General features: G+C 40.9%; 3 protein-coding genes and 1 long non-coding RNA gene across 4 annotated transcripts; all 4 read right to left on the reverse strand.

The window, feature by feature from the left end:
* Positions 1-8225: 8225 nt before the first annotated feature.
* Positions 8226-175465, reverse strand: LOC129459385 (zinc finger protein 43-like). Its single transcript, XM_063616172.1, is given in 9 exon segments — positions 8226-11078; positions 135636-135784; positions 135786-135880; positions 135960-136666; positions 136739-137062; positions 137373-137645; positions 153850-153945; positions 154482-154608; positions 175294-175465. Coding segments are annotated over 9 exon segments (3630 nt in total). The 5' UTR covers positions 175297-175465; the 3' UTR covers positions 8226-9222.
* On the reverse strand, positions 17734-41930 carry LOC129459424 (zinc finger protein 680-like). Its single transcript, XM_063616495.1, has 5 exons — positions 40690-41930; positions 39334-40369; positions 20776-20902; positions 19550-19631; positions 17734-19364 (listed from the first exon to the last, which is right to left on the reverse strand). Exons 2-4 carry the CDS (start codon positions 39361-39363, stop codon positions 19570-19572), a joined length of 219 nt encoding a protein of 72 aa, XP_063472565.1. The 5' UTR covers positions 39364-40369; positions 40690-41930; the 3' UTR covers positions 17734-19364; positions 19550-19569.
* On the reverse strand, positions 42766-53059 carry LOC129459434 (uncharacterized). The gene is made up of 3 exons (XR_010115334.1): positions 48996-53059; positions 46725-46906; positions 42766-44858 (listed from the first exon to the last, which is right to left on the reverse strand). It is a non-coding gene; the product is annotated as an uncharacterized lncRNA (long non-coding RNA).
* Positions 155649-156031, reverse strand: LOC129459429 (small ribosomal subunit protein eS21-like). Its single transcript, XM_055236154.2, has one exon. It carries the CDS (start codon positions 155970-155972, stop codon positions 155721-155723), a length of 252 nt encoding a protein of 83 aa, XP_055092129.1. The 5' UTR covers positions 155973-156031; the 3' UTR covers positions 155649-155720.
* Positions 175466-288358: the final 112893 nt, after the last annotated feature.

Here is a 288358-nt window from a genome sequence, read left to right on the forward strand (position 1 = left end):
AAGACCTAACAAATGATACCCATTAAGAAGAGTAATGGCCTCCTGGCAACACTCTATAATCTATTCTGAATAAGTTCTCTTTAACTTATAAAGTAGGTGAAGAGCAGTGGACAAATATTCTGTTTTTGATATTATGAAGCAACAGATGTCCTATTAAAAATTCTCACCAGGCCGGGGGCAGTGGCTCACACCTGTAATCCCAGCACTTTGGGAGGCTGAGGTGGGCAGATCACGAGGTCAGGAGATAGAGACCATCATGACCAATATGGTGAAATCCTGTCTCTACTAAAAATACAAAACTTAGCTGGGCGTGATGGCATGTGCCTGTAATCCCAGCTATTCGGGAGGCTGAGGCAGGAGAATCATTTGGACCACGGAGTCGGAGGTTGCAGTGAGCTGAGATCGCACCACTGCACTCCAGCCTGGGCAACAGAGTGAGACTCCATCTGAAAAAAAAAAAAAAATCTCACCCACATTGGCCCTTCATCTTTTACCTATCAAGGCGTAAGTTTGTCCATATAGAAGGTTGGCTGCAAAATCATTTTCATATGAAAGTGTAGCTCATGAATGCACACAACTGACCCCTTTTTTATTTTTGTCATTTGGAGAGCCATAAGAAAAAAACAGTGGACTAAGAGTGTCATGATAGCAGAGATGTCTTTCTTGATTTTTTTATCTTGTTAAAAAAAAAAGTTATCTATGTCAATGTTACCATCTGCTTTTGAGGAGAAGCTTCCCTGGTTAGCTTTACCTTAAGATCTCTGATGGGTATACAATTGCAAGTTTGGAGGGGCCCTTCTGAGTCATGAGATTATCAACCCAAGGTTTAAAGTCCTGAAGTCTTGCTGCAATGTAGATGGCAGGCAGACTCAATCTCTGGTTTCTAGATTATAAAGGGTTTTATAGTGTTCCATCAGTAGACCATTAAAAGCATTCTTTACCTAGTGAAAATATGCTTTGCCATAATGCATTAAAGCTTTGCTGCATTTAGTCATATTAGACTTCAGTAGCAGAAGATACATGCGGTTCTATTATCAGGTGCATAAGCCTTTCAATGACTATTTTATAATAGTCAACACATTTTTTCACTCTCAGTTAACCTGATTGTCATCAATCTGCAATTACAAAAGCAATTCAGTCAATTTAGTTAGCTTTGCTCAATATTACTGTTTCTGTAATACCTTATTTAACAGTTTTATAACGTGTCTAGTAAAATAAGTATATTTATTATTGGAGACTTTTTCAGAAATGTTTCATGAGCAAAACATATTTCCTAATATTATTTTGACTACTGTTATAACATCAAACTTTTTGCATGAGAAAACTTTTTTTTTTTTTTGAGATGGAGTTTCACTCTTGTTGCCCAGGCTGGAGTGCAATGGCATGATCTTGGCTCACCACAACCTCTGCCTCCTGGGTTCAAGTGATTCTCCTGCCTCAGTCTCCCAAGTAACTGGGATTACAGGTATGTGCCACCATGCCCAGCTAATTTTGTATTTTTAGTAGAGACAGGGTTTCTCTATGTTGGTCAGTCTGGTCTTGAACTCCCGACCTCAGGTGATCCACCCGCCTCGGCTTCCCAAAGTACTGGGATTACAGGTGTGAGCCACCACGCCCGGCCTGAGAAAACTTTTATTCTAGAGACATGAATTAAAAATGACAAATAAAATTCCTTTTTTTTTTTTTTTAAAGCAGAACCTCGCTCTGTTGCCCAAGCTGCAGTGCAGTGGCACAATCTTGGCTCACTGCAACCTCCACCTCCTGGGTTCAAGCGATTCTCCTGCCTCAGCCTCCTGAGTAGCTGGGATTACAGGTGAGTGCCACCATGTCCAGCTATTTTGTATTTTTAGTAGAGACAGAGTTTCACCATGTTGGCCAGGCTGGTCTCAAACTCCTGACCTCAAGAGATCTACTCACCTCTGCCTCCCAAAGTGCTGGGATTACAGGAGTGAGCCACTGCACCCGGCCTAAAATTTCTTCACAAATGTTTAAATAGCCCATCGGGTAGCAGAAATGTACATGAAGTTTTGATTGTCTTCTCAGGATTCTGTTTGACAAAAAAAAAATTGGTCCTAACCTATTTTAGTAATTAGAATAGTCACCACACACACACACACACACACACACTCTCTCTCTCTCTCTCAATTTAACTTAATTTATTTTTTATCTCTTCTGTGATGAGTAATTAAATGCAGTGATTTTGATAGAGGAAGCTTTAAGAACTCAGAAATGAACAAGTGGCTGTTGGCTGTCTAGGTTCTCCATGAGTCCACACATAACATTAAATTTACGTCCTCTTCAATATCTGGTTTGTTTCTTCAATTCAGGTGCATAGCACGGATAACTAAGTTATCATACATAATTTGACTTGGAACACAAAGTTTATTCAAATGGCATATCTAAAACAATTTTAGTACTGGCTAATTTAGTATAAAAATGTGGTAGAGTATTTTCATGATGTTCAATTAATTTTTGTTTTGCCTGGATTAGTAGTTTCATAATAGTCATTCTCTTCATTAGAATTCTCACACTTCTTACACAGTCTAAACAGTTTGATTGTAAAATTATCAGAAATTTGTACTCAACTTGTCTGAGTCCTTTCCATCTTTTCATAAAACTATGCTAAAATTAATTCATTAACTGTGGAAATAAAATAGTTATAAAGAAACAAATGAAAAAATTGATTTTATCTGTGTCCTATAATAACCTATCATAATAACCATAATTATGACTAATAGCATATACTCAGAAATTTCATACAATTTTCAAATAAATGCTAATAGCATTTGTTAAAATATAAGTCGAAGAAGGTCAGACATCATTTTTAATTTTATGATGCTTTCCATGTAATTTAACATATCAAATAATTCTGATGATTACTCTTCTGGATGTTGCATTAGCCCTCTGCAACATCTAAAAGTTAAGGGTCAAAGAAAAGACAATTATTAAGCTGAAATTTCATTCTGGAAAGCCTGTCAAATATGTCAAAGGGTTAAAACACTTGACCGAAACAGAATCACAAGTTCTCATAAAATAATAGTCACTTATTTAGCCAAAGTGATAATTAAAAGATTTTTTAAAAAACACCAAAATCTTGGGCTGGGTGCAGTGGTTCACGCCTGTAATCCCAGTACTTTGGGAGGCCAAGGCAGGTGGACCACAAGGTCAGGAGTTTGAGACCAGCCTGGCCAATATGGTGAAACCCCATCTCTACTAAAAATACCAAAATTAGCCAGGCGTGGTGGTGGGCACCTGTAATCCCAGCTACTTGGGAGGCTGAGGCAGGAAAATCACTTGAACCTGGGAGGTGGAGATTGCACCACTGCACTCCAGCCTGGGTGACAGAGTGAGACTCCCGCCTCAGAAAAAAATAAAATAAAATAAATAATCTTTTATTGTTTGATACAGGAGATTCTGTTTTTCAATCAAAAGACCTGAAAAAGCCAGTATGAGAAAAATCCTATTTTTTCTTTTTCCTTTTCAATTTATTGAAAATATGAACAAAAATATTTTACTGTGTCGTATTAATAATACATACACTTTTTGTTCAAGATTAAATCAGCTTTTACATTTTTGGAGCCTCTGATGTTAAATCCTTGATGGCAAAAGGAGATTGATCTGACTCAAACATGGATCTCTGTTATTCCTCTTTCTACAATAAACATGAGTCTCAAAAAGAGGCCACAAATAGGTCAAAGTCTCCTAAAACACAAACTTAAAATGTTTACAGTAATAAAAACATCACTATTGCAACATGCAAACAGCCACAAAAAGATACAAGTATAAGACATTTACAGGATAGCCTCAAATGTAGTATCTGAAAATATTACAGAAGGCATGGAAGTTTTAATTAAAAATAAAAATTCTTTAAAGTTATAAAAATGTGAAATCTTATCATGTCCACAGTCAGAATGGTGACATGAAGACCCCAAGGCACAGCTGCTATGTTTGGAAGTTTAGACCCGTGCCTTTGAAGACCTCCCGAAACCCTTGCCCAAAATTGCAGCCAAGAGCACCTTCCAGGCAGCACATAAGAACCCTCACAATAGCAGATGCTAGCTTGGAAACAGGACCCTGTTCCTGGAAAAAGAAGCTGCCTGTAGAAACATGGGGAGCTGCTGAAATCCTGACTCTTACACTGTTTCCTCTGCCTGACCTCATCTGCAGGTGGCCATGTTCCCCTGGCAGTGGCAGCAGCAGGCCCCAGTCTGGGCAAAGAGTGGGAGCAGGCAAAAGATGTGCATACAGCCCTCATGATGAGTGGGTACTGTTAGTGGCATTTCTGGGGCAGAGCCTGGTCCCATGGGAAACTTCAGCAAACTCAAGGGTCTGTGTCCTGCATAACCTGCTGTGTTCCCTTGTGGCTCCCCCCATATCAGGGACCAGCAGCAGCCATGGGCCTGCTGGCTGAGGCCCCACTGGCTACCCCTTCACTGCCTTCATTTATTCCAGCCTCTTCATTTGTTCCAGCCTCTTAGAGCTTCAGGGCTGAGTAAGTGGATGTGGCAAATGCCACATGGTGCAGTATACATTATTTACTCTCTGCTTTCTTATAAAAAGTTTGCCAACACCTGTTCTTGAGAAGTCATTAAAAAAAACCTCTATATTCTTAGAGTTATATTTAATAAACTTATAAAAAATGTTCCACTTGAAATAAACTTTTTTGGGCAAAGGTAAAACTGTGTCCATTACTGTCAGTCATCTTGGTTAGAATAAACCCTGAGACACCAAGCATCCAATTATTAATGCCCTGGAAAGGGGTATCCACCTGCTGCCTTTTTTTCTGTAACAAATATCAAATTAGTTCAACTAGAATATGGCACCCTGGGCAAGGCAGATTCAGAAGGCATGGGTCAGGGACTGGTGGAAACACTAGTCTGCTAGAACTCATTAGGAAGTGAAGCCCAGCATTTGCATAATGCAGCTTTGAAGGCATCTGGTGATCATAAATGTCTCCATGGCCCTTCTCTGCCCACCAATGTGCTCCAGCAGCCACTCACAGAGCCCTGCATGCAGGTTTGTAGATAGTCCTACCAGATCTGCTAGAATCAAGACCTTATAGTCCAGGTCTCAGTTTGAAGAAAACAACTGTCTATCCACTCTTGTGAAAAGATTCTGTGAAATTTAATTTTGAATTGCAAGTATTTGGGAAACAGGTGTAGATTTCTTTGAGGATGCTTACAAAACTTCAGTTTTTTGTTTTTTTCTGAGATGGAGTCTCACTCTGTCGCCCAGACTGGAGTGCAATGGCGTGATCTCGAGTCACTGCAACCTCTCCCTCTGGGGTTCAAGTGATTCTCCTGCCTCAGCCTCCTGAGTAGCTGGGATTACAGGCATGTGCCACCATGATCAGCTAATTTTTGTATTTTTACTAAAGATGAGGAAAATGTTCTCTCCACAGGAAGAATCAGTGTTATTTCATCACTGATATTTTCCGTCTCTGACTTGAAGTTACAAACTAACTCCAGCAGAAATATTTTTGGCTTATTATGGACAATCTGTTACACAGCAAGCACTGTCATGCTTGTTCGCTACATTTATGTATAGAAACATCCTCATAAGGCCAGGCGCAGTGGCTCATGGCTGTAATCCTAGCACTTTGAGAGGCTGAGGTGGGCATATCACAAGGTCAGGATATGGAGACCATCCTGGCTAACACGGTGAAACCTCGTCTCTACTAAAAATACAAAACAGAAAATTAGCTGGGCATGGTGGTATGTGCCTGTAGTCCCAGCTACTCAGGAGGCTGAGGCAGGAGAATTGCTTGAACCTGGGAGGCGGAGGTTGCAGTGAGCCGAGATCATGCCACTGCACTCCAGTCTGGGTGACAGAGCGAGACTCTGTCTCAAAACAAAACGGAACAAAAAAACTTCAGAACTTATGAAGCCTCCCTAGTATTTACCCGAACTAATTAGCTCAATAAATTTACATATGTCAATTATAGAAAGTGAAATGAACAATAACTAAAGTAGGTTTATATAGAAGTATCCAATTAAATAAACAAAATCAAATGTCCTAACTAAATGTAACTTAAAACATTAATTGTGGAATTGCACCTAAAAATTATTTTGTGTGCACAACTAAATTTCATAAAAATCATTCTTATAATCCCCAGTGAGCTTACCTAATACCTCATGAACTAGAAAAGAAAAAATAATAAAAAAATTATGGGTCTAGCATGAGTACCAAGCAAATAAAAAAAAAGTTTGCATGGCGAGATTCTGAACCACAAACCATAAGATCTTACAGTAATGAATTCAATAGAAAGCAGACAGTATAGATTTCCTTTCAGCATTTTTGAGGTTTTTAGTTTTCTAGTAAATTAGTCACCTTATTAAAATTACTTGTTTTGCTTCAATATTGATTTTTTCTTCCTAAAATAGGTACAAACTCATACTCACAAGAACAGTTACTTACTCCATAATTTTCTTACACCTAAGGTTTATCTTTAGAGTAATGTATATTTAACCCTATGTCAGTCGAAACTAAAACTATGTGTTTCAGGCAGAGTGGCCACATATTCAAAGAAAAATATATAACAATGTTTATTCATGACTCAGGAATGTATGGATTTTATTTATACTTCTATAGAATTTTTATAATTAAAATGACCCTGTAGTCAATAACAATTTCATTGTACATTAAAATAATGAAGTGTAGAATTGGCTTGTAATACAAAGGATAAATGCTGAAGGTAATGGATACTTTATTTATCCTGATGTGACTAATACATGTTATATGCCTGTATCAAAACATGTCATATATTGCATAAATATATACACATTTGGCCAGATGCAGTGGCTCATGCCTGTGGTTCCAGAACTCTGAGAGGCCGAGGCAGGCAGATCACGAGGTCAGAAGATCGAGACCATCCTGGCCAACATGGTGAAACTCCGTCTCTACTAAAAATACAAAAATTAGCCTGGTGTGATGGTGGACACCTGTAATCTCAGCTATTTGGGAGGCTGAGGCAGGAGAATCACTTGAACCGGGGAAGTGGAGGTTGCAGTGAGCTGAGATCATGCCACTGTACTCCAGCCTGGGTGACAGAGCCAGAATCCGTCTCCAAAAGAAAAACCCAAGCAAGTACTGGGCACCTGTAGTCCCAGCTACTTGGGAGGCTGAGGCAGGAGAATGGCGTGAACCTGGGAGGCGGAGCTTGCCGTGAGCCGAGATCGTGCCACTGCACTCCAGCCTGGGCGAGAGTGAGACTCCGTCTCAAAAAAAAAAAAAAGCAAAAAAAAACACCAAACAAAAAAAATTATGAATAGCACAAAGAATAAAATAAGATAATTAAAATCATACTATGTACCCACAGAAATTAAGAACAGTAAGTTTAAATAAGACAAAAAGGAATATTTAACCTATAGAAAAATATTCTTTAACTTATTTGCAGTTGAAAGCCACTGGTGAAATAGATTACTAGAAATGTTAGTCCATTATGTTACCAAATAGTATACTGTTACTATCTTTTACATACACCCTTGAGTAAGGTGGAATAGGTTAAAGTTAGAAGCATAATAATGCTTCATTGAATGTACAATGGTCTTAACACATTTTTTAAAAGTTATGTTTCCATGTAATCTAAAAATTTAAAAATGTACTTTATTTAACTACATAAAATTACAATAAGTAAAATGACTTCCTAATTTAACCAATTTTAACTAAAATAAAAAACTTGTTTTCTCACTATAATGCAGAAGAATATTACTCTGAAAACCTACCTCTTGCATCACTCCTTTATAAGTTAACCACAAAGAGCCTCTCCAGTTATATTTTCATCATGCATCTTACATTTTTTTTTTTTTTTTTGAGATGGAGTTTGACTTTTGTTGCCCAGGTTGGAGTGCAAGGGTATGATTTCGGCTGAGACCTCCACTTCCCAGGTTCAAGTGATTCTCCTGCTCCAGCCTTTGAAGTAGCTGGGATTATAGGTGCCTGGCAAATTTTTGTATTTTTAGTAAAGACAGGGTTTCACCATGTTAGTCAGGCTGGTCTCAAACTCCTGACCTCAGGTGATCCACCGGCTTCAGCCTCCCAAAGTGCTGGGATTATAGGCATGAGCCACCATGCCTGGCTGCATCTTACACTTTAATATCCTTATTGTTCCATAAAAAATGTTTTAAATAATGCCCACCTAATAAAAGAATCTCTCACATCTTTGATGCAGCAACAATTGGTCACATGCTTTCACATGTGAATATAGCAGGAATGAAAAAAGAGCATAAAGTTATGTGAGAGTTTAATTACATCATTATTCACTAATTTAAAAATCAGTAATTTTTTCAAGATAAAAGTATACTTTAATTGTAATTATAACTCTGAAAATCTTCTACTTCTTTTAATGTTATATACAAATAATTTATCCACCAAGTTTTATTTAGTGTTGTTTTCTGTACTTAGCACTGATTTAGTGTAATGTCTGAAGTGTCCGTGCCTTAGATATTTCTACTGTGTATTCTCAGATATTTACATAAACTTAATTTCGGATTAAATTTTTTTCATTTTTACTGCATCTGTGAAAACATATTTTAATATGAACACTCTGGTGTTTTCTATGCTGTGGTTTTTAAAAAAATGTTTTTCCAAACTGATTACATTTGTAGGGTTTTTCTCCAATATAAATTCCCTGATGTTGAACAAACTTTGAACTATCAACCGAGTATTATAGACCCTCATGTTTTATAAGCTGTAGTTTTTCAAAACTGTTTTTACAAATTTATTACATTTTCCAGGGTTTTTTTCTAATATAAATTTTCTGATGTTGAACAGTATTTGAGCAATGCTTCAGGGTTTTCTTTAGTACAAAATGTGTACAATAAGATCTGCGATGCAAGTAATGGTACTACAACCCTCTTAATATTTGTAATGTTTGTCTTCAGAATGAATTATCTTCTTCACTTTAAAGGCTTCTATTTTCTGAAAGATATTTTGACACTAGTTGCATCTATAATGGTTTTATCAAGTACAGACTCTCTGATGTTGAGTAAGATATGAGCACATATTAATGGCTTTTCCACATTCTTTGTGTATACATGTTTTTCCAAGTAAAAATTCTTTCCTGTACAATAAGGTATGAGCATTAATTAAAAGTTTTGCCACATTCTTCATACTTGTAGAAGTTTACTCCAATATAAATTATCTTATCTATAATCAAGTGTGACAACCATGTAAAGCCTTTGTCACATTCTTTACATTTCTAGAATTTCTCACCAGTATAATTTATTTTATGTTTGAAAAAGTTTGAGGTGTTGTCAAAATCACTGTTACATCTTCAGGTTTGTAGAGTTTCTCTCCAGTATGAATTTTGTTATGGGTAGTAAGGTTTGAATATTGGTTGAAAGCTTTGCCACATTCTTTACATTTGTAGGGTTGCTCTTTAGTATGAATTCTCTTATGTGTATTAAGGTGTGAGGAATAGTTAAATGCTTTGCCACATTCTTCACATTTGTAGGGTTGCTCTCCAGTATGAATTTTCTTATGTTCAATAAGGTTTGAGGATCGGTTAAAAGCTTTGCCACATTTTTCACATTTGTAGGGTTTCTCTCCAGTATGAATAATCTTATGTGTAGAAAGGGTTGAGGACAGTTTAAAAGCTTTGCCACATTCTTCACATTTGTAGGGTTTCTCTCCAGTATGAATTATCTTATGTTTAGTAAGGGTTGAGGACCACTTAAAGGCTTTGCCACATTTTTCACATTTGTAGGGTTTCTCCTCAGTGTGAATTATCTTATGTTTAGTAAGAGTTGAGAACTGGTTAAAAGCTTTGCCACATTCTTCACATTTGTAGGGTTTTCCTCCAGTATGAATTTTTTTATGTGTAGTAAGGTTTGAAGATTGGGTAAAAGCTTTTCCACATTCTTCACATTTGTAGAATTTCTCTCCAGTATGAATTTTCTTATGTGTAGTAAGGTTTGAGGATTGGGTAAAAGCTCTGCCACATTCTTCACACTTGTAGGGTTTCTCTCCAGTATGAATCCTCTTATGTTTGGTAAGGATTGAGAAATGGTTAAAAGCTTTGCCGCATTCTTCACATTTGTAGGGTTTCTCTCCAGTATGAGTTATCTTATGTTCAGTAAGCTTTGAGGACCACTTAAAAGCTTTGCCACATTCTTCACATTTGTAGGGTTTCTTTTCAATGTGAATTTTCTTATGCTTAGTAAGGTTTGAGGACCGGCTAAAAGCTTTGCCACATTCTTCACATTTGTAGGGTTTCTCTGCAGTATGAATTCTCTTATGTGTAGTAAGGTTTGAGAACTGGTTAAAGGCTTTGCCACATACTTCACATTTGTAGGGTTTCTCTCCAGTATGAATTCTGTTATGTTTAGTAAGGGTTGAGGGCCAGTTAAAGGCTTTGCCACATTCTTCACATTTGTAGGGTTTCTCTCCAGTATGAGTTAACTTATGTTCAGTAAGCTTTGAGGACCATCTAAAAGCTTTGCCACATTCTTCACATTTGTAGGGTTTCTTTTCAGTATGAATTTTCTTATGTTTAGTAAGGTTTGAGGACCGGCTAAAAGCTTCACCACATTCTGTACATTTATAGAATTTCTCTGCAGTATGGATTCTCTTATGTGTAGTAAGGTTTGAGAACTGGTTAAAGGCTTTGCCACATTCTTCACATTTGTAGGGTTTCTCTCCAGTATGAATTCTCTTATGTTTAGTAAGAGTTGAGGGCCAGTTAAAAGCTTTGCCACATTCTTCACATTTGTAAGGTTTCTCTCCAGGATGAATTTTCTTATGTTCAGTAAGGTTTGAGGATTGGTTAAAAGCTTTGGCACATTCTTTACATTTGTAGAATTTCTCTCCAGTGCAAATTATCTTATGGGTAGTAAGGATTGAGGACTTGTTAAAAACTTTGCCACATTCTTCACATTTGTAGAGTTTGTATCCAGTATAAAATTTTTTATGTGTAGTAAGACGTGAGGACCAGTTAAAGACTTTGCCACATTCTTCACATGTGTAGGGTTTCTCTCCAGTATTAATTCTCTTGTGTTTAGTGATGATTGAAGGGCAGTTAAAAGCTTTTCCACATTTTTCACATTTGCAGAAATTCACTCTGGTATGAATTATTTTATGTTGAGCTAGATGTGGAAGCATGCAAAATGATTTGCCACATTCTTTGCATTTGAAAAGTTTTTTTTCAGTATGGCTTATCTTACGTCTGTTTGAATTTGAAAATTTATGAAAGGCTTTCACACATTTATCAAATAGAAATATTTTGCTCTGGGTAGCTGGCAAACATTGGTTAAATCCATTATAACCTCCTCTGTGCACCTTACACTTATCCACACTTTTATGGTCTTTTTTTAAATGTACATTTTTATGTTCACAGTTTTTATATCTTCTCAGTGTCACTTTTTGGCAATGATCTTTTATATGCTGCTCTGGCCAAAAGTCTTGGGTAAAATGAGAACACATAACTGAAAAAAATAAAAATAACAAATTATTCCACTTGCTAGACTCAGAGATAAATATACTTTACATAACATATAAAATCACACAAGCTACATAAGCAAGATGTCATAGAAAAATACCACAGGCCCTAATTTATTTACAGACATATAAATGTAACAAAAACATACTGATCAAAATGCATCAGTGAAAAATTTATAAATAAGTGTGTGCAGTGCCCCAGGTGAGCCCAATGCAAAGAGCCACATAGAAGGAAAATATAAATTGGTTACATTTACCCAACACAGCTTTTTCTGCTCTCCAACATAACATAGTGCCTTTAGAAGTAAATTGCCAACTCCAATTATTTCGCATATAGCGGAATACCTGAGAGTGGATAATTTATAAAGAAAAAAGGCATACTTTGCTCACAGTTTGGCAGACTGTACAAGAAGTGTGTGCCAGCATCTGTTTCTGGTGAGAGTCTCAGGAAGCTTACTGTTATGGTAGAAGGCAAAGAGTAACTGGAAATATCACATGGTAATAGACAGAGAAAGTGTGAGGTGAAGGAACCAGGTTCCTTTAATGAACCAGCTCTCTTTTGAATTAACAGAGTGTAAACTTTCTTATTACGAAGACGATGGTGCCAAGTCATTCATGAGGAATTCACCTCCATGACAAAAATACCTCTTTCCAGGTCCCACATCCAACACTGAAGATTACATTGCAGCATGAGGTTTGGAAACATGGACATCCAAACCATATCACAGACAAAGTAGACTTAACAGACTCATACAAACCTTTCCAGTAAAAAGCAAGAGAATATACAATATTCTTCTTTGCACCTTGTGTATTCTGCTATGATAAATACCAGGTCTTATTAAATTTAAGAATACCAGCTGGGTGCAGTTGCTTATGCCTATAATCCTAAAATTTTGGAAACAAAAGTAGGAGGATCACTTGGGGCTACAAGTTTGAGATCAGCCAGGGCAACATAGTGAGACACTGTCTCTATAAATAATAATAAAAAATGAGCCAGGGATGGTAGTGCATGTCTGTACACCCAGCTACTTAAGGGGCTAAGGTTGACTTGAGCCCAGGAGGTTGAGGCAGCAGTGAGCCTAAATCATGTCACTGCACTCCAGCCTGGGCAAGAATAAGATCCTGTCTCAAAACAACAACAATAACAACAACGACGACAAATACATTTAAGAAGACCAAAATTATACACTGTGTTTTTTGACCAAAATTGCATAAAACTAGGAATTAAAAGCAAAACTGGCAAATCCAAAAATATATCAAAATGAAACACACTCTTCAACATATTCTTGCTCAAGGACTGAAGAATTTAATTTTTCCAAAGTTGTCAATACAAGCTACAGTGGTGAACTAATTCAATATAATCTCTACATAAGATTCAATAATACAATTTAAATATGCTTCACAATTTTAAAATTTGATTAAAAACTATAGCCAAGCCAGGCACGGTGGCTCACACTTGTAATCCTAGCACTTTGGGAGGCCAAGGCGGGTGGATTTCCTGCTGAACTCAGGAGTTTGAGACCAGCTTGGGCAACATGGTGAAACCCTGTCTCTACTAAAATACAAAAAATTAGCTGGGTATGGCTGTGTATGCCTGTAATCCCAGCTACTCAGGAGGCTGAGGCAGGAGAATTACTAGAACCTGAGAGGCAGAGCTTTCAGTGAGCCAAGATCGTGCCACTGCACTCCAGCCTGGGTGACAGAGTGAGACTCTGTCTCCAAAAAAAAAAAAACTATAGCCAAGCATATGAAAACAATAAAGAGGCATTATACTTTCTGATTTCAAAACATATTAAAAGCTACAATAACAATGTGGTACTGACACAAAGACAGATAAGTAGATGAAAGAACAGAATAAAGATCCCTAAAATGAACTCTTCTGTATATGATCAAATGAACTTCTACAAAGTTGCCATGAATAAGCAATAGAAAAAAAAAAATCTCTTCAAAAAATGATGTTGAAACGTGGATACCAACACTAATAAAGCTGGATAATTTTCTTGAATTATATATACAAATATTTTAAATCAAACACATATACAGAAAAAAGGAACTAACAAATCTTTTAAAAAGAAATATGGAGAAAAGACATGACACTGGTCTTGGCACCATTTTCTTAGATACAACCTTAAATGCATGAACAACAAAGAAAAGAACAGAAAAATTTAACTACACTATACCTCGAAATTTCTGTACATCAAAGAACATTCAATAGAGAGACAATGCCTCCTAGAAAATGAGTGAAAGTATTTGTAAATCACATGTGATATTCATTAATATTCATAATATATAAGCAACTTTTTTTTTTAAGACGGAGTCTCACTCTGTCGCCCAGGCTGGAGTGCAGTGGTACGATCTTGGCTCACTGAAAGCTCTGCCTTGGGTTCTAGCAATTCTCCTGCCTCAGCCTCCCTAGTAGCTGCGGCACGTTCTCGGCTCACTGCACACTCTGTCTCCCGGGTTCACACCGTTCTTCTGTCTTGGCCTCCCGAGTAGCTGGGATTACAGGAGCGCACCACCACACCCGGCTAATTTTTTATATTTTTAGTAGAGACAGGGTTTCACCATGGTCTCAATCTCCTGACCTCGTGATCCACCTGCCTCAGCCTCCCAAAATGCTGGAATTATAGGCGTGAGCCACTGTGCCTGGCCTATAAACAACTCTTAAGACTAATAATAAAGTTGAATAATCTGATTTGGAAATGTACAAATAATTGAACTAAATTTTTACCAAAAATATACACAAATAGGAAGAAGCATTTAAAAAGACACGAAATTACAATTTGTAGAAAAATGCATAAAAATCACAATGAAAAACAAAATCACCTTACACCCATTTAGAATGGCTACTATAAAATTTTTAAAAATACAAAATCAGTTGATGATGCAATAAAAATAAAACCATCCAGGTAGGTACAATGGCTCACATTAATCCCAGTGCTTTGGGATGCTGAGACAGGTGAATCACCATGGGTCAGGAGTTCGAGCTCAGCCTGGCCAATATGGCAAAACCCCATCTCTACTAAAAACACAAAAATTAGCCAGGCATAGTGGTGGGTGCCTGTAATCTCAGCTACTCTGAGACTGAGGCAGGAGAATTGTTTGAACCGGGGACATGAGAACAAATCACTGCACTTCAGTCTAGGTGACAGAGTGAGACTCCATCTCAAAAAAAAAATAAGAATAAAAAACTACAAATTAAAAAAAAAACAAAAAACTATGTTGACTGTTGGTGGAAAACAAGGAGGCCGAGGCAGGCAGATCGCCTGAGGTCAGAAGTTCGAGACCAGCCTGACCAACATGGAATAACTCCATCTCTACTAAAAATACAAAATTAACCAGGCATGGTGGCACATGCCTGTAATCCCAGTTACTCAGGAAGCTGAGGCAGAAGAATTGCTTGAATCCAGGAGGCAGAGGTTGCAGTGAACTGAGATCATGCCATTGGACTCCAGCCTGGGCGACAAGAGCGAAACTCTGTGTCAAAAAAAAAAAAAAGTTATAAATGTTTCTCAAATAATTAAAAATGAAATCATCAAATACAAAAATCTCATTTATGAATCTATATTCATAACAGAAAATGCAGGACCTGAATGACATATGAACATCCATATTTTTTGTATCAGTATGCACAAAAGCCAAAAGGCTGAAGAAACTTAGATGTCCCTTGATTTATAAATACATCAAAAAATGTAACATATACCTACAATGTAATATTATTCAGCTTTCAAATAGAAAATCTTGCCTCATTTTAAGATAAATTTTGAGAATATTATGTCACCTGAAATTAGCAAGTAACAAAATTATGGATACCATATGACTCAACTTATTTGAGATATCTTAAGTAGTCACACTCATAAAATCAGCAAGTAAAAGGGTGTTTGTCAAGGGCTGAAAAGAGGGCAAAATGAGCACTTGTTACTTAATGTGTATTTAGTTTCACAGGTGTAAAATTTCTAGAAGTTTTTTGAATAACAATATAAATATTTTTATCATGCCTGAAATGTACATTTTTTTTTTTTAAGACAGGGTCTCACTTTGTCACCCAAGCTGAAGTACAGTGGTGCAATTATGGCTCACTGTAGACTCTAACTTCAAAGCTTGTGTAATCCTTCCCCCTCAATCTCCCAAAAAGCTTGTACCATGGGTGCACACCACCATGCCTGGCTATTTTCAAAAATTATTTGTAGAGAGGGAATCTCCATATATTGCCCAGACTAGTCTCAAACTTTGGCCTGAAGCAATCCATCTGTCTTGGCCTCCCAAAATCCTGGGATTACAGATGTGAGTCACCACCATGCCTGAAATGTACACTTCAATAGATTTAAGATGGTAAATTTCATGTTACGTGTTTTTACCACACTAACATTAAAAAAAACTCAAAAAAATACAGCATTATAAACCTTTTTAAAAATTACCCTCAAATTACAAAAGTGTTTCTCTCATACAAAGAAAATATACATTCATCATTAAACACATGGTGAAAATAGACTATTTCCATGACTACTCACTTAGAGAAGATAAAACCACCATTAAAAATTAGCTAAAAAATAATATAAACAAGATAAGCTTTCACCAAAATTGGGGTCATATATTTATAAACACACACACATATAATATGATTGTGATAGACATTTGGTGATTGATCTTTTTTTTTTTTTTTTTCTTTCCTGAGATGGAATCTTGCTCTGTCACCCAGGCTGGAGTGCAATGGCATGATCTGGCTCACTGCAATCTCCACTTCCCGGGTTTGAGTGATTCTCCTGCTTCAGCCTCCCGAGTAGCTGGGACTACAGGTATGTACCACCACACCTGGCTAATTTTTTTGTATTTTTTAGTAGAGACAGGGTTTCACCGTGTTAGCCAGGATGGTCTCATCTCCTGACCTTGTGATCCACCTGCCTCAGCCTCTCAAAGTGCTGGGATTGCGGGCATGAGCCACCATGCCCGGCCAGTGATTTATCTCTTAATTAAATCCCATATTGACTTAAAGCATACAGAATTGAAAATTGTCTGAAATTATAATACATAGGTAAAACCAAAAAACACAATAAACTGATGTTAAGAAACCTACACTGAAGAAATACACTAATATGAAACTGGAAAACAATAATAAGAGAAACGTTTACTCATAAAATCTGGTATGCAAGGCCAGGCATAGTGGCTCACGCCTGTAATCCCAGCACTTTGGGAGGCCGAGGCAGGTGGATCACCTGAGGTCAGAAATTCAAGACCAGCCTGACCAATATGATGAAACCCCGTCTCTACTAAAAATACGAAAATTAGCTGGGCATGATGGCAAACGCCTATAATCCCAGCTACTCAGGAGGCTGAGACAGGAGAATCTCTGGAACCTGGAGGGGCGGAGGTTGCAGTAAGCTGAGATCATGCCATTGCACTCCAGCCTGGGCAACAAGAGTGAAACTCTGTTTCAAAAAAAAAAAAAAAATCTGGTATGCAACATTGATGCACCATTAAAGAAGAATTTGTTTAGATAACTACAATATTTGACAGTAACTTTGTACTTTTGCATCATTGGCATGAACTGTACAGCAGTAAAATTTTAGAGAAAATGCAGTATAATCATAAATACAAGATTCTAATGAGAAACTTTTAATAAACATTTAAAAGAAACTACAGATAATTTTTATATTTTAAATAGATGCTATACTTACAAAAAGTGAAACTGCTGTAATCCAACTTTAGAGGCAAAGAATAGCCTTACAACTAAATTACATATATATATATTGCAGAATACGGTTAGAGCCTCTGATATATAAAACAAATATTTGGGAAAAAATTATATTATTTAGAATTAGGGTACAAAAGTAGGTACAAATCTTATCATTCTCTTTTACCTACAGCAAACTTAAATTTATAACTATATTAGTAAATATGGAGTGCTTACTAATTATCTAATTTACTTCAGACATAATATGTAAATTCTAGTATAATTGTCCTAAATGTCTGAATCCAAAATTACAGACAAATTTGGAAATAAAAAATAGAAACTGGATCAGGCACGGTGGCTCATGCCTGTAATCCCAGCACTTTGAGAGGCTGAGATGGGTGGATCATTTGAGGTCAGAAGTTTTAAACCAACCTGACCAACATGGTGAAATCCCATCTCTACTTAAAATACAAAAAAATTAGCCAGGTTTGATGGGGGACACCTGTAACCTCAGGTACCTGGGAGGCTGAGGCAGCAGAATCAGTTGAAAGTGGGAAGTGGAGGTTGCAATGAGCTGACATTGTGCCATTGCACTCCAGCCTGAGCAACAGAGCGAGACTCTGACTCAAAAAAATAAAATAAAATAAAATAAAAACTAAAAATGTATAGGGAGAGTGACAACAGTAAGATGGAAAAATAAAAGGTGCCCTACTTGCTTATCCCCGCAGAGCAAGAAAATTTGTCAGCCATCCTAGACAAAAATGCCTTTATGAGAGCCAGGTATCATGGCTCACACTTGCAATGACAGCTACGTGGTATGCTGAGGTAGAATTGCTTCAGGCCAGGATTTTAAGATCAGGCTGGGTTATGTAGCAAGACCCCATCTCAAAAATAAGTTCCTTTAAAAGAGCTTTGAGATCCAGGGAGGCAGTTGTAAAACTCTCATAAAGCCCAAGATTAAGGAGTTTTCTTTTTCAGAAGGCAGGCTCTCATTCAGATGGCAAACTACGGGACCCCTGTTCTTAACTACAGACCAGAAAATGGCCTACCCAACTTGGTCCCACAGAAAATTCTGAACTTACTCTGTAACCATCCCAAACTGCTTCCAGCCACAGTCTGGGAGAGGTTCTGTTCTTCAAACGCCCTGGAGGAAGATACTGGTTTATAGCGATGCAGGCCTTTACTGTGGACCCTGAAGCATTTAAATGACTGTTCCAGCTTCCTGAGCCACGGTTTATGGCCAGTTCTGCCTAACTAGAAACCCACACAGTTACCTGGGGAAATCCTCTCTGGTACTCAGTGAAAGCCGCACTCATCCACAACCTGATATAAAGCCCACCATATGCAGACCCGACTGCAAAAAACTGCCCTAGTGTTCTGCCCTACAGAGGAAAGTCCAAAAATAAAATGGAAATTACAACTACCCAAGCCCCTTGTAACAAGCCAACTAAAAGTGGACCCTAGTGCAGAACCAACAGCCTTGTGACCAAGCTACGACCCCTCTCCACTACAGGCCAGGTATGGTGGCTCATGCCTGTAATCCCAGTAGTTTGGGAGGCCGAGGCAGACAGATCACCTGAGGTCAGGAGTTTGGGACCAACCTGGCCAAACACGGCGAAACCCTGTCTCTACTAAAAACACAAACATTAGCCAGGCATGGTGGCACGGGCCTGTAATCCCATCTACTCAGGAGGCTGAGAGAGGAGGCAGAGGTTGCAGTGAGCCGAGATCGTGCCACTGTACTCCAGCCTGGGTGACAGAGCAAACTTCTGTGTTAAAAAAAAAAAAAAAAAAAGCCATGGTATCCAAAGTGATCTACAACTTTAATAAACTTTCTATCAAAATTCCAGTGGGACTTTTTTCACAGTAATGGACAATGCAATTCTAAAATATACATGAAACTAGAATAAACTTTGAACAAAGCCATCTTGAGGAAAAAGAACAAAGCAAAGAAACATCATAATTCATAATTTCAAATTATTTAAAGGTTATAGTAATAAAAACAGGATGAACTGTGCAGAAAATATACAAAGAAATCCAATGGAACAGAAAGCACTACTCACACATTTCAGACACGATGCAAAGAAAGAACTTAAAAAATAGTTTAATATAGAGTTTCTCAAAAGTATGCAGATATTTATATGTCCCCCAAAAGAATGGAAAAGCAGTCAGATTGTTCAGTCTCTTAAATGTCATGAAGAGGACTTTGGCTCTCACAGTAAACTTGAAGGAAGATCACCAAAGTGAAATAAGAATCCTGAGAGAATGTAAAAGCATAAGACAAAAGATACCCGTGTGAAAGCAAAATGAAAAAACTCAGGCTTCCCAGAAACTGTTTCCTTTGGAACATAGCTTCCCAAGTCACATTTTAAGGACTGGCTTTCCCCTTAACCTCTGGACTTCTCATCTGTGTTTGTTGTATTCACTTTCACTCTCACCTACCTGGGGGTTTGGCTACCATTTCATGTCTCCTCATAGGCTCCCAAGGCTCTTTTTCTTGCTCTAGACAGGTGATCAGGTCTGGCTTAGAGACAGCAATACCTGTTTCAATAAAAAATAAGTTACATGAATCTTGCTCATATTCTCCGATTATTAACCTAGTAATGTGTCAAGTATTAAGGGTGTGATAGAATATCCTAATCATTAATCCCAAAATACTAATTTTTTTTTTTTTTTTTTTTTTGGAGATGGAGTCTCAATCTGTCACCAAGGCTGAAGTACAGTGGTGCGATCTCAGCTCACTGCAATCTCCACCTCTGGGGTTCAAGCAATTTCAATGCCTCAGCCTCCCAAGTAGCTGGGATTACAAGCGTGTGCCACCATACCTGATTAATTTTTGTATTTTTAGTAGAGACAGGGTTTTGCCATGTTGGTCAGACTGGTCTCAAACTCCTAACCTCAGGGTGATCCACCTGCCTTGGCCTCCCAAAGTGCTGGGATTACAGGCATGAGTCACCGTACCTGGCCCCAAAATACTAATTTTTAACAAAAATTTCTTCTTGTTTGAGACAGAGTCTCACTCTGTTGCCCAGGCTGGAGTGCAGTGGCATGACCTTGGCTCACTGCAACCTCCACCTCCTGGGTTCAAGCCATTCTCCTGCCTCAGGCTCCTGAGTAGCTGGGATTACCGGCGTGAACCATCACATCTGGCTAATTTTTGCATTTTTAGCAGAGATGCGGTTTTGCCATGTTGGTCAGGCTGGTCTCAAACTCCTGACCTCAGGTATCTGCCTGCCTCAGCCTCCCAGAGTACTGGGATTACAGGAGTGAGCCACCATGCCTGGCCTTTAACAAAAATTTGTATATATTTAGAAAATATCTTATTTTGTAGGTTCTTAATTTCACTACCTGGTAATACTAATCAAAAATTAGTGTTGGCAATTAGATTTTAAGTTGTGGGCAACAATATTTTCTGCCACTTAATTTCTGGAATTACTACTAATCTGGAGTGAAAGACACAGATCAGCTCAGAAATGTGGAAAGTTCAGGTCAAGATGAAACATCTTGAAAAAAATTCTTTAGTGCACCAACAAATCCCCTCAATTTTTTTGAAAACAGGAATCTGAAACTCATGAATGCAAAGTATAAATTACCAAAAAACAATCTACAGAAAACAAAAATGAAATCTTTAGGGCATATTAGGAATTGAGTATTGAGGTTATGCTCACCCAGGAAGACCAGGTTTCTGTAGTTCTCTAACATCACATTCCTATATAAATTTTGCTGTGCAGTGTCCAGGCATTGCCACTCCTCCAGACAGAATTCTATGGCCACATCCATAAATGTCAATGGTCCCTAAAAAACACACACACACACACACACACAAACACACACATTTACCAAGTGGCCACAGGCAGAATTTATAATTTGACTCAAGGTAAAATGAGAGAGTAAAGAGAACAGGTTCTGACCTATAGAAGAGACTGAAATTATCCAATAAAATAATTCTTTAAATGGAAATATTCTCCAATGTATTTTCTACACCTGAGAAAAGAAAGTGGTGTAAGATCCACAACATCAGTGTATATATAATACTTTTCTGGATGATAAACTGTAAAATTAAGGGCATGAACACAAACATGTAAGTTTTTGAGTTCTCCATTTGCATCATACAGAATCAGTTGTGAATATTTTTCAGATAAAAACATGTTGAGTTAGAAGGGACCTTTAAAATATTAAGGTGTACAATAAACTGAGGATCCTATTAATGCAGATTATTTTTTCAGAAGATGTGGAATAAAGTCTGAGTTTCTAAGTTTCTAACAAGCTTACCAGTAATGACAATGATTTTGGCCCAGAAAGACTATTTTGTCAAACATCTAGTAAATGGAAAAGTCTGTTTTTTTTTTTTTTTTTTTTTTTTTTTTCTAGTTTTCTGGCCAGTAAACAACGATCAGAGCTTTCATTTTCTTTTTTTTTCTTTTTTTTTTTTTTGAGACAGAGTCTCGCTGTCGCCCAGGCTGGAGTGCAGTGGCGCAATCTCGGCTCACTGCAGGCTCCGCCCCCCGGGGTTCACGCTATTCTCCTGCCTCAGCCTCTCCGAGTAGCTGGGATTATAGGCGCCCGCCACCTCGCCCGGCTAATTTTTTGTATTTTTAGTAGAGACGGGGTTTCACCGTGTTAGCCAGGATAGTCTCGATCCCCTGACCTCGTGATCCGCCCGCCTCAGCCTCCCAAAGTGCTGGGATTACAGGCTTGAGCCACCGCGCCCGGCCTAAGAGCTTTCATTTTCAAAAGACAGATAAATGCAAAGAAATCCTAAGAAAGAAGAGCAGCTGCCAGATTAAATGTGATGGTTTACGTACATCAGTTGCATAAAGATTCTTAATAATATGGCCGGGCGTGGTGGCTCACACCTGTAATCCCAGCACTTTGGAAGGCTGAGGCGGGTGGATCACCTGAGGTCAGGAGTTTGAGACTAGCCTGGCCAACATGGAGAAAACCCATTTCTACTAAAAATACAAAAATTAGCCAGGCGTGGTGGCACATGCCTGTAGTCCCAGTTACTTAAGAGGCTGAGGCAAGAGAATCGCTTGAACCTGAGAGGTGGAGGTTGCAGTGAGCTGAGACCACATCATTGCATTCCAGCCTGGGTCAAAGAGCAAGAATCCATCTCAAAAAAAAAAAAAATTAAAAAAAAAAAAATATATATATATATAAAATAAATATATACATATATAAAATAAAAAGAAAAGTGGCGGGGCATGGTGGATCACGCCTATAATCCCAGCACTTTGGGAGGTCAAGGTGGGCAGATCATGAGGTTAGGAGTTCGAGACAAGCCTGGCCAAGATGGTGAAACCCCGTTTGTACTAAAAATACAAAAATTAGCCGGGTGCGGTGGCGGGCGCCTGTAATCCCAGCTACTTGGGTGGCTGAGGCAGGAGATTTGCTTGAACCCAGGAGGCAGAGGTTGCAGTGAGCCAAGATGGCACCACTGCACTATAGCCTGGGTGACAGAGAAAGACTCTTGTCTCAAAAAAAAAAAAAAAAAAAGAAAGAAAAAAGGAAAATAACTATTTAGGGAAACAGTCTGTCAGAGAGCCCTTGATAATCAAGTGAATAATTAACATAAAATGCACTAGAACAAATTTTAAGATGTGCTGATGCACGCAAAAAGACACAGCATCACTGCTGTGATACTGCCCCCAAAAAGTAAATTATAATCTAAATTTAACCATATAGAAATATCAGTTTTATGCAAAGTTCAAGGTACGGATGTCTCCCATGTTCTGTAATTTTTTTTTTTTTTTTTTTTGAGATGAAGTTTCACTTTTGTTGCCCAGGCTGGAGTGCAATGGTGTGATCTCGGCTCACTGTAACCTCTGCCTCCCAGGTTCAAGCAATTTTCCTGCCTCAGCCTCCTGAGTAGCTAGGATTACAGGCATGTGCCACCATACCTGACTAATTTTCTTGTGTTTTTAGTAGAGATGGGTTTCACTATGTTGGTTAGGCTGGTCTCAAACTCCTGACCTCCAGTGATCCACCCACCTCGGCCTCTCAAAGTGGTGGGATTACAAGCATGAGCCACCACACCCGGCTGTAATTTTTTTTTTTTTTAAAGATGGAGTCTCGCTCAGTTGCCCAGGCTGGAGTGCAGTGGCGCGAATCTCGGCTCACTGCAAGCTCCACCTCCCGGGTTCATGCCATTCTCCTGCCTCAGCCTCCCGAGTAGCTGGGACTACAGGCGCCCAGCACTACGCCCGGCTAATTTTTTTTGTATTTTTTTTTAGTAGAGATGGGATTTCACCGTGTTAGCCAGGATAGTCTCGATCTCCTGACCTCGTGATCCACCCGTCTCGGCCTCCCAAAGTGCTGGGATTACAGGCGTGAGCCACCACGCCCAGCCAACCTGGCTGTAATTTTTAATAGTAATTTTTAGTAGTTTATCTTTAGCACCCATAAAGCAAGTATATCCTGATAATATTTTTCAGAACTTTCTGCTTAAAAATGTCTTCTTGTTTAAACAAGCGTTTTCTGAATCCTGTTCTGCATAGAGCTAATGAAAAACACAGACTGAAACTCAACATTACATGTTCTCCTTTTTTAGTAAGGACCCCAGTTCTCCCCAATAGAAATCTTGAGTATCCACACCTTTCCATGTTCAACAACCATGAAAGGATCATTTTTAATATTGCAGTTCATAAAGTCACCGTGAGAATTCTGCATGACATATCAGAAGCCATGATGTAAAGAATGTAGAGAAGGCTCTGTTATATAGAAAAGAAATATTTTGCAGAGACCCTTGACTATCATAAAAATTTAAAAAGCAGTTAAAACAAACTCATTAGGGAGGAAAAACACAAAAGTAGCGAAGTACAGGTTTGCAACTACCAAACACATGGCATTCTAGGAAGCAGAGTGGACACAGCTCTTGATCTGAGACATATTTAGCTGAAAAAAAGCCATTTTTTTCTCTATCTCCGGGAATCCTTTCCAGAAGAGATTCTCTGGATAAATTACACCTGCATCTTGAGAATATGCCTTTAAAGCTGTCAGCACCACTGTTTGCCTACTACCACCACACCCACAGGCAGAACGACCAAGACCTGCAGAAAAAGTTCACCTATTTTTGTCCTTTATAACAGAAGAGATTCAGCAAGAATGAACTGCTCTATGGAGATATTAATATGAGTTTCACCTTTTCTATCCTCAGGTGCCCTCCTCTGCCAGGGACATCAGCAATTTTTGCTACAGTAATGGAAATATGGGCCACACTGTCCTGTCCCTACCAAACCCAAACAGAACAAGCCCTGTAACCACCCTTTAGTGCAAAAGTCAAACTTAACTCTTGTGTATGTATCTTGAACCTCTTATACTTGATTTTAGCCTCATTTTAGAGTCACATGAGGCACTTAATTAAAACAACATGGATGCTTCCACCCAGAATCTGAACCAAACTATAAACAGAACAATAAGCAGGCCTGACCTAAATAAGGCCTCGAAAAAGGGTGAATCTGAACAGAAAAAAAGCAGAGACGAACTATGTAGAATTCCGTTCCCTGGCCGGGCACGGTAGCTCACGCCTGTAATCCCAGCACTTTGGGAGGCCAAGGCGGGCAGATCGCAAGGTCAGGAGACATCCTGGCTAACAGGGTGAAACTCTGTCTCTACTAAAAATACAAAAAATTAGCCAGGCGTGGTGGTGGGCACCTGTAGTCTCAGCTACTGAGGAGGCTGAGGTGGGAGAATGACGTGAAGCCAGGAGGCAGAGCTTGCAGTGAGCCCAGATCCCACCACTGCACTCCAGCCTGGGCGACACAGCAAGACTCCATCTGAGAAAAAAAAAAAAAAAAAAAAAAAAATTCTGTTCCCTATGCCACTGGGATATTTCCTGTTCGGTTTTTCCTAAGCTTACCTAAGACGAAATTAAATTCCAGAGTTTGCAGTTTGTGTAATTTTAATCTTTTTTAGCCACTGCCCTGTCAATTTCATAACATATACCAATAAGCAATTTAAACAAATCCCTTAAGGTTTTCTAGAGGAATTTATTATTGTAAGATAAATATGTATTCTTAGCAAGGTAAGATGAATAGAAACAGTAATATTAACTTTTTTCAATAAACATTCCTTTAAGTGATGATATCAGAAGTCAGAACAATACAAAGAAAGTGGACAAATAAAGCCCAAGTATTTTTTTGCACACATTTACTCATTGTACCCATCATATAATGCTAAATTCAACCATGTATCCAGCTGCTTGCCTAGACTAAAAATTCCTGGATGACAGGGACGACTGCTTCATGTATTTTTTTAATGGCCATATGAAATGGTAGAAATTAGTTTATCTGTTTGAGTCTCCAGATCTCCTGTTTTTCACTCAATGACAAGAAAACTGGAAAAACTCTCATCTGGGTACCAATTTATATAAGATGAGAAACAAGAACAGCATGACTAATTTATCTTGGACTGAGACAGAGCAGAATTAACCATCCTTGTCAGCCTGACACAATTCTGTTCTGGACATTCTCAAATGTCGCAAAGATGTCTAGTTGATTGTGAGAGGATTCCCAGTGACCCAGAGCTGACTGCCCAATGATAAGCTGGGCAAGAAAGAATCAGGCCTTTTTTTTTTTTTTTGTGAGATGGAGTTTCGCTCTTGTTGCCCAGGCTGGAGTGCAATGGCATAATCTCAGCTCACTGCAACCTCCAAGCGATTCTCCTGCCTCAGCCTCCCAAGCAGCTGGGATTACAGGTATGTGCCACCACACCTGGCTAATTTTTTTTGTATTTAGTAGAGATGGGGTTACACCATGTTGGTCAGGCTGATCTCGAACTCCTAACCTTAGGTGATCCACCCATCTCGGCCTCCCAAAGTGCTGGGATTACAGGTGTGAGCCACCGCACCCAGCCTCAGGCTGATTCTAAATAGAAAATAGAACTGCCCGGCCGGGTGCGGTGGCTCACGCCTGTAATCCCAGCATTTGGGGAGGCTGAGGCGGGTGGATCACGAGGTCAGGAGATCGAGACCATCCTGGCTAACACAGTGAAACCCCGTTTCTACTAAAAATACAAAAAAAAAAAAAAAAAAATCAGCCAGGCATGATGGCAGGTACCTGTAGTCCGAGCTACTCTGGAGGCTGAGGGAGAATGACATGAACCTGGGAGGTGGGAGCTTGCCGTGTGCTGAGATCATGCCACTGCACTCCAGCCTGGGTGACAGTGAGACTCTGTCTCAAAAAAAGAAAATAGAACTGCCCTGGTAGAGCACCAGAACCTGCATCATCTGTCCTGATTAGCTAGCTCTTAGGTAAGAAAAAAGACAAAAATACTCCAGTATCGTATTTTATGGGTAGGTATAGCTGTGGTCATATCTCTGGACATTTTATGGTCTTGATCTCTCAATCCTAAGATGCTTGTTCACACTTACAGATTCTGCCATTAGATTCTATTTATACCTGGATCCTCTCACGTAAGTGTTAGCAGGTCACTGAACAAAATCTGAAAAGTTCAAAAAGCCACACTCTCAAAGGGGTCTTTAAGATGTCTATGTTGATTTCTCACAATGCAGAAAATGTCTCTTGCTGATTTTCTGTACATTCTCAATCCAAAACCTGGCCCTGTCTTGTGAATCCCAGGCAGAGGCCAAACTGTATGTGCAGATTCTATGTTGGATCAACCTGGCTCTGCATTCTTGGGTGTTAAAGCAAGCAGGGTACAATCAAAAGAGAAATCCCCTCATAGAGGCTGCTGTAGCACATTTTAAATAATATGTTTACCTAAAAAAAAAAAGAAAGAAAGAAAGAAGAAATCTGAGGCAACATGAATATAAGTAAATCATTTATTTGGGCCAAGCTTGAGGATTATAACCTGGGAGGAATGATTCAAGTTGTCTGGCATGTAAACTTTAGCAGCAGTTACAAGTAGATTTGTAAAGGCAAAAAAGAGGGGCAGAGAGTGGACTGGTACAAAGTTGTTTGTCAGGTCCACTTAGGCTGGGCACGGTGGCTCATGCCTGTAATACTAGCACTTTGGGAAGCCAAGGCAGCTGGATCACCTGAGGTCAGGAGTTTGAGACCAGCCTGGCCAACATGGTAAAACCCTGTTTCTACTAATACAAAAAATTAGCTGGGCATGTTGGCATATGCTTGTAATCCCAGCTACTCGGGAGGCTAAGGCAGGAGAACTGCTTGAACCTGGGAGGTGGAGGTTGCAGTGAGCCTAGATTGCACCATTGTACTCCAGCCTGGGCAACAAGAGCGAAACTGTCTCAAAAATCAAACAACCCAACCAACCAAAAAAAAAAAAAAAAAGTTGTCAGGAAGTCTTATTTATTTACAGAAATAACACTGATTATTGATTGGATATACATTGTTAAGGTTTAAGGTATGGGTTATAGTGTCCAGTGTGGCATTATTAGTTTAGTTTATAGCTACTTGTGGCAATAGCAAATAGTTTCAAGAGATAAATATATAGTTCAAAGGGAGGAGAAAGAAATAATTGTGTTCTCATTTTAATGTCTCTGAGTTTGAAAAAAGGACTTGCATTCCTCAGATTAAAGTTTTTTTTTATTTCTCAAATCTCAAAACCCAGAATCAGAATTTGGGGCACAGATTTAGTGGAGCTAAATCTGGTGTAGTGGCAGCAGGTTTCACCTACACAGTTTAGGGCTTTTTTGGCAAGAGGAAGAAAGTGAAAGTGGAGATCCTTATATCCACATGTCTACTCAACGCACACGTTACTTTGATCGGGTTTCTGGGCCCCATGGTCTGTGAATCACTTTCAGGTATGAGGATACAAGAGTCATTGAAAAAGGTAAAACAGCCTGGGGCAGTGGCTCACACCTGTAATCCCAGCACTGTGGGAAGCCGAGGCAGGCAGATCAGGAGGTCAAGAGATCAAGACCAATCTGGCCAATATGGTGAAACTTCGTCTACTAAAAATACAAAAATTAGCTGGGCATGGTGGAACTCACCTGCAGTCCCAGCTACTTGGGAGGCTGAGGCAGAAGAATCGCTTAAACCCGAGAGGCAGAGGTTGCAGTGGGCCAAGATGGTGCCACTACACTCCAGCCTGGGCAACAGAGCAAGACTCCATCTCAAAAAAAATAAAAAATAATAAATAAAGAGGTAAAATGGTTGGTTCCTTCTCTGTGAAGTTTGTAGAAATCTTGTCTATCCTTTCTAGAAGTGACTACAGTTAATTACATATACCAAATAGGCAAAAAAACAATTCCACCTGCATATTTAGGGGACATCATACACTTTGCAGCACAACTGTGAATAGACTGGAAGCCTGAAAGGAAAAGTTTCCTCTAGATTAAAGCTTGGTTGGCACCTTATGTGTTTATATTATGTCTGGTAATTCAAGACAGTGTCTGGAAATGGAATTTAAAAAAAATTTCTATAGCCCCAAACTCTAAAATGACAGAACAGAAATAAAATTGTTTATTACACAATTAAACCAGAATGTGAGCGACATCACAGTAAATCTGCTTAAGAGATTGCAAAGACAGAAAGACAGTTCAGCAGGCTCACTAAGCCTGAGCAGTGATTCAGGCTCAGTTTCTACTTACAATGGTGACACGGAAAAAATACTGCTGGGTTTGGCTGAGTGCAGTGGCTTACACCTGTAATCCCAGCACTTTGGGAAGGAGGCGGGCAAATCACTAGGTCAAGAGATCGAGGCCATCCTGGCCAACATGGTGAAACCCCATCTATACTAAAAATACACAAATTAGCTGTGTGTGGTGGTGCATGCCTGTACTCCAAGCTACTAAGGAGGCTGAGGCAGGGGAATCACTTGAAACCAGGAGGCGGAGGTTGCAGTGAACTGAGATCATGCCACTGCACTTCAGCCTGGTGACAGAGTGAGACTCTGTCTCCAAAACAACAACAACAACAACAACAAAAAAAAACCTTGGGTTTTCAGCATGAATTCAGGTGATGGTAACTCCAAGAGTTTTCATCGTGCATTCACAGGCACCACGGGACACTAACAGAGCTTCTGAAACAGACATCCAAAGCATTAGAAAGAAAAACAGCTCTCCATTTGAGTAACACTGTATTGAGGAAAAAAAAGAAGTTCAAAGCATCTTAAGAAAAAACTCAGATTAGATATAAGATTGATCAAGTCAGCCAAAAATATTCCCCTTAAAGAAATTTCTCTCTAAACGAAGTGCACAGCTACTCTCAGCACAAGAAACATGAGCATTATGAAAAACATATATATATTCTCAGCAGAATTTTCTAAGGTTTCTCTTCCATGTCTGCTGCTGTCTCATCTCCTAGCCATTGGATGGGAGTTCCATATTGGAATACATCTCACAATTTCCACATGCACCTTTCGATGAAGTATTGAAATCTTGAGTTTATTCATATAGTGTAATATACTCAAGTTTGCAACACTGCTAACTGAAGCGCTACTATGAGGTTTTTTTTTGAGATGGAGTTTCCCTCTTGTTGCCCAGGCTGGAGTGCAATGGTGCGATCTTGGCTCACTGCAACCTCCGCCTCCCAGGTTTAAGCAATTCTCCTGCCTCAGCCTCCCGAGTAGCTGGGATTACAGGCATGCACCACCATACCTAGCTAATTTTTCTATTTTTAGTAGAGACAGGGCTTCTCCATGTTGGCCAGGCAGGTCTTGAACTCCCAACCTCAGGTGATCAGCCCGCCTTGGCCTCCCAAAGTGCTGGGATTACAGGTGTGAGATACTGCGCCCAGCCTTTTTTTTTTTTTTTTTTTTTTGAGATGGAGTTTCACTTTTGTTGCCCAGGCTGGAGTGCAATGGCACGATCTCGGCTCACTGCAACCTCCGCCTCCCAGGTTCAAGCAATTCTCCTGTCTCAGCCTACCAAGTAGGTGGGATTACAGGCATGCACCACCATGTCTGGCTAATTTTGTATTTTTAGTAGAAATGGAGTTTCTCCATGTTGGTCAGACTGGCCTTGAAATCCCGACCTCAGGTGATCCACCTGCCTCAGGTTCCCAAAGTGCTGGGATTACAGGCGTAAGGCACCGTACCCAGCCTCTGAAGAGCTACTATGTTTTTTGAGTGGCCACCTGACCTGTTTTTATTTGTCCTGTAATAGCAGCATTCCAATTTAGTTAAATGAAATACACTAAAATTAAGCTTCCCTGTAATTATCCAATTGGATAAATTAATAAGCATGTCAGACTAACATCTATTGTAACAATTTGGTAGTGACTTTTCTTTGGATATTAGATATAAATATCTAAGTATAACCAACTTTAATGTACTAGTCATAATGTATGTAGTATTTTAAAAAAATTGTCTGTAACCATATTTCAGTTAAAACCACTTTATATTTCAAAGTATGAGTAAGAATGTTAAAATAACTATTTAGGCCAGGCATGGTGGCTCATGCCTGTAATCCCAGCACTTTGGGAGGCCAAGGTGGGCAGATCACAAGGTCAGGAGATTGAGACCACCCTGGCTAACATGGTGAAACCTCATCTCTAATAAAAATACAAAAAATTAGGCCAGGCGCAGTGGCTCATGGCTGTAATCCCAATACTTTGGGAGGCTGAGGCGGGTGGATCACCTGAGGTCAGGAGTTCGAGACCAGCCTGACCAACATGGAGAAACCCTGTCTCTACTCTAAAAGTACAAAATTTAGCCAGGCATGGTCATGCATGCCTGTACTCCCAGCTACTCAGGAGGCTGAGGCAGCAGAATCACTTGAACCCAGGAGGCGGAGGTTGCAGTAAGCTGAGACTGTGCCATTGTACTCCAGCCTGGGTAACAGGAGTGAAACTCCGTCTCAAAAAAAGTAAATTTAAGGAAAAAAAAAAATACAGCCGGGCGTTGTGGCTCACGCCTGTAATCCCAGCACTTTGGGAGGCTGAGGCGGGTGGATCACAAGGTCAGGAGATTGAGACCATCCTAACACGGTGAAACCCTGTCTCTACTAAAAATACAAAAAATTAGCCGGGCGCCGTGCTGGGCGCCTATAGTCCCAGCTACTTGAGAGGCTGAGCCAGGAGAATGGCGTGAACCCAGGAGGCGGAGATTGCAGTGAGCCAAGATAGCGCCACTGCACTCCAGCCTGGGTGAAAGAGTGAGACTCTGTCTCAAAAAACAAACAAACAAAAATACAAAAAATTAGCTGGACGTGGTGGCACATGTCTGTAGTCCCAGCTACTCAGGAGGCTAAGGCAGGGGAATCTCTTGAACTTGGGAGGCAGAGGTCACAGTGAACCGAGATCGTGCCACTGCACTCCAGCCTGGGCGACAGAGTGAGACTCCATCTCAAAAAAAAAAAAACAAAAAAAAACACCACACACACACAAAAAACTACACAGACTCCACGGTTGAGTTTACACACTGAACTGTTCTTGCTTTTGCAGTGTAAGTACTTCAGCCTGCAAATATTAGATAATTATCTTGGATTATCAGTTTTCTGTGAAAGAAATTTATTCAGTATTTTTTAGTTTTTATCATTCTGTATTTGTAAATTTAATTCTTTCTTCGTACTAAACTCCTGTGTGCTCTTAAAATGAGCTTTAATCTAAACAAATCTGTGTCTATTTTAAAAGACTAAAAAAAAATTAAATTTTCCCAAATCAAGGTTAAGCAATGAATCTGAGGTCTTAAATAAAGACAATCATGAGTCAAAAAGAATGCCAAAAGGTTTATTTGGATGTTAATATGATTTAAATATATTTCAAAAAAGCAACAAAAATATCTCCATATAATCTAAATGCTTTAAGAAAAAAGAGTTGAACAAGATATTCTCTCTTATTTTCAGGGAGGATAATAAAGCCTCTGATTTATAATTTATATTTTCTTTTACAACAGCCAGGTCTCTGGACATACTGAACTCTTGAACATCTGAATTTCAGTAGACATTGGATTCATTGAGCTCCGTCTCAAAAAACAAAAAAACACAAAACCTGACATCATAAAAGAACAAGAGAAGAAAAAGCAAACTGACCTCTAAGCTAACAGAGGACAAGAAATAATGAAAATCAGATCTGAACTGGAGAGTTAGACAAAAAATTATAAAAATATGGAGAAGGCTGGGCGCAGTGGCTCACCCCTGTAATCCCAGCACTTTGGGAGGCCGAGGTGGGTAGATCACTTGAGGTCTGGAGTTCGAGACCAGCCTGGCCAAATAGTGAAACCCGGTCTCTACTAAAAATACAAAAATTGACCATGTGTAGTGGTGGGCACCTGTAATCCCTGCTACTCGGGAGGCTGAGGGAGGAGAATTGCTTGAACCAGGGTGGCAGAGGTTGCAGTGAGGCAGAGGTTGCGGTGAGGCAAGGTTGTGCCACTGCACTCCAGCCTGGGCAACAGAGCGAGATTCTGTTTCAAAAACAAAATGAAACAAAACAAAACAAAACAAAACAAAAAAAAAGGAGAAATCCAGGAGTAAAATCTTTGAAAGAATTAATAAGATAAATAGCGCTCTAGAGAGATTAATGAAGAAAAGATCCAAATAAACACGATTAGAAATGACAAAATGGCCATTAACACTGACCCAACAACAACAAAATAATTATTCAAGTCTGTAACGAACACCTTTATGTAAACAAACTGGAAAATCTAGAATAGATCGATTCCTAGACACATACATCCTCCAAAGACTGAAAAAAAAAAAAAAGTATCCCTGAAGAGACCAACAAGATTCAAAATTGAAGTATAATAAATAGCCTAGAAACCAATAAAAACTCAGGACGAGGCATATTCACAGAAGAATTCTACCAGACGTACAAAAAAAAGCTGATACCATTCTTACTAGAGCCATTCCAAAAAATTGAGAAGGAACTCTTCCCCAAATCATTATATAATAGCATTATCCTGATACCAACACCTGGTATAAAGCAAAACAAGAAAACTTCATGCCAATGATCTTAATATAAAATGATGGAAAAATTCTCAACAAAATACTGGCAAACCGAATCCAGCAGTATATCAAAAAGCTAATCTACTATGATCAAGTAGCCTATATCCGTGGGATGCAAGGTTATTTCAACATACACAAATCAATAAATGTGATTAATCACATAAACAGAACTAAAGACCAAAACCACAAGATTATCTCAATAGATGCAGGAAAATCTTTCAAGAAAATTTAACATTCTTCATGTTAAAACCCTCAACGAACTAGGCAATGAAGGTACATACTTCAAAATAATGAGTTATCTGTCACAAACTCAAAGCCAACATACTGAATGGACACACATAAGTTGGAAGCATTTCTATTTGAAAACTGGCACAAGACAAAGATGGCTTCTCTCATCACTCCTATTCAACATAGCATTGGAAGTACTGGCCAGAGCAATCAGGCAAGAGAAAGAGAAAGAAAGTCAGACTACTCTTGTTTGCAGGTGGCATGATTCTACACCTAGAAAACTCTATAGCCTCAATGGAAATTTTTTTTTTTAATTTTTATTTTATATTTTGAGATGGTATCTTGCTCTGTCACCCAGGCTGGAGTGCAGTGGCACAATCTCGGCTCACTGAAACCTCCACCTGCCAGTTTCAAGCAATTCTCCAGCCTCAGCCTCCTGAGTAGCTGGGATTATAGGCCACACAACTACGCCCAGCTAATTTTTGTAATTTTAGTAGAGACGGGGTTTCACCATGTTGGCTAGCCTGACCTCGAATTCCTGACCTTGTGATCCGCCCACCTCAGCCTCCCAAAATTGCTGGGATTACAGGCATGAGCCACCACGCCCGGCCCCAGGAAAGCTTTTAAAAAGACAAACAACTTCGGCAAAGTTTTAGAATACAAAATAAATGCACAAAAATTAGTAACATCTCTGTACATCAACAATATTGAAGCCAAAAGCCAAATCAAAAACACAATCCTATTTGCCACAAAAAGAATCAAATATCCAGAAATACAGCTAACCAGGGAGGTGAAAGATCTCTATGACAAGAATTTTAAAGCTGCTTCAAAAAGTAAGAGATGACACAAACAAATGGAAAACCCTTTTATGCTCATGAATAGAAAAGGTATCATTAAAATGGCCAAACTGCCCAAAGAAATGTACAGACCTAATTCTGTTTCTACCAAACAACCAAAAACATTCTTAACGGGACTAAAAATAACTATTTTAAAATAAATGTGGAACTAAAAGAGAGCCTAAATACCCAACGCACTCCTAAACAAAAAGAACAAAACTGGAAGCATTACATTACTTGACTTCAAACTATACCACAGGGCTACAATAACCAAAGCAGCATGGTACTATTATAGAAACAAACTCATAGACCAATGCAACAGAATAGAGAGCCCAGAAATAATGCCACACACCTACAATCATCTAATCTTCAACAAAGCTTACAAGAGAAATGTAAAAAAAAATTTCTATTTAATAAATTTGCTAAAATAACTAGCTACTACTATGTAGAAAACTGAAACTGGACCCTTTTCTTACACCATATACAAAAATCAGCTCAAAGTGAATTAAAGTCTTAAACTTAGAATGTAAAATCATTTTAAAAAAAAATTTTGGAAGGTAACCTAGGAAATCATCCTAGACATAAGAACCAGAAGATTTCATGATAGAGATACCAAAAGCAATTGCAACAAAAGGAAAAATTGACAAATGGGACCTAATTAAACTACAGAGCTTCTGCATAGCAAAGAAAACTATGAACAGACTAACTAAACCAGACAACCAGCCAGACGCGGTGGCTCACGCCTGTAATCCCAGCACTTCGGGAGGCCAAGGCAGGCAGATAACAAGGTCAGGAGTTCGAGACCAGCCTGGCCAATATGGTGAAACCCCATCTCTACTAAAAATACAAAAATTAGCTGGGCCTGGTGGCACACGCCTGTAATCCCAGCTACTCGGGAGGCTGAGGCAGGAGAATTGCTTGAACCTGGGAGATGGAGGGTGCAGTGAGCCGAGATTGTGCCACTGTACTTTAGTGGGGCAACAGAGTGAGACTCCGTCTCAATTAAAAAAAAAAATTATGTGGTAAACAATTAGTCATATGAAAACACTTCTAGGAGGTACCAAGTTTCATCTCATAAAATTTAGCATTAAACTGAGAAATCAAGATGACAGGATATAGAATACAGATAATCACCTTTACAAATTTACCCTGCAAAAAGAGTAACTGATGTTTTTATTAATCTGTGTAACTCACCACTTATATACCACGTTTTCTTATAAAAATGTATTAATTTTGTACAGCCAAATAAAAGAGATTTTCCCTATTCTTTTCCTTGGTAGCATTCTAAAAGCTAAGCCTTGGAATTCTGTTGAAAATCACCCAGCCATAAAATAAAAGACACCAGAGAAGATTCCTAAACTCACTTTGGGAAACAGAAAGGTAAATGATAAATTTTTTAAATTTTATTTGTTTATTTTTTAAACAGAGTTTCCCTGTTGTCACCCAGGCTGAGTACAATGGCGCGATCTCGGCTCACGCGATCTCGGCTCACTGCAACCTCGGCTCACTGCAACCTCCGCCTCCCAGGTTCAAGTGATTCTCCTGCCTCAGCCTTCCGAAGTAGCTGGGATTACAGGCGCCTGCCCCTGCACCCAGCTAATTTTTTTGTATTTTTAGTTGAGACGGGGTTTCACTATGTTGGCCAGGCTGGTCTCGAACTCCTGACCTAGGGTGATTCACCTACCTCGGCCTCCCAAAGTGTTGGGATTACAAGCATGAGCCACTGCGCCTGGCCTGTGACACTGTAGCACACACAGCCATTGTGGTTATCTTGGTTTATCCCTAGACAGTACTGAAACCCAGGACCAGAAAAAAACAACAACAAAATTATGTGTGGCTGAGGAAAAATCACCCACATTTTTTGAAAGGAAAAACTTGACCTAAAAACATTCTGAGAAAGTCTCTGGCTGGGCGTGGTGGCTCATGCCTATAATCTCAGCACTTTGGGAGGCCGAGGAGGGTGGATCACCTGAGGTGGGCAGTTTGAGAATGGCGTGACCAACATGGAGAAACCCCGTCTCTACTAAAAATACAAAATTAGCCAGGCATGGTGGTGCATCCCTGTAGTCCCAGCTACTCGGGAGGCTGAGTCAGCAGAATCGCTTGAACCCAGGAGGCAGAGGTTGCAGTGAGCTGAGATGGCTTCACTGCAGTCAAGCCTGGGCAACAAGACCTAAACTTCATCTCAAGAGGGGGGAAAAAAAAGAGTCCTGTGCCTAGGGAAAACAAAAGGAAAAAAGAGGCCAGGCATGGTGGCGGAGGCAGGTGGATCATCTGAGGTTAGGAGTTCGGGACCAGCCTGGTCAACATGGAAAAACCTTGTCTGTAACAAAAATACAAAAATTAGCTGGGAATGGTGGTAGGTGCCGGTAGTTCCAGCCACTGGAGTGGCTGAAGCAAAAGAATCGCTTGAACCAGGGAGGCAGAGGTTGCAGTGAGCGGAGATCACATCACTGCACTCGAGACTGGGAAGCAAAGCAACATTGTCTCAAAAAAAAAAAAAAAAGTAAAGAAGTAAAGAAAAGGAAAAGAGGCACAGAGATTTTTATTTTTTACAAAGAGTGTAAGGGGATTATTTTTTGCTTTCTTTTCAATATGGAAAATATTTTCAAATAGACAACAAAATTTATGCCGGACTCGGTGGCTCACGCCTGTAATCCTTGCACTTTGGGAGGCCAAGGCAGGTGGATCACGAGGTCAGCAGTTAGAAACCAGCTTGGCCAACAAGGTGAAAACCTGTCTCAACTAAAAATACAAAAAAATTAGCCGGGCACGGTGGCAGGTGCCTGTAATTCCAGCTACTTGGGAGGCTGAGGCAGGAGAATCGGTTGAACCCAGGAGGTTGCAATGAGCTGAGATTGCACCATTGCACTCCAGCCTGGGAAACAAAGCGAGAGGAAGGATGGAAGGATGGAAGGAAGGAAGGAAAGGAAGAAAAATTTAAGTCCATCCAATGATTTTTCAAAAAATAATTAAAATATCTGTATCAAAAAGGTACAGATATCTGAAATATCTTTATCTAAAATGTATCTCTGTATCTAAAATGTACACACACACACACAAAAAATAGCCCAGCACGGTGGCTATTTGTAAGTGCTGTAATCCTAGCACTTTGGGAGGCTGAGGTGGGTGGATCACCTGAGCTCAGGAGTTCGAGACCACCTGGCCAATATAGTGAAATCCCATCTTTACTAAAAATATAAAAAAATTAGCTGGGCGTGGTGGCAGGCGCCTGTAATCCCAGCTACTAAGGAGGCTGAGGCAGGAAAATCGCTTGAATCCGGGAGATGGAGGTTGCAGGGTGCCGAGATAGCACCATTGCACTCCAGCCTGGGCAGCAAAAGCGAAACTCTATCTCGAAAAAACAAAAAAACAAAAAAACAAAAAAAATAGTTGATGACGTGAATTGCAGAGAAGAAGGTGGCATTTGGGATTGTCAGAAATAAAGGAAAATTTAGTTTAGTTTTTTTTTTTTTCAGAGGGAGTTTCGCTCTGTGGCCCAGGCTGGAGTGTAGTGGAGCGATCTCGACTCACTGCAACCTCCACGTCCCGAGATCAAGTGATTCTCCTGCCTCCCAAGTAGCTGGGATTACAGGTGCCCGCCACCACACCTCGCTAATTTTTTTTGTTTTTGGAGACGGAGTCTCGCTCTGTTGCCCAGGCTGGAGTGCAGTGGTGCAATCTTGGCTCACTGCAACTTCTGCCTCCTAGGTTCAAGAGATTCTCCTGCCTTAGCCTCCCGAGCAGCTAGGACTACAGGCACGCACCACCATGCCCAGCTAATTTTTGTATTTTTAGTAGAGACGGAGTTTCACTATGTTGGCCAGGCTGGTCTTGAACTCCTCACCTCGTGATCTGCCCACCTTGGCCTCTCAAAGTGCTGGGATTACAGGCATGAGCCACCGTGCCTGGACTGAAAATTTAGTATTTTACTCAAACCCATTAGGCTGGAGGAATGGGGAGTAGGGTGTAGACTTCAGATCCTGCTTGAAACATATGAGAAAAATGCAGAGGAAAATCACTCTTCTGTGGAGTGTGAAAATAATTAAGTGGCAGGATGCTAGGGTTTCTACCTTATAAAAATCTAACTCAAATGTGTATTTTGTAAATTGCTACACTGAGGAAAAAAAATTCAGCCTTTAAACAACTATAAACTGCCAATTAACCCGATTATATAACCAGGAAATTTCCACCTTAACCGTACAAATTAAAAAACTATATAACTCTACCTAACAAAGTACTGAATTTGGTTTTCTTCATCATGCGCCTTCTAAAAGTCTTTCCTGGCCAGGCGCAGTGACTCACGCCTGTAATCCTAGCACTTCGGGAGGCCGAGGCAGGCGGACTGCCGGAGCTCAGGAGTTCGAGGCCAGCCTGGGCAACACGGTGAAATCCGGTCTCTACTAAAACAGAAAAAATTAGGCAGGCGTGGTGGTGCGCGCCTGTAGTTCCAAGCTACTCAGGAGGCTGAAGCAGGAGAATCACTTGAACCTGGGAGAGGGAGGCTGCAGTGACCCCAGATTGCACCACTGTACTCTAGCCTGGACGACAGAAAGCGAGACCCCGTCTCAAAAAAAAAAAAAAAAAAAAAAAAATGCCTTCATTCCCCATGGACCCCAAAGTACAAACCTTACAGTCTTAAATTACTCTTTGATTAATATTTTTGTGATGACTCTCATTTTTTTTTGTTTTTTGAGACGGAGTCTCACTACGATGCCCAGGCTGGAGTGCAATGGCGCGATCTCGGCTCACTGCATCCTCCGCCTCCTGGGTTCAAGCGATTTTCCAGTCTCAGCCTCCCGAGCAGGTGGGATTACAGGCGCCCACCACGCCCAGCTAATTTCTGTATTTTTAGTAGAGACGGGGTTCACCATATTAGCCAGGCTGCTCTCGAACTCCTGACCTCGTCATCCGCCCGCCTCGACCTCCCAAAGTGCTGGGATTAAAGGCGTGACCCACCGCGCCCGGCCGACTCTCCTAAGTTTCTAATAGACCAAAAGAGGGACTGGAAATGCCACAGACCAAAGCTCTTCCTATTCGTGAAACTGCATCACGAGTCAGGATTCTCCCCTGACGACCCTCTGTGGCCCCTGCACAATTTGGGAGAGACGCCGCGTTGCGGCTGCAGAGCTACCCACAGAGTGCTCCAGGCCGGGACACAGTCACTGCGCAGAGAAGAGACAGGACGCCCGGGGCCGGCTGCCAGCGCAGGCGCCATCTTATGGCTGAAGGAACTGAGGCCGAGCTGGGCAAGAACTCCCGCACGCGAAAATTGTGGAGCTGACTGCGTTAAGGCCTGAGTCACGCCACAGCCCCTTCCCCCTCTCGGGATGTCGGACCGGCACTCTCACCATTTCTAGGCTTCCGGGGGGTCCTGGCATCTTAGCTGTGGATCCCCTAATACCTGCAGGTCACAGAGCCACAGAGGCTGGACCTCTAGCAGCAGAGGACACAGAAGAGTGGAAACGAGACGCGGAGCTCCAACTGCAGCCAGAGACAAAGGCCCCGCCACATCCCGGAAGCCGCCCTGTCCTCTCCTGCCCCGTGCCTGATTGGACGGTTTCCAGCCCAGCGTCCCTGATTGGATAACTTCTAAGGTCCTGCCCCCGCAAACCGAGTGAAAGATGTGATCAGACGTTGGGCTGAATGAAGAAAGAGTGACAGCCTAGGCTGCAGCCTTTTCAGGCAGGGCTTCCTCCCTGAGCTGAGCAGGCCCAACCCAGAGGGTATTTGCCTTTAACCTCGTGTATAAGGTCATCTGCACTTATACTATATGGCTAGTAAAAAATGAAAATAATTGTTTTTAAATTTCACCTTTTATGAACTTCTTGGCTTCTGGTCCTTTGAGTAGGAAGTATTACAAACATTGAATATTTTATTATTTATCCTCTGTGGGGTTTGTTTTTCTTATTCTTGAGAGGGAGTCTCTCTGTTACCCAGGCTGGAGTGCAGTGTCATGACTGCAGCTCACTGCAGCCTCAGCAATTTACCTGTCTCAGCCTTCTGAGTAGCTGGGACCACTAGCATGTGCCCCCATGCTCAGCTAATTTGTTATATTTTTATTTGTAGAGATGAAGCCTCACTAGATAGCCCAGAATGGTCTCAAACTCTTGAGCTCAATGAATCCTACAAAGTCAGACTACCAAAGTAGTGGGATTATAGGCATGAACCATCACATTCAGATTGAGTTTTTATTTTATCAAAAAAATTTTTTAAAGCATTGAGGTCCATTAATTCAAGGATATGTTATGCACATTTTTAAAAGTAAATTAAAAAGCATATACAAAAAGAGAAAATTTTTTAAAAAACTAATATTACCAGAAAAAGTTTAGATCTCCTGACTTTATGTTGCAGTATGGTAATGGAATATTCTTAGTAGACAGTATTCTATTTTCATAAGAAATTCAAAACAAGTAGGCCGGGCGCGGTGGCTCACGCTTGTAATCCCAGCACTTTGGGAGGCCAAGGCGGGCGGATGACGTGGTCAGGAGATCGAGACCACGGTGAAACCCCTTCTCTACTAAAAATACAAAAAAAAAAAAATTAGCCGGGTGTGGTGGCGGGCGCCTGTAGTCCCAGCTACTCGGAGAGGCTGAGGCAGGAGAATGGCGTGAACCCGGGAGGCGGAGCTTGCAGTGAGCCGAGATTGAGCCACTGCACTCCAGCCTGGGCGACAGAGCGAGACTCCGTCTCAAAAAACAAAAAACAAACAAAAAAAAGAAATTCAAAACAAGATAATTTCCAGGTTTTAGAAACTGATGCAAAACATAAAAATATAGAAAATCGCCAACCTGTTCCCATGCTATAGCGTTACCTGAAATATAAACTGGGCAAACTCAGCAAAAGACAATTTAATCTCAAGTTTCAAAATAGGTGCAGAAGTTCTAATAGAATAATAATGGAATCCAGGATTTTATTCATAAAAAGGCTAAAAAGCGACCATTCTCTGTGATTTTGAAAGTAGAAATTTGTCTAAACAGATGTGTATTTGCATCTACATTTGCCTACTTACTTATATATAGATATATATATATATTTTTTTTTGAGACGGAGTGTTGCTCTGTCTACCAGGCTGGAGTGCAGTGGCACGATCTCGGCTCACTGCAACCTCCACCTCCCGGGTTCAAGCGATTCTCCTGACTCAGCCTACCGAGTAGCTGGGACTACAGGCACATGCCCCCCACGCCCAGCTAATTTTTTTTATGATATATCCATTTATTCAGATTACTCAATAATTAAGAATTATATTTTCTATGAATACCAGCTAATTTTTTGTATTTTTAGTAGAGACAGGGTTTCACCCTGTTAGCCAGGATGTCTCCTGACCTGGTGAACTGCCCGACTCGGCCTCCCAAAGTGCTGGGATTACAGGCGTGAGCCACCGTGCCCAGCAGCTTTTAAACATTTTAGGAAAGCATGAGACATCAATAAATATGTATAAGATCTTCCTTCCCTCCCTTTTTCCTCCTCTTCCTCCTCCTCCCTCCCTCTCTCTCTTTCTTTCTTGGTTTGATCCAGTAACACAGGACAACTTGAGGTGAGGGCTTCCAGGTCATAAGTAAATAAGAGATAAAAGTCTGGATTATTTTGAGTCCTTGATAAGCATTCAACTGAATACACAATTTAGTCTGTCTCAGTGAATCTGCATATCTAAATTAACAGCAGTGCAGAGGAAGCAATCAGATGTGCATTTGTCTCAGGCGAGGCTCAGAGAAATGACTCTGAGTTCTGTCTTTTATTCTCAAGGAATTTCCTTGTTGGCTAATCGTAAAGTATGTAGCTTTTTTATCTTTGTAGTTATCTTATTTAGAAATAAAATGGGAGGCAGGTTTGCCTGACATAGTTCCCAACTTGACTTTTCTAGTGGCTTAGTAATTTTGGCATCAAGAGACTTATTTTCCTTTAACAGTGGAAACCTCTCTCATTATCAAGTGTAGAGGTTAATAAAAAAAACTCATAAACACAAATATAATTATTGCTACATCTTTCAGAATAGCCCATTCTAAATTTTTTTTTTTTTTGGAGATACAGTCTCGCTCTGTTACCCAGGCTGGAGTGCAGTGGTGCAATCTCAACTCACTGCAACCTCCGCCTCCTGGGTTCAAGCAATTCCCCTGCCTCAGCCTCCCGAGTAGCTGGGATTACAGATGTGTGCTACCACGCCTGGGTAAGTTTTGTATATTTAGTAGAGACGGGGTTTCCCAATGTTGGCCAGGCTGGTCTCAAACTCCTGACCTCAGGTGATTCACCCGCCTCGGCCTCCCAGCGTGCTGGGATTACAGGAGTAAGCCACTGCACCCAGGCTAGAATAGCCCATCCTAATTTAATTCTCATTTACTATAGACTTTTTTCATAATTTCATAGTGGATCTTAATGTTGGAGGCATTCAAACCAGAGCAACTTAATCTTGAATAGCAGCTGTGTGAAATATGCTGAAACCTTCTTGGCTGCCTCCCCAGGTTAGGCATTCTTAGTCACAGGATGAGATAGGAGGTCAGCACAAGATAAACAAGATACATTGCACTTAGCCATTTGTCATAATCTTCTGTTAGCAGGGTGCAGGCAGAAACAGAATCACATATTTAGGTCATGGATGCAGAGATATGTCACAAAGCTCCTGTGGTTAGGGTCAAGAAAGGAGCTTCCAATCCCCTAGATGTTGGTCTCAGCAATATATCACAATACCAAAATTATGTGAGACCCAGGAAAAAAGGAGTCACATCACCTAGGTGCTGGGTCCAGTGATATTTCACAATTATCCTTTGTAGCAGGTTCTAGTCAAAAAAGGAGAGTCACAACACTTAAGTGATGAAGAAAAAAGAGTATGTCATAATACATTTCTGAACAGAGCCCATTCAGGAGACTCATACCTAGGTGTTGGACCCAGCCATATATATCACAATACAAAATGTATGCAGAGGTCAGGCAAAAAACAAAAAAAAACAAAACAGAGATCACATAACCTAAGAGCTGGGCCCAGCTACATATCACAAGCACCCCAGTGGACAAGGCCAAAGCATGAGAAAAGAGTCACATCACATAAGTGCTTGACTAAGCAGTATGTTACAATCCAAACTGCGAACACATCCCAGGAATAAGAGTCACATCATCTAAGTAATGGGCCCAGAGATATGTCAAACTAACCCCTGTGGAGAGGAACCAGGCAGAAGAATCACATAGCCTGTGTGCTAATCGCAGTGATAAGTCACTCTCTTTTATGGGAGCATGGCCATAGCAGGAAAGAAGGGTCAAATTATTTGGGTTCTGGGCTCAAATATATGTCACAATCTCTCCTATAGGGAAAAGCCAAGTAAGAAAGTCACATTATATGGATGATGGGTTCACAAATATGTCACTATGCCCACTATGGGCAGGGTTCAGGCAGGAGGCTCACATTACCTTAGTTCTGGGCCAAACAATATGTCACAATGCCTGATGAGGAAAGTGCTGAGGAAAAATGTAACTTCATTTTTGGTGTTTAGCCCTGCAGTATGTCAAAATCTACATTGTGAGCTGAATGTAGGTAGAAAAAGAAGCATCACAACAGCTAGGTGCTGGCCCAGTGATAGGTAACAATTCTTTCTGTAAGCAGCAACCTGGTAGAGAGAGAGTCACATTACTTGGGTGATTGATGCACAGACAGATTATAATGCTTCCTGCAAGCAGGACCCAGCAAGGAAAGTTACATCACCTGGATGTTGCACATAGCAATGTCACAATGGCCCATGAAGACAGGGCACAGGCAGGAGAGTCACATAACAAGGGTGTGGGGTCCAGTGATATGTCACAATGCCCCCCTGTGGACAGTGCTGAGGCAAAAGTACAGAGTCACACCACCTAGGTGTTGGACTCAGCAATGTGTCACAATCCGATCTGTGCACTAGGCACCAGGCAGGAGGGTCAAATCACTCAGGTGCTGGGCAAAGGTGTATGTTACAATCACAGTCGCAAAAAAATGTAGGAATGAACAATCTCACACATCCCATTTCTAAGTATTAGAGTCAACACGTGTTGTATGTTGAGTCCAAGTACACGAGTCACAATCTCAATGGTGGACTGGTACATCCATCAGAGCCTCAATCTTTGCTGTGGACTGTGTCCCCTTAGTGGAGTCACAGCCTCACAGGTATGCTGAATCTTGGTTTGAGAGTCACCAGCCCACATGTGAACCGAATCCACATTTGAGAGTCAATTTTCCAACCACCTCCAGGTGTGAGATTCAGAACTTCAACAGTGAGCTGTGTTCATGTGAAAAGTTGTCAATTTTACTGTTGGCTGGGTTTGCATACGAGTGTCACAATGTCACCTGTGTGCTAGGCCCTGTTATAGAACTCTCTGTACTACCTGAGGGCTTTATACAATATCCATGATAGTCACAACTTGCTCTGAGACTTTTTTTTCTAATGCAAATTCATAATCATACCTGTGGACCTAGGCTCATGCATTAGAGTCAACACCTCTCCAATTGGCTGGGTCTAGAGAAAAGAGTTCTCACCTGCCTATGAGCTGGGTTTAGAAATGAGTCACCATCTTAACTGTTACCACATGATTACATATGACAGTCACAATTTTTACGTGGACTCCATTCACGTGTGAAATTCAGGATCTCTCCAGTGGGGTCTGTCCATCTGTGAGGGTGACAATGCCAACATTTGGTAGGTTGTGCATTTGAGAAACAGTCTCACCTGTGTGCTTGGCCCTATGATAACACTCTCTGTACCATCCAAAGACTACACAAAATGTGAAAGAATGGTAATCCAGGACTTTACCTGTTTCTCTAAGTCTAGCTACCAGCACCTCTGCTACGGACTGGTTTGTGGTATGAGTATCATCATCGCAACTGTGAACTGGGCTAAAGTGTATGTCACAATCTAACCTGTGAGTAGAAAACAAACGGGAGAGTAACATCACCTGCATGCTGAGTCGGGAATATGTCACAATTTTTCAGGACAAGGACCAAGCAGGAGAGTCTATCACCTGGTTGCCTGTCCAGGGTTATGTTACAATTCCTTATCAAAAGCAAGGCACAGACAATAAAGTCACGTTACTTGGATACCGGACCCAGCTATGTCACAATTCTCTCCGCAGGCAAGGCCTGGGCACAAAAACACAGCACCTGGTTACTGAACCCAGAGATGCGACACAATCTTTCTGTGGGCATGGTGCAGATGGAAGAGGAGAGTCACACCTCCAAAGTAATGGATGCACAGATATGTCACAAGGTGCTTCCCATAGACAGGGCCCATGCAGGAGCTCTTTACCCATTTGGTTTGACCCAGCGATGTGTCATAATACCCAAAATACAAGGGGCCCAGGTTAAAGAGAGTGATATCACCTAGATGCAGAGTCCAGTGATATGTTACAATCCTCCCCCTTTATAGGGTTCAGGTAGAAGAGTTACATCACTTAGGTGATAAACAAATGACATGTCATAATTCCTCTATTAGCAGGTGGAGAGAGTCCCATCACCTAGGTGTTGGACTAGCCGTATTTTAATATATACAATACACAATTCACCAACACCTAGGTGAAATGGATTGTCTATATTGAAATATGGCAGGGTCCAACGACTAGGTGATGTGACTCTCCTGCGTGGGCCCTGCTAATAGGAGAATTATGACATTATCTTTCTGTTTATCACCTAAGTGATGTGACTCTCCTTTTCTACCTGAAACCTGTAGTAGGAGAGGAGAGTCACATCACCAAGGTGCTAGGCCCAGTGATAAATCACAATCCCTGGCCAGGCGCGGTGGCTCACACCTGTAATCTCAGCACTTTGGGAGGCAGAGGCTGGCAGTTCACCAGGTCAAGAGAACGAGAGCATCCTGGACAACATGGTGAAATCCCGTCTCTACTAAAAATACAAAAATTAGCTGGGTATGGGTGGTGTGTGCCTGTAGCCCCAGCTACTTGGGAGGCTGAGGCAGAAGAATTGCTTGAACCTGGGAGGCAGAGGTTGCAGTGAGCTGAGATCGTGCCACTGCACTCCAGCCTGGCAACAAAGTGAGACTCCGTCTCAAAAAAAAAAAATAAAATCACAATCCCGCCTTGGGCAGAAACCAAGCAGTAGACGAGGGTCACATCACCTTGTTACTAGATCCAAAAATGTAGCACACTATTTTCTGAAAAAAAGGGGCCCATGCAGCTGAGTCACCTCATCTAAGAGAGTGCTCCAGAGATATGTCAAAATGCCCTATGTGGGTAAGGCTCATAAAGAAGAGTCACATAACCTAGGAATTGAGACTAGTTACATGGCACAATCACCCCAGTGGGCAGGACTGAGGCATGGAACAAAATTCACATTATGCAGATCCTGAGACAAGTGATATGTCAAAATCCCCACTGTGGACAAGTTTCAGAGACAAAAGGAGAGTCATATAATCTAGTTTATGGGCCCAGGCAAATGTCATAATGTCCTCTCTGGACAGGGACCAGGCAGAAAAATCACATAACCTGTGGTCAGGGCCTAGTGATACGTCATCCCCTCTTCTGTGGTCAGGGCCCAGGCAGGAAAGAAGAGTGAGATCATGTAGGTGCTTGGCACAGGTATGTTACAACGTCTCCTAGGGAAAAGCCCACGTAAAGGTGGAGAGTAACATCAAATAGATGGGTCCAGAAATATGGCAAAATGTCCCCTGAAGCCAGGGTCTAGGTAGGAGATTCATTATCATCTGGGTGTTAGACCCAGTAATATGTTACAATAGCCCATTTGGGCAGTGCACAGAAAGGAGAAACAGATTACCTGGGTGCAGGGACCAGTGATATGTCACAATGCCCTCTGTGACAGCACCAAGGCAAGAGTATAGGATCACATGATTTACATGCTGGGTCCAGTGATATGTCACAATCCCATCTGTGTAGTGGGCCCAGGCAGGAGAGTCAAATCGCTCACATTCTGAGCAGAGGTATGTGTCACAATCACACCTGCAGAAAGACCCAGAAATGAGATAAAACAATTCTTCACATCTTCATTCTAGGTATGAGTCAATACCATTTGGATATTGGGTCTCAGTACACAAGTCACCATCTCAATGTAGATGAATCCATGCATAACAGCCTCAATCTCTTCTGCAGACTGTGTCTCTTCAGTAAAATCACAGCCTCGGTGCCTCACACCTGTAACCCCAGCACTTTGGGAGGCCAATGCAGGTGGATCACTTGAGGTCAGGAGTAGAGACCAGCCTGGCTAACATGGCAAAATCTCATCTCTATTCAAAATACAAAAATTAGCCGGATATGGTGGCAGGCACCTGTAATCCCAGCTACTTGGGAGGCTGAGGCAGGAGAATAACTTGAACCCGGGAGGCGGAGCGAGCCGAGATCATGCCATTGCACTCCGGCCTGGGCAACAAGCGTGAAACTCGGTCTCAAAAAAAAAAAAAAAAAAAAAAAAGCCTCACAGGTGTGCTGAATCTTGACCTGAGTCACCAATCCACCTGTGGACCAGATTCCCCTATAAGAGTCAATTTTGCAATTTTCCACTGCCTCCAGGTGTGACATTCAGAACTTCAGAAGTAGGTTATGTTTATGTTAAGGGATGACAATATTTATTGTTGGCTGGTTGCGCATATAACAATGTCACGTGTGTGCTGGGCCATGTAAGAGCATTCAGTGTATTACCCGAGGGCTTTATACAATATACAGGAGAGTCAAATCCACTCTGAGATCTTTGTCATTGTATAAACCCATGATTGTACCTGTGGCCCTAGGCCCAGACTGGGGCAGGTGTATCATGAGGTCAGTAGTTCGAGACCAGCCTGACCAACATGGTAAAACCTCATCTCTACTAAAAATACAAAAAAGCCGGGTGTATCCCAGCTGCTTAGGAGGCTGAGGCAGGAGAATCACTTGAACCTGGGAGGTGGAGGTTGCAGTAAGCTGAGATCGTGCCACTGTACTCCACCAGCCTGGGTGACAAAGGGAGGCTGTCTCAAAAAAAAAAAAAAAAAAAAAAAGATACATAAAACACAATCTCATCTGTGTTTTTGGCTTGTGATGACACTCTCTGTGCCACCTGAGAGCTTTTTATAATACCTGAAAGAGTGGTAATTCTCCATGACCTTTGCAAAAAAAAGGAAACTTAGAATCATGTTTGTTTTCCCAAGCCTAGCTAGGCAAGGTGTATCTCTTTTATTGCCTGGTTGAAGGTATGAGAATCATCATAGTAATTCGTAAGCTCAGGCAAAATATATGTGACAAGGGCCGGGAAGGTGGCTTACACCTGTAATCCCAGCACTTTGGGAGACTGAGGCAGGCGGATCATGAGGTCAGGAGATCGAGGCCATCCTGCCTAACACGGTGAAACCCCGACTCTACTAAAAATACAAAAAACTAGCCGGGCATGGTGGCAGACACCTGTAGTCCCAGCTACTTGGGAGGCTGAGGCAGGAGAATGGCATGAACCCGGCAGGCGGAGCTTGCAGTGAGCTGAGATTGCTCCACTGCACTCCAGCCTGGGCAACAGAGCAAGATTCCGTCTCAAAAAAAAAAAAAAAAAAATATATATATATATATGTTACAATGTGACAATTACACCTATGGGTAAGGAGTGAGCAGGAGAGTCACATCACCTAGGGCTGGTCTAGAGATATGTCACAATCTTTTTTGAGGGCAAGGACGAGACAGGAGAGTCACATCACCTAGGTGCTTGGCCAGGGATGCCTTAACATCTCTTCCTGTAAGATGGGCACAGGCAGCAAAGCCCAGATAAAAGAGGAAAGTCACATAAAATAGTTGATGAGCTTAGATGTGTTAAAATTTTTTCTGTAAGCATGGTCCAGGCAGGAAACTCACATCACTTGGGTGTAAAACCCAGCAACATGTCACAATGTCTTATGTGAGCAGGGCCAAGAAAAAAATAGAGTAACATCACTTTGGTGCTGGGTTCATCAATATTTCACAATCTTCCCTGGAGGAAAAACTAAGACAAAAAAAATCGAATCAGTTATGTGCTGCAAAATGTCGCAAAACTTCCTGTGAGCAGAAACCAGGTAAGACAAGAGAGTCAAATCACCTGTGTGACTGGTGCAAAGACATTTCAAAATGCCACCCGTAGGCACGGTCCAGGCATAAAAGTTATATCACCTGGCTGTTGGACCCAGCAATATGTCACAATGGCCCAAGTGGCCAAATCATAGGCAGAAGACTCACATGTCAGTGCAGGGCCTAGCAATATTTCAGTGTCTGCTGCAGGCAAAACCTAAAACCAGGGAAAAATCCCATCAGGTAGGTGCTGGGCGTAGCAATATGCTACAATGTTCCTGTAAGCAGGGACCAGACAGAAGAAGACTGTCACATCACCTGGATGCTGGGCCCAGCGATATGTCAACCATCATTTCTGTAATAAAGACCCACGCAGAAAAAACACAGCATCTGGTTGCTGGCCACAGCAATGTGCCTCAATTTTCCCTGTAGGCAGGGTGCAGGCAGAAGAGGAGAGTCACATCTCCTGATGATGAATGCAGGGACATGTCACAATGCTCCCTGTAGGAAGGGCCCAGGTAGGAGACTCCCAACCTTTAGGTGTTCAGCTGAGCAGTATGTCACAATACACAAATATGAAGGGCCTAAGAAAAATAAGAGTCACATCACCTTGATGCTAGGTCTCTGTGAGCAGAGACCAGGCAGGAGAAGAAAGTAATATTACTGGCCGGGCGCAGTGGCTCACACCTGTAATCCCAACACTTTGGGAGGCTGAGGAGGGTGGATCACTTGAAGCCAGGAATTCGAGACCAGCCTGGCCAACATGCTGAAACCCCATCTCTACTAAAAATACAAAAATTAGCTGGGTGTGGTGGCACATGCCTGTAAGTTCCAGCTACTCAGGAGGCCAATGCAGAAGAATCGCTTGAACCTGGGAGGTGGAGGTTGCAATGAGCCAAGATCACACCATTGCACTCCAGCCTGTGCAACAGAGCGAGACTCTGTCTCCGGAAAAAAAAAAAAAAGAAGATAGTAACATCACCATGGTGACGGGCATCATTGAGTTACGTCACAAAGCTCCATGTAGGCAGGGTCCAGAGAAAAGGTGTTACATCCCCTGGGTGTTGGACCCAACAATATGTAACAATTTCTTTTTTGTTTTTATTTTTTGAGACAGAGTCTCGCTCTGTTGCCCAGGCTGGAGTGTAGTGGCGCATCTTGGCTCACTGCAACCTCCATGTCCCGCAATTCTCCTGTCTCAGCCTCCCAAGTCACTGGGACTACAGGCGCACGTCACCATGCCCGGCTAATTTTTGTATTTTTAGTAGAGACGTTTCACCATATTGATCAGACTGGTCTTCAACTCCTGACCTCAGGTGATGCACCCGCCTCAGCCTTCCAAACTGATGGCATTACAGGCGTGAGGCCACTGTGCCCGGCCTTATATGTAACAATTTGTTGTTGTCGTTGTTGTTTTTGAGACAGTCTTGCTCTGTTGCCCAGGCTGCAGTGCAGTGGTGTGATGTCGGCTCACTGCAACCATTGCCTCCTGGATTCAAGTGATTCTCTTGCCTCAGCCTCCCAAGTAGCTGGGATTATAGGCATGTGCCACCACACGAGGCTAATTTTTTTATTGTTTTAGTAGAGATGGGGATTCACCATGTTGGCCAGGCTGGTATTGAACTCCTGACCTCAAGTGATCTGCTCATCTCAGCCTCCCAGAGTGCTGGGATTACAGGCATGAGCCACCATGCCCAGCCATATGTAACAATTTCTAATGTGACATATTGTGCCATAATATGGCACAACATGTAGGGCACAGGTGGGAGAGTCACATAACATGTGTGCAGGATTCAGTAATATTTTACAATACCCAAAACTTGTAGGGTCCCATAAAAAGAGGAGAGTCATATCACCTAGGTGCTGGGACCACTGATATATTACAATTTTACCTTTGGGCTGGGACCAGACAGGAAACTGCTATCACTCAGGTGCTGGCCAATGTCACAACCACACCTGCAGGAAGGTCCAGTGACGAATTAATCCCGTACAGGTCCCAGTTCTAGGTATGAGAGTCACCACGTTCTCTATGTTGGGTCTAAGTATGCTAGTGACAATTTCACCAACGAACTGAACCTGTGCATAAGAGCCTCCATCTCTCTTGTGAGCTGTGTTCGCTCTGGCACTCAGCCCAGGTATGAGAGTCAACATGTCCTCAGGAAGTCAGTAGACTTCTCATTGGTTCAGATTGAAAAATTCTCACCTATGAACTAGATTTAGAAATAAGTCATTATTCAAACTCCTGCAGAATGTTCACATATAACAGCCACAATTTTAACTGTGGACTGTGTCTGTGCATGAGATTCAGGACCTCACCAGTGGGCTCCATCACTGTGAGGGTGACAATTTTAACAGTTGGTGAGGTGGGCAAAGAAGAAACACAATCTCACCTTCTTGCTGAACTCTATAATGACAGTCTCTATACCACGAGAGATTTACATAGTATTCAAAACAGTGGTAATTTGGCTGGGCATGGTGGCTGGCACCTGTAACCCCAGCACTTTGGGAGGCCGAGGCAGGCAGATTACCTGAGGTCGGGAGTTCTAGACTAGCCTGACCAACACTGAGAAACCCCGTCTCTACTCAAAATACAAAATTAGCCAGGTATGGTGGCACATGCCTGTAATCCCAGCTACTCAGGAGACTGAGGCACGACAATCACTTGAACCCAGGATGCGGAAGCTGCAATGGGCCAAGATCTCGCCATTGTACTCCAGCCTGGGCGACAAGGGCGAAACCCTGTCTCAAAAAAAAAAAAAAAAAAAGTGGTAATTCTCAGCTGGGCGTGGTAGCTCATGCCTGTAATCCCAACACCTTGGGAGGCCGAGGTGGGTGGATCACCCAAGGTCAGGAGTTCAAGAGCAGCCTGGCCAACATGGCAAAATCCTATCTCTACTAAAAATATAAAAATTACCCAGGAGGTGGAGGATGCAGTGAGCCGAGACTGCACCACTACATTCCAGCCTGGGCAACATGAACGAAACTCCATCTCAAAAAAAAGAAAAAAAAAAAGTAATTCTCTATGACATTTGTACAAGAAAGAGACCCAGAATAATACTCATAACCCTAAGCTTAGCTATAAGAGGCAGCATCTCTCTTACTGGCATATTGAAGGTAGAAGAGTCATAATTGCGCCTGCGAACTGGGCCAAGCTATATTTCACAATCCCACCTGTGAACAGGGAGAGAGGAGTCGCATCACGTGGGTTTTGGGCCGGGAATATGTCACAGTCTTTTCTGAGGGCAGAGACCAGATAGGAGTATCACATCACCAGAATATTTTTTTTTTTTTTTTGAGACAGTCTCGCTCTGTCGCCCAGGCTGGAGTGCAGTGGCACAATCTCGGCTCACTGCAAGCTCTGCCTCCCGGGTTCACGCCATTCTCCTGCCTCAGCCTCTCGGAGTAGCTGGGACTACAGGCGCCCGCCACCACGCCCGGCTAATTTTTTGTATTTTCAGTAGAGACGGGGTTTCACCGTGGTCTCGATCTCCTGACCTCGTGATCCGCCCGCCTCGGCCTCCCAAAGTGCTGGGATTACAAGCGTGAGCCACCACGCCCGGCCCTCACCTGAATATTTAGCCAGGAATATGTTGCAAACTTCCCCTGAAAGCAGGACATAGGCAGCAGTCACATCACCTGGGTGCTGAGCCCAGCAATGGATAACAATGCTCTCTGTGGTCCAGGCCCAGGCAGGGGAGACACATTACCTGAGTCTAGTGATAAGTCACAATTTTTCCTGTAGGCAGAGTGCAGGCAAAAATGGAGAGTCACTCTCCTAGGTGATTGATGCAGAGATACGTCACAAGGCCCTCTGTAGAAAGGGCCTGGGCAGGGCCAGACACGGTGGCTCACACCTGTAATCCCAGCACTTTGGGAGGCCGAGGCGGGAGGATCACGAGGTCAGGAGTTCAGACCAGCCTGGCCAACATGGTGAAATCCCGTCTCCACTAAAAATACAAAAATTAGCCAGGCATGGTGGCAGGCACCTGTAATCCCAGCACCTCAGGAGGCTGAGGCAGGAGAATCATTTGAACCTGGGAGGCGTAAGTTGCAGTGAGCCGAGATCGCACCACTGCACTCCAGCCTGGGAGACAGGGAGAGACTGTCTCAAACAAACAAACAAAAAAAAAAAAAAAAGAAAAAGAAAGGGCCTGGGCGGGAGCCTCTTATTTTATAGGTGTTAGACCTAGTAACATGTCCTAACATCCAAAATATTCAGGGACTAGGGAAAAAAGGAGAGAGTCACATAACCTGAGTGCAGGGCTTAGCAATATGTAACAATGCACCTTGTGGACAGTGCCAAGGCAAGAAAAAAGACTCCCATCACCTCAGTGAAAGGCCCAGCTGTGTGTCACAATGCCATCTGTGGGCATCACCAAAGCTGGAAAAAAGTCACATCTTCAAGGTGCAAAGTCAAGCGATATGTCACAATCTCCATCTGTGGGCTGGGCCAAGGCAGGAGAGTCAAATCACTAAGGTGCTTAGTAGATGCATACAATCTTACCTGCAGGAAAGTCCAGGAATGAGATTAGAAATTCCACACACGTCCAGGTTCCAGGTATGAGGGTCAACACCTCCTGTATGTGTTGGGTCTAAGTACGTGAGTCACAATCTCAATGGTTGACAGTATTGCAAGAGAGCCACAATTTTGTCTGCGGACTGTGCTTTTCAGTGCAGTCACAGCCTCACATGTGTACTGAATCTTGGTCTGAGAGTAACCAATCCACCTGTGGACCAGGCCCACATATGAGAGTCAATTATCCAACTTTTGACAGCCTCCGAGTGTGAGATTCAGAAATGTTCCTAAGAGGCCGGGCGCGGTGGCTCACGCCTGTAATCCCAGGACTTTTGGGAGGCCGAGGCGGGCGGATCACCTGAGGTCCGGAGTTCGAGATCAGCCTGGCCAACATGGTGAAACCCCATCTCTAGTAAAAATAAAAAATAAATAAATAAAAATTAGCCAGGCCTGGTGGTGCGCACCTGTAATCCCAGCTACTCGGAAGGCTGAGGCAGCAGAATCGCTTAAACCTGGAGGTGAGGTTGCAGTGAGCCGAGATCGCGCCACTACACTCCAGCCTGGGCGTCATAGCAAGATTCCCTCTCAAAAAAAAAAAAAAAAAAAAAAAAAAAAAATTAACAACAGAAACTGAAGACCCCAGGGCCGCAGCCCTTCCTGCGCACACACCGAGTCGGGATTCTGCCCCAATCATCCGCCGGGCATCCCTGAACAATCTGCAGAGCTGACCAGAGAGCTCCAGACAGGGTAGCGCGCAGGAATGGGGCGGGACGCGGGAGTCTCGGCTGCGGGCCCAGCCGCCATCTTGCGGCCAGAAGGGCCTGGGGCGGAGCTGCGCCAGCGACCAGGACTCAGGAGCCGACTGTGAGGAGGCCGGTCCCGCCACTTTCACAGCCCGCTCTCCCCTCTCGGGATGCCTAACCCCGCACACTCACCATTTCCCAGCTTCCAGGATGTCCGGGCATCTTAGCTGTGCGTCTCCCAGGACCTGCAGATCACAAGGTAACGGAGGCTGAGACAAAGTCACCGGGGGCTCCCGAGTTGGAGGACGCGGAAAAGCAGAGGCGGGTCCCAAGCTCTGGCGGGAGCCGGAGACAAAGGCCCCGCCAAAAGCCGGAAGCCACGGCCCCCTCTCCAACTGCGCGTCTGATTGGGTGGTTCCCACGCCAGCGCCACTGATTGGATAAAGCTCCAGGACCCACGCTCCCCAGCATTTGCGCATTTTATGGACAGGGGAACGGGCTCAAGTAGGCGGGGTCACATGCCCAGGGAATTATAGCTAATCAACAAGTGAGCTGAGCCTTGAAATGCACTTGCTCTTTTCCTTACCTGGGTCAGCTTGTATAGTGCATCTTAGTAGCTACTTAAGGGGAAGAAACAGAACATTTGGATACCCTTTAAACAACTTTTTAGTTATTTTGACAATGCAGCAAAGACCCTCATCCCATCCCTGAGGCTCTCTCTCACCGCGTTGTACCACACTGCTGTACACATCTTGGGATGACCAGTAGGAATGTGGAAGCAGCTGGGGCTAGGGATAGATAAACATGAATTATGTTGCCTAAATTTGCTCATTTTAGAAAAACATCTAAACCGCCTGCCTGCCTTCCTTCCTTCCTTCCTTCCTTCCTTCCCTCCCTCCCTCCCTCCCTCCCTCCTTCCTTCCTTTCTTTCCCTCTCTGGCCCACGCTACAATCTACTCGGCTTGCTGCTGCCCGCGCCGCGGACTGCCTGGGACTGCCGGCACGCGCCACCGCTGCCTGCCTTTTCTCCTTTGCACGCAGGCACGCGTTCGCCATCTTGGCCACGCTGGTCGCCAGCTCCTGACGCCGAGTGCTCTGCCCGCCTCAGCCTCCCGAGGTACTGGGACTACAGACGGAGTCTCGCTCACCCAGTGCTCGGTGTTGCCCGGGCTGGAGTGCGGTGGCGTGGTCTGGCCTCGCGGCAGCCTCTACCCCCCGGCCGCCTGCCTTGGCCTGCCAGGGTGCTGGGATTGCAGCCCCTGCCCGACCGCCGCCCCATCTGGAAGGTGGGGAGCGCCTCTGCCCGGCCGCCCCGTCTGGGAGGTGAGGAGCACCTCTGGCCGGCCGCCCCGTCTGGGAAGTGAGGAGCGCCTCTGCCCGGCCGCCCCGTCTGGGAAGTGAGGAGCGCCTCTGCCCGGCCACCCACCGTCTGGGAAGTGAGGAGCGCCTCTGCCCGGCCACCCACCGTCTGGGAAGTGAGGAGCGCCTCTGCCCGGCCGCCCCGTCTGGGAGGTGAGGAGCACCTCTGCCCGGCCGCCCCGTCTGGGAGGTGAGGAGCGCCTCTGCCCGGCCGCCCCGTCTGGGAGGTGAGGAGCGCCTCTGCCCGGCCGCCCCGTCTGGGAGGTGAGGAGCGCCTCTGCCCGGCCGCCCCGTCCAGGAGGAAGTGAGGAGCGCCTCTGCCCGGCCGCCCCGTCCGGGAAGAAGTGAGGAGCGCCTCTGCCCGGCCGCCCCGTCCGGGAAGAAGTGAGGAGCGCCTCTGCCCGGCCGCCCCGTCTGGGAAGTGAGGAGCGCCTCTGCCCGGCCGCCCCGTCCGGGAAGAAGTGAGGAGCGCCTCTGCCCGGGCGCCCCATCCGGGAAGAAGTGAGGAGTGCCTCTGCCCGGCCGCCCCATCCGGGAAGAAGTGAGGAGTGCCTCTGCCCGGCCACCCATTGTCTGGGAAGTGAGGAGCGCCTCTGCCCGGCCACCCACCGTCTGGGAAGTGAGGAGCGCCTCTGCCCGGCCGCCCCGTCTGGGAAGTGAGGAGCGCCTCTGCCCGGCCACCCACCATCTGGGAAGTGAGGAGCGCCTCTGCCCGGCCACCCACCGTCTGGGAAGTGAGGAGCGCCTCTGCCCGGCCACCCACCGTCTGGGAAGTGAGGAGCACCTCTGCCCAGCCGCCCCGTCTGGGAAGTGAGGAGCGCCTCTGCCCGGCCACCCATCATCTGGGAAGTGAGGAGCGCCTCTGCCCGGCCTCCCATCGTCTGGGAGGTGAGGAGCGCCTCTGCTCGGCCGCCCCGTCCAGGAGGAAGTGAGGAGCGCCTCTGCCCGGCCTCCCATCGTCTGGGAGGTGAGGAGCACCTCTGCCCGGCCACCCCGTCCAGGAGGAAGTGAGGAGCGCCTCTGCCCGGCCGCCCCGTCCGGGAAGAAGTGAGGAGCGCCTCTGCCCAGCCGCCCCGTCCGGGAAGAAGTGAGGAGCGCCTCTGCCCGGCCGCCCCGTCCGGGAAGAAGTGAGGAGCGCCTCTGCCCGGCCGCCCCGTCTGGGAAGTGAGGAGCGCCTCTGCCCGGCCGCCCCGTCCGGGAAGAAATGAGGAGCGCCTCTGCCCGGGCGCCCCATCCGGGAAGAAGTGAGGAGTGCCTCTGCCCGGCCGCCCCATCCGGGAAGAAGTGAGGAGTGCCTCTGCCCGGCCACCCATTGTCTGGGAAGTGAGGAGCGCCTCTGCCCGGCCACCCACCGTCTGGGAAGTGAGGAGCGCCTCTGCCCGGCCACCCACCGTCTGGGAAGTGAGGAGCGCCTCTGCCCGGCCACTCACCGTCTGGGAAGTGAGGAGCGCCTCTGCCCGGCCACCCACCGTCTGGGAAGTGAGGAGCGCCTCTGCCCGGCCGCCCCGTCTGGGAAGTGAGGAGCGCCTCTGCCCGGCCACCCTGTCTGGGAAGTGAGGAGCGCCTCTGCCCGGCCGCCCCGTCTGGGAAGTGAGGAGCTCCTCTGCCCGGCCACCCATCGTCTGGGAAGTGAGGAGCGCCTCTGCCCGGCCTCCCATCGTCTGGGAGGTGAGGAGCGCCTCTGCCCGGCCGCCCCGTCCGGGAGAAAGTGAGGAGCACCTCTGCCCGGCCGCCCCGTCCGGGAAGAAGTGAGGAGCGCCTCTGCCCGGCCGCCCCGTCCGGGAAGAAGTGAGGAGCGCCTCTGCCCGGCCGCCCCGTCCGGGAAGAAGTGAGGAGCGCCTCTGCCCGGCCGCCCCGTCTGGGAGGTGAGGAGCGCCTCTGCCCGGCCACCCATCGTCTGGGAGGTGAGGAGCGCCTCTGCCCGGCCACCCATCGTCTGGGAGGTGAGGAGCGCCTCTGCCCGACCACCCATTGTCTGGGAGGTGAGGAGCGCCTCTGCCCGGCTGCCCCATCTGGGAAGTGAGGAGTGCCTCTGCCCGGCCACCCATCGTCTGGGAGGTGAGGAGCGCCTCTGCCCGGCCGCCCATCGTCTGGGAAGTGAGGAGCGCCTCTGCCCGGCCGCCCATCATCTGGGAAGTGAGGAGCGCCTCTGCCCGGCCACCCATCGTCTGGGAAGTGGGGAGCGCCTCTGCCCGACCACCCATCGTCTGGGAAGTGAGGAGCGCCTCTGCCCGGCCACCTATCGTCTGGGAAGAAGTGAGGAGCGTCTCTGCCTGGCCGCCCCGTTTGGGAAGTGAGGAGCCCCTCTGCCCGGCCGCCCCGTGTCTGGGTAGAAGTGAGGAGCTCCTCTGCCTGGCCGCTCCGTCTGGGAGGTCTACCACCGAGGCCAGAAGCAATGTGGGGGCTGGACGTGGTGGCTCACGCCTGTGGTCCCGGCACTCTGGGGGGCGAGGCGGGTTGATCACTTCGGGCTAGGAGTTCGAGACCAGTCTGGCCAACTTGGCGAAACATGAAGAATACAACAGACAAACCAACCAACCAACTCAATGACAACCAAACAGGTCTACCCTGGAGTCATACTCTAATTTTTTCTATTTTCTTCCCTTTCTGATCCTTTATCCCACTTTCTTTTTCTTTCTCTTCCTTCTCCCTCTTCTTTGTCAAATAGAGGATTGAGTTATTATCACTGATCCATATAAAGTCCCTCTCTCATTTATTTTAACTCCCACCCCCATTTCTATTCCCCGACTTCCCATGTGCAACCTTCCTAATATGTTTGATATGCATCTTTTTGTTTGTATGTATTTTTAGAAAATGTTTATTGTTTTTGTATGCAAAAAAAAAATTAATAAAAAAAAAAGGAAAACATCTAAACCAATCTGTGTGAAGTGGCTATTATCAGGGTAATTGTGCCCTGACTGTGCTACATCTCAATCTGACTTCTCTTTTTAAAAATTACTGCATTACTCTCATTAACGGGGTTATTCCACTGTCTATTGGAAAATCGCCAATTGTCCTCTGTAGGTGTCCTGATGTGATTTGCTAGTTTAGACCCTGGACGTAGGGAGAAGAAAATACTTGAGCTGTATCAGAACACCTAACTCAACTGGAGGATATATAGGAATTCCTTAATAATATCTAACAGTTTTCTCAATACCCATTATATTTAACAGTGATAGCTTGGAGGGGAGAGAGGGGAAACAGATGACACAACCTTAGAAGTTCACTTTTGTTGCCGGCGCGGTGGCTCACGCTTGTAATCCCAGCACATTACATTGGGAGGCCGAGGCGGGCGGATCACGAGGTCAGGAGATCGAGACCACGGTGAAACCCCGTCTCTACTAAAAATACAAAAAAATTAGCTGGGCGTGGTGGCGGGCGCCTGTAGTCCCAGCTACTCGGAGAGGCTGAGGCAGGAGAATTGCTTGAACCTGGGAGGCGGAGCTTGCAGTGAGCCGAGATTGCGCCACTGCACTCCAGCCTGGGCCACAGAGCGAGACTCCGTCTCAAAAAAAAAAAAAAAGAATGTTTTTGGTAGTTTGATAGGTGTAGCATTAGATTTTTAAATTTCTTTGGACAGTATGACCATTTTAATAATATTGATCTTTTCTATACATCTCTTTCTATTAGATTTTCTAGTTTCTGTGCATAGAGATGTTCATAGTAGACTTCAAGTGTTATTTGTACTTTTGTGGGGGTCACTGGTAATGTCCCTTTTGTCATTTTTTTTTTTCTTGAGACAGAGTTTAGCTCTGTCGCCACGCTGGAGTGCAGTGGTGCGATACCAGCTCACTGCAACCTCTGCCTCCTGGGTTCAAGTGATTCTCCTGCCTCAGTCTCCCAAGTACCTGGGACAGCAGGTGCGCACCACCACGCCCAGCTAATTTTTGTATTTTTAGTAGAGACAGGGTTTCACAATGTTGGCCAGGATGGTCTCAATTTCTTGGCCTTTTGTCATTTCTAATTGTGTTTATTTGGTTATTCTCTTCTTTCTTCATGAATCTAGCTAGTAGTTTGTTTATCTTATTTAGTTTTTTAAAGATTTAACTTCTAGATTTCTTGATCTATTGTATAGTTTATCATGTCTAAATCTTCAGTTCAGATCTGATTTTGGTTATTTCTTGCCTTTCGCTATCTTAAAGGTTGGCTTCCTCTCGCTTATCTTGTCCTTTTATTTATTTATTTATTTATTTATTTATTTATTTATTTTTATTATACTTTAGGGTTTTAGGGTACATGTGCACAATGTGCAGGTTTGTTACATATGTATCCATGTGCCATGTTGATTTCCTGCACCCATTAATTCGTCATTTAGCATTAGGTGTATCTCCTAATGCTGTCCCTCCCCCCTCCCCCCACCCCACAACAGTCCCCGGAGCGTGATGTTCCCCTTCCTGTGTCCATGAGTTCTCATTGTTCAATTCCCACCTATGAGTGAGAACATGCGGTGTTTGGTTTTTTGTCCTTGCGATAGTTTACTGAGAATGATGTTTTCCAGTTTCATCCATGTCCCTACAAAGGACACGAACTCATCATTTTTTATGGCTGCATAGTATTCCATGGTGTATATGTGCCACATTTTCTTAATCCAGTCTATCGTTGTTGGACATTTGGGTTGGTTCCAACTCTTTGCTATTGTGAATAGTGCCGCGATAAACATACGTGTGCATGTGTCTTTATAGCAGCATGATTTATAGTCCTTTGGGTATATACCCAGTAATGGGATGGCTGGGTCAAATGGTATTTCTAGTTCTAGATCCCTGAGGAATCGCCACACTGACTTCCACAATGGTTGAACTAGTTTACAGTCCCACCAACAGTGTAAAAGTGTTCCTATTTCTCCACATCCTCTCCAGCACCTGTTGTTTCCTGATTTTTTAATGATGGCCATTCTAACTGGTGTGAGATGGTATCTCACTGTGGTTTTGATTTGCATTTCTCTGATGGCCAGTGATGAGGAGCATTTCTTCATGTGTTTTTTGGCTGCATAAATGTCTTCTTTTGAGAAGTGTCTGTTCATGTCCTCTGCCCACTTTTTGATGGGGTTGTTTGTTTTTTTCTTGTAAATTTGTTTGAGTTCATTGTAGATTCTGGATATTAGCCCTTTGTCAGATGAGTAGGTTGCAAAAATTTTCTCCCATTGTGTAGGTTGCCTGTTCACTCTGATGATAGTTTCTTTTGCTGTGCAGAAGCTCTTTAGTTTAATGAGATCCCATTTGTCGATTTTGGCTTTTGTTGCCATTGCTTTTGGTGTTTTAGACATGAAGTCCTTGCCCACTCCTATGTCCTGAATGGTATTGCCTAGGTTTTCTTGTAGGATTTTAATGGTTTTAGGTCTAACATATAAGTCTTTAATCCATCTTGAATTAATTTTTGTATAAGGTGTAAGGAAGGGATCCAGTTGCAGCTTTCTACATATGGCTAGCCAGTTTTCCCAGCACCATTTATTGAATAGGGAATCCTTTCCCCATTTCTTGTTTTTGTCAGGTTTGTCAAAGATCAGATAGTTGTAGCTATGCGGCATCATTTCTGAGGGCTCTGTTCTGTTCCATTGATCTATGTCTCTGTTGTGGTACCAGTACCATGCTGTTTTGGTTACTGTAGCCTTGTAGTATAGTTTAAAGTCAGGTAGCGTGATGCCTCCAGCTTTGTTCTTTTGGCTTAGGATTGACTTGGCGATGCGGGCTCTTTTTTGGTTCCATATGAACTTTAAAGTAGTTTTTTCCAATTCTGTGAAGAACGTCATTGGTAGCTTGATGGGGATGGCATTGAATCTATAAATTACCTTGGGCAGTATGGCCATTTTCACGATATTGATTCTTCCAACCCATGAGCATGGAATGTTCTTCCATTTGTTTGTATCCTCTTTTATTTCATTGAGCAGTGGTTTGTAGTTCTCCTTGAAGAGGTCCTTCACATCCCTTGTAAGTTGGATTCCTAGGTATTTTATTCTCTTTGAAGCAATTGTGAATGGGAGTTCACTCATGATTTGGCTCTCTGTTTGTCTGTTATTGGTGTACAAGAATGCTTGTGATTTTTGTACATTAATTTTGTATCCTGAGACTTTGCTGAAGTTGCTAATCAGCTTAAGGAGATTTTGGGCTGAGACAATGGGGTTTTCTAGATATACAATCATGTCATCTGCAAACAGGGACAATTTGACTTCCTCTTTTCCTAATTGAATACCCTTTATTTCCTTCTCCTGCCTGATTGCTCTGGCCAGAACTTCCAGCACTATGTTGAATAGTAGCGGTGAGAGAGGGCATCCCTGTCTTGTGCCAGTTTTCAGAGGGAATGCTTCCAGTTTTTGCCCATTCAGTATGATATTGGCTGTGGGTTTGTTGTAGATAGCTCTTATTATTTTGAGATACGTCCCATCAATACCTAATTTATTGAGAGTTTTTAGCATGAAGGGTTGTTGAATTTTGTCAAAGGCCTTTTCTGCATCTATTGAGATAATCATGTGGTTTTTGTCATTGGTTCTGTTTATATGCTGGATTACATTTATTGATTTGCGTATGTTGAACCAGCCTTGCATCCCAGGGATGAAGCCCACTTGATCATGGTGGATAAGCTTTTTGATGTGCTGCTGGATTCGGTTTGCCAGTATTTTATTGAGGATTTTTGCATCAATGTTCATCAAGGATATTGGTCTGAAATTCTCTTTTTTGGTTATGTCTCTGCCAGGTTTTGGTATTAGGATGATGCTGGCTTCGTAAAATGTGTTAGGGAGGATTCCCTCTTTTTCTATCGATTGGAATAGTTTCAGAAGGAATGGTACCAGTTCCTCCTTGTACCTCTGGTAGAATTCAGCTGTGAATCCATCAGGTCCTGGACTCTTTTTGGTTGGTAAGCTATTGATTATTGCCACAATTTCAGAACCTGTTATTGGTCTATTCAGAGATTCAACTTCTTCCTGGTTTAGTCTTGGGAGGGTGTATTTGTCGAGGAATTTATCCATTTCTTCCAGATTTTCTAGTTTATTTGCATAGAGGTGTTTGTAGTATTCTCTGATGGTAGATTGTATTTCTGTGGGATCGGTGGTGATTCCCCTTTTTCGTTTTTTATTGCATCTATTTGATTCTTCTCTCTTTTCTCACCCTAACATCACAATTAAAAGAACTAGAAAAGCAAGAGCAAACACATTCAAAAGCTAGCAGAAGGCTAGAAATAACTAAAATCAGAGCAGAACTGAAGGAAATAGAGACACAAAAAACCCTTCAAAAAATTAATGAATCCAGGAGCTGGTTTTTTGAAAAGATCAACAAAATTGATGGACCGCTAGCAAGACTAATAAAGAAGAAAAGAGAGAAGAATCAAATTGTCCTTTTATTTATAATTTAGATTGTTAAATTGAGATCTTTCTAATTTTCTGATGTAAGCATTTAGTACTGTAATTTTACTTTTAACACTGCCTTCACTGTGTTGCAGAGATTCAGTATGTTGTATTTTTGTTCTTATTTGTTTCAAAGAACCCCTTGATTTCTGCATTAATTTTGTTGTTTTCCCAAAAGTCATTCAGGTGCATGTTGTTTAATTTCCATGTAAGTAAGGCCGGGCGCCGTGGCTCACGCCTGTAATCCCAGCACTTTGGGAGGCCGAGGGGGGTGGATCACGAGGTCAGGAGATCAAGACCATCTTGGCTAACACAGTGAAACCCCGTCTCTACTAAAAATACAAGAAATTAGCCGGGCGAGGTGGCAGGCGCCTGTAGTCCCAGCTACAAGGGAGGCTGAGGCAGGAGAATGGCGTGAACCCCGGGGGGCGGAGCCTGCAGTGAGCCGAGATCGCGCCACTGCACTCCAGCCTGGGTGAAAGAGCGAGACTCCGTCTCAAAAAAAAAAAAAAAAAAAAAAAAAAATTTCCATGTAAGTATATGTTGTCAGGTTATTTTCTTCATTTGAATTATATTTTTATCAAGCTGTGGTCTGAGTGTGATTGAGATAATTTGGAGATTTTTGAATTTGTTGAGTATTGTTTGATTTCTGACTGTGCGGTCAGTTTTAGAGTATTTGCCACGTGGTGATGAGAAGAGTGTATATTATGTTGTTTTTAGATGGAGAGTCCTGTAGATGTCTGTTAGGACTATTTGGTCAAGTGTTGAGTTTAGGTTCTGATGTCTTGTTAATTTTCTGCCTCACTGATATAATAGTGTCTGTAGAATGTTGTAGTCTCCCACTCTTATTGTGTTAGAATCTAACTATCTCTTTTTTTTTTTTTTTGAGACATAGGCTAACTCTGTCACCCAGGTTTGAGTGCAGTGGCACGATCTCAACTAACTGCAACCTCTGCCTCCCAGGTTCAAGTGATTGTTTTGCCTCAGCTTCCAAAGTAGCTAGGATTACAGGTGCATGCCACCAGGCCTGGTTAATTTTTTTTTTTTTTGAGATGTCTTGCTCTGTCACCCAGGCTGGGGTGCAGTGGAAAAAGCTTGGCTCACTGCAACGTCCACCTCCCAAGTTCAAGTGATTCTCTTGCCTCAGCTTCTTGAGCAGCTGGGACTACGGGTGTGCACTACCACGCCTGGCTATGGCTAATTTTTGTATTTTTAGTAGAGGTGGGGTTTCACCATGTTGGCCCCGCTGGTCTCAAACTCCTGACCTCAAATGATCTGCCTGCCTTGACCTCCCAAAGTGCTGGGATTACAGGCATGAGCCACCATGTCCGGCCTAAGTTTTGTATTTTTATTGGAGGCAGGATTTCACTATGTTGGCCAGGCTGGTCTTGATCTCCTGAACTTAAGTGAACTGCCCGCCTTGGCCTCCCAAAGTTTTGAAATTATAGATGTGAGCCACTGTGAGTGGCAAGAATCTAAGTTTCTTCATTGGTCTCTAAGAACTTGCTTTATTCATGTGCACCATGGATTTTTATAACATGTTTCTTCTTTGTTGTTTTTTTTTTTTTCATAAACAATCTTCCAAGTGCACACAGTATGCCCAAGGCTACACCTTAGATTCCTGAATCCACTGTCTACTGAAAATCAAATGTCCAAAAGTTTAAGAACATGTCCAGAGGCCTAGTTGTTGTAGGATAAAATATAAATAACAAATAAGAGGCTTAATTCTCCCACCTGAAGATTAAAGAGGGCATTTTTCTCTTTTTCCTTAAGGCATTTAGATTATATGTATATTTTTCCTTTGTTGTTTTGAAACACATGTATATGATATTAATAGCTAAATAAACCTTTTGTCATTATTTTTGACTCAGGATTGTCTTTATCTAGGACCTCAGATTTATTGCTTTTTTTTTTTTTTTTTTTGCTTTGGCAAAGGTTTTTCTTTTTTTTGACTTTTAGTCGTATTTATTTATTTATTTATTTATTTTGAGTTGTAGTCTCACTCTGTCACCCAGGCTGGAGTGCAATTGCGTGATATTTGGCTCATTGCAAACTTTGCCTCCCAGGTTCAAGCAATTATCCTCCCTCAGCCTCCTGAGTAGCTGGAATTACAGGTGCCTGCCACCATGCCTGGCTAATTTTTTTTTGTATTTTTAGTAGAGTTTTTTTTTGTATTTTTAGTTTCACCATATTGGCCAGGCTGGTCTCTTGGCCAGGCTGGTCTTGAACTCTTGACCTTGTGATCCGCCTGCCTCAGCCTCCCAAAGTGCTGGGATTACAGGTGTGAGCCACCATGCCCAGCATGTGACTTTTAGTCTTTTAATGTAGAAACAGATTTGATTAGATTTAAGCTCATTTTGAGAGCACACAAATATTGAGGACAAAAGTGGGATTAAATTTCACAATACAGAATGATGAAGCCTAGAAAATACTGAGTATTTTTTTTTGACAGAAAACTGATTATCCAAGGTAATTATCTAACATTTGCAGGCCGAAGTACTTACACTGCAAAAGCAAGGTTCAGTGTATAAACTGAACCAGGGGGTCTGTAGTTGTATTTTGGTTTCTGTTTATTAGTTCAAAACAATTAACATAGCTATCTGTAGTGTTTCGTAGACAACCTATATTCATATAAGTTAAACAGTATTTTTTACAACAGTATAAATATAAGGCCACAATATTTATATTAAATTAATCTCAAATCATTTTAATATTGTTGTTCATACTTTTGTAATATAAAGTATTTTAGGCTGAGTACAGTGGCTCATGCCTGTAATCCCAGCACTTTGGGAGCTAAGACGGGTGGATCATGAGGTCAGGCATTCGAGACCAGCCTGGCCAACATGGCAAAACCCTGTCTCTACTAAAACTACAAAAAAGTAAAATAAAATTAGCCAGGCGTGATGGTGGGCGGTTGTAGTCCCAACTACTCAGGAGACTGAGGCAGGAGAATTGCTTGAACCCAGGAGGTGGAGGTTGCACTGAGCCAAGATTGTGCCACTGCACTCCAGCCTGGGCAGCAGAGTGAGACTCTTTCTCAAAATAAATAAATAAATAAATAAAGTATTTTAACTGAATTATGGTTACAGACTTTTTTTAATCCTATGTGCTTTATGACTAGTAAATTGAAATTATTTATACTTAGATATTTCCAGCTAACGTAAAAAAGACTACTAAATTGTTACAATAGATATGACTCTGTTTATTAATTAATCCAATAGGGATAATTATATGTAAGCATGATTTGTGTCTTTCATGTCACTAAATTGGAATGCTGCTATTACAGGACAAATAAACAAAGGTGATATGGCCACCCCAAAACCATAACAGTTTTTATGTTAGCTATGTTGCAAACTCAAATATATTTCACTATATGAACAAAGTCAGATTCCAATACTTTATCAGAAAGTGCTGGTGGAAGTTGTTAGATGTATTTCAACGTAGATTTCTCATTCAATGGCTAGGAGATGAGAGAGCAAAAGAGATGGAGGAGAAACCTAAAATTCTGCACTTTCTTCATAACATTCATGTTTCTCACGCTGAGAGTAGGTTTGCTGTTTGAGTGTTTCCAGAGGAAACTTTTATTTTTTTTGAGGCGAAGTTTTGCTCTTGTGGCCCACGCTGTTGCCCAGGCTGGAGTGCAATGGCATGATCTTGGCTCACTGCAACCTCTGCCTCCCAGGTTCAAGCAATTCTCCTGCCTCAGCCTCCAGAGTAGCTGGGATTACAAGCATGAGCCACTATGCCTGGCTAATTTTGTATTTTTAGTAGAGTTGGGGTTTCTCCACGTGGGTCAGGCTGATCTCGAATTCCTGGCCTCAGGTGATCTGCCCACCTTGGCCTCCCAAAGTGCTGAGATTACAGGTGTGAGCCACTGTGCCCGGTCCAGATAAATTTTTTTTTTTTTTTTTTTGAGACAGAGTCTCGCTCTGTCGCCCAGGCTGGAGTGCAGTGGCGTGATCTCTGCTCACTGCAAGCTCAACCTCCCGGGTTCACGCCATTCTCCCGCCTCATCCTCCTGAGCAGCTGGGATTACAGGCGCCCACCACCAGGCCTGGCTAATATTGTTTTCGTATTTTTAGTAGAGATGGAGTTTCACTGTGTTAGCCAGGATGGTCTCGATCTCCTGACCTCGTGTTCCACCCGCCTTGGCCTCCCAAAGTGCTGGGATTGCAGCCCTGAGCCACGGCGCCCGGACACTTTTTTTTCTTTTTGAGATGGAGTTTCACTCTTGTCACCCAGTATAGAGTGCAGTGGTGAGATCTTGGCTCACTGCAACCTCCGCCTCCCAATTCAAGCAATTCTCCTGCCTCAGCTTCCTGAGTAGCTAGGATTACAGGCGCCCACCACCACATCTGGCTAAGTTTTGTATTTTTGGTAGAGACGAGGTTTCTCCATGTTGGGCAGGCTGGTCTCGAACTCCTGACCTCAGGTGATCTGCCCGCCTCAGCCTCCCAAAGTGTTGGGATTACAGGCGTGAGCCACCGTGCCCGGCCGAGAAATTCTTTTAAAGGGAATATTTATTTTGCTGACTTCATCAATCTTTATCTAATTTGAGTTTTTTCTTAAGATGCCTTTAACTTCTTTTTTTCTTTTTTTTTTTTTTTTGAGACAGAGTCTCGCTCTGCCGCGCAGGCTGGAGTGCAGTGGCGCGATCTCAGATCAGTGTAAGCTCCGCCTCCTGGGTTCACGCCATTCTCCTGCCTCAGCCTCTCAGAGTAGCTGGGACTACAGGCGCCCGCCACCACGCCCGGCTAATTTTTTGTATTTTTTTAGTAGAGACGGAGTTTCACCGTGGTCTCGATCTCCTGACCTCGTGATCCGCCCGCCTCGGCCTCCCAAAGTGCTGGGATTACAAGCGTGAGCCACCGCGCCCGGCCTAACTTCTTTTTTTCTCTCAATATAATCTTGCTCAGACAGAGCCATTTTTCTTTTCAAAGCTTTATGTGTCTGTTTCAGAAGTCTTATTAGTATCCCATGGTTTGGGTGAATGAGGTGGACTGACACAATGATAACTCCTAGAGCCATGTCTATCTGGACTCATGCTGGAAATTCAGCAGTATATTTAAATGTTACTATTATACATAGAAACTGAGGCTGAAACACTGCACGCAGTCCCATTATTGTGAAGGTACAATTCTACCCAGGAGGCCTGCAGGCTCTCCTCCTGCAGCTCAGGCCTCACTCTGATGTGGCATTGAAGTGCTGCTGTGGCAGTTGGGGTTCATGTGAGATGTGAGCTGCCCGCTGTGAGCTGTGTGATGTGGGCTATTACTCAGTGGCATGTAGTAGGAGTCAAGAGAAGACACTAGCCATCAGGAGAGGGCAAGCAGGAGTTCTTTAGTTCAGTGCTTAGGGAGTACAGAGCCATTACTTTATTTATTTATTTGAGATGGAGTTTTGTTCTTGTCACCCGGGCTGGAGTGCAATGGTGCGATCTCAGCTCACTGCAACCTCCCCCTCCTGGGTTCAAGCTATTCTCCCATCTCAGCTTCCCAAGTAGCTGGGATTACAGGCACATGCCACCATGCCTGGCTAATTTTTGTATTTTTAGTAGAGATGGGGTTTCATCATATTGATCAGGCTGGTCTTGAACTTCTGACTTCAGGTGATCCGCCTACCTCTGCCTCAAAAATGCTAGGATTAATACAAACTTCTTCAGACATTACTGCCTTCTGTTTTCTCTGTAAACTTGGAAGAACCAGAAAAAATGTGATACTTTAGGATAGAGATTGATTGTCTTCATTTGTACCAAAAATATTTGTGTTGTGACAAAAGTGCTGAGTGTAAGGGACTCTGTGCTGTGCCTGCTTTCTCTAAGTATGCTGATAATAAGCCCAGGAGAACAACATCAGCATTAGCATTGTCAATAAACTTATTTAAAACACCCATTCACGGACCCTTTCCAGACCTGCAGATTCATATTACATATAGTAGGGCCAAAATCACCAAGTGATTTAGAAGCTCATTAAAGCTTCAGAGGCAGTGCTTAGCTAAGTGCTTATCAGCTCTGGTTTCTAATTAGGATTACATAGCCAATTTGCAGAAATCTCTACTTCTGCCCTCCCCACAGGCTCTATTTATTGCTCTGGAAGTATTCTTTTTTTTTAATTAAAGGCTTCATGTTACTCTAAGGTGATGTCAGAATCAAGTATGAGGGGTTCAAGATACATGTTAAGTGTTAAGTTTCATCTTTGCACTAAAGGGTGGTCATAGGGTTTATTTTGTTTGGATTAGGTAGGGACAGGTCAGTGTGGCTCATATTACCATTATTGTAGAAGAAATTGCTGGTAGGAGGCGGGTGGATCACCTGAGGTCAGGAGTTCTACTTTCCCTTCAATGATCTTTCTTCAACTTTACAGTGACAGCCAAAGATGTCTTCATGGCATAGAAGAAGCTGCACAATCTGACTGCTTTTCCATTGTTATTGGGGATACATAAATATCTGCATAGTTTTGAGAAACTCTATGTTAAAAAAAAAAACAAACTGGCTTCTTCACCTTACAATTGCTCTCTTACCATGTGATATGTTCAGTTCCTCTTGCCTTCCACCATGATTGTAAGCCTCCTGAGACCCTCACTAGAAGCAGACAATGGCACACACTTCTTTTTTTTTTTTTTTTTTGAGATGGAGTCTCGCTCTGTCGCCCAGGCTGGAGTGCAGTGGCGCAATCTCGGCTCACTGCAAGCTCCGCCTCCCGGGCTCAAGCCATTCTCCTGCCTCAGCCTCCCGAGTACCTGGGACTACAGGCGCCCACCACCACGCCTGGCTAATTTTTTTTTTTTTGTATTTTTAGTAGAGACGGGGTTTCACTGTGTTGGCCAGGATGGTCTCGATCTCCTGACCTCGTGATCCGCCCGCCTCGGCCTCCCAAAGTGCTGGGATTACAAGCGTGAGCCACCACGCTCGGCCAATGACACACACTTCTTATACAGTCTGCCAAACTGTGAGCCAAATAAACCTTTTTTCTTTATAAATTATCCACTCTCAGGTATTTCTCTATATGCAAAACAATTAATAAAGTCTATAATGTTGTCCACATTTTCTGTTTTCTTATTAATCTTTTATCTGAATTTTCTATTTATTGAAAATGGGGTCTTGATGTCTACAACTTTTATGTTGCAATTTATTTCTTGCTTCACCTTTGTCAATATTTATATATTTTGGAGAACCGTTTTTATACATAGATATACATATAAATAGATATAATAGCCGGGCGTGGTGGCTCATGACTGTAATCCCAGCACTTTGGGAGGCCGAGGCGGGTGGATCACGAGGTCAGGAGATTGAGACCATCCTGGCTAACGCAGTGAAACCCCGTCTCTACTAAAAATACAAAAAAATTAGCCGGTCATGGTGGCGGGTGCCTGTAGTCCCAGCTACTCAGAAGGCTGAGGAAGGAGAATGGCGTGAACCCGGGAGGCGGAGGTTACAGTGAGCAGAGATCGCGCCACTGCACTCCAGCCTGGGCGACAGAGCGGGACTCTGTCTCAAAAAAAAATATATATATATATAGATAGATAGGTAGATAGATATAATAGTTATAAATTCCTGGTAAATTGACCCATTTTACCATTATATAATATCAATCTTTGTTTCATACTAGTACTTGACTTAAAGCATATAGTGTCCAACATAATTATGACCACTTCACCAAATTGTGGCTATTTGCATGAAATATAGATTTTTTTATTCCGTTACTTACAGCCTATTTGACTAAGTGCTAAAATGGGTCTGTTGTAGAGAACATATTGTATGGTTTTATTCTGAAGCCACTCAAGCATCTTATTTCTTTTCCTTTTAATTAATTAATTTATAAAATAGGGTTTCACTCTATCAACCAGGCTGGTTTGCAATAGTGTGAACATCGCTGTGAGCTGCAGCCTCAACCTCTCAAACTCAGATTATCCTCTCATTTCAGCCTCTCAAGTAGCTGGGTTACAGGCATGTGCCACCATGCCCAGCTAGTTTTCTGTAGAGACTGAGTTTTTTCAAGTTGCCCAGGTTGGTTTTAAACTCCTGGGATCAAGTGATCAGCCCACCTTGGCCTCCCAAAGTCCTGTGATTACATTTCATTTTATTAAGTAGTTTAATTAATTTTTATTTAAAATGATTTCTTAAAAAAATGAAGTTACTATTTCCAGGTTTATTGTTATTGTTTTGTGTTTTTTGTAGATAAGTTTTTTCTCATTTCCTGCTATATTTGCTATATTTTTGTTTAATTTTGTAGCGACGTGCTTTGCTTGTTCCTTCATTTTATTTTGCACAGTTTCTACAAAATGTTTGTAATCAGCAGGTCACAGTGGCTCATGCCTGTAATCCTAGCACCTTGGGAGGCGGAGGCAGGCGGATTGCCTGAGCTCAGGAGTTTGAGATCAAGCCTGGGCAACATGGTGAAACCCCGTCTTTACTTAAACACAAAAAATTATCCGGTAGTTGCGGCATGTGCTTGTAGTCTCAGCTACTCGGGAGGCTGAGGTGAATTGCTTGAACCTGGGATGAGGAGGTTGCAGCGAGCATTGAGCTGAGATCTCATCACTGCACTCCAGCCCAGGCAACAGAGTGAGACTTCATCTCAAAAACAAAACAAAACAAAACAAACAAAAGTTTGTAAACATCTTGAAAAATGGACATTATATAAAACATCTTAAAACAATATGTTTTAATCTCATAACTTCAATTGAATACAAAAACTATACCTCTATATTTTCTAGTTTTATTAATGTTTTAATACTACAAAGCATACTATTTTATATTGTGTATCCACAGATTTATGCAGATTTATATTTTGTTTTTTATATTCTATAGAAAAATTTTAAGGGTTTTATGCACCACCATTATGATAGTAAAGAATTCTATATGTCTCTGTATGTTTACATTTAATAGGCCTGGCACAGTGGCTCATGTGTGTAATCCCAGCACTTTGGGAGGCCGAGGTGGGTGGATCATGATGTCAGGAGATGGAGACCATCCTGGCTAACAGGGTGAAAACCCATCTCTACTAAAAATATAAAAAATTAGCCGGGCTTGGTGGCACCGGCCTGTAGTCGCGCTACTCCGGAGGGTGAGGCAGGAGAATTGCTTGAACCCGGGAGGCAGAGGTTGCAGTGAGCCAAGATTGTGCTACTGCACTCCAACCTGGGCGACAGAGCGAGACTCCATCTCAAAATAAATAAACAGATAAAATATTTACATTTAATAGAGGGCTTTATATTTATATATGGTCTTATGATGCTGTCCAGCATCGTTTTATTTTTCAATTTAAAGGCTGACTGCCTTGGCCTCCTAAAGGTGTAGGGTAACAGGCATGAGCCACTGTGCCTCGGTACCATGTAGCTTTTTTTTTTTTTTTTGATACGGAGTCTTGCTTTTTCTTCCAGGCTGGAGTGCAGTGGCGCAGTCTCAGCTCACCGCAATCTCCGCCTCCCAAGTTCAAGTGATTCTCCTGCCTCAGCATCCCGAGTAGCTGGGACTACAGGTGCGTGCCACCACGCCCGGCTAATTTTTTGTATTTTTAGTAGAGACGGGGTTTCACCGTGTTGGCCAGGCTGGTCTTGAACTCCTGACCTCAAGTGATCCACCCTCCTTGGCCTCCCAAAGTGCTGGGATTACAGGCATGGGCCACCGCGCCCGGCCAGCATTTCTTTTAGAACTGTGTTAGTGCTGATAAACACTGTTACCTTTGATTGTGGAAAGTCTTTATTTTTTCTTGTTTTAAAATATAATAATGCCTAATCAGGTATTACTGGTTAAGAATGTTTTTTATTTTATTACATCAAAATTTGGGAAGTTCTCAGCTTTTTTTTTTTCTTCTTTGAGATGGAGCCTTGCTCTGTCGCCCAGGCTGGAGTGCAGTGGCGCAATCTCGGCTCACTTCAACCTCCGCCCTCTGAGTTCAAGAGATTCTCCTGCCTCAGCCGCCCGAGTAGCTGAGATTATAGGCGCCGGCCACTGCGCGCTGCTAATTTTTTTGTATTTTTAGTAGAGACGAGGCTTCACCATCTTGGCCAGGCTGGTCTTGAACTCCTGACCTCGTGATCCACTCGCCTCGGCCTCCCAAAGTACTGGGATTACAGGCGTGAGCAACCGTGACTGGCCTATAACTTGTACATTTGTGGTGTAGGTTTGTTGTGAATGGTTGTTTAATCCTCTGTAGGTGAGTAGTCATAAAAATTATTCTAATTTCAACAGCCTATTTATATGTGAACCTGTATTATTTTTGTGTGAGAGACATGCTATTGGATTTGAAGGTAATTTTAAAACTACCATAACTCTGTATCTCTTTTAAGTATTATTCATTTTTACTTGCCAAAATCACATAACAAAATTTACAATAAAATATTTTTAAATATTCAGTTTAGTTATATTAATTATATTGATATTGTTATGCAGCATATCTCTACAATCTTTTTATCTCGCAAAGCTAAATCTCAATACATATTAAACAACTAACTTTTTTTTTTTTTTTTTTTTTTTTTGAGGCAGAGTCTCGCTGTGTCACCCAGGTTGGAGTGCAGTGGCGCGATCTCGGCTCACTGCAAGCTCCGCCTCCCGAGTTCACGCCATTCTCCTGCCTCAGCCTCTCCGAGTAGCTGGGACTACAGGCGCCCACCACCACGCCCGGCTAATTTTTTGTATTTTTAGTAGAGACGAGGTTTCACCGTGGTCTCGATCTCCTGACCTCGTGATCCGCCCGCCTCGGCCTCCCAAAGTGCTGGGATTACAAGCGTGAGCCACCGCGCCCGGCCTACTTTTTTTATTTTCTGGCACTTTTCCAACGTCACTCTGTTTTCTGTTTCTAAGAGTGTAACTGCTTTATATATCTCATACATTATCTTTTTGTGGCTGATTTATTTCATTTTGCATAATGTCATCAAGACTTATCTTTTATGGCCGGGCGCGGTGGCTCACGCTTGTAATCCCAGCACTTTGGGAGGCCCAGGCGGGCGGATCACGAGGTCAGAAGATCGAGACCATGGTGAAACCCCGTCTCTACTAAAAATATAAAAAAAAAATTAGCCAGGCGTGGTGGTGGGCGCCTGTAGTCCCAGCTACTCGGAGAGGCTGAGGCAGGAGTATGGCGTGAACCCGGGAGGCGGAGCTTGCAGTGAGCCGAGATTGCGCCACTGCACTCCAGCCTGGGTGACAGAGTGAGACTCCGTCTCAAAAAAAAAAAACAAAAAACTTATCTTTTTATTTGTTAGAATATTTCTTTATTTTTGAAAACAGTGAATTTTCAATATATTTATATTTAGAATTATAGCTACTGAATGATTTGATGACAGAAATTTGCATTGTTTTCTCCTATTGGCTTACAATAACAATGCTGCAATAATTATGGGTATGCAACTAACTCTTTGTATTACCACATATGTGAAAGTTTATGTGTTTCATTTTATTTTATTATTCTACTTTTTAACCTTTACATTCATACCAAATTATTTGAATTCTTTAGTTTTATAATGTGTTTTGAAATCAGGAACTGTAATGCCTCCAACTTGTTCTTTTTTTTTTGAATATTTTTGGTACTTTATTGTTTCTTGCAATTTCATATAATTTTGCATTTACTGTTTTTATTTCTTTAAAAATGCAATGAGAAATTTTAAAATCATTGCATTAAATCTGTAGATTATATTGAGCAGTATGAACATCTTCACAATATTAATTATTTCAACTTTTCACCAGGAGCATGCTCAAGAGTATTGTTTAGTTTGTAGATAATTGTGAATTTTTCAGGTTTCTTCTATTGTTTATATATTCTTATTCAATTTTGCTTATAAAAAGTAATCCATACAATTTTAGTTTTAAAAATTTGTTAAGACTTCTTTTTTGGCCTAACAGGTGGTCTATCAAAGAGAATGTTATGAGCTACTGCAAAGGATGTGTGTCTTTATGTTGTTGAGGAGTATTCTCTATACCTTTCTTAGGAATCATTGTTTTTTTTTTTTTTTTTTTTTTGAGAAGGAGTCTTGCTGTGTCACCCAGGCTGGAGTGCAGTGGCACGATCTCGGCTCACTGCAAGCTCCGCCTCCCGGGTTCAGGCCATTCTCCTGCCTCAGCCTCCCGAGGAGCTGGGACTACAGGCGCCTGCCAACACGCCCGGCTAATTTTTTGTATTTTTAGTAGAGACAGGGTTTCACCGTGTTAGCCAGGATGGTCTCGATCTCCTGACCTCGTGATCCGCCCACCTCAGCCTCCCAAAGTGCTGGGATTACAGGCTTGAGCCACCGCGCCCGGCTTTTTTTTTTTTTTTGAGACGGAGTCTCGCTCTGTCGCCCAGGCTGGAGTGCAGTGGCACAATCTGGGCTCACTGCAAGCTCCACCTCCCGGGTTCATGGCATTCTCCTGCCTCAGCCTCTCCAAGTAGCTGGGACTACAGGCGCCCGCCACCACGTCCGGCTAATTTTTTTTTGTATTTTTAGTAGAGACGAGGTTTCACCGTGGTCTCGATCTCCTGACCTCATGATCTGCCGGCCTCGGCCTCCCAATGTGCTGGGATTACAAGCGTGAGCCACCTCGACCGGCCAGGAATCATTGTTTTATACTTCCTGCAAATCTTATGTTCCCTTACTAACATTCTGCTTTGTTTTATTTTTATCACTGAACATAGGGTATTGAAATATCTTACTGTAATTATATTGCTTTCTATATGTTTCATCAGTTCTTTCAATATTTGCTTTTTATATTCGGAAGCATAATGTGAGACACACACACACACACACAGACACACACAAACTTACGTAAAAATTTGTCATAGGTTCCCAGTGCAGAAATCTATTATCGTTGGCCGGGCACGGTGGCTCACACCTGTAATCTCAGCACTTTGGGAGGCAGAGGCGGGCAGATCACAAGGTGAGGAGATCCAGATCATCCTGGCTAACACGGTGAAACCCCGTCTCTACTAAAAATACAAAAAAAAAAGTAGCTAGGTGTGGTGGCATGAGCCTGTAGTCCCAGCTACTCGGGAGGCTGAAGTAGGAAAATCACTTGGACCAGGAGGCGGAGGTTGCAGTGAGCTGAGATTGTGCCACTGCACTCCAGCCTGGGCGACAGAGTGAGACTCCGTCTTAGGAAAAAAACAAACCTATTATTGTTGAATGTCCTACTTGTCTGCTTTAACTTTTGACTTAAAGTACATTTTGTAAAATATGACAGTTTTTTACTTAAGATGTAGCTTATATGATATTATTTTGACCTCTCCTGCTCTCATAAGGTTAGTATTTACATGGAATGCCTACTTCACTCTTGCCACTTTTAGCAGGGAAAGCCGAACACTTTTGCCACTTTTAGTCTTCTTTTATCATTTAATCTCAACTAACTCTTGTGGAAAGGCAAGTTGGATCTTGGTTTTTAATTTTTTTAATAAATTATTTTATTGAAAGTATGTCTCATAAAATAAGAAAATTTAAAAAATACAAAGAAATATGTTTCTTGATTGGAAAGTTAGTTTTATATATATTTAAATAATTTTCTGAAAGAGAAACACTGACTAGTGTTATTTTATTAATTAAATTATTTGATTCTTGTATCTTTGTGTCTCATTTTCTCTGTTTTTGTATTTGTGTCTGCTTTATTTTTGTATTAATATACTTTCACTTCTTTATTTTTTGTGTGTGTGTCTATACAGGTTTTTTTTTTTTTTTTTTTTTTTTGTTTGTTTTTTTTTTTTTTGAGACGGAGTCTCGCTGTCACCCAGGCTGGAGTGCAGTGGCTCAATCTCGGCTCACTGCAAGCTCCGCCTCCCGGGTTCATGCCATTCTCCTGCCTCAGCCTCCCGAGTAGTTGGGACTACAGGCGCCTGCCACCACGCCTGGCTAATTTTTGTATTTTTAGTAGAGACGGGGTTTCACCGTGTTAGCCAGGATGGTCTCGATCTCCTATCCTCGTGATCCACCCGCCTCGGCCTCCCAAAGTGCTGGGATTACAAGCGTGAGCCACCGCGCCCAGCCCTATACAGGTTTTTTCTATGGTACCTTGGGAATTACATAAAACCTTTAAAAGATACAAAAATATATATATAATCTAGTAAAAAATTAACTTCAGTTGCATGTAAAATTTATTCCTCATTACTTGTGCACTCAACCTTGTTATTAATGTTGCTAATTATCTTTTTATGTTGCATATTCATTAACAGGTGTTTATCATAATTTCTATGCTTTTGTCTTTCACATTTTGTAGAGTAATTAAAAATGATTTTTCCACCATTTTGATAATGCTAAGGAATTCAGTTTTGTGTATGTGCATAAGTTTTTCAGAAAGTTATGTATTTTTATAAAATTATGTGTTATTCTCCTTCATCATGTTCTTTTCAGTGTAAGGAACTCCTTTCAGCATCTTTATTTTATTTTATTTTATTTAATTAATTTATTTATTTTTGAGATGGAGTCTCGCTCTGTCACCCAGGCTGGAGTGCAGTGGCGTGATCTCGGCTCACTGCAAGTGCCGCCTCCTGGGTTCACGCCATTCTCCTGCTTCAGCCTCTCCGAGTAGCTGGGACTACAGGCGTCCGCCACCATGCCCGGCTAATTTTTTTTTTTTATATATATTTTTAGTAGAGACGGGGTTTCACCATGGTCTCGATCTCCTGACCTCATGATCTGCCCGCCTCGGCCTCCCAAAGTGCTGGGATTGCAAGCGTGAGCCACTGCGCCCGGCCTTCAGCATCTTTAATATGTAGGGCATATGCAATGCCAATATACTTTTTCTGAATTTGGTTACTTTGCAAGGTCTTTTTCTTTTTATTTGTTAGGACAGTTTTGCTGATAGTATTATTCTCACTTGACAACTATTTTCTTTAGGACTTCTAGCCTGCAAAATTTTTATCGACAAATTTACTGTTTATCTCATCAGACTATGCTTTTAAATGACACATCACTTTTACTTGAAGCTCTCAAGATTCTCTCATTGTCTGTGACTTTAAAAATTGTGCCTATTGGGCCGGGCGTGATGGCTCAAGCCTGTAATCCCAGCACTTTGGGAGTCCGAGGCGGGCGGATCACGAGGTCAGGAGATCAAGACTATCCTGGCTAACGCAGTGAAACCCGGTCTCTACTAAAAATACAAAAAAATTAGCCCAGCGTGGTGGCAGGCGCCTGTAGTCCCAGCTACTCGGGAGGCTGAGGCAGGAGAATGGCATGAACCCGGGAGGCGGAGGTGCAGTGAGCCAAGATCGGGCCACTGCACTCCAGCCTGGGCAACAGAGCAAGACTCTGTCTCAAAAAAAAAAAAAAATTGTGCCTATATATGTGTTTGTTAGAAATATCTTTATGTGGCTGGGTGCGGTGGCTCAGCCTGTAATCCCATCACTTTGGGAGGCCAAGGTGGGCTGATCATCTGAGTTCGGGAGGTAGAGACCAGCCTGACCGAAATGGAGAAACCCTGTCTCTACTAAAAATATATATATATATATAAATTAGCCGGCCCTGGTGGCGCATGCCTGTAATCCCAGCTACTCAGGAAGAGGCAGGAAAATCGCTTGAACCCAGGAGGTGGAGGTTGCGGTGAGTGGAGATTGTGCCACTGCACTCCAGCCTGGGCAATAAGGGCACAACTCAGTTTCAAAAAATTAGTATCTTTGTGTGCATCCTAGTCTGTTTGTTGAGCTTCTTCATTTCTACATCATATTTTATTCCTTTTAAACATTTTCGGTTATTTCTTTTTTTACCTTTTTTACATTTTTTACATTTCATATTTTTACCTCCATAATTTCTAGGGTTTATTGATATTTTCAATATTTTTGTTGTTATTCTTATTTTTCTTATTTTTTATTTTTTAGTTTTAATTGCATTTATTTTAGTGCTGAATTTACTCCCATGCCATAAGTTTTTGTTTCTTCAGTTTCTTCTAGGACGTCTTTGTTTTCCAGGCAATGTCCTTTTCTGGATCAATAACAATTTATTCCTTTTCAGTAAAGATCATCTTTATGTGGCAGGGAGAGCTCATGTATGGGTTAATCTGACCAAGAGCTCTGCAGGTTCGGCAGCACATCTTAGATGCCTTCTTCACTTGGATATGCTCAATTACCAGAGAAGCTACATCTAAACCCTTAAGTTCAGCATTACTCTGTCCATGTTTAAGTATGTGCAGTAAAAAGTTAGCACTCTTTTTGGGCCTGTGACTTTCCAGCTCCACTGCTCGGCCTGCGCATATTTATGAACCCCACCATTGAAACATCGGAATGGTACGCACTGTTTCTGTAAAGTGATATCTTCCAGATACTCTTTTTGTATATGCATATCCTAGATAGTCTGGACAGTTTCACGAGGGTTTTTAAGGTAAACACCAATACTGGAACCTTTTGATTTGCATGATTTTGTGGGGTTCTCTGGGTCAGGTGAATAGCAAGCCGTTTTCACAGACTACTTCTGGTTGTTTAGGGGAAGAGGTTATCCTCATTTTTCTGATATTCATTAGTGGTCTCTGTTTCTATTTTTCTCATTGAGTATTATTCAATGTATATGAAATTCTTAAAATTAATTTATTAATCTTCATTTTATTATTGCTTTCTAAAATTTTATATTTTTCTGATTGAGCCATGTTGGCCTAATATTTCATACATATTGTAATCTTTGATTGAGATTTGTACATTTAAAAAGCCACATGTTACAATCTTTATAATGTAGCTTTCATGCGCGTCTGTGTGAAGAGACCACCAAACAGGCTTTGCGTGAGCAACATGGCTGTTTATTTCACCTGGGTGCAGGAGGGCTGAGTCCCAAAAGAGAGTCAGCGAAGGGAGATAAGGATGGGGCCGTTTTATAGGATTTGGGTAGGTAAAGGAAAATTACAGTCAAAGGGGGTTTGTTCTCTGGCGGGCAGAGTGGGGGTTGCAAGGTGCTCAGTGGGGGTGCTTTTTGAGCCAGTATGAGCCAGGAGAAGGAATTTCACAAGACAATGTCATCAATTAAGGCAGGAACAGGCCATTTTCACTTCTTTTGTGGTGGAATGTCATCAGTTAAGGCTATTTTTACTTCTTTTGTGAATCTTCAGTTACTTCAGGCTATCTGGATGTATACGTGCAAGTCACAGGGGATGCGATGGCTTGGCTTGGGCTCAGGGGCCTGACAGTAGCTTTGTCCTGGCATAGTCTGAAACCAGTTGTCTGGGCTACAGACTTTGGAGTCTCTCAAACATGTTCTTAGGATGTGTTTAGTCCGAAATTTGGTGTTTATTTCCTAAAGGAGTTGATTCATGTTTCTCCTTAATAGTAATCCCTTAATAGTAATCACACCTGTTTTCTGTGTGTCATACTGCAGTCTCTCTGCTGCTGTAATATTTACCTTTGGTCTCAGTAGACTCAAACTGTCATTCCAAAATATGCCACAATTTATTTCAGCACTCTATGTCATGAGGGACAGAAACCAGTGTCTGGAAAGGCCTGTAGAAGCCAAAAATAAAGACGAATGTGCCAATTTTTTTTTGTTGTTTTAAAAAAATGAACAAGGAGTTGGCAATTTATCTTTGTGTGTGTGTGTTTTCTCTTTTTTTTTTTTTTGACAGAGTCTCACGCTGTCACTCAGACTGGAGTGCAATGGAATAATTTTGGCTCACTGCAACCTCTACATCCAAAGTTCAAGTGATTGCTTCACCCTCCTCAGGAGTTGGTACTACAGGCATGTGACACCATGCATGGTTAATTCATGAATTTTTAGTAGAGATGAGGTTTTTCCATTTTGGCCAGGCTAGTCTTGAACTCTTGACCTCAGGTAATTCACCCAACTTGGCCTCCCAAAGTGCTGGGATTACAGGGATAAGCCACAATGCCCAGCTAGTAATTTACTTCTAAATACCCTATGCTCTACTGAGGAGCAGGAAGAGCTGTGCGGGGAAACTGTAACAGACTTCTTTTTCCTTCTGTGTGACTTTTTGCTTTGTGCTTTCCTGGGAGGACTGCACGTAGTTAACTCATTTATAAATTTTTCACAAATGTATTTTGGAAATTAGCCAAAATCACCTACAGATTCAACACAATTCCTACAAAAACTCATCAACATTTTTGCAGAAATAAAAAGCTGGTCCTCAAAGTCACATGGAATTATAAGGGGCCCTGGGTAGCCAAGATTTTTTTTTTTTTTTTTTTGAGACGGAGTCTTGCTCTGTCACCCAGGCTGGAGTGCAGTGGCGCAATCTCGGCTCACTGCAAGCTCCGCCTCCCGGGTTCATGCCATTCTCCTGCCTCAGCCTCTCCGAGTAGCTGGGACTACAGGCGCCCGCCACCACGCCCGGCTAATCTTTGTATTTTTTAGTAGAGACGGGATTTCACCGTGGTCTCGATCTCCTGACCTCGTGATCCGCCCGCCTCGGCCTCCCAAAGTGCTGGGATTACTAGCGTGAGCCACCGCGCCCGGCCGTGGCAAAGCTTTTCACCAGTCCTCACACCTTACTACACACAAGATAATTCATACTGGAGAGAAACCTTAAAAATGTAAAGAATTTGACAAAGCTTTCAACTCTTCCTCAACTCTTACTAAACATGAGAGGATTCATACAGAAGATAAACCTTACTAATGTGAAGAATGTGCAAAGCTTTTAACTGGTCCTCAAACCTTACTGAACATAAGATAATTCATACTGGAGAGAAACCCTACAAATGTGAAGAATGTGGCATTGCTTTTATCTGGTCCTTGAACCTTACTAAACATAAGATAATTCATACAGGAGAAAAATCCTACAGATGTGAAGAATGTGGCAAATCTTTTAACCATTTCTTATTTCTTATTAAGCATAAGGTAATTTATATGAAGAATGTGGCAAAACTTATAAGTGGTCCTTAAAACTTACTGAAAATGAGATAATTTGTACTGGAGAGAAATCCTACAAATGAAAAAAAAATGTGGGAAGCTTTTAATTGGTCCTCAAACCTTACTGAACATAAGATAATTTATACTAGAGAGAAAAACCTAGAAATGTGAAGAATGTGGCAAAGCTTTTTTTTTTTTTTTTTTTTTTTTTTTTGAGACGGAGTCTCGCTCTGTCGCCCAGGCTGGAGTGCAGTGGTGCAATCTTGGCTCACTGCAACCTCTGCCTCCTGGGTTCAAGCAATTATCCTGCCTCAGCCTCCTGAGTAGCTGGGACTAAAGGCATGCACCACTATGCCCAGCTAATTTTGTATTTTTAATAGAGATGGGGTTTCTCCACATTGGTCAGGCTGGTCTTGAACTCCTGACCTCAAGAGATCCGCCCGCCTTGGCCTCCCAAAGTGCTGGGATTTAGGTGTGCGCAACCATGCCTGGCTCAATGCTCACATCTTATTGCACAGGAAAGCATTTGTACTTGACAAAAATTATACGAATATAAGAAATGTGGAGGCCGGGCGCGGTGGCTCACGCTTGTAATCCCAGCACTTTGGGAGGCCGAGGCGGGCGGATCACGAGGTCAGGAGATCGAGACCACGGTGAAACCTCGTCTCTACTAAAAATACAAAAAAATTAGCCGGGCGTGGTGGCGGGCGCCTGTAGTCCCAGCTACTCGGAGAGGCTGAGGCAGGAGAATGGCGTGAACCCAGGAGGCGGAGCTTGCAGTGAGCCGAGATTGTGCCACTGCACTCCAGCCTGGGTGACAGAGCGAGACTCTGTCTCAAAAAAAAAAAAAAAAAAAAAAAGAAATGTGGAAAAGCCATTAATATCTGCTCACATCTTACTCAACATCATGGAGTTCATACTTAATAAAAGCATTAAAAATGCACTTACTATCAAAAGATCTATCAGATAAACCTTGAAGAGTATTTATTTTGGGCCAGGCATGGTGGCTCACGCCTGTAATCCCAGCACTTTGGGAGGCCGAGGGGGCGGATCACCTGAGGTTGGGAGTTCAAGACCAGCCTGACCAACAGGGAGTAACCCCATCTCTGCTAGAAAAAAAATACAAAATTAGCCATTCGTGTTGGTGCATGCCTGTAATCCCAGCTACTCACGAGGCTGAGGCAGGAGAATTGCTTGAACCCGGGAGGCAGAGGTTGCAGTGAGCCGAGGTCTCTCCACTGCACTCCAGCCTGGACAAGAGTGAAACTGCCTCAAAAAAAAAAAAAGAGTATTTATTTTGAAGATGAAGATTACAAATATAAAAAGGGTTTTAGTACCTTTACTTGTATTACATTGTGATCTTGTTGTATACATTTTGTGCTACAGGAAAACCCTAAAGCAGTTTCTCAAAGTTGTTGAACACCAGTAAATTTATATTGGAGAAATACCCTACAAATTTAATGAATTTCGAAAAACATTTTTAAAAAAACTATAGCTTAGGAAACATCAGAGTGTAAGGCCTGGTGTAGTGGCTCACATCTTTAATCCCAGCACTTTGGGAGGCCAAGGCGGGCAGATCACCTGAGTTTGGGAGTTCGAGATCAGCCTGACCAACATGGAGAAACCTCCGTCTCTACTAAAAAAAAATACAAAATTAGCCAGGCGTGGTGGTGCATGCCTGCAATCCCAGCTACTCGGGATGCTGAGGCAGGACAATTGCTTGAACCTGGGAGGTGGAGGTTGCAGTGAGCCGAGATCGTGCCATTGCACTCCAACCTGGGCAATGAGAGCGAAACCGCATCTCAAAAAAAAAAAAAAAAAAAAGAAAGAAAACATCAGGGAGTATGCTAAGATATATTTTTTGTAAATGCAGTAAATATAAAGAATATTTTATCCAAAATTAAGTCTCTGTCAAAATCAGAGAATACACAGTAGAAATAATAAGGCACTGGCTCATCAGATATTTTTTGTAAATGCACTAAATATAAATAATATTTTATCCAAAATTTAGTCTATGTCAGTGTCAGAGAATACACAGTAGAATTAATAAGGCATTGATACGTCAGATATTACACTAAATCAGGGTGTTGAGTATAGAAAATAATCCCAAACTAAAATTGTTAGATAAGTTTTTTGTATATAACTTTTTTTAAAGTTAAAATCTTTTTGGACTAGATTTTTTGTAGTTATAATTACATTGGAAATATATTTTTTATTCAAAAAAATTACAGACTTTTTGAAAAGCAAATAATGATGTAACTGAACCCTCAAATTATTTTATGCTCCTCATTTCTATTGTATTCACATGTGAAAGCCTGTGATCAACTGTTGCCATATCAGACATATGAGTGATTTTTTTTTTTTTTTTTGTATTTTTAGTAGAGATGGGGTTTCACCGTGTTAGCCAGGATGGTCTCGATCTCCTGACCTCGTGATCCGCCCGCCTCGGCCTCCCAAAGTGCTGGGATTACAGGCTTGAGCCACCGCGCCCGGCCGAGTGATTATTTTTTATTAGATAGGCATTATTTATGAACTTTTCCATAAAAGAATAAAGATATTAAAATAGAAGATGCATGATTAAAATCTAAGTGGAGGCTTTTTGTGGTTAACTTATAATATTGAGTAGTGTATGAGATAGGTTTCTAAGTAATATTCTTGTGCGTTATAGTGAGAGAAAAACATTTTTTATTTTAGTTAAAATTAAAATTAATAAAATTCATAGTATAACATTTCAATTGTGCTTATATGTAATAGAATGTGGTACATTTAAAATTTTTAGATTTTATGTGAACTTAATTTTTTAAACATTTTTAAACATGTTAAGTTTACTGTGCATTCAATGAAGTGCTATTATGCCAGTAACTTTAACCTATCCCACCTTACTCAAGGGTGTAGGTAAAAGATGGTCACAGTATATTATTTGGTAACATAGGAATGACATCTTTAGTAATCTATTTTTTCAGTGGCTTTAATCTGTAACTAAATTAGAGACTATTGTTCTCATAGGTTAAGTTTTTGTTTTTGTTTTTTTTTTTTTGAGACAGAGTCTCGCTCTGTCCCCCGGGCTGGAGTGCAGTGGCGCAATCTCGGCTCACTGCAAGCTCCGCCTCCCAGGTTCACGCCATTCTCCTGCCTCAGCCTCCGAGTAGCTGGGACTACAGGCGCCCGCCACCGCGCCTGGCTAATTTTTTGTATTTTTTAGTAGAGACGGGGTTTCACCGTGGTCTCGATCTCCTGACCTCGTGATCCGCCCGCCTCAGCCTCCCAAAGTGCTGGGATTACAAGCGTGAGCCACCGCGCCTAGCCTTGTTTTCTTATTTAATTTTTTTTTTTAAATTTTGTGGGTACATAGTGTATATATATATTTATGCCATATATGGCATATATTGATACAAGCATACAATATGTAATAATTACATCAGAGTAAATGAAGCATTTATTCTTTAAGTTACAAATAATTCAATTCTACACTTCTAGTTATTTTAAAATATACGATTAAATGGTTACTGACTACAGGGTCATTTTATGGTAATAATAAAAATTATATACAAATATACATAATATCCATACATATCTGAGACCTCAATATTTTTAAAAACTTGTTACATATTTTTCTTTGAACATGTGGACACTCTGCCTGCAAAAACATACAGACTTTTAGTTTTGACTTAAGTTGGATTAAATATACACACATATTACTTTGAAGACAAACATGAGGTGTAAAAACATTATGCAGTGTGTTTGTGTAACTATGAGTTTGTATCTGTTTTCAGAAGAATACAAAAATATTAGAACAAAACAAATTATTTTAATATGGCTAATTTACTAGAAAACTAAAAACCTCAATTTGCCTAGGCAATAATCTATTGTGATTAATTTCCTAGATGTTCTTTGAGCTTCTCATATTTTGACGTCTAGGTCCCTAGCAACGCTGAGAAAGCTTTCCTTGATTATTCCCCCAAAAATGTTTTCCAAACTTTTAATTTCTCTTCTCCAGGAAAGCCAGTTATTCTCAGGTTTGGTTGTTTAACATAATCTCAAACTTCTTGGAGGCTTATTTTAAAATTATCTTTTCCTTGTTTTTGTTGGATTGGGTTGATTTGAAAACATTGTCTTTGAGCTCTGAAGTTCTTTGTTCTGCTTGTTTAATTTTATTGCTGAGACTTTTCAGGACATTTTACATTTCTCTAAGTGTGTCCTTTATTTCCCGAAGTCGTGATTGTTTTTTATGTATGCTATCTATTTCATTGAAGATTTCTCCCCTCATTTCTTGTATCTTTTCAAATTTTCTTAAATTGGACTCCCCATTTCTCTGGTGCCTCCTTGATTAACTTAATAATTGACCTTCTGAATTCTTTTTCACATAAATCAGGGATTTCCTCCTGGTTTGAATTCATTCCTGGTGAGCTAGTGTAATTTTTGGAGGGTGTTAAAGAACTTTGTTTTCTCATATTACCAGAGTTGTTTTTCTGGTGTCTTCTCATTTTGGTGGGCAATATCAGAGGCAAGATCTGGGGCTCAAAACTGCTGTTCAGATTTTTTTGTCCCACAGGGTGTTCCCTTGATGTAGTAATCTGCCACTTTTCCTAGGGATGTGGCTTTCTTAGAGATGATCTGTAGTGATTGTTATTTCTTTTCTGGACCTAGCAACTTAGAAGAACTACCAGGCTGAGGGCTGGTACTGGGGCTTGTCTGCCCAGAGTCCTTTGATGTGAACCATCTGCAGGTCTCTCAGCCATGGATACCAGCACCTGCTTCAGTGGAGGTGGCAGGGGAGTAAAATGGACTCTGATGGTTCTTAATTTTGGTTGTTTAATGCACTATTTTTGTGCTGTTTGGCCTCCTGACAAGAGGTGGTGCTTTCAAGGGAGCATCAGCTGTGGTAGTAAAAGGAGGATCAGGTGGTGGGCAGGGCCCTAGAACTCCCAGGAGGATACCCTCTTTGTCTTTAGCTACCAAGGTGGGTAGGGAAGGACTATCAGGTGGGGACAGGGTTAGGCATATCTGAGCTCAGACTCTCCTTGGGCAGGGCTTGCTGTGGCTGCCATGGGGGGGGTGGGAGTGTGGTTTTCAGATCAACAAAGTTATGTTCCCAGGAGGATTATGGCTGCCTCTGCTGTGTCAGTCAGGTTTTCAGAGAACTGGGTGAAAGCCAGCAGTTACAGGCCTCACCCAGCTTCCGTACAACCCAAAAGGTCTGTCTCACTCTCACCGTGCCACCCCCAACAGCACCGAGTCTGTTTCCAGGCAGTGGGTAAGCAGGGCAGAGAACTTGCCACAGGCTCCCAGCCTTCCAGCTGAGAAAGCAGGACTTTCACACCTTACCACCTGTCATGTGTGCACACCGGATTCACACCCTTCCGGTGTTCTGGCTAGGAGACTTCGTGTCCAGTTGGAATTGTTACAAAGTTCAGATGGAGGTTTTTTTTCTCCCTTGGTCTTTTCCCAGTGCCTCTGCCATCCCTCCCCAAGGATCCCTGTAAAATATATCAAAACTGGGTTTTCTGGGGGACCCAGATTGCCCACAGGTCTTTTCTGGCTGCTGCTTCTACTCCTGCATTTTGCTCAGCGAAATTGATTTGGCTCCAGGTGAGGTCAAATTCTTGTTTTTTTTTTTGTTTGTTTGTCTTTTTTGTTTTTTTTTTTGAGACGGAGTCTCGCTCTGTCACCCAGGCTGGAGTGCGGTGGTGCGATCTCGGCTCACTGCAAGCTCTGCCTCCCGGGTTCACGCCATTCTCCTGCCTCAGCCTCACGGAGTAGCTGGGACTACAGGCGTCCGCCACCACGCCCGGCTAATTTTTTGTATTTTTAGTAGAGACGGGGTTTCACCGTGGTCTCGATCTCCTGACCTCGTGATCCGCTCGCCTCGGCCTCCCGAAGTGCTGGGATTACAAGCATGACCACCCCGCCCGGCCAGGTCAAATTCTTTTTCTGTGATCTAGACCATCAGGTTTTTCAGTGAGGGTGTGTGTTTGGGGGCAAAAAATCCCCCTTTCTTACTTTCACAGCTTGGGCATTCACAGTATTTGGGCAGTCTCCCGGGCCCTGCAGGAGCAATCTGCTTTTTTCAGAGGGTTTGTGGATTTTCTTGGCTTTTCTGGTATATTTCTGCAGTAGTTCTGGAGGAAAAGTTCATGATGCGAGTCTCAACATGCTGCTCTGTGTGTCTGAGTGGAAGCTGTGATCTAATTCTGCCTTCTGTATACCATTTTTTCTGTTGAGTCCTGACCTATTTTTTTCTTGGGGGCTTTTTAAATACATATAGATACAGGTATAAGATTGGTGGATAAACATACAGAATGGTCCCCTGGATATGTTATACACACTCCATATATATGTACATCTGTCAAGCCTCAGGAAAAAAAGGTCTGAGATTATTTTCCTTCACAACGCCTGAAACCTGGTGAATTTGAGAAGCTCATTAGCTCAGCCCAGGTTAATTCAATCAGCCAATCCTCTCAGCCCAGATGGATATGATCAGCCAATTAGCGAAACTGGAAAAGTGAAAGCATTACATTTTGTGATGTTATCAAGCCACAACATGGCTGATGTGAATAACACAGGCATACAGTGAGTATGAGTGTGGGGTCCTAAAATGTCAAAGTGAACGTAAAGTTTTACATGGCAGTAATGAGAACTTCTCAGGCTGTGTCCCATAATGTGAAGCTTTCTTGATGTTTATTCATAACATTTAATGGCTCTGTTCCAGCCTGAGATTATATAAAGCAATACAGGTGAAAATAGAGTCTAAGTCTGATCCTCCAGGCAGGATGAGGGATTAAAAGTGCCTCTTGATGAACATCTTTTGTATACATGAATATTTACATAGACAAACACATATAATCTCATGTGTGCTTATCTACTTATGTATATCTATATCCAGATATGTCTATAATTCAGTATTTATACAGAATATAAATATAGAAAGTGGAAGTATTGATAGGTATTTCTACTGAGTAATAAACTTTCATAAATGTAAAATTTTATATGCTATTTGAACTATATCCACAAAAGTCCACAAATGGAGGTATTCTTTGATATACATTCTGCTGCATTTAATATATATGAAGAAAGAATTGGTCTTTATTGGTCACATCTGTGAACAGAAAATAGACTAAGGCCATGGGAGTCATTCATTGCCAATTCAATGATGACTTCATTCTGGTGAACTAGGACAAGAGCTACACTAGCCTCAGCATATAGACCCTCACACAAATTTTTAAATACTTAATAATTTTCTTTAAACTTCAAGAAATTCAGGGGATTTTTTTTTTTTTTTTTTTTTTTTTTTTGAGAAGGATTCTCGCTCTGTCGCCCAGGCTGGAGTGCAGTGGTGCGATCTCGGCTCACTGCCAGCTGGACCTCCCGGGTTCACGCCATTCTTCTGCCTCAGTCTCCCCAGTAGCTGGGACTACAGGCACCTGCCACCACGCCTGGCTAATTTTTTTTTTTTTTTGTATTTTTAGTAGAGACGGGGTTTCCTGTGATAGCCAGGATGGTCTCCATCTTCTGACCTCGTGATCCATCTGCCTCGGCCTCCCAAAGTGCTGGGATTACAGGCCTGAGCCACCACGCCCAGTCAGGGGCTCTTCTTTTATGGACATGTGGCTCAACGCTAAAATCTTGGCTTCTTTGTTGGCTGGAGAAGTGACTTTTTAGGTAGGGGAAAAAAGCGTTAAGTTTGTGACTTAGACTTATATACTGACAGCAAATTGTTTATCTTGGACAGTTTTTTTTGTTTAGATTTAGATGCAGATATAAAATATGTACATGGATTAACATTTACAAATTACACAGTTGTGTAAATAATGTCTATGTAATGTCCATTTATGAGTATGTCTCATTAAGAAGCCCCAAAATAAAAGTAACATGTCATTTCACTATGCATCCCTTCAACACAGGTTAGTCCATTCAGCTAATTAGCTCAGTGGTGCTGATTTCAATAATCTAATTATCTAAGCCTAGGTGATTCCAATTAGTCAATTATCTCAGCCAAGGTGAATAAAGTCAATTAGCTCAGGCCAGGTGATTCCAGTCAGCCAGTTAGCTCAGAGTCCTTAGACCCAATATCATCAACAGTAGATTCCTCAAGGCAGACTCAGAATGGTTGATGGGAGTAGCACATTCACACATCGAAAATGAAAGCATAGCCCTAAAATGCTAACTTGAAAATGAAGTATTACATTAGTACCAAGCACTAGTATCCAGAATCTACGAAGAACTTAAATTTACAAGAAAAAATAAACCCTATCAAAAAGTGGGTGAAGGATATGAACAGATACTTCTCAAAAGAAGACATTTATGCAGCCAACAGACATGAAAAAATGCTCATCATCAGTGGCCATCAGAGAAATGCAAATCAAAACCACAATGAGATACCATCTCACACCAGTTAGAATGGCCATCATTAAAAATTCAGGAAACAACAGGAGCTAGAGAGGATGTGGAGAAATAGGAACACTTTTACACTGTTGGTGGGACTGTAAACTAGTTCAACCATTGTGGAAGACAGTGTGGTGGTTCCTCAAGGATCTAGAACGAGAAATACCATTTGACCCAGCCATCCCATTACTGGGTATATACCTAAAGGATTATAAATCATGCTGGTATAAAGACACATGCACAAGTATGTTTATTGTGGCACTATTCACAATAGCAAAGACTTGGAACCAACCCAAATGTCCATCAATGATAGACTGGATTAACAAAATGTGGCACATATACACCATGGAATAGTATGCAGCCATAAACAAGGATAAGTTCATATCCTTTGCAGGTACATGGATGAAGCTGGAAACCATCATTCTGAGCAAACTATCACAAGGACAGAAAACCAAACAGTGAATGTTCTCACTCATAGGTGGGAATTGAACAATGAGAACACTTGGACACAGGATGGGGAACACCACACAGCGGGGCCTGTCATGGCGGGGGTAGTGGAGAGGGATAGCATTAGGAGATATACCTAATGTAAATGATGAGTTAATAGGTGCAGCACACCAACATGGCACATGTATACATATGTAACAAACCTGCACGTTGTGCACATGTACCCTAGAACTTAAAGTATAATAAAAAATAATAAAAAAGAAACTTATCTCCTTAATTGGCCAAAATATTAACCAAAATAAGGCATAGAAAATATTTAAGTCAAAATTTACATTTTAAGATTAATCTAGGAATAAAAAAGGGAGGAAAAATTATATAAAAACAAAGTAAAGGATATGGATTACTCACAATAGCTAATGTATGAAGTCTACCTAAGTATCCATCGACAAGGGAATGGATAAAGAAAATGTGGTATATTTACACAATGGAATGCTATTTAGCCTTAAAGAGAAGAAAGTCTTGCTATTTGCAACAACATTAATAAACCCAGAGGACATTATGCTAAGTTAAATAAATCAGCAGAGGAAAAAATAATACCAAACAATCTCATTTTCATGTAGAGTTTAAAAACATTCAAGCTCACAGGAGCAGAGAACAGAATAATGCCTGGGCCTGGAGGTGGAGATGTTGGTCAAAAGCAATGGGTCTTCCCTAAATCTCCCACCTTAACAAATGAATTATTCTCCTATCAGTTTCAATTCATCAAGGAAGTGAATTATATCCTTAAGAATCAAAACTAGGCCGGGCGCGGTGGCTCATGCTTGTAATCCCAGCACTTTGGGAGGCCGAGGTGGGCGGATCACGAGGTCAGGAGATCGAGACCACAGTGAAACCCCGATTCTACTAAAAATACAAAAAATTAGCTGGGCGTGGTGGCGGGCACCTGTAGTCCCAGCTACTGGGAGAGGCTGAGGCAGGAGAATGGCGTGAACCGGGAGGCAGAGGTTGCAGGGAGCCGCGATCGCGCCACTGCACTCCAGCCTGGGTGACAGAGCGAGACTCCATCTCAAAAAAAAAAAAAAAAAAAGATCAAAACTGATGCCGGGCGGCACAATGGCTCACAGCTGTATTCCCAGCACTTTGGCAGGTGGAGGTGGTCGGATCACCTGAGGCCAGGAATTTGAGACCAGCCTGCCCAACATGGCAAAACCCCATCTGTACTGATACAAAAATGTAGCTGGGCATGGTGGCAAGCAGCTGTAATCCCAGCTACTCAGGAGGCTGACACAGGAGAAGCACTTGAACCTGGGAGGTGGAGGTTGCAGTGAGCCGAGATTGCACCACTGCACTCCAGCCTGGGTGAAAAGAGCAAAACTCCGTCTCAAAAAAAAAAAAAAAAAAATCAAAACTGAAGAAATAATATGTTAAAGTAATGCAGGTTGTATGCTGAAATTTCAGAGGCTTAGCAAAATATATTTTCTACTCAAATCACTATCCTCTTTCTTTTTTTCTTTTGGTGTTTTTTAAGAGCACTTCATGATCTTTCAGAGATTATATTTTTCTTTTTTTTTTTTTTTTGTTTGAGATGGAGTTTCGCTCTTGTTGCCCAGGCTGGAGTGCAATGGTGCCATCTCAGCTCACTGCAACCTCTGCCTCCCAGGTTCAAGCGATTCTCCTGCCTCAGCCTCCTGAGTAGCTGAGATTACAGGTGCATGCCACCATGCCTGGCTAATTTTTCTATTTTTAGCAGAGACGGGGTTTCTCCATGTTGGTCAGTCTGGTCTTGAACTCCTGACCTCAGGTAATCCACCTGCCTCGGCCTCCCAATGCTGGGATTACAGGCGTTAGCCACCGTACCCAACATACTTTCATTTTCTCTCGCATCCTCCTCTTTCTTCAGCCAATGGATGAAAAAGGAGATGCTGAGAAGAAACATTTGCTTTTCATCCACGCATCACTTCCACTCACTATTAGTCAATGTGGGTAGAGCTGAGAATGCCAGTTTCCTGGCAGAATAGCCACTTCTCAGCAGTAAAAAACACACTAAAAGTATAAATCTTTGATATAAAGCTAACATACTTTAAGCAAAAAAAGCATAAGCATCAATAATAAAATACTCATGGATATTCATTTTGTTGATTTCTTTTGAGCTCAGGTAATATTGATCTAAAGCTAGCAAATATACAGCAGATAAAGGAATATTACTGGAAATCAGAATATTGTCAATGAAGTTATTCTGTTAATAAAAGTAAAAATATGACTTCACACTAATAGTTTCACCCAGAGTTGTACAACATCAAATGCTACTTTTTATTAAAAATTGTATTTCATATAAGTATTCAATTTATATGACCCTTCACTATTTCAGTGCTTTCTACACTTTTAACAGTAGAAAACAGGCCAGCTGGTTCTAGGAAAGCACACAGTGCTATTGCTACTTTAACTGATGATAAAGAGCAAAAAGCACTTGTTTGGGTGGTACTCACATGCCAAACTCTGTTTTGGGCCCAAAGTACTGGTTTTCTATTTTTCTGTTAATGTACTAATGAAATACAATTCTTAGCTAAGAAGACTTTATCTCATTCAAGAATGTATTATAGAATTTGATTGACATGTGTCTCTGACTTACCTGGAAGAGTAACTTTTTCTATAAATCCAAATTGAGTACTATACCTAAACACTTCTTTTATTAAAAGGATTTCAGAGGTAGAGTAAGATTTTTTTTTTTTTTTGAGATGGAGTCTCGCTCTGTCGCCCAGGCTGGAGTGCAGTGGCGCAATCTCGGCTCACTGCAAGCTCCGCCTCCTGGGTTCACGCCATTCTCCTGCCTCAGCCTCTCTGAGTAGCTGGGACTACAGGCACCCGCCACCACGCCCGGCTAATTTTTTGTATTTTTAGTAGAGACGGAGTTTCATCGTGGTCTGGATCTCCTGACCTCGTGATCCACCCGCCTCAGCCTCCCAAAGTGCTGGGATTACAAACGTGAGCCATCGCGCCCAGCCGAGATAGAGTAAGATTCACAAAATTTTATTATAATATGAAAACACCGTGTTAACTATGTTCTCAGTAATCACTCTGAACAAAGCATTCTTAGTTCCCAATATTGACCGGAAGTCACACAGGGGAAATTGTTATTTCTGTAAAGAGGCAGAAGGAGGTGCTAAGTGGAGGTGCAGCACCTTCCACAAGCTTTCCACATGGACCTATTAGGGTCTTAATTTAATTGGGCTTTCACTTTTATGGCTACTTACTGAATCTAGTCATACTATTTTTCGCATATGATGGCATGTGTTACTCATTAATTTTATACAATTATTTGCTTGGCTGAAAAATAAACCTTTTAACATACTCTAAATTTAGAGTTTATATTTGCAATTTTTTTTTTTTTTTTTTTTTTTTTTTGAGATGGAGTCAAGCTCTGTCCCCCAGGCTGGAGTGCAGTGGCGCAATCTCGGTACACTGCAAGCTCCACCTCCCGGGTTCACGCCATTCTCCTGCCTCAGCCTCCCGAGTAGCTGGGACTACAGGCGCCCGCCAACACGCCCGGCTCATTTTTTGTATTTTTAGTAGAGACGGGGTTTCACCGTGTTAGCCAGGATGGTCTCGATCTCCTGACCTCGTGATCCACCCGCCTCGGCCTCCCAAAGTGCTGGGATTACAGGCTTGAGCCACCGCGCCCAGCCTTGCAATTTTTAATCTTTTAATGTTAAAGCAAATCAGAGAAGAGCAGCATGTGTGTTTAGTGTGTTTTTTTTCTGCCTATCAGAATTCTTGTATTGCCTCAGAAATCCTAGGAAGTTACCTAAAAAATATTTTCTTATAATTTTTTAGCCAGAATTTTAAATTTCTAAAGGTCAATCATGTAATGATTGAGCAAAGCTAAAATCTTGTCTTTGCTTCTTGGTAGTAATCTGGCCATTTAAAAAAGCATGGCAATTATGCCAAGACATTGAAAATACGTGGCTTTAATTTTATTCCATTTCAAATGTTTTCTTTGTTACCTTTATCAAGTTAATCTAAGAGAAACTATCTACATAACTGTTTATGCATTCAAGAAATATTCATATTAAGGTGTTTAAAGTTCAATGTTGTATTACAATATAGTAGAATCTTCTAATAGTAGTTCATTATTAATAAATTTATTGTTTTCAAAGCTTTTCAATTGAGAAAACAAATAATTAGGTATGCTTTCTAATTATAATTTCAATTTTAGGAGGGTACCCACTGGTCTGCATGGTATTTCTGAAATGGATAGTATAAAACTGGGCTACCAGAATGGTGCAGACATGCCGATTTATTTGAATGAGTTTAACTTTCTTGGTAGACTACTGGTATCCCAGAGGCTGATCATTCACTATGGCTTACCAAATGTTTCTCCATAATGCCAGTGAGCACTTTCGACCATGTTGTCTTTTTCCTCTCATTGATGTGGTCATGTTGTGGTCTTTTCTGTTCATCTTAAGGCTGTCTCAAACGAGAAGTGATTATTTCTTGCATGAATGAGACCCCCCTTTTTTTGTCATGGAGTTCTTCTGTCTTCCTATGGGAAGCAATATGTGGGAAGCAGAAATGATGACAATATGCAAACATTTCCTGCCATGTGACTACCATAAGCAGCTTATAACATGGCCCACCTGAAGTCACTTACTTCCAGGCAAGCAGTGATGTTTTTCTATGATGTGCCCCTTCCTCTTAAAAGCACCTCTAATTAAGTTTAGCCAAATTGGGATAATCTCCCTTTTGATTGTCAGGCCTCTGAGCCTAAGCCAAGCCATCACATCCCCTGTGACTTGCAGGTATATGCCCAGATGGCTTGAAGTAACTGAAGAATCACAAAAGAAGTGAATATGCCCTGCCCCACCTTAACTGATGACATTCCACCACAAAAGAAGTGCAAATGGCTGGTCCTTGCCTTAAGTGATGACATTACCTTGTGAAAGTCCTTTTCCTGGCTCATCCTGGCTCAAAAAGCTCCCCCACTGAGAACCTTTTGACTCCCACTCTGCCCACCAAAGAACAACTCCCCTTTGACTGTAATTTTCCTTTATCTACCCAAATCCTATAAAACGGCCCCACCCTTTTTTTTTTTTTTTGAGACAGAGTCTCGCTCTGCCGCCCAGGCTGGAGTGCGGTGGCACGATCTCAGCTCACTGCAAGCTCCGCCTCCCGGGTTCACGTCATTCTCCTGCCTCAGCCTCTCCGAGTAGCTGGGACTACAGGCGCCCACCACCACGCCCAGCTAATTTTTTGTATTTTTAGTAGAGACGGGGTTTCACCGTGGTCTCGATCTCCTGACCTCATGATCCACCCGCCTCGGCCTCCCAAAGTGCTGGGATTACAAGCGTGAGCCACCGCGCCGGGCCAAACTGGCCCCACCCTTATCTCCCTTCCCTGACTCTCTTTTCAGACTCAGCCCACCTGCACCCAGGTGATTGAAAGCTTTTATTGCTCACACAAAGCCTGTTTAGTAGTCTTTTCACACAGATGCGCATGAAATTTGGTGCTGTGACTCAGATCGGGGGACTTCCCTTAGGAGATCAATCCTCTGTCCTCCTCTTCTTTGCTCCGTGAGAAAGATCCACCTCAGGTCCTCAGACCGACCAGCCCAAGAAACATCGCACCAATTTCAAATCTGGTAAGTGGCCTCTTTTTACTCTCTTCCCCAACCACCCTCACTATCCCTCAACATCTTTCTCCTTTCAATCTTGGCACCACACTTCAATCTCTCCCTTCTCTTAATTTCAATTCCTTTCATTTTCTGGTAGAGACAAAGGAGACACATTTTATCTGTGGACCCAAAACTCCAGTGCCGGTCACGGACTGGGAAGGCAGCCTTCCCTTGGGGTCTTTATCTCCTGACCTCGTGATCTGCCTGCCTCGGCCTCCCAAAGTGCTGAGATTACAAGCGTGAGCCACCGTGCCCAGCCTCTCTAAATAATTTTTGTCGAAAAATAGGCAAATGGTCTGAGGTGGCTTATGTCCAGGCATTTTTCACACTTCGTTCCCTCCCTAGTCTCTGTTCCCAATATGATTCCTCCCAAATCCTCCTTCTTTCCCTCCTGCCTGTCCCTTCAGTCCCAACCCCAAGCGTCGCTGAGTCTTTCCAGTCTTCCTTTTCTACAGACCCATCTGACCTTTCCCCTCCTCCCCAGGCTGCTCGTCGCTAGGCTGAGCTAAGTCCCAATTCCTCTTCAGCCTCCGCTCCTCCACCCTATAATCCTTCTACCACCTCCCCTCCTCACATCCAGTCCAGCTTACAGTTTAGTTCTGTGACTAGTTCTTCTCCACCTGCCCAACAATTTCCTCTTAGAGAGGTGGCTGGAGCTGAAGGCATATTCAGGGTACGTGTACCTTTTTCTCTATCAGACCTCTCTCAGATCAGTCAGCATTTAGGCTCTTTCTCATCAGACCCCACTAAATATATACAGGAATTCCAATATCTGATTCTGTCCTACAACTTAACCTGGAGTGACTTAAATGTCATCCTGACTTCCACCCTCTCCCCAGATGAACAGGAAAGAGTTTTTCTCTAGCCCAATCTCACACTGGTAACAGCCGGCTTCACGAGCCAGATCTCCAGGGAGGCATTAGAGCAGTTCCCCAAGAGGATCCCCAATAGAACTACCAGGCAAATTCCCCAGGTATAGCTAGGCAAGATTACATGATTTCCTGCCTAGTTGAAGTGCTTAAAAAGAAAGGCAGCATGGCCGGGTGCAGTGGCTCACGCTTGTAATCCCAGCACTTTGGGAGGCCGAGGAAGGCGGATCACGAGGTCAGGAGATCAAGACCACAGTGAAACCCCGTCTCTACTAAAAATACAAAAAATTAGCCGGGTGTGGTGGTGGGCGCCTGTAGTCCCAGCTACTCGGGAGGCTGAGGCAGGAGAATGGCGTCAACCCGGGAGGTAGAGCTTGTAGTGAGCTGAGATCGCGCCACTGCACTCCAGCCTGGGCGACAGAGCAAGACTCCGTCTCAAAAAAAAAAAAAAAAAAAAAATTAGCCGGGCGTGGTGGCGGGCGCCTGTAGTCCCAGCTACTCAGAGAGGCTGAGGCAGGAGAATGGCGTGAACCTGGGAGGTGGAGCTTGGGGTGAGCCGAGATTGAGCCACTGCACTCCAGCCTGGGAGACAGCGAGACTCCATCTCAAAAAAAAAAAAAAGAAAGGCAGCTTACAAAGCTGTTAATTATGACAAGCTTAAAGAAACTACCCAAGATAAAGATGAAAACCCATCCCAGTTCATGGCCCACTTAGAAGCAACACTTAGATGCTATACCACCCTAGACCCAGGAAGGCAGAAGGCTGCCTTATTCTTAATATGCATTTTATCACCCAATCCACTCTTGACATTAAGAAAAAACTTCAAAAATTAGAATCTGGCCCTCAAACCCAAGAATTAATCAACCTCGCCTTCAAGGTGTACAATAATAGAGAGGAAGTAGCCAGATGGCAATGCATTTCTAAATTATAATTACTTGCATCTGCTGTGAGACAAAACCCAGCCACACCTCCAGCATACAAGAATTTCAAAATGCCTAAGCCGCACATGCCTAAGCCACAGAAGACAAGCATTCCTACAAGACTTCCTCAATCTGTATCTTGCTTCAAGTGCCAGAAATCTGGCCACTGGGCCAAGGAATGCCCGCAGCCCAGGATTCCTCCCAAGCCATGTCCCATCTGTGAAGGGACCCACTGGAAGGCAGACTGCCCAGCCGTCCCAGCAGCCACTCCTAGAGCCCCTAAAGCTCTAGCCCAAGGCTCTCTGACTCCTTCCCAGATCTGCTCGGCTTAGCGACTGAAGATCGACGCTGCCCGATCACCTCCGAAGCCCCCTGGACCATCATGGACGCCAAGCTTCGGGTAACTCTCACAGTGAAAGGTAAATCCATCCCCTGTTTAATCCATACAGAGGCTACCCACTCCATGTTGCCTTCTTTTCAAAGTCCTGTTTCCCTCGCCCTGATAGCTGTTGTAGGTATTGACGGCCAAGCTTCAAAACTCCTGAAAACTTCCCCACTCTGGTGCCAACTTGGACAACACTCTTTTATGCACTTTTTTTAGTTATCCCCACCTGCCCAGCTCCCTTATTAGGCCGAGATATTTTAACCAAATTATCTGCTTCCCTGACTATTCCTGGACTACAGCTGCATCTCATTGCCGCCCTTCTCCCCAACCCAAAGCCTTCTTTGCATCTTCCTCTCATATCCCCCCACCTTAACCCACAAGTATAGGACATCTCTACTCCTTCCCTGGCAACCAATCACATGCCCATTACCATCCCGCTAAAACCTAACCACCCTTAACCCGCTCAATGTCCATATCCCATCCCACAGCACGCTTTAAAAGGATTAAACCCTGTTATCACTCTCCTGCTTCTAAAACCTATAAACTCTCCTTACAATTCCCCCATTTTACCTGTCCAAAAACTGGACAAGTCTTACAGATTAGTTCAGGATCTGCACCTTAGCAATCAAATTGTTTTGCCTGTCCATCCTGTGGTGCCCAGCCCGTACACTCTTTTGTCCTCAATACCTTCCTCCACAACTCACTATTCCATTCTCGATCTTAAAGATGCTTTTTTCACTATTCCTCTGTACCCCTCGTCCCAGCCTCTCTTTGCTTTCACCTGGACTGACCCTGACAGCCATCAGTCCCAGCAGCTTACCTAGGCTGTACTGCCACAAAGTTTCAAGGACAGCCCTCATTACTTCAGCCAAGCTCTTTCTCATGATTTATTTTCTTTCCACCCCTCTGCTTCTCACCTTATTCAATATATTGATGACCTTCTTCTTTGTAGCCCCTCCTTTGAATCTTCTCAACAAGACTCACTTCTGCTCCTTCAGCATTTATTCTCCAAAAGATATCAGGTATCCCCTTCCAAAGCTCAAATTTCTTCACCATCCGTTACCTACCTCGGCATAATTCTTCATAAAAACACATGTGCTCTCCCTGCCAATCATGTCCGACTGATCTCTCAAACTCCAACCCCTTCTATAAAACAACAACTCGTTTCCTTTCTAGGCATAGTTAGATACTTTTGCCTTTAGATACCTGGTTTTGCCATCCTAACAAAACCATTACATAAACTCACAAAAGGAAACCTAGCTGACCCCATAGATCCTAAATCCTTTCCCCACTTCTCTTTCCATTCCTTGAAGACAGCTTTAGAGACTGCCCCAACTCTAGCTCTCCCTGACTCATCCCAACCCTTTTCATTACACACAGTCAAAGTGCAGGGCTGTGCAGTCAGAATTCTTACACAAGGACCAGGATTGCGTCCTGTAGCCTTTTTGTCCAAACAACTTGACCTTACTGTTTTAGGCTGGCCATCATGTCTCCATGCAGTGGCTGCTGCCACCCTAATACATTTAGAGGCCCTCAAAATCACAAACTATGTTCAACTCAATCTCTGCAGCTCTCATAATTTCCAAAACCTATTTTCTTCCTCACACCTGACACATATACTGTCTGCTCCCCGGCTCCTTCAGCTATACTCACTCTTTGTTAAGTTTCCCACAATTACCATTGTTCCTGGCCCAGACTTCAATCCAGCCTCTCACATTATTCTGGACACCACACCTGACCCTCATAACTGCATCTCTCTGATCTACCTGATGTTCATCCCATTTCCCCACATTTCCTTCTTCCCTGTTTCTCACCCTGATCACACTTAGTTTATTGATGGCAGTCCCACCAGGCCTAATTGCCACTCACCAGCAAAGGCAAGCTATGCTATAGTATCTTCCACATCTATCATTGAGGCTACCGCTCTGCCCCCCTCCACTACCTCTCAGCAAGCTGAACTAGTTGCCTTAATTCAAGCCCTCACTCTTGCAAAAGAGCTATGTGTCAATTATCTATACTGATTCTAAATATGCCTTTCATATTCTGCACCACCATGTGGTCACATAGGTTGAAAGAAGTTTCCTCACTACACAAGGGTCCTCCATCATTAATGCCTGTTTAATAAAAACTCTGCTCAAGGCTGCTTTACTTCCAAAGGAAGCTGAAGTCATTCACTGCAAAGGACATCAAAAGGTGTCAGATCCCATTGCTCTAGGCAATGCTTATGCTGATAAGGTGGCTAGACAAGCAGCTAGCTCTCCAACTTCTGTCCCTCATGGCCAGTTTTTCTCCTTCACATCAGTCACTCCCACCTACTCCCCCGCTGAAACTTCCACCTATCAATCTCTTCCCACACAAGGCAAATAGTTCTTAGACCAAGGAAAATATCTCCTTCCAGCCTCACAGGCCCATTCTATTCTGTCGTCATTTCATAACCTCTTCCATGTAGGTTACAAGCCACTAGCCCATCTCTTAGGACCTTTCATTTCCTTTCCATCATAGAAATCTATCCTCAAGGAGATCACTTCTCAGTGTTCCATCTGCTATTCTACTACCCCTCAAGGATTGTTCAGGCCCCCTCCCTTTCCTACACATCAAGCTCAAGGATTTGCCCCTGCCCAGGACTGGCAAATTGACTTTACTCACATGCCTTCACTGGATAGGTAAAGGCCTTTCCCACAAGGTCTAAGAAGGCCACCGCGGTCATTTCTTCCCTTCTGTCAGACATAATTCCTCAGTTTGACCTTCCCACATCTATATAGTCTGATAACGGACCAGCCTTTACTAGTCAAATCACCCAAGCAGTTTCTCAGGCTCTTGGTATTCAGTGGAACTTTCATATCCCTTACCACCCTCAATCTTCAGGAAAGGTAGAATGGACTCATGGTCCTTTAAAGACACACCTCACCAAGCTCAGCCTCCAACTTAAAAAAGATTGGACAGTACTTTTACCTCTTGCCCTTCTCAGAATTAAGAGTCTGTCCTCGAGATGCTACAGGGTACAATCCATGTGAACTTTTATATGGACGCACTTTCTTTCTTGGCCCCAACCTCATCCCAGACACCAGCCCTCTAGGCGACTATCTTCCAGTCCTCCAACAGGCTAGAAAGGAAATTTGCCAGGCTGCTAATCTTCTCTTGCCTACTCCAGATCCCCAGCCATATGAAGACACCCTAGCTAGACAATAAGTTCTTGTTAAGAATCTGACCCTTCAAACTCTACAACCTCAATGGACCAGACCCTACTTAGTCATCTATAGTATCCCAACTGCCATCGGCCTGCAGGATCCTCCTCCCGGGTTCACTGTTTCAGAATAAAGCTCTGTCCATCGGACAGCCAGCCTAATCCCTCCTCTCCCTCCTGGAAGTCGCAAGTACTCTCCCCTACTTCCCTTAAACTCACTCGTATTTCTGAAGAACAGTAATAACCCTTATGAGCCTAATATATCCCTTCATTCTATTAGGTCTGTCCGTCCTTACCCTACTTTTTGCAACAGGGCTTTACAAAGTCACCCCCATCACTTAGGCCCAGCCCCAAAAAACTTGTCATCCCTACTATTTTCTGTCTGGTCATTCTTCGTTCGCAACTACTCATACATGCCCTACTATTGTTTACACTGCCAGTTTACACTGTTTCTTCAGGCCATCACAGCTGATATCTCTTGGTGCTATCCACAAACCACCACTCTTAATTCCCTCTTAGAGTGGGTAGATGATCTTTGCTGGCAGGGCACCAAATACTTCCACCCTGATGAAGTTCTTTTCTTTTATACGCACTCTTATTCTCATTCCCATTCTTATGCCACCCTTTACCTCTCCCCAGCTATCTCCACCACACTATCAACCTTATCCATTCTCTCCTAACCACTTCTAATCCCTCCTTAGAGAACAACTGCTGGCTTTGCATTTCCCTTTCTTCCAGTGCCTACATAGCTGTCCCCGCCTTACAGACAGACTAGGCAACATCTCCTGTCTCTTTACACCTCTGAACTTCCTTTAACAGCCCTCACCTTTACCCTCCTGAAGAACTCATTTACTTTCTAGACAAGCCCAATAAGACTTCCCCAGACATTTCACATCAGCAAGCTGCCGCTCTCCTTCGCACTTATTTAAAAAACCTTTCTCCTTATATTAACTCTACTCCCCCCATATTTAGACCTCTCACAACACAAACTACTATTCCTGTGGCTGCTCCTTTATGTATCTCTCGGCAAAGACCCACTGGAATTCCCCTAAGTAATATTTCACCTTGTCGATGTTCCCTTATTCTTCATCTCTGAAGCCCAACTACACACATCACTGAAACAATTGGAGCCGGGCGTGGTGGCTCACGCTTGTAATCCCAGCAGTTTGGGAGGCCGAGGTGGGCAGATCACGAGGTCAGGAGATTGAGACCACGGTGAAACCCTGTCTCTACTAAAAATACAAAAAAATTAGCCGGGCGTGGTGGTGGGCGCCTGTAGTCCCAGCTACTCAGAGAGGCTGAGGCAGGAGAATGGCGTGAACCCGGGAGGCGGAGCTTGCAGTGAGCCGAGATTGCGCCACTGCACTCCAGCCTGGGCGACAGAGCGAGACTCCATCTCAAAAAAAAAAAAAAAAAAAAAATTGGAGCCTTCCAGCTCCATATTACAGACAAGCCCTCTATCCATACTGACAAACTCAAAAACGTTAGCAGTAATTATTGCTTAAGAAGACACTTATCCTGTATTTCACTCCATCCTTGTCTACCTTCCCCTTGCTCGTCAGACTCTCCTCCCAGGCCCTCTTCTTGTTTACTTATACCCAGCTCCCAAAATAACAGAAAAGTTGCTCATAGATACTCAACATTTTCTCATACACCATGAAAATCGAACCTCCTCCTCTACGCAGTTACCCCATCAGTCCCCATTTCAACCTCTGACAGCTGCCGCCCTAGCTGGATCCCTAGGAGTCTAGGTACAAGACACCCCTTTCAGCACTCCTTCTCATCTTTTTACTTTACATCTCCAGTTTTGCCTCGCACAAAGTCTCTTCTTCCTCTGTAGATCCTCTATCTACATGTGTCTACCTGCTAACTGGACAGGCACATGCACGCTAGTTTTTCTTACCCCCAAAATTCAATTTGCAAATAGGACTGAAGAGCTCCCTGTTCCCCTCATGACATCGACATGACAAAAGAGTTATTCCACTAATTCCTTTGATAGTTTAAGACTTTCTGCCTCCACTATTGCTCTCGATACTGGAATAGCAGGCATTTCAACCTCTGTCACAACCTTCCGTAGCCTGTCTAATGACTTCTCTGCTAGCATCACAGACATACCACAAACTTTATCAGTCCTCCAGGCCCAAGTTGACTCTTTAGCTGCAGTTGTCCTCCAAAACCGCAGAGGCCTTGACTTACTCACTGCTGAAAAAGGACGACTGTGTATATTCTTAAGTGAAGAGTGTTGTTTTTACCTAAATCAATCTGGCCTGGTGTATGACAACATAAAAAAACTCAAGGATAGAGCCCCAAAAGTTGCCAACCAAGCAAATAATTACGCTGAATCCCCTTGGGCACTCTCTAATTAGATGTCCTAGGTCCTCCCAATTCTTAGTCCTTTAATACCCATTTTTCTCCTTTTATTCAGACCTTGTATCTTCTGTTTAGTTTCTCAATTCATCCAAAACCATATCCAGGCCATCATCAATCATTCTTTTTTTTTTTTTTCAGAAGGAGTCTCTCTCTTTCACCCAGGCTGGAGTGCAGCAGGGTGATCTCGGCTCACTGCAGAGTCCGCCCCCCGGGGGTTCACGCCATTCCCCTGCCTCAGCCTCCCGCATAGCTGGGACTACAGGCACCCGCCACCTCACCCGGCTAATTTTTTGTAGTTTTAGAAGAGATGGGGTTTCACCGTGTTATCCAGGATGGTCTCGATCTCCTGACCTCCTGATCCGCCTGCCTCGGCCCCCCAAAGTGCTGGGATTACAGGTGTGAGCCACCGTGCCCGGCCATCATCAATCATTCTATATGACATGTTTCTTCTAACAACCCCACAATATCACCCCTTACCACAAGATCTCCCTTCAGCTTAATCTCTCCCACTTAATTTCCCACGCCGCCCCTAATCCTGATTGAAGCAGCCCTAAAAAACATCGCATTCCACCCCCCAAAAATTTTCACTGCCCCAACACTTCAACACTATTTTGTTTTATTTTTCTTATTAATATAAGAAGGCAGGAATGTCAGGCCTCTGAGCCCAAGCCAAGCCATCGCATCCCCTGTGACTTGCACTTATAGGCCCAGATGGCCTGAAGTAACTGAAGAATCACAAAAGAAGTGAATATGCCCTGCCCCGCCTTAACTGATGACATTCCACCACAAAAGAAGTGAAAATGGCCGGTACTTGCCTTGAGTGATGACATTACCTTGTGAAAGTCCTTTTCCAGGCTCATCCTGGCTCAAAAACTCCCCCACTGAGAACCTTGCGACCCCCACTCTGCCCACCAAAGAACAACTTCCCTTTGACTGTAATTTTCCTTTATCTACCCAAATCCTATAAAATGGCCCCACCCTTATCTCCCTTCCCTGACTCTCTTTTCAGACTCAGCCCACCTGCACCCAGGTGATTAAAAGCTTTTATTGCTCACACAAAGCCGTTTAGTAGTCTCTTCACACGGACGCATATGAAATTGATGAACACCAAGTCAACATATTAGTAACCTTATTTCATGAGTGATTTCTCACCACAGTCACACCTTTTTTACACTCAAGAGAAAAGGATTGCACAGCAGATGTGCAACAGACTGGGAATCCTTGGGATCATCTTAGAACTTTGCCTAACCACCTGAATAGACTTTTAAAAGAGTCTGGTATTTTATTTTGTTATCTAAGTAAACAAAGATATCGGCCGGGCGCGGTGGCTCACGCTTGTAATCCCAGCACTTTGGGAGGCCGAGGCGGGCGGATCACGAGGTCAGGAGATCGAGACCACGGTGAAACCCCGTCTCTACTAAAAAAAATACAAAAAATTAGCCGGGCGCGGTGGCGGGCGCCTGTAGTCCCAGCTACTCGGAGGCTGAGGCAGGAGAATGGCCTGAACCCGGGAGGCGGAGCTTGCAGTGAGCCGAGATTGCGCCACTGCACTCCAGCCCGGGCGACAGAGCGAGACTCTGTCTCAAAAAAAAAAAAAAAAAAAAAAAGATATCATCTGCAAATAATTAACTACTTTCAATTTATTGCAAATGTTAACATTTTTTGCTTAAATTATTTCTTTATGTACCATTTTATACATTCAAACAATCTTATAACCATATGTGATTCAATTTTTGTTAATTTTTATTGAGTGTTTAAATGTTAAATGTTAAGTTACTATGAGAACTAAAATCCATTAACACAAAATGTTATGGTTAGTGCTCAGTACAAATTAGCTATAAGATATTCATATGCTGAATTCCATTAATACGTGCTTTAACACATATTTTTACATAATACACGTTTGTCAACCAATAAATATGTATTTAATTTTTTAAATGTGGTAAATGGAATACAATTCAGCCTTAAAAGAAGGTAAATCCAATCATTTGAAACAATATACATTTGGAAGACATTATGCTAGATGAATAAGTCTGACACAGAAAGACAAACACTGCATGATCTCATTTATATGTAGAATATAATAAAGTTTAACTCAAAAAAGTAGAAAGTGAAATAGTGGTGACCAGAAGGCAGGGGTCTGAAAGGGAAATAAGGAGTTTTTAATCAAAGGGTACAATGTTTCAAATAGATAGAGAACAATAGGGTTTGAGATCTATTGCACAGCAGCATAACTATAGTAAACAATAATGCATTGTGTATTTCAAAATAACTAGGAGTAAATTTCTTTTTTTTTTTTTTTTGAGACGGAGTCTCGCTCTGTCACCCAGGCTGGAGTGCAGTGGTGCAATCTCGGCTCACTGCAAGCTCCGCCTCCCGGGTTCACGCCATTCTCCTGCCTCAGCCTCTCTGAGTAGCTGGGACTACAGGCACCCGCCACTACGCCCGGCTAATTTTTTTTTTGTATTTTTAGTAGAGACAGGGTTTCACCGTGGTCTCAATCTCCTGACCTTGCGATCCACCCGCCTCGGCCTCCCAAAGTGCTGGGATTACAAGCATGAGCCACCGCGCCCGGCCACATGAGATATTTTAAGTAGTCACACTCATAAAAACAGAAAGTGAAATGGTGTTTGTCAAGGGCTGGAGAGAGGGTAAAATGGGTTGTTGTTATTTAATGGGTATTGAGTTTTAGTTTTACAAGATGGAAAATTTCGAGAAGTTTCTTGTATGTTAAGTACAATGTAAATGTACTTAACATGCCTGAAATATATGCCATTTTTTTGAAACAGGGTTTTACTCTGTCACCCAAGCTGGATTGCAGTGGTACAACTATGGCTTACTGTAACCTCAAACTCACAGGTTCAAGTAATCCTCTCCATCAATCTCCCAAATAGCTACGACTGCATGTGCACAACCCCATGGCTGCCTATTAAATTTTTTTTTTTTTTTTTTTTTTTTTTTTTAGAGAGGGGGTCTTTATGTGTTGCCCAGGCTGGTCTCAACATTTTGGGCTCAAGCGATCCTTCTGAGTTGGTCTCCCAAAATCCTGTTATACATGTGAGCCACCACCATGCCTAGGCCTGAAATGTACACATAAATAGATTAAAGATAAATTTTAGGCCAGGCGTGGTGGCTCAACCCTATAATCCCAGCACATTGGGAGGCCGAGGCAGGCAGATCACTTGAGGTCAGGAGTTCGAGACCAGCCTGGCCAAAGTGGTGAAACCCTATCTCTTCTAAAAATACAAAAATTAGCTGGGTGTGGTTGCCTATGGATATAATCCCAGCTACGCAGGAGGCTGAGGCAGGAGAATTGCTTGAACTTAGCAGGCCAAGGTTGCAGGGAGGCAAAGGTAGCAATGAGCCGAGATTATGTCACTGCAGTCCAGTCTGGGCAACAGAGCAAGATTCCACCTCAAAAAAAGATGGTAAATTTTATGTTATCTGTTTTTTCAACAATAAATATTTTAAGAGAAAAACTGAAAAAAATACAGAATTATAAATCCTTTCAAAAATTACCTTCAAATCACAAGTTTTTAACACACAAAAAATATATATTCACTATTAAACAAATGGTGAAAATAAGACTATTTCCATGACTACTCAGACAAAACCACTAAAAATCAGCTAAAAAATATATACATGATAAGCAATAACCAAAATTGGGGTATAGATAAAAACACACAACTATGTAATCTGATCATGATAGATATGTGAATGGATGAATGGTTTATCTCTTTTTATTTCTCACGAGACAAAGTCTTGCTCTGTCACCCAAGCTGGAATGCAATGGTGTGATCTCGGCTCTCTGAAACCTCTGCCTCCTGGGTTCAAGCAATTCTCCTGCTCAGCCTCCCGAGTAACTGGGATTACAGGTACAGGTGCATGCCACCATGCCTGGCTAATTTTTTGTATTTTTAGTAGAAACGGGGTTTCACCATATTGGTCAGGCTGGTCTCGGACTCCTGACCTCAGGTGATCCGCCCGCCTCGGCCTCCCAAAGTGCTGGGATTAGAGGTGTGAGCCACTGTGCCCGGCCTGGATGGTTTATCTCTTAATTAAAGCCCATATTGACTTAAAGTGTAAAAACAGAATTGCAAATCGTCTAAAATTATAGTATGCAAGTAAAACAAAAAAATCACAATGAACTGATGTTAAGAAACCTACACTGAAAAAAACACTAACATGGAGCCGGGTGCGGTGGCTCACGCTTGTAGTCCCAGCACTTTGGGAGGTCGAGGCGGGTGGATCACGAGGTCAAGAGATCGAGACCACAGTGAAACCCCGTCTCTACTAAAAATACAAAAAATTAGCCGGGCGCGGTGGCGGGCGCATGTAGGTAGTCCCAGCTACTCGGAGAGGCTGAGGCAGGAGAATGGCGTGAACCCGGGAGGCGGAGCTTGCAGTGAGCCGAGATTGCGCCACTGCACTCCAGCCTGGGCGACAGAGCGAGACTCCGTCTCAAAAAAAAAAAAAAAAAACACACTAACATGGAACTGCAAAACAATCATAAGTAAAATGTTTACTCATATAATCTGGCATGCAACATTGATGAACCATTAAAAAAATTGTCTAGATAACTACAATAAGTAACTGTGTACTTACGGAAGGCAGGTATTTTGAATCATTGACAGGCACTGTGTGGCAGTAAAATTTTAGAGAAAATGCAGTATAACCATAAATAGAAGATTCTAATGAGAAACATTTAATAAATAAACATTTAAACTAGAGATCATTTTTAATTGTATGTTATTCTTTCACAAAATGTAACTGCTGTAATCCAATTTTAGAAGCAAGGAATGCCTTATATTGCTAAATTATATCTATGTAATTATAGATATTATTAATTATATTTTATATACATATAATATATATAGCAATATTGTTAGTCTCATATAAAACAAATATTTGGAAATAAATTATGTTATTATTTAGATATAGGCTAGACAATGTGTGAGAAAAGCTTATAATTCGTTGGCCTGCAGCAAACTTAGATTTATAAGTAACTATATTAGTAAATATGGAGGGTCTACTAATTATCTAATTTACTTCAAACATAACATGTAAATTCTAGCTTATTGTTCCTAAATGTCTGAATCTAAAATAACAGGCAAATTTGAAATAGGAAATAGAAATTAAAAACTTATAGAGTGACATTAGTAAGATGGAGAAATAAAAGGTGTCCTATTTGCCTATTCCACCACAGCAAGAAAATTTGTTGGCCATCCCTGTCAAAACTACCTTTATGAATCAGTCCTCATTGGCTTGAACCTGTAATAACAGCTACATGGTACGTTAAGTTTGGAGACTTGATTCAGGTCAGGATTTCAAGGCCAGCCTGGGTTATGTAGCAAGACCCCATCTCCAAAATAAGTGCTTTTAAGAGATCTTTAAGGTCCAGGGATGAAGTTGTGAAATTCTCCTAAGCCAAAAGATTGAAGCGTGTTTTCTTCAGAAGGCAGGCTCTCATTCCAGTGGCAAACTACAGGACCCCTGGTCTTGGCTACAGGACAGGAAATGGCCAACCCACCATGGTCCCACTGAGAATTCTGAATTTACTCTGTAATTATTTCAAAATCCTTTCAGCCAGTCTGAGAGAGGTTCTTTACTTTCATAGGCCTGGAGGAAGACACCCGTTTATAGCCATGTAGGCAGGCCTGTAGACCCTGGCTTTTAATGTGGTGCCTGAAGCAGTTCAAAGTCTCAGTTCCAGCTTCCTGGGACACAGTTTATGGCCGGTTCTCTTTATCTAGAAACCAACACAGTGACCCAAGGAAATCCTCTGTGGTACTCAGTGAAAGCCATACTCATTTACATCCCAATTTAAGGTACATTACATACAGACCCAACTGCAAAAACCTGCCCCAGTGTCTGCCCTACACAGCAAAATTTTGAAGGATATCCAGTTTGTCCAAAAACAATATAGGAATTACAAATATCCAAGCCCCTTGTGACAAGCCAACCAAAGGTGGACCCTAGTGCAGACCCAGCAATTTTGTGACCAAGCTACATCATCATAAACCCTCAAGCTTCTCCATAAATCATCAAGCTTCTCCATCATAAACCCAGAGGGAATCCCATCACCCTGGGGGAGCAATGGAAGAAGATCTTTACCTCCTGAAACCAATTTATAGAAACTGGAAGAGGTGTTTGCTCCTTCAAGTTCACAGACACCAAATGCAAAATTATATTGTGCACTTTGTCAATGCTTGTTTTAACATAGCACTGGAAGTATGTGGCAGAATAATTAGTCAAAACAACTTTCAAAATGCCATTGAAACTTAAGACAAATAAGTAAATGTTTGCTGTTTGTAGATTACATGATCTTATATATAGAAAACCATAAGCAGTGCATTAAAACCTAAGTTAATAAATACACTCAGTAAATTAGCAAAATATCAAATTAACATACAAGTTATGGTCCCATACACTCAGAACAAGCTATCTGATAAAATAGACAAAAAAAATCTTATTTACAATAGCATTAAAATAATAAATTTCTGGCTGGGCATGGTGGCTCACACCAGTAATCCTAGCAGTTTGGGAGGCCAAGGAGGGTGGAACATCTGAGGTCAGGAGTTCAAGACTAGTCTGGCCAACATGGTGAAACCCGATCTCTACTAAAAATACAAAAATTAGCTGGGCATGGTGGCAGGTGCCTGTAATCCCAGCTACTTGAAAGGCCAAGGCAAGAGAATCACTAGAACCTGGGAGGTGGAGTTTGCACTGAGCCGCGACCATGCCATTGCACTCCATTCTGGGCAAGAAAAGTGAAACTTCGTCTCAAAATAAATAAATAAAATAAATAAATTTCTGAGAACAAATTTGACCAAGGAGATAAAAAATCTTTACACTGAAAGATATAAGATAGCTAGGAAAAGAAATGGAGAAGACACAAATAAATGTAAAAATGTTTTATGTCTCTGAGTTGAAAGAATACAGATTCAATAAATATAGATTCAGTAAGCTCCCTATAAAAATTCCAGTGGCAAGTTTTTTTCACAAGACTAAAGTTTACATAAAACTACAATAAACGTTCAATAGCCGAAACAATCTTGAGGAAAAAAACCAAAGCAGAATGACTTCATATTTTATAATTCCAAACTATCTTTCAATAATATACTAAAAATAAAAAAGGATGGAATGTGCAGGAAAATTAAAAAATTCAATGGAACAGAAACCACTACTCCATGCATTTCAGACATGATGCAAAGAGAGAACTTAAAAAATAGCTTAACATAGAGTTTTTGAAAATTATGCAGATATTTGTATGTCCCTAAAAACAATGAAAAATGAGTCAGATTGTAGTCTTTTATATCCCATGAAGAGGACTTTGGCTCTCACTGTAAACTTGAAGGAAAATGACTGAAAGAAAAGTAGACGCTTTAGAGAATTTAAAAGCATAAGACAGAAAATGTCCCTATGTGAGAGCAAAGAAAAAAGAAAAAAAACTCAGGCTTCCAGAAACTATATCCTTTGGAAAACTTCCCAAATGACATTTTAAAGACTTGCTTTCTCCTTGACCTTTGGATCTTTCATCTGTGTCATCTGTTGTACTGGCTTTCACTCTCACCTACCTGGGGATTTGGCTACCATCTCATGTCTCTTCATATTCCAGGGCTCTTTTCCTTGCTCCAGACAGGTGATCAGGTCTAGCTTAGAGACAGCAATACCTGATTAAAAATAAGTAACATGCATCTTGCTCATATTCTCCAATTATCAACTTAGTAATGTGCTCAGTAAAGGGGATGTAATACAATATTTTAATACATTTATCCCAAAATACTAATTTATAACAGAAATTTTTAAATATTTAGAAAATACTGTATTTGTAGGTTCTTAATTCACTACCCAGTACTACCGAATAAAAAAATTGGTGGTAGTGCTTCGATTTTAAGGTGGGGGCAACAATATTTTATGCCACTAAATTTCTGAAATTACCACTATCTAGAGTGAGGGATACAGATCAACTCAGCAATGTAGAAAGTTCAGCTCAAGATGAAACATCTTGAAATTATTTTCTACACTGACAAATCCTTATGATTTTCTTGAAAATAGGAATTTGAAACTCATTTACGCAAGGCATAATTATCAAAAATGACCAAATTACCAAAAAAATTCTTAAAAACAAAACAAAACAAAAATAAAGCCTTTAGGGTATATTAGGAATTGAGTATTGAAGTTATCCTCACCCAGGAAGACCAGGTTTCTGTAGTTCTCTAACATCACATCCCTATATAAATTCTGCTGAACAGTGTCCAGGCATTGCCACTTCTCTAGAGAGAATTGCACAGTCACATCCCTAAATGTCAGTGGTCCCTGAAAACACACACACACACACACACACACACACACACACACATTTACCAAGTGGTCATGGACAGAATTTTTAATTTCACTAACAGGTTCTGACTTATAGGAGTGACTGAAATTATCCAAGAAAATAATTTTTAACACAGAAATATTCTCTAATGTATTCTCTGACTCTAAAAAACAACCCCACACACATTTACCAAGTGTCCACGGACATAATTTTTATTGTGGCTCAAGGTCAAATGAGACAGTAGAGAACTGGTTCTGACTTACAGAAGTGACTAAAATTATCTAATAAAATAATTTTCAACATAGAAACATTCTCTAATGTATTTTCTTTTTTCATTTAATTTTTTATTAAAGTAAGTTCTAGGGTACATGTGCACAATGTGCAGGTTTGTTACATATGTATACATGTGCCATGTTGGTGTGCTGCACGCATTAACTCGTCATTTACATTAGGTATATTTCCTAATGCTATCCCTCGCCCCTACCCCCACTCCATGACAGGCCCCGGTGTGTGATGTTCCCCAACCTGTGTCCAAGTGTTCTTATTGTTCAATTCCCACTTATGAGTGAGAACATACAATGTCTGGTTTTCTGTCCTTGTGATAGTTTGCTCAGAATGATGGTTTCCAGCTTCATCCATGTCCCTGCAAAGGACATGAACTCATCCTTTTTTATGGCTGAATAGTATTCCATGGTGTATATGTGCCACATTTTCTTAATCCAGTCTATCATTGATGGACATTTGTGTTGGTTCCAAGTTTGTGCTATTGTGAATAGTGCCACAATAAACATAGGTGTGCATGTGTCTTTATAGAAGCATGATTTATAATCCTCTGGGCATATACCCAGTAATAGGATGGCTGGGTCAAATGGTATTTCTAGTTCTAGATCCTTGAGGAATCACCACACTGTCTTCCACAATGGTTGAACTAGTTTTTTTTTTTTTTTTTGAAAGGGAGTCTCACTCTTTCACCCAGGCTGGAGTGCAGTGGCGCAATCTCGGCTCACTGCAGGCTCTGCCCCCAAGGCTTCACGCCATTCTCCTGCCTCAGCCTCCCACGTAGCTGGGACTACAGGCGCCCGCCACCTCGCCTGGCTAATTTTTTGTATTTTTAGTAGAGACGGGGTTTCCACCGTGTTAGCCAGGATGGTCTCGATCTCCTGACCTCGTGATCTGCCTGCCTCGGCCTCCCAAAGTGCTGGGATTACAGGCGTGAGCCACCGTGCCCAGCCTGGTTGAACTAGTTTACAGTCCCACCAACAGTGTAAAAATGTTCCTATTTCTCCAAATCTTCTCCAGCACCTGTTTTTTCCTTACTTATAACTACTTGATAGAGGTTCCAAGATGGCTGAATAGGAACAGCTGCAGTCTACAGCTCCCAGCGTGAGCGACGCAGAAGATGGGTGATTTCTGCATTTCCAACTGAGGTACCAGATTCATCTCACCGGTGCTTGTCAGACAGTGGGTGCAGTCCATGGAGTGTGAGCCAAAGCAGGGCAGGGTGTTGTCTCACCTGGGATGTGCAAGGGGTCAGGAAATTCCCTTTCCTAGCCATGTGAAGCCATGACAGATAGTACCTGGAAAATTGGGGTATTCCCACCCTAATACTGTACTTTTCCAACGGTCTTAGCAAACAGCACACCAGGAGATTATATCCCATGCCTGGCTTGGAGGGTCCCACGCCCACGGAGTCTCCCTCACTGCTAGCACAGCAGTCTGAGATCAAACTGCAAGGTGGCAGTGAGACTGGGGGAAGGGTGTCCGCCATTGCTGAGGCTTCAGTAGGTAAACAAAGTGGCCATGAAGCTTGAACTGGGTGGAGTCCACTGCAGCTCAAGGAGGCCTGCCTGCCTCTGTAGACTCCATCTCTGGGGGCAGGGCATAGCTGAACAAAACTCAGCAGAAACTTCTGCAGACTTAAGTGTCCATCTGACAGATTTGAAGAGAGTAGTGGTTCTCCCAGCACAGTTCGAGATCTGAGAACGGACAGACTGCCTCCTCAAGTGGGTCCCTGAACCCTGAGTAAACTAACTGGGAGACACCTCCCAGTAGGGGCCAACTGACGCCTCATATAGGTGGGTGCCCCTCTGAGACAAATCTTCCAGAGGAAGGATCAGGCAGCAACATTTGCCATTCTGCAATATTTGCGTTCTGCAGTCTCCGCTGGTGATACCCAGGCAAACAGGGTCTGGAGTGGACCTCCAGCAAACACCAACAGACCTGCAGCTGAGGGTCCTGACTGTTATAAGAAAAACTAACAAATAGAAAGGACATCTCCAACGTATTCTCTAACTCTGAGAAAAGAGAGTGGCAAAGGATCCACAACATCAGTATACATATGCTATTTTTCTGAATAAAGTATAAGATTAAGGGCATAAACACAAACGTACATTTTTGAGTGCTATATTTACATCATACAGAATGAGCTGTGTATATTTTTCATATCAAAAAGACATGTTGAGTTAGAAGGTACCTCTTAAATTTTAATGTGTTGAATAAACTGGATATCTTGTTAATGCAGATTATTTTTTCAGAAGATCTGGAATAAAGTCTGAATTTCTGAATTTATTTTTTGTTTTTTCAGTTTCTGAATTTCTAACAAGTTCAACAGTAATGCCAATGTTTTTGGCCCAAGAAGACTATTTTGGCAAATATCCAGTAAGTAAAAGACCCTGTTTTTCCTAGTATTTCTGGACTGTAAAAAATGATGAGAGCTTTACTTGCTAAAGACAGATATATGCAAAGAAAACCTAAGAAAGAGGGGCAGCTACCAGATAAAATGTGATGGTTTATGCACATCAGCTGCATAAAAATAATTTATAATGAAAAGACATAATTAGCTTTCTAGTAAAAAAAATCTGTTGCAGAGCTCCTTAATCAAGTGAATCATTAATATTAACTGCATTAGGACAAATTTTTGTGATGTGCTGATGCACAAAAGGACATAGCATCACCGCTGTGACATTTTCCCCCAAAAGTAAATTGTAGTCTGAATTTAACCATAAAGAACCATCAGTTTTATGTAAAGTTCAAGATACAAATATCTCCCATGTTCTGTCATTTTTAATAGCGATTTTAAGTAGTCTTTCTTTAGCACTCTAGAGAGCAGGTATTTTCTAATTTTTTTTCAGGACTTTCTGGGTAATAAATGCCATCCTCTTTAAATAAATATTTTCTTAATCCTGTTCTGCATAGAGTTAATGAACAACACAGATGGAACCTCAACATTACAAGTTTTCCATCTTTACTAAGAAACCCATTCTTCTTCCAACAGGAATCTTGAGTATTCACACCTTCCCAGCCACAAAGGGAACATTTTTAATACAGCAGATTATAAATTTATGAAAAGAATTCTGCATGGCATATAAGAAGCCACGATGTAGAAGGCTCTGGTATATGGGAAAAAACATATTTTTAAGAGACCCTTGACTATCATAAGACTTTTTTAAAGTAGTTAAACTCATTAGGGAGGAAAAACACAAGTAGAGAAGTAAAGGTTTGCATGTAAAAATGCACGGCATTTCAGAAGGCAGAGTGGACAGAGCTCTTGATATGAGACATATTTAGTTGAAAAAAAAAAGCCATTTTTTTCCTCCTTCTTCTCTGGAATTCCTGCTCAGATGAAATTTTCTGCACAAATTACACCTGCATCTTGAGAATATGCCTTTAAAGGTGTCAGCACCACCCATTTACCTGCTATCACCACACCCACAGGCAGAAGAACAAAGACCTGCAGAAAAATTCCGTCCATTTCTGTCCTTTATACCAGAAGAGATTCAGGAACAATGAGCTGTTCCATGAAGATAAAAATATAAATTTCTTCTTTTCTGTCCTCAGGTGCCACAGAGTAGTGCTACTTGGTTAAGTAGCAATTTCTGCTATGGTAATGGTAATATGGGCCACACTGCCTTGTCTCTCCCAAACCCAAACAGAGCAGGCCCTGTGACCACCCTTTAGTGCAAAGGTTTCTACCTTAACTTTCATGAATGTCTTGAACCCTTCATTGTTGATTCTGGCCTCATATTGGAACTATATGAGGCACTTAAAGCAACAAGTATGATTCCACCTAAAACAATAAACAAAACCTGTGAAAAAAGCACAAGGATTTTTCTGCAAATTGGCCATGTAATCCTAACTAGAGGTCTGGGCTTATAACCACTTAGCTAAGCATTTAATCTCAAGCTTTAATGAGCTTATAAATCACTTGGTAATTTTGGCCCCACTCTTTGTAATGTGATTCTGCAGGTTTGAAAAGGGTCCAAAATGAATGTTTTAAACAAGTCCCCTGTCAATGTTGATGTTGCTCCCCTGGGCTCATGATCAGCATTAGTTAGAGAAAGCAGGCACAGCACAGAGTTCCTTACACTCAGCACTCGTCACAACACAAATACTTCTAGGGCAAATGAAGACAACCACTCTCCATCCTAAAGTATCATATTCTTTGCTGGCTCTGTATACAGAGGAAATAGAAAGCAGCCATGTCTGAATAAGTCTGAGTTTAAATAACAACATGTACAAATGTACTGATGGAATGTTGATTAAACATTGTGCTCTATGTGCTCAAGAGGATGTTACGGAGCACTGTGCTCCATAACACATCATGTGACTGAATCCTCATAACACCCTGGGAGTTGGTACCAAGTGCTTAATAATTCCCAGGACTTAGATAAAGGGCACAGCATTTTAATATTTTTGTTTCTCTGTCATTAACTTTTTAAAAAAATGTATAGAAGAAAAGCTAAATAGATAGATGAGAGGGATAAAGGAAAAGTTTGATGTAGATTAGAGGAATTTTTATTGTGTTTATATTTAATTTTTTGTGACTTGTGGAGCAACTACTGATTTGTAAGAAAAGAAAACAAGTTGCTAAATGGAATGTCTCTGCAAGCACTGGTTTTATCAAAAAACTTAAAAATTAAGACGCTAAAATACATACTTTATTATTCTCATTTGTCTGCTTTTAGATTTCAGGAAATTGTGAGCACCACCTCTACAAAGGCAGCAGGATTCACCAACCAAAACTCGGATCTTATTAAATCAGTTATCTGAGGCAAGGCTCCAGGGTGCGGACAGGCCTAAATAAAGCCCCCAAGTAGGAGATGAACAGAACTGGGGCAGGGAGTGAGCCTATGTAGAATTTGTCCTCTGTGCCACTGGGGTACTTCCAGTTGTCTTTCCTAAGCTTACCTAAGAAAAACGAATCCCAGAGTTCACGTAACTTTAATCTTTTTTAGCTACTGCCCTGTCAATTTTATAATATACACTAATCATCCATTGAAACAAATATCTTAAGGATATCTAGAATAATTTTATTAGAAAATAAATATGTATTCTCAACAAAGTAAAAGAAATAAAAATAATAACAATTCTTCTGTCCATAAACATTCCTTCAGGTGATGATATCAGAAGTCACAATAAAAATATTATTTTTTATTTGTGTCGCTTACGGCCCAAAAAACCCCAAGCTTTTTGGACAAATCTATTTATTGTATCAACCATATGATGCTTAATTCATCATTTATCCAGTTGTTAGTCTGGACTAAAAGTTCATGGATGGTAGTAGAACAGGAATTAAAAGAAATTAAAGAATGTGTAAGCAAAAACTCAGATATATGTAAGAAAACCCAACCCCTGCTGAGGAAGAGAAAGACCTGGAGTCCTTTAAAAAATTAACTGCCTATTTTTTCTGTGGCCAGTGAGCCTTATCTCTCCCTTTCCCAGGCATTGTGAAGACCGTTTCTCTAGCTGTGCAGCTGCAAGGTCACTAGACAGATAAACTCAAGTCATAAAACATGTTTTTCCTTGAAAAGTAGGAAATGATATAATGCATATCTCAATTAATTGAATAACTGTCTTTGTTTCTCGCTTCTGTAATATGCTTCCCCCTGCACAGATCTCCTCCTGCCCCACGAAATGCTTAAATGTTAACTTAACTCTTTGTTCAAGGCTCAGTGCCTTTGGATGTTAATCCGACTGGGTTGGTGCACCTGAGTAATAAATCCTCCTCAACCCCTCAGTCTGATTCCTAAATTACCCCACAACGGTAGGGACCATGACTGCTTCATCTATTATTCTAATGGCCAGATGAGATGGAAGCATTTAGTTTATCTGTTTGAATCTCCAGAACGTCTTCTTTTCCTCCCAAGTACCAGGAATCTGAAGAAACTGTCATCTGGGTACCAACCAAAGACATGCCTTGAATTCCTGACTTCGTGATCCACCCACCTCGACCTCCCAAAGTGCTGGGATTACAGGTATGAGCCACTGCACCCAGCCGAAGATCCAGTTTTATTCTTCAGTATGTGGCTTCCCAATTACCCCAGCACCATTTATTGAATAGGATGTTCTTCCCCACTTTATACCTTTGTTTACTTTGTCAAAGATCAGTTAGCTATAAGTATTTGGGTTTATTTCTGGTTTCGCTATTCTGTTTCATTGGTCTACATGTCTATTTTTATATACAATGCTGTTTGGGTAACTATAGCCTTATAGTATAGTTTGAAGTCAGATAATGTGATGCCTTCAGATTTTTTTGTGTGTTTTTGGTTTTCTTTTTTCTTAGTCTTGCTTTGACTATAGAGGCTCTCTTTTTAATTTATATAAATTTTAGGATTTTTTTTAGTTCTGTGAAGAATGATAATGTTATTTTGATGGAAATTACATTCAATCTGTAGATTGCTTTTGGTAGGTTCATCATTGTCACAACAGGATTGCTATCTATCCATAAGCATGAAATATGTTTCCATTTGTTTTTGTTATGTATGATTTATTTCAGCAATGTTTTGTAGTTTTTCTTGTAAAGATCTTTCACCACCTTGGTTAGACATATTCCTAATTATTTTTTTGCAGCTATTTTATTTTATTTATTTATTTATTTATTTGAGACGGAGTCTCGCTCTGTCGCCCAGGCTGGAGTGCAGTGGCACAATCTCGGCTCACTGCAAGCTCCGCCTCCCGGGTTCACGCCATTCTCCTGCCTCAGCCTCTCCGAGTAGCTGGGACTACAGGCACCCGCCACCATGCCTGGCTAATTTTTTTTTTTTTTGTATTTTTAGTAGAGATGGGGTTTCACCATGGTCTCGATCTCCTGACCTCGTGATCCGCCCGCCTCGGCCTCCCAAAGTGCTGGGATTACAAGCGTGAGCCACCGCGCCTGGCTTTTGCAGCTATTTTAAAATGATGATTTCTTAATTTAATTCTTAGTTTGGTCACTGTTAGTGTACACCAGTGCCACCAATTTGTGCACATTGATTCTGTATCCTGAAATTTTATTGAATTTATGTATCAGATCAAAAAGTTTTTTTTTTTTTTTTCTTTTTAAGACAAGGTCTTTCTCTGTCACCCAGGCTGGAGTGCAGTGGCATGATCTCGGCTCCCTGCAACCTATGCCTCCTGGGTTCAAGTGATTCTCTGGTCTCAGCCTCCCTAGTAGCTGGGATTACAGCCACTCGTCACTGTGCCCAGGTAATTTTTGTATTCTTAGTAGAGATGGGATTTCTCCATGTTGGTCAGGCTGGTCTCGAACTCCCAATCTCAGTTGATCCTCCCGCCTCATCTCCCAAAGTGCTGGGATTACAGGTGTGAACCACTGTGCCCAGCCCCAAAATATTCTTAACAGAACCTAAAGAATCTATTTTAAAATTCATATGAGCCGGGCGCGGTGGCTTACGCTTGTAATCCCAGCACTTTGGGAGGCCGAGGCGGGTGGATCACGAGGTCAGGAGATCAAGACCACGGTGAAACCCCGTCTCTACTAAAAATACAAAAAATTAGCCGGGCGTGATGGCGGGTGCCTGTAGTCCCAGCTACTCGGAGAGGCTGAGGCAGGAGAATGGTGTGAACCCGGGAGGCGGAGCTTGCAGTGAGCCGAGATTGCGCCACTGCACTCCAGCCTGGGCGACAGAGCGAGACTCTGTCCCAAAAAAAAAAAATAAAAAAAATAAAATAAAATTCATATGGAACAAAAAAAAAGCCCAAATAGCCAAGGCAATCCTAAGCAAAAGGAACAGAAGTGGAGGCCTTACATTACCAAACTTCAAACTATACTACAGGGCTACAGTAACAAAAGCAGCATGGTACTGGTACAAAAACAGGCACAGAGACCAAAACAACAGATTAAAGCACCCCAAAACTATTCTGCACACCTACAACCATCTGATCTTTGACAAAGCTGACAAGATGAATTTGAGAAAAATTCCCTATTTAATAAATTTTGCTGCAATAGCTAGCACTATGTAGAAGATTGAAACTGGACCCCTCTCTTACACTATAAATAAAAATCAAGATTGATTAGGCCAGGTACTGTGGCTCATGTCTATAATCCCAGCGCTCTGGGAGGCCAAGGCGGGCAGATCACCTGAGGTCAGGAGTTCGAGACCAGCCTGGCCAATACGGTGAAACTCTGTCTACTAAAAATACAAAAATTAGCTGGGCGTAGCGGTGGGCACCTGTAATCCCAGCTACTTGGGATGCTGAGGCAGGAGAATTGCTTGAACCCAGGAGGCAGAGGTTGCAGTGAGCCAAGATAGCACCACCACACTCCAGCCTGGGTGACAGAGCAAGACCCCATCTCAGGGGGGGAAAAAAAGAAAAAGGAAAAGCAGGCAAAAGACATCAACAGATGCTTTTCAAAAAAAGACATACATGTGGTTAACAAGCATATAAAAAATGCTCATCACTAATCATTAGAGAAATGCTAAGAAAAACCACAATGAGGCATTATCTCACACAACTCTGAATGGCTATTACTAAAAAGTGAAAAATATCACACATGCTGGCAAGGTTGTAAAGGGAATGCTTATACGCTGCTGATGGGAGTGTGAATTATTTCAACCATTATGAAAAGCAATGTAGTGATGCCTCATATAAGTAAAAACAGAATTACAATTTGACCCAGCAACCTTGTAATTGGGTATATACCCAAAGAAATATAAATTATTCCAGCCGGGCGCGGTGGCTCACGCTTGTAATCCCAGCACTTTGGGAGGCCGAGGCGGGCGGATCACGAGGTCAGGAGATCGAGACCACAGTGAAACCCCGTCTCTACTAAAAATACAAAAAAAAAAAATTAGCAGGGCGTGGTGGCGGGCGCCTGTAGTCCCAGCTACTCGGAGGGGCTGAGGCAGGAGAATGGCGTGAACCCAGGAGGCGGAGCTTGCAGTGAGCCGAGATTGCGCCACTGCACTCCAGCCAGGGCGACAGAGCGAGACTCCGTCTCAAAAAAAAAAAAAAAAAAAAGAAATATAAATTATTCCATCATAAAATCACATGCACATGCATGTTCGTTGCAACACTATTCACAATAGCAAAGACAGGGAATCAACCTAAATGCCTATCCATGGTAGACTGCATAAAGAAAATATGGTATGGGCAGGTACGGTGGCTCATGACTCTAATCCAACACTTTGGGATGCCAAAGCAGGTAGATTGCCAGAGCTCAGGAGTTTGAGAGCAGCCTGAGCAACATGGCAAAACCTCATGTCTACAAAAAACAGAAAAAGAAAAAAATAGTGAGTGTGGTAGCACGTGACTGTAGTCCCAGCTACTTGAAGGGCTGAGGTAGGAGGACTGCTTTAACTCAGGAGATTGAGGCTGCATTGAGCCTAAATCACACCACTCCACTTCAGCTTGGGTGAAAGAGTAAGAACCTTTCTTCAAATATAAATAAAAGATTTAATAAAAACAAATTATGGTACATAAGCATCATGGAATACTGTGTGGGCATAAAAACAAGAAACAAACAAAAAAAACCAAGAAACAAAATCATGTCCTTTGTAGCAACATGGATGGAGCCAGAGATCATTATTCTTAGAAAACTAATGCAGAGACAGTAATCTCAGCACTTTGGGAGGCCAAGGCGGGTGGATCACCTGAGGTCAGGAGTTCGAGACCAGCCTGGCCAACATGGTGAAACCCTATCTCTATAAAAATACAAAAATTAGCTGAGTGTGGTGGCAGGCGCCTGTAATCCCAGCTACTTGGGAGGCTGAGGCAGGAGAATCGCTTGAACCCGGGAGGTGGAGGTTACAGTGAACCAAGATTGTTGCCACTGTACTTCAGCCTGGGTGACAGAGCGAGACTCTGTCTCAAAAAATAATAAATACATTTTACCATGTATAAGAGCTAAATAATAAGAACACATAGACACAAAGAGGAGAACAGACACTGAGGGCGAGTTGATAGTGGATGATGGGAGGACAAAAAAGGTCAGAAAAAATACCTACTTGGTGCAATGTTTAGTATCTCAGTGACAATATAATCTGCACACCAAACCCTCATGACACAATTTTACCTATATAACAAACTTGCATGTGTACTCAGAAACAAAAAATAAAAGTTAAAAGGAAAAAAATCCATGAGTTTGGGAGAGTGCAGTGTAGGTGATAGGACTGGTTTGTGCTATGGATAGTGGCCCAGGGGTGACTCTACTCTAATTTATTTCTGGGTTCATGCAGGCAGATGAGATTATGAACAGGTGGTCCAGAACCCTAGGTTGGTGGAGAAAACAGGTTGCTGCTGCAGATTCAGTGTCTGGGGAAGGGATATGCCAGGAGACTTGGAGACACTTGTGGATTTTTGGCAAGAAACATGAGGATCAAAAATGCTGTGGTGAAATTCCTGAGGGTGATGTCTAGCCCTGGGAGTGGTGTAGACACCTCAATGTCTAGTAGGTGTGTTTGTGAGTGGGTAGAAATCCTGTGCTGGCAGTTGTGGAAAAAGGGAATCTACTATCAGATCTTCTTTCCTTTAAGTTTTTTTTGTTTTTTTTTTTTGTTTTTGAGACGGAGTCTCGCTCTGTCGCCCAGGCTGGAGTGCAGTGGCGCAATCTCGGCTCACTGCAAGCTCCGCCTCCCGGGTTCACGCCATTCTCCTGCCTCAGCCTCTCCGAGTAGCTGAGACTACAGGCGCCCGCCACCACGCCCGGCTAATTTTTTGTATTTTTAGTAGAGAAGGGGTTTCACCATGGTCTCGATCTCCTGACTTCGTAATCCACCCGCCTCGGCCTCCCAAAGTGCTGGGATTACAGGCGTGAGCCACCGCGCCCGGCTCCTTTAAGTTTTCAGTTCTCTTTCACGCTGGGAGGAGACCTAGAATCACAAAACAACGGGCACCGTGAAAGAAAAGCAGAGCCTCCCAGAGTTTCATTACAGGCCAAATCTGTAGAGTTTGCTGAACAACAAGATTCTCCAACATCAACTCATTATCTAAAATTTGCATTCTGACACCACCCATTCAGCACAGACCCTGATTCAGGGCTCAGTCCCACAGTATTCTCCTTGCAGATGTCAGGAACAAACCCAATGAACCCATCTATTCTCCTGCGCTACTGTTTAAAAATCGGGGACTCCCGGGCCACGTGCCGTGGCTCTCGCCTGTAATCTCAGCACTTTGGGAGGCCGAGGCAGGAGGATCACCTGAGGTTAGGAGTGCCAGACCAGCCTAGCCCACGTGAAACCTCGTCTCTCCTAAAAATAAAATAATTAGCCAGTCATGGTGGCAGGTGCCTGTAATCCCAACTATTTGGGAGGCTGAGACAGGAGAATCGCTTGAACCTGTGAGGTGGAGGTTGCAATGAGCAGAAATCTTGCCCCTGCACTCCACCCTGGGTGACAGAGTGAAACAACTTCCCAAAAAAAAAAAAAAAAAAAATCAGCAGAAAATTAGTCTCCTGTGGAGTGTGAAAATAATTAAGTGGCAGGCAACTAGGCTGAGGTGGCTCTGATCCCTGGATTTCTACTTTAAAGAAATTTAACTTAAATACAAGGTTTTTATTTTGTTTTTTGAGATGGAGTTTCAAAAAACACAGGCTGGAGTGCAATGGCACAATCTCGGCCCACCGTAACCTGCGCCTCCTGGGTTCAAGCAATTCTTCTGCCTCAGCCTCCCAAGTAGCTGGGATTACAGGCATGCACCACCACGCCCGGATAATTTTGTATTTTTAGTAGAAACGGGGCTTCTCCATGTTGGTAAGGCTGGTCTTGAACTCCCGACCTCAGATGATCCGTCCACCTGGGCCTCCCAAAGTGCTAGGATTACAGGCGTGAGCCACAGCGCCCGGCCTCAAATGCATGTTTTTATAAATTACTAAACTGGGGGAAACAAAATTAAGGCTTAGCCAACTATAAACTGCCAATTAACCTCTGATTATATAACCAGGAAATGTCCACCTTGATCGTACAAATTAAGAAACTATGTTAACTGTACCTAGCCAATTATTGAATTTAGTTTTCTTTATCGCACCTTATAAAAGTGTTTTCTTCAAGCCCCTGGTATGGATGACAAACCATAGCTGGGTACTCTACAATTTTTTTTTTTTTTTTGAGACGGAGTCTTTCTGGGTTGCCAGGCTGGAGTGCAGTGGCGCCATCTTGGCTCACTGCAACCTCTGACTTCCTGGTTCAAGCGATTCTCCTGCCTCAGCCTCCCTAGTAGCTGGGATTACAGGCAGGTGACACCACGCCCGGCTAATTTTTGTATTTTTAGTAGGGACAGGGTTTCACTCTATTGGCCAGGATGGTCTTGATCTCCTGACCTCCTGATCCGCCTGCCTCGGCCTCCAAAGTGCTGGGATTACAGGCGTGAGCCCCCGCGTCCGGCCTACAATTTTTGAATCACTCGTTAAATTCTTAATATTTTTGCAGTGACTTTTGTACATTTTTAAAAGAGAAAAGGACTCAGAATCCCACAGACCAAAGCTCTTCCCATTCATGAACCCTGCACCCCAAGTCAGGATTCTCCCTTGACTACTCTCCCGTGGTCCCTGAACAATCTGGAAGAGACCAGCGCTGCGGATGCAGAGCTCCCTAGAGAGGGCTTCAGGCCAGGGCACAGTCACTACGCAGGGAAGAGACAGGAATCCCGGGGTCCGGGCTGTCAGAGCAGCCGCCATCTTATGGCTGAAGGGGACTGACGCGGAGCTGGCCAAGGAAAACTCTGGCGCAGATTGTGGAGCTGACTGCGAGGAGGCTTGAGTCCCGCCACAGCCCCTTCCCCTCTCCTGGGATATATTTTCTGCTGACATCACTATCCTCTGGTTTCTTTTGATGTTAAGACGACTTCTTCATGATCTTTCAGAGATTATTTTTTCTTTCTTTTTTTTTTTTGAGATGGAGTTTTGCTCTTATTGCCCAGGCTGGAGTGCGATGGGGCCAACTCAACTTACTGCAACCTTTGCCTCCCAGGTTCAAACCATTCTCCTGCCTCAGACTCCTGAGTAGCTGGGATTACAGGTACATGCCACCACGCCTGGCTAATTTCTGTATTTTTAGTAGAGACAGGGTTTCTCTATGTTGGTCAGGCTGGTCTTGAACTCCTGACCTCAGGTAATCCACCCACCTCGGCCTCCTAATGCTGGGATTACAGGCGTTAGCCACCGCACCCGGCACACTTTCATTTTCTATCTGCATCCTTCTCTTTCTTCAGCCAATGGATGAAAAAGGAGATGCTGAGAAGACACATTTGCTTTTCATCCACACATCACTTCCACTTACTATTAGTCAATGTGGGTAGAGTTGAGAATGTCAGTTTCCTGGCAGAATAGCCACTTCTCAGCAGTAAAAAACACACCAAAAGTATAAATCTTTGATAAAAAGCTAACATACTTTAAGCAAAATAAGCATATGCATCAATAATAAAATGCTCATGGATATTCATTTGGTTGATTTCTTTTGAGCTCAGGTAATATTGATCTAAAGCTAGCAAATATACAGCAGATAAATGAATATCACTGGAAATCAGAATATTGTCAATTAAGTTTTCTGTCAATAGAAGTAAAAATATGACCTCATATTGTCTCACCTATAGTTGTACATCAAATGCTACTCTTTATTAAAAATTGTATTTCATATTAGTATTCAATTTATATGACCCTCCACTATTTCAATGCTTTCTCCACTTTTATCAGTAGAAAACAGGCCAGCTGGTTCTAGGAAAGCACACAGTGCTATTGCTACTTTAACAGTGATGATAAAGAGCAAAGAGCACTTGTTTGGGTGGTACTCACATGCCAAACTCTGTTTTGGGCCCAAAGTACTGGTTTTCTATTTTTCTTTTAATGTACTAATGAAATAGAATTCTTAGCTAAGAAGACTTTATCTCATTCAAGTATGTATTATAGAATTTGACATGTGTCTCTGATTTACCTGGGAAAGTAAATTTTTCTATGAATCGAAATTCAGTACTATACATAAACAATTCTTTTACTAAAAGCCTTTCAGAGGTAGAGTAAGATTTACAAAATTTTATTATAATATGAAAAAACTGTGTTAACCTTGTTCTCAGTAATCGCTCTGAACAACGCATTCTTAGTTCCCAGTATTCACTAGAAGTCACTCGGGAAATTGGTGCCTCTGTAAAGAGGCAGAAGGAGGTGTTAAGTGGAGGTGCAGCACCTTCCACATGCCTTCCACATGCACCTATTAGGGTCTTAATTTAACTAGGCTGTCATTTTCCTGGCTAGATAGTTACTGAATCTAGTCATACTATTTTTTGGCAGATGATGGCATCTGTTACTCATTAATTTTATATAATTATTTGCTTGGCTGAAAAATAAATGTTTTGTTAACATACTCTAAATTTAGTTTATATTTGCAATTTTTAATCTTTTAATGTTAAAGCAAATCAGAGAAGAGCAATGTGCATATTTAGTATGCTTTTTTTCTGCCTATCAGAATTCTTGTATTGCCTCAGAAATCCTAGGAAGTTACCTAAAAGAAACTATCTACATAACTGTTTATGCATTCAAGAAATACTCATATTAAGGTGTTTAAAGTTCAATGTTGTATTATAATAGAGTAGGATCTTCTAAAATTAGCAGTTCCTTATTAATAAATTCATTATTTTCAAGGCTTTTCAATTGTGAAAACAAATAATTAGGTATGCTTTCTAATTATAATTTCAATTTTAGGAGGGTACCCACTGGTCTCCATGGTATTTCTGAAATGGATAGTGTAAAACTGGGCCAACCAGAATGGTGCAGACATGCCGATTTATTTGAATGAGTTTAACTTTCTTGGTAGATTACCGGTATCCCAGAGGCTGATCATTCACTATGGCTTACAAAATGTTTCTCCATAATGCCAGTGAGCACTTTCGACCATGTTGTCTTTTTCCTCTCATTGATGTGGTCATGTTGTGGTTTTTTCTGTTCATCTTAACGCTGTCTCAAATGAGAAGTGATTATTTCTTGCATGAATGAGCCCCACCCCTTTTATTTTCTTGTCATGGAATTCTTCTGTCTTCCTGTGGAAAGCAACATGTGGGAAGCAGAAATGATGACAATATACAAACATTTCCTGCCATGTGACCACCAAAAGCAGCTTACAACATGGCCCACCTAGAAGTCACTTACTTCCAGGCAAGCAGGGTGTTTTACTATGCTGTATCTCTTCCTCTTAAAAGCACCTCTAATTAAGTTGAGCCAAATTGAGATAATCTCTCTTTTGATGAACACAAAGTCAACATATTAGTAACCTAATTTCATGAGTGATTTCTCACCACGGTCACACCTTTTTTACACTCAAGAGAAAAGGAATGCACAGCAGATGTGCAACAGACTGGGAATCCTTGGGATCATCTTAGAATTTTGCCTAACCACCTGAATAGACTTTTAAAATAGTCTTGTAGTTTATTTTGTTATCTAAGTAAACAAAGATATCATCTGCAAATAATTAACTACTTTCCAATTTTATTTATTGCAAATATTAATATCTTTTTTGCTTAAATTATTTCTTCTTTATGTACCATTCTATACATTCAAACAATCTTATAACAATATAAATGATTCAATTTTTGTTGATTTTCACTAAAAATGAGTGTTTAAATGTTATTAAGTTACTGTGAGAATTAAAATCCATTAACACATAAATAATGTTATGGTTAGTGCTCAGTACAAATTAGCTATTAATAAGATATTCATATGCTGAATTCCATTAATATGTGCTTTAACACAAATATTTTTACATAACACAAGTTTATCAACAAATAAATATATATTTAATTTTTTTAAATGTGGTAAATGGAATACAATTCAGCCTTAAAAGAAGGTAAATCCAACCATTTGAAACAATATAGATAAATGTGGAAGACATTATGCTAGATGGAATAAGTCTGACACAGAAAGACAAATACTGCACGATCTCATTTATATGTAGAATCTAATAAAGTTTAACTCAAAAAAGTAGAAAGTAAAATAATGGTGACCAGAAGGCAGGGGTTTGAGAGGGAAATAGGGAGTTGTTAAAGGGTATAACGTTTCAAATAGACAGAGGCAAATAGGGTTTGAGATCTATTGCACAGCAGCATAACTATAGTAAACAATAATGCATTATTTCAAAATAGGAGTACATTTCAAATGTCTAACAAAAAGGTTATTGATACGTTATGTAACTTTACTTATTTTATATCCATATATCAAAACATCACTTTGTACCCTGTAATGTATAAAACCCTGATTTTCCAATAAAAATACTATCAATACTTTTTTTTTTGAGAGGAGTCTCACTCTGTCGCCCAGGCTGGAGTGCAATGGCGCGATCTCAGCTCACTGCAACCTCCGTCTCCCGAGTTGAAGCAATTCTCCCTCCTCAGCCTCCCGAGTAGCTGGGACTACAGGCATGCACCACCACGCCTGGCTATTTTTTGTACTTATTTATTTTGCAGATGGAGTTTCACTCTTTTTGCACAGGCTGGAGTGCAGTGGTGCAAACTGGCTCACTGCAACCTCTGCCTCCTGGATTCAAGCGAATCTCCTGTTCAGCCTCCTGAGTAGATGGCATTACAGGTGCCCACCACCACGCCCAGCTAATTTTTGGATTTTTGGTAGAGACGGGATTTCACCATGTTGGCCAGGCTGGTCTCGAACTCCTGACCTCAGGTGATCCGCCCACTTCGGCCTCCCAAAGTGCTGGGATTACAGGCATGAGCCACCGGGCCTGGCCTAATTTTTGTATTTTTAGTAGAGACAGGGTTTCACCACGTTGACCAGACTGCTCTGGAACTCCTGACCTCAGGTGATCTGCCTGTCTGGGACTCTTAAAGTGCTGGGATTACAGGCGTAAGCCACTACACCCAGCCAGTACATTTTTTTTTTTTTAAGAGATAAACGTTAAGAAATTGGGTCAGAGAAAACGTGTTTCTTCATCTTAAAATTCCAGGAAACATACATAAATTAAACATATATATATATAAACACACACACATATATAAATTAAAACATATATATGTTTCCTGGAATTATAAGATGAAGAAATATATATTTATATTATATATATATATATATATTTAAAATGCCTTTCTCATTTATTAATGTAGGTAGGTAAACTTTTAATATTATGAATAGTCTGAACCCAAAATTCAGAAATAAAATATGTTGATTTGAATATTCAACATAATGTAATACTTTAAGAAACAGACTCTAAAGCAACTGTTTAAAGATTTCTCTAAATGTCTAAGTAGATGATTTCCTTCACTTGTTAGAGAAAAAATATTTGAATACATATTTGTAAACTACATTTAAGTTTAACAAATGAACATAAATACTTGGCAATAAGAAATTTATTAAACAAGCAGATGAAGAAACAATTTGCCCCTTTAATTTTAACACTGACAAACACTAGGCATTTAAGTGCTTATTTATCTAGTGTTACTGGAGTGCTAAGGAGCAGTACTCAACAAGAGATCTTTCCACAGATATTTGTAACTATGTTGTATGTGAATATATGGGAATTTGCCAAAGATAGTATTAAAAACATCCAACTACTATTATAGCCCCAGACTGACAGATTAGAATAAACATGGGTTACAAACCACTGATTCAGCCACCTTCTTTTTAGGCTCACCATTGATCATGAGCTAACAGAATCAACTAATAAATTTCCTGTACACTCGCTATGTGCTGGGAACTCTTCTGGTACCTTTATCAGTATTGTTTTAATTTTACTAATATCCTAAGATTTAAGCACTATTATCCTCACTGTACAGCTGAAGGGTTAAGCACAGGGAGGTTAACAAACTGTATTCAGGTCATACAGCTCATAAGTGGCAGAATTAGGATGCAAACAGGAACCACCTGATACTAAGTATCAATCTTAATCATTATGCCCAACACCCCCCTAATGCTTTTTTCCATTTCCGACGTAACATTTTGGCTTTGAATTTTCTACTTTAGTAGAATCTAAAAGGAATTTAAAAATCACTATTTATACCCTTAGATAGTATGTAGAACTGGATTTTTGGTTTAAAGTACTCATTACTAAGCCTAACAAAAATACATTGGTAAATGGCTACTAACAATGATATTTCTCTTATTATTTAAAGAACCACTAATTTTACCGTTTATCAAATTTTTATATTAAAAGCTAGAATGAGCCTATAATTAAATAGAAAACTTATGGTCTGCACATACCTGATCATCTTTTGACTGGTTTACACTTTCTGAAAGTTTCAGAAACACTAATATCAGAAGACTTTTTCCTATTTAATAATTAAAGAATATTAAGTTTTTACAGTGACTAAAATAAAAGTTTGGAATTTTTTTTTTTTTAATTGTACTTTTTATTTTTTGAGATGGAGTTTCACTCTTGTTGTCCAGGCTGGAGTGCAGTGGCACGATCTTGGCTCACTACAACCTCCACCTCCCAAGTGCAAGTGATTCTCCTGCCTCAGCCTCCCGAGTAGCTGGGATTAGAGGCACCCGCCACCACGCCCAGCTAATTTTTGTATTTTCAGTGGACACAAGGTTTCACCATGTTGGCCAGGCTAGCCTCGAACTCCTGGCCTCAGGCAATCCACCCGCCTTGGCCTCCCAAGGTGCTGAGATTACAGGTATGAGCCACTGCATCCGGTCAATAGTTTGGAATTACTAATCATCACTTACCAATCATCAAGGAGTTGGCTACAGTTAGGTGAGTTAAAATCTGTAGACTAAACTGTACCTACTAAAAAAAAAATCATATAAAAGAATATGGGCCAAGCATGGTGGCTCATGCCTGTAATCCCAGCACTTTGGGAGGCCGAGGCGAATCTCAAGGTCAGGAGTTTGAGACCAGTCTGACCAACATGGTGAAACCCCATCTCTACTAAAAATACAAAAGTTAGCAGGGCATGGTGGTGTGCACCTGTAATCCCAACTACTCAGGAGTCTGAGGCAGGAGAATTACTTGAACCTGGGAGGTGGAGGTGGCAGTGAGTTGATATCATGCCAGTGCACTCCAGCCTGGGTGACAGAACGAGATTCCATCTCAAAAAAAAAAAAAAAAAAGAGTGGAGTGGAATTTCTCCAAATTGTTTTATCAAGATGTAAAATAAATACTATTCCAAATTTCAGATCCACAGGTCATTGTATTGTTTTGCGACATTCAACATTCACACTTAAAAATATAAGATTCTGCCAGGTGCAGTGGCTCATGCCTATAATCTCAGCACTTTGGGAGGCTGAGGCAGGTGGATCACCTGAGGTCAGGAGTTTGAGACTAACCTGGCCAACATGGCGAAACTCCATATCTACTAAAAATACAAAAATTAGCTGGGCGTGGTGTAATCCCAGCTACTTGGGAGGCTGAGGTAAGAGAATCGCTGGAATCTGGGGGATGGAGGTCACAGTGAGCCGAGATTGGGCCACTTCACTCCAGCCTGGGAGAGAGAGCAAAACTCCGTCTCAAAAAAAGAAAAAAAAAAGATTCTGCACAGAAACATAAGTTGTGCTATAAATATATCATAGGAAATTAAATTTAAAATTGTTCATTTACCATTAACTCTATTTAGAATCTAATTTCTGAAATATATTTTTTTACAAATTTTATATTTGCCATGCTTTTTGTAGGAATAAAACTTTTTTTTACAAAGAAAAAGCTAACTGATGTAATCTTTTCACTTGTTAACAGGGTATGTCCATTCTCTTAATTAACTAATCTAAAAGTTTTATTGATGAGCAAATTCTTCAGTTAAAACCAATTTTTCAGTGCACTAAAAATACCAACTTTCTCATGAGAACCTAGAAACTACCATGTAAAATGACAAGGCATGAAGACAAGAATGAGAAAACTGTAGTCATAACACAGTAAAAGAAAAAAGACTGTGATGCATATATAGTTGGAATACACATAAGACAAAACTGAAGATCATTAGAAAATAAAAGCAGCAAAATTTGTGTTTAAATTCAGTAAGTCAGCTTTGCAGCCTGAAAATGTCTTCTCCACATGATGAATCGATGTTATTTCTTCACCATTGCTATTTCCCGTCTTTGACTTGAAGTTACAAACTAACGCCAGCAAAAATATTTATGACTTATTATAAAGCATGTTTTACTCAGAAGCACTGTCATATTTGTTTGCTACATATGTAAAAACATCCTCATGACTTATGAAGTCTCCCTAGTACTTACCAAAGCAAATTAGCTCACTCAATAGATTTACTTATGTCAATTATAAAAAGTGGAAGAAACAATAAAGAAAATTAGGCTTATACAGGTTTCTCCAATAAAACAAAAATCAAACGTTAAAATATAACAATATAACTAATATGATAGTTACACAAAAACTAATTTATAGTTATACAAAAGTATAACTAATTTAGTTATATAAAAATGTAAATTTTGTAATTACATCTAAAAATTATTTTGAGTGCACTCTTAAATTTCATAAAAATCATTCATATAATCCTTGACCAGCTCACATAATGAGTACTTGATAAAATATGAAACAAGAAAATTATGGGTCTAACATGAGTACCAGACAAGTAAAAACAGAGAATGTGCATAGGGAGATTCTGAACTATAAGCCCTAATATTTTACAGCAATGAATTCAATACAATGCACAGAGTATAGATTTGCTTTCAACATTTTCGAGGTTTTTAGTTTTCTAATAAGTCACCTTATTAAAATAATTTGTTTTGCTCCAATATTGCCTTCTCTTTCTGAAAATGGGTATAAACTCATACTTATACACACTTACTTCATAATTTTCTTACACCTAAGGTTTATCTTTAGAGTAATATATGTATATATTTAACTCTATGTAAATCAAAACTAAAAGCCTATATGTGTTTGCAGACAGATAGAAAACATGTTCAAAGAAAAATATGTAACAAATTCTTTAAATATTTATTCAGGACTTAGAAATGTATCAATTTTATTTATACTTGTATATAAATTTTATTATGACCACAAAAATGACCCTGTAGTGAGAACAATTGTAAATTTAAAAATACTTTTAATATTTTAAAATAACTAACAGTATTTTTATTTTACTAATCAAATTGTTTGTAATAAAAAGGATAAATGCTAGAGGTGATGGATGCCTCATTTATTCTGATGTAATTATATGGCTGTCCCAAAATATGCCATATATGGCATAAATATATACACATACTGTGTAACCACAAAATTAAAAAGAATAAATTTAAGAAAAAAAGGATAAAAATGTAACCTATGGGAAAAATATTTTTTAAACTTATTTGCAATTTGAAGCCATTGGCAGAAGAGATTACTAGAGGTGTTATTCCACTATGTTGCCAAATAGTACATTGTTACCATATTTTACCTACACCCTTGAGTAAGGTGGGGTATGTTAAAGTTAGTGGAATAATAATGCTCCATTGAATACACAAGTCTTTTTTTTTTTTTTTTTTGAGACTAAGTCTTGCTCTTGTTGCCCAGGCTGGAGTGCAATGTCATGATCCTGGCTCACTGCAACCTCTGCCTCCTGAGTACACGTGATTCTCTTGCCTCAATCTCCCAAATAGCTGGGATTACAGGCACCCACCATCATGCCTGGCTAATTTTTTGTATTTTTAGTAGAGACAGGGTTTCACCATGTTGGCCAGGCTGGTTTCAAACTCCTGGCCTCAAGTGATCTGCCCGCCTCAGCCTCCCAAAGTGTTGGGATTACAGGTGTGAGCTACTGTGGCCTGGCCTGAATGTACAATAGTCTTAATGTGGTAAAAGAAAATATTTAATTATAATTTAAGTCCACACATAATCTAAAAATTTTAAAATGTACTGCATTTTGTCAAATAAAAGTACAATCAGTAACATTATATGGTACTATTTTAATTAATTTTAACTTACATTTAACTAAAATTAAAAATGTTCTTCTCTCATAACATGAAAGAATATTACTCTGAGCAACTACTTCATACATCACTAAGTTAACCACAAAGAGCCTCTTCACTTAGACTCTTATGCATCTTATATTTCAATGTCCTTACTATTTTATAGAAGAGGTCGTATATAATTCCCACCTAATAAAGAATCTCTCAACTCTGATGCAGCAATAGTTGTTCACATGCTTTCACAGGTGAATACAATAGAAATGAAGAAACAGCATGAAGTAATTTGAGAGTTGACTTACATCATTATTTACTTTTAAAAAGTTTTATAATTTTATCAAAAAAGTATACTTGAATTTAATTATGACTTTTCAAAGAAATGTCTACCCACTTTAAAGTTATATAAAATTAATTTACTTACCAACTGCAGTTTTGGATTTTCTATACTCAGCAGTCTGATTTAGTGTAATGTCTGAAGTGTCAGTGCCTTAGCTCTTTCTACTGTTAATTCTCTGATAATTATATAAACTCAATTTGAATTAAATATTTCTTCGTATTTATTGCATCTGCAAAAGTATATTTTAGTATGAGCTCTCTAGCATTTTCTAAGCTATAGTTATGGAAAAAAAGGTTTTTCCAAATTCATTACATTTGCTGAATTCTTCTCCAACATAAATATCCTAATGCTGAACAAAATTTTAGCAACTGCTTCAGTTATTCTCTAGTACAAAATGTGTACAATAAAATCTGTGATACAAGTAAAAGCACTACAACCCCCTTTATATTTGTAATGTTTGTCTTCAGAATAAACTCTTTTTCACTTTAAAGCCTTATATTTCTGAAAGATCATTTGACAATAATTGTATTTATAGTACTTTTATTAAGTATGAACTCTCTGATGTGTAATATGTGAGCAAATATTAATGACTTTTCCATATTCTTTATGTTTGTACCCCATTTCTCAACTATAAATGCTTTACTGTACAATAAGTTGTGAACACTGGTTAAAAGTTATATTCTTCACACCTGGAGTTTTCTCCAGTATAAATTATTTTACCTGCAATCAAGTGTGAAAACCATTTAAAAGTTTTTCATGTTCTTTATGTTTCTAGAGTTTTGCACTAGTATAATATTTTTTATGTTTAGAAAAGTTTGAGGTATTGTTAAAAGCACTGTGACATCATTCAGGATTGTAGAGTTTTGCTCCAGTATGAAACGTCTTACATCTGTTAAGAATTGAGGACTTGTTAAGGGCTTTGTGACATTCTTCACACTTTAGGATTTCTGTCCAGTATAAATTATGTGTAATAAGGGTTGAGAACTTTTAAAGGCCTTGTCACATTCTTCACATTTGTAGGCTTTATCTCCCACATGAGTTCTCATGTTTAGTAAGAGTTGAGAACTGGGTAGAGGCTATGCCACATTCATCACATTTCAAGGGTTTCTCTCTAGCATGAATTATTTTGTGCTTAATAAATGTTGAGGATTTGTTAAAAGCCAGGCTACATTCTTCACATTTGTAGGGTTTCTGTATTATGAATTCCCTTATGTTTCATAAGGAGTGAGGAAGAGTTAAAAGCTTTGACACATTCTTCACATTTGTAGGGTTTTTCTCCATTATGAATTATGCTTAGTAAGGTTTGAGGAATGGTTACAAGCTTTGCCACATTCTTCATATTTATTGGGGTTCTCTCCAGCATGAATTCTCTTATGTATGGTAAGGTATGAGAAATGATTAAAAGGTTTGCCACATTCTTCACATTTGTAGGGTTTCTCTCTAGTATGAATTATCTTATGTTGAGTAAGGTGTGAAGACCGGTTAAAGGCTTTGCCACATTCTTCACATTTGTAGGGCTTCTCCCCAGTATGAATTATCTTATGTTGAGTAAGGTTTGAAGACTGCTTAAAGGCTTTGCCACACTCTTCACATTTGTAGGGTTTCTCTCCAGTATGAATTATCTTATGTCGAATAAGGTATGAAGACTGGTTAAAGGCTTTGCCACACTCTTCGCATTTGTAGGGTTTCTCTCTAGTATGAATTATCTTATGTTGAGTAAGGGTATTAAGAGCTGAAGACCAGTTAAAGGCTTTGCAATATTCATCACATTTGTAGGCCTTCTCTCTAGTATGAATTCTTTTATGTTTAGTAAGGTGTGAAGACCGGTTAAAGGCTTTTCCACACTCTTCACATTTGTAGGGTTTCTCTCCAGTATGAATTATCTTATGTTGAGTGAGGTGTGAAGACCGGTTAAAAGCTTTGCCACACTCTTCACATTTGTAGGGTTTCTCTCCAGTGTGAATCATCTTATGTGTAGTAAGGTTTACGGACTGGTTAAAGGCTTTGCCACACTCTTCACATTTGTAGGGTTTCTCTCCAGTATGAATTCTCTTATGTTGAGTAAGGGTAGTAAGAGCTGAGGACCACTTAAAGGCTTTGCAACATTCATCACATCTGAAGGGCTTCTCTCTATTCTGAATTCTCTTACGTTGAATAATGTGTGAAGACCGGTTAAAGGCTTTGCCACACTCTTCACATTTGTAGGGTTTCTCTCTAGTATGAATTATCTTATGTTGAGTAAGGTGTGAAGACCGGTTAAAAGCTTTGCCACACTCTTCACATTTGTAGGGTTTCTCTCCAGTATGAGTCATCTTAAGTCGAGTAAGAGCTGAGGACTGGTTAAAGGTTTTGCCACATTCTTCACATTTGTGGGAATTCTCTCTAATATGAATTCTCTTATGTCGAGTTAGTTGTGAAAGCATGCAAAATGATTTGCCACGTTCTTTACATTTGCAAGTTTTCTTTGCAGTATGTCTTATCTTTTTTTTTTTTTTTTTTTTTTTTTTGAGACGGAGTCTTTCTCTGTCGCCCAGGCTGGAGTGCAGTGGCGCGATCTCGGCTCACTGCAAGCTCCGCCTCCCGGGTTCACGCCATTCTCCTGTCTCAGCCTCTCCGAGTAGCTGGGACTACAGGCGCCCGCCACCGCGCCCGGCTAATTTTTTGTATTTTTAGTAGAGACGGGGTTTCACCATGGTCTCGATCTCCTGACCTCGTGATCCGCCCGCCTCGGCCTCCCAAAGTGCTGGGATTACAGGCTTGAGCCACCGCGCCCGGCGCAGTATGTCTTATCTTATGTCTATCTGAATTTGAAAATTTATAAAAGACTTTTACATATTTATCACACTGATATATTTTGCTCTGGGTAGTTATCAGATATTGATTAAGTCCATTATAACCTCCTTTGCACACCTTACACTCATCCACACTTTTACAGCCCTGTCTTAATTGTAAATTCTCATGTTTGCATTTATCATATCTCCTCAGTATGACTTTTTGGAAAAAAGATTTTATGTCTTGCTCTGGGCAAAGGTCTTCAGCAATATGAAAACACATAACTAAAAGAAATAAAAACAACAAATTACTCTACTTACTAGATTCAGGTAAATATTTTTTACAAATCTAACCTATAAAACTGTATACACTACATAAGCAAGATGGCATAGCAAAATACCACAGGCTCTAATTTATTCAAAAACATATAAAATGTAACAAAAATATACTGACCAAAACACATTTTTGGAAAATTTATAAATGAGTTAAGTGGGTGAAGTGCCCCAGGTTAACACAATGTAAAAAGCAACATAGAAGAAAAAGAAAAATCTGTTATATCAACCCAACACAGTACTTCCTTCTCCTCAGTATAACACAGTGCCCTTAGAAGTAAATTGCCAACTCCTTGTTTCTATTTAAAAGACAAGAAAAATATTGGCACATACATTTCTATGTCTGGCTTTTAGGGGTCTTTCAAGACACTGGTTTCATTCTCCCATTAAATAAAATGCTGAAAAAAAAATAGTATACTTTAGAATGACAATTTGAGACTGCTGAGACCAAAGGTAAATGTTACAGCAGCAGAGAGACTGCAGTACCACAGACAGGTAACAAGTGTAGGAAGTGATTGATAACTGGAAAGAAGTGCAAATAAACTTTTTAAACTAGAAAATAAAACATTTCAGATAAGACATATTCTAAGAACATGTTTGAAAGGCTCCCAGAATGTCTAGCCATGACAACTGGTTTTAGACTATGCCAGGATAAAGCTACATTGTAAAGATTGTGACAGGTAGCTTTTTTTTTTTTTGAAATGTCGAAGTCTCAATGATTACCATGTATACAAAATATTAGGGCAACATGGCCCCATCAAACAAATCATGAAATTTTCAGAAAGCAATCATTATAAAATAAAAATGTATAAATTTTAGAAATTTAAAATAAGTTGAATAATACTCCATTGAGTAAAAGGAGCACAGACAACTACTGAAAATCAGAAAAATGAGAAAAACAGCAAAAATATTAAAAGGATTTTAAAGACAGTAATTTGGAGGTAAATAATACAAAGAGATAACTAACCAATTCTAAAAGAAAAAATGATATAAAAATAAAGAAGTTCAACAAACAAAAATACACATACAAGATATTTATTTAAAAAAACACATATATAAGAACAACTTAAAATGTCACAGACAAGAGACAATCTCAAGAACTGCAAGATAAAAGTGATGTGTCATTTAAAAGCATAGAGTTACACACTAAATAGTGAGTTTTTCAAAAGAAAATTTTGCAGGCCAGAAGAAAACTGTGTGATATTGTCAAAATCCTGAAGAAAAATGCTGTCAGGTGAAAAGAATAATCATCAGCAAAAACGTCCTATCAAATAAAAAAAAAAAAAAAAAAAGACCTTCTAAAATAACCAAATCCTGAGACAGTATATTGGCACTGCATATGGCCTATATATATCAAAGATGCTGAAAAAAGTTTCTTCCACTGAAAATAACACAATGCAAGAAAACAACACATAATCATATAAAAATACATGTTCCTGAGAAACATACATACTCAAAAATAGAATTCCTTAGCATTCTTTTTTTTTTTTTTTTTTTGAGACGGAGTCTCGCTCTTTCACCCAGGCTGGAGTGCAGTGGCGCGATCTCGGCTCACTGCAGGCTCCGCCCCCCCGGGGTTCACGCCATTCTCCTGCCTCAGCCTCCCGAGTAGCTGGGACTACAGGCGCCTGCCACCACGCCTGGCTAATTTTTTGTATTTTTAGTAGAGACGGGGTTTCACCGTGTTAGCCAGGATGGTCTCGATCTCCTGACCTTGTGATCCGCCCGCCTTGGCCTCCCAAAGTGCTGGGATTACAGGCGTGAGCCACCGCGCCCGGCTAGCATTCTTATAATGGGATAGAAAACATTTATAATTATGCTCTAAAGTTAGAAAAATAAAAGCACAGAAATTACTGTGAATATCTGTTAATAAATATACAACATATAATCAGCAATATCAATAACAAAGTTGAGGGCGGATGTAATGAGGAAAACTTTTTGTATATAACTGAAGTTCATTTTTCACTAGATTATGTATATACTGCTTTATCTTAGAAAGCAGTGAAACTATATCAATACTAAAATGAAACAGACACAACAGAAGACAGAAAGGGAGAAAATGAGGGATAAAGATACAAGAATCAAATAAAATAATTAATAAAATAACGGAAGTCTTTGTCTTTTAGAAAAGTACTTACATATAGGTATAATTAGCTTTCTAGTCAAGAGACATAGTTTCAGTAAAGGGATTCATTAAAAAAGAAGGCCTGACTTGCCTTTCTACAACAGTCAGTTTAGAACTAATAATTAAAAAAGCCTGAAAGTGGCAAGATTGATGTAGGCATTTTATCCAAATATTAACCAAATGAGAGCAGAAAAGGTCAAAATAGTATTACACAAGCTACATCTTAAGTCAAAAACTCATATTATATAAAATGTATATGAAGTCAAAACTCCAAAAAGACAAAGAAGGACATTAAGCAATAATAGATTGATGGGGAACCTATGAAAAATTTGTATATATGCATGTTTGTGTGTTTGTGTGTATGTGTGTGTGTGCATGTGTGTGTGTATCTCACATCAGGGTTCCAAATATGTAAGGTAAATATTAACATAATTGAAGAAACACATAGAAAGCAATATAAATACAGTAGGATATTTCAATACCTCACTTTCTCTGATAATAATAAAACAAGAGGATATTAGTAAGGAAACAGTGGACTTGAAGGCAGTATAAAATAAGTATGTCTAACACAGATATAGATAAAACTTCTCAACATCAGGAAACACACCCTTTGCAATAGCTCATACAATCTTTTTGATAGACCACCGGTTAGGTCAAAAAATAAATCTTAACAAATGTTTTAAAACTAAAATTTTGAGCCAGGCATGGTGGCTCACATCTGTAATCTCAGCACTTTGGGAGGCTGAGGAAGGTGTATCACCTGAGGTCAGGAGTTCAAGACCAGCCTGGCCAACATGAAAATACAAAATTAGCCGGGTGTGGTGGTCTCTACTGAAAATAAAAAATTAGCCAGGCGTGGTGGTCTCTACTGAAAATACAAAATTAGCCAGGTGTGGTGGTGCATGCCTGTGATCCCAGCTACTTGGGAGGCTGAGGCAGGAGAATCACTTGGACCCGGGAGGCGGAAGTTGCAGTGAGCAGAAATCGAGAAACTGAACTCCAGCCTGGTGACAGAGCAGGACTCTGTCTCAAAACAAACAAACAATAACAACAACAAAAAAAACCTAAAACTTTGGCCAGGCACAGTGGCTCATGCCTGTAATCCCAGCAGTTTGGGAGGCCGAGGTGGGTGGATCACCTGAGGTCAGGAGTTTGAAACCAGCCTGGCCAACATGGTGAAACCCTGTCTCTACCAAAAATACAAAAATAACTGGGCCTGGTGGCATGCGCCTATAATCCCATATACTAAGCAGGCTAAAGCATGAGAATCACTTGAACCCAGGAGGCAGGAGTTGCAGTGAGCTGAGATCACGCCACTGCACCCTAGCCTGGGGCAACGGAGTGAGATTGTCTCCAAAAAAAAAAAAAAAAAAAAAAAAAAACCCTAAAATTTTATGGATTACGAATATGAAACAATGGAAAAAAACTGAAAATTTCACAAATATACAGAAATTAAGTGGTACACTCAAGCATGCTCTTGTTCAAAAGTTAAAATAATTAATATTGTATAGATGTTTATACTGTTTAATGTAATCTACAAATTTAATGCAATGTTTTTCAAATTTCTCACTGCATTTTTGAAAAAATAGCAATAGCAAACTCAGGAGTGCTATTGCAAGAGACAATGAAGTACCCAACAATCTTCAAAAAAAGAAACAATGTTGGAGGCATTATAATTCCTTATTTCAAAACAGATTGCAAAGCTACAGAATTAAAACAATTTGGTATGAGTATCAAGCTGAAAGCAAGTCAAATCAAATAGGATGCAACACATAAACTTTCATATATATGGTCATATAAAGAGTCATTTACATACCCATAAGAATTGTAGCATTGTTACTGAAAGCCAATAGTTAAAAACAATGCTAATTTCTGTCACCAAATTATTCAATAGATATAATTTGAAATGTCAAACTACTGGAATATCACTCAGTTTTCTTTTTTTTTTTTTTTTTTGAGATGAAGTCTTGCTCTTGTCCCCCAGGCTGGAGTGGGGGGTACAATTTAAGACAGTGTGGAGCAAAATCAAATATGAATCAGCCATACATCTAGTGCCAATATAATTGTCTCTGTGTTTGTCTGCCTTTATAAATATCCCTGTGTTTTAAAACTAAAATTTTGAACCAGGCATGGTGGCTCACATCTCAGCTCACTGCAACCTCTCAGCTCACTGCAACCTCTGCTTCCCGGGTTCAAGCAACTCTCCTGCCTTGGCCCGAGTAGCTGGGATTACTGGCACCTGCCACCACACCCAGCTAATTTCTGTATTTTTAGTTGAGACAGGGTTTCACCATGTTGGCCAGGCTGGTCTAGAATTCCTGACCTCAGGTGATCCACCCACCTTGGTCTCCCAAAGTGCTGGGATTACAGGCGTGAGCTACCACTCCAGACCACATCACTCAGTTTTCAAAAAGCAGAAAATATTTTAACTACACAGATAAATCTTGATGATATTTTGCAAAGTGACATGAGCCAGCCACAAACAGACAGAGATTGCATGAGATATATAAAGAAGTTACACCACTAGGAAGAGAAAACAGAGTGGTGTTTCAAAAGTGCCATAATACTAGAAAAATTGATAGTTGTATGTGTATTGAGATTTAGCTTTGCAAGATAAAAACGCTTCAGCAATATGTTGCATAACAATGTCAATATAACTAAAGTGAATATTTGAAAATATTTTATTATAAATTATTATGTGTTTTTGACAAGTAAAAATGAACAACGTAGCTAGAAGAGAAATTTAGTTATGAGTTTAGTTTTTCGAGATGGAGTTTCACTCTTGTCGCCCAGCTGGAGTGCAATGGAGCGATCTTGGCTCACTGCAATCTCCACCTCCTGGGTTCAAGAGATTCTCCTGCCTCGGCTTCCCAAGTAGCTGGATTACAGGCGCCCACCACCATGCCCTGCTAATTTGTTTGTATTTTTAGTAGAGACGGGGTTTCACCATTTTGGTCAGGCTGGTCTCAAACTGCTGACCTCAGGTGATCCACCCACGTCGGCCTCCCAAAGTGCTGGGATTACAGGCATGAGCCACCACACCCTGCCAGTAGTTTTTAAATTATCTTCAAAGCCAAAAGTATTTCTTTCACAGAAAAATAATATAGATTCATGAATAAACAGGATATGGAAGATTCACAAATAAATAGGATGTTGAAATTAGGAGAATTTTTGTGACTACTCATCTACACAGGATTAAACAACCGTTCTCAACAAACCTACCTGACAAATATACAAGTTATAAAGAAACACAGGGATAATATTTATAAAAGCAGACAAACACAGAGACAATTATATTGGCACTAGATGTATGGCTGATTCATATTTGATTTTGCTCCGCACTGTCTTAAATTGTTCAGAACTAAATATTGTCATACACGATTATAATATAAACTGAAAAATCAAAACACAATTAACTGGTATGAGGTGGCATGTTCTAAAATATATAATACAAAAATATAAAATTGCAAAACAAATTTAAAAAGTAGAAAGTAATACTTATTGGACAGCATCAAGTCAATCAATATATCCATGAACAAAATCTTGGAAGAAGACTATAGGGAAAAAGTAATACAGAGTTTACTTGAAAATGAAAAAGACTAAGTACTTCCCAAATTTTGAGGTAATAAAATAATACCTGACCAATAATACTTGATTTGAAATTATTTTACTTAAAAAAAAGATAAAAATAAACACTTTCCAAAATAAAAGGTGAGAGTGTTCATCACAACTAGCAGCACTGTCCTACAAAAAATGCTACATGGTGGTGAGGCACAGTGGCTCATGCCTGTAATCTTACAGTTTTAGGAGGCCCAGGCAGTCACATCACTTGGGACCAGGAGTTCAAAAACATCCTGAGGAACATGGTGAGACTTTGCATATAAAAACAAAGAAATGCTATAACTAGTCCATTATGTTGAAAAATAAAATTCACACAGCATCATTTGACTATGTAAATATAAAGCTCTCTATTAAATGTAAATATACAGACACACATAGAATCCTTTACTATTATAATGATGGTGCATAAAATCCCTAAATTTCTTCTATAGAATATGAAAAACAAAATATAAATCTGCATAAATCTGTTATTAGATATAATTTGTAATATTAATAACAAAAATGTAGAGGTATAGTATTTGTATTCAGTTGAAGTTGTTATAAGATTAAAATATATTGTTTTAACTTTAAGATGTTTTATGTAATCTTCATTTTTCAAGATGATTATGAAGATATTTATAGAAAGTATGCTAAACAAATAGAAAAATAAGGCATGTCACTATAAAATTAAACAAAATTTAAGGTGGTAAAATAGGAAATGAGAAAAAACATATCTATAAGAGTACATAAAACAATAATAATAAAACTGGTAATAGAAACATTTCTTTAAGCAATTATTTTAAATACAAATTAATTAAACTATTTAATTTTAAAAAATGTAATCCCAGGACTTTGGGAGGCCAAGGTGGGCTGATCACTTGATCTCAGAAGGTCAAAACCAGAGTGGGCAACACAGCAAAACTGTGTCTCTACAAAAAATACAAAAAAACTAGCTGGGTGTGATGCCATACACTTGTAACCCAGCTGCTTGAGAGGCTGAAATGAGAGGATCATCTGAGTTTGGGAGGTTAAAGCTGCTGTGAGCCATGCTCAAACCACTGCAAACCAGCCTGGCTGACAGAGTGAGAACCTATCTCAAAAATAAAATATTAAATAAATTATATTTTAAAAATTAAATGCCTAATGGGCTTAAGAAAAACAGCATACAATATGCTGCATACAAGAGATTCATTTTAGAATTTAGTTAAATAGGCTGAAAGTAACAGAATGAAAAAAAATCTATGTTCCATGCAAATAGTAGCTACAATTGGGTGAGGTAGTCATAATTAAGGTGGACATAATATGTCCTAAGTACTAGCATGAGACAAAGATTGATATTATATAATGGTAAAATGGGTCAATTTAACTGGTATCTATCCATATGTATATAGCAATACATATACTTACAGATACGTGTATATATAACATATATATGTATACATACAGATATCTATATAGGGCCGGTCATGGTGGCTCATGCCTTTAATCCCAGAACTTTGGGAGGCCGAGGCAGGTGGATGAAGAGGTCAGGAGTTCGAGACCATCCTGGTTAACATGGTGAAACCCCGACTTTACTAAAAATACAAAAATCAGCCAAGCATGGTGTCATGTGCCTTATAGTCCCAGCAACTTGGGAGGCTGAGGTGGGAGAATCGTTTGAACCTGGGAGACAGAGGTTGCAGTGAGCTTAGATCATGCCACTGCACTCCAGCCTGGGCAACAAAGCAAGACTCCATCTCAAAAAAAAAAAAGTTTATATAGATATATAATTAATGTAGTATTTAATAAAATACTTATCTAGCTATATGTATACATATATATAACATCAGGGCTCCAAAATATATAAAGCAAATATCAACAAATTGAAGCAGGAAATACATAGCAACATAGTTGTAGACATCAAGACCTCATTTTCAATAATAAATAGAAAATTCAGATAAAATAGCAATAATAAAACAGATAACTTAGAAAACATTATAGACTATAAATTATTTTGAATATACAGGAAGCCTGATAGTAGATAATTTATTAAAAAAAAAAGATTTGGCTCACAGTTTGGCAGACTGTACAAGAAGTGTGTGCCAACATCTGCTTCTGGTGAGGGTCTCAAAAAGCTTACAATCATGGTGGAAGGCCAAGAGTAACTGATAACTGGACATACCACATGGTAACAGACAGCAAGTGTGAGGTGAAGGAGCCAGGTTCTTTTAATGAGCCAGCTCACTTTTGAATTAATGGAGTGTAAAATTTTGATTACAAAGAGGATGGTGCCAACCCATGAACAAGGAATTTTTCCTCACAAACAAAACACCTCCCACTGGTCTTACATCCAACATTGAGAATTACATGGCAGCATGAAGTCCTCATGCCTATAACCCCAACACTTTGGAAGAACAAAGTGAGAGGCTCTCTTGGGGCCAGAAGTTTGAGACTAGGCTGGGCAACATAGTGAGACACTGTTCCTACAAATAATAAAAAAAATTAGCTAGACATGGTAGTGCATGTCTATAGTCCCAGCTACTAGGGATGCTGAGGTGACAGGATCACTTGAGCCCAGGAGGTAGAGGTGACAGTGAGCCAAAATCATGCCACTGCACTCCAGCCTGGGTGACAGAGTAAGATCCTGTCTAAAAACAACAATAAATACATTTAACTATACCAAAATTATGCACTGTGTTTTCTGACCACAACTGAATGAAACAAGGAATTAAAAGCAAAAGTAAAACTGGCAAATCCAAAAGTACATAAAACTAAATATATAAAACTCTTCAACATATTCTTGCTCAGGGGCCCAAAATTTAATTTTTCAAAGGTGTCAATACAACCTACAGTTGTGAACAAATTTAATATAATCATTATAACAATCTCAATAGCACAGTTTTTAACAGAAATAATATGGTTTGGCTGTGTCCCTACCCAAATCTCATCTTGAATTGTAGCTCCCATAATTCCCATGTGTCACGAGAGAGACAGGGAGAGGTAATTAAATCATGAAAGTGGGTCTTTCCTGTGCTGTTCTTGTGATAGTGAATAAGTTCCAGGAGATCTGATGGGTTTATAGAGCAGAGTTCCTCTGCTAACGCCCTCTTGCCTTCCACCATGTAAGACATGACTTGCTCCTCCTTTGCCTCGTGCCATGATTGTGAAGCCTCCCCAGCCATGAGGAAGTGTGTGCAAATTAAACCTCTTTTCTTTATAAATTACCCAGTCTTGGGTATGTTCTTATTAGTAGCATGAGAACAGACCAACCGATACAAGAAATCTTGTGTAAAAGTTTAAACCTTGATTACAACTATAGCCAGAAACCCATGAAAAAGAACAAGGAGGCATTATACTTTCTGATTTCAAAACATACTAGAAGCTAAAATAAAAACGATGTGGTACTCAAACAAAGACAGATAAACAGATGAAAGAATAGAACAGAGAGTGAAGAAATGAACCCCCCTTTAAAAGATCAAATGATCTTCCACAAAGTTGCCATGAGCACACAATAGAGAAAAGATAATCTCTTCAAAAAGTAATGTTGAAAATTGGATACCAGCTGGGTGCGGTGGTGGCTCACGCCTGTAATCCCAGCATTTTGGGAAGCCAAGGTGGGTAGATCACCAGACCAGCCTGACCAACAGGGAGAAACCCCATCTCTACTAAAAATACAAAATTAGCAGGGTGTGGTGGCACATGCCTGTAATCCCAGCTACTCAACAGGCTGAGGCAGGAGAATCACTTGAACCCGGGAGGCGGAGTCTGCAGTGAGCAGAGATTGCACCATTGCACTCCAGCCTGGGCAACAAGAGCGAAACTCCATCTCAAAAAAAAAAAAAAAAAAAGAAAGCAAGAAAACTGGATATCAACAGTGATAAAGCTCTGGATTATTTCCTTGAACCATATATGAAAAATATTTTAAATAAAATACTCAGACATAAAAAATAACTAACCAATTCTTTAGAAATATAGAAGAAAAACATGACATTGGTCTTAGCAACATTTTTTCAGATACATTAAATGCATCAGCAACAAAGAAAATAACAGAAAAATTTAACTGTACTATCCTTCAAAATTTTTGCACCCAAATAAAATATTCAACAGAGTGACAATGCCTTATAAAAAATGTGTGAAAATATTTGCAAATCACATGATAGGAGTTAATATTCAGAATATATAAACAAGTCTTAAAACTAAACAATAGAGTTGAATAAGTTGATTTAGAAATGGTCAAATAATTGAACAAAATCTTATCAAAAATATACACAAATAAGAAAATGCATTTAAAAGAAAATGCAAAATAACTATTTTGTAGAGAATTGCATAAAAATCACAAAAAACAAAATCACCTCTCACTCATTAGAATGGCCACTATAATTTTTTTTTTTTTTTTGAGATGGAGTCTCCCTCTGTTGCCCAGGCTGGAGTGCAGTGGCGAGATCTCAGTTCACTGCAACCTTCGCCTCCCGGGTACAAGCAATTCTCCTGCTTCAGCCTCTTGAGTAGCTGGGACTACAGGCGCCCGCCACCACGCCCAGCTAATTTTTTTTTTTTTTTTGTATTTATTTTTAGTAGAGACGGGGTTTCTCCATATTGGCCAGTCCGGTCTCAAACTCCTGCCCTTGTGATTCGCCCACCTCAGCCTCCCAAAGTGCTAGGACTACAAGCATGAGCCACCGTGCCTTGCCTAGAATGGCCACTATAATTTTTTAAAAAAACACCAAATCTGTTGATGATGCAGTGATAATGAAACCCATGTTGATTGTTGGTGAAAATCAGGAGCTCAGCCATTATTTATTTATTTATTTTTGAGACGGAGTCTTGCTCTGTCACCCAGGCTGGAGTGCAGTGGTGCAATCTTGACTCACTGCAAGCTCCACCTCCCAGGTTCACGCCATTCTCCTGCCTCAGCCTCCTGAGTAGCTGGGACTACAGGCGCCTGCCACCACGCCCGGCTAATTTTTTGTATTTTTAGTAGAGACGGGGTTTCACTGTGTTAGCCAGGATGGTCTCGATCTCGACCTCGTGATCTGCCCGCCTCGGCCTCCCAAAGTGCTAGGATTACAGGCGTGAGCCACCGCGCCTGGCCTTTTATTTTAAAATGCTATAAATGTACTTCAAATAATCAAAAATAAAATTATCATAAAATACAGCAATCTCATTTATGAATCTGTATCTATAATATGCAACACAGGACCTGGAAGACATATTTGAACAGTCATGTTTATTGTATTAGTATTCACAAAAGTCAAAAGGCTGAAGCAACCCAAATGTCTTTTAATTTGGAAACACATTGAAAAATGTAATACATAAATACAATGAAATATTATTCAGCCTCATGAAATCTTGTCACATTTAAAGATAAACTGAGAATATTATGTCACCTGAAATAAGCCAGTAACAAAATAATGAATACTATATAATTCCACTAATATGAGATATTTTAAGTAGTCACACTCATAAAAACAGAAAGAGAAAACGGTATTTGTCGAGGGCTGGAGAGAGGGTAAAATGGGTTATTGTTATTTAATGGGTATTGAGTTTTAGTCTTACAAGATGGAAAATTTCTGGAAGTCTATTGTATAACAATGTGAATGTACTTAACATGCCTGAAATGTATACCATTTTTTAGAAACAGGATCTTACTCTGTCACCCAAGCTGGATGGCAGTGGCACAACTATGACTCACTGCAGCCTCAAACTCCCAGGCTCAAGTAATCCTCCCCACTCAATCTCCCAAAGAGCTAGGACCACAGGTGCATACCACCATGCCTGGCTATTAAAACATTTTTTGTGTGTGGAGAGGGGGAATTTATATGCTGCCCAGGCTGGTCTCAACATTTTGGGCTCAAGCGATCCTTCTGTCTTGGTCTCCCAAAATCCTGGTATTATAGATGTGAGCCACCACCATGCCTAGGCCTGAAATGTACACTTAAACAGATTAAAGATGGTAAATTTTAGGACAGGCGCGGTGGCTCATACCATAATCCCAGCATATTGGGAGGCCAAGGCGGGCAGATTGCTTTAGATCAGGAGTTCGAGACCAGCCTAGCCAACGTGGCGAAACCCCATCTCTACTAAAAATACAAAAATTAGCTGCTCGTGGTTGTCTATGTCTGTAATCCCAGCTACTCGGGAGGCTGAGGCAGGGGAATTGCTTGAACCCAGGAGGCAAAGGTTGCAGTGAGCCGAGGTTATGCCACTGCCCTCCAGCCTGGGCAACAGAGCAAGATTCCATCTCAAAAAAAGACGGTAAGTTTTATGTTATCTGTTTTTACAATAATAAATGTTTTAAGAGAAAAACTGAAAAAAAATGCAATTATAAATCCTTTCAAAAATTACCTTCAAATCACAAAATTGTTTCTCTCACACATACACAAAAAATATATTCATTATTAAACACATGGTGAAAATAAGACTATTTCCATGATTACTCACTTAGACAAAACAACCACTAAAAATCAGCTAAAAACATATACATGATAAGCGATAACCAAAACTGGGATATTTATAGATAAACACACACACGTATAATCTGATAATGATAGACATATGAATGGTTTATCTCTTTTTTTTCCCCTCGAGATGAAGTCTTGCTCTGTCGCCCAAGCCAGAATGCAATGGCATGATCTCGGCTCACTGAAACCTCCACCTCTTGGGTTCAAGTGATTCTCCCGCCTCAGCCCCCCAAGTAGCTGGGATTACAGGCGCATGCCACCACGCCCAGCTAATTTTTTGTATTTTTAGTAGAGATGGGGTTTCACCATGTTGTCCAGGCTGGTCTCGAACTCCTGACCTCAGGTGATCCACCTGCCTCGGCCTCCCAAAGTGCTGGGATTACAGGTGAGAGCCACTGCGCCCAGCCTGGATGGTTTATCTCTTAATTCAAGCCCATATTGACTTAAAGTGTACAAACAAAATTGCAAATTGTCTAAAATTATAGTACGTAAGTAAAACAAAAAAAATTACAATGAACTGATGTTAAGAAACCTACACTGAAAAAAACACACTAACATGGAACTGCAAAACAATAATAAGTAAAATGTTTACTCATATAATCTGGTACGCCACATTGATGTACCATTAAAAAAATTCTCTAGAGCCGGGCGCGGTGGCTCACGCTTGTAATCCCAGCACTTTGGGAGGCCGAGGCGGGCGGATCACGAGGTCAGGAGATCGAGACCACGGTGAAACCCCGTCTCTACCAAAAATACAAAAAATTAGCCGGGCGTGGTGGCGGGCGCCTGTAGTCCCAGCTACTCGGAGAGGCTGAGGCAGGAGAATGGCGTGAACCCGGGAGGCGGAGCTTGCAGTGAGCCGAGATCGCACCACTGCACTCCAGCCTGGGTGACAGAGCAAGACTCCGTCTCAAAAAAAAAAAAAAAAAAAAAAAAAAAAAAAAAAAATTCTCTAGATAACTACAATATTTGACTGTAACTGTGTATCATGGAAGGCAGGTATTTTGAATCATTGACAGGCACTGTGTGGCAGTAAAATTTTACAGAAAATGCAGAATAATCATAAACAAGATTTTAATGAGAAACATTTAATAAATAAGCATTTAAAATAAACTAGAGATAATTTTTATGTTTCAATTGTATGCTATTCTTTCACAAAATGAAACTGCTGTAATCCAACTTTAGAAGCAAGGAATAGCCTTACATTGCTAAAATATATATGTAATTTAATATATGTATTTATTATTAAATATTTATTTTGTATATATAATTTAATATATATATAGCAGAAAATGGTTAGAGTCTGTTACATAAAACAAATATTTATGAATAAATTATGTTATTGTTTAGATATAGGCTAGAGAAAGTGGGTGAAAAGCTTATAATTCCTTTTTGCCTGGAGCAAACAAATTTATAAGTAACTATATTAGTAAATATGGAGGGCCTACTAATGATCTAATTTACTTCAAACATAACATGTAAATTCTAGCTTATTGCTCCTAAATGTCTGAATCTAAAATTACAGGCACATTTGAAATAGAAATTAGAAATTAAAAACTTACAGAAAAGGTGACATTAATAAGATAAATAAAAGTTGCCCTATTTGTCTATTCCTCCACAGTAAGAAAATTTGTTGGCCATCCCTGACAAAAATACCTTTATGAGAGTACCAGGCCTCATGGCTCAAACCCATAATGACAGCTACATGGTATATTAAGGTTGGAGAATTGCTTCAGGCCAAGATTTCAATACCAGCCTGGGTTATGTAGCAAGACCCCATCTCCAAAATAAGTACTTTTAAGAGATCTTTAAGGTCAAGGGATGAAGTTGTGAAATTCTGCTAAAGCCAAAGATTGAGGGGTGTTCTCTTCAGAAAGCAGGCTCTCATTTCGGTGGCAAACTACAGGACCCCCGGTCTTGGCTATAGGACAGGAAACGGCCAACCCACCTTGGTCCCACTGAGAATTCTGAATTTACTCTGTAATTATTTCAAAATCCTTTCAGCCACAGTCTGAGAGAGGTTCTTTACTTTCATAGGCCTGGAGGAAGACACCCATTTATAGCCATGCAGGCAGGCCTGCAGATCCTGGCTTTTAATGTGGTGCCTGAAGCAGTTCAAAGTCTCAGTTCCAGCTTCCTGGGCCACAGTTTATGGCCAGTTCTCTTTACCTAGAAACCAACACGGTGTGACCCGAGGAAATCCTCTGTGGTACTCAGCAAAAGCCGTACTCATTTACATCCCGATTTAAGGTACATTATATACAGACCCTACTGCAAAAACCTGCCCTAGTGTCTGCCCTACAGAGCAAAGTCTTGAAGGATATCCAATCTGTACAAAAATAATGTGGGAATTACAACTATGCAAGCCCCTTGTAACAAGCCAACTAAAGGTGGACCCTAGTGCAGACCCAGCAATCTTGTGACCAAGCTACAACCCCTCTCCAACACAAACCCAGAGGGAATCCCATCACCCTGGGGGCCCAATGGAAGAAGATCTTTACCTCCTGAAACTAGTTTATAGAAACTTGAAGAGGTATTTGCTCCTTCAAATTCACAGACACCAAATGCAAAATTATATTGTGCACCTTGTCAGTGCTTCTATTTTAACATAGCATTGAAGTATATGGCAGAATAATTAGTCAAAACAATTTTCAAAAAGCCATTGAAACTGAAGACAAGTAAAAATTTGCTGTTTGTAGATTACAATTTATATATAGAAAACTGTAAGCAGTGCATTAAAACCTGTCTAAGTTAATAAATAAACTCAGTAAATTAGCAAAATATAAAATTAACATACAAGTATAAGTTATGGTTCCATACACTTAAAACAAACTATCTGCTAAAATAGACAAAAAAAAAATCTTATTTACAATAGCATTAAAATAATAAATTTCTGGCCGGGCGTGGTGCTCACGCCTGTAAACCCAACACTTTGGGAGGCTGACGAGGGCTGATCATCTGAGGTCAGGAGTTCGAGACCAGCCTGGCTAACATGGTGAAACCCTATGTCTACTAAAAATACAAAAATTAGCCAGGCATGGTGGCGAGTGCCTGTAATCCCTGCTACTTGAAAGGCTGAGGCAGGAGAATTGCTTGAACCCGGGAGGCGGAGTTTACAGTGAGCTGAGACTGCACCATTGCACTTCAGTCTGGGCAAGAAGAGTGAAACTCCATCTCAAAAATAAATAAATAAATAAATAAATAAATAAATTTCTGAGAACAAATTTGACCAAGGAGATAAAAACTCTTTACACTGAAAGATATAAGATAGCTAGGAAAAGAAATAGAGAAGACAAAAATAAATTAAAAAATGTTTTATGTCCATGAGTTGAAAGAATATAAATTCAATAAATATAGGTTCAGTAAGCTCCCTATAAAAATTCCAGTGGCAAGTTTTTTTCACAATAATGGAAAATACAAGACTAAAGATTACATGAAACTACAATAAACTTTGAATAGCCAAAGCAATCTTGAGGAAAAATAAAAAGCAGAATGACATCATATTTTATAATTCCAAACTATCTTTCAAAAATATACTAAAGAAAAAGGATGAAATGTGCAGAAAATTTAAAAAATTCAATGGAACAGAAACCACTACTCCATATCAGACACAATGCAAAAAAAAGAACTTAAGAAATAGCTTAACACAGAATTTTTGAAAATTATGCAGATATTTGTATGTCCCTAAAAACAATGAAAAAGCAGTCAGACTGTGCAGTCTCTTATATGCCATGAGGACTTTGGCCGTCACTGTAAACTTAAAGGAAAATGACTGAAAGTAAAGTAGAATTTTTAGAGAATTTAAAAGCATAAGACAGAAAATATCCCTATGTGAGAGCAAAGAAAAAAAAAAAAATACAAACTCAGGCTTCCAGAAACTATATCCTTTGGAACACACCTTCCCAAATGACATTTTAAGGACTTGCTTTCTCCTTGACCTTTGGATCTTTCATCTGTGTCATCTGTTGTACTGGCTTTCACTCTCACCTACCTGGGGGTTTGGCTACCATCTCATGTCTCTTCATATTCCAGGGCTCTTTTCCTTGCTTCAGACAGGTGATCAGGTCTGGCTTAGAGACAGCAATACCTGTTTTTTAAAAATAAGTAACATGCATCTTGCTCATATTCTCCAATTACCAACTTAGTAATGTGCTCAATAAAGAGAATGGAATACAATATTCTAATACATTTATCCAAAAATACTAACTTATAACAGAAATTTCTAAATATTTAGAAAATACTGTATATTTGTAGGTTCTTAATTCACTACCCAGTACTACTGAATAAAAAAATTGGTGGTAGCAATTAGATTTTAAGGTTTGGGCAACAATGTTTTACACCACTAAATTTCTGGAATTACCACTATTCTAGAGTGAGGGATACAGATCAGCTCAACAATGTGGAAAGTTCAGTTCAAGGTGAAACATCTTGAAGAAATTTTTTTTTCTACACTGACAAATCCTTATGATTTTCTTGAAAACAGGGATATGAAACTCATTTATACAAAGCATAATTATCAAAAATTACCAAATTACCAAAAAACATTCTACAAAAAAAACAAACAAAAAACAAAAATAAAGCCTTTGGAGTATATTAGGAATTGAGTATTGAAGTTATCCTCACCCAGGAAGACCAGGTTTCTGTAGTTCTCTAACATCACATCCCTATATAAATTCTGCTGAACAATGTCCAGGCATTGCCAGTCCTCCAGAGAGAATTCTACAGTTACATCCCTAATTGTCAGTGGTCCCTGAAAAACACACAAACACAGACACACATATATTTAACAAGTGGTCATGGACAGAATTTTTGATATCACTCAAGGTGTAATTAGAGAGTAGAGAGAACAGGTTCTGCCTTATTGGAGTGACCAAAATTATCCAAGAAAATATTTTTTTAACACGGAAATATTCTCTAATATATTCTCTGACTCTAAAAAACACACCCCCATACACATTTACCAAGTGGCCAGGGCAGAATTTTTAATGTGTCTCAAGGTCAAATGAGAGAGTAGAGAACTGGTTCTGACTTATAGAAAGTCTGGTTCTGAATTTTTTTGTTTGTTTTGAGTTTCTGTATTTCTAACAAGTTCGCCAGTAATGCCAATGTTTTTGGCCCAAGAAGAATATTTTGTCAAACATCCACTAAGTAAAAGAGCCTGTGTTTTTCCTAGTATTGTGGACTGTAAAAAAAAGATGACAGTTTTTACTTTCCAAAGACAGATATATGCAAATAAAACCTAAGAAAGAGGGGCAGCTATCAGATAAAATGTGATGGTTTATGCACATCCGCTGCATAAAAATAATTTATAATGAAAAGAAAAATAATTAGCTTTCTAGTAAAAAAATCTGTAGGAGACCTCCTTAACCAAGTGAATCATTACTATTACTTGCACTAGGACAAATTTTTATGATGTGCTGATGCACAAAAGGACACAGCATCACCACTGTGACATTTTCTCCCAGAAGTAAATTGTAGTCCGAATTCAACCATAAAGAACCATCAGTTTTATACCAAGTTCAAGATAGAAATATCTCCCATGTTCTGTAATTTTTAATAGTGATTTTAAGTAGTCTTTCTTTAGTACCCTAGAGAGCAAGTATTTCCTCATATTTTTTTCAGGACTTTCTGGGTAATAAATGCAACACTTTCTTAATCCTGCTCTCTATAGAGTTAATTAAGAACACAGATGGAACCTCAACATTGCAAGTTTTCCATCTTTTTTAAGAACCCCTTTCTTCCTCCAATAGGAATCTTGAGTATTCACACCTTCCCAGACACAAAGGGAACTTTTTTTTTTTTTTTAGGTTTTCATTATTTATTTATTTATGACAAATATTCCACATCCGTGATCCTCTCCAGTCAAAAGTTCTTTGAGACGATGCCGTCGGCCTTGGCCAATGGGAGAATGGAATCATCTGACTCACCCATCCTACGAAAGGCCCCGCAGATAGCATAAGTTTTAAACTGGCCATTAAACCTGCCTGTGACCTTATCAACCTCGGCCACGTTCATCTGGATGGATGCGTGGTCCTTGGCACCGATGATGCTATTGCTAGCGGAGCATTTCCGCGGCACGTACAGGTCCACGAACTCGCCGGCGTCGTTCTGCATTTTGAGGCTGGGCTGCGCCTGCTGCCACCACACCGCACGCGAGAGAGAAAGGAAGCGGCCAGTCCCACAAAGGGAACATTTTTAATACAGCAGATTATAAATTCATGAAGAAAATTCTGCGTGGCATGATGTAGAAGGCTCTGGTATATGGGAAAAAACATATTTTTCAGAGACCTTTGACTATTATAAGAATTTTTTAAAGTAGTTAAGACGAACTCATTAGGGAGGAAAAACACAAGTAGAGAAGTAAAGGTTTGCACGTAAAAATGCATGGCATTTCAGAAGGCAGAGTGGACACAGCTCTTAATATGAGACATGTTTAGCTGAAAAAAAAAAAGCCATTTTTTCCTCCTTCTCCTCTGGAATTCCTGCTCAGATGAAATTTTCTGCACAAATTACACCTGCATCTTGAGAATATGCCTTTGAAGGTGTCAGCACCACCCATTTACCTGCTACCACCACACCCACAGGCAGAAGAACCAAGACCTGCAGAAACATTCCATCCATTTCTGTCCTTTATACTAGTAGAGATTCGGGAACAATGAGCTTCTCTATGAAAATAAAAATATAAATTTCTTCTTTTCTGTCCTCAGATGCCCTCCTCTGCCACAGACACCAGCAATTTCTGCTACAGTAATGGTAATATGGGCCACACTGCCTTATCTCTCCCAAACCCAAACAGAACAGGCCCTGTGACCACCCTTTAGTGCAAAGGTTTCTACCTTAACTCTCATGAATGCCTTGAACACTTCATTGTTGATTCTGGCCTCACGTTGGAATTATACGAGGTACTTAACCAAAATAACATATATGTTTCCACCTAAAACAATAAACAAAACCTGTGGGAAAAGCTCAATTAAGGATTTTTCTGCAAATTGGCCATGTAATCCTAATTAGAGGTCTGGGCTTATAACCACTTAGCTAAGCATTTAATCTCAAGCTTTAATGAACTTACAAATCACTTAGTAATTTTGGGCCCACTCTATGTAATGTGATGCTGCAGGTTTGAAAAGGGTCCAAAACGAATGTTTTAAACAAGTCCCCTGTCAATGTTGATGTTGCTCCCCCCGGGCTCATGATCAGCATTACTTAGAGAAAGCAGGCACAGCACAGAGTTCCTTACACTCAGCACTCGTCACAACACAAATACTTCTAGGGCAAATGAAGACAACCACTCTCCATCCTAAAGTATCATATTCTTTGCTGGCTCTGTATACAGAGGAAATAGGAAACAGCCATGTCTGAATAAGTCTGCATTTAAATAACATGTACAAGTGTACTGACGGAAATGTTTATTAAACATTGTGCTCTATGTGCTCAAGAGGATGTTACGGAGCACTGTGCTGGGAATAACACATTATGTGACTTAATCCTCATAACACCCTTGGGAATTGGTACTAAGTGTTTAATAATTCCCAGGATTTAGATAAAGGGCACAGCATTTTAATTTTTATAGTTTCTCTTTCATTAATTTTTTATAAAATGTATAGAATAAAGCTAAATAGATAGATGAGAGGGATAAAGGAAAAACTTAAATGTATTTTATTTTTATTGTGTTTATATTTAATTTTTTGTGACTTGTGGAGCAACTAATGATTTGTAAGATTAGAAAACAAGTTCCTAAATGGAATCTCTCTGCAAGCACTGGTTTTAATAAAAAAATTTAAAAGACCCTAAAATACATACTTGATTATTCCCATGTATCTGCTTTTGGATTTCAGAAAATTGTAAGCACCACTTCTAGAAAGACAGCAGGATTCACCAACCAAAACTCGGATCTTATTAAATCAGTTATCTGAGGCAAGGCTCCAGGGTGCGGACAGGACGAAATAAAGCCCCCAAGTAGGAGATGAACAGAACTGGGGCAGAGAGTGGAGCCTATGTAGAATTTGTCCTCTGTGCCACTGGGGTACTTCCAGTTCTCTTTCCTAAGCTTACCTAAGAAAAACGAATCCCAGAGTTCACGTAACTTTAATCTTTTTTAGCTACTGCCCTGTCAATTTCATAATATATACTAATAATCCACTTAAACAAATATCTTAAGGATATCTAGAATAATTTTATTAGAAGATAAATGTGTATTCTTAGCAAAATAAAAGAAATAAAAATAATAACAATTCTTCTGTCCATAAACATCCCTTCAGGTGATGACATCAGAAGTCACAACAATTTTTTTTTTTTTTTTTTTTTTTTAAGACAGAATCTTGCCCTGATATCCAGGCTGGAGTGCAATCACTCAATCACTCAACCACGGCTCACTGCAACCTCCACCTCCCGGGTTCAGGCGATTCTCCTGCTTCAGCCTCCCAAGTAGCTGGGATTACAGGCACCCACCACCATGCCCAGCTAACTTTTTATTTTTTTAGTAGAGATGGGGTTTCACCATGTTGGCCAGGCTGGTCTTGATCTCCTGACCTCGTGATCCACCCACCTCGGCCTCCCAAAGTGCTGGGATTACAGGTGTGAGCCACCGTGTCTGGCCTAATATTATTTTTTATTTGGGTTACTCACGGCCCAAATAAACCCCAAGTTTCTTTGCACAAATCTATTATATCAACCATATGATTCTTAATTCATCGTTTATCCAGTTGCTAGTGTGAACTAAAAGTTCATGGATGGTAGGGACCATGACTGCTACATCTATTATTCTAATGGCCATATGAGATGGAAGCATTTAGTTTATCTGTTCGAATCTCCAGAACTTCTTTGCCTCCAAGTACCAGGAATCTGAAGAAACTGTCATCTGGGTACCAACCAAAGACATCTCTTGAATGAGGGAAGGATGACCCATTTCTCTTACACTGAGACAGAAGCAGAGTTAACCACTCTTGTCAGCCTGACAATTCTGCTCTGGAAATCCTCAAATGTCTCAAAGACACCTAGGTGATTCCGAGAGGATTCCCAGTGACCGTGCGCTGATGGCCCAGTTGTAAACCAGACAGAAGAGATTTAGGCTGATTCTAAATAGAAAATGGAACTGCCCTGGTAAGGATCCAGAACCTGGATCACCTGTCCTGATTTGCTAGCTTTTGGGTAAGAGGAAGGACAAAAATGTTCTACTCCAGTATCACATTTTAGGAGTAGATATAGTTGCAGTCATGGCTCTGGATACTTTTTAGCCTTGATCTCTCACTCCTAAAATGCTTCTTTTTACTTACAGATTCTGCTATCAGATTCTATTTACAATGGGATCCTCTCATGTAACTGTAGCAGGTCACTGGACAAGACCTGAAAAGCTCAAAGAGCCACACTATCAAAGGGGGGCTTTAAGATGTGTATGTTGACATCTCACAATGCAGAAAATTCCTCCTATTGGTTTTCATTACCTTCTTAATCTAAAACCTGGCCCTGTCTTGTGAATCTCAGGCGGAGGTCAGCTCTTATGTGCAGATTCTTGGTCAGATCAAACTGGCTCTGCATTCTCGGGTGTTACAGCAAGTGGAGTACAATCAAAGAGAGATGTTCTCCTAGAGGCTGTTCTAGCACATCCTAAGTAATATGTCTGCCTAAAAAGAAAAACCTGAGGCAACATGGATATAAGTAGACAGTTTATTTGTTCCACCTTTGAGGATTGTAACCTGGGAGCAAAGATTCAAGTTGCCTGGAATCTACACTTTGATTAGCAGCAGTGACAAGTGGATTTGTAAAGGCAAAAAAAAAAAAAAAAAAAGAGGGACAGAAAGTGGGATGGTACAAAAATGTGTGTTAGTAACAAACAATTTTGGGAGTAAGAGATCAAGGCAACAAAGTATCTAGAGTCATAACCACAACTATACTTCCTTTCTTATTTATTTACAGAAATAACATTGACTATTGATTGGATATACATCAGTAAGGTTTACAGCTTAAGTTATAGTGTTCAGTGTCACATTATTAGTTAAATTGATGCTACTTGTGGCAATTGTGAATGGTTTCAGGAGATGAATACATAGCTAAGGGGGGGGGAAGATATAATTGTGCTCTCATTTATTTTTGTTTTTTATTTTTGAGATAGAGTCTCGCTCTGTCATCCAGGCTGGAGTGCAGTGGTGTGATCTCGGGTCACTGCAACCTTCACCTCCCAGGTTCAAGCAGTTCTCTGCCTCAGCATCCCAAGTAGCTGGGATTACAGGCGCCCACCACCACGCCCGACTAATTTTTGTATTTTTAGCAGATACAGGGTTTCACCATGTTGGCCAGGCTTGTCTTGAACTCCTGACCTCGTGATCCACCTGCCTCAGCCTCCCAAACTGCTGAGATTACAGGTGTGAGCCACTGCACCCAGCCTGGGCTCTCATTTTAATGTCTGAGTTTGACAACTAAAAGGACTTGTATTCCTCAGATAAACGTCTTTTTATTTTCCAAATCTTAAGACCTACATTCAGAATTTGGAGCTGCAGATTTAGGCTCTGGATGGGTGGAGTAGCAGCAAGTGTTACCTGCATATTTGTGGACATTTTAGCAAGAGGAGATACAAGAAAGTGGAGCTTCTCATGTCTACATGTCTACTCGGTGCACACATATTACTCTGATTTGGTTTCTTGGCTCCATGTTCTGTGAATCAGTTTCAGGTCTGAAGATATAAGAGTCATCGAAAGAGGTAAAATGTTGATTGCTGCCCTGTGAAGTTTGTAGAAATCTGGTCTAGCTTCTCTAGAAGTGACCGTAGTGGCCTATAGATACCAAATAGGCAGATACACAATTCTTCCTGCATATTTAGGAGACAGCACATACTGTGTAGCATAATTGTGACATGACTGGAAGCCTGAGAGGGAAAGTCCCCTCTAGAGTAAAGCTTGGCTGGCACCTTATGTGTTTATATCATGTCTGGTAATTCTAGACAGTGTTTGGAATATATAACGAAAAGAAAAACTTTCTACAGTCCCAGAGAAACACAATGATAGAACAGAAAGAAAACTGTTTTATTACACAATTAAACTAGAATGTGAAGTGCATCATGGTCAATCTGCTCAAGAGACTGCAAAGACAGAAAGATGTTCATAATTAGTCCATAAGTAGAAAAATTTACAATACCATGCCATACACAATTCATTCTAAATTCACTTGGTAATTGAAAAGGCCTTCCATGTACGCTACATGGTTTTATTCAATGCCAAAATAAACCTTATCACATCTTCATGACAAGAGGCAGTTTTGCCACTTGAAGCCTGGTGCCTGCTGAAGGTAGGCTCTCACTCTTCTACAAAAATGGTTGATTAGGATGCTATCATTTTGGCTATTTACATTTTAAAACAATGGCTCTCTACTCCCTGAGCCTGGGCTAGAGCACTCCTGCGTGCCCTCCCCTGGTCACCAGTGTCCTCTCTTGACTCCTACCATCTGCCACCAAGGCACAGCCCACAGCACAGGGCTCACAGCTGGCAGCTCACATCTTATCTTATGTGAACCCCAACTGCCACAGCAGCACTCCAGTGCCACATCAGAGAGTGAAGCCTGAGCTGCAGGAGGAGAGCCTGCAGGCCTCCTGGGTAGAACTGCACCTTCACGATGATAAAGGGAATAGAAGAAGTGTTTCAGTCTCAGTGCCAATTTATAATGGTGACATGAAAAAATACTGCTGGATTTGCAGTATGAGTCTGGGTAGAGATCACTCCAAGAGTCATCCCTGTGACAGCCCACCTCATTCAAAGACACCATGGGATAATAAGCATAAGGCTTCTAAAACAGACACCCAAAGCATTTGAGAGAAAAACAGCTCTCAAATGAGCAAGATTTTATTGAGAGAAATAAAGACGTTAAAAGCATCTTAAGAAAAACTCAAATTAGACATAAGATTTATCGAAATAGCCAGGAAATATTCCCCTAAAAAGAATTTCTCTCTAAGCATCCAGAGTGCACAGCTACTCTCAGCATGAGAAACATGAGCATTATAAAGAAAGTGGACATATTTTCAGCAGAATTTCATAAGGTTTCTCTTTCATCTCTGCTGCTCTCTCATCTCCTAGCCATTGAATGGGGGATCTATGTTGAAATATATCTGACAACTTCCACCAGCACTTTTTGATGAAGAATTGGAATCCCTCTCTGTTCATATAGTAGAACATATTCGAGCTTGCAACATAGTTAACTAAAGAGCTATTATGGTTTTTGGATGGCCATGTCACCTGTGTTTGTCCTGTAATAGTAGCATTCCAAGTTAGTGAAATACAAGACACTAAAATTATGCTTACCTAGAGTTATCCCCATTAGATAGATTAATAAGCATTTCAGACTAATATCTACTGTAACAATTTTGTAGTAAACTTTTTGAACATTAGATATAAATAAGTATATATAATTTTAATGTACTAGTCATAATGAATGTAAAAATTTTTTAAAATGTCTGAAATCACTGGGTGCCATGGTTCATGCCTGTAATCCCAGCACTTTGGAAGGCTGAGGTGGGCGGATCACCTGAGGTTGGGAGTTCGAGACCAGCCTGACCAACATGGTGAAATCCCACCTCTATTAAAAATACAAAAATTCACTGGGCATGGTGGTGGGTGCCTGTAATCCCAGCTACTTGAAAGGCTGAGGCAGGAGAATCGCTTGAACCTCGGAGGCAGAGGTTGTGGTGAGCTGACATCATGCCATTGCCCTCCAGCCTGGGCAACAAGAGCGAAACTCCGTTGAAAAAACAAAACAAAACAAAAAAAGTCTGTTACCATAATTCAGTTAAAACACTTTATATTTCAAAAGTATAAATAACAATATTAAAAGGCCTATCTGATTCATTGAAAGTAAATTTTGTGGCCTTATATTCATACTATTGTAGAAAATACTTTTTTTTTTTTTTTTGAGGCGGAGTCTCACTCTTTCGCCCAGGCTGGAGTGCAATGGCGTGGTCTCGGCTCACTGCAACCTCCACTTCCCGGGTTCAAGCGATTCTCCTGCCTCAGTCTCCGGGGTAGCTGGGACTATAGGCGCGTGCCACCACACCCGGCTAATTTTTGTATTTTCAGTAGAAATGGGGTTTCGCCATGTTGGCCAGGCTGGTCTCCAACCCCTGACCTCGTGATCCGCCCACCTCGGCCTCCCAAAGTGCTGGAATTACAGGTGTGAGCCACTGTGCCTGGCTGAAAATACTTTTTAAAGTATATAAACGCGGGTTGCCTACAAACACTACACATAAGTGTGCTAATTGTTCTGAAGTAATAAACAGAAACCAAAGTACAACTAAAGACTTCACTGGTCAGTTTATATACTGAACTGCTTTCTTTTGCAGTGTGAGTACTTCAGCCTGAAGATATTAGATAATTACCTTGAACAATCAGTTTTCTGTTAAAAAAAAAACTACTCAGTATCTTTTAGTCTTTATCATTCTGTACGGCTAAATTTAATCCTATTTTTGTGCTCCACTTTTGTGTGTTTTTAAAATGAGCTTTGATATAAACAAATCTGTGTCGACTTTAAAAGACTAAAAATGAAAGGAAAACAACTTTGCCAAAGCAAAAACAAAGCAATGAATCTGAAGTCCTAGCTAATGACAACCCTGAGTAAAAAATAATGACAAAAGGTTTACTTAGCTGTTAATATAATTAATGTATATTTCAAAATAACAAAGATAAATGTACATATCATCTAAATGCTTTAAGATGCTAAATGCTTATTTCAAGGTGGAAGAATAAAGCTTTTCATTTCTAATTTACATTTTTTTCTACAACAGCCAGGTTTTCTGGATGTGTTCTTGTATTCTTGGACATCTGAATTTCAGTAGACATTGGATTCAGGCATCTAAGGAGTAGCCTTGGGCACATTTTGTGCACTTGAAAGAATGCTTATGGGGAAAAAAGCAGAAGAGAGAAATGTGTTATAAAAATTCCATGGTTAGACATCAATAAAGCAAGTTCTTAGAGACCTATGAAGAGACTTTAATTCTGACGCAACAGTAGGAGACTACAACACCCCACAGAAACTATTAGACAGATCCTTGAGACAGAAAATAAACAAAGATAACCGGACCTAAACTTGACACTTGACCAAATAGTCCTAATAGATATATACAGAACCCTATGTAAAAACAACATAATATACATTATTCTAATCACCATGTGAAACAAACTCTAACGTTTACCACACAATTAGAAATAAAACAATACTCGACAAATACAAAAATCCCTATATTATACCAACCACACACTGAGACAACAGATTGTTGAAAATATAATTCAACTACAAAGAAAACCACTTGAAAACATACAATTACATGAAAATTAAACAACCTGCATTTAAATGACTTTTGGGCAAATAATGAAATTAAGGCAGAAATCAAGAAGTTGTTCGAAACAACTAAGAATAAAGATACAACATACCAGAATCACTGCAACACAGCTAAGGCAGTGTTAAGAAGGAAATTTATAACATTAAATGCTCACATCAAAATGTTAGAAAGATCTTAATGTAGTGACCTAATATCACAAAATAAAGTATGAGAAGCAAGAGCAAACCAATTCTGAGCTAGCAGAACACGAAAAATAACCAAAAGCAGCTCTGAACTGAAGGAGACTTAGACATGTAAAAAACTATACAAAAGATCAAGAAATCCAGGAGTTAAATCTTTGAAAAAAAATTGGTAAGATAAACTAGTGGCTAGATTAATGAAGAAACAAGAGCCAAATAAAGACAATTAGAAATGACAAACAGACATTACTACTGACCCCACAAAAATACAAATAACTATTGAAGTCTACTATGATCATCTCTATGCACACAAACAAGAAAATCTAATAGTAATAAATAAATTCCTGGACAAATACATCCTGCCAAGACTGAACACAAATATATCCTGCCAAGACACAACACAAAAGAAAATGAAGCCCTCAATAGACCAATAACAAGCTCCAAAATTGGATTAGTAATATATAGCCTACCATCCAAAAAATGCTGAGGACCAGAGAAATTTGCAGCTGAAATCTGTAAGATGAACAAAGAAGAGCTAGGACCATTTCTGCTAAAAGTATTCCAAAAAAATGAGAAGGAAATCTTCCCCAACTCATTATATTAGAACAGAATCATTCTGATACTAAAACCCGGCAAAGATAAATTAGAAAAAGAAAACTTCAGGTAAGCTGGGTATAGTGGCTAGCAGGAAGCGGTGGCTCACACCTCTAATCTCAGCTCTCTGGAGGCCAAGGCAGGCAGATCACCTGAGGTCGGGAGTTCGAGACCAGCCTGACCAACATGGAGAAACCCCATCTCTACTAAAAATACAAAATTATCTAGGTGTGGTGGCGCATGCCTGTAATCCCAGCTACTTGCAAGGCTGAGGCAGGAGAATTGCTTGAACCCAGGAGGCGGAGGTTGTGGTGAGCCGAGATTGCACCATTGCACTCCAGCCTGGGCACCAAGAACGAAACTCAGTCTCAAAAAAAAAGAAAGAAAACTTCAGGCCAATATCCTTCATAAACATTGATGTAAAAATCCTTAGCAAGGCTGGGAGCAGTGGCTCACACCTGTAATCCCAGCACTTTGGGAGGCTGAGGCAGGTAGATCACAAGGTCAGGAGTTCAAGACCAGCCTGGCCAATTTGGTGAAACTCCGTCTCTACTAAAAAAAAAAAATTCGCCACTGCACTCCAGCCTGGGCAACAGAGCGAGACTCCAACTCAAAAAGAAAAAAAAAATTAAGCAGGCGCAGTGGCAGGTGCCTTCAATCACAGCTACTCGGGAGGCTGAGTCAGGAGAATCACTTGAACCCAGAAGGCAGAGGTTGCAGTCAGCCGACACCACGCCACTGCACTCTAGCCTGGGCAGAAGAGCAAGCCTCTGTCTCAAAAAAAAAATCCTCAGCAAAATATTGGGTAATCAAATCCAACAGCCAACAGCACTTGAAAAAGCTAACCCACTATAATCAAGTAGGCTTTATCTCTGGGATGTAAGATTGGCTCATCATAAACAAATCAATGTGATTTATTACATAAACATAACGAAAGACAAAAACCACAAGATTATCTCAAAAGATGCAACAACAACAAAAAAAACACACTTTCAACAAAATTTAACATCGTTTATGTTAAAAGCCCCCAACCAATTAGGCATTGAAGGTACATACTTCAAAATAATGAATTATCTATGACAAACCCACAGCCAACATACTGAATGGACACAAGCTGGAACGATTTCTCTTTAAAAAATGGCACAAGACAAGAATGTCTTCTCTCACCACTCCTATTCAACATAGAATTGGAAGTCCTAGCCACAGCAATCAGGTGAGAGGAAAAAAAAAAAAAAAAGGCATCCAAATGGGAAGAGAGGTTGTCGAACAATCTTTGTGTGCAGACAATATGATTCTGTATCTAGAAAAGACTATAGTCGTGACAGAAAAGCTCTTTAAACTGACACACAACTACAGAAAAGTTTCAGGATACAAAATAAATGTCCAAAAATCAGTAGCACCCATGTACATCAACAATATCCGAGCTGAAAGCCAAATCAAAAAAAAATCTCCTTCACAACTGCCACAGAAAAATAATTATCTAGAAATACAGCTAATCAGAGAGGTGAAAGATCTCCATGACAAAAATAAAAAACAAAACAAAACAAAAAACATTGCTTAAAGAAGACAGAGATGAAAAACAAATGGAAAATCATTTTATGCTCATGGATAGAAAAGATCAGTATCATTAAAATGGGCATACTGCCCAAAGAAATCTACAGATCTAATACTATTCCTACCAAACTACCAAAAATATTCTTAACAGAACAAAAATAATCTATTTTAAAATTCATATGGGCCAAAAAAAAGAGCCCAAATAGCCAAGGCAATCCTACACAAAAGGAACAGAGCTGGAGGCCTTACATTACCAAACTTTAAACCACAGGGCTAGAGTAAAAAAAAGCAGCATTGTACTGGTACAAAAACAGGCTCAGAGACCAAAACAACAGATTACAGAGCCCCAAAATTATTCTGCACACCTACAACCATCTGATCTTTGACCAAGCTGACAAGAGGAATTTGAGAAAAATTCCTTATTTAATAAATTTTGCTGGAATAACTAGCTAGCAACCGTAGAAGATTGAAACTAGACTCCTTTCTTACACCATATATAAAAATCAACTCAAGATTGATTAGGCCAGGCACCGTGGCTCACACCTATAATCCCAGCACTTTGGGAAGCCAAGGTGGGCAGATTGGTTGAGGTCAGGAGTTCGAGACCAGCCTGGCCAATATGGTGAAACTCCATCTCTACTAAAAATATAAAAATTAGCCAGGCATGGTGGTGGGCACCTGTAATCCCAGCTACACAGGAGGCTGAGGCAGGAGAATTGCTTGAACCTGGGAGGCGGAGGTTGCAGAGAGCCGAGATCGTGCCACTGCACTCCAGTCTGGCAACAGAGCAAGACTCTATCTCGGAAAAAAAACAAAAAGAAAAAGTAGGCAAAAGACATCAACAGATACTTTTCAAAAAAAGACATACATGTGGTTAACAAGGATATAAAAAAATGCTCATCACTAATCATTAGAGAAATGCAAACAAAAACCACAATGAGGCATCATCTCACACAAATCTGAATGGCTATTACTGAAAAGTTAAAAAAAATCACAGATGCTGGTAAGGTTGTAAAAGGAATGCTTATACACTGCTTATGGGAGTGTGAATTAGTTCAACCATTGTGAAAAGCAATGTAGTGATGTCTCATATAAGTAAAAACAAATTACCATTTGACCCAGCAACCTCTTAATTGGGTATATACCCAAAGAAATATAAATTATTCCATCATGACACATGCACATGCATGTTCATTGCAGCACTATTCACAATGGCAAAGACATGGAATCAACCTAAATGCCTATCCATGGTAGACTGGATAAAGAAAGTATGGTATGGGCAAGTATGGTGACTCATGCCTCTAATCCAACATTTTGGGAGGCCAAAGCTGATGGATTGCCAGAGCTCAGGAGTTTGACAGCAGCCTGAGCAATATGGCAAAACCTCATGTCTACAAAAAACACAAAAAGAAAACATTAGTGGTGTGGTGGCATGTGACTGTAGTCCCAGCTACTTGGGGGGCTGAGGTAGAAGGATTGCTTAAGCTCAGGAGATTGAGGTTTCATTGAGCCTAGATCACACCACTCCACTTCAGTCTGGTTGAAAGAGTAAGAACCTTTCTTCAAATATAAATAAAAGATTTAATAAAAACAAATTATGGTACATAAATATCATGGAATACTGGAATAGTATGTGGCCATAAAAAAAAAAAAAAAAGAAAAGAAAAAAAATCATGTCCTTTGTAGCAACACAGATGGAGCTAGAGACCAGTATTCGTAGAAAACTAATGTAGAGACAGTAATCCCAGCACTTTGGGAGGCCGAGGTGTGTGGATCACCTCAGGTCAGGAGTTCAAGACCAGCCTGGCCAACATGGTGAAACCCCGTCTCTATAAAAATACAAAAATTAGCTGAGTGTGGTAGCAGGCACATGTAATCCCAGAGTCTCAAAAAATAATAATAAATAAATACATGCTACCATTTATAAGTAAGAGCTAAATAATAAGAATGCATAGACACAAAGAGAACAATAGATACTGAGGGCAAGTTGATGGTGGATGATGGGACGACAAAAAAGATTAGAAAAAATACCTGTTTGGTGCAATGTTTAGTATCTCAGTGACAATATAATCTGCACACCAAACCCCCATGACACAATTTTACCTATATAACAAACCTGTATATGTACTCAGGAACAAAAAATAAAAGTTAAAAGAAAAAAAATCCATGAGTTAGTTTGGGAGAGTGCAATGTAGGTGATAGGACTGGTTTGTGCTACAGATAGCGGCCCAAGGGTGACTCTACTCTAATTTATTTCTGGGTTCATGCAGGCAGATGAGATTATGAACAGGTGGTCCAGAACCCTAGGTTGGTGGAGAAAACAAGTTGCTGCTGCAGATTCAGTGTCTGGGGGTGAGGATATGCCAGGAGACTTGTAGACAGTTGTGGGTTTTTGGCAAAAAAATTTAGGATAAAAATGCTGTGGTGAAATTCCTGAGGGTGGTGTCTAGCCCTGGGAGTGGTGTAGACACCTCAATGTCTAGTGGGTGTGTTTGTGACTGGGTAGAAATCCTGTGCTGACAGCTGTGGAAAAAGGGAATCTGCTATCAGAGCTTCTTTCCTTTAAGTTTTCAGTTCTCTCTCACCCTGGGAGGAGACCTAGAATCACAAAACAATGGGCACTGTAACAGACAGAAAAGCAGAGCCTCCCAGAGTTTCATTCCAGGCCAGGCCTCTGTGGTATCTTTCTTCTGGCACCAAATCTGTAGAGTTTGCTGAATACCAAGATTCTCCAACATCAACTCATTATCTAAAATTTGAATTCTGACACCACCCATTCAGCATAGACCCTGATTCAGGGCTCAGTCCCACAGTATTCTCCTTACTGCAGATGTCAGGAACAAACCCAATGAACCCATCTATGCTCCTGAGCTACCGTTTAAAAATCGGGGACTCCCATAACCTCCCTCAAGTTCAATTTGATAGAGCCACTAACAGAACAAGCAAAACAACATAGTTATGTTGACCAGTTAATTATAAAAGATACAACCTAGAGAAAGCAAAATGGAATAAATGTATAGGACAAAAAAAAACAAAAAAAAAGGTGGGGAAAGACGAAGCACATAGGTAAATAGTTGTGATTAATAAAATTAATAAAATTCTCCATTCTTTGTATGCTCCAGGAACAGTTCATGGAAAGAAACACCCTTTCCATTATAACTTAGATGGTGCTCTTTTTTAACCCATCACATAGCCAGACACAGACTCTGCACATTTTCTTCTTTTTCTCATATAAAAATCAGCTGAATTTGGCCAGGCACGGTGGCTTATGCCTGTAATCCCAGCACTTTGGGAGGCCGAGGTGGGTGGATCACCTGAGGTCAGGAGTTCAAGACCAGCCTGGCCAACACGGTGAAACCCCCGTCTCTACAAAAATACAAAAAATTTAGCCAGACATGAGGGCTGGTGCCTGTAATCCCAGCTATTCAGGAGGCTGAGGCAGGAGAATCGCTTGAACCCAGGAAGCGGAGGTTGCAGTGAGCTGAGATCACACCATTGCACTCCAGCCTGGGCTACAGAGTGAAACTCCATCTCAAAAGATCTAAACTCTAGTTATTTCATCCTCAATTTGCCATTTCCCTCACACCTTGTTTTTAATCTGTTTGCTCCTCCTTATGAAAGTCAGTTCCTGTCTGCCTAAGTTTTGCAATCCTTAAAGATATTGTTAGTGCTTCCTCCTGTTGCAATACTCTTTCGGAATTTTTTTTTTTCAACATAAATCTAAGTTTGCTTATATTTTACAAAGTCTAGAAACTATCTCAGAACAGTAACAACTTCATCTTCAGTAAGACCTTCTGAGACCCCTTCTATTTTAACCTTAGCTGCATCTGCCTGTGGATCCCCAGCTTTCCAGGGCTCTGTAGCTTCTCTCAGGATAAAGGCTTCTTCCATGGCTGGGACATCTGCTGGGGCGGCTCCCCAGAAAGAATTAACTGGGCCTTTAATAACCTTTTTTTTTGCAGGTTCAATATTAGCCTTAGCTTGGAGTCACTGGGCTCAAGTTTTAATTTTTATGACAGAGTTACTCACTTGGTTTTTGAAACTAAGTGTTTAAAAATCTAGCAAAATTGCCGGGCGCGGTGGCTCAAGCCTGTAATCCCAGCACTTTGGGAGGCCGAGGCGGGTGGATCACGAGGTCAGGAGATCGAGACCATCCTGGCTAACACAGTGAAACCCCGTCTCTACTAAAAAATACAAAAAATTAGCCGGGCGTGTTGGCGGGCACCTGTGGTCCCAGCTACTCGGGAGGCTGAGGCAGGAGAATGGCGTGAACCCAGGAGGTGGTTGTGGTGAGCCGAGATCGCGCCACTGCACTCCAGCCTGGGGGACAGAAAAAGACTCCGTCTCAAAAAAAAAAAAATAAAAAAAATAAAAATCTAGCAAAATTATCAAACATAGTACTCATTTAAGGAAAAAAAAATTAAGGTACTTATATTTCATACCCAATAAGAAAAGTGAAAGTATTCCTTTCAGAGAATAAATGTATTATTGTATTAGTTTCATTAAAAATTATGTAGTAAATAATTAGTAATATGTGAACACTTCTAGGAGGTAACAAGTTTAATCTCATAAAATTTAACATTAAACTCAGAAATCAAAATAACAGAATATAGAACAGAGATATTCACTATCACAAATTTTCCCCGCAAAAAAAGAAACTCATGATTTTATGAATCCATGTAACTCATCAATTATCTACCATATTTTCTTGTGGAAATGTATTCATTTTCTACAGCCAAAATACAGAGATTTTTTTCTATTCTTTTCCTTGGTAGCATTCTAAAAGCTAAGCCTTGGAATTGCGTTTGAAACCACCCAGCCATAAAAAAGCACACTTGAAAAAATTTCTAAATTCGGCCGGGCACAGTGGCTCACGCCTGTAATCCCAGCACTTTGGGAGGCCGAGGCGGGCGGATCACGAGGTCAGGAGATCGAGACCACGGTGAAACCCCGTCTCTACTAAAAATACAAAAAAATTAGCCGGGCGTAGTGGCGGGCGCCTGTAGTCCCAGCTACTCGGAGAGGCTGAGGCAGGAGAATGGCGTGAACCCGGGAGGCGGAGCTTGCAGTGAGCCGAGATCGCGCCACCGCACTCCAGCCTGGGCGACAAAGCGAGACTCCGTAAAAAAAAAAAAGTAGCCGGGCAGGGTAGCGGGTGCCTGTAGTCCCAGCTACTCAGGAGGCCGAGGCAGGAGAATGGGGTGAACCTGGGAGGCGGAGCTTGCAGTGAGCCGAGATCGCGCCACTGCAGTCCAGCCTGGGCAAGGGAGGGAGACAACCTCTCAAAAAAAAAAAAAAAAAAAAAAAAAAAAAAAAAAAAAAAAAAAAAAAAAAAAATTTCTAAATTCACTCTGGAAAAGAAATTGGTAAATGAGGGCTAGGTGTGGTGGCTCATGCCTGTAATCCTGGATCTTTGAGATGCTGAGGCAGGCGGATTACTTGAGGTCAGGAGTTCCAGACCAGCCTGGACAACATGGTGAAAACCCATCTCTACTAAAAATACAAAAATTAGCCAGCATAGTGGCGGGCTTTCACGGAGTTTCACTGTGTTGCCCAGGTTAGTCTCAAACTCCCGAGTTCAGGTGATCCACCCACCTCGGCCTCCCAAAGTGCTGAGATTACAGTCATGAGACAGTGCTCCCAGGTCCCTTTGTAAATATTTTCTTACCTTTAAAGCCCTACTAATAAAATGCAACTTAAAAAATCTGAAGTCAAGATAAGTGAAAACAATTCTTTTCAAGGTGACAAACCGAGGGAGTAGCAATGCTGATTAAGAAACAGATGTGTCTGACTCATGTGTCAAGTAAGGCCATCCAATCGCTTGAGAGGTTCTCCCACCCCATCCTGCTCTCATAAGTGCTCAATAACCACTCTCTCAGGAGAAACTGCACTATGCCCCACTGAGTGGCCCAGGATCATTTTATTTTGTAAGCCCTTGTATCATCTAACTGGACTAAGTTTTCTTTAAATTTTTGTCTTTTGAAATACTATTTTTTGGCTAGGTGCAGTGGCTCATGCCTGTAATTCCAGCATTTTGGGAGTCCGAGGTGAGTGGATCATCAGAGGTCAGGTGTTCAAGACCAGCCTGGCCAACATGGCGAAACCCTGTATCTACCAAAAATACAAAAATTAGCCAAACGTTGGGGTGGGCACCTGTAATCCCAGCTACTTGGGAGGCTGAGGCAGGAGAATCCTTGAACCCGGGTGGTGTAGGTTGCAGTGAGCCAAGATGGTGTCACTGCACTCCAGCCTGGGCAACAGAGCAAGACTCTGTCTCAAAAAAACCAAAAAATACTATTTTTTCTTTCACAAATGTTTCACTATTTTTATTTCACTATTTCTCTGCCCACTTAGAGAATCCAGGCGGCAGAAATTATTTCTGTGTTTTTTAGCAGCATCTGATTGGCTTAACAGCAATGTATCTCTAAGAAATGGAAGCTGAGTTGGGTGAAGACAATCTTAATATCTTCGAAAAAGAAATACAACAGGAGACTCCTCTCAGCCCTGGGGCAGCCACCTTCTTTCTTAATAGGCTATACTCCATAACTCGGGTTGTGCTATAAGAAAAAAAAAAAAAGACCCAGTAGCTGATATCCACGAGATACTCAGCAGATATAGCCATGGTGGGTATCTTGGTTTATCCCCAGGAAATACTGAAGCCCAGGACCAAGAACAAAACTAAAGGGTGGGTGAAGACATCTCACCTTATAGCTTCCAAAGGGAAACTTTGACCCAAAAACATTCTGATAAGATCTCTGTGCCTATACAAGATAAAAGCAAAGAGGAACAAAATTTTTTTTACACTTCAGCATCAGGGAATTATACTTTCTTCCCATGGAAAGTATTTACAAACAGAAAAAAAATCTTTTTAAAGTGCCATCCAATGCTTTGTCAAAAAATGATTAAAATATGGTATAAAAAATGTAAACTAAAGGACAAATAATTGATAATGTGAATTAGGGAAAACTGGCATTTGGGAATGTCAGAAGAAACTGAAAATTTGGCATTTTATTATTTACTATTTTTGCAATCCAGAGTTAGGCTGAAGAAATGATAGAGGGGGAGGAGGGTAAAACTTGAGACTCTGCTTGGGACACATGTAAAAAATTCAGTGGAAAAGAGCGGACGCGGCTCACACCTGTAATCCCAGCACTTTGGGAGGCCAAGGCCGACGGATCACCTAAAGTTAGGGGTTCGAGACCAGCCTAGCCCACATGAAACCTCATCTCTACGAAAAATACAATAATTAGCCAGGTGTGGTGGTGGGTGCCTGTAATCCCAGCTACTCCGGAGGATGAGACAGGAGAATAGCTTGAACCTGGGAGGTGGAGGTTGCAACTTGCCCCTGCACTCCAGCCTGGGTGACAGAGTGAAACTCCTTCTCAAAAAAAAAAAAAAAACAAATCAGTAGAAAATTAGTCTCCTGGGGCTTGTGAAAATAATTAAGTAGCAGGCAACTAGACTGAGGTGGCTCTAGTCCCTGGATTTCTACTTTAAAGAAATTTAACGCAAATGCATGTTTTTTTTGTTTTGTTTTTTGAGATGGAGTTTCACTGTTGTTGCCCAGGCTGGAGTGCAATGGCACAATCTCGGCTCACTGCAACCTCTACCTCCTAGGTTCAAGCGATTCTCTGCCTCAGCCTCCAGAGTAGCTGGGATTACAGGCATGCACTACCATGCCCCGCTAATTTTGTATTGTTAGTAGAGGCGGAGTTTCTCCATGTTGGTAAGGCTGGTCTCGAACTCCCGACCTCAAGTGATCCGCCCGCCTGGGCCTCCCAAAGTGCTGGGATTACAGGCGTGAGCCACAGCACCGGCCTCAAACGCATGTTTTTATAAATTACTAAATTGGGGGAAACAAAATTGAGGCTTCGCCAACTATACACTACCATTTAACCTCTGATTACATAACAAGGAAATGTCCACCTTGATCGTACAAATTAAGAAACTATGTAACTGTACCTAACCAATTATTGAATTTGGTTTTCTTTATCGCATGTTATTAAAGTCTTTTCTTCAAGCCCCTGCTATGGACGACAAATGACAAACCATAGCTGGGTACTCTACAATTTTTTTTTTTTTTTTTTTGAGACGGAGTCTCGCTCTGTCGCCATCTCGGCTCACTGCAACCTCTGACTTCCTGGTTCAAGCGATTCTCCTGCCTCAGCCTCCTGAGTAGCTGGGATTACAGACATGTGCCACCACGCCCGCTAATTTTTGTATTTTTGGTAGACGCGGGGTTTCATCATATTGGCCAGAATGGTCTGAATCTCCTGACCTCGTGATCCGCCTGCCTCGGCCTCCCAAAGTGTTGGGATTACAGGCGTGAGCCACTGCGCCCGGATTTTTGAATCACTCTTTAATTCTTTAATATTTTTGCAGTAACTTTTGTATATTTTTAATAAGAGAAAAGAGAGACTCAGAACCCCACAGACCAAAGCTCTTCCCATTCATGAACCCCGCACCCCGAGTCAGGATTCTCCCCTAACGACCCTCCTGTGGTCCCTGCACAACCTGGGGAGACTCGGCGCTGCAGGTGGGGAGCTGCTGAGAGAGGGCTCCAGGCCAGGGCACAGTCACTGCGCAGGGAAGAGACAGGACGCCCGGGGTCCCGGCTGTCAGCGCAGCCGCCATCTTATGGCTGAGGGGGGACCAAGGCCGAGCTGGCCAAGGAAAACTCGGGCGCAAATGGTAGAGCTGACTGCGAGGAGGCCTGAGTCCCGCCACAGCGACTTCCCACCGGTTCCAACCAGCCCCTTCCCCTCTCCCGGGATGTCGGACCCGGCACTCTCACCATTTCTAGGCTTCCAGGGGGCCCTGGCGCCTTAGCTGGGGATCTCCCAATACCTGCAGGTCACAGGGCCACAGAGGCTGGGCCCCTAGGAGAAGAGGACACAAACCAGGGAAGACGAGACCTGCAGCTCTGGCTACAGCCAGAGACAAAGTACCCGCCAAACGCGGAAGCCGCCCTGTTCGCTCCAGCTTCGTGTCTGATTGGACGGTTTCCAGCCCAGCGTCCCTGACTGGATAATGTTTAAGGCCCCGCCCCTTTAGGCCCTGAGTGACGGGAGACGTGATCAGATGCTCGGCTGAACGAAGAAAGAGTGACAGCCTAAGCTCCAGCCTTTTCAGGCAGGGCTTTCTCCCTGAGCTGAGCCAGGCCCAACCCAAAGGTATTTGCATTTAACCTTGTGTGTAAGGTCATATGCGTTTATACATAGTACATAATATGGCCGGGCGCGGTGGCTTACGCCTGTAGTCCCAGCTACTCCGGAGGCTGAGGCAGGAGAATCGCTTGAACCTGGGAGGCGGAGATTGCAGTGAGCCGAGACTGCGCTACTGCACTCCAGCCTGGGAGATAGAGTGAGACTCTGTCTCAGGAAAAAAGAAAAAAATACACTATATTGTTATTCACAAACAAAAATAATCTAGTAACAACTATTTTAAAATTTCAGCTTTCCTGACCTTCCTGGCTTCTGGTTTTTTGATCAGGCAGCCTGAGATTTTTTTTTTTTTTTTTTTTTTACTTTTTTTTTTTTTTTTAATTATACTTTAGGGTTTTAGGGTACATGTGCACAATGTGCAGGTTTGTTACATATGTATCCATGTGCCATGTTGATTTCCTGCACCCATTAACTCGTCATTTAGCATTAGGTGTATCTCCTAATGCTGTCCCTCCCCCCTCCCCCCACCCCACAACAGTCCCCGGAGTGTGATGTTCCCCTTTCTGTGTCCATGAGTTCTCATTGTTCAATTCCCACCTATGAGTGAGAACATGCGGTGTTTGGTTTTTTGTCCTTGCGATAGTTTACTGAGAATGATGTTTTCCAGTTTCATCCATGTCTCTACAAAGGACACGAACTCATCATTTTTTATGGCTGCATAGTATTCCATAGTGTATATGTGCCACATTTTCTTAATCCAGTCTATCGTTGTTGGACATTTGGGTTGGTTCCAACTCTTTGCTATTGTGAATAGTGCCGCAATAAACATACGTCTGCATGTGTCTTTATAGCAGCATGATTTATAGTCCTTTGGGTATATACCCAGTAATGGGATGGCTGGGTCAAATGGTATTTCTAGTTCTAGATCCCTGAGGAATCGCCACACTGACTTCCACAATGGTTGAACTAGTTTACAGTCCCACCAACAGTGTAAAAGTGTTCCTATTTCTCCACATCCTCTCCAGCACCTGTTGTTTCCTGATTTTTTAATGATGGCCATTCTAACTGGTGTGAGATGGTATCTCACTGTGGTTTTGATTTGCATTTCTCTGATGGCCAGTGATGAGGAGCATTTCTTCATGTGTTTTTTGGCTGCATAAATGTCTTCTTTTGAGAAGTGTCTGTTCATGTCCTCTGCCCACTTTTTGATGGGGTTGTTTGTTTTTTTCTTGTAAACTTGTTTGAGTTCATTGTAGATTCTGGATATTAGCCCTTTGTCAGATGAGTAGGTTGCAAAAACTTTCTCCCATTCTGTAGGTTGCCTGTTCACTCTCTCTCTCTAAAACTTACTTATTTCTGTCTTCATTTCATTATTCACCCAGTAGTCATTCTGGAGCAAGTTGTTCAGTTTCTACGTAGTTGTGCGGTTTTGAGTGAGTTTCTTAATCCAGAGTTTTAATTGGATTACATTGTGGTCTGAGAGACTGTTTGTTATGATTTCCATTCTTTTGCATTTGCTGAGGAGTGTTTACTTCCAATTATATGGTCAATTTCGTTATAAGTGGGATGCTTTTCAGCATTCTTTATAGGGCATATGCAGTGTCAGTATGCTTTTACAAAATTTGGTTATTTTGAAAGGTTTCCCTCTTTTTATTTGGCCAGACAGATTTGCTTATGCTATTATTCTAACACAAAGTAAAAGTAAAACAGGAAAATCCAAAAGTGTATAAAAATTAAACACATGAGCTGGGCACAGTGGCTCACCTCTGTAATCCCAGCATTTTGGGAGGCCGAGGCAGGTGGATTACCTGACATTTAGGGTTTGAGACCAGCCTGACCAACATAATGAAACCTGGCCTCTACTAAAAATACAAAAAAATTAGCCGGGCATGGTGATGGATGCCTGTAATCCCAACTATTCAGGAGGCTGAGGCAGGAGAATCACTGGAACCCAGAAGGTGGAGGTTGTGTTGAATCGAGATCGTGCCACTGCACTCCTGCCTGGGTGACAGAGAGAGACGCCATCTCAAAGAAAAAAAAAAAAAAGCAAGATCCTTTCTCTCTCTCTAAAAAAAACAATAAAATAAAATAAAAATAAAACACTCTTTAACATATTCTTGCTCAAGAGTCAAAAAATTTAATTTTTTTAAGATGTCAGTACAACCTACAGTAGTAAACAAATTCAACACAATGTCTACAAAAATCCTAATAGCAAAGGATTTTTAAACAGAAATATTCTTCAACATGTTAAAATTTGATTATGGGCCGGGCGCGGTGGCTCACGCTTGTAATCCCAGCACTTTGGGAGGCCGAGGCGGGCGGATCACGAGGTCAGGAGATCGAGACCACGGTGAAACCCCGTCTCTACTAAAAAATACCAAAAATTAGCCGGGCGCGGTGGCGGGCGCCTGTAGTCCCAGCTACTCGGAGGCTGAGGCAGGAGAATGGCGTGAACCCGGGAGGCGGAGCTTGCAGTGAGCCGAGATTGCGCCACTGCACTCCAGCCCGGGCGACAGAGCGAGACTCTGTCTCAAAAAAAAAAATAAAAAAAAAAAATAAATAAAAAAATAAAATAAAATTTGATTATGAACTGTAACTAGCCAAACACCCATGAAAAAGAGAAGGCAATATACTTTCTCATTTTAAAGCATATTAAAAGCTATAACAAAAACAATGTTGTACCGACACAGACAGATAAACAGATGATAAATCATAATAGAGAGCCCAGAAATGAACCCTTTTGTAAACAAATGATCTTCCAGAAAACTGCCATGAGCACACAATAGAGAAAAGATAATATCTTCAAAAATTAATGCTGAAAACTGAATATACTGATAAAGCTGGATTCTTTCCTTGAACCACAAGAAAAAAATTTTAAATAAAATACTTAGATATAAAAAATAGCTAAGAAATCTCTTAAAAAAAAACATGGAGAAAAGACATGACATTGGCCTTGGAATCATTTTCTTAGGTGACATTAAATGCATGAGCAACAATGAAAAGAACAGAAAAATTTAACTGAAATATACTCCAAAATTTTTCCACATCAAAAATTCAAGAGAGTGACAATGCCTCCTAAGAAATCAATGAAAATATTTGTCAATCACATATGATAGAAGTTAATATTCAGAATATAAAAGCAACTCTTAAAACTGAACAATAAAGTTGAATAACAGGATTTAGAAATGAAAAGCTAATTAAACTAAATTTTTATCAAAAGTATAAATGGGAAGAGCATTTGAAAGGACACACAAAATTACTAATTTGTAGAGGAATGCATAAATATCACAATGAAATACAAAATAACTTCACACTCATTAGAATGGCCACTATCAATTTTTTAAGAAAACCAAATCTGTTGATGATGTTATGAAAATGAAATTGATGTTAATTTTTGGTGGAAAACAAAGATGCAGCCATTATTTTAAAATGTTATAAATGTTCCTCAGATAATTAAAAATAAAATTATAACCAATTACAGCAATCTAATTTGTAAATTGATTTCCAAGGTATGCAACACAGAACCTGGAAGAGATATGTAAATGTTTATGCTTATTGTACCAGAATTCACAAAAGCCAAAAGGCTGAAGCAACATAGATGTTCCTTAATTTATAAATACATGAAAAAATTTAATATATACATACATGGAATATTATTCAGCCTTAAAAGATAAAATTTTGTCACATTTTAAGATAAAGTTTGAAAATATTATGTCACGTGAGATAAGCCAGTTACAAAATGATGAACACTACATATTCCATTTACTAGATAAGTTAAATAGTCGAACTCATAAAAAAAGAAAGCTGAAAGGTGTTTGCGAAGGGCTGGAGAGAGGGTAAAATGGGCAGTTGTTACTTAGTGGGTATTGAGTTTTAGTTTTACAAGATGTAAAACCTCTAGAAACCTTTTGCATAACCAGGTGAATATACTTTAACATGCCTGAAATCCACAGCTTTCTTTTGACAGAGGGTGTCACTTTGTCACCCAAGCTGGTGTGCAATGGCAAAATTATGGCTCACTTCAGCTTCAAACTCTTAGAATAAAGTACTCCTTGTCCCTTAATCTCGCAGTTTGCTGGAACCACAGGTGCACACCACCATGGCTTGTTATTTTAAAATTTTTTTGGATACAGCAGGTCTTTATGTTTCCCAGGCTGGTCTCAAACGTTTGGGCCCAGGTGATCCTTCTGTTTTGATCTCTCAAATTTCTGGGATGACAGAGGTGAGCCACTACCATGCCTGGCCATAAAATGTACATTTAAATAGATTTTAGAGAATCAATTTTATGTTATCTGTTTTTATAAAAATTATTATTATTATTATTATTTTTTTTTTTTTTTTTTTTTTTTTTTTTAGACAGAGTCTTGCTCTTTCACCCAGGCTGGAGTGCAGTGGCGCGATCTCGGCTCACTGCAGGCTCCACCCCCCGGGGTTCACGCCATTCTCCTGCCTCAGCCTCCCACGTAGCTGGGACTACAGGCGCCTGCCACCTCGCCCGGCTAATTTTTTTTTGTATTTTTAGTAGAGACGGGGTTTCACCGTGTTAGCCAGGATGGTCTCGATCTCCTGACCTCGTGATCCGCCCGCCTCGGCCTCCCAAAGTGCTGGGATTACAGGCGTGAGCCACCGCGCCCGGCCTATAAAAATTATTTTAGAAGAAAAACTAAATGAAGAATTATAAATCTTTTCTATAATTACCTTCAAATCACAAGTGTTTCTCTCACACAAAGGAAACATACATTCATTATTAAACACAGGGTGAAAATAAGATTATTTCCACAACTACTCACTTAGACAAGATAAAACAACCACTGAAAATCAGCTAAGAAAGAATATATACAAGATAAGCCATAACCATAATTGGAGTCATATTTATAGATAAAAACACAAAAATCTATAATGTGATTGTGATAGACATATGGCTAATTTATCTCTTAATTAAACCCCACATTGACTTAAAGTGTACAAACAGAATTGCAAATTGTCTACAATTATAATGCATAAGTAAAACAAAAAAACCTAATACATTGATATTAAGAAACTGACACTAAAAAGCACACATATAGAACTGCAGATAATAATAAGAGAAATGTTTACTCATAAGATCTGGTATGCAACATTGATGTACCATTAAAAATTTTGTCTAGATATCTGCAATATTTGACTGTATCTATGTATTCATGGAAGGCAGGTATTTTGAATCATTGGCATGCACTGCATGGCAGTAAATTTTAAGAGAAATTGCAGTATAATCATAAATAGAAGATTCTAATGATAAGCTTTTAATAAATAAGCATTAAATAAAACTGAGGTAAATTTTACCATTATATATGCTGTTCTTACACAATATATGCTACATATATTCTTAAAGAATATGTGCTATTCTTACACAAAATGAAACTGCTGTAATTTAACTTTAGAAGCAAAGAATAGTCTTACCTTGTTAAATTAAAAAAAAGTCTTACAGAATATAATTAAAGCCTCTGATATATAAAACAAGTATCTGGGAAGATCTTATTTTATTATTTAAATATAGGCTGAAGAAAGTGAATGGAAATCATATAATTCCTTTCTGTCTGCAGCAAACTTAAATTTATAACTAAATATTTTAGTAAATATGGAATGCCTACTAATTTACTTCAGGTATAATATGTAAATTCTAACATATTATCCTAAATGTCTGAAACTAAAATAACAAAGGAATTTGAAATAGAAAATAGAAAGTAAAAATGTATAGGGAGAACGACATCAGTGAAATTAAAAAAATAAAAAATAAAAGGTGACCTATTTTCTTATCCTCTGACAGCAAGAAAACTGTGAGCCAGCCCTGACAAAAATGTGTTTATGACAGATCCAGGCACCCTGGCTCATATCTGTAATGATAGCTACATAATACGCTCAGGTTGAAGAATTTCTTCAGGCCAGGATTTCAAGACCAGCCTGTATTATGTAGAAAGACTTCATCTCTAAAACAAGTACCTTCAAAAGAGCTTTGAGATCCAGGGATGGAGTTGTGAAACTGCTAAAGCCCAAGACTGAGGAACTTTCTTTTCAGAAGACAGGCTTCCATTAAGGTGGCAGACAGGACCTCTGTTCTTAGCTACAGACCAAAAAATAGACAACCCAACTTGCTCCCACTGAGAATTCTGAACTTACCCTATAACCATTCCAAACTCCTCCCAGCCACAGCCTGGGAGAGCTCCTGCTGTACAATAGGCCTGGAGGAAGATGCCCATTGTAGCCATACAGTTTAATGTTTTCCTTCTGGCTCCAAGCCACAGTTCATGGCCAATTCTGCCTTGGTAGAATCCCACACAGTGACCTGGGAAGCCCCTCTCTAGTCCTCAGTGAAAGGCATCCTCATCCACATCCTGACGTAAGCCCCACCATATGCAGACCTGACTGCAACAACTGCCCCTAGTGTCTGCTCTGCAGATGAAAGTCCTGAAGGATATTCAATCTGTCCAGTAATAAAATGGGAATTACAACTACCCAAGCCTTCTGTAACAAGCCAACTAAAGGTAAATCCTATGCAGAGGCAGCAGTTTTTGACCAACCTACCACCTCTCTCTATTACAAATAAAGAGGGCATCCTATAAATATGGGGGCCCAACAAAAGAAGATCTTTACCTCTTGTAATCAGTTTGTACAAACTTGAAGAGGTTTTCACTCCATGAAATTTACAAAAACCAATGCAATGCGCAATTATATTGCCTCCATTGTCAATGCTTCTATTTTAACATAACCCTGGAAGTACGTGGCAGAAGAATTAGGCAAAAAAAAAAAAAAAATGGTTTAAAGTCATTGAAATTGAAGACAAATAAGTACAAAGTTACTGTTTGCAAATCATATAATCTTATATATTAAAAAAAACATAAACAGTACATTTAAGGCCAGGCGCGGTGGCTCACACCTGTAATCTCAGCACTTTGGGAGGCTGAGGCAGGCAGATCACCTAAGGTCAGGGGTTCGAAATCAGCCTGGCCAATATGGTGAAACCTTGTTTCTACTAAAAACACAAAAATTAGCCATGTGTGATGGTGGGTGCCTGCAGTCCCAGCTACTCGGGAATCTGAGGCAGGAGAATCACTTGAACTGGGGAGGTGGAGGTTGCAGTGAGCCTAGATCATGCCACTGCACTACAGTTTGGGCAACAGAGCGAGAGTCCATCTCAAAGAAAAAAAAATTTTTTTAGCCTAAAATGTTAGTTCTGTGCTTCAGAAATATAAATTTTCTTGTTTCACCTAAGTTGTCCCTTAAGAAATGCAATGACAGAGACAATAGCACAAAAATAGTGGGGGACTCTTATACTTTACTTATAGCATTAGACATGTCATCAAGACAGAAAGTCAAACAAAGAAACAAACAAAAACAATGGACTTAAACTATACCTTTGAACAAATGGACATAACTGATATTTACAGAATATTCTACCCAACAACTGCAGAATATATATTCTTTTCATCAGCACATAAAACATTCTTCAAGATAGACCATATGATAGGCCACAAGACAAGTCTGAATTATTTTATTTTATTTTTTTGTGGCAGAGTCTTACTCTGTCACCAAGGCTGGAGTGCAATGGTGCAATCTCAGCTCACAGCAACCTCTACCTCCCAGGTTCAAGAGATTCTCCTACCTCAGCCTTCCGAGTAGCTGGGATTACAGGCACGTGCCACAATGCCTGCCTATTTTTTGTATTTTTAGTAGAGATGGGGTTTCACCATATTGGCCAGGCTGGTTTTGAACTTCTGACCTCAGGTTATCCACCTGCCTTGGCCTCCCAAAGTGCTAGGATTAAAACATGAGCCACCATGCTCAGCCCCTGAATAAATGTAAGAATATCAAAATTATATCAAGTACTGTCTTAGGCCACAGTGGAATAAAATTAGATATGAGTTCCAATAGGAACACTCAAAACCATACAAATACATGAAAACTAAACAAACTGCTCCTGAATGATCATTGGTTCCATAATGAAATCAAGATGGCAATTAAATAATTCTTTAAACCGAATAATAGTGACACAACATATTAAAACCTCCAGGATACAGCAAAAGTGGTGCTAAGAGGAAAGTTCACAGCATTAAATACATGCATCAAAAATTTCAAAAAAGCCCAATAAACAACCTAAGATTACACCTCAAGGAACAAGAGAAACAAGAACAAACCAAACCCAAACCCAGCAGAAAAAAAAAAATAATAATAATAATAATAAATAAATAAATAAATAAATAACAAAGATCAGAGCAGAACTAAATAAAATTGAAATTTAAAAAAATACAAAAGATAAAACGACAAGCTAGTTATTTGAAAAGATAAACTAAATTGACAGACTATTAGTGAGATTAACCCAGAAAAGCAGAAGGAAAATCCAAATATGCTCAGTTAGAAATAAAAGAATATCTTTACATGTTCAAACTAGAAAACCTAGAGGAGTTTGATAAATTCCTGGAAATATACAAACCTCCTAGATTAAACTCCGAAGAAATAAAAGCTCTGAACAGACCAATAACAAGTACCAAGATTAAACTAGTAATAAAAAATTGCCAGCTGGGTGCAGTGGCTCATGCCTATCATCCTTTTGGTAGGATGACGTGGGTGTATCACTTGTCAGGGGTTTGAGACCAGCCTAATCAACATGGCAAAACCCCATCTCTACTAAAAATACAAAAATTAGCCTGGCATGGTGGTTTGTGCCTATAATTCCAGCTACTCAAGAGGTTGAGGAAGGAGAATCATTTAAACCCAGGAGGCAGAGGTTGCAGTGAGTCAAGATTGCACCACTGCACTCTAGCCTGGGTGACAGAGCAAAACTCAAGAAAAAAACAACAAACAAACAAACAAAAACTGCCAACAAAAAAAGTCCAGGACAAGGTGGATTCATAGCTCAATTCTATCCGACATTCAAAGAATTGGTACCAGTCCTACTGCAACTATTCCAAAAGACAGAGAAAAAGGGAATCCTTCCTAAATTATTCTATGAAGCCAATATCACTCTAATACCAAGATCAGGAAAAGACATAATAAAAGAAAACTACACACCAATGTTCCTGATGAGCATAAATGCAAAAATCTTCCATAAAATACTAGCTAACTAAACACAGCAGCATATTAATAAGATAGTACACCATAATCGAGAACATTTTATGCCAGGGATGCAGAGATGATTTAACATAGGTAAGTCAATACATGTTTTACACCAAATAAACAGAATTAAAACCCAAAATTATATGATTGTCTCAATATATGCAGAAAAATCATTTGGCAAAATCCAGCATCGTTTTATGATTAAAATCCTCAGCAAAATTGGGATAGAGGGAACATATTGTGCGGTCATAAAAGCCATCTATGACAGGCAGACATGGTGGCTGAAGCCTTTAATCCCAGCACTTTGGGAGGCCGAGGTGGGCAGACCACCTGAGGTCAGGAGTTTGAGATCAGCCTGGCCAACAGGGTGAAACCTCCTCTGTTCAAAAATACAATAATTAGCCAGGCATGGTGGCGGGTATCTAGTGCTCCCAGCTACTGGGCAGGCTGAGGCGGAAGAATAGCTTGAGTCCAGGAGGCCGAGATTGCAGTGAGTGGAGATCCTGAGATGGCACTCCAGCCTGGGCGACAGAGTGAGACTCCGTCTGAAAAAAAAAAAAAGCTATCTATTATAAACAGCCAACATTACACTGAACAGGAAAAAGTTGAAAGGATTTTTTCTGAGAACTGGAACAAGACAATAATGCCCACTCTCACTACTTCTATTCAACACAGTAATGGATGTCTTAGCCAGAGCAATCAGAGTAAAGCAAAAAATAAACAGCATCGGCTGGGCGCGGTGGCTCACGTCTGTAATCCCAGCAATTTGGGAGGCCCAAGAGGGCAGATCATGAGGTCAGGAGTTCAAGTCCAACCTGGCCAACATGGTAAAACCCGGTCTCTACTAAGAATACAAAAATTAGCCGGTCATGGTGGCGAGTGGCTGTAATCCCAGCAACTAGGGAGGCTGAGATAGGAGAATCACTTGAACCCAGGAGGCAGAGGTTGCAGTGAGCCGAGATCACGCCACTGCACTCCAGCCTGGGTGACAGAGTAAAACCTTGTCTAAAAAAGAAAAAAAAAACTTTTCAATCTGATACATAAATTCGGTAAAATTTCAGGATACAAAATCAATGTGCAAAAATTGGTGGCACTGGTGTATACTAACAGTGACCAAACTAAGAATTAAATTAAGAACTTATCATTTTAAAATGGCTACAAAAAAATAATTAGGAATGTGTCTAACCAAGGTGGTGAAAGATCTTTACAGGAAAAACTACAAAACGTTGCTGAAAGAAATCATAGACAACAAAAACAAATGGAAACATATTTCATGCTTATGGATGGGTAGCAATCCTACTGTGACAATGATCAACCTATGTAAAGCAATCTACAAATTGAGTGTAATTTCCATCAAAATAACATTATCATTCTTTACAGAACTAGAAAAAATCCTAAAGTTTATATAAATTAAAAAGAGAGCCTCCATAGTCAAAGCAAGACTAAGAAAAATAAAACAAAACAAAACAAAACCAAAAACACACACAAAAAATCGGAAGGCATCACATTATCTGATTTCAAACTATACTACAAGGCTATAGTTACCAAAACAGCATTGCATTTGTATAAAAATAGACATGTAGACCAATGAAACAGAATAGCAAATCAGAAATCAACCCAAATACTTACAGCCAACTGATCTTTGACAAAGTAAACAAAGATATAAAATGGGGAAAGAACACCCTATTCAATAAGTGGTGCTGGAATAATTGGGAAGCCACATATTGAGGAATAAAACTAGATCTTTGGCTGGCTGCAGTGGCTCATACCTGTAATCCCAGCACTTTGGGAGGTCGAGGTGGGTGGATCACAAGGTCAGGAATTCAAGGCCAGCCTGGCCAAGATGGTGAAACCCTGTCTCTACTAAAAATACAAAAAAAAAAAAAAAAAAAAAAAATTAGCCATGTATGGTGGTGGGTGCCTGTAATCCTAGCTACTCAGGAGGCTGAGGCAGAGAATTGCTTGAACCCAGGAGCCAGAGGTTGCAGTGAGCTGAGATCATGCCGCTGCACTCCAGCATGGGAACAGAGCAAGACGCTGTCTCAAAAAAAAACAAAAAAAGGGATCTTCATCTCTCACTTTATACAAAAATCAACTCAAGATGGATCAAATACTTCAGTCTAAGACCTGAAACAACCCGAATTCTAAAGTATTGAAAAAACTCTTCTAGGCATTGACTTAGGCAAAGAGTGCACGACCAAGAACCCGAAAGCAAATGCAACAAAAACAAAGACAGATGGGACTTAAACAATTCTCAAAAGAAGATATACAAATGGCCAACAAACATAGAAAAAAAAAACTGAACATCACTAATGATTAATGATCAGGGAAATGCAAATCAAAACCACAATATGATACCACCTTACTCTTGCAAGAATGACCATGATTGGCTGGGCGTGGTGGCTCATGCCTGTAATCCCAGCACTCTGGGAGACTGAGACAGGTGAATCACCTGAGGTCAGGAGTTCCAGACCAGCCTGGCCAACATGGCAAAACCCCGCCTCTACTAAAAATACAAAAATTAGCAGGGCGCGATGGCGTGTGTCGGTAACCCCTGCTACTCAGGAGGCTGAGACTGAAGAATCTCTTGAACCCGGGAGGTGGAGGTTGCTGTGAGCCGAGATGACACCACTGCACTCCAGTCTGGGTGACAGAGCCAGACTCCATCTCAAAAACAAACAAACAAACAAACAAACAGAAAAGACCATAATTAAAACATCAAAAAATAGGCCAGGCACGGTGGCTCATGCCTGTAATCACAACAAACTTCGTCTCAAAAAAAAAAAAAAGAAAAGAAAAGAAAAAAAGAAATAGGGGATAAAAACCCAAATATTGTATGTCCTCACTTATAACTGGGAGCTAAGCTATGAAGATGCAAAAGCATAAAAATTATATAATGGGGCCAGGCGCGGTGGCTCACACCTGTAATCCCAACACTTTGGGAGGCAGAGGCAGGTGATCACCTGAGGTCCAGGGTTCAAGACCAGGCTGACCAACATAGAGAAACTCTGTCTCTACTAAAAATACAAAATTAGCCGGGCGTGTTGGGGCATGCCTGTAATCCTAGCTACTTGGGAAGGCTGAGGCAGGAGAATCGCTAGAACCTGGGAGGTGGAGGTTGTGGTGAGCTGAGATCATGCCACTGTACTCCAGCCTAGGCAACAAGAATGAAACTCTGTCTCAAAAAATAAATAAATAAATAAAAGAATTATATAATGGACTCTGGGCACTCAGTGGGAAGGGTGGGAGGGGGTGAGGGATGAAAGATTATACATTGGGTACAGCACACACTGCTTGGGAGATTGGTGCACCTATATCTCAGAAATCACCACAAAAGAACTTATCCATGTAACCAAATACTACGTATACCCCCAAACTATTGAAATATAATAATTTAAGACAAAATAAAAACCCCCATCTCCCATAAGTTTAAGTTTATATACTTTGGCTTTTTTTTTTTTTTTTTTTTTTTTTTTGAGACAGAGTCTCGCTCTGTCGCCAGGGCTGGAGTGCAGTGGCGCAATCTCGGCTCACTGCAAGCTCCGCCTCCCGGGTTCACGCCATTCTCCTGCCTCAGCCTCCGAGTAGCTGGGACTACAGGCACCCGCCACCGCGCCCGGCTAATTTTTTTTGTATTTTTTAGTAGAGACGGGGTTTCACCGTGGTCTCGATCTCCTGACCTCGTGATCCGCCCGCCTCGGCCTCCCAAAGTGCTGGGATTACAAGCGTGAGCCACCGCGCCCGGCAACTTTGGCTTTTTTTAAGAAAGGGTCTCACTCTGTCACCCAGAATGGAGTGCAGTGGCTTGATCAGGGCTCACTGCAGCCACAATCTCCTGTGCTCAGGCAATCCTCCTACTTCAGCCCCTGAACAGCTGGTACTACAAGTTCAGGTCACCATGCTAAATTAGCTGGGTGTGGTGGCAGGCGCCTGTAATCCCAGCTACTCGGGAGGCTGAGGCAGGAGAATTGCTTGAACCCAGGAGGCGGAGTTTGCAGTGAGCTGAGATCATGCTATTGCACTCTAGGCTGGCGGACAGAGCAAGACTGTGTCTAAAAAATATATATATATATATATATATATATATAAAATAATAATTTAAGGTTGTTTCAAGTTAAAAAAGTATTAAAATAAAGTAGAAAAAGTTAAAAAGTATGAGATTATAAAATATATATGAAAATCTAGAGTGTTCAAAAGTGACAAATTTGATGGATTTATTTATAAGGTTTCACTAAAATCAGGTTTAGTTTTTTGTTGTTTTGTTTTTGAGATGGCGTTTCACTCTTGTTGCCCAGGCTGGAGTGCAATGGCCCAGTCTCGGCTCACTGCAACCTCCACCTCCTGGGTTCAAATGATTGTCCTGCCTCAGCCTCCTGAGTAGCTGGTATTACAGGCGCCCATCACGCCCGACTAATTTTTATATTTTTAGTAGAGAAGGGGTTTCACCCTATCGACCAGGCTGGTCTTGAACTTCCGACCTCCAGTGATCCGCCCTCCTCGGCCTCCCAAACTGTTGGGATTAAAGGTGTAAGGCATCTCGCCCCGCCTTTAGTATTGATAATACACTATGATTAAAGAAAATTTACTCCTGAACAAAACTTTTCTATATTATTAACATGGCAGTAAAATATATTCGTTCACATTTCGAATACATTTAAAAAGAGAGAGAGAGTAAAGAAGAGATAGAATATTCCCATGCTCTGGGGTGGGCCTGGCTCAGCTGAGGGAGGAAGCCCTGCCTGAAAAGGCTGCAGACCAGGCTGGCTCTCTTTCTTCATTCAGCCCAGCCTCTGATCACATCTTCTGTCACTCAGGGCCTGAAAGGGCGGGGCCTTAAACATTATCCAATCAGGGACGCTGGACTGGGAACGCCCAATCAGGCACGCAGCTGGAGGGGACTGGTCGGCTTCCGGGCTGTGGTCGGTCCTTTGTCTCTCGCTGCAGCCGGAGGTCAAGGTCTTGTCCTTACTGCTGTGTGTCCTCTGCTCCTAGAGGCCCAGCCTCTGTGGCCCTGTGACCTGCAGGTATTGGGAGATCTACAACTAAGTCGCCAGGACCCCCTGGAAGCCTAGAAATGGTGAGTGTGCAGGGTCCGACATCCGGAGAGAGTGTCCCGGGCTGCTTGGAACCGGTGGAAAGTGGCTGTGGCCGGACTCAGGCCTCCCCGCGGTCAGCTCCACATCTGTGCCCCGAGTTCTCCTTGCCTAGCTCGACCTCAGTCCCCTTCAGCCATAAGATGGAGGCTGGGCTGACAGTCGGGCCCCGGGCGTCCTGTCTCTTCCCTGCGCTGTGATTGTGCCCTGGCCTGGAGCCCTCTTGGGGCAGCTCTGCAACCTCAGTGCGGAGTCTCTCCCAGATATGCAGGGAGCTTGGGAGGGTCATCAGAGGAGAATCCTGACTCTGGGTGTGGGTTCATGAATGGGAAGAGCTTTGGTCCGTGAGGTTCCCAGTTCCGGTTTTCTCCTATTAAAAATTTATGAAAGTCACCGCAAAAATATTAAAGAATTTAATCAAAGAGTGATTCCAAAATTGTAGGGCACCCAGCTATGGGTTGTAGTTAATGGTCTATTGAAGGGGTTTGACGGAAAGAGTTTTATAAGGTGCATAACGAAGAAAACCACATTCAATAATTGGTTAGGTACAGTTACGTAGTTTCTTGTTTTGTTTTATTTATTTATTTATTTTTGAGACTGAGTATTCCCTCTGTCGCCCAGGTTGGAGTGCAATAGCACGATCTTGGCTCACTACAAGCTCCGCCTCCCAGGCTCGCGCCATTTCCCTGCCTCAGCCTTCTGAGTAGCTGGGACTACAGCCACCCGCCACCATGCTCGGTTACTTTTTTGTATTTTTAGTGGAGACAGGGTTTCACCATGTTAGCCAGGATGTTCTCGATCTCCTGACCTCGTGATGCACCCGCCTCGGCGTCACAAAGTGCTGGGATTATAGGCGTAAGCCACCGCTCCCGGCCTTGTAGTTTCTTAGTTTGTAACATCAAGATGGAAATTTCTTGCTTATGTAATCAGAGGTTAATTGGCAGTTTATAGTGTGTTAAGCCTGAAATTTTTTTCCCCCAATGTAGTAATTTACAAAAAATGTATTTGAATTAGATTTTTTTTTTTTTTTTTTTTTTGAGACCAAGTCTCACTCCGTCGCCCAGGCTGGAGTGCAGTGACGCCATCTGGGCTCACTGCAATCTCTGCCTCCCAGGTTCAAATGATTCTCCTGCCTCATTCTCCCAAGCAGCTGGGATTACAGGCATGCACCACCATGCGCGCTAACTTTGCATTTTTAACAGTGACGGGGTTTCACCATGTTGGTCAGGCTGGTCTCCTGATTTCAAGGGATTCACCTGCTTCGGCCTCCCTAGTGCTGGGATTACAGGTGTAAGCCGCCACGCCTGGCCGAATTAGATTGTTTAAAAGTAGAAATTAGGAACTAGAGCCTCCTCAGTCTAACTGCCAGCCACTTAATTATTTTCACACCCCACAGGGAACTGCTGTTTCCTTGCACATGTGTCCCAAGCAGGGCCTCAAGTCTATCCGCCACCCCCTATTTCTCCAACCTGACTCTGGCTTGCAGTAAAATAGCTAATTTCCACTTCCTTCTGACACTCCCAAATGCTGATTTCCCCTCCCTTATTCACATGATCAACTATTTGTCCTTTAGTGTACATTTTGATACTTATTTTAATCATTTTTTGGCAAAGCATTTGATGGTACATTTAAAAAGATTTGTTTTCTGTTTGTAAGTATTTTTTCTTCTGTTTTCCCTAAACACAGATATCAGAATGTTCAAGGTTTCCCTTTGGAAACTTTATAGGGAGATGTGTCCTCAGCTACCCTTCAGTTTTTTCTTGGACCTGAGATTCAGTACTGTCTGGATATCCAAAACCAAGATATCCGCCATGGCTATGTCTGCGAGAGTGTCTATTGAATATCAGCTCCCGGGTCATTTTCTCCCCTAAGACAACCTGAGGTACAGTGTAGCCTCTCTTCTCCCATAACACAACATGAGATATGGAGTGTAGCCTCTCAAGAGAGCAGGTGAATGCCCTGGGGCTAGAGGCATCTTCTGGTGCGCTGTTTTTTTTTGGAAAGCTAACCCCTTGAGATACTAGTATTGTCTTTACCGAACCCAGCTTCCATTTCTTGGAGACATATTGCTGTTCAGACAATCAGATGCTGGTATTGAAGGGGAAACCAAAATAATTTTTGCCCCTGGATTCTCTTAGGGGACAGAAAAATAGTGAAATAAAAATGGTAAAAAGTTTGTGAAAAAAAAATAGCACAGACAAAGAAAAAATAACTGACCCCAGTGAGATGGTGCAAGAACTTGAAAGTAAAATGTACCTGGGGCACTCACTGGGGCATTGATCAGAGTCTCCTGAGAGAATGGCTATTGAGCACTTAAGTGAACAGGATAGGGTGGGAGAATCTCTCAAGTGATTGGATGGCCTGACTTGACACATGAGTCAGATATATCTGTACCTTGAAATGATTAAATGCATCGTTCACTTATTTTGACCTCAGTTTTTTTTTTTTTTTTTTTTTTTGAGATAAAGTCTCATTCTGTCACCCAGGCTGGAGTGCAGGGGCATGATCTCTGCTCACTGCAACCTCCGCCTCTTGGGTTCATGCAATTCTTCTGCCTCAGCCTCCCGAGTAGCTGGGACTACAGGTGCGCACCACCATGCCCGGCTAATTTTTGTATTTGTGTTAAGACAGAATTTCACCATATTGGCCAGGCTGTTCTCAAACTCCTGACCTCATGATCTGCCCGCCTCGGCCTCCCAAAGTGGTGGGATTGCAAGTGTGAGCCACTGCGCCTGGCCTTTTTTTTTTTTTCTTTTTTTTTTTAAGACAGTGTTTTCCTCTGTCACCCAGGCTGGAGTGCAGTGGTGCAATCTCGGCTCACTGCAACCTCTGCAACACGAGTTCAAGTGATTCTCATACCTCAGCCTCCTGAGTAGCTGGGACTACAGGTGCCTGCCACCACACCTGGCTACTTTTTGTATTTTTGGTAGAGATGGGGGTTTGCAATGTTGACCAGGCTGTTTGAGCTCAAAATTCTGACCTCAAGTAATCTGCCTGCCTTGGCCTCCCAAAGTGCTGGGATTGCAGGTGTGAGCCACTGTGCCCGGCTGACCTCAGTTTTTTAACTGCAAGTTGCATTTTATTAGTAGGGCTTGAAAGGTAAGAAAATATTTACAAAGGGCATAAAAAAGATGAGTTTCAAAAAATAATATCTGATTATATATTTTATTTGTTGAAAATTCTCATTCAGCTTTTTCTTTCTCAGAGTGAATTTAGGAGTTTTTTCAGGTTTTTTTTTTTTTTTGGAGACAGAGTCTTGCTCTGTTACCCAGGCTGGAGTGCAGTGGCGGGATCTCACTGCAAGCTCCACCTCCCAGGTTCACGCCCTTCTCCTGCCTTAGCCTCCCAAGTAGTGGGAGCCCGCCACCACGCCCAGCAAATTTTTTTGTATTTTTAGTAGAGACGGTGATTCACCATGTTAGCCAGTATGGTCTCAATCTCCTGACCTCATGATCCACCTGCCTCGGCCTCCTAAAGTGCTGGGATTACAGGCATGAGCCACGGTGCCCGGCCCTCAGGTGTGTTTTTTATGGCTGAGTGATTTCAAACAGAATTCCATCTAGCTTTTAGAATGTTAGCTACCGAGGAAAAAAAATAAAAATTTTTCTTCCATTTTGGTTATAGAGAATTAATATATTTCCACAAGAAAATATAGTAGGTAATTGGTGAGTTACATAGATATATGAAAACATCAGTTTCTTTTTTTGCAGGGTAAATTTGCAAAAGTAAGTATCTTTGTTCTATATCCTGTTACTTCGATTTCTGAGTTTAATGGTAAATTTTATGTCATGAAACTTGGTACCTCCTAGAAGTGTTCCCATATAACTGTTTACCACGTGATTTTTAATACAAAAAATAATGCTTTATTGTCCAAAATAAATAAATACATTTGCTTCTCTTACTGAGGTACAAAAGGTAAGCACCTTAAAATTTTCTTATATGAACACTATTTTTGCATCATTTTGCTGGATTTTTCAAACACTTAGTTTCAAAAACTAAGTGAATGACTTTGACATGGTATTTAAAGCTTGATCCCAGTGAGTGCAAGCTAAGGTTAATTTTGAGCCAGCAAAAGGAGGTTATTAAAGGCCCAGTTAGTTCCTTCTGGAAAGCCTTTCCTGCAGATGTCCCCGCCTGCTTACCCCAGCCATGGAAGAAGCCTCTATAGTGAGAGAAGCTACAGAGCCCTGGAAAGCTGGGGCCCCACAGGCAGATGCAGTTAAGGTTAAGATAGAAGGGGTTTGGGGGTGTCTTACTGAACCCTAAACCTAACCCTAAACTGAACCCTAACCCTAAATTGTTAAACAGTAAATCGTTACTGTTTTGAGGCAGTTTCGAGAGGTTTTAAAATAAACCAGTTAGATGTACATAAAAAAAAATTGAATTCCAAAGGAGTATTGCAACAGGTGGAAGTACCAACTGTAAGATCTTTAAGGATTACAAAGATTAGGTAGAAAAGGGCTTTTTCTCCTAGGGAAAAGCAAACAAGTTTAGAAAGAAGGTGAGGGGAATGTTTAAATGAAGGGTGAAATAATCAGATTTTAGATCAGAGAATGTTTTACCCTGAAGTCAGTGTGTTCTTAGGAGTGTTCTTCAGACACTGAATCTGCAGTAGCATAAAATGAGGTTGTGTGGTGGCTCAGACTGAGTGTAGCTAAGAGTTCAGGAGCCTGTGGGAAGAAAATAAACTGAAGTTAAATTTGATTAAAAGGTATTTTATATTGACCACTGAAGACAAATTCAGCTGATTTTTTTAATGAGAAAAAGAAGAAAACATGCAGAGTGTTTTCCTAGCTGTGTAGTAGGTAAGAAAAGAGAGCACCATCTAAGTTGTAATGGGAAGGGTGTTTCTTTTCATAAGTGTTCCTGGAGGACACAGAGGGTAGAGAATTTTATTAATCCTGGCTATTTATTATCTATATGCTTCATCTTTTCCCACCTCTTTTCTTGGTTCTATACTTTTCTTCCATTTGACTTTTTGGGGGTTGTATATTTTATTTGAAGCCAGTAAGTATAACTAGTGTTCTGCTGAGTTCTGTGAGTAGCTCTATCAGATTATTGAATTTCAAAAAGGCTGTGGGAGTCCCCAATTTTTAAACAGTAGGTCAGAAGCATAGATGAGCCCATGGAGTTTGTGACTGGCTCATGTGACTGTAAGGTGAGGCCAGAATCAAGTATGAGGAATTCAAAATACGTTCATGAGAGTTACGTTCCATCTTTGCATTAAAGGGTGGTCCAAGAACTTAATTCTGTTTGTATTTGGTAGGGACAGTACAGTGTGGCCTGTATTTCCATTACTGTGGCAGAAATTGCTGGTGCCTGTGTCAGGGGATGGCTCCTGACAACAAAATAAAGAAAAGCATATTTTTATCTCTGTGGAGCTACACTTTGTTAATCTCTTCTGCTATAAAGGACAGAAATGGATGGAGTTTTTCTGTCTTGGTCCTTCTGCCTGTGGATGTGGTGACAGCAGGTAGACCTATGGTGCTGACACTTTTAAAGGCATATTCTCGAGATGCAGGTGTAATTTGTCCAGAAAATTTTATTTGAGAAAGAATCCTAGGGAAGCAGGAGAAAGAGAAAAAAATGGCCTTTTCTTTTTCACCTAAACATATCTGAGATCAAGATCTGTGTCCACTCTGCTTCCTCCAGGAAACATACGTTTAGTACTTGCAAACCTGTACTTCTGTACCTGTGTTTTTCCTCCTTAACGAGTTTGTCTTAACTACTTGAAAAAATTCTTACAATAATCAAAGTCTCTGAAAAATATATATTTTTTGTATATACCAGAGCCTTCTCTATATTATGGCTTCTTATATGCCATGCAGAAATCTCACTATGAATTTATAATCTGCAATATTAAAAATGTCCTTTTGTGGCTGTTGAACATGGGAAGGTGTAGATACTCATAATTCCTATTGGGGAAAACCTGGGGTTTTTAGTGCAGACAGAGAACATGTAATGTTGCGGTTTCATCTGTGTTCTTTATTATGTCTATGCAGTACAGGATTAAGAAAACACTCACTGAAGCAGTATGGTATTTATTACCCAGAAAATTCTTAAAAAATTGTTAGGAGATACCTGCTCTCTACAATGCTAAAGAAAGACGATTTAAAATCACTATTAAAAATTACAGAACATGGGAGATATCTCTATCTGAACTTTCCATAAAACTAATGTTTCCTTATGGCTAAATTCAGACTGTGATTTACCTTTCGGGGGCAATATCTCAGCGGTAATGCTGTGTCCTTCTGGGTGCATCAGGACATTATAAAAATTTGTTCTAGTGTAGTTGATGTTAATAAATCACTTGGTTGATAAGCTCTCTGACACATTTTTTCACTGTAGAATTATTTTTCTCTTCATCATTAAGTATCTTTATGCAGGCGATGTGAATAAACCAACACATTTAATCTGGCTGCTGCCCTTCTTTCTTAGGTTTCCTTTGCATTTGTCTGTTTTTGGAAAATGATGGCTCTCATTTTGTTTACAAACCAGAAAAACTGAGAAAAACACAGGCTCATTCAATTACTGGATATTTGACAGAGTAGTCTTTTTGGGCCAAAAACATTGGTATACTGATGAGCTTATTAGAAATTCAGCAACTCACACTTTATCACAGATCTTCTGAAAAAAAAAAAAAAAAAAAAACAAAAAAACTGCATTAACAGTATCTGTAGCTTATTGTACAGATTAAAATTTGAGTGATACGTTCTAACTCAGCATGTCTAATCCATCTGAATAATACATAAAACTATGTCTTTTCCATCTGAAAAATACAATTAATGCATTTTTTTTTTTTTTTGAGATGGAGTTTCACTCTTGTTGCCCAAGCTGGAGCACAATGGCATGATCTCAGCTCACTGCAACCTCCACCTCCCGGGTTCAAGCGATTCTCCTGCCTCAGCCTCCCAAGTAGCTAGGATTGCAGGCATGTGCCACCACGCCTGGCTAATTTTGTGTTTTTAGTAGAGATGGGGTTTCTCCATGTTGGTCAGGCTGGTCTCTAACTCCCGACCTCAGGTGATCTGCCTGTCTCAGACTCCCAAAGTGCTGGGATTACAGACATGAGCCACCATGCCTGGCACACAATTAATTCTGTATGATGTAAATATAGCACTCAAATTTGTACATGTCAGTGTTTATGCCCTCAGTTTTACTTTATTATCTAGAAAAATATTACATATACACTGATGTTATGGATCTTATACCACTTTCTTTTCTCAGAGTTAGAGAATACATTAGAGAATATTTCTGAGCTGGAAATTATTTTATTGAATAATTTCAGTCATGCTTATAAGTCAGAACCAGCTCTCTTTACTCTCTCCATTTTACCTTGAGTCAAATTAAAAATTCTGCCCATAACCAATTGATAAATATGTGTATTTGTGTGTTTTCCAGGGATTATTGACATTTAGGGATGTGGCCATAGAATTCTCTCTGGAGGAGTGGCAATGCCTGGACACTGCAGAGCAGAATTTATATAGAAATGTGATGTTAGAGAACTACAGAAACCTGGTCTTCCTGGGTGAGAATAACTGATACTCAATTCCTAGTATACGCTACAGGTTTCATTTTGCTGCAGACCTTATTGGATTGAACAAAGGAGGATGAAGGTGAGAATAAAGACAAAGACAAAGGAGTATATTTGGAAGAAGGGGTCAGGGGCCCCTTGCCTCTAGTGGACAAGGGTCCTGAGCTTCTATATCCCTTCGTATTTATTGAGTAAAGGAGATAGGGAGAAGGGGGAGGTTGTGGTCAGCTGCTTGACTTAATGCAGGCCTGCATGACTGTATTCTTTGAACAGTACTCTCCAGATGTTCCAGTAGATAACTTCAAGGAGCATGGCACCAGGGAGTGACTGTCCTCAGTGTACCTTCTAGTGGCAGGAGCACATGCAAGTTTGCCCACATTCTGCATTCATGATAAACCGTTTGCTGTTTATCATATAGCCTCCAGTGGAATGCTGAGTTGCTCACTACCCTCAGGCTTTCAGCTCCCAACACCATTTCCTTTTTGTATAATTACTTTTTGGTAATTTATGCTTTCAGATTTCTATTTTCAAGAAAATCATAGGGATTTTTCCATATAGAAAAAAAATTTCAAGATGTTTCATCTTGACCTGAACTTACCACATTCTTGAGCTGATCTGTGTCCTTCACTTTAGATTAATGGTAATTTCAAGAGTTTACTGGCAACCAACAATTTTTAATTCAGTAGTACCAGGTGATAAAATTAAGAACCTACAAAATTAGAGAATTTTCTAAATATTTAGAAATTTCTGTTATTGTTGGGGACCAACCTCAATACTGCCTGTAGGGTACATAAAGTCCAGTGGCGATGAAGGAATGAGAAGAGACAGGTTAAGAGTGCATAAAGGGTGAGGTGCCAGGGGGCCAGTTGCACTTTTGGAGGCTGCAAAAGGCATCAAGTTCTGTTCTCCACACTATTTATTGAGTACAGTCACTTAGATCTAAGAAGCAGATGTTCAGGGGTGAAACGGTGAAAGGGAGGTGGTGTGTCATACACCTAATCTATAGCAGTGGTGGTTTAGGTAAATTTTCTTTGTGCTGAAGCAGCATAAACTTAACTACTGATTTATTCTTTAAATTATCGGAGAGCAGCTGTGGGGAGTGGGCCTAAGAGCCTGCATATCTGGCCACATTCCAGTGCTTCAAAGGAGTATCTTTCTCCTTGAGCACAGTGTTTATAAATAAGAGAGCAGGTCACGCTCTGGTCATAGGAACGTGATGGCAATAAGGAGGCTTTCCTCCTCAGAGGCCTCCTGTGGCTTTCCACAACTTCTTGTCCCATATTTTTATGGCCAGTTCATACAGGCACCCCATAAACCTTTTCCCCAACATGTTATAATTTAGTATTTTGGGATAAATCTATTAGGATATTCTATTACATCCTCTTTACTGAGCACATTACTGAGTTGGTAATTGGAGAATATGAGCAAGATGCATGTTGTTCATTTTTAATATAGCAGGTTTTGCTGCCTTTAAGCCAGACCTGATCATTTTTCTGGAACAAGGAAAAGAGCCCTGGAATATGAAGAGACATGAGATGGTGGAAGAACCCCCAGGTAGGTGAGAGTGAATACAGACAACATGGATGAGGGGTCCAAAGTCAAGGAGGAAGCCAGTCCTTAAAGTGATTCTGGAAGCTGTGTTCCAAAAGAAGTAGTTTCTGGAAAGCCTAATTTTTATTTTTATTTTTTAATTTTCTCTCACACAGGGGTATCTTCTGTCTTATGCTTTTAAAATTTCTAAGAATTCTCCTTTCCCTTCAGTAATTTTCCTTCAAGTTTACAGTGACAGCCAAAGTACTCTTCATGGCATACAAGAGAGTGCACTATCTTTTTGTTTTTGTTTTTGTGGACACAGATATCTGCATGATTTTAAGATACTCCATGTTAAACTATCTTTTTTTTTTTTTTAATTATTATACTTTAGGTTTTAGGGTACATGTGCACAATGTGCAGGTTTGTTACATATGTATCCATGTGCCATGTTGATTTCCTGTACCCATTAACTCGTCATTTAGCATTAGGTATATCTCCTAATGCTGTCCCTCCCCCCTCCCCCAACCCCACAACAGTCCCCGGAGTGTTAAACTATCTTTTAAGTTCTCTTTTTCCATCATCTCTGAAATGTGTGAGAGTAGTGGTTTCTGTATCTTTGGGTTTTTTTTTTTTTCATTTTTCTGTACATTTCATCATGTTTTTATTACTATAGTCTTGAAATATAGTTTGAAATTATAAAGTATGATGTCCTGCTTTTTTCTTTTTCTTCAAGATTGCTTTGGCTAGTCACAGTTTCTTGTAGTTTCATGTAAATTTTATGATTGTGTTTTTCATTACTGTGAAAAAAACCACTGGAATATTGATAGTTTATTGAATCTAGAGATCACTTTGGATAATATGGCATTTTAACGTTTGTTCTTTGAATTGATAGGCATAAAATATGTTTAAATTTATTTGTGTTCTCATTTTTCATTGATAAATCTTGCACTTGAAAACTTTTTCAGCTCCTCAGTTAAATTTGTTCTCAGATATTATTTTAATGCTATTGTAAATAAGATTGTTTTGTTCCTCCATTTTATCAGATAGTTTAAGTGTATGGAATCATAACTTGTATGTTAATTTTATATTTTGCTAATTTACTGCATGTATTTATTGGTTTGAAAAGGTTTTAATGTACTGTTTATGGTTTTTTATAGAGAACATTGCATGATCTACAAACAGCAATGTTTTACTTGTCTTCAATTTCAATGACTTTAAAATTTTTTTGACTAATTTTTCTTCCACATACTTCAAGTGCTGTGTTAAAATAGAAGCACTGACAATTGGCCCAACATACTTTTGCATTGGTGTCTGAATTTGAAGGAGTAAACACCTCTTGAAGTTTTTATAAACTGGTTTCAGAGGGTAAAAATCTTCTTTTGTTGGGCCCCCAAGGTGATAGAATGACCTCTGGGTTTGTAGTAGAGCGGCGTTGTAGCTCGGTCACAGGGCTGCTAGCTCTGCAATAGAGTTGGGTTATTTTAAGGGGCTTGGGTAGTTGTAATTCTCATTTTATTTTTTATTTTTTATTTTTTTTGAGACGGAGTCTCACTCTGTCGCCCAGGCTGGAGTGCAGTGGCGTGATCTCAGCTCACTGCAAGCTCCGCCTCCTGGGTTCACGCCATTCTCCTGCCTCAGCCTCTCCGAGTAGCTGGGACTACAGGCGCCCGCCACCACGCCTGGCTAATTTTTTTGTATTTTTAGTAGAGACGGGGTTTCACCGTGGTCTTGATCTCCTGACCACGTGATCCGCCCGCCTTGGCCTCCCAAAGTGCTGGGATTACAAGCGTGAGCCACCGCGCCCGGCCCTCATTTTATTTTTGGACAGAGTAAATATCCTTCAGGACTTTGTTCAGTAGGGTAGACGCTAGGGCAGGTTTCTGCAGTCAGGTCTGCATATGGTGGGCTTTATATTAGGATGTGGATTAGTATGGTTTCACTGAGTACCAGAAAGGATTTCTGAGGCACTGTGTGTTTCTACATGGGCAGAAGTGGCCATGAACTGTGGCTTAGGCAACTGGAACTGAGTCATGGAACTGCTATTGGGACCACAGTAAGGACCAAGGTCTGCAGGCATGCCATCATGACTCTAAATGAGTATCTCTGTCCAGGCTTCTGGAAGGCCAAGACCTCTCACAGACTGTGGCTGGGAGGAGTTTGGGATGATTACAGAATAAGTTCAAAATTCTCCATGGGACCAAGTTGGGTGGGACATTTTCTGGTCTGTAGTCAAGAGCAGGGGTCCTGTAGTTTGCCACCTGAATGAAAGCTTGCCTTCTGAAAAGGGTGCTCCTCAATCTTGGGCTTTAGCAAAGTTTCACAATTGCCTCCCTGGATCTCAAAGCTCTCTTAAAGGCACTTATTTTTGAGGTGGGGTCTCACTACATAACCCAGGTTGGTCTTAAAATTTTGGCCTGAAGCAATTCTCCAACCTTACTGTATCATGTTGCTGTCATTACAGATGTTAACCATGATGCCTGGTTCTCTCATTAAGATATTTTTGTCACAGATGACTGACAAACTTTCTTGCTGTTGGGGGTTAAGCACATAGGAGACCTTTTTCTTTTTATCTGTTTCTAAGAGTGTAAATGCTTTATATCTATCTATCTCATACAATCTTTGTCTTTTTGTGGCTGACTCATTTCATTTTGCATGTTATCAAGATTTATCTTCATAATTGGTAGAATATTTTCTGCTTTTTGAAAACGGAGTGATATTCCAGTATTTTTATATTTCAGATTGTATTTACTGAATGATTTGGTGACATAAATTTGCATTGCCTTTACCTATTAGCTTACAGTGATAATTATTGCTCTGTAAATGACTCCTCATATGACCATACGTGTTAAAGTGTATGTGTTGCATTCTATTTCATTGGTCTAATTTTTCATCCCTATACCAGATTGTTTTAATTCTGTAGCTTGGATTGTCTTTTGAAATCAGGAACTTTAATACCTGCAACATTGCTTAATTATTATTATTATTATTTTAAGATTGTTGGGTACTTTATTGTCTTTTGAGATTCTATATACTTTTAGGGTTGCAGTTTCTATTTTCTGAAAAATGCAATGAGAAATTTGAAAAACATTTCATTAAATTTATAGATTACATTGAGCAGGATGAACATCTTTACAATATTAACGTTACAACCTTTGCATAAGAGCATGCTCAAGTGTTTTTTTAAATTCATATACATATATTTTTTCTTGTTTGTTTGTTTGTTTTTGTTTTTTTTGAGATGGAGTCTTGCTCTATCATGAGGCTGGAGTGCAGTGGCATGATCTCGGCTCATTGCAACCTCCACCTCTTGGGTTCAAGTGATTCCCCTGCCTCAGCCTCCTGAGTAGCTGGGACTACAGGTGCATGCCACCAAGCCTCGCTAGTTTTTCGTATTTAGTAGAGACAGGGTTTCACCATGTTGGCCAGAATGGTCTTGATCTCCTGACCTTGTGATTCGCCCGCCTTGGACTTCCAAGGTGCTGGGATTACAGGCATGAGCCACCGCACCTGGCATATTTGTTTCATTTTCAGTTTTTTTCTATTTTTGTTTTATACTGGCATTCGAGTTTAGTCATAGAAAATAATTCATAAAATTTCAGTTTTAAAAAATTTGGTAAGACTTCTTTTTTGGCCTAAGAGGTGGTCTATCAAGAAATATATTGTATGAGCTATTGAGAAGGGTGTGTATCCTGATGTTGAGGAGTGCTCTCTATACCTCTGTCAGAAATAGTTGTTTTATACCACCTTTAAGTAGTCTGTTTCCTTATTAATATTGTTTTGATTTTTTTATTATAATCTAAATTCTGGGGTACATGTGCAGAATGTGCAGGTTTGTTACATAGGTATACACGTGCCATGGGGGTTTGCTGCACCCATCAACTCATTATCTACATTAGGTATTTCTCCTAATGTTAACCCTCCCCTAGCCCCCACCCCTCTTCAGGCCCTGGTGTGTGATGTTCCCCTTCCTGTGTCTCTGTGTTCTCATTGTTAACTCCCACTTATGAGTGAGAACATGCTGTGTTTCATTTTCTATTCTTGTGTTAGTTTAGTGAGAATGGTTTCCAGCTTCATCCATATCCCTGCAAAGGACATGAACTCATTTTTTTTTTTATGGCTGCATAGTATTCCATGGTGTATATGTGCCACATTTTCTTTATCCTGTGTATTACTGATGGGCATTTGGGTTGGTTCCAAGTTTTTGCTATTGTGAACAGTGCTGCAAAAAACGTGTGTTCATGTACCTTTATAGTAGAATGATTTATAATCTTCTGAGTATATACCCAGTAATGGGATTGCTGGGTCAAATCATATTTCTAGTTCTAGATTCTTGAGGAATCACCACATTGTCTTCCACAATGGCTGAACTAATTTACACTCCAACCAGCAGTGTAAAAGCTTTTCTACTTCTCCATATCTTCTCCAGCATCTGTTGTTTCCTGACTTCACAATGATCGCCATTCTAACTGGTGTGAGGTGGTATCTCATTTTGGTTTTGATTTGCATTTCTCTAATGACCAGTGATGATATGCCTTTTTTCATGTTTGTTTGCCACATAAATGTCTTTTTGAGAAATGTCCGTTCATATCCTTTGCCCACTTTTTGATGGGGTTGTTTGTTTTTTCTTCTTGTAAATTTGTTTAAGTTCTTTATAGATCCTGGATATTAGCCCTTTGTCAGATGGATAAATTGCAAAATTTTTCTCCCATTCTGTAGGTTGCCTGTTCACTCTGATGATAGTTTCCTTTGCTGTGCAGAAGCTCTTTAGTTTAATTAGGTTCTATTTGTCAATTTTGGCTTTTGTTACCATTGTTTTTGGTGTTTTAGTCATGAAGTCATTGCCCATGCCTATGTCCTGAATAATATTGTCTAGGTTTTCTTCTGGAGTTTTTATGGTTTGGGTGTTACATTTAAGTCTTTAATCCATCTTGAGTTAATTTTTGTATAAGGTGTAAGGAAGGGGTCCAGTTTCAGTTTTCTGCATATACCTAGCCAGTTTTTTCAACACCATTTATTAAATAGGGAATCCTTTCCTCATTGCTTGTTTTTGTCAGGTTTGTCAAAGATCAGATGGTTGTAGATGTGTGGTGTTATTTCTGAGGCCTTTATTCTGTTCCATTGGTCTATATATCTGTTTTGATACCAGTACCATACTGTTTTGGTTACTCTTGGTCTGTCTTGCTAGGTTGGGGACATTCTTCTGGATGATACTCTGAAGAGTGTTTTCCAACTTGGTTCCATTCTCCCTGTCACTTTCAGGTACCCAAATTAAACATCGATTTGGTCCTTTCACATGGTCCCATATTTCTTGGAGGCTTTATTTGTTTCTCTTTATTCTTTTTTCTCTAATCCTGTGTTCTTGCTTTATTTCATTAAGTTGATCTTCAGTGTCTGACATCCTTTCTTCTGCTTTTTCGATTCAGCTATTGATACTTGTGTATGCTTCATGAAGTTCTTGTGCTGTATTTTTCATCTCCATCGGACATTTATGTTCTCTAAACTGGTTATTCTCGTTAGCAATCTCTCTAACCTTTTTTCAAGGTTCTTAGCTTCCTGGCATTGGGTTAGAACATGCTGCCTTAGCTTGGAGGAGTTTGTTATTACCCACCTCTGAAATTTGTCAAATTTGAGTTTGTCAATTCATCAAACTCATTCTCCATTCAGTTTTCTTTCTTTGCTGGTGATGAGTTGTGATCCTTTGGAGGAGAACAGGCATTCTGGTTTTTGGAATTTTCAGCCTTTTTGCACTGGCTTCTCCCCATCTTTATGGATTTATCTACCTTTGGTCTTTGGTGTTGATGACCTTTGGATGGAGTTTCTGAGTAAATATCCTTTTGGAGATGTTACTTCTACTCCTTTCTGTTTGTTAGTTTTCCTTTTAACAGTAAGGCCTCTCTGCTGCAGATCTGCTGGAGCTTTCTGGAAGTCCACTCCAGACCCTGTTTGCCTGGGTATCACCAGCGAAGGCTGCAGAACAGCAAAGATTGCTGCCTGTTCCTTCCTCTGGAAGCTACATCCCAGAGGCCAGCCACCACATGCCAGCCAGAGCTCTCTTGTACAAGGTGTCTATCAGCTTCTACTGGGAGGTGTCTCTCAATCAGGAGACGCAGGTGTCAGGGACCCACTTGAGGTGACAGTCTGACCCTTAGCAGAGCTCAAATGCTGTGCTGGTATGTCCACTGCTCTCTTCAGAGTTGTCCAGCAGGGATGTTTAAGTCTGCTGAAGCTGCACTCACAGCTGTCCCTGATGGTACTATTCTCACTTGATAGCTTTTTTTTTTTGGACTTTGACTATATCACCCAGTTTTCTTCTGGCCTGCAAATCTTTTCTTGACATTTCACTGCTCATTTTTGTTCTTATCCTCATTTTTCTCATTTTCTATATACTTTCGTGTACCTATTTCACTCATTGAGTATTATTCAGTTTTTAAAATTAGTAAATCCATTTTTAATGGTTTCTTTCTGAAAATTGTATAATATTTTTGATGGGATTATAATGGCTTATTTTGTATAGATTGTAATCTTTGAGATTTGGACATTTAAAAAGGCTACCTGTCACAAAATTTATAATGTAGCTTTGGCCTGGCATAGTCAGAAAACAATGGTCTTGGTTAAGATTATGTGGGTCTCTCAAACATCTTCAGATTTGTCTTGTCTGAAGTTTTGTGTTTACTTTTAGTTAAGAGAGATTATTTATGTTTCTTCTGAAAAGTAATCACTTGGTTCACCCGGTCTCTCTCTGCAGGACTGCAGTGCTCTGCTGCAGTGCATTTACCTTTGGTCTCAGCAGACTCAAATTGTCATTTCTAAGTATACCACCATATCTTTCAGCATTTTATGTCATGGGAGACAGAAATCAGCGTGTGGAAAGGGCTGGAGAAGACAGAAATTAAATTGCATGTGCCAATATTTTACTTTCCATAAAAACACACACACACACACAAAAGCTGACAGTTTAATTCTGAAGGGACTAAGTAATATTGAGGAACACAAAGAGTTGTATTTGGTAAATTTAACAAGTTTTCTTTTTTTCTATGTGGCTCTTTGCATTCAGCTTAAGTCAGGCACTGCACACCCTTAACTCATATATAAATTATCCACATATGTATTTTGGTCTATATGTATTTATTACATTTATATGTCTATGAATAATTAGGGCCTGTGTCATTATAGTGTCATCTTGCTTATGTAGCTTGAATAAGTCTTTTTATAAGTTAGATTTGGAAACTATATTTATCTGAGTCTAATAAGTGGACTAATTTGTTATGTTTATTTCTTTTTAGTTATATGTTCTCATTTTGCTCAAGAACTTTGGCCAGAGCAGGGCATAGAAGATTCTTTCCAAAAAGTGATATTGAGAAGATACGAAAAATACGGCCATGAGAATTTACACTTAAAAATTGGTTGTACCAACGTGGATGAGTGTAAGGTGCACAAAGAAGGTTATAATAATACTAACCAGAGTTTGACAACTACACAGAGCAAAGTATTTCAATGTGGCAGAACCTTCAGCTGGTTCTCAAGTCTTACTAAACACAAGAGAATTCATTCTGGAGAGAAACCCTACAAATGTGAAGAATGTGGCAAAGCCTATAAGTCATCCTCAACCCTTAGTTATCATAAGGTAATTCATACTGGAGAGAAACCCTACAAATGTGAAGAATGTGGCAAAGCTTTCAACTGGTCTTCAAACCTTATGAAACATAAGAGAATTCATACTGGAGAGACACCCTACAAATGTGAAGAATGTGGCAAAGCCTATAAGTCATCCTCAGCCCTTAGTTATCATAAGGTAATTCATACTGGAGAGAAACCCTACAAATGTGAAGAATGTGGCAAAGCTTTTAATCGATCTACAATCCTTGTGCAACATAAGAGAAATCATACTGGAGAGACACCCTACAAATGTGAAGAATGTGGCAAAGGCTATAAGTCATCCTCAGCCCTTAGTTGTCATAAGGTAATTCATACTGGAGAGAAACCCTACAAATGTGAAGAATGTGGCAAAGCCTTCTGCTGGTCCTCAGACCTTACTAAACACAAGAGAATTCATGGTGGAGAGAAACCCTACAAATGTGAAGAATGTGGCAAAGGCTTTGGTACATTCTCAATCCTTACAAAACATAAGGCAATTCATGCTGGAGAGAAACCCTACAAATGTGAAGAATGTGGCAAAGGTTTCAACTGGTCCTCAAACCTTACAAAACATAAGAGAATTCATAATGGAGATAAACCCTACAAATGTGAAGAATGTGGCAAAGCCTTCAGTTGGCTCTCAGTCTTGAGTAAACATAAGAAAATTCATGCTGGAGAGAAATTCTACAAATGTGAAGAATGTGGCAAAACTTTTAAACAGTCGTCAACCATTACTACACATAAGAAAATTCATGCTGGAGAGAAACACTACAAATGTGAAGAATGTGACAAAGGCTTCAACCGGTCCTAAAACCTTATGGAACATAAGAGAATTCATACTGGTGAGAAACCCTACAAATGTGAAGAATGTGATAAAGACTTCAACTGGTCATCACACTTTATTACTCATAAAAGAATTCATACTAGAGGAAAATCTGTACAAATGTGAAAAATATTGTAAAGCTACTAATTAGTTCTCAATCCTTACTGAACATAAGGGAATTTATACAGGAGGGAAACCCTGCAAATATGAAGAATGTGGGAAGCCTTTTAGCTGTTCCTCAGTCCTTACTAAACATTCATTAATTGAAACTGGAGGGAATTCCTACAATTGTGTGGAATGTGGCAAAGCCTTTAACCAGTCCTTAAGGCTTACTACATATGAGACAACTCATACTGGAGAGAAACCATACACGTGTGAAGAATGTGGGAAAGCCTGTAACAGATACTCAATTCTTAAGAGACATAAGATAATTCATACGTGAGAGAGACTCTACAAACCTGAAAGTTGTGACCATGCTTTTGGCAAGACCTCAGGCTTTTCTGAATATGAAAGAAATCATACTGAAGAGAAATCCTAGAAATGTGAAGAATATGACAAAGCCTTTAAATGGCTGTCACACTTGATTGTAGGTAAGATAACTCATACTGGAGAAAACTACTAGAATAAACAATGTGGCAAACATTTAACCAATGCTCATGCTTTATTGCAAAGGAAAGCATTTACACTAGCCTGGGCAACAGAGAGAGACTCTGTCCGGAAAAAAAAAATTTTTGTAAATGTCACTATTATCTTCTCACAGCTTATTAAACATCAGAGAGTTCATACTAAATAAAAGCATTAAAAGTGCAGTTACTGTCACTAGATCTTTCAGAAAATAAAAGCCCTTAAAGTACAGAAGAATATTTATTTTGAGGAAACACATTACAAATATTGAGGGTTGTAGTACATGTGCTTGTATCACAGATTTTATTGTACTCTTTTTGTATTACAGGAAAATTTGAGGTAGTTGTTCCAACTTTGCTCAACATCAGGGAATTTATATTGAAGAATAACCCTGCAAATTTAATGAATTTGGAAAAACTTTTTCAAAAGCGTTTATACTAAAATATATTTTTGCAGATACATTAAATATAAAAAATATTTAATCCAAAATTAAGTTTATGTAAGTATCAGATAATTCACAGTAGAAATATGTGTCCCTCAAACTTCAGACATTACACTAAATCAGACTGCTGAGTATAGGAAAAAATCCAAAACTAAAGTTGATAAAAAGAAAAATTACTTGTATATAACTTTAAAATAAGTAGATCTTTGAAGAGTTATAATTAAATTTAAAGTATACTTTTATCTTAATAATACAGATTTTTTTTTTTGCCAGACCCAGTGGCTTACGCCTGTAAGGCCAACAGTTTGTGATGCCTAGGTAGGCAGATCACCTGAGGTCAGGGGTTCAAGACCAGCCTGGCCAACATGGTGGAATCCCATGTTTACTAAAAAGAAATATAAAAATTAGCCAAGCTCTGCCTTGCAGGTTCACACCATTCTCCCACCTCAGCCTCCCAATTAGCTGGGACTACAGGTGCCCACCACCACTCCCAGCTAATTTATTGTATTTTTAGTAGAGATGGGGTTTCACCATGTTAGCCAGGATGGTCTCCATCTCCTGACCTCGTGATATGCCCACATTGGCCTCCCAAAGCACTGGGATTACAGGCATGAGCCATGGCACCCGGCCCAATAACAGAAATCTTTAGAAGGGGAAAAAAGTGCAAAATATATAATGACATTGAATAAGTAATAATAAACCTACTAACCATAAAAAACCCTGAATCATATGAAATCACAGCCAAGTTTTGTCACATATACAAAGATAAGCTGGTCCTAAGCCTACTGAATGTATTCCAAAAAATCAAGGTGGGATTTCACCCTAACTAGTTATGTGAAATCAGTGAAGTATATGAAACTAAAATCTAGTGAGGACACCACAAGAAAAGGAAACTACAGGTCAATATTCTGGGTGAATATTGGAAGAATAATCCTCCATGAAATACTAGCAAACTGAATTCAAAACCAAATCAGAAAGCTATTTTGCTACAATGATGTGAGCTTTATTCCATATATACAAAGGTGTCTCATCATATGCAAGTCAGTAAGTGTGATTCACCATGTAAAAATAATTAAAAGAAAAAAACATTTAACACAGTAGGGGCAGAGAAAGCATTCAAGAAAACCTAATATTGACTCAAAAATGTTGTCAACACACTAGACATTGATGAAAATATCTTAAAATAAGAATTATCTATGACAAATACTTAGCCAACATCATATAAAAAGAGCAAAAACTGGAAGCATTCTCCATGAGAATAGAAATAAGAATATCCATTCTAAACAGTCCTATTGAAATTATGAAATCCTAGCTAGAGAAATAAAAGGAATCCAAACAGAAAACAAAGAAAGTCCATTTATCTTTACTGAAGATAGAATTACCTACATAGAATACTTTAAAGATTTCACCAAAAGACTCCTAAGCCTGAAAAAAGACTTCAAAAAAATCTCAGAATACAAAATCAATTCAAATGCATAGCATTTCTGTACACCAATAATATTCAAACTGAGAACAAAATAAAAAACACAGCTCTATTTACAATAGCCACAAACAAAAAAAATACCTAGAAATACATTAAATCAAGGGGGTAAAATATCTCTACAAAGAACAACAAAACATTGCTGAAAGAAATGAGAAGCAATGCAAATAAGTGGAAAAATATTGCTCATGGATTCAAAGAATATAATTAAAATGGTCATTCTGCCTAAAGCAACCTACAGATTAAGTGCTATTTTTATCAGACTATCCATGACGATTTTTATAGAATTAGAAAAAGAAAACTATTCTAAAATATATACAAAAGAATTAAAGAGCTCAAATAGCCAAGACAACTTCAGACTAAAAGAATAAATCTGGGCCGAGTGTGGTGGCTCACGCCTGTCATCTCAGCCCTTTGGGAGGCTGAAGTGGATGGATCACCCGAGGTCAGAAGTTTGAGACCAGCTTCACCAACATGGTGAAACCTGCGTCTCTACTAAATACAAAAAATTAGGTATGGTGGTGCATACATGTATTCCCAGCTACTTGGGAGGCTGAGGCGAGAGAACTACTTGAACCTGGGAGGTGGAGGTTGCAGTGAGCCAAGATTGCTGCAGAGTAACCAGTATAACATGGTTCTGGTAAAAAAATATACATCTAGACCAATGAAATAGAAGAGAGTACTGAATTAAGCTATACTTTACAATCAGGTTGTTTTTACAAAGCCAACAGAAATAAACAAAGGAGGAGTTAACTCCCTATTCAGTAAGTAATACTGGGAAAGCTGGTTAGTCATGTGTGGAAGAAAACTGGACTCCTATCTTTTTCTTTATTAAAAAAAAAACTCAACATCGATTAAAGACTTGATCTGTGAGTCTCCAAGCTACATAAATCTTAGAAGAACACTTAGATAATATTGGTCTCTGGAAAGAATTTATGACTAACATCTAACATGAGTGCAACAAAAATAAAAATAAAAAATGGTATCTAAGCCAAAGAGCTTCTGCACAGTAAAAGAAACTATGAACAAAGTAAACAGATGACCTACAGTATGAAATAAAATGTTTGTGAACTGCAGACAATGAAGGATTAATGTGCAGAATCTATAATACATTTAATAAAAAAGCAAACATGATATGAATAGCCAGCTTCTACTCAAAGGAAGACATTAGAGCTGCCAATAAACATGTAAAAATTGGTCAGCATTCCTAATTATCAGAAAGATGTAAATCTAAGTGACAGTGTGATACCATTTCACACCAGTAAGAATACCTATTAAAAGCAAGATAAATCAGATGTTGAAGTTGGGGAGAAAAGGAAATCTTTCTACACTGTTGGTGGGAATGCAAATTAATTCAGGGCCTGTGCAAAGCAGTTTGGAGACTTCTCAAAGAACTAAAAATAGAATTGCCATTTGACCAATCAAGCCCATTTTTTGGGTATCTGCCCCAAAAAAGAATAAATAATTTTGCCAGAGTCACCAGCACTCACATGTTCATTGCAGCAGCATACACAATAGCAAAAACAATTAAACCAGTTACCCATGAATCTTTTATTGGATAAGAAAAATGATGTACTTATACAACCTCCAATACTATGCAGCAACAGAAGACAATGAAGTAACGTCTTTTGCAGCAACATGAATGCAGTAGAAGGCCATTATTCTAAGCAAATTAATGCATCAGAAAAACAAATGCCACGTTCTCACTCATACATATGCACTAAAAATTGGGTGCACATGGAAACAAAGATGAAAACAATAAACACTGGGCATTCTAAAGAAAAAAGGAGAAAGGATAGGAGACAAGCATTGAAAATCTGCTTAGGTATGATGTACACTACTTAGACAATGGAATTATTAAGTATCCAAACGTCAACATCATGTAGTATACCTGTTTTACAAATCTACACATGTACCCCTTAAATATAAAATAAAAATAATAAAATGCTTTTTGATATAATGACATGTTCTGTTTTTCCAATGCTGGGTTAATAGTTGAACTTAGGGGTGAAAGACAAATTTTTCACCCCTTAAGGAATAGTGGTGAATGTTTCTATACCAGGTCTCTTCACATTTTATAAGCTAACCTCTGAAATTTCTTGGTCTATGGCCCAAAAAGTGTTTTATTTTCAAGTGTGCAGGTAAAACAAATTATACATTTATTGTTTATGTATTAATTGTACACTAGATTATAAACTTAATTCATTACTGTACTCTTTTGGGGGAAAATGTGGTAATTGGTTTAATCATATTTTTTTTAGAATGAACTATTTGTGAAAATGTGAGACTAAATATTATGCTAAATTACTGAACTAGAAATATAAAACATTTTTTCTAAAAAAAAAAAAAAAAAGGACAAAAGTCTTATGGTCGTATTCCAAAAATAATTCAACAGAAAGTGGGGGTTATTTAAGACCACAGTGCTGCAAATGCTCATTCCATCACAATCATTCTTGTGAAAAATAGAAATAATGGGTCAGAGGTATTTTTAGACTACTTTTCTTATGCTATTGCAGTGTGAAATTCTTGTCTTTATTAATTTCCATATGAAAGTCTGTACCTGAACAAAAGATGCCATTAATTTCAAGTAAATATGCTCACACATTTATTCTCCCTAGGCAGGCACTGGCATGTTTGCAATCAAGATGTAGCATTTCTTGCCTTCCTCGTGCTGCTGTGTTTGTGTGAAATAAAAAGGCAGCAAGTAAAGAAGAATGAACCATGACATTTGTAATTTCAACTGCCACAGCCTCTGTAATTGTTATATCACCTAGAAATAATGACAGTATTTCAAAACTGACAAAAAGAGATACTTTATATTTTTAGTTTATTATTTATAGTTTATAAAAATTTATAGTTCTGATTTATTATATGCTAAAAAACCTGAACATGCAGATACCTAAAATTTCTACCTAGATGATAGTATTAATATTTTAATAGCTTATAATTGAGAGTCAAAATTACCCCATTAGATTTACTGGAAAGCAGTCACTTATCTTCTAAGTGTAAATAGGTTACTCATAATCTTAAACATACATATCTTTTAAGATTAGCACTATGTCTAGATTTAAATAAAATTTATAGGCTTGTAGTAAAATAAATTTTCATACTTATTTTCTAATAAAAGTGAAAAAGCAAAAGAAATAAGTTAAAATGATTTTTAAAAGAAACTTTATGTATCTTCATTAAATAACATTTAAAAACCACATTGTAAGTGAGTGACCAGTAATTCCAATCTTTTTTAGTCACTGCGAAATCTTAAATTATTCAATTGGAAGAAGTATTCTTATATTAGTGTTTCTGAAACTCAGAAACTGTAGATCACTCAATGGATGATGACGAAGATGCAGACCACAAATTTTCTATATAATAATCGGCTAATCCTAGTGACTGTTTTAAGTCATGAGAGATATCATTGTTAGAATCCATTTACCAAAGTATTTGGTTGAATGTGGAGTGTTTGTCAGTTTTATAATTAGAGAGAAGAAGACATATTGTTTTTTATTTACTTGTTTAATATATTTATGTTAATTTGATAAATTTCAATACGTTTAAAAAATATATATTAAAATTTTTTTCTAACAAGTGAAGGAAATCATTTATTTAAAAATTTAAAGAGAATTTTACTCTAAGCAGATGCTTTAGAGTCTGTCTTTTAAACTACTGTATTATTTTGAACATTAAAAATCAACAGTCTATTTCTGAGTGCTGGGTTCTGACTGTTCATGATATTAAAAGTTTACTTACCTACATCTATAAATGAGCAAGCCATTTGAAATAATATATATATGTATATGTTTTCTAAAATTTTAAGATGAACAACCACATTTTTCTCTGGTGCAATATCTTAAAGGTTATTTCACTCTCTCTTATAAAAAAAAGCATTAGTAGTATTTTTGATTGATAAATCACAGTTACATAAATTTATGGGATACAATGTGATGTTTTAGTATATGTATAAAAATGGAATAATTAAGTTTTGTTTAATAACATCTATGAACTTGCTTATGTATCATTTTTGTGGTGGTACATTTGAAATTTACTCTTAGTTATTTTGAAATATACAATACTTTATAGTTTACTGTAGTTACCCTGCTGTCCAATAGGCCTCAAAACTTACTTAGCCTATTTGAAATTTTTTACTTTGTGTCAACTCCCTATCTTTTCATTAAGTTTATATCCATTCTGAATGTGAATATATGAAAATTTGCTGAGAATAGTATTAAAAACATTCAACTACTATTATAGCCCCAGACTGTAAATCTAGTCTCTCAATTTAGAGTAAATTAAGAGAAGATTTACTTTTTTCAGCCAAGCAAATAAGTGTATAAAACTAAAGGGTAACAAACATGGCATTAGTTGCCAAAGAATAGTGTGACTAGTTTCAATAAGTGTCTAGCTATGCAAATGAGAGTTAAATTAAATTAAGACCCTAATAGGTGCATGTGAAAAGCATTGATGTGCAATGTGTTGCACCTCCACTCAGCATCTTTTTTTGCCCATTTTTAAAGATACCAATTTACCCTGAGTGATACAGAGCGAATACTGAGAATTGAAAATTCTGTGTTCAGAGTAATTAATGGGAACATGGTTAAAACATTTCTCCAATGTTATGAAAAGTTTTTATAAATATCACTCCACTTCAAAAAGTATTTTAGTAAAAGATTGTTTATTTATAGTACTCAATTTAGATTCATAAAAGTTTCAATATTCCAGGGAAGTCAGAGACACTTAAATGTAAACAAAATTCCATAAAACTTGAATGAGATAAATTCCTCTTGCTTAAGAATTTTATTTTACTAATATAGAGAAACATAGAAAACCAGTACTTCAGGCAAAATAAGAGTTTTTGGCACAGGGTATCACCAAAACAAGTGCTCTTCATCATCATTGTTAAAGTAAGAAGAGCATTGCCTGCTTTTCTGGAAGGAGCTGGCCTGCTTTCCACTGATATAAAGTGGAGAAGGCATTCAAATAGTGAAAGAGGGTGATATAAATGGAATACTTATATGAAATACAGTTTATAATAAAAAGTAGCATTTGATGTTTTACAACCATAGATGAGACTATTAGTATGGGGTCATAATATTCTTGTTTCTATTGACAAATTAACTTCATTTACAATATTCTTATTTCAGATAATATTCCTTTTTCTGCTCTGTGTTTGCTAGATTTTGGTCAAATCTCATCTGAACTCAATTGAAATCAATAAAATAGATTCTACCACAAGCATTTTATTATTGACGCATCTGCTTACTTTGCTTAAAATACATTAGCTTTTGAGAAGATTTATAGTTTTGTTTCTGAGTTGTTTATTTTTGAGAAGTTGCTGTCATGCTAGAAAACTGCTATTCTCAGTTCTACTCACATAGACTAATAGCAAGTGGAAGTGATGTGTGGATGAGAAGCAAATGTGTCTTCTCTGCATCCTTTCTTTAATCAATTGGCTGAAGAAAGAGAATGCAGATAGAAGGTGAAAGAAAATATAATCCCTGAAAGGTCATGAAAAAGTCCTTTTAGTCAGAAAAAAAGAGGAAATGGTGATTTGAGCAGAATATGTATTTACAAAAACTAATTTTTAAAAAATTTTCTTTTTTTGAAATATAAAATAACCTGACCAAATAAAGTCTAAATGAATTAAGTATAGCTCCTAGTATAACTGACAGTTAATATAAGTTGGCTATCCTATCTGTAGACATTTTTCATCAGCACTTTTCACCATACAGCTAGACTTCAGCTAACACTTATTATGTGTCACAAAAATGAATCACTTTAGAAGCCATCTTAATAATGAGACAATTTGTTGTGGAAAGTCAGGGACCCTGAATGGAGGGACCAGCTGGAGCTGTGGCAGAGGAACATAAATTGTGAAGATTTCATTTTAATATGGACATTTATCACTTCCCTAAAAATACTCATAATTTCTTACGCGTGTCTTTACTTCAGTCTCTGAACATAAATTGTGAAGATTTCATGGGCATTTATCAGTTCCCAAATAATACTCTTATAATTTCTTTCACCTGTCTTACTTTAATCTCTTAATCCTGTTATCTTCGTAAGCTGAGGATGTATGTCACCTGAGGACGAGTATTGTACAAATTGATTGTAAAACGTGTGTTTCGACAATATGAAATCAGTGCACCTTGAAAAACAACAGAATAACAGTGATTTTAGGGAACAAAGGAAGACAACCATAAGGTCTGACTGCCTGTGGGGTTGGGCAGAATAAAGCCATATTTTTCTTCTTGAGGAGAGCCTATAAACGGACCTGCAAGTAGGGAAGGTATCACTGAATTCTTTTCCTAGCAAGGACTATTAATAATTAAGACCCTGGGAAAGGAATGCCTTCCTCAGGGGAGGTCTATAAATGGCCACTCTGGGAGTGTCTGTCTTACGTGGTTGAAATAAGGACTGAAATATACCCTGGTCTCCTGCAGTACCCTCAGGTTTATTAGGGTGGAGAAAAAACCCCACCCTGGTGAATTTGAGGTCAGACTGCTTCTCTGCTCTCAAACCCTGTTTTCTGTTGTTTAAGATGTTTATCAAGACAATACATGCACAGCTGAACATAGACCCTCATCAGTAATTCTAATTTTGCCCTTTGCATTGTGATCTTTGCTTTTGTCCTTGCCCTGTTTCCTCAGAAACATGTGATCTTTGTTCTCTTTTTGCCCTTTGAAGCATGTGATCTTTGTGACATACTCCATGTTCTTACACCCTCTCCCCTTTTGAAGTCCTTAATAAAAACCTGCTGGTTTTGCGGCTCAGGTGGGCATCAGAGTTCTACCAATATGTGATGTCACCCCTGGGGGCCCAGCTGCAAAATTAATCTCTTTGTACTCTTTCTCTCTATTTCTCAGACCAGCCAACACTTAGGGAAAATAGAATGTATGTTGAAATATTGGGGATGGGTTCCCCTGATAACAATTGACTTCTGGTACACAATTCAGAACATCTAAAAAAGGAGTGGTGAACAGATTTCAACTGTGATGCAGATTCTTATTCATTGGCATTGGTGGCTGAGTGCTGTGTTTTTTTTTTTTTTTTTTTTTTTTTTTGAGACGGAGTCTTGCTCTGTCACCCAGGCTGGAGTGCAGTGGCGCGATCTCGGCTCACTGCAAGCTCTGCCTCCCGGGTTCACGCCATTCTCCTGCCTCAGCCTCTCCGAGTAGCTGGGACTACAGGCGCCCGCCACCACGCCCGGCTAATTTTTTTGTATTTTTGGTAGAGACGGGGTTTCACCGTGGTCTCAATCTCCTGACCTCGTGATCCGCCCGCCTCGGCCTCCCAAAGTGCTGGGATTACAAGCGTGAGCCACCGCGCCCGGCCTTGAGTGCTGTGTTAAGGATTCTGGAATCACTATTAAGTGGAAGTAGATCATCATAAAGGTCTTCATTCTCATAATCTTCACACTGAGTAGAGTTGCTTTCTTTTCTGCAATTGTGTTTAAAACTGTCCAAAGAGACTCTCCAAATGCTTGGCTTTCTGTCTGGAAGTTTCAAATGAGGCTTTTGGGTGTGCATCTTTTTCTAGTTTCACACAGTGGAAGAAGCTTCAGGAAACTTACAATCATGGTGGAAGGTAAAGGGGAAGCAAAGACTTTCTGCTTGTGGCTGGAGAAAGAGCTACAATATACTGACTGGTCTCACTTGGGATCTTGACATTCAGGATAGGTGGGGTGACCCAGCAATCATATGGACAGTATCTATTCTAGTGACACTCAAACTTCAGCATACATCAGAGTCCCTGCAAGGCTTGGTAAGACACAGACTGCTGAGCCCACCTCTAAGACTTTTTTCTTTTTAAGGAATAAAGAGCATTCAATTGTGTAAATATACCACTTTTTAAAGTTCATTTACCTGTTGATGGACACTGAGGTTGATTTCATACTTTAGCTACTGTGAGTAATCCACTTTTTTTCCTTTTCTTATTTATGTATCTCTTTTCTTTTTTATTTCTTGAAATATTTTAATTTTATACTATAAATTATTACTGTTAAATACCTTTATTTCTATGCCTTCTTTTGGTTAATATTTTGGCTGACTGAAAAAATGAATTTTTAAAAAAATTTTTGCATCAAGGCCATTACATTATTATTAACATAATTTGAGACAATATAGCAATAAAAATCAACACTGATTAGTGAAACAACAATTTTGTAGCCCCTGGTAATCATTTCCTCTCCCACTCAACATAAAAATAGAACCTTTATGTCATTTCTCACAGTTGTAAGGAAGAAGCTTCTGATTAAATTGGCCAGTATATAATTTTTTAAAATTTTACTTTTTTAATCTAAAAATTAAACTGCTCTATTACCAGAAAAATTACTTTTAATGTGTATTATTTTACTCTATTATATTCTTCAGAAATACTAAGCTGACAAAACATGTGCTCAATTTTTTTTGAGAATTAAAAATGTTTAAGAAACATTTTTTACCAAATCTAAAACTAAAAATATTTTTAGTTTCTTAGAGAACATCTCTGAAATACTTCAAGTTACCTTCTTCTGACAGTAGATGTATATATTTTTATATTGCTTTAATACAGCTTTGGCTGTCCTTTGTGGTCAACTCCATCATTTTTATTCTGTTTTCTTGTGCAGTATTTATGCTATGCATTTTATATTTTAAACGTTGTAGACCATGCAATGTAATCTTCAAACAATTGAAAAATATTTTTCCATGTATAACTGTCTGCTTAATCTGCAGTCACTTTATTTTCCCCCCTCAAAGGCATTTTTACTGCCTGAAAAGCAAAGGATTGTTCAAGTGAGTGTGCTGAGCTGGTCTTCTCCAGTGTCAGTCTATTCACATTCACAAAGGTATTCTGGTGAAAGAGGGTTCACTTCAACACTATTATAATGGCAATGTGGAAAAGATGTAATAGAATAAAATGTGAATCACAGCCTTCTAAGAAAATAAGTTAATTTTTCTTATTCTGTGTATGTGAGTATGTGGTAATTGTAATGCTGGGCATTGAGACTAAAGTGAGAGAGAAGAACACTTCACATGGGTAGCACAAGAAGGTCCTATTTAACATTCTTGTTTGTCAAATATACCCAGAATGATTTTGTGAAGTATTATGATGTTGTATTCATCACTTTTTAGACTCTGATGGTCATTTTTACTTTATAAATATAAATATGCACTTTTCATCATGCAGGGACCTGTCCTTGATACTTAAGTGCTCAGATATAAAACTATTAAAATATTGATGAAAGATAAGTTCTCTTTTTTTTTTTTTTTTTTCCTTGAGACTGAGTCTCACTCTGTCACCCAGGGTGGAGTGCAATGGTGTGATCTCAGTTCACTGCAATCTCTGCCTCTGAAGTTCAAGCAATTCTCATGCCCCAGCCTCCTGAGTTACTGGGATTACAGGTGTGTGTCATTATGCCTGGCTTGGTAGGTATGTGGTTAGGAGGAACTGACTCATGGTTTGGGGGCTCTCCGAGGACCCTTCCATTACTGTCTACCTTAGGCTAGCTAGCTAATCCCTCTCAGCCTCCTCTCAGAAGTGGAGACCCTAAATGCTGTTAGGGAGAATAGGCATTGATATTTTTGGCTATTCCTCGCTGGAGAGGGGTGCTGTGTAGAAAAGAGCAGCTAGGATTTCTTCCAGGGGTGGTTTAAGTGTCTCAGAAGAAATGTGTTTATGCATCATTCCATTTGCATTACTACTTGGAGCTTGATAGTTTTTGGGGAAAAAGAAACAATCTGATTTAGTAGAAGACTAGAATTGAAATGAAATAAAGAGGGTAGGAAATGCCTAAAAATGTTGAGGCTGCTGACACACCCTGATAGCTGGTAGCTATAGTTGTATTTGCTAAGATTTGGGTGCATGAGGCTTGGCTTTGGTTAGTTCCCTTGATCTTACTTTCTGAAAAAAGAAACCTCTGGGTTATTGGCACCTTATTTATTTCCATCACCCAGTCCAATTTGCAGAATAATTGCTTATAACTAGAATATTGATTTAGAGTTTTACATTACCCATCCTTTTCTTTTTTTGCTGAGCTGCAGGCAGAGATTGCTGGTTGGCTTACAGGAATAAGCAGGGTTGGTTTAAAATGTCAAAAACTTTAAAACAATGAATGAGACTAGAAGTTCATGAGAAATGTATAAGTTTTGAAGCATAATTTCTTTTTTTAGGTTTTTTTGTTAAAAACAACTCATAATAGACTAAATTGTTTGCAAAAAACACTTTAGTATTATACTTAGCCTAACTATTTGAACATAGTGCAGCAAGAATAACTATCTCTCCATAGGCCTTTTTGATAGGCTTTGATGGAACTCTGTTCCAAAAGAAATCTTAGATAGGACTTTTTAAAGCTGGGCCAAGCCATGGATTTGTACTCTTAAATACCTGTGATTTGGTTAAACTCATGTATTTTTGAGCTTCCAAGAGCATAGTGTTTCTGAGTCTGTTAGAAAGTGATATTTTTTTACTCACCACAGGCCAGGAATTTTGTATGAGGACTGTAGACAAGGTATGAGACCAGCTTTCCCAAGAGGCTGTTACTGGCTTTGCAACTTAAACTTGATTTCTTAAAGGAAAACACACCCTTCCAATTAAAGCCTTGGTAAAAGAATTAGCATATTTCTATTGTGTTTCATTGCATAAGAAAATGGATTTCTCAGCTGGGCACCGTGTCTCATGCCTGTAATTGCAGCACTTTGGTATGCTGAGGTGGCCAGATCATGAGGTAAAGAGCTCAAGATCATCCTGACCAACATGGTGAAACTCTACTAAAAATACAAAAATTAGCTGGCCACGGTGGTGCATGCCTGCAATCCCAGCTACTCCAGAAGCTGAGGCAGGAGAATCACTTGAACCTGGGAGGCAGAGGTTGCAGCGAGCTGAGATTGTGCCACTGCATGCCAGCCACAGAGAGAGTGAGACTATGTCTCAAAAGAAAACAAAAATAGAAAATGGATTTTTGTTTCACTGATGTAAACAACTATATTGTAAGTTAAGAATACTTATAACTAGTTGATAGAGGTTCCAAATGTCCAAATAGGGACAGCTCCAGTCTACAGCTGCCAGTGGGAGTGACACAGATGATTGGCAATTTATGCATTTTCAACTGAGGTACCGGGTTCATCTCACTGGGGCTTCTCAGACAGTGGGTGCAGCCTATGGAGTGTGAGTAGAAGCAGGGTGGGACATCATGACACCTGGGAAGCACAAGGGGTCGGGTAATCCCTTTCCTAGCCAAGGGAAGGTGTGACAGACTGTACCTGGAAAATCGGGACACTCCCACCCTTATACTGTGTTTTTCCAATGGTCTTAGCAAATGGCACACCAGGAGATTATATCCTGTGCCTGGCTCAGAGGGTCCCCTGCCCAAGGAGCCTCGCTCACTGCTAGCACAGCACTCTGAGATTGAACTGCAAGATGGCAGTGAGGCTGGGGGAGGGGTGTCTGCCCTTGCTGTGGCTTCAGTAGGTAACCATAGTGACAGGGAACCTCGAACTGGGCAGAGCCCACTGCTGCTCAAGGATGCCTGCCTGCCTCTCTAGACTCTACTTCTGGGGGCAGGGCATAGCTGAACAAAAGGCAGCAGACAGCATCTGCAGACTGAAACGTCCCTGTCTGACAGCTATGAAGAGAGTAATCATTTTCCCAGCACAGAGTTTGAGATCTGAGCATGGACAGATTGCCTCCTCCAGTGGGTCCCCGACCCCTATGTAGCCTAACTGGGAGACACCTCCCAATAGGGCCAACTGACACCTCATACAGCTTGGTGCCCCTGTAGGATGAAGCTTCCAGAGGAAGGATCAGGCAGCCATATTTGCTATTCTGCAATATTTGCTCTTCTGCAGGCTCCACTGGTGATACCCAGGCAAACAGAGTCTGGAGTGGACCTCCAGCAAACTGCAACAGACCTGCAGCTGAGGTTCCTGACTGCTAGAAGGAAAATTAACAAAGAGAAGGGACATCCACACCAAAACCCCATCTGTACATCACCATCATCAAAGACCAAAGGTAGAAAAAACCCCAAAGATGGGGAGAAACCAGAGCAGAAAAGCTGAAAATTCTAAAAATCAGAGCACCTCTTCTCCTCCAAAGGAATGCAGCTCCTCACCAGCAATGGAACAAAGCTGGACAGAGAATGACCTTGACGAGTTGAGAGAAGAAGGCTTCAGACGACTGATAATAACAAACTTCTCCGAGCTGAAGGAGGATGTTTGAACCCATCTTAAAGAAGCTGAAAACGTTGAAAAAAGATTAGACGAATGGCTAACTAGAATAAACAGCATAGAGAAGACCTTAAATTACCCGATGAAGCTAAAAACCATGGCAGAAGAACTACATGACACATGCACAAGCTTCAGCAGCTGATTCGATCAAGTGGAAGAAAGGGTATCAGTGATTGAAGATCAAATTAATGAAATGAAGTGAGAAGAAAAGTTTAGAGAAAAAAGAGTAAAAAGAAATGAACAAAGCCTCCAAGAAATCTAGGACTATGTGAAAAGACCAAATCTACGTCTGATTAGTGTATCTGAAAGTGATGAGGAGAGTGGAACCAAGTTGGAAAACACTCTTCAGGATATTATCCAGGAGAACTTTCCCAACCTAGCAAGGCAGGCCAACATTCAAATTCAAGAAATACAGAGAACGACACAAAGACACTCCTTGAGAAGAGGAACTCCAAGACACATAATTATCAGATTCACCAGAGTTGAAATGGTGGGAAAAATGTTAAGGGCAGCCAGAGAGAAAGGTTGTGTTACCCACAAAGGGAAGCCCATCAGACTAACAGTGGGTCTAATGGCAGAAACTCTACAAGCCAGAAGAGAGTGGGGCCAATATTCAACATTCTTAAAAGGGTTTTCAACCCAGAATCTCATATCCAGCCAAACTAAGCTTCATAAGTGAAGGAGAAATAAAATCCTTTCCAGACAATCAAATGGTGAGAGATTTTGTCACCACCAGGCCTGCCTTACAAGAGCTCCTGAAGGAAGCACTAAACAGGAAAGGAACAACTGGTATGAGCCACTGCAAAAACATGCCAAATTGTAAAGACCATTGATGCTACGAAGAAACTGCATCAACTAACAAGCACAATAATAGCTAACATCATAATGACAGGATCAAATTCACACAAAGCAATATTAACCTTAAATGTAAATGGGCTAAGTGCTCCAATTAAAAGACACAGACTGGCAAATTGGATAAAGAGTCAAGACCCATCAGTGTGCTCTATTCAGGAGACTCATCTCACCTGCAGAGACACACATAGGCTCCAAATAAAGGGGTGGAGGAAAATCTACCCAACAAATGGAAAACAAAAAAAGCAGGGGTTGCAATCCTAGTCTTGGACAAAACAGACTTTAAACCAACAAAGATCAAAAGAGATAAAGAAGGCCATTATATAATGGTAAAGGGATCAATGCAACAAGAAAAGCTAACTATCCTAAATATATATGCATCTAATAAAGGAGCACCCAGATTCATAAGGCAAGTCCTTAGAGACTTAGAGACTTAGACTCCCACACAATAATAATGGGAGACTTTAACACCACAGTGTCAACATTAGATAGATCAATGAGACAGAAAGTTAACAAGGATATCCAGGAATTGAACTCAGCTCTGCAACAAGTGGACCTAATAGACATCTACAGAAGTCTCCACTCCAAATCAAGAGAATATACATTCTTCTCAGCACCACATCACACTTATTCCAAAATTGACCACATAGTTGGAAGTAAAGCACTCCTCAGCAAATGGAAAAGAACAGAAATTACAACAAACTGTCTCTCAGACCACACTGCAATCAAATTAGAACTCAGGATTAAGAAACTCACTCAAAACTGCTCAACTATATGGAAACTGAACAAGCTGCTCCTGAATGACTACTGGGTAAATAATGAAATGAAGGCAGAAATAAAGATGTTCTTTGAAAGCAATGAAAACAAAGACACAACATACCCCAATCTCTGGGACACATTTTAAGCAGTGTGTAGAGGGAAAATTATAACACTAAATGCCCACAACAGAAAGTAGGAAAGATCTAAAATTGACATCCTACAATCACAATTAAAAGAACTAGAGAAGCAAGAGCAAACACATTCAAAAACTAGCAGAAGGCAAGAAATAACTAAGATCAGAGCAGAACTGAAAGAGATAGAGACACAAAACACCCTTCAAAAAATCAATTAATCCAGGAGCTGTTTTTTTGAAAATATCAACAAAATTGCCCGTTTATTGATGGTTTCTTCCTAGCATCAATGGTCTTTGCAATTTGGCATGTTTTTGCAGTGGCTGGTACCAGTTGTTTCTTTCCTGTTTAGTGCTTCCTTCAGGAGCTCTTGTAAGGCAGGCCTGGTGACAAAATCTCTCAGCATTTGCATGTCTGTAAAGGATCTTATTTTTCCTTCTGTTATGAAGCTTAGTTTGGCTGGACATGAAATTCTGGGTTGAAATTCTTTTCTTTCAGAATGTTGAATATGGGCCCCCACTCTCTTCTGTCTTGTAGGATTTCTGCTGAGAGATCCACTGTTAGTCTGATGGGCTTCCCTTTGTGGGTAACCTGACCTTTCTCTCTGGCTACCCTTAACATTTTTTCTTTCATGTTTACCTTGGTGAATCTGACAATTGTGTGTCTTGGAGTTGCTCTTCTCGAGGAGTATCTTTGTGGCATTCTCTGTATTTCCTGAATTTGAATGTTGGCCTGCCTTGCTAGGTTGGGGAAGTTCACCTGGCTAATATCCTGAAGAATGTTTTCTTACTTGGTTCCATTCTCCTCATCACTTTCAGGTACACGTATCAAATGTAGATTTGGTCTTTTCACATAGTCCCACATTTCTTGGAGGCTTTGTTCATTTCGTTTTACTCTTTTTTCTCTAACCTTGTCTTCTCACTTTATTTCATTGATTTGATCTTGAATCACTGGTACCCTTTCTTCTGCTTGATTGAATTGGATATTGAAGCTTGTGCATGTATCAAGAAGTTCTCATACCATGGTTTTCAGCTTCATCTGGTCATTTAAGGTCTTCTCTTCACTGTTTATTCTAATTAGCCATTCATCTAACCTTTTTTCATGGTCTTTAGCTTCTTTGTGTTGGTTTTGAACATGCTCCTTTAGCTCAGAGAAGTTTGTTACTACCGATCTCCTGAAGCCTACTTCTGTCTACTTGTGAAAGTCATTCTCCATCCAGCTTTGTTCCATTGCTGGTGAGGAGCTGTGATCTTTTGGAGGAGAAGAGGTGCCCTGGTTTTTAGAATTTTCAGCTTTTCGGCTCTGGTTTCTCCCCATCTTTGTAGTTTTATCTACCTTTGCTCTTTGATGTTGGTGACCTACAGAAGGAGTTTTGGTGTATATGTCCTTTTTGTTGATGGTGCTTCTATTCCTTTCTGTTTGCTGGTTTTCTTTCTAATGGGTCTCTCAGCTGCAGGTTTGTCTGAATTTGCTGGAGGTACACTCCAGACCCTGAGTGCCTGGGTATCACCAGCAGAGGCTGCAGAATGGCAATCATTGCAGAACAGCAAATATTGCTGCCTGATCTTTCCTCTGGAAGGTTTGTCACTGAGGGGCACCTGCCTATATGAGGTGTCTGTCAGCCTCTACTGGGAGGTGTCTCCTAGTTAGGCTACATGGGGGTCAGGGAATGACTTGAGGAGGCAGTCTGTCCATTCTCAGAGCTCAAATGAGATGCTGGGAGAACCACTGCTCTCTTCAGAGCTGTCAGAGAGGGATGTTTAAATCTGCAGGAGCTGTCTGCCACCTTTTCTTCAGCTATGCCCTGCCCACAAATGTGGATTCTATAGGGGCAGTAGGCCTTGCTGACCTGCAGTGGGCTCTGCCCAGTTCGAGCTTCCCAGCCACTTTAGTTAGCTACCCAAGCCTCAGCAATGCAGACGCCCCTCCCCCAGCTAGGCTGCCACGTTGACATTTGATCTTAGACTGCTGTGCTAGCAGTGAGCAAGGCTCCATTGGTGCAGGGCCTGCTGAGCCAGGTACGGGAGAGAATCTTCTTGTCTACCAGTTGCTAAGACCTTGGGAAAGGTGCAACATTTGGGTGGGAGTGTCCCGTTTTTCCAAGTACAGTCTGTTCCAGCTTCCCCAGGCTAGGAAAGGGAAATTCCACAACCCCTTGTGCTTTCTGGGTAAGGTGCCATCCTATCCTGCTTTGGCTTACCCTCCATGGGCTGCACCCACTGTCCATCCAGTCCCAATGAGATGAGCCAGGTACCTCAGTTGGAAATGCAGAAATCACACATCTTCTTCTTCAATCACATGAGGAGCTGCAGACCAGAGCTCTTCCTATTTGGCCATCTTGGAATGAATCTCTGATTTTTACAAATCTTTTATAATCTTTTAGAAATTTTGATATAGTGCAGATTATCATCTTTTTTTTTTTTTTTTGAGACGGTGTCTTGCTCTGTTGCCCAGGCTGGAGTGCAGTGACGCAATCTCAGCTCACTGCAAGCTCCGCCTCCTGGGTTCACGCCATTCTCCTGCCTCAGCCTCTCCGAGTAGCTGGGACTACAGGTGCCCACCACCACGCCCGGCTAATTTTTTTTGTATTTTTAGTAGAGACGGGATTTCACCGTGGTCTCGATCTCCTGACCTCATGATCCACCAGCCTCGGCCTCCCACAGTGCTGGGATTACAAGCGTGAGCCACCGCGCCTGGCCCAGATTATCATCTTAAGAAAGCCTTGTTGTGCTTTCATTAAATGCTTAATTTAAAGGAACACCATATGATATTCCTTTGAATTTATTTAATATGTTTACACAGAGTTTTCTTTTGCAAAATTAATTTTTTGGTATTTTAAATATCTGCTTAAAACATTCACTTCATTTAATTTATGACAATATTTTACTCCTAGGAAAAATGTAGATTTTTATGCCTTCTTATAATTTTTTATTATAAAATTTTACTGTTTTACACACATTGCATGCAAAAAGTTGTTTTAATTATGTGCTAGGAGCAGATAAATTCTGACTTCTTGCAGTATAGTTAGGGGCATGGTTACTTTTATATGTCGCCAGGCCTTACTAATTGTGAAGCTGGCAGGTTGACAGTACTTAAAGGCCAAAGAAGCAGTTTACAATATTAAAACATTTAGCAAACCTAGTATTTGACCTGCATAATTTAGACCACCTATTTACATTTTTAAGACATTTGTATTCTACAAGAATGTTTTTATTTCTTAAATATTGTAGTTGCATGAACCAAGAGGCACGACAGCCTTTAATTTTGCCTTAATATTTTATCTAAGTGCTTATTTGTACAGCAATTAATTATAGGTTTTTTTATAGACATCACACAAAACACATGTGTAGCCATCTAGACAAACAGAAGAAGATTCAGTAACTAAGATTTTTTGTTTGCCAATTTTCTAATTGGATTATTGGTCTCTGTTTGAGGCCCTTTATGAACAGGGCTAGGGGCCAGGCATGGTGGCTCATGCCTGTAATCCCAGTATTTTGGGAGTCCGAGGTGGGTGGATCACCTGAGGCCAGGAGTTTGAGACCAGCCTGGCCAACATGGTGAAACTCCGCCTCTACTAAAAATAAAAAAAAATTAGCTGGGTGTGGTGGCAGGTGCCTGTAATCCCAGCTGCTCAGGAGGCTGAAGCAGAATTGCTTGAACCCAGGAGGTGGAGGTTGCAGTGAGTCACGACTGCACCATTGCACTCCAGCCTAGGTGACAGAGTGAGACTCTGTCCCAGATAAAAAAAAAAGAACAGGGGTAGGAATATAGTTTCAAGAACCTAATAAACAAGCATAGCTAGAAGAAAAAGACAGATTTTGAGAGGGACTTATTACTTTTAATTCTAGGAGTTTCATGAAAAAAAAGCAGAGATTTCTTTTAAAATGCAATTTGTGGTGGCTTTTTTGTTTTCTTGAGGAGTCCCAGGCCACCAGAGGTTATTTTAGGGCCTTCTATGCTTGCATCAACAGTGACAAGAAAGAGTGGATAAAAGTAATTTAGTTAAGTGAGAAAAAAGTCCTCTTCCAGGGAAACAAGTTTTATACAGATAAAAATAGAAAGGCTTTTTGAATATACTTATAGCTTGGATATTCACTTTTCATTAAGCTGAGTGCAGTTTAAAAACGTTTCTTTAGTTAATTAAAACTTTACAGAGAATATAAACAATGATTCTTCTTATTTCTTTTACCAGTTAACACCACTACCTGTTTACAATCCTGTTTAGGCTCTTTAGTTTCCTCTGGGAGAAAGTGGCTGGGTTCAGGCAAGGGCATGTTTGTAACTGGACTGCAGATACTTTTAGCAGCAAAGTTTGATATTTGAGGAAGTGATTATTAGCCAGAGACTTCCATTAGAGAACAGCAGTCCTATGTGGGAATGCAGACAGTTACTCCCATTGTTAACCTCGTGGCCTTTGGTACCAGCAAGCCACCACCAAAACTGCTCAGAGGCAGGCTGGCCATCCTCTAGCCATCAAGTCAATTTCTTGCTTAGGTAACCCACTGGTTGTTGAGCTTTGACCTTGCGTCTTGGTTAAAACTCCCAAGGTCATTCACTTCCTTTTTGATACATAGAGATTAAATGCCTTCCTTTTGGGAAGACTGAGGGCTGGTGCTTTACGTAAGGCTCACTTTAGTTGGCTAAAGGCTTTTTAGTTTTAGGTTCCCAAGTTAGCGTGTGAGTTTTTAGGTGCTTGAGTTTTTTTTAATAAGGTGGTATAAAAGATTAGCTATTTCACCATTCCCAGGTACCCAGAGTTTGCAAAAACCAGTAATGTCCAAGGTCCCCCCAATGGTTTAAGAGTTTTGGGAAAGGAAAAGAAGAAAATGAGTTTAATTCTTTCTTTATCTGGTGTTCTTGTACCTTCTGACTAGACCTATCTACTTTACTGCAGTTTGACAGAGCTGAGCTTTAAATTTTGAGGCCCTATATTCCCTTTCAGCTAATAAATTGAAGAAAGCCTTAGTGCCTTCCTGAGACCTCCTCAGTTGGGGCATAGAGAACAGTGTCATTTAAATACTGCAAAGTTTCAACGTGGGTATGACAAAGCCTAGAAAGATGTTTGAACAGGGTCTGTTTTAGCAACTTCCTTCTGATATTAGTGTCTGCCTAAGTAATAAACCTTTTTGTTGTATCAGAATACAGGGAGGTTTGTTTTACTAAAGTTTTTCTCAGCCTTTTCAAAAAGGCCGTGGGGTTTTTATCTGGTTTCTGATTTAACAGGGAAAGGTTAAAGTAATTAACATGCTTGATTGTGGTTCTTTGCAAACTTCCTAATATGCACATCAGAAAGTGTTTTCTTTTCCACTTTTCTTTCCTGTGCGCGGCAAGCCATCCAGGTGCTGAGGTAAGAGACCAAGGGCAAAAGCTGTTCCAGTATAATAAAATATATAAAACAACAAGAGTTATACTAGATCTTGAGCATAGACATGATTATATGTGAATATCATTAATCATTAGTTTGTAGCAATTACTCTTTATTCCAATATTATAATAATCCTCACTCTATAATCATAACCTAGGAAAAACCAGGCCATACAGAGATAGGAGCTGAGGGGACAAAGTGAGAAACGACCAGAAGACAAGAGTGTGAGCCTTCTGTTATGCCCAGACAGGGCCACCAGAGGGGCTCCTTGGTCTAGCAGTGACACTAGCGTCTGGGAAGATGCCAGTTGCCAGGCGGTTCATGGTCTAGTGGTAGTGAAAAGTGTCAAGGAAAAACACCAGCTACTTAGCAGACCGGGAAAGGGAGTCTCCCTTTCCCCAGGGGAGTTTAGAGAGGACTCTGCCCCTCCACCTCTTGTGGAGGGCTTGACATCAGTCAGGCTTGCCCGTAGGTATCCAGAGGCCTAACCGTCTCCCTCTGATGCAGTGCTTCAGTGGTCACACTCCTAGTCCGCCTTCATGTTCCATCCTGTACACCTGGCTCTGCCTTCTAGATAGCAGTAGTAAATTAGTGAAAGTACTAAAAGTCTCTGATATGCAGAAATAATGGCATAAGCTGTCTTTCTCTTTGTCTCCTCTCTCTCTCTGCCTCGGCTGCCAGACAGGGAAGGGCCCCCTGTCCAGTGGACACGTGACCCACGTGACCTTTATCTATCATTGGAGATGACTCACACTCTTTACCCTGCCCCTTTTGCTTTGTATCCAATAAATAGCACAGCCAGACATTTGGGGCTTCTACTGGCATCCATGCATTGGTGGTAGTGGTCCCCCGGGCCCAGCTGTCTTTTCTTTTATCTCTTTGTCTTATGTCTTTATTTCTACACTCTCTCATCTCTGCACATGGGGAGAGACCCACTGACACTCGGGCTGGTCCCTACATCTGGTGCTCCGATATGGGGTTCTCCCTCGCTGTGTGAAGTTGCACCCTGGGTGTGAGATTCAGCGGAGGAGTTCAATGAGAGACTCCTGAGGACTGCAGCCAATAAGCTTGGTGGTAAGCTAGAGCACTGAGAGTATTCTGGGGACACCATGGAACAAGCCAGTACTAACTAATCAGACTCAGTTAGAGTCACAGGCTCCCTTGAAGCCTGGTCCCTTTCTAACAAATTGGACTCAGCTAGAGTCACAGGCTCCCTTGAAGCCTGGTTCCTTTCCTCCTACTCAGGCTTGGCTAGAGTCACAGGCTCCCTTGAAGCCTGGTCCGCAGTTGCTGTGGCAGCCTGAATTTCAGGCCCATGAAAGACCTGCTCAGCAGGTAATCTCGTCTACTCTTTCCGCTCATAAGCAACAAATTACATAACTCCCTAAAAATGACACTCCTCTTATAAGGGCTATAGCTCAGGCAAGGGAATACGGGGATTCCAAAGCCTGGCAATTTCCTGTAATTTTACAACCTCCAGTACCTGCCACCCCAGCAGCACAAAAATCACCCACAGCCCATTGTTGATCTTGCTCAGCAGGCAGCTGATCTCATGGCACCTTCATGCTCTGTATTAATATCTTGTTTTTCTGCTTTACAACAAACAGTCACAGCAGCTGGCTTGGTTATCACCCCAGAAAAAATTCAGACTTCTTCCCCTTATCACTATTTAGGAATGCAGCTAGAGTACAAGGTCATTAAGCCTTAAAAAGTTCAACTCAGATGAGACACCTTAAAAACTCTAAATGATTTCCAAAAATTACTTGGAGATATTAATTGGATTCGTCCCTCCCTCCCTAGGCGTTACTACTTATGCTGTGTCTAATCTTTTTGCAACATTACGGGGCAATCCTGACTTATGCAGTAAAAGGTCCTTGACTCCTGAGGCAGATTCTGAATTACGGCTTATGAAAAATGCATTCAACAGTCTCAGGTTACCAGAGTGAATTCACATTTACCTTTTGAAATACTAATTTTTCCCACTGAACATTCACCAACAGGACTCATTATTCAGGGACATAATTTAATTGAATGGTGTTTTCTTCCACACAACACTTTATGGACACTAACTATTTACCTAGATCAAATTTCTACCTTAATTGGTCAGGCTCGTTCTCATCTCCTTTGTCTTTCGGGAACAGAGCCCCAAAAAATCATTTGTTCCCCTTACCCGATTACAAGTTCAACAGGCTTTTGCTTCTTGCATTGCTTGGCAAGTGCATTTGGCATGTTTCCTGGGTATAACTGATAATCACTATCCTAATGTAAAATTATTTCAGTTCCTTAAACTCACATCTTGGATTTTACCTAACATTACTAGAAACACCCCATTACCTGAAGCTGTCACTGTTTTCACTGATGCTTCCTCTAATGGCCGAGCAGCTTATACAGGACCCAGAGAACATGTTCTTGGCACAGGAGCTATTTCAGCACAATGAGCCGAACTGCTTGCTGTTATGGCTGTCCTTGAAGATTTCCCTGAACCAGTTAACATTGTCTCTGACTCAGCGTATGTAGTACATTTTGCTCACAACACTGAAACTGCCTTAATCAAATTTTTGCCTATTCTTTCCTTTTCAAAAGTTTCAGTCTGTGCTCAGAGCAAGGTCTTCTGCTTTCTACATTACTCACATTCGGGCCCACACACCCCTCCCCAGACCCCTCTTGGCAGCAAATGACAGAGCTGTTACATTAGTTACTCCCGTTTTTACAGATGCAGAAAATTTTCATGCTTTAACTCATGTCAATGCTGCGGGACTCCTAAAAAAGTTCCCTCTTACATGAAAACAAGCTAAAACCATTGTACATCACTGCCCTACTTGTCAAGTGTTAATTTTACAGCTACTGTCTTCAGGAGTTAACCCTAGAGGCCTTTCACAGAATGCTCTCTGGCAAATGCATGTGACTCATTATCCTCCTTTTGGCAAGCTTTCTTTTATACATGTAACTATTGATACCTTTTCTCATTTTATTTGGGCCACTTGTCAAACAGGAGAAAGTACAACTCATGTTAAATGACATATGCTTTCATGTTTCTCAGTTATGGGCTGTCTCAAGAAACTAAAAACTAATAACAGCCCCGGCTACACTAGTGCTGCTTTTAAAAAGTTTACTCAGACATGGGCAATTACTCACACAACTTGCATCCCCTATAATTCTCAAAGACAGGCTTTGGTTGAACGAGCCAATAAAACACTCAAAGATCAACTTCAAAAACAGGATACTAAATCAAAGGGAGATGCTGCTACTCCTCATGCCCAATTAAATCTGGCTCTCTTTACACTACATTTGTTAAATTTAACAAGCAATCAACCTTTTACACCTCCAGAACAACATTTCACTGGAAATAATTTGATCCACAAAAAGGAATGTGGGTACAGTGGAAGGATGCAAAAACTAACACATGGGAATTAGGCACGGTCAGAACTTGGGGTAGGTGTTGTGCTTGTGTTTCCCCAGGAAAAGGACTACAGCCCGTGTGGGTCCCCTCCTGACAATTAAAATTCCACCATAACTCCAAAGATAAAACGCTCCCAGAAACAAAACCCAAAGACCCCTCGGAAGCCAAAGAGCAACTTTCGCCACCTCACACATAAACTTCATGACCTCCACATTGAGACAAAATCTCGCCGTGTGACCTACAGCACCTCTCGTTCAACTCCACCAGCTTGCGGTCAAATAAAGGTTCCATCTCATCAAATAGAAAATTTCTTAAAAGAAAAAGGAATCCCCAAAACAACTGGTAATATAATTCTGGCTGCCTTTATGGTAGTCAGTGCAGTGGTAAGTATACCACCGGTTGGGGCAATTCATAATTATACTTACTGGGCATATGCTCCTTTTCCCTCTCTAATTTGATCTGTCTCCTGGATGGACTCCCCAGTAGAAGTTTACACTAATAATAGTGCAATCATTCCAGTCCCTAACGATGATCGGTTTCCAGCTCAATGGGAAGAAGAAGGTATGCACTTTAATCTGTCAATTGGCTATAAATATCCACCACTATGCATTGGGATGTCGCCTGGCTGTTTAGCTTATTCTCACCAGAATTGAACATGGACCATACCGTCCTTTACAAATGATTCTTATCAAGTACATAATGTGTTCAGTACTAATTCTTTTCAACTTCTCACTGTCAAACTTACTCCACATGAGGAATGGAGAGTTCCTCTCACTACCAAAAGTAATAAAACAAAAGGACTGCCAGACTGCCCAAAGAAACCTACAAAGGAGCCTTTTATAGTGACTTCAGTTTTATGGGATAATTGTAATGCTCCCAAGGCCATTGTGCTCCAAAGTCTAGCCACGGGCATTGTTATTGATTGGGCTCCAAAAGGGCATTATTGGCGAGATTGCTCTGGCAAAAATACCTCATGCTCAGAGTTTATTTATTATATTATATAGAGCATGGATGGCAGTCATACAGGCTGAGACAATGGGTGTCTCCTTACCCATTCAAATGGGTGGATGCAGGCATTGCTCTTCCTAGACCAAAAATGATTCATCCCTTTTTTTTTTTTTTTTTTTTAATTATACTTTAGGGTTTTAGGGTACATGTGCACAATGTGCAGGTTTGTTACATATGTATCCATGTGCCATGTTGATTTCCTGCACCCATTAACTCGTCATTTAGCATTAGGTGTATCTCCTAATGCTGTCCCTCCCCCCTCCCCCCACCCCACAACAGTCCCCGGAGCGTGATGTTCCCCTTCCTGTGTCCATGAGTTCTCATTGTTCAATTCCCACCTATGAGTGAGAACATGCGGTGTTTGGTTTTTTGTCCCTGCGATAGTTTACTGAGAATGATGTTTTCCAGTTTCATCCATGTCCCTACAAAGGACACGAACTCATCATTTCTTATGGCTGCATAGTATTCCATGGTGTATATGTGCCACATTTTCTTAATCCAGTCTATCGTTGTTGGACATTTGGCTTGGTTCCAACTCTTTGCTATTGTGAATAGTGCCGCAATAAACATACGTGTGCATGTGTCTTTATAGCAGCATGATTTGTAGTCCTTTGGGTATATACCCAGTAATGGGATGGCTGGGTCAAATGGTATTTCTAGTTCTAGATCCCTGAGGAATCGCCACACTGACTTCCACAATGGTTGAACTAGTTTACAGTCCCACCAACAGTGTAAAAGTGTTCCTATTTCTCCACATCCTCTCCAGCACCTGTTGTTTCCTGATTTTTTAATGATGGCCATTCTAACTGGTGTGAGATGGTATCTCACTGTGGTTTTGATTTGCATTTCTCTGATGGCCAGTGATGAGGAGCATTTCTTCATGTGTTTTTTGGCTGCATAAATGTCTTCTTTTGAGAAGTGTCTGTTCATGTCCTCTGCCCACTTTTTGATGGGGTTGTTTGTTTTTTTCTTGTAAATTTGTTTGAGTTCATTGTAGATTCTGGATATTAGCCCTTTGTCAGATGAGTAGGTTGCAAAAATTTTCTCCCATTGTGTAGGTTGCCTGTTCACTCTGATGATAGTTTCTTTTGCTGTGCAGAAGCTCTTTAGTTTAATGAGATCCCATTTGTCGATTTTGGCTTTTGTTGCCATTGCTTTTGGTGTTTTAGACATGAAGTCCTTGCCCACGCCTATGTCCTGAATGGCATTGCCTAGGTTTTCTTGTAGGATTTTAATGGTTTTAGGTCTAACATATAAGTCTTTAATCCATCTTGAATTAATTTTTGTATAAGGTGTAAGGAAGGGATCCAGTTGCAGCTTTCTACATATGGCTAGCCAGTTTTCCCAGCACCATTTATTAAATAGGGAATCCTTTCCCCATTTCTTGTTTTTGTCAGGTTTGTCAAAGATCAGATAGTTGTAGCTACGTGGCATCATTTCTGAGGGCTCTGTTCTGTTCCATTGATCTATGTCTCTGTTGTGGTACCAGTACCATGCTGTTTTGGTTACTGTAGCCTTGTAGTATAGTTTAAAGTCAGGTAGCATGATGCCTCCAGCTTTGTTCTTTTGGCTTAGGATTGACTTGGCGATGCGGGCTCTTTTTTGGTTCCATATGAACTTTAAAGTAGTTTTTTCCAATTCTGTGAAGAAAGTCATTGGTAGCTTGATGGGGATGGCATTGAATCTATAAATTACCTTGGGCAGTATGGCCATTTTCACGATATTGATTCTTCCAACCCATGAGCATGGAATGTTCTTCCATTTGTTTGTATCCTCTTTTATTTCATTGAGCAGTGGTTTGTAGTTCTCCTTGAAGAGGTCCTTCACATCCCTTGTAAGTTGGATTCCTAGGTATTTTATTCTCTTTGAAGCAATTGTGAATGGGAGTTCACTCATGATTTGGCTCTCTGTTTGTCTGTTATTGGTGTACAAGAATGCTTGTGATTTTTGTACATTAATTTTGTATCCTGAGACTTTGCTGAAGTTGCTAATCAGCTTAAGGAGATTTTGGGCTGAGACAATGGGGTTTTCTAGATATACAATCATGTCATCTGCAAACAGGGACAATTTTTTTATTTCCTTCTCCTGCCTGATTGCTCTGGCCAGAACTTCCAGCACTATGTTGAATAGGAGCGGTGAGAGTGGGCATCCCTGCCTTGTGCCAGTTTTCAGAGGGAATGCTTCCAGTTTTTGCCCATTCAGTATGATATTGGCTGTGGGTTTGTTGTAGATAGCTCTTATTATTTTGAGATACGTCCCATCAATACCTAATTTATTGAGAGTTTTTAGCATGAAGGGTTGTTGAATTTTGTCAAAGGCCTTTTCTGCATCTATTGAGATAATCATGTGGTTTTTGTCTTTGGTTCTGTTTATATGCTGGATTACATTTATTGATTTGCGTATGTTGAACCAGCCTTGCATCCCAGGGATGAAGCCCACTTGATCATGGTGGATAAGCTTTTTGATGTGCTGCTGGATTCGGTTTGCCAGTATTTTATTGAGGATTTTTGCATCAATGTTCATCAAGGATATTGGTCTGAAATTCTCTTTTTTGGTTATGTCTCTGCCAGGTTTTGGTATCAGGACGATGCTGGCTTCGTAAAATGTGTTAGGGAGGATTCCCTCTTTTTCTATCGATTGGAATAGTTTCAGAAGGAATGGTACCAGTTCCTCCTTGTACTTCTGGTAGAATTCAGCTGTGAATCCATCAGGTCCTGGACTCTTTTTGGTTGGTAAGCTATTGATTATTGCCACAATTTCAGAACCTGTTATTGGTCTATTCAGAGATTCAACTTCTTCCTGGTTTAGTCTTGGGAGGGTGTATTTGTCGAGGAATTTATCCATTTCTTCCAGATTTTCTAGTTTATTTGCATAGAGGTGTTTGTAGTATTCTCTGATGGTAGATTGTATTTCTGTGGGATCGGTGGTGATATCCCCTTTTTCGTTTTTTATTGCATCTATTTGATTCTTCTCTCTTTTCTTCTTTATTAGTCTTGCTAGCGGTCCATCAATTTTGTTGATCTTTTCAAAAAACCAGCTCCTGGATTCATTAATTTTTTGAAGGGTTTTTTGTGTCTCTATTTCCTTCAGTTCTGCTCTGATTTTAGTTATTTCTAGCCTTCTGCTAGCTTTTGAATGTGTTTGCTCTTGCTTTTCTAGTTCTTTTAATTGTGATGTTAGGGTGTCAATTTTGGATCTTTCCTGCTTTCTCTTGTGGGCATTTAGTGCTATAAATTTCCCTCTACACACTGCTTTGAACGTGTCCCAGAGATTCTGGTATGTTGTGTCTTTGTTCTCGTTGGTTTCAAAGAACATCTTTATTTCTGCCTTCATTTCATTATGTACCCAATAGTCATTCAGGAGCAGGTTGTTCAGTTTCCATGTAGTTGAGCGGTTTTGACTGAGTTTCTTAATCCTGAGTTCTAGTTTGATTGCACTGTGGTCTGAGAGACAGTTTGTTATAATCTCTGTTCTTTTACATTTGCTGAGAAGAGCTTTACTTCCAACTATGTGGTCAATTTTGGAATAGGTGTGGTGTGGTGCTGAAAAAAATGTATATTCTGTTGATTTGGGGTGGAGAGTTCTGTAGATGTCTATTAGGTCCACTTTATGTAGAGCTGAGTTCAATTCCTGGATATCCTTGTTAACTTTCTGTCTCGTTGATCTGTCTAATGCTGACAGTGGGGTGTTAAAATCTCCCATTATTATTGTGTGGGAGTTTAAGTCCCTTTGTAGGTCACTGAGGACTTGCTTTATGAATCTGGGTGCTCCTGTGTTGGGTGCATATATATTTAGGATAGTTAGCTCTTCTTGTTGAATTGATCCCTTTACCATTATGTAATGGCCTTCTTTGTCTCTTTTGATCTTTGTTGGTTTAAAGTCTATTTTATCAGAGACTAGGATTGCAACCCCTGCCTTTTTTTGTTTTCCAGTTGCTTGATAGATCTTCCTCCATCCCTTTATTTTGAGTCTATGTGTGTCTCTGCACGTGAGATGGGTTTCCTGAATACAGCACACTGATGGGTCCTGACTCCTTATCCAGTTTGCCAGTCTGTGTCTTTTGATTGGAGCATTTAGCCCATTTACATTTAACGTGAATATTGTTATGTGTGAATCTGATCCTGTCATCATGATGTTAGTTGGTTATTTTGCTCGTTAGTTGCTATAGTTTCTTCCTAGCCTCGATGGTCTTTACAATTTGGCATGTTTTTGCAGGGGCTGGTACCGGTTGTTCCTTTCCATGTTTAGTGCTTCCTTCAGGAGCTCTTTTAGGGCAGGCCTGGTGGTGACAAAATCACTCAGCGTTTGCTTGTCTGTAAAGTATTTTATTTCTCCTTCACTTATGAAGCTTAGTTTGGCGGGATAGGAAATTCTGGGTTGAAAATTCTTTTCTTTAAGAATGTTGAATATCGGCCCCCACTCTCTTCTGGCTTGTAGAGTTTCTGCTGAGAGATCAGCTGTTAGTCTGATGGGCTTCCCTTTGTGGGTAACCCGACCTTTCTCTCTGGCTGCCCTTAACAATTTTTCCTTCATTTCAACTTTGGTGAATCTGACAATTATGTGTCTTGGAGTTGCCCTTCTCGAGGAGTATCTTTGTGGCGTTCTCTGTATTTCCTGAATCTGAATGCTGGCCTGCCTTGCTAGATTGGGGAAGTTCTCCTGGATAATATCTTGCAGAGTGTTTTCCAACTTGGTTCCATTCTCCCCATCATTTTCAGGTACACCAATCAGACGTAGGTTTGGTCTTTTCACATAGTCCCAAATTTCTTGGAGGCTTTGTTCATTTCTTTGTATTCTTTTTTCTCTAAACTTCCCTTCTCTCTTCATTTTATTCATTTCATCTTCTATCAGCGATACCCTTTCTTCCAGTTGATCGCATCTGCTACTGAGGCTTCTGCATTCTTCGCGTAGTTCTCGAAACTTGGCTTTCAGCTCCATCATCTCCTTTAAGCCCTTCTCTCCATTGGTTATTCTAGTTATCCATTCTTCTAATTTTTTTTCAAAGTTTTTAACTTCTTTGCTATTGTTTTGAATTTCCTCTCGTAGTTCAGAGTAGTTTGATCGTCTGAAGCCTTCTTCTCTCAACTCATCAAAGTCATCCTCCATCCAGCTTTGTTCCGTTGCTGGTGAGGAACTGCATTCCTTTGGAGGAGGAGAGGTGCTCTGTTTTTTAGAGTTTCCAGTTTTTTTGGTCTGTTTTTTCCCCATCTTTGTGGTTTTGTCTACTTTTTGTCTTCGATGATGGGGATGTACCGATGGGTTTTTGGTGTGGATGTCCTTTCTGTTTGTTAATTTTCCTTCTACCAGACAAGACCCTCAGCTGCAGGTCTGTTGGAGTTTACTAGAGGTCCACTCCAGACCCTGTTTGGCTGGGTGTCAGCACCGGTGGCTGCAGAACAGCGGATTTTCATGAGACCACAAATTCAGCTGTCTGATAGTTCCTCTGAAAGTTTTGTCTCAGAGGAGTACCCAGTTGAATGAGGTGTCAGTCTGTCCCTACTTGGGGGGTGCCTCCCAGTTAGGCTGCTCAGGGATGAGGGACCCACTTTAGGAGGCAGTCTGTCCGTTCTCAGATCTCCAGCTGCGTGCTGGGAGAACCACTACTCTCTTCAAAGCCGTCAGTCAGACAGGGACATTTAAGTCTGTGGAGGTTCCTGCTGAATTTTTGTTTGTCTGTGCCCTGCCCGCAGAGGTGGAGCCTACAGAGGCAGGCAGGCCTCCTTGAGCTGTGGTGGGGTCCACCCAGTTCGAGCTTCCTGGCTTCTTTGTTTACATAAGCAAGCCTGGGCAATGGCGGGCGCCCCTCCCCCAGCCTCGTTGCCGCCTTGCAGCTTGATCTCAGACTGCTGTGCTAGCAATCAGCGAGACTCTGTGGGCATAGGACCCTCCGAGCCAGGTGCGGGACACAAACTCCTAGTGTGCCGTTTTCCAGGCCCGTTGGAAAAGCGCAGTATTAGGACGGGACTGACCCGATATTCCAGGTGCCGTCTGTTTCCCCTTTCTTTGACTAGGAAAGGGAACTCCCTGACCCCTTGCGCTTCCCGAGTGAGGCAATGCCTCGCCCTGCTTCGGCTCGCACACAGTGCGCTTCACGGACTGTCCTGAACCCACTGTTAGGCACTCCCTAGTGAGATGAAACCGGTACCTCAAGCAGAAATGCAGAAATCACCCGTCTTCTGTGTCGCTGGGGCTGGGAGCTGGAGACCGGAGCTGTTCCTATTCGGCCATCTTGGCTCCACCCCGATTCATCCCTTTTTTACCCTAGAACATCCTGAATTATGGAAATTAGCTGCAGCCTTGACAGCAATTAGAATATGAAACACTACCTATCAACTCCTTCACACTAATACCAAAACACCCACATTCAGCATCATCTTCATATCTGAATGGGTGATACCCATCATGAGCTGTGTCAAACCCCCTTAGATGCTGTTGGTTGGAAATATAATTATTATTCCTAATATACAAACTATAGAATGTGATAACTGTAAGCTGTTCACTTGCATTGATGCTACTTTTAATCCTACTACAATTATTCTTTTGGTAAGTGCTAGGGAGGGAGTATGGAAACCAGTTTCTTTACATCATCCATGGGAGTCTTCCCCCTCTGTTCACATAGTCAATGAAGTTCTTAAAGGTATCTCAAAAAAACAAAAATATTTATTTTTACTCTTATTACAGTCATTGCAGGACTAATTGCAGTTACTGCAACAGCAGCAACTGCTGGAGTTGCCATCAACAATTCTGTTCAAACTGCTCAATATGTTGAAACATGGCAAAAAAAACTCCTCCAGACTTTGGAATTCTCAGGCTCAAATTGATCAAATATTAGCTAATCAAATTAATGATCTCTGCCAAAGTGTAATCTGGCTGGGAGATAGAGTTATGAACTTGGAACACCGTACACAATTACAGTGTAATTGATTATTGCATAATGCCTTATGCTTATAATAAAGATCAACATAGCTGGGAAAAGGTCTCAAGACATTTAAAAGCCTGGGATGATAACTTAACCTTGGATATTTCACAACTTAAAGAGCAAATTTTTGAGGCTTCACAAGCCCATTTATCCACTGTTCCTGGCTCAGACATTTTTGAAGGCATAACAAAACAGTTATCTGATTTTAATCCCTTCAAATGGCTCAAACCCTTCAGAGGATCATTGTTGTTACTGGCATTATTAATATTGGTATGCTTATGTTGTCTCCTTTAAGTCTGCAAATGCCTCCAAGGAGTCTGAAACCAAGTCCGAAGTCAACAACAAGCAATGATGGCAATGGTGATCCTAGTTAATAAAAAGGGGGGAGATGTGGGCGGCAAGCCATCCAGGTGCCAAGGCAAGAGACCAAGGGCATGAGCTGTTCCAGTATAATAAAATATATAAAACAACAAGAGTTATAATAGATCTTGAGCATAGACATGATTATATATGAATATCATTAATCATTAGTTTGTAGCAATTAGTCTTTATTCCAATATTATAATAATCCTCACTCTATAATCATAACTTAGGAAAAACGAGGCCATACAGAGATAGGAGCTGAGGGAACACAGTGAGAAGTGATCAGAAGACAAGAGTGCAAGCCTCCTGTTATGCCCAGACAGGGCCACCAGAAGGGCTCCTTGGTCTAGTGGTGACGCCAGCGTCTGAGAAGATGCCTGTTGCCAGGCAGACCGTGGTCTAGTGGTAGTGAAAAGTGTCAAGGAAAAACACCGGCTACTTAGCAGACCAGGAAAGGGAGTCTCCCTTTCCCCGGGGGAGTTTAGAGAAGACTCTGCTCAGCCGAGCACGGTGGCTCACGCTTGTAATCCCAGCACTTTGGGAGGCCGAGGTGGGCGGATCACGAGGTCAGGAGATCGAGACCACAGTGAAACCCTGTCTCTAATAAAAATACAAAAAATTAGCTGGGCGTGGTGGTGGGCGCCTGTAGTCCCAGCTACTCGGAGAGGCTGAGGCAGGAGAATGGCGTCAACCCGGGAGGCGGAGCTTGCAGGGAGCCGAGATTGCACCACTGCACTCCAGACTGGGCGACAGAGCGAGACTCCGTCTCAAAAAAAAAAAAAAAGAGAAGACTCTGCTCCTCCACCTCTTGAGGAGGTCCTGACATCAGTCAGGCTTGCCCGCAGTTATCTGGAGGCCTAACCATCTCCCTGTGATGCTGTGCTTCAGTGGTCACACTCCTAGTCCGCCTTCAAGTTTCATCCTGTACACCTGGCTCTGCCTTCTAGATAACAGTAGTAAATTAGTGACAGTATGAAAAGTCTCTGATATGCAGAAATAATGGTGTAAGCTGTCTTTCTCTTTGTCTCCTCTCTCTCTCTGCCTTGGCTGCCAGGCAGGAAAGGGCCCCCTGTTCAGTGGACACATGACCCACATGACCTTATCTATCATTGGAGATGACTCACACTCTTTACCCTGCCCCTTTTGCTTTGTATCCAATAAATAACAGCACAGCCAGATATTCGGGGCCCCTACTGGTCTCCGCACATTGGTGGTAGTGGTCCCACGGGCCCAGCTGTCTTCTGTTTTATCTCTTTGTCTTGTGTCTTTATTTCTACACTCTCTCATCTCTGCACACAGGGAGAGACCCACCAGCCCTGTGGGGCTGGTCCCTACACTTTTCCATTTCACAAGGGCTCCAATTAGAATATTTAAGGGGCATTGCTTTTATTCTTATTGGGAATGGGGATTCTGTCCCTTTTTTTCCCTTTCGACTGGGTTTCTTTCCTGACTGGCTGTAGGAAACCTACTCTTTGTTTTTTGAGTTTTTTTTTGCTGCCTGTAAGACTGCCTGTTTCTTAATAGTTAGAGTTTGGCTTAAAAGCAGCATAGCATCCTCCATGTAACATTAAACATTGGGTTAAATTTTGGAAAGACTCTATGTATGTATCAGGGTCATTAAAGAACTTGCCTGGGGTTCACTTTGTTTTCTTAAGGTCCACCAATGAGAAGGGAACTTGAATCTTAGTAACATCATGTCTACTGGGCATTTTCTGTAGGGGCAACAGCAATTTTGTGGGTTTCTTCAGTGGAATAACCAGAGGAGCTGATGATATATGGGTATGGGGTGCCCAAAGCATGGGAGGCTGGTGAGGCACTCGGAAGTTGCATTTGAGGGTTCTCCAAGGGTTTGTATCTCAACTTTTGGTAATTATATTTTCTAGGTTTGTCTGACATGGCTGCCAAGAGGGCAGATTTACTTTTACAATGCTTACAAAGATCTGGGTTGTCTCACAGGGCAAAGAAAGATCTATTTGTTGGATAGTGTTGAAAGCAGTACTTCCCTTAGAAAGCCAAGCCTCCTGTCTCTAATATGGCCATGGGTTTGTGCAATAGAATATAAGCTATTTTTTCTTTAGAGTTTCAGGGTTAAAGAAGTTCCAGTGTTTCAGAATGCACTAGAGGGGAATGCAAACTGTAGATGGTTTGTTACCTATCTAGAAAAAGGGGAGACAAGGCGTTCCTCAGTCCCCTTTCTCTTTTCAGTGTGGCGGAAAGAAAAAAAGGGCATAGCATTTCTGGACCTTCTTTTTTTTTCCTGTGGGTCCCAGCAACCATCATAGATGTTACCCATGGATGCAAGCATGACCTTCACCCATGGGTCCAGAGGAGTTCGTCAGTAGTACACATTATGCTCATCTTCTCACCTAGCTTTCCATCCTGCTCGTTTTCTAGATCCATTCAGCCCAAAAGGCTCTCAAGGTACTCCAGTGGCCGGGGAGAGATTATGCAGTAGTGTGATTTAGACAAGATACTTTTATAAAGGGAGTGCCCTAATACCATTTTTGGCTTCCCTTGCTATGGCCCCAGGAAAACATCAGAATCCCAGAGAATGGGATGAGTTTACTTTCAAACATAAAATTCCGTTTTTGTTCAAATTCCAATGTAGTTTGATGAAGAACAGGTGCCTCAAAAATGTGTAAAAATTGAAGATTTGTTTTGTCAGCATGGCTTCTTCCGGCTGTTGAAAGTTGAGAGTTTTTCTGTTTACAAAAATATGGCATGAGGCCTTATCAGTGATAAAGGGATGTAAAAGGGAAAATAATTAGGGAACTGTAAGTTTTGGAGAGAGCATTGACAAGGCTTCCTATGGAGAACAATCCCATTCCACTAGGGGTGCTGTAAAATTAGAAATGCTGGCAAAAACTCCAACTTTATATTTTTAGGCAAAAGTTAGAAAGAGATTTGGGTTTTGATAGGCTGTTCCTATCGCATATGCCCCAGGACAAAAAAATGAACTTGCCTCATAAAGGAACTGTTTAGATTCATTGGACAGTGCTGAGCTTTCACTTGGAGAGAAAAAACAAACCAAATGCAAAGGAGGGTATTTACTCAGGGTGAAATATTCTCTCATACAGTGCCATGAACGTTTATTACTGTGAGAAAGAAAGGCTCTTACTATGTAAAAATTTAGAGAGATTTTGAATTCGCCCCGTTGCTAGGGAATTATAAAACAACAACTCTGAGTTACATATCTGAATACTAAGACACTGACTGACTTTACTCAGCATGATTATATCCATAGGCTGTAAAAATATTCACAACATTGCATACAAAGAATGGATAAGAGAAATGATAGGTACAAAAAAAATAAAAGAAGAAGAAAAAAATGGAATGAAAAAAAGGACTGGAAGTTCTTGTGCCAACACCCTCATTGGCTTTCGGGGTCTGGAGTTAGTCCAGGGCCTTTTAGGTAACACTGAGGTATAGACTCAGCCAGGAACTTTCAGTTGCCCTAGGACCTCCTTTCTCTTCCACACAATGGGTAGGCCCTTTGTGAAAGGAAACTGGATTAGAACAGAGCCAGTGTTTCATGATTGTCTCTGAGAGACAAAAACTTAGGACAAGAAGCCTCAGAAAGTAACTGAGGACAAGGAGCCTCACTCCTAATCACTCTTCTGATCAATTCCTTTCTCCCTGGCCAACACACCAAAATATGTTGTAGTTTTACCCATGCACCAAGATGTAACAACGTCTGTTGTTTGAGATAATACCCGGAATTCTTTGTGCTATGTTCAAGAAGATTAAGGAGTGTGGACACAAAGGTGAGATTTGGAGCAAAAGTTTAATATGCAAAAGGAAGAAAGCCCTACTCCAGCAGAGAGTGAGACCTGAATGGGTTGTCCACTATAAGGCTGGGCTCCAGGGTTTTTATAAACTGGAATGGGAAAAAATTGTGCTTAGTTTTTGAGCTGTCTTAGAGAATGTGTGACTCAGCTTTGACTGCGGCCTTGGCCTTGGACCAGTCCGGGGCTGGAGTAATGATTCATAAAGGCTGCTCAGGTTGGCCCAGAACCAATTAGAAGCTGATGCAAATGCTTGGCCAAAGGCTTTGACCGATGACCAATCAAGGGCTAAAGTAATAATTTATAAATACCAGACTCACAGTTAAAAAAGAAAAGAAAGTGTCCACTGGAACCCATCAAAGCCCACTGTGTTCATGCCCACAAAAATAGAAAAAACTTTTTCCTGGGAGCCCACTGACTATGCAAAGAGCGAAGACATTTCTATGTCAGGCCTTGTTCCCTTATCTAAGTAAGCCAGACGTGTGTGCAAATTTTTATCTAAATGGGCTTTAGGTTCTCCTACTTGTGCATCTGAGGGCATGAGTCCAGGCACAATCCCCTGTGCTAGTTCTCTTAATAGTGCCTGGAGCTTATTTTTTTTCCAAGCTGCTTTTTCTGTTATGTGGGGATAAGGCACTAACCCGTGGGTTGGGGGCTCTCCATAAACCCTTCCCTTGCTGTCTACCTAAGGCAAGCTAGCTAACTTCTCTCAGTGCTAGTAAGGTTAAGTTCCTTAACACTTTGAAAACATGCTTTAGTTTTACCTTAGCTTGGAAAGCCAAATTAGGTCAAAAGTAAATATAACAATATATTTCCGTATAAATCATTTTGGAATTGAATTCAAATTATTAAATAAAATATTTAATTTGATATATGTATTTGAATATCAAAATTTTTAAAAAGTTGAATAGATAGAAAGTGTGGTGAATGTGAAACATGAGAGATATACATGCTTTTATGATAAATTATTTTGTGGTCATTTAAATTTTCAATTTAGCAGTGTTGACTGTGTTGAAAATGTAAATATTGACATATGACAGAAAAAATGTTGATTACAAAACAAAGCATGATAGTGTGAATGACTTTTCTGAAACCTCAGTTGTTGTCTTAGTTTCAAAAAAAATTAAACAAGAGACAAACAACAAAGAAGATGCAGCATAGAGTAATTTATTGTGAAGGAGTAAGTCTATTTGAAAGGTTAGGTGCAGAATACCCAGTACACCTTGAGGGAGAAGGGATTCAGGGTGTGTTGCTCACAGAACAAGAAAGCAAAGACTGGAACTAGGGACTTTATTTATGGGAGTCTTATTATAAAGAGGTGGAAAGTGGTGTTACTAGTAAGCATGTTCTGGGTGGCCTTCTTGATGCATAGACGCAGTAGGTGTACATGCTTGTTCATATTTCACATCTCAGTAGCATCTTAAGTCTCCACTCACAGGTGTGCTTTTTACTATTATAATGAGTAAAATCTCAGTTTGACTAAAGATAAAATCAAAATGTGTATGCTCTTTACAGGGAAGTTTATTGGAGAGAGCTTTGCTTGAATAAGCTGGAATGCAATGCAAATGCTGGGGCTTATTGTGTTGGCAATATGCAGCCACTGTACAATGGCCATGTTTGCTGCATTCCAAAGGGATAATCACTTTCTTGACTACCCATCCTTCCTCAATAGTACTTGTCTTGATTTATTCCAAACTACCAACTCTGAGATTAAGATTTAGCTGTTATGTCAACATTGTCAACAGTGGGAAAATGAAAATTTTTAAATCAAACACATTTAAGCTTGATTTGGGTAATTAGCTGTGTGCCCAGGAAACAATATTTTACATCATTGGAGCTTCAATCTTCATTATTAACTAAAAATCCTATTTTCCCACAGCTGTTTTAATTCATACATGGTAGCTACAAGGATTTTTTACTGAAAGTCTTGTCTAAATAATATAGTATATATTTAAGAATAAGAATAAAACCATACATATTTCAAAATATTTTATTATAAGTGAGTGGGTATATTTTGTCATATGTAATATATTTATTTTTTTCTAAAAATGCCAAAATAAGAATTTGATGATTTGTTGTGGAATAACACATTAAGGGTTTCTACATTGTGACTTTGCTAATTTTTGCATATGATTATGACTACTACTGTTGAATTTAGGTTGAATTTTAAATCCACTGTTGTTTAGCTTGTGTGGTTTTTGGTTCATTTGGGGAACCAAATATATTAGGCATGAACTGTTTGGGGCAACTTGGCTTCATTTCTGCTCTCTTTCTATTATTACATATGGGGCTTCAGAAGTGACTAGGATTCAAATAAGGTTGGTTTAGAAACAAGGAACAGAAAATCCCAGAAAAGACTGAGGGAAGTAGCTACTGAATAGTGTCTTTTAGTGAGATTTATACATGAAACAGAGTTCAATGAAATTCATAAAATTATTGCAAGTTTGTTAAATTTAGAAACTAACTGCAAACAACATATTAGACACTAAGTCTTAGTTTGTCTATGGCATCTGTAGCTTGGGGAAACTGACATTACGGACAAGAGCACTGCTGCTGCAACAAGATATGGAACGAATACTAATGTGTTTGTAAATATTCCCTTTAATAACCCTTAGATACATGTCATTCCAGCTCAATACTTTCAGCACAACTGTGTATAATTCCAGAGAGTCTATTCCACCAAATTAAAGTCATGGTGTTCTCAGCTTTTTATGTTTATTTTTACCCAGTAAGATTCATAGTTGATATCATTATATTGAGGTCCCCCAGGCAATCGCTGAGCCTTAGAAATGACCATCCTATCTCATTTTTTTTGTTTCACGTGTCCTGTTAATGAGTCTCTCTCACTCCATATTTAAGCCTTAATCAGGCTTCAGTTTGGAAGAAACAGAGGAATGGGTTGCCATATATGTTTAGTTGAGAATCAGGATCCTCCTATGTATAAAGACTTTTACATTTAGTATTCTCAGCACAAAGCAGTATTTTTAAGATGTGGACATATTAATTCAAATTAAAGATAAATCTTTTTTTTAGTATGCCACTGTGGCAAAACATCTGTATAAAATTCATGCAATGGTCTGTTTCATATTCTCCCAAAATAAGGATCAATATGTATGCACTGCTAGATCTTAGTTTTGTTGTTGTTGTTGTTGTTGTTGTTTGGTGTATTTTTTCATTTATTTACATTTTAAGGGATTTTTTTCTTAATTTATGATAATGTTAATCTACAGAAAGCTTACCAAAAGCTCTATTTTACTACACTTTTAAACCAAAAGTGCAAATACTCAAACATTGAAAGTGACATTCTCGATTACCATTTTTCATTTGATGTATCTACACTTATTACTACTGCATTGCAGTTTTTTTCTTAAGTCGTGCAAGTTTATAAAAGTGTCTTCCAGTTGATTTTTTAGGTAGCAGTTGAATCTGTTTTCTCAGACAATAACATGAGAATTTTGTATATATTACCTTTCAGGTTACTACAAGCAACTTGATAAATCTGCAGAAATTTGTCTTTGTTAATAGACATTTTATTCAAAGACCAAAGTTGGCTGGGTGCGTTGGCTCACACCTGTAATCCCAGCACTTTGGGAGGCTGATGGGGGTAGATCACAAGGTCAGGACTTCCAGACCAGTCTGGCCAACATAGTGAAACCCCATCTCTACTAAAAATACAAAAAATTAGCCAGGTGTGGTGGTGTGCACCTGTAATACCAGCTACTCAGGAGGCTGAGGCAGGAGAATTGTATGAACCCAGGAGGTGGAGGTTGCAGTAAACCAAGATTGCACCATTGCATTCCAGCCCAGATGACAGTGCGAGACTCTGTCTGAAAAAAAGAAGAAAGAAAAGTCATACAAACACACTGAAAATAAATTGGAATCTGGCACCTGACATTGATTAACAGGTTGAGCCGATTAAACTAGACCTAAATCCCTGTAAACAACATTGAAAGACAGAATTTTTAAATTAAAAATATCTTCAACAATTTAATAAACCTATGGGATTAGCAAGAAAAGATTTGTTTACCCATCATCGACCAATATTAATTTAAACTAGAAAACTTTGAACACACCTTTTATAAAATAAAATTAGTAAACTATTCCCAGATTAAAACAAGACTTCTGGATATTTAGAAACACCAAATTATTGATAAACATATCTATTTTTAAGAGATCTTTGACCTTTGACATATACTAATATTAAGTAAAAACTAGCACTAATAGATGTGATTTATAAAATATTTGTGTATATTTATTACTGTAGTAAAATATCAAGAAATTATTTAAATCTGTTTTCTAAATATTTTTCATTAAAATATTTGGTATTTTAATTGAATACAAGTATTCATATAATATGGCAAACTACTCATTTCTTTACTATTTTGTCATTTTATAACTGAAGCCTGAATTTGTAGACTTTTTTTTGAAAAACAATCTTTTCTTAAGAAAGATTTACACATCAAAATGTAGAGGTATTAATATCACATTATAAACGTAGTTTGCTGAACCCTACAGTAATTTGTAAAGTTTGTTTGTGTATATCAATCTTAGATTTTCCGAAACATAATAAAGTTTTTTTTTAAGTTGTATTTAACATACAAAAGTCCAAAATATATCCAGACAGGCAGGAACTGTAGGGTCCAGCCCCACAGGGCTGGTGGGTCTCTCCCTGTGTGTGGAGATGAGAGAGTGTAGAAATAAAGACACAAGACAGAGATAAAACAAAAGACAGCTGGGCCCAGGGGACCACTACCACCAAGTCACAGAGACCGATAGTGGCCCCGAATGTCTGGCTGCACTGTTATTTATTGGATACAAAGTAAAAGGGGCAGGGTAAAGAGTGTGAGTCATCTCCAATGATAGATAAGGTCACGTACGTCACAAATCCACTGGACGGGGGCCCTTCCCTGCCTGGCAGCCAAGGCAGAGACAGAGAGGGAGAGAGACAGCTTATGCCATTATTTCTGCATATCAGAGAGTTTTAGTACTTTTTTTTTTTTTTTTTTGAGACAGAGTCTCACTCTGTCACCCGGCTGGATTGCAGTGGCACTATCTTGGCTCACTGCAAGCTCCACCTCCTGGGTTCATGCCATTCTCCTACCTCAGCCTCTCTGAGTAGCTGGGACTACAGGTGCCCGCCACCACACCCGGCTAATTTTTTGTATTTTTAGTAGAGACAGGGTTTCACCATGGTCTCGATCTCCTGACCTCGTGATCCACCCGCCTCAGCCTCCCAAAGTGCTGGGATTACAAGCGTGAGCCACCGTGCCCGGCCTGACTTTTATTACTTTCACTAATTTACTACTGCAATCTAGAAGGCAGAGCCAGGTGTACAGGATGGAACATGAAGGTGGACTACGAGCATGACCACTGAAGCACAGCATCACAGGGAGATGGTTAGGCCTCTGGATAACTGCGGGTGGGCCTGGCATTAGTGGGCCTCCACAAGAGGTGGAGGAGTAGAGTCTTCTCTAAACTCCCCCAGGGGAAAGGGAGACTCCCTTTCCCAGTCCGCTAAGTAGTGGGTGATTTTCCTTGACACTAACACTACCGCTAGACCACAGTCCATTTGGCAACGGGCACCTTCCCAGACGCTGGCGTTACTGCTAGAGGAAGGAGCCCTCTGGTGGCCCCATCTGGGCATAACAGATGGCTCGTACTCTTGTCTTCTGGTCACTTCTCACTGTGTCCCCTCAGCTCCTATCTCTGTATGGCCTGGTTTTACCTAGGTTATGATTATAGAGTAAGGATTATTATAATATTGGAATAAAGAGTAATTGCTACAAACTAATGATTAATGATATTCATATATAACCATGTCTATGATCTAGATCTAGTATAACTCTTGTTGTTTTATATATTTTATTATACTGGAAAGGCTCGTGCCCTCGGCCTCTTGCCTCAGCACCTGGATGGTTTGCCGCCCACAGGACCTATGGCTGCCACTTTTAAAAAACAAATGTTCTAGCACGATACACTATTCTGTGTATGTATGGATAAATAATCAAACTTTGAGCTTTTCAAATCATAAACAGATACATTATTTGTTACTTTGAGCCTTTAATGTGTAGAACAAATACATACAGTTTACTCTTCTTAGTTTAAAATATACTGACTTTGAACAATTCAACTAAAGCAAGACTATCGAAAACATCAGCCACACAAATGTCAACTTCATTTTCAAAATTATAAGAACTCAAAAAAAAAAAAGCTAAAGCATAGCACTTTATTTTAAAAGAAAGATAAATAACTTTTTATTTGTGCTTGTGATGAGAATCACCTTTATTCATTTAGGAATAAATAGGAAATGGTGCAGTTGTAACTCGCTGTGTGGTGACTGTGACGGTATTTACCGTCCTAGGGATAGTGGGATCCAGTGGACCAGAATCGTCAGCACCTTACCATGTTCACTGCTGTCCTTTCACTCTGTCACTAAGATTAGTTTCCGAGACTCATCAACTCTCTATCATGGTGTGAACTGTTTTGCACTGCGTTAGCATCTGCCTTTGGTTTCTGCTAATTTTCTTTGACTTTCATTTTTCTTGTCCTTCTCTGGTGTTTGCTTTGCTGCTCCACTTTGAGGAGTTTGGGCAGCTTCACCCTCAGCCGCTCCAACAGTTCCTCCATTTGGCTCAAGCTCTCCATTCTTCTGTTCCTGGCGTCTGAGATTTGTCAGCAAGTCCTGGTTTACAGGGACCATGGCTACCGCCTCCTCTGCGGGGCGCCTCCTTCACTTCTGGAGGGCGCCAGTTCCAGTCGTGACCCAGCTGAGCACAGCAGGAGCTGCCACAGCAGCTGGAGCACCCACGCCCAAGGTCGCCCAGCCCGGGGATGCCTCTGCTCAAAGCTGGAGTCGCGGCTCAGCTTAGTGCGCAGAAATCCGAGGTCAACCAGAGCATTTCCCACAACTGGCCGAGCCCTCCTAGACCTGCGGGGCCAGTTCCTCCCACTGGCTTTCTGCTGCCACCTCCCCTTCCATCAGAGGGACGCTCAGGATTGTGCAGGGGTCTGTAGACACCGTGAAGAGTCCAGGGAAGTTGAGGAGGGGCTGGGCCGGGCAGGCTCAAGCCCAGCGCATGGCCGCACTTGTCACCCCTGAGCAGAGATCAGTCACTGCCATCGCAGGGAGGACAGAGGGACCCAGGATGCCCCAGCCAGCCTCCCTCTGCGTCAGGAGAGGAGGGAAATATTTCCAAAAAATATATATATAAAGAGAGAGAGAGAGTAGAACTGGCATATCTGACCAAATCGAGTTTTCAGTTTTTCTTTTCTTTTTCGCCTTTTCCTCTCAAATTATGCTCGCCTAAAGTAAGATTTCATTTTTTCATCCTTACGTGGCAATTTAATTTTATAATGGTCACAAACGTAGAAACTAAAAATTTTACTCTATTTTACCTAAGAATGATGAGGTAACATCAAACTTTTAATAGTGCTTTCTGAATTTTACAGTTTATTACCTTCTATTTGATTCCATCAACCAAACAATAATAACAAATAAAGTCTTGGTTTGCATAGCTTGACCATTTACAAAGAGGATGTATTTATTTATTTAACTGATAAATGTGTGTTGAGCCCACACGTTGTGCCATACTTTTTGCTAGCCTTAGGAGATAAAATGGAGGAAAAAAATATTGCTCTTTACTCTTATAAAACTTTCAGTCTTGCTACATAAAATCCTCACACACTCCTGTCAAGTCAATATCTCTAAAGTGTTCTATTAACCTCCTACCCTAAAGTGACCACTATCTGAATTTTGTGTTATTATTTACTTTATGCAATTTTATCTATTAACAACATATGTTTCAGCGTTACCTGCTATTTGCCTGTATGTACATGCTAGCATGAGTTTTCATCTGTGACTTGCTTTTTATTTATAATTGTTTTATTTTCATGTTGCTTTGCATAGCTGTTGTTCTCCATTTTCACTCTTGCATAGTGTAAATATACATCAATTTATAAATCAAGTCTATTGCCAGTGGATATTTGTAAATTCCAGATGTTGCATATGTTTTACCAACTCTTGGAATTGCTAGACATAATTTTTTGACAAAATGGTTAATTAGAAAGACATATTATTTAAAGTTTTATTGAGCATTTCCATAGTTACTAATGAAGTTAGCATTTTTCATAAGTTTGTGATTTAAGTCTTGCCATCTGTCCTATTTATGCTTTCCATTTCCTTGTTTATTCATACATATTCTATAATATATATTTTCTAAATACTAATTTTTGTACTATGTATTTTTAAGCTATTTTCCCCCAGTTATGGTTTGCCTTTTCACCATCTTTATAAAAACATGTTTTTATGTTTTTGATAATCAAAAATTCTTAAAATTGATATAGTCTAATTTATAAATATTTTAATGCATTTTTATTTTTAGATAAAGTCTCACTCTATCACCCAGGTGGAGTGCAATGGCACAATCTCAGCTCACTGAAATCTTTGCCTCCTGGGTTCAAGTGCTCTTCATGTCTCAGCCTCCCGAATAGCTGGGACAACAGACATGCACAGAACACCGTGCTGATTTTTACGTTTTTAATTGAGACGGGGTTTTATCACGTTGGTGAGGCTGGTCTGGAACTCCTGACTTGAAGTGATCTGCCTGCCTGGGCCTCAAAGAATGCTGGGATTAAAGGTACAAGCCACTGCTCCCAGCCTATGCATAATTTTTATATTGTGCAACGTCTAAGAAGTTTTTTTTTTCACAGTTACAATAACAATATTATTCTTCATGTTCTCCTAGAAGTTTTGTTTTTTGTTTGGTTTTGTTTTGTTTTTGTTTTTGAGACAGTCTCACTCTGTCACCCAGGCTGGAATGCAGTGGTGCCATCTCAACTCACTTCAACCTCTGCCTCCCAGGTTCAAGCGATTCTTCTGCTTCAGCCTCCCAAGGCACCACGCCCGGCTAATTTTTGTGTTATTAGTAGAGACAGGACTTCACCATATTGACCAGGCTGTTGTCGAACTCCCCACCTCATGATCTGCCACCTCAGCCTCCCAAAGTTGTGGGATAACAGGCATGAGCCACCCCACTGGGCCTCTTCGAGGAGTTTTAAATCCTCGATACACATAAACAAACAATTTTTGTGTTAGTTGCTTTGCAAGGATCCAATCTACCTAGGTAGAACAAATAGTTTAGCTATTGGTTTATTGACTAGTTCTGCTTTTCCAGTATAATTGTATAACTGATTTCTCATTTTAACCTGTTGGCTGAAACCATGGATGCAATGTTTAATAAAAATGTTGAACACCCACATAATTATTATGTTTATGACATTAAAAGACAAGCTTTCAGTAGCTATGTATATTTGCTGTACTTCATTTGAAATATCTTGTATATTTAGAAAATAAAATAAAATACTCTTTTATTTCTACTTACCAAGCTCTTATTCTGTGCCTATTTTATGTAGACATGTAGATTATACAGTGTTCAACTTATCCTGTACTCTTGAGATAAACTTATTGATGGTTTTATTCACTTTATACAGAGAAAGAGTCACTTTGTTTGCAATTGGTTTAAAAAATTTTTGTCTTCACTGGGTGCGGTGGTTCATGCCACTGATCCCAGCACTTTGGAAGACCAAGGTGGGTGTATCATGAGGTTAGGAGTTCAAGACCAGCCTGACCAACATGGTAAAATCTTGTCTCTACTAAAAATACAAAAATTAGCCAGGCATGCTGGCATATGCCTGTAATCCCAGCTACTCAGGAGGCTGAGGCAGGAGAATTGCTTAAACCTGGGAGGCAGAGGTTTCAGTGAGTCAAGATTGGGCCACTGCACTCCAGCCTGGGCAACAGAGCGAGACATGGTCTCGAAAAGAAAAATTGTCCTTATGAATGAGATTGTCTATCGTTGTCCTTGTTTGGTCTCTGTCAATCTTTGATGTTAACTCAGGAATTGAGTTGTGCAGTGTTTTTACCTATTCTAATTTTTAGAAAGGTTAAATAATATCAACCTTATGCTTTTCAGTTTTAAATTTTGAATGCTTAGAATACTTACCATTTTTCTGAGACTGATATTTGTTGCATATGTGTTAATTTCTACTGATCTAGCATCTAGTTTACTGGTTCTGTCTTGTACACATAAGTTCAAATGTGGTTAGTTTTTATTTTAGTTATTGTGTTATTCATTTTACAACTTATTTTTAGACTATATAGTTTCTTCTTTCCTGCAGATACTTTCATTTGTCTTTTTTAGATATGGTAAGCATAGTTGTTTTTGATTTTTTGTGCCTGATAATTCTAATATTGGATGTCTTTGCAGATTTGTTTCTGTTACGTTTTTTTTTTCTGGTGTCTTTCACACGATCTTATGAACTTTGTCATATTTGCTTTCTTGCTAGTCATTGTACATAATGGAAAATTGTTTGCAAGGTTCATCAAGGTCTGGAATAGATGTGAGTTTCTTTGGGAGAGTTTGCTTTTGCTTCTTTCTGTTTCCTGGGGATTCTACGATTTGAAGCAATTATTTGTACAACTTCAGGTAATATGGTACATTCAGAATTAACATAATTGATGGAGAAATGCCTCTAAGACCAATGTGTAGAAACAAGTTTGCAGACTTTTTTTTTCTCTTTTTAAAAATTTTTCTTTATGACCTGTCCTCAACTTGAAGACAACCTTGTGTGCCATTTCTTGGTGTTGGAAAGAAAACAACTGTTTGGGCCATACATATTCTTTGGAGTCCCAGGTTAATATTGAGAAGATTTTTATAATATATCACAAGTGCTAAACATCTAAAAGTACTTGATACATGTTAGAAAACATCTTAATACTAGTAATTCTCAACACAAATTGTAAGGAATTAAGGTGCATTATTAGGTTCTATGAAGAGAATGTTTTTGTTTGGGATATTTTTTGATTATGTTTTATGAACTGTGAATACATTTTTAATATGTATAAAGCAAAGAATGAGATGTTTGGATTCAAAGATGTATAAGATCAAACACTGAAGAAATTTTCTGTGTAGTTGGGGAGGAAAAAAATGTTGAAAAAGCCAACACAGACCATGGATTGCAAGTTTCTGCCTCTTGCCCTCACCTTACCTGGCTGTGCCTGGCTGCCAGACACCAAGATTTGTTTTTAATCTTTGAAGAAAAAGTCTCCCAAAGTGATGAGATTACAGGCGTGAGCCACCGTGCCCAGCTATTTTTTTTTCTATTTTTAGTTGAGATGAGGTCTCACTATGTTGTCCAGGCTTGTCTTAAATGCCTGAACTCAAACAATGTTTTCCCCTTGGCCTCCCAAAATGTTGCGATTACAGGCATGAGCCAGCACACTTGACCCAATAAGTACTTTTAAAAATATGACAGAGAGCACATTGGGAGTCTGAAGCAGGTGAATTGCTTGAGCCGAGGAGATTGAGATCAGCCTAGACAATATAGCAAGGCCTTATCTCTACAAAAACAACAAAACAACAGTAAAAACAGAGAAGGCTTCTTCCATGTGACCTTCTACACCCTCAACCAGTGACTTTTCTGCAGGTAAACACTATATAAGTTCATTTTATCTTTACACATATTTGCATGTGTATATGTGATTTTATGGACTTTTAGAAATAGTATTGCATGTGTGTTTCCTGGATGACGCTGTGTGTTCAATGGTTAGAAGAGCAGGCTCAGAGTACCTGTGTAACCTTGGGCAGGTTTCTCGATTTCTCTGACTCATTTGTTACTCAGGGATAATAATGTGAGTAAAATCAGTGCTGTTCTTTGAATGTAATAAAAAAGTAGATAAACTATTTCAAGAGGAGTAAAAATTTTACAAAAGACAAAAGAGGATATTTAGATATACATTCAAGATTCAAACATAATATTCTTTTAAATGTGGTGACATTAAACTTGAAAATTTAGATGAAATTATCAATTTTCCAGAAAAGTATGTGACAAAAATTGATTGTGGAAGAAATATAAGAGATAAATTGAAAAATCAAAAATTATGTTTTTAATTCTACACACATAAAAAGCACATATATTATAAAATAACAGCTTTATAAATTTTTACAAAAAGCATATATCATGAACCCAGCACCCAGTGATGGCCGAGTGTGAACAACACAATTTCAACCGTGGACTGCATCCTCATGCCATATACAGGACCTAGTCAGTGGTCTCTGTTGATGTGTGAGAGTGACACTCCTCACTGTTGGCTGGGTATGCCTATGAGAATCACAATTTTAACTTTGTGCTGGGATCTGTTATGACACTCTCTGTACCACCCAAGGGGATCATACAAAATGCGTGAGTTTTGTAATCTTCTGTGACCTTCATACACGTAGAAAACCCAGGACCTTTCCCATTGTTTTAAGGCTACCTATGAGGGTCAACATATCTCCTATGGCTAGGTCTGGGTATGCAAGTCCGTGCCTTTGAGCTGAGTCTGGAAATCCGTCACTATTCAAGCTGTTCTCAGATCCACATACGACAACCAGAATTTTAACTGTGGACTGCACCTGCATGTGAGGTTCAGGACCTCATGAGCGTGCTACTGTCATGTTTGGAAGTGATGATACTAATTGTTGGCTTGGTATGCCTATGAGAGTCACAATCTCACTGTGTGCTTGGCCCTTATTATATTGTCTGTATTACTCAAAGTATTTATAGAATGTGCATACATTTTATCAACTTCTGTTACTCTTCTAAATGTAGGAGACTTCGGACTTTGCCCACTGGTCAAAATCTAGCTAAGAGAGTCAAAATCACTCCTAATGTCTTGTTTTCTATATGAGTGTGGCCGGGCAGAGGCGCTTCTCACATCCCAGACCATGGGCGGCCTGGCAGAGACGCTCCTCACTTCCCAGACGGGGCGGCCGGGCAGAGGCGCTCCTCACATCCCAGAGGATAGGTGGCTGGGCAGAGGCGCTCCTCACTTCCCAGACCGGGTGACCTGGCAGAGGCGCTCCTCACTTATTCCCAGATAGGGCAGCCGGGCAGAGGCGCTCCTCACTTCTTCCCAGACGCGGGGGACAGGCAGAGGTGCTCCTCACTTCCCAGACAGGGCGGCTGGAGAGAGACGCGCCTCACTTCTTCCCAGACGGGGGAGGGGGGCGGGCAGAGGCGCTCCTCACTTCCCAGATGGGGTGACCGGAGAGAGACGCTCCTCACTTCTTCCCAGATGGGGCGGCCGGGCAGAGACGCTCCTCACTTCTTCCCAGACAGGTTGGCTGGGCAGAGGTGCCCCTCACTTCTTCCCAGATGGGGCGGCCAGGCAGAGGTGCACCTCACTTCTTCCCAGATGGGGCGGCCAGGCAGAGGTGCACCTCACTTCTTCCCAGATGGGGTGGCCGGGCAGAGGTGCTCCTCACTTCCCAGATGGGGCGGCTGGACAGAGACGCTCCTCACTTCTTCCCAGACAGGGTGGGCGGGAAGAGGCGCTCCTCACTTGCCAGACAGGGCGGCCGGGCAAAGGCACTCCTCACTTCCCAGACAGGGCAGCGGGGCAGAGGCGCTCCTCACATCCCAGACGATGGGTGGCCGGGCAGAGGCTTTCCTCACTTCTTCCCAGACGGGGTGGCTGGGCAGAGACGCTCCTCACTTCTTCCCAGACAGGGTGGCAGCCGGGCAGAGGCGCTCTTCAGTTCCTAGATGGGGCGGCCGGACAGAGACGCTCCTCACTTATTCCCAGACATGGTGGGCTGGCAGAGGCACTCCTCACTTGCCAGATGGGGCGGCCGGGCAGAGGCATTCCTGACTTCCCAGATGGGGCGGCCGGGCAGGGGCACTCCTCACTACCCAGACTGGGTGGCTGGGCAGAGGTGCTCCTCACTTTCCAGATGGGGTGGCGGCCGGGCAGAGGCGCTCCACACATCCCAGAGGATGGGCGGTAGGCAGAGGCGCTCCTCACTTCCCAGATGATGGGCGGCCGGGCAGAGATGCTCCTCACTTCCCAGATGGGGCGGCTGGGCAGAGACGCTCCTCTCTTCTTCCCAGATGGGGCGGCCGGGCAGAGGCGCTCCTCACTTCTTCCCAGACGGGGCGGCCGGGCAGAGGCGTTCCTGACTTCCCAGATGGGGCGGCCGGGCAGGGGCGCTCCTGACTTCCCAGACTGGGTGGCCGGGCAGGGGCGCTCCTCACTACCCAGACTGGGTGGCCGGGCAGAGGTGCTCCTCACTTTCTAGACGGGGTGGCGGCTGGGCAGAGGCGCTCCACACATCCCAGAGGATGGGCGGCAGGCAGAGGTGCTCCTTACTTCCCAGATGGGGCAGCTGGGCAGAGACGTTCCTCTCTTCTTCCCAGATGGGGCGGCTGGGCAGAGGCGCTCCTCACTTCTTCCCAGACGGGGCGGCCGGGCAGAGGCGCTCCTCACTTCCCAGATGGGGCGGCCGGGCAGAGTCGCTCCTCACTTCCCAGACGGGGTGGCCGGGCAGAGGTGCTGCTCACTTCCCAGACCGGGCGTCCGGGCAGAGGCGCTCCTCACTTCCCAGACGGGGCGGCTGGGCAGAGGCGCTCCTCACATCCTAGACGATGGGCAGCCGAGCAGAGGCGCTCCTCACTTCCCAGACAATGGGCAGCTGGGCAGAGGTGCTCCTCACTTCCCAGATGGGGTGGCTGGGCAGAGACCCTCCTCACTTCTTCCCAGACAAGGCGGCCGGGCAGAGACACTCCTCACTTCACAGACGGGGCGGCCGGGCAGAGGCGCTCCTCACTTCCCAGATGGGGCGGCAGGGTCGAGGCGCTCCTCACATTCCAGAGGATGGGAGGCCGGGCAGAGACGCTCTTCACTTCTTCCCAGATGGGGCGGCCGGGCAGAGGCGCTCCTCACTTCCCAGACGATGGGTGGCTGGACAGAGGTGCTCCTCACTTCCTAGACGAGGTGGTGGCCCAGCTGAGGCGCTCCTCACATCCCAGACGATGCGCCGCCGGGCAGAGGTGCTCCTCACATCCCAGACAATGGGCAGCCAGGCAGAGGCATTCCTCACTTCCTAGACGGGGTGGCGGCCAGGCAGAGATGCTCCCCACCTCCCTGACAGTGCGGCGGCCGGGCAGAGGCTGCAATCCCAGCACCCTGGGAGGCCAAGGCAGGCGGCTGGGAGGCGAAGGCTGCAGCGAGCCAAGACCACGCCACCGCACTCCAGCCCGGGCAACACCCAGCACCACGTGAGTGAGACTCCGTCTGCAGTCCGAGCACCTCGGAAGGCCGAGGCGGGCAGACCTCTCGAGGCCAGGAGCTGAAAACCAGCCTGGCCAACATGGCAAAACCGCGCCTCCAGCATAAGGACAAAAACCAGGGAGGGGTGGTGGCGCTCCCCCCGCAATCCCAGGCAGCCCGCAGGCCGAGGCAGGAGAATCCCGTGAGCCGGAGGCAGGGAGTATGCAGCGAGCCGAGTACACTCCAGCATGGGCAACAGAGGGAAGAAAAGAAAGAGAGAGAGAGAGAGAGCGTGAATCACATTTTTAACCATGGACTGGATCAGCGCCTGAGAAAGCCAACCCCAACTCTGGACAGTGTTTCAGTGGGGGCAGTCACTGCCTCATAGGTGTGATAAATTTTGGCCTGAGGATACAATCCTAACTATATCCTACCTGTCACCATCCTACCTGTGAATCAAATCCACCTATAAGAATCACAATTCCAACTTTTGAATACCCCTGAATGTGAGATTCAGAACTTCAGTAGTGGGCTGTGTCCACGTGAGAGGGTGACAGTTCTTACTCTTGGCTGCATGTGCATACAAGGGTCTCAATCCCACTTGTGCTGAGCCCTGTTATGACACAATCCATAGCACTCAAGAGCTTTATGCAGTATGCATAAGAATTGAAATTTCCTATAAGACCTTAGTGCTGATATAAGCTCATGATCTTACCCATTGCCCTAAGCCTGAGAGTCAACATATCTCCTATGGGCTGAGTCCAGGTATGAGAGTCATCCCTGTGACTGTGAGCTGGGTTCAAAAATGTGTCAACACCTAACTTGTGGCCAGATCCACATATGACATTCATAATTTCAATTGTGGACAGTGTTTCCACTTTAGATTCTAGACCTCACCAGTAGGCTCTGTTCCTGTTTGAGGGTGACAATCCTAACTGTTGGCTGGGTGTGTTTAAGAGTGCCAGAATCTCACCTGTGTGCTGGGTCCAGCTATGACACTCCCTGTACCACCCAAGGCCATTATATTATAAGCATGTTTGTAATCCTCTGTGACCCTCATAGAAGTAGGGGAACAAGGACCTTACCATTTGCCCTAAGTCTAGCTACGTGAATGAATATCTCTTCTTTTTGCTGATTCCAGATGTAAGATTCATCATCATGCCTGTGAGCTGGGTCCAATAATGAGTCACGATCCTACCTGTGGCCAAATGCATACATGACAGTTACAACTCTAACTGCAGACTGCATCTGCATGTAAAATTTAGGTCACCAGTGGGCTCTCTCCATGTTTGAATGTGATGATTCTAATGGTCAGCTAGGTGTGCATAGGAGAGTCACAATCTCACTTTCAGGTGGGCCTTGTATCAGCACTCTCTGTACTACCTTAGGACTATATGACATATGGGTGAGCTAAAAATGCTCTGTGACCTTTGTGCAAGTAAAAGACACAAGGCGTTATTTGTTGCCCTACTCCTCACTATGTGAGTAAAAAATTACTTCTATTGGCTGTGTTTATGTATGAGAGTCATCATCATGCTTTTGAGCAGGGCTCTTGTATATGTCCCAAGGCCAACTATGAACAGGGCCCAGGAAAAAGAGTAGAGGCACATTACCTAGGTGCTGGGCCCAGTGATATAATATTGTTTTGTGGGTAGGGCCAAGACAGTAAAGAAATGTCACATCACTAGGTTCTGAACTTAGTGATAAGTAACAATTATCCCTGATGGCAGAGCCCCCAAAAAAGTCACACTACCTAGGTGCTTGGCCCAGGTATATGTTAATTGTATGCCAGGCTCAGGCAATAGAGGTAAATTACTCAGGTGCTCAGCAAAGCTGTATATCACCATCACACCTGCAGAAAGGTTAAGTGATAAGATTTACAATCCCACACATGTTCCAGCTCTATGTATCAGAGTGAACTCCTCCTGTGAATTGGGTCTCAGTAAGTGAGTCACAATCTCAAAGGTGGACCAGATTTGTGCATGAGAGCCAAAATCACACCTGCAGATTGCATCTCGGTAGCGGAGTCACAGCCTCCAGGTGTGCTGCCTCCTGGTCTGAGGTCATCATCTCAGCTGTGGACCACATCCACCTATGAGGGTCACAATTCCTGTTTTTGACTGCTTCTGGTTGTGAGATTGAGAATCTCAACAGTGGGCTGTGTCCATGTAGGAGGTTGACAATCCTTACTCTGCCTGTGTGCATACCACAGTCACAGTCTCACCTGTGTGCCAGACCCTGTTATGACCCTCTCAGGACCAATGGGGGACTTTGTACAATATTCATAGTGTCATAATCTCTGCTACCTTTATGCAAGCAGGAGACCCAGAACCTTATGTTCTGCCCTAAGCCTAGTTAACAGAGTCAACATCTCTCCATTTGGCTGAGGCCAAATATGTGAAAGAGCCATCACTGTTTTCTAAGCTGGATCCAGAAATGAGTCACCATCTCACCTGTGATCAGATTGAAATATCACAGTCACAATCCCAACTGTGAACTGTGTCAGGATGTGAAATTTAGGACCTTACCAGTGGGCTCTGTTTATATGTGAGGGTGATGGTACTGTCAGTGGTGTCTGCATAACAAAGTCACAATCTCACCTGTGTGCTGGGCCCTGTAATGAATCTGTACTACCAGAGGGCTTTACACAATATGCATGAGTGTCATAATCTTCTGTGACTTTCATACAGGTAGGAGACCCAGGACCCTATTAGTTTCCTTAAGCCTAGCTGTAAGAGTCAACATCTCTTTTATTGGCTGGGTCGAGTTATGAGAGTTATCACTGTGCCTGTGAGTTAACTCCATAAATAGATCAACATCACACCTGTGGCTGGATCTACATGTTACAGTCAAAATTCCAACTGTGGACTGTGTCCGTGTACAAGATTCAGGACCTCACCAGAGTTCTCTGTCCATGTGCGATGATGACACTCATAACTGTTGGCTGATGAGCATACAAGAGTCACAATTTCACCTGTGTGCTGGGTGCAGTTTTATGTAAAATTCTCACCTGTGGAAAAGAAACCAGCTAGGAGGGTCACATATTTTAAGTGCTGGGCTAAAGATATGTTACAATATCCCCTATGGGCAGGGCCCAGGAAGGAGAGTTAAATGACTTGTGTGCTGTGACCAGTGATATGTCACAAAGCCTTCTATGGGAATGGCCTAGGCAGGAGTTTTCAATTACCCTTGTGCTGGTCCAAAGATATGTCACAATCCCCCTCAACTGGCGTGGCCTAGAGAGAATAGAAGAGTCACAGTACCTAAATTATGGCCACAGAGATATATCACAACACCTCCTGTGGGCAGAGCCTAAGATAGAGGGTCACATCACCTGCAATCTGGGCTCAGCAAAATGATTCAATCTCTCCTATGTCCAGGGCCCAGGCAGAAGAAGAGAATCATATCACCTAAGTGCTAAGACCTGTGGTATGTCACAGGCCATTTTGAGGGGACAGAATGCTGGCAAAAGAGAAGAGTCACATCACCTAGGTAATGATTTCAGAGGTATGTCACAATATCTAGTGTGGGCAGGGCCCAGGCCATACAGTCACATCACGGAGGTGCTGGGCTCAGTGATATCTCACAATGGCTCTGTGTGCAGGGCCCTGGCTGAAAATAAGAGTCATATGACCTAAGTGCTGGGCCCAGTGTTATTCTACAATGCCCTCTGTGGGTAGGGCTCAAGCATGAGAGTCACAGCACCTGGGTGTTTTACCCACGTATCTGTCACAATCCCCTCTGAGGGCTTGCTTTCTTCTTTCTTTCTTTCTTTCTTTCTTTTCTTTCTTTCTTTCTTTCTTTCTTTCTTTCTTTCTTTCTTTCTTTCTTTCTTTCTTTCTTTCTTTCTTTCTTTCTCTTTCTTTCTTTCTTTCTTTCTCTTTCTTTCTTTCTTTCTTTCTTTCTTTCTTTCTTTCTTTCTTCTTCTTTCTTTTTCTTCTTTCTTTCTTTCTTCTTTCTTTCTTTCCTTTCTTCTTTCTTTCTTCTTTCTTTCTTCTTTCTTTCTTTCCTTCTTTCTTTCTCCTTTTTGTTATCTTTTGTTTGTATGTTTTTTTGTCTCAGATTATACACACCAAAGTTTATTTTTTGAGACAGGATCTTGCTCTGTCACCCTGGCTGCAGTGCAGTGGGCATGATACTAGCTCACTACAACCTGAAACCTCCTGCCTCAGCCTCCCCAGCCTCCCCAGCAAGTTGGGGTCCAGTGTGACATGTGGGCCACCATCTTGCCAAGTCTTTTTTTTTTTAGGAGCTGGACTCACCCTCCCCGTGTTGCTCAGGGTGGTCTCAAACTCCTGGCCTATTTTAACTTTTTGTTTTTGGTGGGGCAGATCGGGGCAACTGCTGCATAGCTGTTCTACATGTGGAAAATCTATTTTTATGGGAAGGGAGTTAGGAGATATTTCTTGAAACTTACCTCTTCATATCCAGCATCTGGTTGTTTAAATGAGCATCTGTTGTAAAATAGAAAATATTTAAAAAATAAGAACAAAGATAAAAAGCACAAGATAAGGTTTGTCTTGTCATCACCAAGGGTGTCCCTTTGACCAGAAAGGGGGAAGGAAAGATTTTAGTACTAAGTCATTCTTCTCCCTGAAACCACCACTGCAAAATTATAACTGAGACAGTGAAAAATATCTGACCTAACCAACTCCATTTTGCTTCTAACCTTCAAGCTGCCCTTGCTCATTCCTGGGAATAGGCTGAGCCAACTTTGGAAAGAACTTAGTTTATAGATTATAGTTTAAAACACAGATGATAACAACCCTTTCCCAAAACAAACCTCCTTCTTGCCTGGGGACTAGACTGCCTTCGTAGGACTAACAAATTAGTCACAAGATTAAAAATTATGGTTTAGGAGTCATGCAGCTGGAGGCTACAAGATTCTCTAAACTGCTCCTAAGATCAGTGCTTTAGATATTTTGCAGACCCTGCACTCGATGGATCAGCTGCCACTACCCAGATTGATAAACTGGCCCATATGACCTTGTGACCTCCACCCAGGAGCTGACTCAGCACAAGAAGACATCTTGGACTCCCTGTGATTTCACTTCTGACCTGACCAATCAGCATTCTCGACTCACTGGCTTTCCCCCACCCACCAAATTATTCTTAAAATCTGTGATCCCCAAATGCTCAGGGGGACAGATTTGAGTAATAATAAAATTCCAGTCTCCTGCACAGCCCACTGTGCATGAATTACTTTCTTCAATGGAACCCCCCCATCTTGATAAATTGACTCTGTCTAGGCACCAGGTAAGGGTGGGTGATTACAACACTAGAGATATACAGAATTCCATAAAAAAAAGTATCAGGATACCTAGTGACCTTGGCCAAGGGAAACCGTCCTACACTTACTATAAAAACGTAATATGGGGGCAAAGGGAGAGGCTTCCCTGTGGTCCTCTGAAGGTTCACTGAAAAATCAACTCATCAAAGGCAGAAGGAAAGGCAGATATATTTTTGGGATGTGTGTACGGAGCCTTCAGAATGAAGACCCCAAGACAATGGGGAAATTGTGTTTGTTTATTTTTATTTTTATTTTTATGTTTTTGAGACAGAGTCTTATTCTGTCTCCCAGGCTGCAGTTCAGTGGTGCAATATCAGCTCACTGCAACCTCCTTTTCCTGGGTTCAAGCAATTCTCCTGCCTCAGCCTCCCAAGTAGCTGGGATTACAGGCATACACCACCACACTCACCTAATTTTTGTTTCTTAGTAGAGAAGGGATTTTGCCATGTTGGCCAAGCTAGTCTCGAACTCCTGACCTCAGGTGATCCACCCACCTTTTATGGGATCAACAGCGTTATAAAATATGTGTAGTTATTTTCTGAGTTATTTCCTTCCTTCCCTCTCTCTTTCTCTTTCTCTCTGTCTCTCTTCAAAATAAGCTCCCTCTCTCTCTCTCTCTGTGTGTGTGTGTGTGTGTGTGTGTGTGTGTCTTTAAAATAAGCTCAGGCAGATCTAATCCATTTCCAAAGCCTGAATTCTTAATCCAACATTGGATGTCTATCCTGAATCCTGTAGAGGACCAGTGAGTTGATTTCTTGACTTGGATGCCTCATAGACATTACATATTAATAATGATCCAACCCTAAAAGTGGATTTGCTCCTTCCTCACTCAACTCAGCTGTGACCCAGACTTACTGGCTCAATAAATAGTACCACTGTTCACCTAGGATGTGGGGAGAGTCTAATCAATCTCTATCTACCCATGTCCATTCTTTCTTCAATATGTATCTCCAAAAACTTCTCTCCATTTCCACAACTACTCACAGCCCTTTGTGGAGCGACTGGCTCTTTGAAGGAGGTAGGGTCCAGCCCCACAGGGTCAGTGGGTTTTTCTCCCTGTGTGCAGTGACGAGAGAGTGTAGAAATAAAGACAAAAGATAAAGAGATAAAAGAAAAGGCAGCTGGGCCGGGGGGACCACTACCACCAAGACACAGAGACCGGTAGTGGCCCCGAATGTCTGGCTGCGCTGTTATTTATCGTATACAAAGCAAAAGGGGCAGGGTAAAGAATGTGAGTCTTCTCCAATGATAGGTAAGGTCATGTGGATCACGTGGCCACTGGACAGCTGAGGCAGAGAGAGACAGGAGACAAAGAGAAAGACAGCTTATGCTATTATTTCTACATCTCAGAGACTTTTAGTACTTTCACTAATTTACTACTGCTATCTAGAAGGCAGAGCCAGGTGTACAGGATGGAACATGAGGGTGGACTAAGAGCGTGACCACTGAAGCACAGCATCACAGGGAGACGATTAGGCCTCCGGATAACTGCGGGAAAGCCTGACTGGTGTCAGGCCCTCCACAAGAGGTGGAGGAGCAAAGTCTTCTCTAAACTCCCCCGGGGAAAAGGAGACTCCCTTTCCTGGTCTGCTAAGTAGCGGGTGTTGTTCCTTGCCACCTTTTGCTACTGCTAGACCACGGTCCGCCTGGCAACGGGCATCTTCCCAAATGCTGGGGTCACCGCTAGACCAAGGAGCCCTCTGGTGGCCCTGTCCAGGCATAACAGAAGCCTCGCACTCTTGTCTTCTGGTCACACCTCACTATGTCCCCTCAGCTCCTATCTGTGTATGGCCTGGTTTTTCCTAGGTTATGATTATAGAGCAAGGATTATTATAATATTGGGATAAAGAGTAATTACTACCAACTAATGATTAATGATATTCATATATAATCATATCTAAGATCTATATCTGGTATGACTATTCTTGTTTTATATTTTATTATACTGGAACAGCTCATGTCCTTGGTCTCTTGCCTCGGCGCCTTGGTGGCTTGCCGCCCACAGAACGACATCCCAGAATTTGTTTCAGATTTTCAGGTATAAGGCCTAAGCCTGCTAACATTCCTGCTCAGGATTTTGTGTAAACAAAAGTGTCTCTGCTGGGGGCGTTGAGACCATACTTGCTAGGTTTGGATGACTCTCTGGAAGGATTCGTGGAACCCAACAAAACTGCCCACCCCCAACAAGGTCACAGAGATGCGACTGCAGGGCCCAAGGCCCCCACCATAGATCACCACCGTTGTGAGCCTAAACTGCCCAAGGCACCAACTCCAGGGAGACTCTTGGGAAGCCAGCCTTCCTCTGCTAAAGTTGGAAGTCACAGGAACCTCCACCCACAAGGTCCCCAGTGCACTGTGAAGATGTGAAGAGTGAGTGGGACAAAGAGAAGGCATGGAGGGGAGACTTCCTGGCCAGAATGAGTTTCCTAGGCTCTGGTCACCATGCCAGTGTCTCAGCCCACCAGACACCACTCTCTCTCCTCCTCCTCCTCTGTCCACAGGCCCCTGAAGCCCACACACTGCAGGTGAGAAAACCACACAGTGTGAATAGAATAGAGCCTGACACCCTCCTCATGTGAGTGTGTCCTGAACACATAGGTGGGAGGTTTGTTTTATGGTGGTGTCATTGTTATCTGCAGCTGCATCCTAAGGAAGCAATTCTCCTATTTTCATTGAACAGAGCAAGAGCTCATTTCAGGAGGGAGAAATGAAAACCTGATTCTCCCATAGGCTGCAGGCTAGAAATGAATATCCCTTCTTGGGTGGAGGGGATTCAAATGACTATGGCTTTTTGGGTGGAGGGAATCCCTTTGGCCTTCATGTTTTTGGGAGCTTCTCTCAAACGCTCCCTTGAGGCCACAGAATAGATTCCCCTGACATTTCCTCAAGTCCCAGATTTATTGTGTCAAGCAACCCAAGGATGACACATTGAGTTAAAAATGCCCATTGGCTTTAACTGGAGATTTTAGATTCAGGACCCATCTCACTCTCCACCATAGAATGAGCATTCCCAGAAGCTGAGCAACAGAGCTGGGCTCCAGAGAAAGGAAAGGGCTGAGAAAAGCACAGGCGGAGAACAGACGACCGTTCTTATAGGGCTAAAATGGAGAGGGCAAACTTATCCTGCTGACTCAGGGAAGCTGGGCCTCTTGTGATCCATTGCTGGGAGCCACCTCATGTTTGAAAAATGGACCTTCTCCCAACTTCAGTGGAAGGACGTGACATGTAGCAAGAGGGATTCTGTTTCTTCCAATGTGGTCTGCTCGGTGGGGCCTATGGCTGGAGTTCGTGCACACCAATGGCTCCCTCTACATGGGGTTCCATCATCTCTACCCTAGAACAGGGGCCTTGGCAAATTCTGGCTCTTAAGTCGCTGTCCAAAGCCCCATCCCATGCTCAGGTGCCCTGAATGATGTCGCTTCCACCTCTCCAGAAACCTTTGAAATCTATCCTCCATAAATGGCCACCTAAAAACACAGCAGCACCTAACACTCAGCTGCTGTCCACATCACTGCTTTCAGGAGAAAATGCTCAAGGCCTCTTGCTGACTTTTTATTTTTATTTTTTTGAGATGGAGTTTCACTCTTGTCACCCAGACTGAAGTGCAGTGGCGCAATCTCGGCTCACTACAACCTCCACCTCCCAGGTTCAAGCGATTCTCCTGCCTCAGCCTCTTGAGTAGCTGGGACTACATGTGTGCCCCACTATGCCAGGCTAATTTTTGTATTTTTAGTAGAGACGGGGTTTCTCCATGTTGCTTAGACTGGTCTCCAACTCCTGACCTCAGGTGATCTGCCCAACTCAGCCTCTCAAAGTGATGGTACTACAGGCATGAGCCACCCTGCCCAGTGTCTTTCTGACTCTTGACTCTGTGCACACCGTGCATTCGGGAGGCTCGTGTCCCTGCCCACTGGCCTTCCTTAACCAAGGGGTACATGCCACTCTGCGGGTGGTGGAGGTGTGGGGGCCTCCCCTGCTAGGCCTCCCACCTCTCTGTTTATCACCCTCTCCCATCGCCCTGCTGAGGGCTCGTCCCCTGGGACTGGTCTGGGAACATGGTGGGAATGACCCAGATGTGGACATTGTAAGGTCGTGGCACAGTGGCTTCTGTCTCAGGGGGTGGCAGCATGGGCCTGGGGGTGGCCATCTGGGTCCCAGTCCTTCCTTCTCCATGGCGGGGGTGGGGGGGTTTATCCTCTTCTATCCCTTTGCCCTTCTCCTCCCCAACCCACTCCGGGTGGACCAGCTGACTGCAGTCAGTGGTGGGAAGGTGGGTGAGCTAATGCCACCAGCTGGTCCCCCTCTGCCTGCATCTAAGGTTCCAGCTGGACAAGACAGTCTCAGGTCACGAGCGCCACACTGTTATACCTGAGCGAGTTAGAGAAAAATGCCACACTTTGAGACGAATTAAGAGTCCTTTATTTAGCCGGCGGCCAAGAGACGGCTAATGATTAAAGTTCTCTTGGCCATGAGAAAGGGGTTTGATTGTCTTTTATACCTCGGTTTGGGGGGGGGGAGCTCAAATGTAACAATTCTACAGAAGTAAAAACATGCAAAAAAATTAAAAGGACAAATGGTTACAGAGAAACAGAGAATTTAAAAGACAAATGGTTACAGAAAAGCAACTGTACCAGGTGCGGGGGCTCTAAATCCTTCATAAAATGTTAGATATGGGTGCTACGCCTGACACAAATTCAAGGCTTTATGGTGTTATCTTTTGACCAAAATCCTGGGAACTTCATACATTGTTTGTTTCAGTACCTTATCAGTTAGTCGGACTCTTTTGAAATGTTGAGGAACTGCTTACACAAGTTAACTCCTTGAGGAAAGGGGTGGGTAAGGAGTCCTTAATGTCTTGTAAATCAAGGGGGCCAGATGGAGTTCGTCCGGCTTTTCTCAGCTGAGGGAGAGTTTATTCATGTGGAAACAAGGCTAGGTGATTAAGGGAGCAAAAGGGAGAGTCTAAAAACAGGGTTAGTAGGCTGGGCGCGGTGGCTTACGCTTGTACTCCCAGCACTTTGAGAGGCCGAGGTGGGCGGATCATGAGGTCAGGAGATCGAGACCACGGTGAAACCCCGTCTCTACTAAAAATACAAAAATAAATTAGCTGGGTGTGGTGGCGGGCGCCTGTAGTCCCAGCTACTCAGAAAGGCTGTGGCAGGAGAATGGCGTGAACCTGGGAGGCAGAGCTTGCAGTGAGCTGAGATCGCGCCACTGCACTCCAGCCTGGGTGACAGAGCGAGACTCCATCTCAGAAAAAAAAAAAAAAACAGGGTTAGTAAAAGCAAGGTTGGGCATTACAACACTTGGCTGTAGGGTGGGCCCAGTGCACCACTGCCCACAGCCACTGGCTGGCTTCTCAGTTGGGCCACTGGTTTGACCACACGTGGGCTGCGAGCCGCAGGTGTTACACTTGGCCACCAGCTCCAAATATTGAAGGTCGACCTTAATATTTAATATCAAATATTACATATTTACACGCAGCAGTGTCTCCTAGGTCTTGCAGAGAGCTGTGATCACGGCTCGCTGAGGCCTCAAACCCCCTCCCTTGCGCTTGGGCTTGCCCAAGTGGGCCTCCCATTTCCCTCTTCTGAGGAGCTGGGGCCCCAGGGATCTTCCTGTGATTTTTTTTTTCTAGTTCCACTTCCATTTTCTTTTTGCAGTACTTTAGTTGTTGTTGTTTTCCTTTGTTCTCTGTCTCTTAACGCTCCTTCCTGCAACTAAAGTTGTTGTTTTAATTTCGTTCTTTCTTCTTTTTCTTTCTTTTTCCTGAATGAAGTCTTCTCACTGTCATGCAGGCTAGAGGGCAGTTGAGCAACCACAGCTTCCTGCAGCCTTGACCTCCCTGGGCTTACAGCTTGCTCCTGTCTCAGCCTCCCAAGTGGCTGAAACTACAGGGATCGCTTGAGCCTGGGAGGTCGAGGCTGCAGTGAGCCATGATCGCACCACTGCCCTACAGCCTGGGTGACAGAAGAAAACCCTGCCAGAGGGAGATGGGGGGTACAGTTAATTAGGATCTTATTTACCTTTTACCTTGGTTCACTCCATTAAAAAAATTTTAATATTGTTCGTTCTTTCTTTGTCATTTGTTACTGTTTGTTTTTATTATTATTATTTACTTTTATTTTTAGACAGGGTCTCACTTTTTCACCCAGGCTGCAATACAGTGGTGTGATCTTAATTCACAGCAGCCTCAACCTCTCAGGTTCAAGCAATCCTCTCATTTCAGCCCCCACACTCCCCAGTAGCTGAGACTACAGGCACACACCACCCGCCACTAGCTAATCTTATTTTGTGATTTGTACATTTTATTTTTGTAGAAACAGGGTTCTGTCAGGCCTCTGAGCCCAAGCCTGCACATATACATCCAGATGGCCTGAGGCAACTGAAGAACCATGAAAGAAGTGAAAATGACCAGTTCCTGCCTTAACTGATGACAATCCACCATTGTGATTTGTTCCTGCCCCACCCTGACGGATCAATTAACCTTGTGACATTCCTTCTCCTGGACAATGAGTCTCAGAAGCTTCCTTACCAAGCACCTTGTAATCCCCCCACTGCCTGCAAGAGAAAAATTCCTTTTGACTGTAATTTTCCACTACCTACCCCAATCCTATAAAACTGCCCCACCCCTATTTCCCTTTGCTGACCTTGTTTTCAGACTCAGCCCACTTGCACCCAAGTGAAATAAACAGCCTTGTTCCTCACACAAGGCCTGTTGGTGGACTCTCTTCACACAGATGTGTGTGTCATTTGGTGCTGAAGACCTGGGACAGGAGGACTCCTTTGCAAAACCAGTCCCCTGTCCTCACCCTCACTCAATGAGGAGATCCACTGATGACCTTGGGTCCTCAGACCAGCCCAAGGAACATCTCACCAGTTTTAAGTCTGGTAAGTGGCCTCTTTTTTTTTCTCTTCTCCAGCCTCTCTCACTATCCCTCCTTTCCCTTCCTGGTAGAGACAGAAGAGATGCATTTTATCCGTGAACTCAAAACTCTGGCATTGGTCACAGACTCAGGAAGACAGTCTTCCCTTGGTGTCTAAGTCACTGCAGGGACGCCTGCCTGATTATTCACCCACATTTCAGGGATGTCTGATCACTGCAGGGATGCCTGCCTTGATCCTTCACCTTGGTGGCAAGTACCACCTCCCTTTGGTGGCAAATACCACCTCCCCTGGGTGGCAAGTACCATGCCCCCTCTCTCCGTGTCTCTACCCTCTCTTTTCTCTGGGCTTGCCTCTTTCACAATGGGCAGCATTCCACCCTCCATTCCCCCTTCTTCTCCCTTAGCCTGTGTTCTTAAAAACCTAAAACTCCTTTGACTAACACTTGACCTAAAACCTAAATGTCTTATTTTCTTTTTTAATACTGGTTGGCCCCAACACAAACTTGACAATAGTTCCAAGTGGCCAGAGAATGGCACTTTCAATTTGTCTATCCTACAAGACCTAGATAATTTTTGTCATAAAATGGGCAAATGGTCTGAAATCAGGCATTCTTTTACACATTGGTCCCTCCCTAGTCTCTGCTCCCCATGCGACTCATCCCAAATCTTTCTTCTTTCTCTCCTGTCTGTTCCTTCGTTCTCCATCCCAAGCTCTGAGTCCTTTGAATCTTCCTTTTCTATGGACCCATCTGCCCTCTCCTCTCCACCCCAGGCTGCTCCTCACCAGGCTGAGCCAGGTCCCAATTCTTCTTCAGCCTCCACTCCTCCACCCTATAATCCTTCTGTCACCTCCCCTCCTCACATCCAGTCTGACTTATGGTATAATTCCATGACTAGCCCACCCCCAGCTGCTCAACAATTTCCTCTTAAAGAGGTGGCTGGAGCTAAAGGCATAGTCAAGATTAATGCTCCTTTTTCTTTATCTGACCTCTCTCAAATCAGTTAGTGTTTAGGCTCTTTTTCATCAAATATAAAAACCCAGCCAAGTTCATGGCCCATTTGGCAACAACCCTTAGACAATTTACCCCCCTAGACCCAGAAGGGTCAGAAGGCCATCTTATTCTCAATGTGCATTTTATTACCTAATCCACTCCCAATATTAGAAAAATCTCCAAAAATTAGATTCCAGCCCTCAAACCCCACAACAGTACTTAATTAACCTCACCTTTGAGGTGTACAATAATAAAGAAGAGGCAGCCAAATGGCAACATATTTCTGAGTTGCAATTACTTGCCTCTGCTGTGAGAGAAAAACCACAGCCACATCTCCAGCACACAAGACCTTCAAAATGCCTAAACCACAGCAGCCAGGCATTCCTCCAGGACCTCCTTCCCCAGGATCTCCTTCCCCAGGATCTTGCTTCAAGTGCCAGAAATCTGGCCACTGGGCTAAGGAATGCATGCAGTCCAGGATTCCTCCTAAGCCCTGTCCCATCTCTGTGGGACCCCACTATAAATTTGACTGTCCAACTCACCCAGCAGCCACTCCAAGAGCCTCTGGAACTCTGGCCCAAGACTCTCTGACTGGCTCCTTCCCAGATCTTCTCAGCTTAGCAGCTGAAGACTGATGCTGCCCAATTGCCTTGGAAGCCTCCTAGACCATCACAGACACTTTGGGTAACTCTTACAGTGGAGGGTAAGTCTATCCCTTTCTTAATCAATACAGAAACTACCCACTCCACATTAGCTTCTTTTCAAGGGCCTGTTTCCCTTGCATTCATAACTGTTGTGGGTATTGATGGTCAGGCTTCTAAACCTCTTAAAACTCCCCAACTCTGGTGCCAACTGGGACAACATTCTTTTATGCACTCCCTTTTAGTTATCCCTATCTGCCCAGCTCCCTTATTAGGTCAAGACATTTTAACTCAATTATCTGCTTCCCTGACTATTGCTGGGCTACAGTCACACCTCATTGTCACCCTTTTCTCCAGTTAAAAACCTCCTTCACATTCTCCCCTTGTGTCTCCCTACCTTAATCCACAAGTATGGGATACCTCTACTCCTACCTTGGTGACTGATCATGCACACCTTACCATCCTATTAAAATCTAATCACCCTTACCCCACTCAACACCAATATCCCATCCCACAGCAGGCTTTAAAAATGTTAAAGCCTGTTATCACCCACCTGTTACAACATGGCCTCTTAAAGCCTACAAACTCTCCTTACAACTCTCCTATTCTACCTGTCCAAAAACTGGACAAGTCTTACAGGCTGGTCCGGGATCATTGCCTTATCAACCAAATTGTCTTGCCTACCCACCCTGTGATGCCAAACCCATATACTCTCCCATCCTCAATACCTTTCTCCACAACCCATTATTCTGTTCTGGATCTCAAACATGCTTTCTTTACTATTCCTTTACACCCTCCATCCTAGCCTCTCTTTGCTTTCGCTTGGACTGACCCTGACACCCATCAGCCTCAGCAACTTACCTAGGCTGTACTGCCACAAGGCTTCAGGGGCAGCCCTCATTACTTTAGTCAAGCCCTTTCTCATTACTTTCTTTCCATCCATCTGCTTCTCACCTTATTCAATATTTTGCCGACCTTCTACTTTATAGCCCCTCCTATGATTCTTCCCAACAGGAGACCCTCCTGCTCCTCCAACATCTATTCTCAAAAGGATATCCCCCTCCAAAGCCCAGATTTATCTTCTGTTACCTATCTTGGCATAATTCCTCATAAAAACACACATGCTCTCCTTGCTGATTGTCTCTGGCTAATTTCCCAAACCCCAACCCCTTCCACAAAGCAACAACTCCTTTCCTTCCTAGGTATGGTTAGATATTTTTGCCTTTGGATACCTGCTTTTGCCATCCTGACTAAACCATGTAAACTCACAAAAGGAAACCTAGCTGACCTCATAGATCCTGGATCCTTTCCCCACTCCGCTTTCCATTCCTTAAAAACAGCCCTAGACGCTGCTCCCACACTAGATCTCCCTAACTCATCCCAACCCTTTTCATTACACACAGCCAAAATACAGGGCTGTGCAGTTGAAATTCTTACATGAGATCCAGGACTGCACCCTGCAGCTTTTCTGTCCAAACAACTTGGCCTTACTGTTTTAGGCTAGCCCTCATGTTTCTGTGCAGCAGCTGCTGTCTCTTTAATACTTTTAGAGGACCTCAAAATCACAAGCTATGCTCCACTTACTCTCTACAGTTCCCATAACTTTCAAAATCTATTTTCCTCCTCGCACTTGATGCATATACTTTCTGCCCTCTGGCTCCTTTAACTGTACTCACTATTTGTTAAATCTCCCACAATTACCATTGTTCCTGGCCCAGACTTCAGTCTGGCCCCTCATCTTATTCCTGATACTACACCTGAACCCCATGACTATATCTCTCTAATCCACATGGCATTCTCCCCATTTCCCCATATTTCCCACCTTCCTCTTCCCCACCCAGACTGCACTTGGTTTATTGATAGTAGTTCTTCCAGGCCCAATCACCAATCACCAGCAAAGGCAGGCTATGCTATAGTGCCTTCCATCTATCATTGAGGCTATGGCCCTGCCCCCTTCCACTACCTCTCAACAAGCTAAACTCATTGCCTTAACTTGAGCCCTCATTCTTACGAAGGGAATACATGTCAATATCGATACTGATTCCAAGTATGCCTTCCACATCCTTCATCACCATGCTATTACATGAGCAGAAAGAGGTTTCCTCGCTACACAAAGATCTTCAATCATTAATACCTCCTTAATAAAAACTTTTTTTAAAGCTGCTCTACTTCCAAAGAAACTGGAGAAATTCACTGCAAGGGCCATCAAAAGGCATCAGATCCCATCACTCAGGGCAATGCTTATGCTGATAAGGTAGCTAAAGAAGCAACTAGCATTGGGCCAGGCGCAGTGCTCACACCTGTAATCCTGGCACTTTGGGAGGCCGAGGTGGGCGGATCACGAGGTCAGGAGATTGAGACCATCCTGGCTAACACAGTGAAACCCCGTCTCTACTAAAAATACAAAAAATTAGCTGGGCAAGGTGGCAGGTGCCTGTAATCCCAGCTACTTGGGAGGCTGAGGCAGGAGAATGATGTGAACCCTGGGGGGTGGAGCCTGCAGTGAGCTGAGATCACGCCACTGCACTCCAGCCTGGGTGACAGAGCGAGACTCCATCTCAAAAAAAAAAAAAAAAAAAAAAGCAACTAGCATTCCACCTTCTGTCCCTCAAGGCCAGTTTTTCTCTTTCTCATCAGTCACTCCCACCTACTCTCCCATGGAAATTTCCACCTATCAATCTCTTCCCACACAAGGCAAATGGTTCTTGGACCAAGGAAAATTCTTCCTTCCATCCTGACAGGCTGATTTCATTCTATTGTCCTTTCAAAACCTTTCCTATGTGGGTTACAAGCCACTAGCCCACCTCTTAGAACCCTTCATTTCCTTTAAGACATTTGCCCTGCATTTCACTCCATCCTTGACTACCTTCCCCTTTTTCTTCCGACTCTCCTCCCAGCCCCCTTTCTTGTTTGCTTATACCCAACCTTATGAATAGCAATGAAAGGTTTCTTGTAGACACTATGCACTTTCTCATACACCATAAAAATTGAACCTCCCCCACTACCCAGTTGCCTTATCAGTCCCCATTACAACCTTTAATGGCTGCTGCCCTCACTAGATCCCTAAAAGTCTGAGTGCAAGATACCTCTTTTGGTGCTCCAATTTTGCCTTACAAAGGTCTCTTCTTCCTCTGTGGCTCCTCCACCTACATGTATCTGCCTATTAATTGGACAGGCACATGTACATTAGTTTTCCTCACCCCAAAAAATCATTTTGCAAATAGGACCAAACAACTTTCTGTTCCTCTCATGACATCAACACTTCACCACAATTTTCTGTTATTTTTCTGATTAATATAAGAAGACAGGAGTAGGCCTTGGATTACTCACTGCTGAAAAAGGAGGAAGCTGCATATTTCCAAATGAAGAATGTTGTTTTTACCTAAATCAATCTGGCCTGGTGTATGACAACATAAAAAACTCAAGGATAGAGCCCCAAAACTCGCCAACCAAGCAAATAATTATGCTGAACCCCCTTGGGCATTCTCTAATTGGATGTCCTGGCTCCTCCCAATTCTTAGTCCTTTAATACCTGTATTTCTCCTTCTCTTATTCTGACCTCGTGTCTTCCATTTAGTTTCTCAATTCATACAAAACCACATCCAGGCAATCACCAATCATTCTATATGATAAGTGCTCCTTGTAACAACCCCACAATATCACCCCTTACCACAAAATCTTTCTTCAGTTTAATCTCTCCCACTCTAGGTTCCCACGCTGCCCCTAATCCTGCTCAAAGCAGCCCTGAGAAACATCGCCCATTATCTCTCCATACCACCCCCAAAAATTTTTGCCACCCCAACACTTCACCACTATTTTGTCTTGTTTTTCTTATTAATATAAGAAAACAGGAATGTCAGACCTCTGAGCCCAAGCTTGCATGTATACATCTAGATGGCCTGAGGCAACTGAAGTGTAGCCAGATTTTAAGGAATCAGAGAGACCGATGAGGTTCAGGAGGATATTTATTAATTATTTCCATTCACCGGCCCAGTCGGATTAACATCCAAAGGACTGAGCCCCTAACAAAAAGTGAAGTTACCCTTTAGGCATTTTGTGGGTTGGGGGAGATCTGTGAAGGAGGAATCACACTACAGAAGTGAGAAACAAAGACAGTTATTTGGTTGAGACATGCATTGCATCATTTCTTACTTTTCAAGGAAAAACATGTTTTTTGACTTGAGTTTATCTGTCTAGTGACCTTGCAGCTGCACAGCTAGGGAATCAGGGTCTTCACAATGCCTGGGAAGAGAGGAAAGATAAAGCTCACTAGCGATGGAAAAACAGGCAGTTTTTAAAGGACTCCAGCTCTTTCTCTTTCTCGGGGGAGTTGGGTTTTCTTGCATACAACTGAGTTTCTGCTTACACATTCTTTAATTTCTTTTAATTCTTGTTCCAGAAGAACCACAAAAGAAGTGAAAATGGCTGGTTCCTGCCTTAACTGATGACATTTCACCATTGTGATTTGTTCCTGCCCCACCCTGATGATCAATTAACCTTGTGACCTTCCTTCTCCTGGACAATGAGTCTCAGAAGCTCCCCCATCAAGCACCTTGTAACACCCGCTCCTGCCCACAAGAGAAAAACCCCCTTTGACTGTAGTTTTCCACTACCTACCCAAATTCTATAAAACTGCCCTACCCCTATCTGCCTTTGCTGACTCTCTTTTTGGATTCAGCCCACTTGCACCCAAGTGAAATAAACAGCCTTGTTGCTCACACAAAGTCTGTTGGTGGACTCTCTTCACATGGACACACATGACAGGTTCCACCATGTTTTCTGTGCTCAAGCAGTATGCCCACCTTGGCCTCCCGAAGTGCTGGAATTACAGGCATGAGCCACCATGCCTGGCTTGTTCTATCTATCTATCTATCTATCATCTATCTATCTATCTATCTTTTTAGCAGTGATGTGGTCTCACTATGTTGCCCAGGGTCTGCTTTTTTAACATTATTGTTATTTTGTCTCACTGTATCACCCAAGCTGGAGTGCAGTGGTGGGATCTCAGCTCACTGCAACCTCTGCCTCCCTGGTCTAAGCAATTCTCTCACCTCAGCCTCCCAAGTAGCTGGGACTTCAGGTGCGCCCCCTGCCCCCTGGATGATTTTTGCATTTTTAGTAGAGACAAGGTTTCTCCATGTTGGCCAAGCTGGTCTTGAACTCCTGACCTCAAATGATCCACTCATCTTGGCCTCCCAATGTGGTGGGATTACAGGCATGAGTCACCATCTCCATCCTGGTCATTTTTTTTTTTCTTGAGACAGAGTCTTGCTCTGTCACCAGGCTGGAGTGCAGTGGCATCATCTTGGCTCACTGCAACCTCTGCCCCCTGGGTTCAAGTGAGTCTCCTGCCTCAGCCTCCCAAGTAGCTGGTATTACAGGCACATGCCACCACGCCCAGCTAATTTTTGTATTTTTAGTAGAGACGGGGTATCACCATGTTGACCAGGATTGTCTCGATCTCCTGACTTCATGATCAACCTGCCTTGGCTTCCCAAAGTGTTGGGATTACAGGCGTGAGCCACTGCGCCTGGCCTCTGGTCATGTCATTTATGTGTTGATATTTTTCAGTTTGTGTTTCAGTCCAGATGCATAGTGATAGTACCGGGATTGAGAAAAAAATTGTTGAGACAGATCAATCTCAGGAACCTGTTTTTTTTTTTTGGTTGGCTGTTTGTTTTTAGGGGCACAAGCCCCATTGAGTGAAGTGCTCCTAATCTCTGGTGGTTTCGAATATTGTAGAAAGCATTGCAGTATTTAACTTTGTGCACTAAAGATTTTTTCTAGTTCTAGAATATAGATAAATCTAGATGTATGATTCTTGATCAATCACAAAAGGATCAATAAGCCTTTTTCCTCATTCTACTTCTTTCTTGAAGGGGAGGGCCTTGATTTGCATTTGCTGCCTACAGACAGCAATTTGTCCATATTTTTTTCTCTTCTTTTTCTTATCGGGAGGGAAATGAGCCTGAGAAAGCTGCAGGACCATGAGTTGCTAGAAGATTACTTCCAATGAGAGGAAAAGAATTGCGTGTGACAACACATTCGGAGAGAAATCTGGGGAGGTGGCAGAGCAGGAAGCACCAGTCATCTGTCTCCCCTCCTAGGCAAAAGGGAGGCTGGCAGAATCTGTCTGATGGAATGATTTGGGAACACTGGAGTCTATGGGAGGCCTGCTGCTGCCGGGGAAGCCTGGAAGATACATTGTGATCAATGCCAGTTCAAGTTAGCTTTGTTTCCCAACCCCACACTTTCTATGCCCCCCTCAGGCCAGAATCACAGTGGTAGAAAGGCTTCTAAGGAGAGGTATGTGGGAAGGTGCTCCTACAACAAGTCAGGTTCTTTTAGCTGAGCCTATTTTATTTCTGTTCTCAAGTTCACCAGAAAAAAACAAAAGGTATTCCTTGACTTAGCAATGAATGATACCATGGCTTTAGTTTATTTTCTGCTCACAGGTTTGAGCTATAAAAAATAATTTTTCTTGATATGCAATACATGAAAACTATGTATGTCAGAACATGCTTCTATTAGTGTACTCTTGAGGATATAGTTTAAATGGCAAATACAATTTTGCACGTATGGAAGTTTCTTTTTATGTAACAGTACAAATATCTATCAATACATTTACCTCTTATGTCTCTACTCTGAATATAAAGAGCATGATAATTAGATCTGGATATAGATATCTGTAAGTAGATACAGGCAAGCATACAATTATATGAGTTTGTCTATGTAAATATATTTGTGTATACAAAATATGTTCAAGAGACATCCTCCTCCAGCCCAAACTGATGTTGAGGCATAGACTTACATTCAAATATATGGTTGTATAGCATCTCAGGCTGGAACCCAGCTATACAATTGCATTGAGGGACACAGCCTGGGAAGTAAGTGCCAGTACTGTTATGTAAGGTTTCATGGAAAACTTGGAATTTGAAGGCCCTGCTTTTTTCTTTTCACTACATGCCTGTTATTTATATCCACCATTGAGGGCCTTTCTTGATGCTTCTGCTTTCCCAAATTAGCTAATTGGCTGATTATATTTACTTGGGCTGAGCTAATTTGGCTGATTAAAATCACCCAAGCTTAGCTAATTGGCTTATTGAATTCACCTGGTCTGGATGAGCAGTAAAGGAAAATGAACATTGATCTACTTTCCTTCTGAGGCTTTTTTTACCAGGCATAAGCACAAATGGACTTTACCTAGATACACCTATGTGAACCATTCTGGGTGTATATGTTTCACTATCCACGTATATTATATCTATAAATACATGTACAAAACAAAATGAAGCTAGGTCAGAGGTCATTTGTATTTTCATTCTTTCCAGACCAGGTGAATCAAGTCAACCTGATAGGCTAATTGCTCAGTCGTGATTTACCCAGTCCAAGCTACATATCGTATCACATTATTCTTATAAATGTGTAAATGTTCTTGTTATCTGGCACCCGAGTGTTTTTAATTCAGGGCCTAATCAAACCTGCTCAGTGGAATCCTAACCACACAACTAGGACAAGCCAGAGGTGCCTGACACCAGGGACCCTAGCCTTTCTCACAAAGATTCAGCCTGGAGAATAAGAGCCACCACTAACACTTCAGCACATGTTCACTCTCATCTGGTTGAAATATGGCCAGGGTCCAGCTTTGCATGACAATGAATGACTCCCCTGGCCTTAGTGCATTTTTATTTCCTAGAAGAAAGAAACTAGAAACAATGCTTTCTTCATATATGTTAAATGCAGCAGGTTGTATTTAAAAACATCCTCCCATATGTGTGATTCTGGATATAGTTTATAACACAGTTAAGATTATACGTGTATAAAAGTCTTTTTTATACCACTATTAGAATCAGTACTTATCAATATTTCCACTTTCCACATTTTTTCTGTATGAATATACATACAAAGCTAAATATATTTGCATATAGATATACATAAGTCAAAAGGTAAACAAAAGCCCATGCAGAATTATGTATGTTTATGTGAACATTTATGTATACAAAGCATGTTCTGAAAAGACATTTTAAATGCTCTAGTATATACTAAGAACACAAATGTATACCAACTTCGGTACTCTATGGCACAATAACATCTCAAAATGAAACAGAGCCAAGCAATGTTGTTTGTATAAATGTAAAGAAAGCTTCAGGTTCAGGGAATAAGTCGAGAAAGCAAGCTGACAGTACAGCTAGGTAATGCTATATTTCCAGGCTAGCATTTCAGGCTATTGCTTTGTTTCTCACTGTATCAACATGCTATTTACATTCACTATGTTAGGCCTGACTTGAATCTGCAGTCCCTATTTAGACAGTTGCATAATTGGATCTGCCTGAGTCGAGCTAACTAGTTTATTAAAGTCACCTGGACTGAGCTAATTGGCTGACTGGATTCACCTGAGTTGAGCTCATTGACTGATTGGATTCACCGTTTCTAAAGAGAATGTGTAGAAAAATGACATCGGATTTACTTTTATTTTGGGGCTGTTTTACAAAAAAGTACTCACAGATCGATATTATATAGACATATTTACATAACCATGTGTGTTTGTATATGTTTATCTATATATGTCATATTTAGATCAAAATCTACAGAGAAATGTGTCCAATAAAACTAACATTTTTTTTCCAGTGTTGAAGTAAATGCTCAAGTTACAGCCCTTGGCTTTTATTCTCTTACCCAAAAAGTCACTACTTCAGCAAAGAAAACAAAAATACAAGGATTGATTCTTGTGTCACATGTTTGAAAAAGATTCTTTAAATTTATGAAAGTTTTAAAGACAATTATTCAGCACTTTCACATTTGGGTGAGGGCCTTTAAGCTGAGGCTATTTTATTTCTGGTCCTATGTTTACCAGAAAGAGACTGGTCACCGTTGACCTGGTAATGAATGTCTTTCATAACATTAGCATATTTTTATTTTTCAGAAGTGAGCAGCAAGAAATGATGCTTTCTTGTTAAAAGCAGAAAGATGTATGTAAGAGCATTGTTCCATTTTTGTACTATTTTTTGTATAGTTTATGGGGAAGTTAAGTCTATACATCTATAAAAGCATCTTTTTATGTCACAATCATTACCAATATCTATCAATATTTTCACTTAATACACCATTATTCTTATTTTTTATTGAGACAGGGTCTCACTCTGTCACCAAGGCTGGAGAGCAGTGGCGCCATGTAGGTTCACTGCAGCCTCTGTCCCCTGGGCTCAAGCAATCCTCCCACCTCAGCCTCCCAATTAGCTGGGACCACAGGCACATTCCACCACACCCGGCTCTTTAAAACTCTTGAGTTCAAGCAATCCACCCACCTCAACCTCCTGAAGTGCTAAAATTACAGGTGTGAACCACCGCACCTGGCTATACATCATTATGTTTTATAAATATAGATACAAAGATGGATGCATCTGAATATAGACATACATAGATAAACATACACACACATACAGGATTATATGACTACATCTGTGTAAATATTAACGTATACACATTATGTTGGCCAAAAGACATTTTCAATACCCTAGTATATATTATAGATAAAGATGTAGAATTACTTCTCTACTCTGACACAATAGTATTCCAGAATGAAACATAGACATATAATGTTGTTTGTTTAAATGTAAACAAAGTTTCTCCTACATAAGAAAGATTTGGGAAGATGACAGTACACGAATGTAATAGTTTATGTTCAGATTAGCATCTCATGGCCCTGCTTTTATTTTCAATCTATGCATGCACTACTCCCATCAACCATTGTAATTCTTCCTTGAGAAATTCACTGTTGATATTTTGATAATTGACTGATGGGTCTAACTTCTCTGAGCTAACTGGCTGATTGGAATTACCTGGCCTGAGCTAATTGGCTGATTTTATTCACCTGGGCTGAGCTAACTGGCTAATTGGAGAACCTGGGCTGAGCTAATTCAATGACTGAAATCACCTGGGCTGACCTAATCAGCTGACTCAATTAACTTGTCTTGAGGGAAATCAGTAGTAAAATGACATCTTTTATTTTGAGGCTTCTTTATGAGACACACTCACAAATGGAAATTACATAGACATATTTGCATAACACTGTGATTTCTATGTGTTAATTAATCTATGTATTTTATATCTGTATCTAAATCTACAAAAAAAATCTATCCAAAGAAAACTTAAATTTGCAAATTTGGGTGAGGGTCTTTAAGCTGGGGCTTATGTATCTCTTGTCTGCGTTCACTATAATGAGAAGGGTCATTCTTGACAGAGAATGAGTCCCATGGCCTTATTACATTTTCTGTTCACAGATGTGAGCAACAAGGGCCAATTCTTTCTTGATATACATAAAATGCAGCAGAATGTATGTCAGAGAATACCTCCATTTGTGCATTCTTGTGGATGTAGTTTAAAAGGCAAACAGGATTTTATATGTATGGAATTTTTTTTTTTATTGCTGTCAGTAGAAATACCTATCAATGCTTTAGCCTTCTATATCTTTATTCTGTATGGATACATATAGAATGATAGATAAATCTGGATATAGATATACATAAGGAGATAAACACATACAGAATTATATATTTGTCTACATAAATGTTCATGTACACAGAAGATTTTTTTTTTTTTTTGAGATGGAATCTCGCTCTGTTGCCCAGGCTGGAGTGCAGTGGCACCATCTCGGCTCATTGCAAGCTCCACCTACCGGGTTCATGCCATTCTCCTGCCTCAGCCTCCCGAGTAGTTGGGATTACAGGAGCCCCCCAAAGTGCTGGGATTACAGGCGTGAGCCACCACTCCCGGCCTCAGAAGGTGCTTTTTGAGAGGCCTTTTTTTTTTTTTTTTTTGAGACAGAGTCTCGCTCTGTCACCCAGGCTGGAGTTCAGTGGTCTGATCTCGGCTCACTGCAACCTCTGCCTTCCAGGTTCAAGTGATTCTTCTGCCTCAGCCACCTGAGCAGCTGGGACTACAGGCCCGCATCACCACGCCCAGCTAGTTTTTGTATTTTTAGTAGAGACAGGGTTTCACCATATTAGCCAGGCTTGCCTTGAACTCCTGACCTTGTGATCTGCCTGCCTCGGCCTCCCAAAATGCTGGGATTACAGAAGTGAGCCACTGCACCCAGCTTAAGAGGCATTTTTAATTCCCCATTCTGTCTGGAAGATAAAGACCTAGACTTACTCTCACCTATATGACTCCATACCATCACAGACAGAAATACAGTCATATAATGTTATGTATAAATATCAACAAAACTTTATGTTAAAGAGCAAAGCCTGAGAAAGAAGCTTCCATTCCTGCCGTGTAAGACTTTATGTTCACCTTAACATTTTAGGGACCTGCTTTTCTACTCACTCTATGACTGTGTTGTTCATATCAGCCATTTTGTGCCTGCCTTGATGCTTTCATTTTTCACATTTAGCTAATGGGCTATTCACACTATCTCCACTGAGCGGATTGGCCAACTGAATTTGCCTGGGCTGAGCTAATTGGCTTCTTAAATTCACCTGGTTTGCAGGAGTTGCAAAGGGAAATGACCTCTGACGTACTTTTTTCCTCAAGCTTTTTAACCAGACATGTAGGATACATGGACTTTGCATGAATATACCCAGGGGACCCATTCTGTGTGTGTATGTTTATCTATTCACTAATCTTATATTTTTATCTATATGTACAAAAAAGCCCCCAAGAAAAAATAGGTTGGAAATACTTCGAATTTTCTTTCCCTCCAGGCCAGATGAATCCAATCAGTCAATTAACTCAGTGAAGATTGATCCAATCCAAGCCACACACATCACATTATTCTTATAAATGTAAAAATGTCTTTGTCACCTGGCACCCAGTTGTTTGTAATGTAGTGTCTCATCGAGCCAGCTTAGTGCAGTTGTAATCATCCATTTATGAAGAGCCAGAGTTGCCTGAAAACATTGAGCCTGAACTTTCTCACAAGAAAGCTTTGACATCATCAAAAAAATTTACTTTTGGCACTTCCGCACACGTTCACTATTGTCTGGTTGAAATTTGGCCAGGTACCATATACCAAGATATTTGAGTTCAATATCACAGTCTGTCTTCTGAAAACAGACGTAATTTTTATTACCATAAAAACCATATTACAGCCACAAAGAAAAAAATACAGAAGTTTATTTTTACATCACATACTCAGAGTTAAGAACAAGAGCCCTTTTGTTGATGAAAGCCTTAATAGGAACAAATAAGCATTCTCAAATTTGAGTTATAGCCTTTGAAATGGGGCTAATTTATCACCAGAATAAAAAGATCATTCTTGACCTGGCAATGAATGACTCGAATGACCTTAGGGCTTTTCTAACTCCCAGAATTGAGCAATAAGGATCACTGCTATATATATATATCTGTATGTATTTACAACATATGTGTAGTTTACACATCTGGACATAAATTTGCATAGGTTATTAGATAAGTGAACACACATATACTAGATTATATGAGTACATCTATGTAAAGATTTATGTATATACAGGATATTCACCAAGAGACAATTTAATACCCCACTACATACTAAAAATGCAGATGTGGACTTACTCCCCAATCTCTGGCACAATAGCAATTTAGAATGGAACATAGTCATAAAATGTTGTTTGTATAAATATTTTCAAAGCTTTGTCTCTAAAGGCAAGACACATATATACACACATATATACATACATATATATATATATACACATACACATATATGTACACACATACACATTAAATCGAACAGGATGTATTTCACAGTCTATATTTATGTACCACTCTAGACATAATTTACAGGACAGATAAGTCTATATATGTATTGAAGTTTTTTATATTACTTTCTGTATCAATACCTCCCAATACATCTATCCTGTATGTCTTTATTCTATATGAATATAGGTACCAAGATGAATACATCTGAATATAGACATACATGGATAGATTTTAAAAAACACACACACAGAATTATATGAGTATGTCAATGAGGTAACTGGCTGACCGTAACCACCTGGGCTTAGCTAAATGGCTATTTGGAACCACATTGGTTTAGATAACTGGCTGTTTGCATTCACCTGGACTGAGCTAACTGGCTTATTGGAAACACGTGTTGAGCTAATTGGCCAATTCAATTTACATGGGCTAGGATAATTGACTATTGAAATCACCTTGTCTTAGCTAGTTGGCTTTTTAGAATCACCCAGGATGAGCTAACTGGCTGATTAGATTCACCTGGACTGAGCTATTTGGTTCATTAGAATTACACAGGCTGGGCTAATAGGCTGATTGTATTCACCTGAGTTGAGGTAATTTGCTGATTTGAATCACCTGCCTTGAACTAATTGTCTGATTGGATTCACCTGTCATGAGAGAGATTAGTAGGCCATTAATCACTGAGTCCTATTTATTTTGGGGCTTTTTTACAAGACATACTCACAGGTGAACATTACATAGACATATTTATACAACCCTGTTTATTATGTTTACTTATCTACATGTCTTATACCTGTATCTAAGTCTACAGAGAAAACATCCAAGAAACTCTGAAATTTGCTTTAAGCATTGTAGTCTGTCTTCAAGTAAGAACTCGTAGATTTTCTTGCCTTACTTAAAAACTCATTTCTTCAGCCAGTAAAAGAAATACAATACAGATAATTGTATTTTCATTTCCCATGCAAAAAAAAAAAATCCCCTAAATTGGTGGAAGCTGTAAAGAATTTTTTAGCACTTTCAAGTTTGACAGAGGGCTTTTAAGCTGAGGCTACTTTATCTCTAGTCCTGCATTCAGCAGAAAAAAAAAAAGGGTGACCTTGACCTAGCACTTAACGTTTTCCATGGCCTTGTTGTATTTTTATCTCCTAGAAGTTAGAAACAAAGACCAAGCCTTCCTTCTTATATGTTAAATTCAGAGAGATGTGCAAAGAGCATACCTCCATTTGTCTGCTAATTTAGATATAGGGCAGATAAGTTTATACATCTATGAAAGTATATTTGTATATTACTATTATACTATATTATAATAGTATTATTAATATTATACTATTTTATAATATTATTAGTATATTAATATTATAGTATATTAATTATATATACTATATATAACTATACATAATATGTAATATATACTATCTATAACTATATACTATATATAGTATATATATTATATATACTATATGTATACTATATATAATATATATACTATATATATACTATAGTATATAGTATATATTAATAGTATATTAGTATACTAATATTGTATATTACTATTATCTTTGTATATTACTATCAGTATATAGTATACACTTCTACTCTCTACATATATGTTCTTTTTTTTTGAGGTGGAGTCTCATTCTGTTGCCCAGGTTGGAATGCAGTGATGTGATCTTGGCTCACTACAACCTCCGCATCCCGGGTTCAAGCGATTTTTCTGCCTCAATCTCCCAAGTAGCTGGGACTACAGGTGCACACAACCACGCCCAGCTAATTTTTGTATTTTTAGTAGAGACGGGGTTTTACCATATTGGCCAGACTGGTCTCAAACTCCTGACCTTGTGATCTGCCTGCCTTGGCCCCCCAAAGTGCTGGGATTACAGGCGTGAGCCACTGCACCCGGCAACATATCTGTACTTTGCATATCTGGACATAAATTTGCATAGGTCATTAGATAAATGAGCACACATATACTAGACTATATGAGTACATCTATGTAAATATTTATGTATCTACAAGATGTTCACCAAGAGACATTTTAATACCCCACTTCATGCTAAAAATGCAGATGTGGACTTACTTCCTAATC

Source organism: Symphalangus syndactylus, chromosome 13 (assembly GCF_028878055.3).
Source record: "Symphalangus syndactylus isolate Jambi chromosome 13, NHGRI_mSymSyn1-v2.1_pri, whole genome shotgun sequence".
NCBI lineage: Eukaryota > Metazoa > Chordata > Mammalia > Primates > Hylobatidae > Symphalangus > Symphalangus syndactylus.

Bases quoted from the DNA above. Each gene is read 5' to 3' on its own strand.
- LOC129459424 (XM_063616495.1), bottom strand. From the start codon at position 39,363: ATGCCAGGACCCCCCGGAAGCCTAGAAATG. The intron at 20,903-39,333 runs GTGAGAGTGCCG...TGTGTTTTTTAG, and splicing joins CCCCCGGAAGCCTAGAAATG to GGACCATTGACATTTATGGA. The intron at 19,632-20,775 runs GTGAGCATAACC...GCTGTCTCTAAG, and splicing joins CAGAAACCTGGTCTTCCTGG to CCAGACCTGATCACCTGTCT.
- LOC129459429 (XM_055236154.2), bottom strand. From the start codon at position 155,972: ATGCAGAACGACGCCGGCGAGTTCGTGGACCTGTACGTGCCGCGGAAA.